Raw genomic sequence first — 273,957 nt, 5'->3', positions numbered from 1 at the left:
GACAATAATGCTAGAAAAAGTTGAAGACAAAAAAAAAGAGGAAAACTGAATATGAGATGGATTGACTCAATAAAGGGAGCCACGTCCTTGAGTTTATAAGATCTGAGTAGGGCTATTAATGATAGGAGCTTTTGGTGGTCATTAATTCACAGGTGGAATCAACTTGATGGCATATAACAACAATAACAACTCAGAAGCAATTTAATGGCACATCACAACAAATATGATAGGCAGATAGTGCTGACTCAAGAAATTTACCTGCTACAGTGGTGCCTTCAGTTGCAAACTTAATTCATTCCGGGATGATGGTCGTAACTCAAGTTGGTCATAACTCAAAGCACCATTCCCCATAGGAATACAATAAAACGTGATTAATCTGTCCAATAGGTCGTGTCCCAAGGCACTGGTTGTATCTCAAAGCATTAGTTCCCATAGGAACTAATGCAAAAGCAGTTAATCCGTCCACTAAGGGGAGAGGTGTTTTTTTAGCATAGGATGACCTCTAAGGTTAAAAAAGGGCAGGAAAGGAGGGAGGAATTGAACAATTGGAAAAGAGGAAAGAAAGAATGTCATCACTGGAGTACACAGACCCCTCAGACAAAGGTTTGTGCTTTTAGGCACAAAAAGAGAGAGGCGAGAGAGAGACATTGCAGTCGTATCTCAAGTCACCGGTCACAAGTCAAAGCAAAATTTTGCGACCGGAGCTGGTTGTAACTCAAATTGGTCACAAGTCAAGATGTTCATAAGTCAAGGCACCACTGTATACGGGGCTAGGATGAGGAGGCATGCATCTCCTACAGTAGCAGAAGTGCCCTTTTTCAGGCTGATTGGTAGGAATCATATGACAAAGTGATTTGTTGGCAGAACAGCTAAAAAAGCAGAGAAGGGGGCAGAGAAGACATTGCAGTAGTAGAGGAACTGTGGTATGCCAGATTCAAACCTCTTCCAGCCCAAGGACATAGCTGCAATGCCAGCATAATGTAAGGCCAGGATAGTATTCTAAGTCCTTTTTAGTGTTTGTTCACTGAGAGGGATTTGTATTCTACATAGTTTCAGCTAGCATTGGGGCGTCTTGGGCATTCAGAATTGTGCTGGTAATTAGATTAGATTCATTAGGTGCCAAACAGATTTCATAATGTATGTGTTACTTCTAGGAATGGCCGTTCTCCATGCTTGGTAGTGGAGAGGACATGAATTCTTGTAGAAATTCTGCCTCTAGCCCTACTTTGAGCAAAACAGATCACTTATGTGGCAGGAACAAAGATACTGTAGTTACAGTGTATTTTAAAGAAAGCTTTAGAATAATTTTAGGAATTATACATGTTATAAATTCCATTGAAGCCGAACTGTTTAACATGAGCAGATAGAAGAAAAGCTAAATCCCTTCTTAGCTTTGACCAAATCAGTTTTTTTAAAACACTGGAAATCGATTCCAAGTTTCCTGTGCCCCCACCATCAATCACCTTAGCAGATAAGGAAAAGCCAATAGAAAAGATCAAGCACCTTATTGGAAACATATCTCAAAAACCTTTAGTCTCCTTTCTGTGACTGATTAGTGACAGTAATAGTTTCATATATTTTGTGTGCGTGAGAGAAGTTAATTTTTAGTTCAAAGGAGTAGTGATTAACTCCCCCAGAATTTGAAACAGTTAATTTTTCAAGACACCACAGGTTTAAGTCTGAGTGTAGCTGTTAATTAACTTATATTTCAGTAACTTTTTGGCAGTTCTGGCACTTCCCACTTTAAAGACATTAAAAAGGCCACAGAAGATATTTTGCAAAATTGTCCTTAAATGTTCCAAGAAGTTTTTTTTTTAATTTCTTGCAGACGCTATAAGTTAATCAAAGCTAAAAACAGTTAATCAGAGGTGAATGTATAATAGAATGTACATCTCAGCTTTATTTTTGTAAATCCTAATCTGAGTTAAAGTACTGAATACAGTGTACAGTGATATTCATACAGGAAACACTGTGTGTTGCATTTATGTCTCTATTATTCTTTCAAAGAACACATAAGAGCTTCATAAGTATACACTACCCCATTCTTTAAACTTAAGTATCTCGTCCACATGCAAAACTATAGAAATATCTTTGTCTTGATGCACTACAGTGTGATACTGATCACCCCATGTCATAATTTATCCACTTGGCCAAACATGAATAAGAATAACATTGTGACATCAGATGAATCAAGGCAGGCGCAGAGCAAGTGCAATGAGAAAACTTACTAACCTAAGCAAGGGTACATAGAACAAAAAGTCCTATTTAAGAAGAAAAGTCTCCTGAGCAATTCTTAATAATCCAATTCTTTGACTGGCTTATGCAGCAGGAAGTATTATAAGCAGACTGTTCTTATTTTAATAACATTTAAAAACTGCTAAAATAGAATGGCTGGAATTCGGTGTTTAGTACATCAAGTTGCAACAAGAGTAGGCCCATTGAATTGCCAGGTGAGCTGCTAGATAGCTTAGTAGTTTAGGCATCTGGCTGCAGAGCCAGAGGTTGGGACTTCACTTCTGTACTGTGCCTCCTTGACAATGGCTGGACTCAATGATCCATAGGTCCCTTCCAGCTCTGTAGTTCTATGATGATGATGATGATGATGAATGGAACTTATGGAAGAGCTGACTCACCAAATTCCACTGGGCCTGCTCTGTGTGTTTAGTCGTTTAGTCGTGTCCGACTCTTTGTGACCCCATGGACCAGAGCACGCCAGGCCCTCCTGTCTTCTACTGCCTCCCGGAGTTGTGTCAGGTTCATGTTGGTTGCTTCGCAGACACTGTCCAGCCATCTCATCCTCGGTCGTCCCCTTCTCCTCTTGCCATCACACCTTCCTAACATCAAGGTTTTTTCCAAGGACTCTTTTCTTCTCATGAGATGGCCAAAGTACTGGAGCCTCAGCTTCAGGATCTGTCCTTCAAGTGAGCATTCAGGGTTGATTTCCTTTAGAACTGATAGGTTTGTTCTCCTTGCAGTCCAGGGGATTCTCAAGAGCCTCCTCCAGCACCACAATTCAAAGGCATCAATTCTTCGGTGGTCTGCTTTCTTTATGGTCCAGCTCTCACTTCCATACATCACGACAGGAAAAACCATAGCTTTGACTATTCGGACTTTTGTTGGCAAGGTGATGTCTCTGCTTTTCAAGATGCTGTCAAGATTTGTCATCGCTTTCCTCCCAAGAAGAAGGCGCATTTTAATTTCAGGGCTGCTGTCTCCATCTGCAGTGATCATGGAGCCCAAGAAAGTAAAATCTGTCACTGCCTCCATATCTTCCCCTTCTATTTCCCAGGAGGTGATGGGACCAGTGGCCATGATCTTAGTTTTTTTGATGTTGAGTTTCAGACTGTTTTTTGCACTCTCCTCTTTCACTCTCATTACAAGGTTCTTTAATTCCTCCTCACTTTCTGCCATCAGAGTGGTATCATCTGCATATCGGAGGTTGTTGATATTTCTTCCGGCAATCTTAATTCCAGTTTGGGATTCCTCCAGTCCAGCCTTCCACATGATGTATTCTGCATACAAGTTAAATAAGCTGGGGGACAATATACAGCCTTGCCGTACTCCTTTCCCAATTTTGAACCACTCAGTTGTTCCATGACCAGTTCTAACTGTTGCTTCCTGTCCCACATATAGGTTTCTCAGGAGACAGATAAAGTGGTCAGGCACTCCCATTTCTTTAAGAACTTGCCATAGTTTGCTGTGGTCCACACAGTCAAAGGCTTTCGCATAGTCAATGAAGCAGAAGTAGATATTTTTCTGGAACTCTCTGGCTTTCTCCATAATCCAGCGCAAGTTAGCAATTTGGTCTCGAGTTCCTCTGCCTCTTCGGAATCCAGCTTGTACTTCTGGGAGTTCTCGGTCCACATACTGCTGAAGCCTACCTTGTAGGATTTTGAGCATAACCTTGCTAGCGTGCGAAATGAGTGCAATTGTACGGTAGTTGGAGCATTCTTTGGCACTGCCTTTCTTTGGGATTGGGATGTAGACTGATCTTTTCCAATCCTCTGGCCACTGTTGAGTTTTCCAAACTTGCTGGCATATTGAATGTAGCACCTTAACAGCATCATCTTTCAAGATTTTAAATAGTTCAACTGGAATGCCATCACCTCCACTGGCCTTGTTGTTAGCCAGGCTTTCTAAGGCCCACTTGACTTCACTCTCCAGGATGTCTGGCTCAAGGTCAGCAACTACATTGTCTGGGTTGTCCGGGATATCCAAATCTTTCTGATATAATTCCTCTGTGTATTCTTGCCACCTCTTCTTGACGTCTTCTGCTTCTGTTAGGTCCCTTCCATTTTTGTCTTTTATCATGTTCATCTTTGCGCAAAATGTTCCTCTAATATGTCCAATTTTCCTGCTCTAGCTGTGACTTATTACACTAAGCAATGGGATTTCAGCCATTGAATCTCACAATGGATCTAGTTATCATAGTTATAGGCTAGATGCAATTTAGCTGCTTTCAACAGCATTTGGTATGTGGATAAGAAGCTGAAGAAACGGGTGAAAAGGAGGTTACACAAGTTGTCATGGAAGGTGGTGTGATAAAAAGCAACTCAAATGTTTTAGAGCAGGATTCCGGAATAAAGCTTTCCTCAGTTATAAGCCACAAAGCCCGGAAACACAAAGTTCAGCTAATCCTGAGATTAGCCACTAGTCATAACATGTTTACTTTGCGTGGTGGGTAGATGGTGTGAAAAAAGTCAATTACTGTGGATGTATGAGAACTGTCAACATAGTTTGTGCTTCCCATGCTTATTAGGTGAGTATACATCCATTTTATTCTTGCAAAGCTTACTAAGTCAGGTTTTCCCCCAGTTATATCACTGTGGACAGAGCACAGGTAACACAATAGTAACACTTACAATTCATCTGCAGAGACTCTTTGCAAAGTCACCATGCAGTTTTGTTTGATAGAGGGGCTATAAATCCAATAGGTGAAAAAAAATGGATATATTATGCACATTGTGTATCACTTCATGTTGGAGTGACTGAATGGTGAGCACAATTGTGAATCCTCTTCCTCATGCCACAAATCATTAAAAACTACCACTGCATTATACCACCAAGTGGAATGTAATTTTTTCTTCCCCAAGGCCCCTGTATGTTGGGGGACATGACTTTGGCTTTATGAATTAATATTACCCCTTCTCAGACATTATTACGCATGTCGTCACTGCATATGAGGAGGGAGGGCAAGAAAGAGTGGAACAGCCCAATACTTGCTCCTTCTTCTACGGAGTTCTGTGTTGCATGAATGGCCTCTTGGACACAGTAGAGGGTCACCTGCCCTGGAGACAACAGGAATAGTAACAGAGAAGGATGGGTGGTGCATTGGGATGCTTTCCTTCTCTTTGTCCACAGCAGAGAACCTCCATGTTTTATTGTGCCTGAAGATGGCTTTTTAAAAAATAATTATCTAGATTAATGTTTTGTTTGTGAACGTGTTTTTTGTTTTTTAGTAAAAGACCTTGTTTATCAGGTTTTAGCATAAATTTCAAGGGTTTTTCCCTAATGCTGCAACCACTGATGGGTTGTTTTTTTTTTTGATAGAATGTTCTGAGGTGAATATTAGTCACACCCTAATATGCTTGCTGGAGGAAACTTAATCTGCCAATTATGGAACAAAGCTCCATGCTGACAGGCAAAACTGCGCTGCCTGCACCGATGGAACTCTGGCACGCTATGTCATGAACAGTATGCTCCTTGCCCTTTGTTAAGTTATATCCTGCCCAATTCGTGTTCCCTTGAGGGCAGTGCAGCACACATTCACTGCAACAGTGCTTTTGAATAAAATGGCAGCAGCCTTATGACTGAAATGACAAACGGTTTGACTTGTGCACATTATATGAAGCATTCTGAGAAAGACTAATAAACACCTCATACTTGTTTTGCTGAGGCACCCAGAAGATACCTAGCAGAAGATAGTTTCCCACAACTATTTGCTAAAATAAAGTGGGTTAATTATTAAACTTTCTATTCAGTGCCTTTCTGGTCCTGTTGCTGATGCTTTAATCCTGGGTCATGGAAAGTTTAAGACTGCCTTACAGTGGCGACGGCTTTTTCCCCCTTTTTTGCCTGAAGTTTCCCAAGCTGGAAGGATGTTAAGGGGGTTGCTGCTTGCCTCTGCCTGGATTACTGTTGCAAACCCTGAGCTTTGCAAACCAGGTAAGAGTCCAATCAATACTTCATCCTTCATCCATCAGCTGGCTTTGGGGGGGGGAACCCTAGTAAAGCACAAACTGGGGCTGAATTTTTATTTGTATTCACTTGGAAGTAAGACTAAACATGTTTTGAAACTGGCTTCTCCGTGAATGTGTCCAGGCTACAAAATCATTTTGAGTAGTTTTGCATTTTTGAGAATGAATTTATTAGTTGTGAAATAATGCTGAGAATCCAACTGGACCAGTGCACAGATCATTTCAGGGCTGTATCCTCTTTGTCAGCAATTGTTCAACACTGGCTAAAATGGGTCCCAACAGTTTTGGAAAATAAATGTGCCTGAGTAGTCTGTCATTTCTGCAGTTATTTCTTCCCCGCAAGCATCCATGCTGACTGGTCCCTTCTTCTTTTACTTCCATCCTAAGCAGACTCATCTTCTAATTCTAATCTATGTCATCGCAGAAAGTCTCATCATATTGTGAATCCATGAAAGTATACTCTGATATTTTTTGGGGGGGAGGGAAACCCAAGTAACTTAGAAAGTACCATCAACTGATTTATATATGTGGGAACTATGCATTTCTTTTTATTACTTTTCTTTATAACAGATGCCAAGGATGCTTTCAAAGTACGTCTTAGCATCAAAACAACTCGGGAAGACTATGCAGTAAGTGAAAGAGCTACATCTATTTCTAGGGTGAAATTTCTACAAAAACCAAATTGCATGAAGTGGTAGCTTAATTTATAAGATACAAAATTGTCTAGGCATTCTTTCAAATCTATCAAATATATTTTATGAAAGCCCAGCTTGTATGATGTGTTTGCATAAATTACAAGAGACAAATTTGTCTAGACACGTTATCAAATTTTTATCAAATTTCATCAAATTGCCAATCAATCAAATTTATTTTCTGATATAAAATTATTCATTCTTTTGGCATATGAACAAAGAACTGACATGGCTGCAACATTTACATCTGTTTGAAAAATAACAACACTCTCCAGCAATCTTTTCACCTCTCTTCCATGAATAATTTCAAGGACCTGTACTGCTTCTAGTATGAATGAATCACACACTATTAGGTAGCTGTCACTTTTGTAATCCTTATCCTACTGAAATCCCTGTTTTGCTTGTCCGTTAAAAATGGAAAGAGTACTAGAGAATTAAATGAATGGTTATCAACTGTCATCATGTCCATGTCCATTGGCAAAAATGTATCTTGTGTCAGCTTCTAGCCCTTAACATCCTGACTGCTTTTCTGAGATGGATGCTGCCTCTCAAGTGCCAAATATTTAATCCTTTCCTTCTGATTCTAAACATGCTTCCTCTAAAGAAGAGCTAGAACCAGGTGTTTGCTATGCTATGATGCCACCATTTTTTTTTTAAAAAAAATGTATTCTCTGTTCCTTTCCTCTCTGCTCCCTATGTTGGCACACTCCTCCTTATCCCTAGGAGTGGCACACACTGAACTGGCCAAAGGCTTTAAATGTATTCTTGAATGTACATTAAAAACATCTCAAGATCTGTACTTTACCACCTAGTGTCAGATAAACTTCCCTTAAAGAAGGCTTTGTTCCAGAGGCAGTTTCCTTGTCCGGAAAGATGGCACAAGGCAGCAAATATCCTGTCAAAAACAGGCAATCTGGAAAAAGCAGGAAGTCAACTCATATTAAAGCATGAATAGCAAAGACAAAACCAAACAATATCATTCTTTTAAAACTGACACCTTTATTTCAATGAGAACATTGGTGGCTTCTAATTCACTTCCTCGGAAGCATGTTGTACACTATCTAGACCCCAGGTTTGTATATGCAGTATACGCGCTGGCAGGGGTTGGCACCAAGTAAAAGGGAAAAGCAGAAGATGAGAGCTGTATTACAGACACTGGTAATGAATTTTCAAAGTGCCAGTAGACTTGTTAATACGAGGAACGAACATTCAGAGGGTTGGTTACATGAACGTGCTGGATTGCAGTCTCCAAAAGCTCATACTGAGATTAATAAAATTGTCACAATATACTTCTGTTCTTTTATTTTGTCCATGTAATACATGTGAAATGGACTAACACAGCTATCTCGATGAACTATTCATGTTGGTACACATACACAGCTTGGCATCCTTGACGAGGGCTCCCTCAGGGCATTAGTGAAGGCATTGGTGATCTTCCATGTTGGCTACTGCAATGCACTCTACATGGGGCTGTCCTTAAGGCTGACCCAGAGGCTACAGCAGGTCCAGAACGTGGCTGCCAGACTGATAGTCAGTGTGAACAAATGTGATTGCATCACTCCAGTTCTGGCCAGTTTGCACTGGTTACCCATTGTGTCCTCAATCAGTTTCAGTGTTTGACACTCATATACAAAGTCCTTCATGGTTTGGGAACACATTACCTGTTGGAGCCTCTTTTCCCAATTTTATCTGCCCAAACCACCAGATCATCTCAGGCCAGGCTCCTCCGGGTAGACATCCTGAGAGAAGCCTAAAAGTCATCTGCCAGAGGTAGGGCCTTCTCTGTGGTGGCACCAAGACTATGGAACCAGCTCGCACAGGAGCTTCACCTGCCCCCCTGTATTCTTTTAGGAGACAGTTGAAAACACTTATTTTCAGGGAGGGCGTTCCATTCTTACCCTGGCTGACTGTTTTGCCTCCAGCTTTGCTTTTCTGCAATAATTTGTTGGTGCCACAGGTTTTTCTTTAAATGCTCTTGCCACATTATTGCTATTTTGTGTTATATTTTAGTGTTCTGTTGTGAAGATTTGTTTTTAATCCTTTGTAAACTGTCCAGCATAGTGCTTTGGCACTAGCAGGGTGGTATATAAATTGGAGTAATAAATAAATAAATCCCTAGAGGAACATTTTGTGATTCTGTTATTAGTAGATAGAAAGGTAGGGAGATGCAAGGATCAAACTCATTTTTGCTGTTTAAGGCTCTCTGTTTCAACCATAGCTAGACTGATCCTTATGTTAGCCAGCCAATTACTGATGATTATTTAATCCTTTTTTGTTGTTGTTGTTATCTTAAAATCATTTCACACTACACAGTATAGATAAATTTTCTCTCAAGCACTCCTGACTGAATTAGTTTTACTTAACCAGCAGAACAAGAGGATTGGCAAGACAGATTTTGGAGCATTATTGTTGGCTTTAACTGCCTGGATCTGTGCAATGAGATTGCAGACAGATAAAGATGGTTAGGTTAATGATCAGAATTTTTAAAAATGAATTACTTTCATTTATAAATGTAGATGCTGATAATTTTGAAATGGCATATCAGGACTGTTGGTTGTTATCTATCAGAGGCACAGTATACATTTTAAAACAACTCTGAATGGATGCTGTAGCCTCTTAGTCTGATACATGCCACTTCTCATAAAAATGCAGCAGATGTGGTTCTTAGGATACATTAGAAGGAAATTAAAGCCCATTAAAGCTGCTGAAGCTACATGAGCAAGTTAGAATGGGCAGATGGCACAGTTAAATTGCTGCCTATCCTATTGAGCTGAACTGTCTCCTTGTTTACTTATGTCTCCATAACTGATGGAACCATGCAATATCCCCTAAATGGTAAACTGCTTGGGGTAGAAATCATCAACCATAAATCTCTTATGTTTGGCTAAGAGTTTCATATAATAAAAGTCAGGTTTCAATGTTTGAGTGTTAGAAGTGGTTCCAGAGAAGAAAGCAACTGCTGCTGTTCAGGCTGCTTTCATAAGAAAGGCACCTTGAAATGCTGACCATCTTGATTAGCCATTCTCTGCAGCCTGCTTCCCACTGTGGAATAAGAGAACTATTTTCCCATTACAGTTGTATCACACTTTTCCTTCACTGAGGACAAGGCAGTTTACAAGGCTGTCCTCCTCCCTACTCACAATACTCCTGTGAGGCTAAGATAGGTTGAGAGGTTTATGAACAGAACAAGAGTGGATAGTAGGATCAGCTTTCCTGGAGACCTCTTGGTTGGTCTGTAGAATCCAGCAAGCCTAGACAGGCTGACTTGATTCCATATCCCAAAGAGTTTTCAGGATGCATGCAGTCTGATTGTGTTCCACGTGCCCAGCCACCTCGACCCCATCATGGGTTCAAATGCCATGGAATGTGCTTCTCAGTTTAAAAAAAAATCAGTTTGAAAATTCAGCCAAACCTTTTCATTACATTACAGGGGCCAACCAAGAAACAGTGTCATGGTATTAATTAAATACCAGGGCATTAAAAAGCTTTTTCTCACCACCCCCATACCTAAATATCAGATAATTAGATGTCAGGTGAATAAATGGGTGGAAAGAGTTTCCATGAACTTGTACACAATCATAGTAAAGGCCCCATCACTGAAAGCTGTCCCCTTTACCTTGGTGATGGGGGCACCTGGATCAGAATTTGTGCCAAAGATCATAATAATCAAACAAGTTCATATGGAAATGGAACAGGCAATCTCGTGAGCATTTGGGACAGAGGCAGGTAGCTATGGCCTTTCAGATGTTTTGGACTGCAGGTTGCATAATAGCTTGTGCCTGACAGGGCCAAAGGAAGGCTGTGCTTGATAGGGCTACTGTTGCCTGTCCCCGGTTTAGGCCTTAGGCAATAGGGGTTTGTAGATTCGAAAAACCTGCAGATAAGAGTTGTGCCTGGAAATAAGCCAACTCTCATTTATTTATTTGTTTCTTTGTTTGTTGTGCTTCTGGACATATTCAGTCAGAACGTACAACTAAAAGAATGAATGCCTAATACCACCAACTAAATAAAAATTACTTTCAGTAGTTCCTCAAATCCCAGTTAACTGCTCACTAGGATATTCTTGTCAGGTAAGGCTCCCAGCACTTCTTTAACCACTTCCTCAGCACTCCCATGTGTTGGGGGCCTAACCTGACATTCAGAACCTGTTGAAGTAGGGTGTAGTGGTTACAGTGCCAGACATGGACTTGGGAGACAGAGACGTAGCTCTGTTTTGGACCACGTACAGCACGGTTCCATGCAAGCTGTTTTCCAGAAACCACTCGACGAACAAGAGATTGTCAACTAGCCCCACCCTGCTCTGTGTCTAAGTGGCAGGGATATGCTTTTTGAGGGGGGGGGCAGGTTGGAGCAATTCCTGTATGGACAGAAGGGGCACTTTAGGGGAGATCACTCCCAGAGAAGCAACCCAGTGTGATCAGACCTGACCCATTCTCACTGTCTGATTGCACCCTTAAGTTCTAGTCCTCCTGACTTAGAAAATGTGCTAGGTGACCTTTGTCAAGTTACTTGTTCTAAGGGTTATTCTGAAGGAAACATGGGGAGGAATTGGGTGGTGTATGCCATCTTCCAAGAAAGATGACATATGTTAACTTATAAATACATAAATATTGCCACAGGCACCTCCATGCAGAAAGACTTTGCAGTTTTCTACTCCGTACAAATGTATGTTTCTCGATGTTAAAAAAAGAGTATTTCTTCAGGTAGAAAATAGTTTCCCTTTTGACTCCTTACTTTTGTTAACTATCTGTTCTCTTACAGTATAACTGGGATGCTTCTGAAGAATATCTGTTCAAAGCAATGGTGGCCTTTGCCATGAGAAAAGATTCCAATCAACAAACAACCCAGTGAGTATACTAAAGTTTCCTGGAAGTACTCTTTAGATGAGGTGGATTAAACCCATTCTGGAGGGGTGGAAATATTTTACAGATCACATATTCAGGCAGCCTCTTTCTTCCTCTTATACGTGCACACACATCTTTCAGTGGCATATGCCTCAGACATGCTTTGTTTGACTAATTGAGCTACTATAAAACAAACCAATTGGAAAACAAAACACGCTAATTTTCCAAATGTGGACTGACATTTATATTACAGGAGGCTATTTTTCTCTCTCTTAAGGCTATACTGCTTCCAGAAACAGAATCAGCATCTTACCTAATGAGCCCCTTAGTATTTTGTCTCTCTGCCAGTTTTTAAGATTTCATTAAAGTAGTAACATTTTTGTTAATAGAAGGTATATAGCCATTTTGCACTTTCATTTTGTTAGTAAAAGTTCAATATAGCCATTAGTTGATGACTTGAAAGCTATCCTGTACCATATTAACCTGTTGGCTCATCTAGCTTAGAACTGACAGTGACTGTCCATCTTGTCGAGTATAACCTATTCCAACCAGCAGGATCTTGAAAGCTATCACACAGAGTTCTTTTTCAGCTCTGCTGCCAGTGTTTGAACAAGGACTGTCTTGCATGTAAAATCCTGCCACCACTGAGCCATGAAACTGCACCTGTTCTGGACGATTTTAATGCATTGTCAATTAATTGCCTCATTTCAGTCAATGTATGTAGAATAGCTCCAAAATTTAAACACACACACACACACACACACACACACACACACACACACACACACACACACACACACACACACACACACACACACACACTTTAATTTTCCACCCTTTGGAAAATCTGTAGTCAAATATGGCTTATTCATTTACAGTATAAGCTAGCTAGCTAGCTAGCTAAATAAATAAATAAATAAATAAGTTTGCTTGCTTGCTTGCTTTTTTATTTGCTGCCTTTTCCCTCATAGGGGACCCATTCTATAATCGTAAGACCATAGCACATTAGGAGGTTTCGGTTTTCCCATCCTAGTCATGATTTTCTTGGAAAGAATCTCTCCAAACAACGGTTTCCCCCCAAGTGCCAACAGCAGTTCATCTGTATGTCAAGGGGCTAACGTTGGTCAGGAGTGTGACTGGAGAGGGATTGGCGAGACCTGAGACCTTCTTGTTGTGTGCAGTTTTCTCACTAACTGGGATAAATTGTGCAGTTGGAAACTAACAGATGTAACAGAAAGTAAATTAGACAAGTTATGCCTATCTGTTTATTAAGAACTTAAATGAAGGCAGTGCTTTATAACACAATTTTGATAAGAGTCAGGAAGTGCTTTGTAACCATAATTAAACCAAACTGCCCCCCCACCCTATATTAAAACAACTTCTTTTGGGCTGGAACTACCTCTTCTTCACCTTCAGGTCCTATTTACTGCATACCAGGGATGGTGACTCGAGTCACGGGACTTGCTGTCAAATCGGACTTAAGTCGCACCAATGACTCAGCTTGGACTTGACTTGAGATTTGTTTTAATGACTTAAATTCAACTCACTACTCACATCCCACCCCCCACCCCTCTTTTTCTTGGGAAAAAACCTTGTTTTTAATAGGGACTCAGGGGTTGGCACCAAAGACTTGCTAACATCCTAGCTGCATACTAAAAAAGTAACCACTCAGTCTGACATTTGATGTTTGGCTTTTGGGAGTTGGAGGTCTGAAAGGGCGGTTGTGCAGGTGGGAAATCTGGGAGTTGGAGGTCTGAAAGGCCGGTTGTGCAGGTGGGAAATCTGCTTTAAAAAAAAAAAAAAGTGACCAAACCTCCTTTTAGTCCATTTAGTACTAAAGAAAATTGGATATTGTGTGCTTAGGATAAAATGTTTAGAAGAAGAAAATTGATCAAAAATGCCAAGTAATTAATTAATGCAATGCTTAGTTTGACCCTGAAGAGTGTCATTTAGAAAAGGCTTGAGACTCATTTGCCATTGAGCAAAATTAGCCTAAGCCAGTTTTGAATCTAAGAAAACACTTGACACTCTTGGAAAGAGATTGGCAAACATTTACAACAGTGGCATTTTGTTTGTTTGTTTGTTCTGGGTTTGGTACATTATGGGATGGCTTGGAATAGAGGGGAAATTCAATCATTTAATTTAGCTGTTTCATAGTTATGTATAAACCGAAACTTAGAAGCTGTCTGTGGTGGCATATAGATCAATATATGGATTGTTGTGGATACAATTTGGATACAATGTGCTTCTCTTTACCCTGTTTCCATTAAAATAAGACCTAACCTAAAAATAAGCCCTAGTATGAATTTTCAGGATACTTGTAATATAAGTCCTACCCCCCCAAAAAAAGCCCTAGTTAAGTGAAAGCCCGCCCTCCACCACTGTGCAGCATCCTGAAGATGACATGATTGTTCTACATGAAAAAAAAAAAAAACATCCCCCGAAAATAAGCCCTACTGCTTTTTTTGGAGCAAAAATTAATATAAGACCCTGTCTTATTTTTCGGGAAAACACAGTAGTTTCCCCTTCAATAACTGTCCCAAACCTTTTTGAAGGGGTTCAGGGGGTTCTAACTATTTTGGTACAGGTTGAAAGGCTTGAATAAAGTCCATTCCCAGCAAGTATGATCACTTGGAATGGACTAATTAGAGCCTGCCTTGCAGCTCCTTCTGGTGCCACTTTCTGCTACCCTGGAGTGTTTTGAGAATTTGCTTGTTTGATAGCTTACAGGACATTGTAGAGAAATAAAAAAAATGCACATAAATATAGCACACAGACAAGCTTTAGTCAATGGAAGTAGTACATAATTTAGCCAATATGTGTGAACAAGACCAAAGAGTGCGGAAATAGCAAAAATGTCAATATGTTTCAGTACAGAAAGAAAAAAACAAAGTCTAACATCTTGACAGAAAGTAAGGATGGGAAGAAATGTGGAGCTATATAGTTGTCTAATAATCACATATTGTGAATGTCTACCTAAAACTTCAGTCAGACTTTATTCTCAAATAATTGTGCATAGGATTGTCACCCAAAGAATGTAACAAATTTCTTCACTAGAAATTCACACATATTTTATATATGATGGATAATTAATCCTGACTTTGGGGTGAGATGGTATTGTGAAGCACATTTCATCTCTGTACGACATTTATGGAAGGATTTTCAGCAAAATTGTACATTTTTAGAAAAAAAAAATTCTAAAGGGTTCAACATGTGTACCCAGCACTTGTTTTGCCAGTATCTGCAACATATACTAACAATGGTTTAATTGCTCTTTGAACTTTGGAAGAGTGTGCCCCACTCTAAATCTGTCGATGAAATGAGCAGCATCACCAAGTTTTGGCTGGATATAACTAGACGAAAGGCTGTGTACATAGCAAAGATCCATTTTAATCCATTCATTAATTGGTTAAAAGGGATAATGAATTAACTAAAATATAGCTTTTCATTGTATTTTTGTGAGGGGTATTGATCAATAATAGCCCTCAGGAGAATACAATAAAATGCTGTATTATCTGTAATAGAATCCATGGTTTAAAAACACACACACACACAAAACCAAATAATAATTGAAGCATGTTTCTGATTACTGTTAACCAGCCAGAAGATGTCACCATGGAACAGATGAGATTAAGCTGCTACTCTAGTACCCTGTGAGGCAATTGCCTTCTATCAGGGTTCATGTGAAAGAAGCAAGTTCTGAAGAGCCACTAATTCTATATTTGCTGGTCATTTTGACTGCAGATTCCAGAACTCTTTATGTTCGCATGCCTAGTGAGCAAACCTCTGCTGTCCATTCCTTTCTTTCCCGTGTCTTGACCTGGTTGCTTGAAGGAGATAAAACAGCAAAAATATTTTTGCATGGTAACTCATGAGGGAGTAAATTTGAAGGGAGATAATATTTTCTACAAAAGGTTACTATGATGAATGTTCACAGATTTGCATGTGACAGGTATTTATACGCATGTAAGAATGTGTGTATGTAAGAAAAAAAATATAGTAAGCTACAAAATCTTGTAAACATATGAAAGCTGTCATAAAATAGAGGAATCTAATAAATTTGCAAAAATTGCAGCAAGACACAACATCTGTATTAAATTCAAATTCATTGAAATCAAAATGAGACGAATCCTCCTCTACAGAATATTGTAATATGCCCTAATTTCTCTCTCTCCTTTTTTTCTCCTCTCCTAAAGGGGTTTCCATTTAAGATCTTACTGTCCATAATCCAGGAGGCATGGAGCCTCCTTTGATTACCTCATTCTCAGGTGTCCTGCTCTGGTCTTTACTAACAATGTTTTTTTGGTTTTAACCCATCACAGAGTCTCCAATGTACTGCTATGCAATGTAACACAGCGGGTATCGTTTTGGTTCGTTGTCAGTAATTCATCCACAAACACAGCAACTGTTCCCAAGAGTGATGTGGAAGCAGCCATAAGGTACTAGAGTGGGCAGCCAGTCCACCCCTATGTTAGCAGTTAAATATCTCCTTTTGCCAAAACTGCTCTGAGTGGCATTGAGGGTCTCTGGGTAAGCCTGCATGGTAGGTTACCTTGCAAGAACGTAACCTTCTCAAGACAAACAAGGATTTCAACATGACTTGCCTGATTCTACATCTGGGTATGCTAATGTTTTATCATGGACATGCTGAGCACAAGAAGCAGAAACATCATTCACCTTTTTAATGCCTTTCATAATAGTAATTACATGCCATCAAGCCAGTTCTGAAATGGTTTCCACAAGTCAAGATTGACTTGATGACACATAATTAATATTATGAGAGAAACAATTAAAATTGCTGCCTGCTTATACAAAACAGATATTTTCCTCCCCATTTCCTCATTATTATCATTTTTAAAAATCACATTTCTAAACTGGGGGAAAAAAAAACACATTTGGAAATAAAGAATCCATTTTGCAGCTTCCATGGTCAACTGTGTACAAGGAATCTGTAACGGTAGGATCTGTGAATACATTAATCATGAAGGTTTTCTTCCTGAAGAAGAAAATAGCTGTATTTGGCTGTATGTTGTTGACTTGCTCTTAAATTTAGTCCTTTTTGGAAAAGCATGTTTTAGAAGTATAATGCCTCGTATTGAATAAAAGTGAATGTGGCAAGGAATATGAATGCATTCTTTGGGAAGATTAACTTTTAAGCTTATGAGCAGATTAAATTGTTTTCTGTGGAGAAATGCAAAATCCACCTTGGTACCTTAGCATGGGGCAAAGAGATTACGGATTTGTTGAACCAGGTTCAGAATAGTGGAAAGTGCTTTGGAAGTTCTTTGAAACATTCTGTCTGTATAAGCAGATCTAAGAAGAAGTCTCTTTCTACAAGGGTAGCATGTTGTTCTTAGATTTAATGTATCATTTGTCACCTGCAGACATGATATGCTTTGAAACAGCTGTTGCTCTGCTCTAAGCCCCGATTGCTAAGACCAGATAAAAACTAATAGAAATAGTGGCCATTGCTTGAATGATGTGGAAATACGTATGAGGAATGTAATGAAATCTGGAAGCCTCCCATCCATTTTCTCCAAGCCCAACTCCTGCAGGATAGCCTCTCTGGGCATGAGACTGACCTTGTATTTCCTGATCTTACAACATTTTCTCCCCAACAATGTGATATCCTTTGTTATGTATGTCTCTGCAATTAGACACATAAGTGAAGCTATTTACATTCCAGTGATCATTCTGATGGCAGTTACGTTTCTGCTTTTAATACATCTTTTTGTATCCTCAATTACATATTTTTGACACATGAGGGCATACGACTTCTATATACAGAATCTGCAGGCCCTAAGAGAATAATAGCCATCCTGCACCTTAGAGCCTTCCTACCACACACAGATCAGCAGCACCCATAATCAAGATCATAAAAACAAATGCAGTTTCTGGGTACAATCATCTTAGGCCAGAATCCAATACTGTACTTCCATTGGGTCCTACTGCTTCTGAAGGACACATATCAAGTTCTGTCTCCTTCCTTCCCTCCTGCAGCTCACCAGCCTAAAAAACTGCTCCAAAGAGCTGAGAAAACCTCTGGAGTTGGGTTTTGTTTGTTTGGTTTTATGCCATGTATGGCTATAGTGGGAGTGGAAGGGGAAAAGGGGATACATCTTTGGATTTTGACCTTAACGTTGGCTGGAAGGTCATGCTAGATATATCAAAGTAAGTGAAACTGTCATCCCTTACATATTTCCATATCATTTTGACATGCAAAACACTTTCAGCCTTGTTTTTTTAATTTTACCCTTCAATATATGACAAAATAGATACCCATGGAACTAACCTTTAAGCTACAGATTGGACCTGTGGAATAATATTGAAGGAATGGCTGTGGAAATGCAGGCGGCTAATACAGTACTCCATTGGTAGGTTAATTTTCCATGAAAGTGTGTTGTGTTGGAGAAAGGAGGGTTGGATGTTGAATATCTTATCTAGGGTCTGTAAATAGGATGCTGCAGTCCTGAATTCCATATGCATTCTTCCTAACAGCCATCTCAGGAGAATTTGTCATGCAATTGCCCTACCTCGTTCAGTTATTTTTTGCAGAGAATTCAGACAATGTCAAATTTGATTCAAAATTATCCCTTGTTTTTCCACCAGTTTATTCATTATTGTTTGAAAATTGGCTAAGGAGGAAAAGATGGGAGAGAAAATCCTTATTATTTTTCCTTTTGAAAAGAGAGTACAGTGCTGTGTATGCAACCATATTCTGGACCATCATCTGAAGTGAAAATGAAACATTCCATGCACAAGTGACACCAGATCGTGTCTTCATTCATCCTATGTGATTGGCACAATAGACCCTTTCATATTATGAATAAGATGGCATACTTGTCAATTCTTTCTTTGTTTTGTCTTGTTTTTAGGAAGAACAGACACCGTATCAATGGTGCCTTTTTTTTAAGTGATGACACACTTCAGTTCTTGCAGATCTCAACAACTTTAGCTCCACCAGTTGAGCAGTCTGTCCAAACCTGGCTGATAGTCTTTGGTGTCGTTCTTTCCATCATTGTGGCTGGAATTGTATTCCTTGTAACTTCTGGCATCCATCAGCGTAGGAGGTGAGTGCTTTGTGCTTTCCTGTTTTGTGCCAGTCCAGAATTATAAGCCAGGGAACTTAGTGGCCTGGAAGATCTGGTTGGCACTTGTTCTGGCAGCTGATTGGTGACCATATACAGATTCCAAGTAGAAGTGGTTTCGATGTGGCATGCCTACAGGGTACCCAATTTTTGATTTCTAAAATTATTCCCTGACATTTGCTACATTTGCATTACATTATTTACTACTAACATTCTCTTTGTTTTTAAATTATTGTGGTAGCAAAGGAGAAGGATCCTCTTAACAAGTTAGTAAAGCAAGGAAGTAAGGTCATGTATGGATCTGTATTTGTAGATCTGGCAGAATGTTCACAGCGTGAGTCGTCCTAGTTTGGGTATGTCAATTGTAATCAGTTTCTCTCTCTCTGCTCTTAGGAATGGTGTAAATCGGCTTATAATATTGTTTAATTTATACTGATGGTTTCAATTGTATGAATGTTTAACTGATTTTAATTAATTTTATAGTTGTATTTGGTTTTGTTTTATTTTAATGATCCTGTGGTTAAATTTGGGTTTTTAAAAATGTTTTATGGTTATTGTAGCACTAACACTAACAATGACAATAATAATAGTCATTGTAATTGCAATAGTAATATAGTACTAGCAGGAAGGGATGGTGCATCACAGAGAAAGCCTTACATTTTCCTGCTAGGAAATTGGCATATATTTTAATTTCCTTTCATGCTGGGAGAATAGGGGCTTCTTGGACTCAACTATAAATTAAAGATAGTCTAGCATCAGAAACTGGAAATCTAGAGAATTATTTTGGCACACCTTTGTTATTGAGAAGTCAAATTTTAAAATGATGCTTGTGCTTATCTCCTGATGGCCAATAGAGCAATCAAAGCAGGGTCAGTGTAAACTACAAGAGGTATGAATGGCTCCTGCTGTGGCAATCAGATGTTTCAGGCATTTAAGGAGTCTAATCACATGCTACACTTTGGCCTTTTACTGACACATTGGAATCTCCAGCACTCACAAAAGAACTTGGCTACAGAGAGAGATGCTAAACAGTGATTTAACTTGTAACTGATAGCTTTCTCGAAGTCTTTTCCTTCTGCAAAATTAGTGTATTTTCCCTATATGAAGATGAGTATCCATACACATAACATGCCGAAACTGACAGCCCAAAGATACAACCCACCGAGTGCTACTACATTTACAGGCTTAAGCAACATGGCAGTTGGGACTGCATGTTGCGCCACTGTGCATTTAACACAAATGTGCACAATCCACTCTTGAAAATATGCACATCTTCTCAGAGACCAGCAAAAATTTATTTCCACTCTCTTGCATTAAGGAGATTTTTTTTTTGTATTCTTATTCACTTCACAAGGATGAACCAAGTCGAAATTTACATCCTTATCTGGAGTCAAGAAGAAGCTCCCTCTCACACTTATTTTTTTAGCAAATCTCTACATCCAAAGATTTATAGCAGAATGATGCGTTTTTATGGCTGTTAACATTGCTGATATATGTACCTGACAGAGGTTGTGACACGATATATTATGGGTCTGAGAAGATGCTGTACCTGATCTTTGAGCTGGTTATTTCCCCTATATTGCTGATGATGCATCATATATGAAGCTAGAGGCTCCTTGCCTATGACTCATTGGCTTTCAAGGGCAAAAATCATCCTGGGAATAAACAGAGCAGAGACTCCTTAATTGCTAGTGCTGTTCTTTGCTATATTGGGCTGCAGTGCAGAGATACAGTCAGAGCTAATCTGGAGGTGGTAGGGAGTTCTGTTGATCACACTAGCGGGAAACATAACAAGGTTTGTGCTTTATTAGTTATAAAGCTGGGCTGAAATTTTGCTCCATTCAATCACTTCTTACTCTTTTTAAAATGCATTACACAAAGCTTCCATCTGCTCCTTCTAGATATTTGAGCTAATCCACACATGCAGAACTATTGGATTGGTACCTCTTTTCCTGAACTAGATGATTTTAGGCTAGAAACAAAAGTTGAAGACAGCCTGTAATTAATGTTGCGAATCCTTTACTTTTGCCACTTTTAGACATGTGTGAAGTGCGCACAAACACACACACAAGCTTGCAGCATGTGTTCTCTCAGTCTAGAAAAGGCTGCAATGTACAATATTTCTGCATATGCATTTTGTCTCCAAACTTAGATGACTCAGATCAAAATGATTTGTTTCCTTTTTCTCGGCTCATCCGTTTTTACGACGTTATCCTCTCCTTTTTTCAGATGTAAGAAGGAATCTGAAGAAACAGAAGGATTAGAGGAGAAATGTGAAACTGTTATAACTGTGGAAAATGGAATCCCTTGTGACGCCTTAGATTTAAAAGCTGGCCAGATTAATGGGGTCTATGCAGCAGCCGATGATGAACGGTTCACACCCTTATGAAGTGTTCTTGTTTCTCTCAGCTCTTCCATGAGACTCTGCCCTTGACTTACTTAGCTGTTAATGCTGATTCTTATCAAACAAGAGAAGAAATGTACTTTGCCTCTTTTCTATTTGGGCAGTTTCTGCAATAAGCATGCTGATATATATACACACCCTAGCTGCAATTTTCCTCAAAACGTCCTTCATGGAATGATCAAAGAGAGAACTCTAGGTGCTTTCTGGATGTACCAGAGGCTCAAGACCAAAGGTTATGTTGCAGCCTGTGCCTTGTTATCAATTATGATCCAGTTACCCTGCATCTTCTCTATTCATTTCCTGGGGGAGGGGGAAGTGTGAATTGGTCTATTCCAGAATGCTCCCCAGCCAGCCAGTTCAGTGAAGTGCAGCTGCCAGAGGATTCCATTTGCTCCCCTGAGGCTTGTGAGAACAGAAGATTTTGGAAATTGATTGGGGACAGGACAGGATGCCTCTGACCTCTATTTAGAGACAATAGCCAGGATCCTATTGGACGGAAGACTGAAAAGTTAATTTGGGCAGTGGCACTGGGCCCCTGTGTCTCTGAAAAGCTATTGGAGAACATCCTGTTGATCTTCCAAGGAGTGCCAAGTGCTGCAAGCATTGGAATGAATGGTTGTGACTCTTACGTTTTGTTGGGAATCTCCATAAACAACCCTGGCCTTTGCTTGTTCGATAGCATTAATTTTACTGCACTGGCAGGACTCTCCAACAGAAAGTCAATAGGACACAGACCAGCAGCTTTTCAGGGCCTCCATTGGTATTATTTTACTTTGCACACAAGATAATTTTTCAGTTTCCCAATATACTCTCTGTCCAAACTGGTTTTATTGAGATTTGAAGCTCTTCAAGAAAAAGGGAGGGAATCCTGCCTCCTGATTTAGCACTGTTGCAATAGATATGGGTTTATTTGGTGTAGCACTTACTGTCACTGGTGGGATAGCATCTAAAGGGCCAACAGGTACAAGAAGGATGAGGTCTTCAAAATTGCAAGTAAAGTCACTCAGAAGACTCAGTGGCAGGTTGTGAACATATCAATGGCCAGACTCTTATTTGTAAGCTATCCTGGTGTAAGTGCAATTGCATAAATCACAGTGGTGAATTGCCACTCATTCATGAGTTGCCCCTTTTGTCTTTTGTCATGCAACAACTCAGGTGACAGGTGTGAGACATGGGATACAACTGATAAGTTGTGAAATAGTGACAATCCACTGCTTCAGTTTGTGCCATTGCACTTATACTTACTTACTTTACCTTTATTGGCATAAAAAGCGCATACAGACATACAAAGGGTACAAAGTACAACTTGTGGGGACAACCCCTAAAACACTAAAACTTAGGATTGGATTCTCGTTCTGTATTAGTTTGGATTATATCTAGCAAAAATTTGCCGAGGATAATCAAAAAGTGCTCGTCGGACCGCTGTAAAATAAAGCTAAAATATGCTTCGTCAGTAAGCCAGGGCTTTCGTTGTGGAAAGGAGGCAAGGAATTTGTCCCTCGCGGTCAAATGAAGTGGGCAATGAAATAAGATGTGGGGTAACGTCTCTACAACATTCATCATGCAGGGGCATAATCTGTTATTGAAGGGGATATTATTAAATCGGCCTGTTAGCACCGCCGAGGGAATTGAATTACAGCGGGCTAACGAAATTGCCCTTCTGATTTCGGGATTGCACTTATACCAGGTATAACTAACCACTAGGATTCTGGCCAGCATTCTTGGAAAATAAAGTGGTGAAAACATGGGCAGAAGCAGACTTGTACAGATGTGCTTCTCTAATGTTTATACCCATAATATATCCTGTGCCTCAGGGTTTGGAAAAGTTATTTCTGGACCACAATTCCCAACCTGTATCACCATGGCTATACTAGCAGGAGGATTCTGGGAGCTGCAGTCCAAAGAGTAAATTTTCCCCCAACTTCCTTGTCATTTCCAACTATAACTTTGTCAAACAGTGGTTGTCTCTTCCTATGATCTACTTTGGGTTGGTTTTTTTTGGGGGGGGACAATAAATGATAAAATGCAAGATTTTTTTTTAAAAGTCACGGGTCTCTTAAAGTCAAGAATGGTGAAACAACCATGGTTCTTATTATATAGGGGTTTCATTGTTGGGGACCATGTCATTAGCCAAGAGTGGTTCTTTTTGTACTAAGAACTGTTCTGGAATGGCTTCCCAACAACCACAAGGGAGACCAAGTCAATCAGACCTTACTTTGGGGAAGAGCTACTTTTTAAGGACAATGAATGAACAGACATGCTCAAATCATCTCTAACTGAATAGGATATTATTCTGGATCACTACTTGCTTTTCTTAGAAACAATTGTTGAATCATTGACCTGGTGCCTTGTTTAGTTGTTGCTACCATTGTACTCTCACTTAAAAATTTATAATACAGAAACAGGAAAATGATGTTCACTCTCCACAAACACCGGCGAGTCACTTCATAAAATCATCTGCATATTTTATACATAGACGAAGGAGCAGCAATCACACCAGAAAGATAATGTGTAAATAAGGCCTCAATGTTTTCAGGAGATAAGGCAGTAGAGAAACTACACTACACTTGTTCTCATCCTTCTCCTTAATAGTACTGCAACCAAGAAGAATGTATATGGTTCAGCCTACAGCATGTTGTAAAAATTAACAAGAGAAAGGTCCAGAATGAGCATTTTTCTTCAACTGAGTTACTGAGCTGGGAAAGGCTCTGGAAATGTTGATGGATCTCAGCACCCATCAATGCTTGCCAGCTGTGAGGAATGCTCCTTGGGGAGGTATGGGACTTCTATTATTCCCCCCCTTTTTTAAAAAAAGGAGGTATTAGACAAGCAAAATAGGGACATGGTGGCGCTGTGGGCTAAACCGCAGAAGCCTGTGCTGCAGGTTCAGAAGACCAGCAGTCGTAAGATCGAATCCACGTGACGGAGTGAGCTCCCGTCACTTTGTCCCAGCTCCTTGCCAGCCTAGCAGTTTGAAAGCATGTAAATGTGAGTAGATAAATAGGTACCACCTTGGTGGGAAGGTAAAAACAGCATTCCCTAGTCACACTGGCCACATGACAACTGAAACTGTCTTCAGACAAGCGCTGGCTCTATGGCTTGAAAAACGGGATGAGCACCGCCCCCTAGAGCCGGACATGACTGGACTAAAAATGTCAAGGGGAACCTTTACCTTTACCTTTAGACAAGCAAAGACTGGAAACAGTTAACATTACTGCAGGGATCCAAACAACTTTTCTTCCTGTCTTAGCAAAAATAGGCAAAAGCAGATTGAAAGCAATCCTTCCCCAAATAGTAAACAAATAAAGTTTCATAAATTTCCAGGGAAGATTATATTGCTCAGAAAATTAGTAAATAAATATTTTGTTGATATTTTTGTCAATATTTTCTTCAGTGAACACCTCAGCATCAGTTCCAGTCCAGAAACTGACATATATTTTTCTTTATTACATTGTTACATTAGATATTATTAGCAAGAGAAATTCACAGGATTGTCTCTAGAAAATTACTTATTTATTTCAGATCTTTATATTCTGCCTTTCTTCACAAAGATTCCATGGTGGTTTCCCAAATAAAGTTCAATCAAAGCTCAAATAATGAGGTAATATTACGATATTATAACGATAGGAAACTGATCCTTTGAAAGGGTTTTCTTTGTTGCTAGAAAGATAATGGCTAGGCTGGCTTCCTTAGGGAAGGCTGTGAGGTACCACAGTTAATGGCATCATCTTCCTGCTTAATACTGACTTCATGCTGATGGTATATTTACACTGTTACTGTTACTGTTGTTGTATGACATCAAATCACTTCTGACTTACAGCAACTGAATTTGAGCTGTATCTCTGATGTTAGAATGACTTACCATTGGCATTACTGGTGAGTTTCCACGACCAAGTGTGGAGGATGTGAACCCAGATCTCCAACACTAGATTTGCAATACCACTCTAGCTCTCATACACTGTCATTATATAATTTGGCACCAACGCTATCAGGCATGTACCTGGTGGGAAAGAATTCTTCAGCCATTTCTAGAGAAGTGTTACTAATCAAAGTAGACTGACTTTGAGCAACAAATAATCTAACATGGTCTAAGGCAGCTTCCTGTCTTCATCACTTTAACTGTTGTTAATTAAAGGGAGATCACGGCACTTGTGTAGCTACGCTATCACTATTCTACCATCAATTTACACAATGTGGCTTCAAAGCAAAAACAGCATGAGCTCACCATCAATATTTCAAAAGAAAGGAGGCAAGCAAGGTAGCTGACAGGTAAAATGTATGCACAGATTTGGTTATATTTGCTTGAACTTCTGCTTGAGGAGATGGACTGAGAAGTAAAGAGAAACTGAAAGTTTACTGTGTCAGCTGTGTAGGATTGGCCAGCTTGGCTGTAAGGTAAAGGTAAAGGTTCCCCTTGACCATTTTTGTCCAGTCGTGTTCGACTCTAGGGGGCGGTGCTCATCCCCGTTTCCAAGCCACAGAGCCAGCGTTTTGTCCGAAGACAATCTTCCATGGTCACATGGCCAGTGCGACTTAGACACGGAACGCTGTTACCTTCCCACCGAGGTGGTCCCTATTTATCTACTTGCATTTTGCATGATTTCGAACCGCTAGGTTGGCGGGAGCAGGGACAAGCGATGGGAGCTCACTCCATCGCTTGGATTCGATCTTACGACTGCTGGTCTTCTGACCCTGCAGCACAGGCCTCTGCGGTTTAGCCCGCAGCGCCACCACGTTACAGCTTGGCTGTAAGATTCTTGAAACTGTAGTCCATCTCTGATTACAGCCATACTCTGTTCAGATCTTCTCAAAGTGCCAGTTCAGTTACTTGAATCTATCCCAGTTTGCCCCACCAATGTCAGAAAAACTGATTTCTACCAAAGATTTCCTAGGACTGCTGCATCAAGTGTGATAAAGCAAAGCAAAGCAAAAAACATCAAGAGTAACTTGGAGGGATAATAAAGTACTTAATGTTTACTTACATGGGACATTTGTGGTAATAAACACGTTGACTATGAACCCACATATTCTCAGAATATTTTCTATGGCATACATTGTAAGCATATGGGATGGTTAATGACTAACTCTATGGTTAGATTAGATAGTTAACTTCTAATCAGCTTTTCAGCTGCCAGATTCCTTAACAGGGTTTGGCATAATTTTTATCATAAATACTACAGACAGGGAGAGAATCTGGAAAATTAAAATCTTTACAACCGATATCTATGGATTCAATAATTGATTGTAAATAATTTAAGCTTCCCTCCTGAGTAATTTGGGTGTGCAAAAACAAAGGTGAAATATATGGGCATGTCACTGTTCTAAGCCCATCTTGGTAACTTTCCTTGACCACAGATCTCAGAAACCCCCAACTATCATAGCCTGAAATTATCATCTAAAAAGTAACTTTTCCACGCTCTTTCCCTTCTGTTACACTGCCAATGCACACTTTATTTTGTTTCCGACTACTTCCCTTATTAGATGTCTTCCCACCAGGTATTTTCATATTTTAACTCTCCCATCCACTTGGTAATTGGCTGGATATTTCAGTGAGGTATCTGGTTGTGGAGCCAGGGGGCTGGGAGTTCATTTCCTTACTGTGCATTCATGAAGAGCCTGCCTGCCTGGCTTTGGGCAAGTTTTACAGTCCCAGGACACCTCTAGAAAAAAAAGAATATTGGAATCCTTTGTCACATTAGTCCTAGCTGTATGTGAGTTCTGAGTATTCTGGTAAGGATTGCCATAGGTCAGAATTGATCTATTCATTCATTTAATTTATATACCACCCCATTAGTGCAAAACCCTATTCTGGGCTGTTAACAGCATACATAATCAATCAAACAGACCATAAAGAGGAACTACAATAAAATCATAAAATAAAACAAATCAATTAGAATAACTTGATGGCACATCATCATCATCCACTTGGTGCTCTTTTCTAGACAATAGTGTAATCTCTGAATTCCACTCCTACCCATCTGGAAATAGTAGCTCTGTTCAGTTGTCCAGAGCTCTTAAGGAGAGTAAGCTTTCCTTTGTGTCATTGCTTTCCTCACAATGTGAACCATCAAGGCTCTTCATTCAAGCCAGATCCTTGATTTCCATGAGTTTAGTTCATGCAGAATGCCTTCATGGATTGATGAGTCGCCAACTCCTCAGCAATATGGTACTAAAATATTGGTAAAGTGAAACAATGGAAATATATCTCTTCCTTCAGACATAGTCAATAAAATCCTATGTAAAGAGAGAAGCTGTAGACATTTTTGGAGGGACTTCATATCAAAGCCCTCTCCAATTTATTAGGGCATGCCCAGTGATACCTTAATGTGCCAATATCATCATCATGTTGCCATCAAATCAGTTCTGATTTTTGGCCATCCTTTTCAAGGTTTTCAGGTAGAGAATAATAAGAAGTGATTTACCACTCCCTTCTTTCGGGGGTCTGCTGGGACTGCACAGCTTACCCAAGGTTACATAGGCTGGATGTAGCTGCAGGAAGCAGAGTGGGGAATTGAACTCTCCAACTCTGGCTGCAAAGCCAGATACCTAACTCACTGAGCTATACAGCTAGCACTAATGTGCCAAAGGATTCCAATATTTTCATTGCAACAGACCACACAGCTGCCTCTTTGGAAATAATGTACTGTATTATTTATTTATTTATTTATTTAATTTATATGCCGCCCACACTACCCAAAGGTCTCTGGGCGGCTTACAGCATTTAAAATACAATAAAAAACATGTACAATTAAAATACAATTAAAATATATATAAAATTGCCATCAGACCCACAGTTAATATTATTTCAGTTAAAAGCCTTCTGGAACAGGAAGGTTTTGACCTGGCGCCGAAATGTCGTCAGTGTCGGCGCCAGACGAATCTCAGTCGGGAGGGCATTCCATAGTCTGGGGGCAGCTGCCGAGAAGGCCGTTTGTCTACAAGCCATCCCTCTTACCTCCTTGAGGGATGGCTCTTTCAAAAGGGCCCCCTGGCTAGATCTTAACTGCCGGGTAGGCTCATATGGAAGGAGGCGGTCCTTCAGGTATCCAGGGCCCAAGCCGTTTAGGGCTTTATATGTCAAAACAAGCACTTTGAATTGGGCCCGGGCAGCAACTGGTAGCCAATGTAACTTGTACAGTATCGGCTTGATATGGTCCCTGGCGGCCACACCACTCACCAGCCGCGCCGCTCGATTCTGAACCAGTTGCAGTCGCCGGACCGTCTTCAAAGGCAGCCCCACGTAAAGCGCATTGCAGTAATCTATACGGGATGTTACCAGTGCATGTGTAACTGTCATGAGACTCCGCTCGTCCAGGTAGGGCCGTAGCTGGTATAGTTTCCGCAGCTGGAGGAAGGCGCCCCTGGCCACCGAGTCCACCTGGGCTTCCAGTGTTAGACTGGGGTCCAGGAGCACCCCCAAGCTGCGGACCCTGTCCCTTAGGGGGAGTGTAACCCCATTCAGGGCAGGGAGATGGCCCTCCAGCCTGTCTGGCGAAGCACCCACTAACAGCACTTCCGTCTTGTCTGGATTGAGTTTCAATTTATTGACCCTCATCCAGTCCATTATCAGGTCCAGACACGAGTTCAGCACAGAAACCGCCTCACCTGGATTGGTGGAAAACGAGAGGTAGAGCTGAGTGTCGTCAGCATATTGCTGACTCCTCAGCCCAAACCTCCTGATGACCTCTCCCAGCGGTTTCATGTAGATGTTAAACAGCATGGGGGACAGTATCGAGCCCTGAGGAACCCCATGACATGAATGCCATGGGGCAGAGCAACTGTCCCCCAGCACCACCCTCTGGACACGGTCAGCCAGGAAGGAGCGGAACCACCGTAAAACAGTGCCCCCAAATCCCAACCCAGCCAGCCTATCCAGAAGGACACCATGGTCGATGGTGTCGAAAGCCGCTGAGAGGTCCAGGAGTATCAACAGGGTCACACTCCCCCTGTCTCTCTCCCGGCAAAGGTCATCATACAGGGCGACCAAGGCAGTCTCTGTACCAAAACCCGGCCTGAAACCCGATTGAAATGGATCCAGAAAATCCGTTTCATCCAGCAGCGCCTGGAGTTGCCCAGCCACAACCCGCTCCAACACTTTGCCCAAATAAGGGAGGTTCGCTACTGGTCGGTAGTTAGCCACCAGCCTTGGGTCCAGGTTTGGCTTTTTAAGGAGTGGTCGAATTACTGCCTCTTTCAAGGTGGTAGGGACCACTCCCTCTCTCAAAGAGGCGTTCACGGCCTCCTGGACCCAGGTGCGAACCCCCCTGGCTGATCTTCTAATTAGCCAGGATGGGCAAGGGTCGAGCGGAGTTGTGGTAGAACGGACAGATCCAAGCACCCTGTCCACATCCTCAGGTCTCAACAATTGAAACTCATCCATTAATACCTGACCAAAGCACGGTGCGCTGGACACATCCTCTGATTCTGCAGTAACTGTGGAGTCCAACCCACTGCGAATCTGAGCGATTTTTTCCTCAAAATGGATGGCAAACTCATCACAGCGAGCTGATGAGCAGTCCAGGACCTCCACCGGATTTCCCGGTTGAAGAAGATCCTGGACCACCCGAAACAGCTCGGCTGGGCGACATTCTGAGGAAGCAATACGGCTGGAGAAATATTGCCGTTTCGCCAGCCGTATTGCCACGAAATAGGCCCGATAATGGGCTCTAAGTCGTGTTCGGTCGGACTCCCAGCGGGATTTCCTCCACCTGCGCTCCAGCCGTCTCCCCTCTCGCTTCATCGCCCGCAGTTCAGAAGTATACCAAGGGGCTGTCTGGGCTCGGCGAGCAGGGAGAGGGCGCTTAGGCGCAATCGTGTCAACGGCCCGGGTCATCTCCTTATTCCATAGGGTGACCTGAGCTTCGACAGGAGCGCCGACCATATCAGACGGATAATCCCCCAGAGCATTCAGGAATCCATCTGGATCCATTAGTCTCCGAGGGCGGATCATCTTAATAGATCCCCCACCCTTGCAGAGGGAAGAAGAAGCTAATAGACTAAACTTGACCAGGAAGTGGTCTGACCATGACAATGGGGTCACAACCAACCCCTCCACATCCAAACCACCATCTTCCAGTCCCGTTGAGAAAACCAGGTCCAAGGTATGGCCCTTCTCATGCGTTGGGCTGATGACACATTGAGACAGCCCCATGGTTGTCATGGTGGCCATGAAGTCCTGAGCTGCCCCAGTCAAGGGAGCCTCGGCGTGAATGTTGAGGTCCCCCAGCACCAACAGCCTGGGAGTCCTCAACACCAGGTCCGAGACTACCTCCGTCAGCTCAGGCAGGGAGACTGTTGGTACGCAGCAGGGTGGGCGGTACACCAACAGAATCCCTAACCTGTCTCGCGAGCCCAACACACAATACAGGCCCTCAAGACCTCCTCTCAAAGGGATAGGAAGCCTGGTCAAGGAGATAGAACTCCTATAGACTATAGCAACTCCCCCTCCCCGACCCTCCGAGCGACCTTGGTGCTGGACCGAGTACCCAGGTGGACACAGCTGGGAGAGGGAAACACCACCCTCCTCTCCCACCCAGGTCTCAGTAATGCACACCAGGTCAGCCCCCTCATCCAGAATTACATCATGGATGAGGGCAGTTTTATTTTGTACTGACCTGGCGTTCATCAACAGCACCGTGTGGCTCGAGGGTTTGCTGATATGGTCACCTGATACCATCTGGTTGGGAGTAGGACTAGAAGAGAGGATAGATGTAAGATATCTAACTTCTCTTCTCCTACGCGGGCATGTTCTACCCCCACCGCCATTCCTTCCCCTACCCAGCACCACCTCAATGGCTGCCCCCTCCAACGCCCTCCCCCCTTCCTGTTCCATTAGATCCGCTGTGGGTCTCTTCTTAATTGATGGCAATTAAAAACAATTTAAAAAACATTTAAAACATATATAAACATATATAAAATAAACATATATAAAATTTAAAACATATATAAAATAAAGCATTTCTAAAGCCCCTTCTCTCCCCCCCCCCACCAAGTCATGTGGCTCATGTTGAGAGGAATGAGGCAGCCTGGAGCAGCAGGACCTGGTCCTGCAGACACAGAGGGGGCCGAGCAGCTCTTCTGGAAAAGAGGGCTGGCGTCCAGCAGGTGCCCAACCACAGTCCACTGCCTCTCACCCAGTGGCTGTGGCCGGCCAATGGTCCCTGGCTTCCTCCTCACGCAGGCACGCTGGTCTGGTCAGGTCCCAAAAGCAGCTCTGGCTAAGAGCTCTCTCTCTCCCTCGGCCAGGTGGCTGGTGTTCAAAGGGGATGAGGCAGCCGGAGCAGCAGGACTTGGTCCTGCAGACACAGAGGGGGCCGAGCAGCTCTTCTGGAAAAGAGGGCTGGCGTCCAGCAGGTGCCCAACCACAGTCCACTGCCTCTCACCCAGTGGCTGTGGCTGGCCGAGTCAATGGAGAGTCAATGGACTGGAATAAGGGATTATTATGTCGAAATCAATAAGAGCCTTAAAATGTATACAAAGTAACCTAAGTAGTAAACTCAGAAGTAAATGTTTCAAATAAATTAGTAGAAGCAAACATTTCTATAGGCTTCACAAATGGCAAATTCTTATGACAAATGCGTGGTCTACACCTAGAAGTAATATATTACACCAGAGAAGAAACATTACTTTTGAAGACATAGTAGTACAATGAAAAAACTGTATCCCCCCTCCCCTTCCCCAAGACACAAAGACTTCAGCCAAATTTCCTAAAACAAATTTATTATTCATTATTCATCATTTATTATTTCATTATTCATCAAATTGAATGAGAATTATGTTGTTGGGTTCCAGCTCCCGTTATCTCCATACACTAGTCAATAAGAATGGGGATAACTGTGGCTGGAGTACAAACCCATTGGAAGATTCATCAAGCTTGCTTGTGAAAGCCTTCGCGAATACATTGCTTAATTTTATTAATTTGTTACACTTAAATCCTGCCTTTTATCCAATGAGCTGTTTTTGCAATGTTCCAATCAACCACAAAGTGCCCATGCACATAACAGTGTGCACAACTATGGTGCTTGATCTGCGTATGTTCAAGAGCATGAAATGCAGCAAGAATGATGACACATAGCAGTTGTGTGATTTAGGGTTTAAGCTGTGCAAGCCCAAAAGGACTCTAGACAGTGTTTTCTATTTCTGTGCCCTGATTTGCCAGAGGTGTCCACAAAGTAAGTCACAGGACATAGTGTATTTGCGTACATATGCATATTGGAAACTGTGAGGCACATAGGCACAAACATATGCCAGGTCAGAAAGTCTGGCACTTGAACACTTTCCTAAGAGCCATATAGACCTTTATAGACCTAACTTATATTCAGAATACATCATGTGAAAGGCTGGACTGGAGGAATCCCAAGCCAGAATTAAGATTGCTGGAAGAAATATCAAGAACCTCTGATATGCAGATGATACCACTCTGATGGCAGAAAGTGAGGAGGAATTAAAGAACCTCTTAATGAGGGTGGAGGAGAGTGCAACAAATGGTCTGAAGCTCAACATCAAAAAACTAAGATCATGGCCACTGGTCCCATCACCTCCTGGCAAACAGAATGGGAAGATACGGAGGCAGTGACAGATTTTACTTTCTTGGGCTCCATGATCACTGCCATGATCATGGCAACAGCAACCACAAAATTAAAAGACTCCTGCTTCTTGGGAGGAAAGCAATGACAAACCTAGACAGCATCTTAAAAAGCAGAGACATCACCTTGCTGACAAAGTCTGCATAGTCAAAGCTACGGTTTTTGGTAATTGGAAAGATGGGGTTGTTTTATCATGTTTTAATGGAATTTTATTACTCTGCCCGACTTTACTAAACCATAATTATTGTATCTATTTTATATTGATTTGGTTTTACTGGTCTTTGATCGTAATAAAGTATACTCTGCTCTACTCTACTCCACTCCACTCTGCTATGGTTTTTCCAGTAGTGTTGTATGGAAGTGAGAGCTGGACCATAAAGAAAGCAGACCACCGAAGAATTGACCCTTTTGATTTGTGGTGCTGGAGGAGACTCATGAGAGTCCCCTAGACTGCAAAGAGAACAAACCTGTCCATTTTGAAGGAAGTCAACCCTGAGTGCTCACTGGAAGGACAGATCCTGAAGCTGGCTCCTATACTTTGGCCATCTCATGAGAAGAGGAGACTCCCTGTAAAAGACCCTGATGTTGGGAAAGTGTGAGGGCAAGAGAGAAGGGGACGACAGAGGACGAGATGATTGGACAGTGTCATAAAAGCTACCAACATGAATTTGACCAAACTCCGGGAGGCAGTGGAAGACAGGAGGGCCTGGCGTGCTCTGGTCCATGGGGTCATGAAGAGTCGGACACAACTTAATGACTAAACAAAAACAAAGGAAAAAAAATCAGAGGCCTGTGTTTGTCACACTAGGTATTTGTCCCTGAAAAGGCTGATTCTAGTATGAAACCAGATAACCACTTCCAATAATATCAAAATTCATCTGGATATTAAAGTAAAATAAGTAGTTTCATTGTTGGTATGAGTCCAGGCAACAGTAGTATGTCTACTTCTACAAGCCTTACTCATCTAAATATTATTTAATTGTTTAAAACAGTGGTTCTTAACCTTGGGTTACTCAGGTGTTTTTGGACTGCAACTCCCAGAAGCCTTCACCACCACCTGTGCTGGCTGGGATTTCTGGGAGTTGCAGTTCAAAAACACCTGAATAACCTAAGGTTAAGAACCACTGGTTTAAAATATTTTTACCCCACCTTTCTCCTTAAAAAGGACCCAAGGCAGTTAACATAACTAAAAACAATATTCGGAGCTAAAAACAGTAAATATACAAATACTTAAAAGGATCAAACAAATGCCACCTAAAAACAGTAAGCAAAAGCAACACCAAAACACATACAAAGTAGTAAAGTACAGCCATCCATTTTAACTCCTCTCTGGCTGAGAGAAAGCTTGCCTGAAGAGAAAAAAGCCTTTGCCTACTTCTGGAGAAACAGAAGATAGGGCTAGCCTGGCCTCCTGTGGGAGGGAGTTACGAAGTCTAGGAGCAGCAACAGAGAAGGCCCTCTCCTGTGTCCCCATCAGACACACCTTTGCAAGGAGAGAGAGAGTTGTGTGTCATCCACCTTAACATCAGGACAGGCTTGTGGAGTTTGCCCTTGTGGCCTCTGCTTGTCTTTTCCTTACAAAGGCTCACGTTGCATTTTCTTCTCACTGCCACCGGTGGATTACCTCAATCCACAATATAAATGACGTTTGTTTGAACACTTGATTTGTGAACAGAAACAGAACTTATTTATTGAAATGAAGCAGATTGAATAATAACAGAAGTTTCTCAGATAAACATTATACACAATCAAATCATCAACAGTTCTCTCAGTACATACTTCTTGTCTTTTGCTATATCATTACCACCTTCTCTACCTAATTTCCTAACCAGCTCTATCTCTCAGTATCTGTTCCCTCTCTCTCTGACTAACCAGCCCTATCTCTCTTCTTCTTCTCCCGCCAAGCCTCATGTAGCTGCTGACTCCACCTCTCCAGTCCTCTCATAGGTTCATGCAAATCAGCTCATGAATATGAATGGCATGAGTGATGTGGGCGATCGTCACAAGGCTCACAATGGGAGATGTGGTCCTTGGCATAGCTTGGAACCCATTTATTTAGGGCTTTATAGGTTAGAACCAGCATTTTCAATTGTGCCTTGAACGGATCAGCATCCAGTGGAGCTACTGTATTGTGATCCCTGTGACCAGTCCCAGTTTGACTGCCATGTTTTGGACCTGCTGAAGTTTCTGGACAGTATCCAGAGGCAGCCCCATGTACAGCATGTTACAGTAATCCAGCCAGGATGTAGTTAAGGCATGTGCCACTCTGGCCAGATCAGACCTCTCCAAAAAACAGACACAGCTGGTGCACTAGTTTTAATTGTGCAAAGGCACTCCTGGCCACTGCTGAGACCTGGGCATCCAGGCTCAGAGATGAATCCAGGAGCACTCCCACATTGTGTGCCTGTGTTTTCAGAGAAACTGTAAACCCAGCCAGCACAATCTGTATTCACTGATTTGCCTTTTGACTGCCAGGAGCACCTCTATCTTGCCTGGATTTAGTTTCAATTTATTCACCCTCATCCAGTCCATTAATGATACCAGACACAGATCTAGAGCTGAAACAGCATCCTCAGATTTAGATGGCAAGGAGAGATAGAGTTGGGTGTTATCCACATACTGGTGACACCAAACCCCAAAACTCCAGACAATCTCTCCCAGCAGTTTCATGTTGATGTTAAATAATACAGTGGTGCCTCGCTTAACGAGCGCATTGTTTAACAACAAATCCGCATATTGACGTTTTTGCGATCGCTAATGCGATCGCATTGCGATGTTTTTAATGATAAAACATCGCATTGCGATGATTGGTAAGCATTTTGCTTACCGATTTTTGCATTGTGATGTTTTTTTAACAGCTGATCGGTGGTTCCAAAATGGCCACCGGGTAAAGAAAATGGCCATCCGCTGTGTTTCTGCCCAGATTCCTCGCTTACCGGGCAGCGAAAATGGCGGCCGCATGGAGGATTTCCGCATAGCGGTGAGTTTTGTGCCCATAAGAACGCATTAAACGCATAGCGACGAATCCACATAGCGATGATTTTTTCAGAACGGATTATCGTCGCTATGTGGGGCACCAGAGACAAAATACAACCTGCAGGCCTGTAGCCAGAAATCCCCAAGCACAACCTTCTGGGTTATCTTCTTAAGGAAGGACTAAAGCCATCATAAAATATAGAGGCAATGGTATGGGACTTAGAGAAGTCCCATACCAGATTGATAGTCCAGAAGGATACCATGGTTGATGATACTGAAAGCTGCTGAGAGATCCAGCAGAACCAACAGGGACACCCTTCCCCTATCCGGTGTTTGATGTAGGTCATTCACCAATGTGACCAAAGCAGACTCTATCCATAACAAGGCCTGAAAACTCTATTAATAAAAATTTATGAATCAATATTTCAAAAAGTATTGAAAACATTCTTACAAGTTAAAAAAGGATCCCTTTAGATACAAATGCTTAAAAAGCAATCCATTCTTGCAACTTGTAAAAAGCTGCAGATACGATTGCCATAAAAAATTCTTACAATTATGAGAAGTTGCACTTTAAAATAATCTGAAAGAAAATCATAGCAGGCAGAAATTAAGTTATAAAAATCTATTTCAATTATAAGGTTTTAGCTTTAAAAATTAAGAACAAGAACTTAACTCAAATATCAGTCTAAAAACACAGGAGTTTATGGTCTTAAAAGGCACAATCAACTTGCACAGATAATACTTTTTTTAAATTGACAAAGTTATTAAAAGTTAAAATACCTGAAAGTAAAATACATTTCTTAGTCTTTTAGCATATTCTGGCATACATGAAAACTCTTTAATGATATTATCACCCAACCAATCCAGCCATGTGCCAGTTTGCATCTATGGAGGAAAATCTTATTTCTTTGCTGCCACTGCAACATGCCTGCTATCCTTTGATGCCTGGTATCTGGTATCTGGTGTGTGTGGCATATCATCTATATCTTCCTTCCTAAATTTATATCCCGCCTATCTGGTCGGTTAAGACCACTCTCTAAGAAGCAGTGTTTAAACCACAGAATACAATTAGTTCAATATATAACAAAACAATAAAATGATACTGGAGTAATAATCAAAATGATCTTTTATTAAATGGCAAGAAGGTTGCTTGTTACATAAACCATATTCACTGTTGTACATCCTCAAGCAGCATTGTTGCCTCTTTTTCTGCTTTAGTATTAAATTAAACAAACAACCGCCCAGAAAGCTGTGCTCCAAAATCTGGAAATTGTGGGTAAGAGAGGTGAGGAATTTGTGATCCTGGAACATAAAGCATTCTCCTCAGCTTGTTCTGATCGAACAAAATTTGCTTGCATGCTTGGTTGTTTTATATATTTATCTCCCATGTTTCCTTTGAATTGGTCAAGGTAATGATCTGATACTAAGTTAGGAATTTAAAACAACCTTTACAGTGTAACAGCAAACAACAGCTAAACCCCACCCCCAAAGAATACAAGATCATAAACTAGAAACTATACTCAATAGGACAGGTACCCTAATGACATTTTTGCCACATTACAAGAAGACATTAGTGAGAGGTTCAGAAGACTTCACCCAAGCATTTTCTGTGAGGCAAGAATGGCAATTATATATCTGGACTATAAATTCATTAAACCAAAAGACTCTGTTGTGCTAGTAGTAAATAGGTGGGTCAGGACAAACTGTGATTAGTTAAGTAGCTTTTATCCTGAAAGAATAGAAGAACAGTGTGGCCTATGAAAGAAGGAGCAAAGGGTTACACAAGGCAACAAAAAGCTGAGGTGAAAGGCAGAGTGGTCCGAAAGAAGAAAGAAAAGAAAGACAGAAGGTGATGCTGAAACAGGAAGCTAAAATAAATCAGACCGTCTAGTGTGCTAAGGTGAGGAACACTGAAATCCACATCTCAATCAAAACTTTGACTACCAGCCTCTATTATTACCACAGTTTCAAGTCCTCAACTCTGAATTGTTTTAAAAGAAACAAATTCAGTACATATGGTAATTAGCCACGATGTTATCAAAATGCTGAGGAAAGTTTTTACTTTGTGTAAACCATCTTGGAAAGGATTCTCCTGGAAAGGTGGTATAAAAGTAGTCTAAATAAATAAATAAATAAAAAACATTAACTATATGTAAAATATTAACTATAAGTAAAACTTTTGCTTTTCCAAAGTTAATTATTTACTATTGCTTCCTTCACTTACAAAAACCAACACCTAGATCCTCTCCTTTTGCTGAATTAAAGCTATAAAATAGCCAGGGAGTTGGATTCTCCCTTTTTTTTTTTGCCTAGCCAATTTATGTACTGTTGAGTACTAATAGGAAAGTTCTAAATGAAGCTTATTCACCTGGTGTTTCCTGGCCTGAAAGGAAATATGTTAGTTCATCTGTATCTGATTTGGAATCTGGCTCTTCTTGCTTTTGCGCAGGATGTGACTCAACAGGCTGCCCAGTTTCTGATGGAGTTTAATGCTCAAGCAGAAAACCTATCATATGAGAATTCACTTGCTTCATGGAATTATAACACCAACATCACAGAAGAAAATGCTAAAAATATGGTGGGTACATTTGACACGTGTTTGCTTTTATAGCAGGAAGAGAGAGAAATTAGAAAGGGAAAACAAGGGGCTTGCAGGGAGTTGGAATGATGAATGAGCTAAAAAAAAGTAACCATTGAGAGAGGGTTGAATAATAATACTAGCCTTCCCTTTTGGGTATGGATGATGTGAGCTGTAATCTGATATAGACCTAGATGGTGCCAGGTTGGGGAAGGTTGAAACATAGACCGATTGAGAACCAACAAACCTAAAGGGCTTTTTCTGGCTTAAACAAAACTAAATGGAAGTCCATTTCAAGTTGAGCCAAAAATAAAAATAGAGATTCCCTGAAATAATATTTAAATCCATCAGGCAGCATTTTATAACTTTTCCAGAGAACTGCACACACAGATTTCTGCCAGATTACATGATCTGAGTGTTTTTTTTTTTTATTCTCACTTTCTAGTGAATCAGTACAAACTTCATACTACAACCGCAGAAGCAATTGTGGGATATTTCAGGAAATAATTCCCATGGCTAGATCCAGTGAAACAGGAGGGGTTGTCCAGGGGTCCCTAGGAAGGAGGAGGTTTTTGATCAAGGTAGATGAATTTCCAAATTTAGAGGGGAGACGAAACCTATTTCCCTCTACTGCCCCCTCTTAGCCCCCTCTCCAGTGGCTCACTGCCCTTTGTCAGAACCGCAGCATCTGAGAGCAGCAAAGTATCAGAGAAAAGTCTCACAGAGGGGGGAGAGATCCAAAAAATTTCTCTGCTAACTCACTCATCTTCCTGGCAATACTCCAAGAGGGTTTCGGATGTACTGGAGGCTGCTTTGTAGAATATCTTCTCCTCCAGCCACCTTCAGCTTTAGACATGTAGCCTAGGTTAGTTATGAATTACTGATTGATCCCCATGCTCTTGTTTTTAATGGGAATTACTTAGTCAATGACAAAAATGACATCGAGGGGGAAATACGCCACCCTGATATCCTGAAATATGCTTGTTCACAAGTGGCCAGGGCTGAAAATATAGGGTGGAAGAGGGATAGGGTGTGATCAAACAGCAGGAAAGGTAAGTGTCTGATTGTACCAGAAAAAGTTGTCTTGCCAAGGACAATCTCCCTTAAAGCAACTCTTCTGTCAATTGATAAATTGCTCCAACCTGCCCCCCCCCCAAATTAGTAGCCCTACTGCTAGGCCAAAAAGGTCCATCTTGGACATGATTTGAGGTTGGCTATATGTTGTGTGATTGCCAGGAAATAGCTTCTATGACTGCTTGTCATGGAACAAGCAGTCAAAAATGTGACTAGATGCCAGTGTGAGCACATCCTTACTCATTTTTGGCCAGACTGACCACTGGTATTACTAGATTTGAACACATTCCCCCAGTTCTAGCACATCTTTATGGGCTCCCTGTTAGTTTCCATGTACAATTTAAGGTGCTGGTTATTACCTATAAAGCCCCTTCATGTTTTAGGACCTCAGTACTTGTCAGAATGTCTCTCCTACAAAATAACTACAGTATCTGTCCCACCTGCTCTTCACAGTTCATGATGCTAAGCATAGTGACACTTGACAGAAGTCAAGCAAGTGAGTATATGAAATCATGCCTTCTCTGCAGTGGCCCCCTCTCTTTGGAATAAACTTCTAATAGAAATTTGACAGGTTCCTCCTCTACAAATTTTTGAGAAAATGGGTGAAAACTGAACTTTTAAAAGCAACTTGTATTAATCTTTCTTGTTTTTTATTTGTATCAGAGTGTTGCACAATTTAAAACAATGCACATACTGTATATGAAATATAGGAAAAACTAAAAAATAAATGTAAATGTTAGAAATTATTGTCATTTGTGATCCTTGGGTTATTTTACTCATCAAAAGTTTGCAGTGCAATGCTGCTGAAAGTGAAGGATTGGCTGGCTGTACACCGTTGCCCAAGGGATACCCGAGTGTACTTGGAATGCTTTCCACCCTTTGAGGAGGCTGAGATTTTAAGTTGTTGATGTGTTTATTTTTTAGTTAGTCGGAGTTGCTTGTGATATTTATTTATTTGTTTGTTTGTTTGTTTGTTTGTTTGTTTGATTGATTGATTGATTGATTGATTGATTGATTGATTGATTTATACCCCACCTATCTGGTCTACTCGACCACTCTAGGGGCTAGGGGACTAATTCTTTGTTGATATTGTGTGTGTGTGTGTGTGTGTGTGTGTGTATATGTATATATATATATATATATATATATATATATATATATATATATATATATATATATATATATATATATATATACTGTATTGAACTGAGTATTATTTGACTGAATTTACTGCTGTAAACTGCCCAGAGAGTGTAATGCAAGTATACAAGTTAAGTCAATCAATCAATCCTGAATGATTCTCCATTATATGCACATGCTTTATAAGTTGACTAAGGAAGTTCAGGACCAGTCTAATTCTACCAAAAAAAGATTTCTGCCACTGTCCAGTTGCTGCCACTGCAATTCACCGGATGTATTTTTCAAACATCATCTGATCTATTTTTTTTATATTAATGTTTTCAGTTGCATTTTAATAAAAAAAATTAAACAAAAAATAAATGAAAAAATCTGGAAGTGACCGAATTGAATTCTCAACAGTGGAAAAGCCCACCTACCCCTCACTAAATCCTCCATGATTCTCTGCTTTGGGGCACACACATTAGGAGGGATTCCTAAGGGCAACACAGTCCTACTTTATTTCCTCCCCTTGGCTTACAGCATTAGCAACACACATTTTTAATTTTGACCCTCTTTCTTGTTAATTATATGTTTCTGCTAGATGATGATAAAGATGATTTATTGGTCATGGAAATTGTTTCCAGAGCACAACTGGATCATAAGAGATGTACAATGGTTATGAGTATTTCCATTAGACATAAGCTTACTTTGACAAAAGTATATTAGGGTAGTGCATATGTGCTGCATCTCTTTAAAAAAACAGAAGAGAAATGGAAAACTTCCTCCTGATAGCAGGAGGAGACAGGATGTGTCAATGAGAGAGATCTGTGTTTGCTTTTTTCTTTTTCCCTTAGGTTTTCATTCCTTTTTCATTTTTTAAAGTGATGTAGCACATATGGGCTGCCCTACTCCACAGAACCCAGGAAGTGATTAACTTACCAATATCCTGAAGTAGCTATCTCATTAAGACACTTCACAATGTCATAAATTCCCTCCAGAAGGAGCCTTGATAGCCAGAAGGCTCACTTTTGGTTCTTTTAAGCAATTGCATACGCTGGAAACGAACCAAACCAGGCAATCCTACCTGACCAAAAAAATTAGAAGCCCCTGACAGGGCCCAGAAAGGTGTAGAATGGACCACTCAGGGGTTGGGTTGGCTGCTTCACTCCAGCAAAGACATGGTCTTATTACTATATTCAGAGTGAACCACCCTATCCCTGCAGTGGACCAACAGCAAGCTATATGGTTGTTGTGGGTTTTTCGGGCTCTTTGGCCGTGTTCTGAAGGTTGTTCTTCCTGACATTTTGCCAGTCTTCAGAGGACTGGAGTAGGAACTCTGTCCATGCTCTGTTGCTATTTGTTGGATAGTTGAGTATTTATAGCTGTGGGAACAGCTATTGTACTTTTCAGAAGATAGGGTGATAATGGTGATTAGAGTGTTTTTGTTGTGGATGTATTGTTGTGATAAGGGGGAGAGATTATCTGTCACTGTGATTGATGGATGTCTTTAGCGGGTCTTTTTTGTGCAATGATCCCTGGTGCTTGTGGCTGGGTAGAATTCGTTGACCTTTTGCAGGCTATCTAGTCACCCTCTGAGTATCATCTGCAAACATGGCTGCCCCCACTGCTGCTCTCTCTGAAAGAATGAAATAAACCAGCCTCATGTTGATGAATTGCATAGCACATCGCATATGAAATCTCTGCTGCATCACACCAATAGTGAATCCAGTGCAAGATTTTTGTGTGTGTTACACTTCCTTGCAAAGCAATAATAGATAATGTGAATTCATCTTTTTTCAGAATAAAGCAGGTGCTGCGTGGTCAGAGTTCTACGATGCTGCTGTGAAAACAGCCAGTGAATTCGACATAAACAGCATTTCTAATGAGACAATCAAACTCCAGCTTCTATTTCTACAGAACAGAGGTTCATCGGTATTGCCCATCGAAAAACGCAACCAAGTATGTCACCAAATAACTGTAGGCTATTTGTTGATGTAAATCTGTTTTGTAGGAGGGAACAAAATAATTCCTGTTCTTCATTGGTCTTAGTATTATATCCTAAATACTGACATTTTTACTTTGCTGTAAATTTAAAAGCAGTCAATGCATTGTATGACCTCCTAACGTGGCATGCACCATGTTGAAAACCATAAACCACCACCCATTCTGCAAAAGGATAAACTTTTCATTTGGCAAAATGACTACTTAACTCCACTGTTTCCTGTTTCAAACCTATGACTTCTGTATTTCAGGCAACTGTTTCCTTTAATTTTAAGCAGTTAAAGGTTGTGTTTTAAAGTATGTCCCATTCAATTCAATGGAACTTCATGCTGGCCAGAAAATTCTAGGACTTAGGTGATGTTTCCAGGTTGTGACATCTGTACATACGGCCATAGACTTAGGTCACTGTGGCTGAAATTCTGTTTAGAGCTGTCAGTCAATACAGACTAGACCCACTGAATTAGTGTGGAATTTCTGTAAATCCCATTGATTCAAATGGGTCTATTTTGGTTGCAGCTTACTATGCTAGGCAGCAGAATTTCAGCCTGTCTATTTGCTCCAGAGCTTCAGCAGGATGATTCTGATAGTCTTGTGGGTTGCACGATCTTTACATGGCAATGCATCTCTGCTTCATTTCTGGACTGCACTGCTCATTCTGCTGAATTTCTGCTACAAGTCCTCCCATGATGGCATCACTGACTTGTTCAGGTGGAAGGCTTGTTTAGCTTATGAGTTTAGTTGCTAAGGAAAAAAATGCAGAGGATGAGGACCAGAACAGACATCCGGGCAGTATGCTGTTGTGAAAAACCAGAGGGGCAATGGCAGTCACATACTGTAAGTAGCTTTTCCTGTTTCCCAACTTGGCTATTGCAGAATCTAGGGGTGTGCAGACATGCATCGGGCAGCCTAGACAACTCAGATTGCACAATGCTGATTGCCCATTTACCTTCCTGCTGCAACAGGATCGTGGCTTTACATGTTTAATGCACAGGCAGAAATGATTCAACATCTAATATTTGGAATAAAATGGCCCATGTCCTCTTCAGTATTGACACACATAGAATCATGAAGTCATAGACTTGTAGAGCTGAAGGGGATCCCAAAGGTCATCTAGTCCCACGCTCTGTAGAAGCGAGACATCCACAGCTAAAGCATCCCTGACCCATGTGGAGCTGTAACCACCAAAGGTGCCAGTGATCTGACCACCTGCTGGCTGCATGTGACTAGGCCCATGAACGGCACCTGGACAGATCCCCACAGTGGCTTCTGCAGTTAGAGTTCCGCGAGTGCAATGATTGAACAGGATAGTGCTTCTTATCCTTTTGCCACACTGGCCATTTTTCTAGCATTCCATAAGACTTTTAATGTGACGTGAAAAATGCATTTTGAGCTTCTGGCACATGCATTTTGTGTGTCTCATTTAAATGCAGTTCATGAGGGAGACTGAAAAAGAAAACTAGTGAGCACCTAGCAAATGTAGAATTCACAGACATGTTAGGAGACAATGTAAAACAAAGCCAATGTAAAGTTCACTGTGGAGATATTCCAAGTCCATGCCCCCCCATGTCTTTATTTCATTTCCAGCTCAACTAAATGTATGCCTACTTGGAAGTATTCTCCATCATGAATTTAATGCACTGGGCTGCGATAGGCTGCACTCTCTCGTGGAGAATGACTATAGTAAAGCCTGGGGTTGGTTTCACTGGAGAACATTAAGTTAAATTATATATTTGCCTCCTCCCTTTGCTCCACAGAGTAGCTAATACTCAGTGGTGAATAGGGCTGTGAGCAGATTAAATATATATTTAACCAATTAAAGGTAAAGGTTCCCCTTGACATTTTTAGTCCAGTCGTGTCCAACTCTAGGGGGTGATGCTCATCCCATTTTTCAAGCCGTACAGCCAGCGCTTGTCCGAAGACAGTTTCTGTGGTCACGTGGCCAGCGTGACTAGGGAATGCCGTTTTACCTTCCCACTGAGATGGTACCTATTTATCTACTCACATTTACATGCTTTCGAACTGCTAGGTTGGCGAGGAGCTGGGACAAAGTGACGGGAGCTCACTCCATCACATGGATTCGATATTACGACTGCTGGTCTTCTGACCCCGCAGCACACAAAGGCTTCTGCGGTTTAGCCTGCAGCAACAACACGTCCTTGTATTTAAACAATTAGGGCAGCACTTATATGCTGCATCATTGACAGAAAATTTTTAAAAACTAAAATCTTCCTCCCAGAAGTGGGAGGAGACAGGAGGAGCAAAGAGGGAGATTCCCCCTCCCCCTTTTTCTTTGCTTTGTTAAAAGAGCTGGAACAAATAGAGTTGCCTGAGGTGCATATGCCATTTGGCTGCAAGGTTCACACCAAATGACATACTGAACCTCTGCCCAATCTTAAGCAACCCTATTTAACCTACACCCGCCCACTCCAAATGATCCAGCATACACAAGTCCTTAATTCAGATGCTTTTCTAAGACATTAAGTTCAGTAAGCCATCTGCCCTTGTAGTGCTTAATGTTCAGTTGTATTTCTTTCACACACATGGCAAGCGTACAGATTTTAATGTGATAAAAGGCAGAGACAGAACTTTGTGGGAGGAGTTCTCAGAAGGGAGAGAGATGAGTTCTCAGCCAGCGTGTTCACAGCCTGAGAATTGCATTGCCCTCAGATTATTTCTGGGCCTAAAGAGCATTTATGTGGCTTAAATTATCAAGGAAAATCAGTAAAATTGCATGTTTGCCTGCCTCTAGATAAGAAACTGAATGATGATGATGATGATGATGATGATGATGATGATGATGATTGTTATTGTTATTGTTGTTGTTGTTGTTGTTGTTGTTGTTATTATTATTATTATTATTATTATTATTATTATTATTATTATTATTATTATTATTATTATTATTATTATTATTATTATTATTATTATTATTATTATTATTATTATTATTAGTTCAAAAAACATCCTCCAGTATTTGTATCAAGTTGCACAAAGCTGATTATTAAAGTCAGTTGGAGTCACTTTAAGTATTTTATAAAAAGCATTATATGTAATACCAGATGTAACCACAACTTACAGTCAAAACAAAAGCCTATGGCTGTAGGGAGAAAACAATACTAATGATACATGGAAGCTGATTTTCCCCAAATGGCCAAAAGCTGATAACTCATTATGTGGACCCTTTCTGTTGATAATGTGCTGGAATAAAATGAGTTAGTTCTGAGGGAAACCATAATGGAGTCCCCCCACCCCCCCCCCCCAAATAAACAAAGAGCTGAAGTTATAGCATACTGTAAGCCTGACAATTTTTTTAAAAAAAAATTTATTTATTTCATTTTTATGTCATCCTGTCCAAAGATACTTAGAATGGCATACAGCACAATGCCGTTACATATATAATAAACACGATAATGAAATAAAAAGTGAAATAATGAAATAATAAAATGTTTCACATAAATGAAATAAATAAAATGCAGCAACCACCTAAAGCTCACCAGACAGTAACATGTTATTTGTATCACCACATAATAAATTACTGCATAAGTGGTGGAATAGGAGTCTATTAGCAAGCGAAGGTCCATTGAAGCAATTCTGCCTTACATCCTCTCCTGAATCACTCCAGGGATATCATACTTTTTAGGGACACAGGAAGAGAATTCTAAAGCATAGGGGGCAGCAACCCCCGCACAAATCTTTCTCTAATATATTTAAGCCAAACAACTTTAATAGTTGGCAGTTCCAGACAACCTCAATGGATATAGATATGTGGGTCCTCTGTCATACAGGACTTGAATAGTAACAATCAACACTTCAAATTGAACTCAGAAAACTCCTGGAAGTCAATGTAGTTGGCAAAAAAAAGGGCATCAGACCGTCATGATAGTATGCACCCATTTGTAGCCTAGCTGCCACATGCACCCCGTTCTAGCTTCTGAGTTGTCTTCAGAGGTAGCCCCACAAAGAGTAAATAACAGTAATTCTGTCCATTGAAATTCAGGCTGTCCTACATCACAAGAAGAGAGGATTCTCTGGAAAAGACTACAATGCTAGGAAAGCAGCAGAAAAAGAGCAAGACCAAATATGAGACAGATTGACTCCCTGAATGAAGGTTTGAGTTTGCAAGAGCTAACTAGGGCTGTTGAGGACAGGATATTTTGGGGATCACTCATTCGTAGAATCACCATAAGTCAGAAGCAACTTGATGGCACATAACAACAACAAAGTGCCTCCTCAGATGTTCTACGTGTGACTCATCTTCTTAAAATGTGGCTACTAAGTGTAGAGCAGAGGAAGTTGGTATGAATGTGCCAGTTCTCTTCCCACTTCATTGACGGCTTGGTTCAAGGGGGATTTTATGAAGGGGAGACCCTCTTCTATCACTGAAGGCACCTCCAAGATTTGAAACGCTGAACAATCAGTGGAAGAGGAGATGCTGTTTCCCTTCCAAAAATTACCTTAAACATGTAGAGGGTGATGGTTGCAAGTGACTAGAAGAGGCACAAGACTTTCACTCTCCATACAGTTCCTATAGCCATACTCTGAATGCCTAGATAGGCTTGATGTGGTGACAATTTTTAATGGATAGGATGACTAAAAAAAAAAAAGAATAGAAATAGCAGGGCAATGCATGGATCTGCTGGGGCATAGAAGAACATATGAGTGGCTTGTGACATATGTTGAGGGACATCTTTAAGAATTTTAGGGTGAGGTCCGCCCCACCCCCCGCCCCTGCTTGGGCCATCATATCAGAATGATCCTGCTTGAAAGTTCAGAAGTGAAATGATTCCCCTGCCCCTTTCATAGCTTTATGGCTCTCTCTCTCTCTCTCTCTCTCTCTCTCTCTCTCTGTGTGTGTGTGTGCATAGTAACATTTTCCATTTGTAATCCTTCTAGGTTTTCCCCCTACTTCCCCCTCTATTTTCTTACCAACTACAGAAGTATCTGTTAAACAGGAGAAGACAGCATAGTTAGTTACACAGTGGCTTTCACCTGTTACCTTTAGGAGGCCTCCCTCTAGAGCCACAGCAAAAGTGCTTAATATTGCTATGGCCTCATTTTTCAGTTTTGACCCTAAGCAGTGCTCTCATGTGGCACTTCTATAATGCTGTGGCTGAAATCCTGTTCCATAAGTTATGCCACGTAAGACTGATGATGCCATCAGCTATGGCCATTTTTCAGAAATTCAAAAAAATTGTGACACTCCCAGCCTGTAAGCCCTGAGGTTCCCATGGAATTCCTTTCATCATGGGGCATCCATGGGGGTAGGTGGGTGGGGGTTGATTTCCAAAAATTAATTGTTGCCAGTTTATCCTGCATGGACAGGAGGAGGTCAGCCTATATTCCTCGTAATGTTCCTACAAAGATTGTTCCCACAGGCAAAAGTCTAGTGCTAAATATTCTTATCTAAGTAAGCCCTTATCTAAGGAGACTTGCTTCCAAGTAGACAAGTATTGGATTGTATTATGTTTGTTCAGAGGTTCTGTATCATTTAGATAAATCAAGTTACTCCCTCTTGGACAATGCCCTCAGGACTACAGCCTTGGCCTTGGGGAAAGGAGGAAGAGGAAAATTAAATGTTCTACTGATCGTACAGGGGCAAAATTCAGCCAGGAACGAAAGGCGGAATTGCATGCTGGAATTCCCCCTTTCTGCCCTGGAATCAGAGCCTAAATCCTGGCAGTCGGGGTGGAGTGGAGGGGGGGAACTCCCGAGAATATGGGTTTCATGACAGTTGAGACCAGGAGATGAATCTCCTCAAAGCAGAGGTGGAAAACTTATGGCTGTAAAGATATTGTTGGACTCTAAATCCCATCAGCCGCAGCCAGCATGGCAAATGATAAGGGCAAGTTCTTGGAAATATTTCTGTTGCCTGTAATGATAATGATGATGTACGGTCAAGTTGATCCTGACTTACAGTGATTTGTGTCCAAATTTCTCAGATGTAAAGTACTCAGATGTTGTTTGACATTCCCTTCTTCTGGAGCTGCTCTGGGACTGTGCAGTTTGCCCAAGGCTATCCAGGCTGGCTGTACTCCTGGGAAGCACAGTGGGGAATCAAACCTCTGGTCCCTGCCTTTGCAGCCAGGTATTCCAGCTTACTGGGGGATCAAGCCAGTAACTGCAGCTAGTTAGTTTGGGGAGTAAGATGGCATCAACAGCGTTCCTTTTCAGAAGTAACAGAAGAACCAAAATATACAGGTAGTTATTTTTGCACTGCAATGAATAATGGTTACATAATTGGTTATTTTAGGGAACCTTGTGGGTGGGGGGATACTGCTGCATAGCTTAATTAGACTGTGTGGATAGAAGATAATGTGACATTTCTGCTTTAAATCAAGGGCCCCACACAGCCTAGGTCCTTGGGTGCGCCTAAGCTGTAGAGTAGAGTAACGGAGATTAGTAAAACAATGCAATAGAATTTGGAAAAAAAATCCGCTCAAAATTCCTCTAACATATCCTCTAACTCTAGCATATTTTTAAAAGTAACTAGAAACTGTTATTCATTACATCCTCCCAAAAGATGATCTTATTCCCACTCATTACTTGTGAAATGTAATTACTGTATATTATACTCTTGTTACTCAAAAAGTAACTTGTTATAGGTAGCTTGCGATGAATTACATTGAAGTTTTACGGAGTGCTGCTGTCCCCTCTCAGTTGTATTCTTCTCATTTAATTTGCAGCTGAACACCATTTTAAATCAAATGAGCACCATGTATAGTACAGGGACTGTCTGCACGCTGGCTGACCCTTTTACTTGTTTGCCCCTGGAACCAGGTACAGTATAGACAAAAAAGTGTCTACTGCAGTGTTTGACATACCCATTAGAGATACCCCAGCAGCAATGAAAAAAGATTTCAAAAAGCATTCTGTTTTCAATGATTAGACATCACCTCAGTAAATGCATCTGCATTACAACAGGAAAGCCACAAAGATGCTCCTGGACTCTAACTCCTCAGTCCCAACCTCTCGCCCTGCCAGGTCACGCTGATAGGCGCTGGAGCTGGATAACATCAAAGGATCCTAGCTCTAGAGTCTCCTAGGCATTCAGTTTCTTTAGATGTATACCTAGGATTTGTTGCCTATACCATGAAACCTTTAATTGTGCAGGCATGTTCACAAGGAGCCTTGATTATCACTTCATGAACGTTCACAGAATAACATAATTAACCTGTATAACAAATTAACAGGGCTTTTCAGGTATTCTAATATATTCACTTTATTGTGATGTATATGCAGAAGAGCTAAGTAGCTTTCCTATAATGTAGGCAGCACAGTTGCTTTTCTATGGTAGCTTTGATTTTGGTCAGCCAAGGATAATTATGGAAAAGGATATTGTCAGAGGGCTTACATGACATGCTACTGCATATATTTTGGGGGGTTGGGGAGAGGAAGAATAATCAGAAATGGCATACTAAATGAGGGATTGTGTGGCTGAGATTCTGTAGGCAAATGCCAACATTTAATGTGTATGATCCTTGGTTTTATGGTGACAGGCTTGGATGAGATAATGGCAAACAGCACTGATTATTTCGAGAGATTATGGGCTTGGCAAGGGTGGAGAGCAGATGTTGGCAAGAGAATGAGGCCATTATATGAAGGTTATGTTGAACTGAACAATGAGGCTGCAAGAGCAAATGGTAAGTAACAAGAGAAATGTTCTTTACATTACATCTGTGGAAGGACCTTTCTTTATTTTTACTGTCACATGCATTGCATAAATGACTGGCCATACAAAGCAGAGTGTGGAGAATATAATTTTTGGGACTACAACTCCCAGGATACCCTAAAGCCAGCATGACCAATGGCTATGACCATTAGGGGATGTTGGCAACTGTAGCCCCCCCCAAGTAATTTCTAAATGCTGTGATATAAAGTACTGCTAAACTAGAAAGTTCCATCCATTTAAAGTACCTACTCTAAAGTCATCGGTGTCTAGACAAAATGTCAAATTTATGCTAGGTAACGATCTATTATTAATAATAACAGTATGCCATCAAGTCAATTGTAACTGATAGCAACCCTTGGCAGGGATTTCTAGGTAGAGAACTGAGAGGTGGCTTGCCATCAACAATCTATTAGACACCAAGAGACAGCAAAGTGTTGGAATTTTAAGCATGTCCAGGTCAACCAGTAAGAGATTCCATGGTCTTTCTTATATGTCACTATGGTGAAAATAGAACTAGAGAAGAAGAAATGGTAATGAAAGACATTTATTTGTCCAGGGTTGCCAAATACCTTTTGGTTCTTTGTTTTCATAGACTACTGAGTCTTTATATATGATAACACATTCCCTAAACTATTAACTACTTGCTTTTCTGTATTTGTTATTATGCTAGCACAAGGCCCATTGGGCTAGCGGCTGTTCATTTATAGAATCTGTGCAAGGGCAGCGTCCAGTAACATTTCTGTAGCACAAGAGCTGGTGCAACATACTGCAGATGGCATGGTTACAATACTGTTGGTGCTAATATATTCATAATGATATAGTCCACTATGTACGCTGGCAAGGAATTTTTTTCCCATTGGCATGAGGTTAGGTTTAGACCAGAGTTTTGAAAATGTTGCCTCTTTTAAGCTTATATAACAGCCTATGCCTTTTTACAGGGCAAACAATTTTATGGTGCAACAATTTTCACCATAGCTATGATTCCGATACACAAACATCAATTTGAGAACTCATCTGCACCCTGGAAAGTCAGGGTCTCATCCCCATTTCAGACCATAACATTTAAAAGAGGGGTTGGCAAGTCTTCTGCAATGACCATCTATGTCAGACTTTGTGCCCAGCAAATGTACTAGACTACAGTTATCCCAGTCATGGTTATAGTCTAGCGCATCTGAAATATATGGTCTATGAGTATGTTGCATATACTGTATATTTTCTGCTGTACATCAGTTTGGATTTTTTGAAACTAAGCAGTTTATAAATCAACACCAATAAATACACAAATAAATTCAGTTTACATAGGTTTAAAGCTACATTGCCTGTAAACCCATGATATGGGCCTTGCTGTACAATAGCTGAAACCCAGTAGTAAGTCACAACTAGAACAGCCTCGTTCAATCAATGGAATTTACAAAGGACTTGACTCATTAAATCGCTGGTGATTCAATGGGTCTGCTCTGGTTGTGACTTACTACTGGATTTTAGTCATTTACTTAGGGCTGATCTACATGTGGCAATTGGAGCAGGCTAGATCAAGCTAAATAGTCACTGGGGTCATGCAGCCCTGTTTAATCTATACCTACTTATTATCAATTTGCCAATATTGTCATATGTCTTAAGAACAGAGCCACTTCACAGTAATCGCAAATTAAACACTTCCTCTGCTCTGTGGAGGGGCTGAGGAAGTGAAAAATATTTTTTTTTAAAAAAAATGTGCATTAGAGCAGCGAATATGCTCTGTGTCACTTTGAAAATAGCATTACGTATAACTCAGTGGTTTAGGTATCTGTCTGCAGATCTAGAGGTTGGGAGTTTGATTCCCCACGGTGCCTCCTACGAGTCGATCCAGCCTGTGTGGCCTGGGGCAAGACACACAATCTCAGGATGTCCCCAGAAGAAGGGAATGTTAAACTACTTCTGAATATTCTCTACCTGGAAAATCCTGGAAAGGGTTGCCAGAAGTCAGAATTGACTTCACGGCTAATAATTATATTCATTAAGTATGCATATTATAAATTACCCAGTGTGGTACAGTGGATCGACTGAGAGATTAAGACTCAGGAGGCCTGGGTTTGAATCCCTACTCAGCCATGGTGACTCGCTGAGAGTGAAGAACACATAAAACCACTCCTTTAAATATTTCAATTACCTTAAAAGCACTGTTAGGGTCACTGCAAGTCAGTTTTGACTTGCTGGTACATAACAACAAATTACAGGTTAGATGTGCATATTAAGTATATCTAATTTGCATACCTAACTTGTAATACACATACCTAATGCTCCTTTTAAAATGATGGCAGTGCCTATGTGGTTTTTTCCCCACTTCCTTGGCCTCTTCTTGGAACTGGAGAAGTGTTTAACTTGCCAATATTATGATGTGTCTCTCTTCACAATACTGGCAAATTAATAGAGGAAGACTCGCTTTGGTTCATATCGAGCAACGACACACTCTGGAAATGGACCAAAACAGAGTGATCGTACCTGTACCAAAAATTGTTTTAAAAAAATTGAAGCCCTTGACAAGGGCCAGCCAGGTGCAAGTGGGACTGCTCTGAGGCCAGGCTAGTTCACTGCAACAAAGACATTGTCTGATCACTTTCGTTAGGAACGAACCAGCCCATCCCTGCAGCAGATCAAACAGTGGACTATGTATTCAGCCTCTTACTCCCTCCCTTTCTTTTTCAGACTATTCTGACTATGGAGATTACTGGAGAGGAAATTATGAAGTAGATTTTCCAGAAGAATATCAGTACTGGCGGCCACAGCTGATTATTGATGTGGAAAACACATTTCAGCAAGTAACATTCAGATTCAGAAAGTGTGGTGTTTTGTTTTGGCTTTGCCATATGGTGGCCTGGTTCAAGATATCACTTAAAAAAAAAACTTGAAAAAGTTACTTTTTTGGAACTACCCCCCCCCCCCCCGAACAATGCTGTGTGAAAGATTTTGGCCATTATGGTCCAAAAATAACTTTTCATCCAGAAGAGACTATCTGTCTAGATGGGCATGTATAAATCTAATAAAACAAACAAATAAATAAATAATAAAATAGTCTGTACCATATGGAGAAGCCATGTAAATTTTTGACTCAGATATAAATGTACCTCTTGCTCTGAACTGCGCCCACCATGAGGAGAGGAGTTTTAAAGCTTTTTCCCCATCTTGTTCCCTGCATACTTGCCACCCACCTTGGTGTGTGGCTGAAAAAAGGGGAGAAAACCCTAATTAACATCACAATATATTTAAGGAGTGGTCTTACCAATTCCACATCCCCCAGTGGGCTTCCATGGCAGAGGTGGGCAATTGAACCCAGGGCTCCTGAGTCCCAGTCTATTTCTCTATCCACTACACTACATTGGGTACCCTACCAGCTTTTGTGGGTCAGAGCACTCAATCCATAGTTCCAGTCCATTTATTTACGTGCATTAAAAAAAATTTCATTGCATGTAATGCATTTAATACGATGTATTCGCGAAGGCTTTCACGGCCGGGATCTAATGGTTGTTGTGGGTTTTTCGGGCTTCCTGGCCGTGTTCTGAAAGTGGTTCTTCCTAACGTTTCGCCAGTCTCTGTGGCCGGCATCTTCAGAGGACAGTTTGCTGTCCTCTGAAGATGCCGGCCACAGAGACTGGCAAAACGTTAGGAAGAACCACTTTCAGAACACGGCCAAGAAGCCCGAAAAACCCACAACAACTATTTAATACAATGTCTGATTTAACTTTTAGTGGCATTGCTTTGCAGCTTGGGGCTGAAGCCATGCCAATGTTTTGTTTTGTTTTCAACTGGTAACTTTTGCCCTTGATATGGGCACAATAACAACTTTTAAGAGGTGACACCAGCGTCCTATCCTTGTCATTTCATGGTGAGTTGGTCAACCATATTTCAGAATGACCTATTTTTCCTGGGTTGTAAGACAAGAAAAGATGGAACACAAATGTGATACACTTTCAAGATTGTGGTGGAAAGATGAATAAAGTCCAGTCCAATATGACAAACTGAGCATAATTTTTCTGGTTCTTGTTTTTTCCAGATAAAACCTTTATATCAGCAATTGCACGCCTATGTAAGGCATAACCTACAGAAAGTCTATGGCTCAGAGCTCATTAACTCTGAAGGAGGTCTTCCAGCTCATTTACTTGGTATGAAAATACAGTGTTATTAGCCATACCTATTATATGTCCTAGTGACAGGAAGACACTGGGCCGGGAGATTGTTTGTAACAAGCTGTATTATGATTTTCTCTTCAGTTCCTCAAGTATTGAGAGAATTACATGAGCATCACCAGGTGGAATTAGCTTCAGGTGGAAGAGAGGTCATGAGAGAGTTAAATGTTTTTGTGTGGTCATTATTTGCAAATATAGAAGTCGGTGAATGGACAACCTATGGCCTGCCAGAAGTTTTGGGCTACCCTTCATGATCCCCGATTGATCCTTGGCTTTACTGTCAGAAGCTGATGGGAGCTGTAGAACCTTTGGAAGGCTGCACAAGTTCCCTTCTCCCTGAAGGGGCATATAAGACCATAGAAGTACCATTCATATGCTGTAAACTGCCCAGAGTGGCCTTGGCCAAATGGGTGGTATAAAAATTAAAGACGCGCACGCGCACACGCACACGCACACGCACACGCGCACACACACGCGCACACACACACACACACACACGCACACACACACACACACACACGCTCATGCCAGGCTTGGAAATTCCAACCTCATATCTGGTCTCCAAAAAAGAGGCCACTGCACTATAGTGTGCTTACAGATCTATCCCTGCACTTCTATTTTGTTTCTGTACATCTTTTTCTTGATACACTTGGCTCTTCCCCTCAGCAGAGAATGAGGTAACTTTGGAGAGTGGGTTTTTTTTTTTTTTAGTCACCTTCCAATTTAGGATAGCTTTTTCCACTTAAAATATCCCAAAGGGATTAACATCTGTTTCCTAACCATTAACCTCTCTTGAGGATACATTCAAACAGTATACATTCTCTTCTAGGCCATTTGTCAGTATTCTTCCTGACAAAATAAATGATAAATGAGTTGTCCGCCGTTGCAGTTCCAATCTGTATCAGACTCCCCTCACGTATAGCTTCCATAGGGAAAAATCCACACCCCCAATTTAATGTAGGTGCTATCACGCAGGGAAATATCTGGCATTTTGGACTGCTTGTAGCACAGCTGGGTGTGAGTTATTTCCCAGCAATCACATGATGTACAGGCAAAACCAATCCAGCTTGACCTCTACTCATACCTAAGCTGGACCTTTTTGGTCCAGCAGCAGAGCTACTCTATGTGGAGGCCAGACCAGAGAGACCATTTCCTGCACATCTGGAAAGGTGGCTTTAAGGGAGATTGATTCCAGCAAAGCCATCCTTCCTGGTGTGATCAGATGCGATCATATCCTCAGCGTGTAAATACAGCAAAAGAAAAGGAATCTGCAATAGGCTTATTGAGATGAAAGGGAAAAAAATCTAATCATCTTCTAAACAGTACTGTTGTTCATTTTGAACATTGTCATTAATTCTGCATTTTCTATTGAAGGTGACATGTGGGGTCGATTTTGGACAAATTTATATCCTTTAATGATTCCCTACCCAGATAAACCAAACATTGATGTCTCTTCTGCAATGGAGGAAAAGGTAGGATATGCACTTGAATACCAAGTATTAACATTATGCACTAAAGCTATCTGTTGTGATATTAATTTCCCTCTTGCTGTTCAACCCTTGAAGGGTAATTCTTGATCTTATTATTGTTTCATTAGCGTTTAATTGTCTTTTGTACGTAAGGCATAGTAAGAGGCTATAACAATCTGAGAATACTGTTGCTTATGTAGCCAAAACGTTACCATCTGTGCAAAAGAATGAGTCAGTTATCTTGGGGAAACCACAAGATTTGAGAAAGTACAAGAAAGAGAAAACATAAGGGAATAGACCCCCCCCCCCCTTCCAAGCTAGAAAAAGACATATGGAGACTGAGGGTGTTCAGTGGCCCCAGAACGCAAGCTGAGGGCTGAGGAAAGGAGTAGAACATTTGGTAATGAAGAAGGAATGGCCTGAAGTATCTTGAAGATGGCCACACCTCACTGCAACATTTTGTTGCAAGTCCTATTTATTTATTTGCTTCTCTCATTTCAAGATGGCTAAACAACCACATTGCTCTGGATAGTGTATAAGTAATTTGCATTATTTTTCTCTCAGGGTATGTGAGGCAATGAATGGCTAAGCAAAATATTATATAGTTGGACTGGAGCCTGCATTCTCGAAGGCTTTCACAGCCGGGATCCGATGGTTGTTGTAAGTTTTTTGGGCTGTTTGGCCATGTTTAGAAGTTTTTTCTTCCTAACGTTTCGCCGGCCACAGGGACTGGCGAAACGTTAGGAAGAAAAACCTCCAGAATACGGCCAAACAGCCCGAAAAACCTACAACAACCATGGTCTGGAGTCTCCTTACTGAAGTATTTTTGCCATTCCAACTTTCTCCTTTCTCTCCTCTTATTACTTACTAATCCATGAGTTCTGCCCAAGAGTTCTGTGGAAAGTTGTACATATTTGGCCTCTTTATGTTTTGCAAACAAAGGCAGAATTTATTGCCTGTTTTCCAGGCCAGTCATAGACATTAACTAAAGCTATTGACCAGAGTCCTATCGGTTTTTGGAAGCCCAATGGTATGGGTGTTACCTCCTTGATTTCTTTCACATGACCAGTCACACAAAACTGGGTGTTCAACTGGTCGTGGGGACAGTTCCATGAAGGAGTACCTGGAGGAGGAGAAAAAAACTTGTCATAATTGATGTTGCTAACCAAATTCCACTCAACATTTGAAATCAACTGAGATACTCCTCCATGTAAACGTTGCTATGTCACCAGATTAGCTGATCCAGATAACTGCCTCAAGCTTCAAGAAACTCAAGCCAATTTGATTTTCAAAATGTAATTTGAAAACTAGCAAAAGATAGCTCTGTGTTCACAGTTCAGTTCTTTTTGATAAACTGCCAGTTAATGTTGCACACCTATCTTTTTCAGAACTGGAATGTAACAGCCATATTCAAAGCTGCTGAGAATTTTTTTGTCTCAGTTGGACTCTATGAGATGACTGAGGGCTTCTGGAACAATTCTATGCTGGTGGAACCAAATGATGGCAGAAAAGTTGTTTGTCACCCGACAGCTTGGGATATGGGCAAAAATGACTATAGGTACTGAAAACATTAAAAATTCCCACACACACACACACATATCTCCCACGCATACTGCAGTCTGCAGGTAAATGAAACAGTTATAGATTAAAATCTTCTCTCCACTTCAGAGTGCCTATTGATTATGTGAAAATGTTAATTCAGTGTATATATATTCAACAATTAACAGACGGATTGAGGAGAAAAGTTTGAGAGGCCTAGTTTCAAATCTGTGTATGTTTGGCTTAAAAGTTATTAGGCGATAACGGTACTGTGCACCCTATTTGAGAACACTGTTAGGACTATCTGTGGGATAAATATATCTTATAATTGACTGAGTTCACTGAGATGAACTGAAAAATACAGTATCTCTCAAGCGAGATTTCACTAGAAAAGGCTGTGCCTAAAATCAAGTAGAGACTACTAGGGCTGGACCAAGGCATTTTGTTGCTCAAGACATAACATCAAATAGTCAAGATGCACATTACCCTCTCTGTCCAGGATGGCTGGGCAGCCTCAGAGGTCTTGAAGGCCAAATCTTTGCCCCTAACTTCCACTGCTCTTTTAAGCCTTTAAAAGAAATGAAATAAAAGATGGGCCTGGGTATAAAACTTTGGGGTGGGAATGGGGGGCCTAGATGGACCACCCCAAGGTTTCCAGTGTCAAAGCTCCACTCTTGGAACCCCCCCAAGAAATGAAAAAAAAGATTTTAAAAATTAATAATTGTTTCAATGGGGGGGAAGCATCAGGGGACCCCAGGGTCACAAAAATGCTCCTGGGGCAGCAAGTACCCCCCCCCAACCACTACCAAACAAGTTACATTATTTTGAAACCAGAGGCAGAAATCTCTGGCAGTAGAGGCTGAATTAGTATATGCCCATAAAAGAATAGATTGGGTAAGAGAGCACTAGGCTTTTCTGGACACCATAATCAAATGACTGCAAAGGAAATTATTTCTGGAAAAGTAGAATCGAACTATACACTATGGGATTTTCCAAATGGGGCATTTATAACACCTTGTTCTGTGTTACTTTTTCTCTGTTTTGATATGGAAGAACATAGGATTTTCTTGTATTCATTGCGATTCAAGCTGCATTGCTCCACCTACTAGAACGATGAAACCAAGACAGAAAATAAAATAAAGTCATCCTACCCCACTATTCTGTTTTGCAGAATTGAGCTTGTCCAAGTAAACAGCACCAAGCTGCTTATCACAAAGTCTGAAAGAAAACAGCATTTGTGATCTGGGCAAGATCAATCCTGCTCCAGCTGTTCCTTAGTCATAGCTAAACCAGTCCTCCTAACTTAGTACGTAGCTTCCTCTTTGTTTTTAATCTCCCCATCCCAAGCTCTTTCTTTTTCTATCTTGCTACACTGTTGGGTGAGGGTGTCATTAGCTGCTGTTGAAAGAAAGAAAGAAAGAAAGAAAGAAAGAAAGAAAGAAAGAAAGAAAGAAAGAAAGAAAGAAAGAAAGAAAGATTCAGTCTGGAAAGAGAGGAACTAGAGATAAATTGCACCCTTGGAACAAAGAAGTACAAAATATGAACAAAGATGTTTAGGAAACAAAAATGGTATGGGAAGTCACAGAACAGAACCTGTGTATACTGAGATAAGGAACACATAATCTGAATGTTGTGGTTGGTTCAGATAAAGAACAGTGCATAACAGGGAACTACAAGAGGCATGAATGTCTTGTCTGGAAAAGACCTTTATTATTATTATTATTATTATTATTATTATTATTATTATTATTATTATTATTATTATTATTATTATTATTATTATTATTATTATTATTATTATTATTATATACATAACATGCTATTTCTTAATTACTCTCAAGTAATCTACTAACTTTCCTTATTTATTCTCAATTAATAATAAGCGATGCATTCCTGGATCTGAACCACTGGGTATGCAAGCAGGGGAAGATAAACTCTTCCCTTCTTTAAACCTTTTCTTATGTCTTTCAAACTGTATTAGTGTAAATAGAGGGTTTCCGAGCTTGCTTGCTGGCTTGTTTGTTTAGGAAGATGTCATGAGGTTGTAATGGGGATGGAATATGCCTCATACACAATGGTCCTGATCTAGACCAGGAATGCCATCCTATATTCTTATTTTTTTGGGGGGGGGGGAGGTATTTTAAACTGCATGTAACACATTTAATATACTGAAAGTTTAGCCCTTAATGTGCTTCAGAGCTTGAAAAAGTTACTTTTTGCAGACAACTTGAAGAATACCCTAGCAGTCATTCTGGGTATTCCCCAAAATGTAACTTTTTCCAAACTGCAGTCAATTGCAGCAAAAAACAACAACAGCCCACTAAGGGTCTTGTGGCACCATTAAGGACAAATGGATTTATTGTGGCATCATCTTTTTCTGGATGAATGCCCACTTCATTTGATGCATGGAATGCTGTCCTGAGTCAAAGAGCAAAATTACATTTCTCTGTAGGATCAAGATGTGCACAAAAGTGACAATGGACGACTTCCTAACAGCACACCACGAGATGGGCCACATTGAGTATGATATGGCTTATTCTCACCTTCCCCTTTTGCTAAGAGGTGGTGCCAACGAAGGGTTCCATGAAGCTGTGGGAGAGATCATGTCACTCTCTGCAGCCACTCCAAAGCACCTGAAATCCCTTGGCCTTCTAGAGCCGACCTTTCAAGAAGACAATGGTAAGTTTTTTTTTTGTTAGGGTCATGTACATTGTTGCCAATCCTAAAGGTACAGGATACACAAGGTGAAGTACTGTTACAGTGTTTAAAAAAAAAAAAAGAACTTGGAGAGGGGGGATTTTCAGGGTTTGGGCCCAATAGATTTTCTTAAGAAAATATAGCACTGGAAATTTTTTTCAATTTTATAATGATATCGGTTAGGCCAGAGTATGAAAGTAAGTTGTTAAAAGAAACAAACACTACTTGTCATTAAATGTTATTTTGAGGAATATATTGTTGCCTCTACTTCCCACTTTTGGCTGTTCTGGCCACAATCCTGTCGATTACTGATGCACGCACAAGAGCAATCATGGGACCTGCATTAGCAAAATGTTGACTGCTTATCAGTCATACGCTTAATTGTACACCTGATTGTGCACTGGACCCATGTCTGGCACATCAGTTGTGATTAGGCATAGTAACTTCTGCTAATTTTCTTGTATGCATGTAAATATCAAAAGGATTTTAGCTATTAGTGGAGTTTCGGGTGTTGTTGAAAAAGAATGAAAGGAATGCACATTGTATTACTTGCTACCTATAAGTGATAAGTAACGTGTTAGTTGTAAAAATTAATGGCCAACTGATACATTGCTTTCCTGGGTAATGATTCTAAGCTCTGGATTAGATGCGCTGGCCAATATCCTGTTGCACAGCATAATTGTGAAAGGTCGATCAGGTAAGCATTTCTCCCTGCACTGGCAGAGTTCTCTTTCCATGCCCATTTTTTTGCCCCTTGCGAGATTGGCTATGAAATGTGTTCTTTTATCAGACATACAAGAGTCTGCTGCAACAATGAAATGTTTTATGATTTAATAGGATATCTGGACACTGTGTTTCACAAAGTATAATTTGGGACAGAGCAAATTAAAGATTCCCCTTTTGTGTCTTATTTTCTATCTGTTCCAGCTTGCTATTTTATCTGAAGAAACTATTCCCATACAATCTCCCCCTTCCTTGTTAATAAAAATAGCAAAACTAAGGGTTATAAAGGAAGTTAAAGGGACTATTTATAATTCTGCACTTTCTGCCACTCTTTATAGGGAAGCTTTCTTCAGGAGTCAGATGTACCTGACCCCAGCTTTTGGACTACCCTGCCCCGACTCCCCCGACCCTCATTCCAATTTTCTTTTTTTACATTATTTAAACTGAAAAGCCTCCTTATGCCTCTAGGTGTCAATTAGAAAAATAAAATAAAATTTGGGGCTGTGTGGGGATGCCATGAGTGCTTGATGGCAAACTGCCCTAAACAGTTGGAGGGCACAATGGGAGGTTTTGTGCCAAAAAGATAGCAGCAAACACCAGCAACAACAACAACAATGAAAAATTGGAGGCTGTGGATCACTGCAAATACAGCAGGTAGCAGAGGAGGAAAAAAAGAAGCCTAAATGATTACTATCTCAGTACAAGCAGAGAAAAATTACTTAAGGCAGTGAATATGGAGAATATTTTTAAAACAACAGAAACAAAGACTTAATATAAGAAACAACAATTTGAAAAATAAATTAAACTGTTGGAAAAATAAATCACTACACAGAAAAAAAACTGAGAAATATTGATAGAAGGCATGGCAATAATTCAGCAAGGGCATGGCAAAATTGGGGACTATTAAGAAAGAAACTGAAGGCTTGATTTTTGCTGAATAAGAACAATCACTCCAAAGCAATGTGATAAAGGCATGCATAACAACATTAACATACAGAAACCTTTATTGGCATTACAGGGTACAGGGAGTACACAGGATAGTTACATTCCAATACCGGGTAGGGGGAAGGGGTGAGCTTGGGATTGTAGTAGGCTAGGTTCAAAGAGATTTATAGAGGGTTTAGGGTAGGGGGAGGGGGGAGGGGAGGTCTTCATAACAGTTAGGAGAAAGTCAGCAACTTGACTGGTGATAAAAGGCGAGAAATCGCTCAGGAGTATGGGGGTAAGGTCGAGGAAGAAAGGGGAGAGGGAAGAGAGGGGTGGGCCTAGTAGCCGCTTACGGGGGATGTTGTGGGATGGGCACCGGAGTAAGATGTGGTCCAGAGAGTCGGGTTCGGATGCACAAGAATGACACAATCTGTTGGGGCGGGGGATTCGAGTGAATCTCCCAAAGTGGGCTGCTGATGGAAAGATATTCAGCCTAGCGAGCATAAAAGCTCGTCTTTTTTGAGGGTTGGACAATTGGTTAAAATAATTGGAGGGGCGGCTAAGGGAGGGGGATAGGCCAAAAGCAAGAGGGGAGCAGGTGGGGTTCAATTGGGAGAATAGGGTTGCATATTCGAGGTCATAGAGACTGGATCTAATGACTTCATATGCTGAGTTGAGGTTCATGTCGGCTAGAGTTTCGACAGAGAGAGATAATGACAATAGTTTGGCTTCTATGAAGTGAAACCACGTAGAAGTGTAGGGGTCCTTTAATAAATCTTGTAGGATCGAGTCAGAGGGAGTTAGGAGGTGAATTCTGAGCCAGAACTTGAAGGTAGTGGTCCAGGCTAGGGTAGAGGGTAAGTGGATACCCAGTTCTAGAGTGATGGTGGAAAGTCTGATAAGATTAGGGATCCCGAGGATTTTCCTAAGAAAGGAGGCAGCCACCTTATCGATTTCAGAGTTTGCTGCCTCGATCCAAATTGGGACTCCATAAAGTAACTGGGAAATTGTCTTGGAGTATAAAATTTTGGTGGCAGCAGGTACATACTGATTACCAGCATGGAAGTGAAAACGGGAGATTGCACTGAGGGAAAGAGAGGAAGAAGCGATTGCGGAGGTGCGGTATGGGCTCCATGAATGCCTAAAGTGGAAAAGAATCCCCAAGTATCTGAAGGTCTGGACCTGTTGGTATGTGGAGTTACCAATTCTCCAGGAAGACGGAGCCCAGGATTTGCCAAAAACCAGTATTTTGGTTTTCTCTGAATTTATGGTTAGATCGTTGCTAGAACAGTATTGTTGAAAGGAGAGGAAGAGCTTGCGGAGGCCCAATTTAGTGATAGAGAGGAGAAGGGCATCATCTGCATACATAAGGAGAGGGGTAGACGAGTTGTTTAGAGCAGGGGGGGAAAGTCAGTGCCAGTTAGGGAAGAAGGGAGGTCAGCGAGGAAGAGGTTGAATGATAAAGGCTAAGATTCAAGGAATTAGTGCTAACAGCAAATGTTGACTCTTCCAAGAAAAAGATAAAACTGTGTAATACCTCATCTGTGAAAGTCCAAACACTGCACAAACAGATTACAAAATTAGACATGATAGAGTGGCAAAATTAGTGCACTGGATGTTATGCCAAAAACATAACTTGCCAGCCTCCAAAAACCAGTGGAAACATCAGGCAGAGAAGGTGTCAGAAAATGACACAGTCAAGATTTTGTGGGATTTCCAGATTCAAACTGATAGACACCTTGAACATAACACACTAGCCATAGTGGTAATAGAATGAAGAAATGCCTGATATTACAATTCCAGAAGACGCCAGAGCTGAAGATAAAGAATTAGAAAAACTAACAAAATACAGAGATTTGGCAATTGAAACATCTCACTTCTGGATAAAACACAATTCAGTGGTCTTTGGAAACAATATCAAGAAATTTCACACAATATTACAAGCAGTCACAGATCTCAGAAATAACACCATCAGAACTACAAAGAAATGGCAATATTAGGAACAGCATACACATTTCGCTAATATTTAACAGATACTTAGGTTTTTTGGTTAAAACATGTATCTGTTATATAACACTGGCCAATGTTTTTATAGTTTTGATTGACTCTGCCTGGTATTTTAATAATTTATTATTATTATTATTATTATTATTATTATTATTATTATTATTATTATTATTATTATTATTATTATTATTATTATTATTATTATTATTATTATTATTATTATTATTATTATTATTATTATTATTATTATGTATACGCATAGAATACTGTGCAAATGCATCTGGGGCACAGAGCCCACATGTCTTCCATCCCTGTTTTGGAGTTGCAACTACAAGAAAACGTAGAATTGTGCTGCCCCAATACTTTAAACCTAGCCCTATCAGTCAACAACTTTGGTTTCGCCCTCAGAAACGGATATCAATTTCCTGCTCAAGCAAGCCCTCACCATTGTTGGAACTCTGCCTTTCACATACATGCTAGAGAAATGGCGGTGGATGGTGTTCTCTGGGGAGATCCCCAAGGATCAATGGATGAAGAAATGGTGGGAGATGAAGTAAGTACTGAAAAAAAAGTACGGTTAGGAGAGGGAATGGAAAGATATCTGTCAGATAAACACACACAAACAAACAAACAATGATTCTTATTTACATGTGAAATATGTTTTAAGAAATAGTTATACGAGCGATTGTTCCTCAAGAATGCTTAAACGAGCTGAATGTCTGGTTTTACAAATAATTTTATTTCTGTTGTAAATGAATGTGTTCCAAATAGGTATGCAACAAGTACAAAGCCCTTTCTTCTGTGGGGGGTGGGGTGACTGACTTGTACGGATAACCACTATAAAGGCTTTTGTAATGCCTTACTTTCTCTCCTGTTTGGTGTGCATTAAATTACAGCTGAAGCACACTTCTGTGGCCCAAGAAGCGAAATCCAAATTGGGAAGGGTCCTTTTTAATAAGGGGCCAAGGCTAAGGGCAAATAGTAAGGCCAAAGCTAAGTGAGCATGGCCAGATATCATTCTTGCCAGCGTGGACATCTTCCCACTAAGCATGCAAAGTAGAGCCATCTTTTATGCAAATTCCTGAGCTGCAGATGGGACCGCCTTTTCAGGCTGAGCAGCTCCTAGGCTGCAGACCAGAACTCTCATCTGAAATGGCTTCTTAACTCTGATGAGTGATGAGAGATAACAGAAAATATATCTTGTGAAACAGATGCTGACCAGTCCTCCTCCTTTAAAACTGGTTTCCTTCTCAGATCTTGAAAGAAATCCTTGCCACTTGTCTTTCCCGCAGGCGAGAAATAGTCGGTGTTGTGGAACCGTTGCCTCATGATGAGACATACTGTGACCCTGCAGCTCTCTTCCATGTAGCCAATGACTACTCTTTCATAAGGTATGTCAAATAGCCTTGCATTTGTTGAAAAACAGCCCTAACAATTACTTTGTGTTTGGGTGAGAAGTGATTGACTGATGAAAAAAGGAGTCTGAGATTTTCCCCTCCTTGGGGTCTCTTGGTGAATGGCAGTGAGCAGAAGAGGGTATCCTACCATCTATTCTCAATGGAGGACATATGGCCCTCTGGGGAGCCTTGGTACATCTGAAGGGGGGCCAGGCAAAGACTGGAAACAATTCTTCACTCACCACTTTATGAGGTTAGGCAACATATTGGGATGTGGTGGCGCTGTGGGCTAAACTGCAGAAGCCTCTGTGGTGCAGGGTCAGAAGACCACCAGTCCTAAGAGTGAATCCACGTGACGGTGTGAGCTCCCGTCGCTTTGTCTCAGCTCCTCACCAACCTAGCAGTTCGAAAGCATGTAAATGCGAGTAGATAAATAGGTACCATCTCAGTGGGAAGGTAAAACGGCACTCCCTGGTCACGCTGGCCACATGACAACGGAAACTGTCTTCGGACAAGCGCTGGCTCTATGGCTTGAAAAACAGGATGATCACTGCCCCCTAGAGTCAGACACGACTGGACTTAAAATGTCAAGGGGAACCTTTATCTTTATGCAACTTATACAATCCTGATTTAACCAATATTTCTTTCATAATGTGCTTACTGCCATGGCCAAAAAAAGGTTGAGAAGGGCTGCATGTAGACCATTTTGACCCCTGACATGGATATCAGCAACATTGAGGCTGCCCTTTGTTATCTACATCTTGGCATATATTTTTTTCCTGCTGGCAATGCAGGCACAATCTTGTGCAGCAATATCAGGCTATTTCCTGACATTTTGAATTGTGAATACAGCACAATATCCCACATTCCTACACTGGAGTCTTTAAAAAAAGATTTAAATTCTTATCCTCATTTATCTTACTCTGAGTGTTATAAAAATACCCTCAGTATAGATTTATTGGAATACAATATATGGGACTTGTAAATGGATTCCAAGCATTCTCCCAAACAAACGTTTTCTTCTTTTTCTTTTCCAGCTGACATTCCACTTTCTACAGCTACTAAGCATGCACAGTTTTTCACTTGTCTGTGCTTTTTCTTCTTCTGCAAATTTGGGATTCCCTTAGGCAAGCTAATTCCACCTGCTTGTTTCCAGAAGCCCATCTGGACTGCAGTCCTGTCAGCACAACTGTCAGAATTTCTCTTCAGAAGGCATGATTTATTTTTCCATGTCAATGCCAGGGTATTTCTTATTAAGTTTAGAGAGACTCTATACTGATGACCAGGAAAAGCAGACACTTCCAGGCAGCATTCTCTTTTTAGTTCTACCTCCAAGCAGTGCATTTCCCCTGAGAAGCCATCTGACACTGGAATTTTGATCACTCTGTCTGTGTTTTTATTACCTCAGCCCTTCAATTGTTTCATTCAGTTTTGTGCCCCAAATGTTTCTATGGGGATATGATCCCCCCCCCTTCCTCTCTTCCTTATAACTCTCAAGGAAGTCTTGACCATTCTGATGTAAGTGATATCTGAGGACTCCTCCCTCAGCCTGTTTGGCAACCATTTAATTACACACTGGATTTAGATCCTTTCTTTTCTTTTCTTCTCTCTCTCTCTCTCTCTCTCTCTCTCTTTCTTTCTTTCTTTTTTTTTTTTGCAGAACTGGAACGCAAGGCAACTCAAAACAATTTTTAAAAGAAACAGAAACAGACACAGATGAAATAATGTGGCTAAAATCCTATTGGGTTGTTAATGCCTGCATACTTGGCATAAATCTCATTGGCAAATTGTTGCAAGTTTAAAAATTAGTATAGATATTTGCTCTTGTACACCATGTTCCTGTACTGAGCAGGCGATGGATTTGATGGTCTTCCAATGTAATGATTCTATGATTCTAAGTTGCACAACCTAGCACAGCAAATGCCTACGCCAATGCCTTACTTCTGGCAATTCACCAAAGAGATTTACACCAGTTTCATTGTGCCCATAGATGTAACTAATAGGATTTGGGCCAGTAATGTATTCTATCAAAATGCATTAAACAATTGGTAGAATTAAAACATAGATGCATTGAAATACTATTATGTTATAACAATCCATTTTTCAAAGACAGTGCAAGACACCTAACCATTTATTTATATTTTTAACTGACACCTCCTCTTCCCTGAATCGACCATTCTACTTAGTCACTGTGCAACTTTCATATGTAATGGTTTGAAAAAGGAAAGCTGGGAAGAATTAGTTATTTTGAACTATAGACCCCAGCCAGCAAGAAACAAGACATTTTTACCTGTTCTGCCAAACAGAACCTGAAAACAATGAAACTGTACTAACAGAGCTGAATCACAATGGTTTGAGATGTCAGCAACAAAACTGTTGGTTACAACAATTCAAGTCTGCTAGAACCAGCCATCTCATTAGCTTTTAGAGAGAGAAATATTCTGTGCCATCAATGAAACAGCAGTGAAGCAAGTGGGTATGATCAGCATAGGGCTTTTTCATTACTGTAGCTGGCTATTCATGTTGATGGTTTCCCGCCCTTCTCTCTCCTTCTTTTTAGATATTACACGAGGACCATATATCAATTCCAGTTTCAAGAGGCACTTTGCAAAGCTGCTGGCTATACAGATGAGCTTTACAAATGTGATATCACTAATTCCACAGCAGCCGGTCACACGTTGCGGTAACACTTTCTACTGTATAATTCTCTGAACAAGTATAGTGAAAGCCATCTTTAGTGTGCCCTCACATCTGGGTAGAAGAGCAGTTGGCCTCCACTACAAATCCTGGCTGTTACTTCTAGACCTCGGAGGTCTACATTGTGTTACCATTATAACATAATGAGGGATAACTTTGCTCCTTTCATGCTGTAAAAGTGCAACTGTAGTTACTTTTCTAATTACAGGGGCATAGCCCCTAACTCCTTCTTTACATGGAACAGCTTGGGCCCACTGCATACGTTACAGATAACCTTTCATCAGAGCTCCAGAAACATGGTTGAAGCAGGTTTCCACGTCTGAGAAATAAGGTTTGCAGCCCTATAACATCCTTACATTCCAAAGACCAGTCACTAAACACATCAAGCTGGTCTGCAAACTCTGGAAGATTAAAAAAAGCTATGAAAAAAATCAGTACTCAAGGAATTCCCTCTTCTATATCATGGGTTATCAGTAACGTAATTTGGCATGAAATGTTTCTCTTATGGTTTAAATTGAGCTTCTTGTGGACACACAACAGCATGAAGATGGATGGTTCTTCATGGGGAAGAGATTTTCAGATTTTCGGAATTATAAATACCGTAATTCCCATTCTAGGTATTCTATCTACTTTGCAAGCATCTTAGAAACACTTCGTGTGATGCCTCAGGGAAGAATGCCTAAATTAGATGGCTTTGAGGCTTAGCTAGGCCAAGCTCCACCCAAACTTCTTTCCCAGAAAGAATGTTCCCAGTTAGTGTTCTAAGTTCCTAGTTCTTACCTGTCAATTTAGTTTCTTCTTCTTCTAATCATAGGGACATGCTTATGCTAGGAAGATCGCAACCTTGGACAAAGGCTCTGGAAAGTGTGACAGGAGAGAAATCAATGAATGCATCAGCATTGCTTCACTACTTTCAGCCCTTGTATTTGTGGCTAAAAAAGAACAACACCAACAGACTTATTGGTTGGGATACAACATGGAGTCCATGTAGGTACCTGTTATATTTTTAAAACCAGATAGCCCTCTTTTTCCCAAAAGCTGGCAAATTGTGATACACAGAGTTTTGCAGCTTCATCTTCTCTGAAATTACTAACATTTCACCCACCCCAGACCAAGGCAGAGAAAGCTGAGTTTACATGGAGCTCCAACAGCCAAAAATTGCCTTTGATCTAGCTAGATGCTAATTGGCAATTTCCACCTCTTCTTAAAATTCATTTTTCCAAAGAAACCTAGCAACCATCTGTTGCAGTGTTGATTGGAGGGTGTTGGAAGGAAGGAAGGAAGGAAGGAAGGAAGGAAGGAAGGAAGGAAGGAAGGAAGGAAGGAAGGAAGGAAGGAAGGGGTAAAAAACACTGTTTGAGATAAGGGACACTCAGCTGAGGAGAACAACTCTTTCCAAGGGCCCCTTTGTCTTTGGGCAAAAAGTGGACAAAAGTGACACAAGCCCAGTCAGAGCACATTTAGACTACTCCTAGCTGAACGACGACAACAAAAAAGGCAATTCCTCACTGAAAAGAGGCCCTTTCCCAGCAGGCTTTATGTCATATAGGCATTGATTTTTAATTCAATTTCATTTGTGCCTAACGTGATGCACACTGCAGGGTAAATGGGCCGGTAGTTGTCCCTTCTGTGTGAAATACAAAGCCAAATGCTTGATCAATAAACAACGTAATTTCAGGTCACATAAACATCCTGTAATGGATGATGGAGAGTAAGAGACACTATATAAACCATGTCTATTGACTTGGGTCTATTGAGAGAGAGAGAGAAGCGGTAGTAGTTGTGGTAAATAAATGTGTTATGCTAAGCAAACCATTTATTTGCTTTGCTGCTCTTGCCTTCTGGAGAAACCAAGGAGGCTTGACTGAGCAACAATGCAATGATTAGGAACAACAAGCCATAATTCTTTCAGATTCTGGCTTATCAGGATACACACTTGTAAATGCAGCTACAGTCTGTTCAACTAATCTGACTGACCATCCTATGGATTACCTCTCTGCTAGCTTTGTACCCTACCAGGTGCTCCTTGTTGATGAATGAAACATATCATAGCAGCAAGGTGTATGGTACTGATCCGTCACCAGAAGCAAACACAGGGAGACAGAAAGGAGAAAAAAGGTTCAGCCTGACTATCAGTATACAGGCAGTGCTTTTGCAGCATTAGTTGTGTAGTAGGTATTCAAGATAAGTTTAAATATTTGTTTTACAAGATTGTGTGTGTATGTATGTTTTTTCTTTTTAAAAAAAATCTAGACCTTGGCAACGCAATCAAAGTTAGGATTAGTTTGAAGGCAGCAATGGGGGACAATGCGGTGAGTAGACTGATATAAAGATGATATTATTGTGTTTTCTAAAATAACATGAAAATATGTAACAAGTGATATACTCCGATGCTCGCTCACTCTGAAGTAAGCCTCTCTGTTCAAACTGACTACTCCTGGGACAGATTATTCAGCATCTGAATCATAAGCAAGTGTATCTTAATCAGTTTGCTATGGTTAATATATGGATTCTATGTAATAATACTCTGCTTTTTATAAACAATGGCTATTTGCTTTTTTTTGCACTTGGGGATAGGAACACATAAGTAGGGGTGTGGAAGCACTTACAAATCCTATTAATCTCAATGAGAGACTGAAGTAAATGCAGATTTTCCTCCCACTATAATCAATGTGGCTTAAAATGTTTGTTTACATTCCTAAACTGCCCCATTAGTGCTGCCACACTCTGATCAGTTCACAATATACAATAAAATGATACACTAAAACATACAATGAATTTAAAAAATTGCAGTGAAATGCAGTGGATCCTGTCACAAATTAAAACGACCTTTAAATCAAAATAGATAAATTAAAACTCATTTGAACATCTCAGGACAATATTCACAGTAATAGAAGGCAGTTTTATATAATTCAGTCTTAATTATCTTCCTGAAACCAAAGAAGGGCAGTGCCTGGCATACCTCTCTTCGAAGCTTATTCCAGAGGGAAGGGGTCATAACAGAGAAAGTTCAGTTCCTAGTCTTGGCTTTTTTTGGGCCTCCTTGCATGTTACAATTCATAACATCAAGGACTGCAAGGAGCATGTAGAATACATAGCTATTTTGTAGGAGAGATATTCTGCCAAATATCAACGTTCCAAACTGTTAAGGGCTATATAGGTTATGGCCAATACCTTAAACTGAATACAAAAATTAACAGAGAATCAATGAAGGCCTGCCAAGACTGGAGATATGTGTTCATCTATGCTGGTACAAATCAGTCTGGTTGCTGCATCTTGTATCTGCTGACGTTCTGTTACTGACTTCAACAGTAGTCCTATGTAGAGAGCATTACAGTGGGATATTTTGGAGATCCCCCAATGCATGGACCACAATTGTTAGGTGTTTCTTATCCAGGCAGGGGTGCAGCTGGGCAATCAATTGAAGATGATAAAAGACACTCTTGACCACAGCAGATATTTGCACCTCCATAGAGAGAACAGGGTCAAAGAGTAACCCCTGAGAACCTGATCCTTAAGGGGGAGTGTAACACCATCAAGGGGAGGGCTTAGTTTAGTAGAAGGGTGTTTCTTTTTTGTGCTGATGTCTTAGTTGTATGTTTCATCGTCGTTTAGTCATTCAGTCGTGTCCGACTCTTCGTGACCCCATGGACCAGAGCATGCCAGGCCCTCCTATCTTCCACTGCCTCCCGGAGTTGTGTCAAATTCATGCTGGTAGCTTCGATGACACTGTCCAACCATCTCGTCCTCTGTCATCACATCTTCTCCTCTTGCCTTCACACTTTCCTAACATCAAGGTCTTTTCCAAGGATTCTTCTCTTCTCATGAGGTGGCCAAAGTACTGGAGCCTCAGCTTCAGGATCTGTCCTTCCAGTGAGCACTCAGGGTTGATTTCCTTTAGAATGGATAGGTTTGTTCTCCTTGCAGTCCAGGGGACTCTCAAGATCCTCCCCCAGCACCACAGTTCAAAAGCATCAATTCTTCGGCAGTCAGCTTTCTTTCTTTATGTTTGTATGTTTAGTAATATATTAAATAAAAAAAGACTTGGTAAATCTCTCTCAAACTGATCAGTTGATCCTCCCAACAGTAGAATCACCATCTGATCTGGATTAAGTTTCAGAGGAACAGAAGGAGAGATAGAGCTGTTTGTCATCTGCATGTTGATGACAATGAGCTCCAAATTTCCATAAGACTTATTGCAGTGGTTCCATCTAAGTGTTTAAAAGCATTGAGGAGATGGCCAGTCTCTGTGGGAACCAGTAATATAAGTTCCAAGGGGCAGACAATGCTTCCTGAACCTGTGCCATCTGGGATTGGCCCTTAAAGAGGGGAACCACCAAAGAATGGAGCCCCCAAGTCTCGAACGCAATAGTCATTCCAGAACAATACTGTGGTCGGTGGTATCAAAAGCCACAGAAAGATCCAGGAGGACCAGAAGAGTTGCACTCCCCCCGTCTGTTTCCCTCAGGAAAGCATCTTGCCATTTCTGCCCCAAGGCACAGTCTGAACTTTGAGTGAAATGGATCTCCTCCAGGAATGCCTGCATACTCAACTTTAGTAAGACTATAATATCTATGAAATCTATCTACAAGTCATTCTCTCTGTTGGGTTTTAATGTACAGCTGCAATATATAGTGGATGTGGTAATAAAATAGGCCATTAAGCAAGGAAAGGAAGAAAGTCAACCTTGATGGAATCCCAGCTCAAAACCACCAAGCTGTGCCAGTAGTCTGTACAACGAAGAGACAGGTTAATGAAGATTCAAATCAAGGAAGGCCAATTTAAATTGGCCCCAAAACCGATCCCCTAAAAGCATTATCAATTATTTAAAAGCCATGTGAATGGCAAATATGATTTCATGTTCAATAATCATAATGGTTTCCTTTGGAAATAGACTTCAAAATGGGTAGGGTTGGAAAAAACAGTAACAAGGGCAACAATGTGCTGTGATGAATAAATAGCGCCAGCTTGTGGAGACCGCCATTCTTACTCTTTTTCCTCTCTTCAAATGGCCCTAATATTAATTCTGTTTCAAATGTAAGGATGTTTGTATTTTAAGGGGAAAAAGCTGCTGCACTTCCAACATCTCACCTTTAGAGTCAATCTGCATTTCCAGTCTTAAAATAAATCAAGACTACTGGTATTCTAACCGCAAGCTAAAGTTTGAATTCCAAAGATCACATTAGGAGATGTCTTTTGAAGCAATTAGCACGAGAATTCATATCTCTTCCGAGCTTGACACAGGCTAGGTTAATTGTAGAGAAACCCACTGAATCAGCTAGTTGTCCTTCAGTTTCCTGTTTCCATAATTCTCAATATAACAAGTGAAATCCACTCTGTGCCCAGTGTTTGAGGTAAAATTCTTCTATGCAAAGATATTGTGGATAAGGGTAAACATTCTTTCATATGGTGGTTCTACGTGAACCAGTCTGAAAACCTGTTAGTCTAACTATTCTTTTAAATTTGCAGTATAAATGGACTATGAATGAAATTTACTTATTCAAGGCTACAATTGCATATGCCATGAGACAGTACTTCCTGGTGAACAAGACTGAAACAGTAGAATTTCGGTAAGTGCTTCCTCTCATCTTTGCTGGAGGTTATCACTCTTGCTGCAGAAGGGGTAGGTGTTCTTGGAACCCAGCTCTTCCTCAAAGGCCCAGCCCTCATTGCTAGCATCAGGGATGATGGCAGTCATTTCTTTAGTAACCAATGAAGAACAACATGTTCCCTATTCCAATCTATAGCATCTCAGAGAGACCCACATTTTTTCTTAACTTGATGTGATCACATCCAGGTTCTAGACTCAGAAATTCCCTATTTTCAGTTCTCTAGAAATGGTTAAAAAAATAACAAAAATTAAATTTAAATCATTCTGTCTTATTGCTTTATAGCTCAGCAGTGTAGGTGCCCAAGTAAGCACTGCTTTTTGTTTGAAAGCAGTGAGCGAACAAACCTGAGAGATGTCTCTTTGCTGTGTTCCTGTGCTAACACATAGGAGAAAGGTTATCACTCAGGTTATGCAGTTGCTTTCAAAGTTGTTTTTTTTTTGAGACGAACATCACTAGTTGTTACTCGTCATTATCCCCTCTGCCTAAAAGGGCACAAGCTAGGCAGTTTCCCTTTCGTTGTTAAAGGTTTATATGATAGGTTAATTTTTCTGATATCTAATTCCAAGTTCCAAGTTTAAGTTCATTGTATTGGCTAAAAGCCGGCACAATTGATTGAAATACTGTACAAATATGATCAAATAAAATCATGATAAAATCACAGACATGCAAATTAATAAGAGGCTATCAACAGGAGGAAAGATAAAGGGGGGGAGACAATCCGGGAGACACGTGTGGGTGCCCCTTCATATCTGGGAGTCCCCCTCACAATTGATCGCTATGGCTCTCAGGAAATTAGTGTGGATGTTTCTGGCTGCTTTTGCAAACAGCACTGCTCTGTATGTAACATATAGGTCACAGTCTGAAAGTAACCTGCTCACCTTTATCTGAGGGATTTCCTCCTGTACGGCAGCCAAAATGTTTTCCAGGAACTTTTCTCAGGGGTTTTGATAGAGCTGACAGTTGAGTAAAGAGTGAGCATCCTCTATCTCACCTGCTCCGCAAATACACAGCCTTAGATGCTTAGGGACATTCATGTACCTGCCATCTAAGACCACAGTTGGCATGGTTTGAAAATGAAGTTCTGTGAATGCGGTTCTCAGGGAGGCAAAAGTAAGTGTATGTAAGTATTGTGCCCTTGAGTGGTTTGTTTTCAGCAGATGATACCGGTGAGAGACGTTTGAAGAGTCTATTAAGGCTAAGTCCTGATCATTATCCTATTTGTAGATCTAGTCCCTCAACATTCTTTTAACCCCAGAAAAAATAAAAATGTCTGTGGAGAGGGATTCAGATTTTAGTAAGGTTTGAACTGAAGTTGCCCAGCTGCCACTCTTCCATTGCTCTACCATACAGTGTTTAGGTAGACGGTGGTCAGACATATCCATCACCCTCTTATAGTAGGAGTCGCCCTGGCTTTAATGGACACCATGCCTGTCTCTGTTCTAAGAAAGGTTGTCGGGGTCCCCTGAGGTGCCATGAGGATGTGTCTCAGAAACTTGTTCTATCCTCTCTGCCTAAAAGGCTGCAAGCTAGGCAGTTTCTCTTTCATTGTTAAAGGTTTATATGATATTTGAATTTCGTTGTATGGTATACTGTGTATATACTTACAATGACAATAAATTATATTATTATTATATTCTAATTTTTCTGATATCTAATTGAAAGATTAGAGGGGTTTTGATTTATGCCATTCCAACATTGCAAAAGCCACTGAACAGTTGGGATTGGAAAACTGGTGAGTAAGTAAAAGTCAGGAGTTATGTCTAAATTCTGTGCAGTTGTGGTTTCATTTAGAATGTGCAGAGACCTCTAGTACAAGACTTGTGCGTGTGTTTTATATTTGAGATACTACTCCTGCTGATGACTCTTCTTGTTTTCTTGCAAGTCCACTGCTAAATTTAGAATTTAAAGAAATTAATTTAAATTTAAATTTAAAGAAAATAAAAACATAAAGAAGTCAAAAACATTGTGACATCTTGAAGAGTAACTGCTTAATGTGAGCCTTAATGGAAAAGTCCACTTCTTCAGACATAAGAGTGGGACTACATAGCAAATATTTATACATTTATATATGGCCCCAACACAGACACTATATTTGGACACAAATTGTTGGCTGGCAATGACCTTTAAAACCCCTGTTGATTGGTGGCTAAATTAATCCCAGGCTACATATCCCAGGCACAATATAGTAAGGAGTATCTCTAATCACCAATGGAACTTGTGAGATGGCATTGGTAGACAGCAAGGAAATATAGGTAGGAAGCTCAGAATTCTTCCGGTTCCGGCTCGCCGAGGCAGCACGCTTTTGGCCAAGCGGCGATGATTTTATCTTTATTTTATTTAACTCTATAGGGTTTTACTGTTTTTATTTACTTGAAGCTGCTACCCTACTTTCCAGCTGGGTGCAGTGAGCAAGCGTTATTTTATCTTTATTTTTATAAACAAACCTTACAGTTTTCACAATTAGTGATAGTCTCCCTGCAGCCAGAACCGTACTTCTTCGTGAAGGAAGAAGTGCAGATAAGGCCGGGTAGCCTTGTGGATATCTGGTGGATACCATCAGCTCGGTCCTTATCAAGAAGAGCCTTAATACCAGCGAACAACAGCAAACAACAGAGGATTACAAAACTCCAGTCTGGGGAAGTAATTAGACAGTGTGGACAAGGAACTGCTCAGGAGAGTCCGAGCCGACTGCAGCTGGAATTGGAGCTCCGGTAATCCTTTTGCTTTTTCCTCTCTCCTTGAGTTGCTACTTTCTCTCCCTGCAAATTCTATTTATCAGCTGGGGAGTCATTTGTTGTTCTGGTTATTTTGTTTGGTGGCCTGCCAATGCATCTGCTCCTACGGCGTTGCTGATACAGCTCCCAGCTGAAAGGACTTCTCCTGACGCCATTGCTCCTCTGAGAAGAGAGTGTGTGTTATTCTCACCCTGCTCCCTTATCCAACTGCCTACTGCCATGGGGAAATCCAAGAGACTTCTTTCGCCACCTAGCCCTAATTCTGCAAGATTGCTGCCTTTGTTCAAACAGTCGAGGCTGGAGTCCTATTTTTCATCTCAGCCCCCAGTGTCTAATAAACCACCCTTGCCTGTGAATGAGTGTTCCTCGGATGGGGCGTTTCCAGAACATTCCTCTTCTCCAATTAAGCCCCCAACGCAGAAGCCTAATGAGAATTCCTGTGCGGATGAATCCTTGGACTGTGATACCCTTGAACTTTTGAAACATCATTCACTGTTGACTTACCAGACGGTTTCTCGCATTTTTACGCAGCTTACTTGCCTCACGGCTGCTGTGAGGGAGCTCTGCCACACACCCCCCCAGATATCGGTTAATCCTCCTAAAAGCCTGAAAGATATTCCTTTTGACTCTCATCAATTTGCTTTTCATCATCCTTCGCCAGATAATGCTACTCAACGGACTTCCATGCAGCCAGCCACTCAACTAGTCTACGATCCACACGTGGCTGTCATCACAGTGCGTCCTTCTGGCAATTCTGCAAGCTACCCATGCTGGAGCAGAATTATATTGGCCAAGAGACACCTCGCTGCTCTTCTCAGAATGCCTATTCGGAAGATTGATCTGGTCAACATTGAATTATTATCTAAGTCTCATGTTGAGAGTAGAGTACTTTTGAAGTTTGACTCTCATCTTGTCCCGGGACTTTTGTTTGCATCTGCACAGTTTTTACGCACTTGGGGAGTTACTCCCCATCGTTTTTTTAAAGATGTTATTCCAATCAGACCTCTTATATCTACATTGCCTTTGCATGCCTCTTTGCAAGTTTCTTCAGTTGCCCGGACCTCATGTCGCAAGAGTTCTACCAATCCTCTTGATTTGCCCCTGGACCCCCTGCAGAACTCCATCCTGATCCCAACTCCCTTCCAGAAGACTACAGGAGTACTTCCTAATTCGCCTAAAATACAATCATTGCCTCTCCAAAATTTTCCCTCTGATAACATCATGAATCTACCCACGACATTCTCAGGAACCTCCCAGGATCCACAACCTGATGTTGACCTTCCCAAACAACTGGACATTTCCGATTGTAATTTTATAGCTACCAACTCTTCCAAGCCCTCTTCCGTTATCCCGCTATCCCCAATTTGTTTAATCAAACGTAGTGTAACACCCGACGCTTTTCTCCTGGTGGATGCTCTTACTCAAGACCCTCCCCCTTTAAAGTTTGATTTAGTCAATCCCAAACTTACATTTAATAGCACAAAATCCTGTAGGGATTCAAATTGTTCTTCCTCTTTAGGTATTTGTCATACTATGCCCTTAATTTCCTTACCACAATCTAGCCCCAGCCCACCCCAGATAACTTCCCCTCGCCTCCAATCTGCTTGTTCCCCCCCCTTTCCCATTCCATCCACCCCTAATCCTAGATTTCCAGCCTCTTCATGACTGGATGATACTTCTCAGTTGCCCCCTAATTCCCCTTTTCATATTAAATTCCTCTCCTGGAATATTTCTGGGTGGCAGAGAAAAGCCTTAGATAAGGATTTAACCAGTTTTCTATCCGGCTATGATATTATTCTTCTTCAAGAAACCTGGTCATTAACACCTCCGTTTATTCCGGGTTTCTCTACGTTTCATATACCCGCTATTAAACTTAACCCTAAGGGTCGCCCTGCAGCTGGACTATGTTGTCTTTTTCAATCCTCTTCCTTGTTTACACTATCTTCTATCCCTTCCCATTCCAATTATATTCAGATTCTGTTATTGCAGTGTAACAAATTTACTATTTTACTTTTCAATTTATACATACCGCCTTCTGCTCCTTCCCCGAATAATTACTGGACCGAGATTGAGAATCTTGCAAATCTCCATTTAAGGACTCACTCCACAGCTTCTGTTCTTCTTATGGGTGATCTAAATACCAGAATAGGACCTAATAACATCAAACTGGCTAGCCATTTGAAGTGGGATCTTGAAACATCAACCCCTCCTTGGTTCAACCTTGCAAGATCCTCTAAAGACCATTCTATCAATGCTTATGCTGCTTTGTTAGCCAACCTTAGTCTCAGTCTCCAAGTTGTTATATTAAATGGAACTGTGGGGAGAGACATTCCTGGGGGTTATACTCATTTTTCTGTCAAGGGCCCCAGTGTAATCGATTATGCCCTTGCCTCCCCTATTCTCCTTCCATTTATATCTGATTTCTTTGTTGAAACACGAACTGACAGTGACCACCTGCCTCTTCGACTATCCTTAAATCTCCCAGTCCGTCCCCCTCCTATTACTCCCCCCCCTCTCAGCCCCACACCACGCCTTAAATGGTCCCCTCAAACTGACACTGACTTTTTATCATGGTCACAATTGCCAGAGACTATTGACCTTATTAATACTATAGGTTCAACCAACTCTACCCCCCAGGCTATAGACACTTACGACTGTCTCTTGGCCTCCTTGGTTCAAGCTCTTAGTAGGCCTTATCGGTCTTCTTCCCACAATCGAGCTAATTCTTGGTTCGACTCCGATTGTTGGCTGGCAAAGAAACAGGTCAGATCCCTTTTTCATTCTATTCGAGCCTACCCTTCCCCTAATGCTCTTAAAATTTACTTCGAAGCCAGAAGGTCTTGTACCACCCTTCTGGATATGAAACAACATCTACACGCCCAACGCAAATGGACTAATCTGCTGCAAGCCATTCTTTCTCGGAATTTTAAGGTTTTTTGGTCCCTTGTTTCCCGTACAAACTTATCCTATGCTCTCTCTCCGTACTCTCCAATACCCTCTGATTCTTGGGTTACCCATTTTTCAAAAATCTTCTCCTCCTCGTGCTCTCCCCATTATTCTATCAATCCCTCTCAAAACTTCCCAGACTGGCCCCCGGTTACCTCCGATGAGGTACTAGAGTTAATTTCCACCCTTAAACCTGGCAAATCCCCAGGGCCTGATCATGTTATCTCAGAGATTCTGTCTAACAATCCTCTTTGGTGGTCCCATCTGCTTGCCAAATTATTTACCATAGTAAATCACTCCGGTGTATTTCCGGACTCTTGGCTATCTTCTATTCTGATACCAATCTTCAAAAAGGGCGACCCTTCTCTTCCTAGTAACTATCGCCCAATCAGCCTATTGTCTCATATAGGCAAACTTTATTCTAAATTTCTCTTATCAAAACTATCAGCTTGGGCCTCTTCTAAAAACCTCCCTGGGAAGGAACAGATAGGCTTCCGCTCTGAAGCCTCGACTCTGGATCATGTTCTGCTTTTGTATCACCTTGCCGAAAAATACTCAATTTATCACAAAGCTAGACTTTTTGCCGCCTTCGTCGATCTACGAGGAGCCTTTGATTCAGTTAATAGGAATTTACTGTGGGATAAACTTAACAACTGGGGTATTGAACCCCGACTGCTTTTTTTGCTTAGGCGTCTCCACTCCTCCAATATATGTCAGATTCGGCTGCCAAATTCCCATGAGCTCTCTGACAAATTACTAGTTGACAAAGGTGTTCGGCAGGGATGTGTCTTAGCCCCACTACTTTTTAATTTATTTTTAGCGGACCTGCCTTCCTCTCTTTCTGCTTCTACTAATGCTGCACCCTCTCTTAATGGTTCCCCAATTTCTGTACTTTTGTACGCGGACGACGCAGTCCTATTATCTCTAACAAAAGCTGGTCTCCGTCGTACCCTATCCAAATTTCAAACTTTTTGTTCAGCTAACGACCTGGTTATAAATGCTGACAAGACTAAAATAATTAACTTTTCCAACTCTGTATCACTATCTCCCTGGACAATCGGAGCACAAACCTTTCAGCAGGTTTTATCCTTTAAATATCTAGGTATCACTCTGCATCATAAACTCAGTTGGCGTCCCCACAAAAAATTGGTTCTATCTTCCTCTAGCCTCCAACTTAATGCCATCTCAAAATTTCACTACTCATCTGGCAATCAATTTGTGCCTGCAGCGCTGCTTATTTTTCGGACTAAATTGCTTTCCCACTTACTATATGGAGCTCCTATTTGGATTGAGGCCATAGATCACGATGTTGACACTTTGGCAGCCGCCTTCTTCAGGAAAATCTTAGGAGTCCCCAACATGATTCGTCTTTCAACTTTAGTTTTGGAATTGGGTACCCATCTCCCTTCTACCCTTGCTTGGTCCACCACATTTAAATATTGGCTTCGTTTACATTTAAACTCTAAGCCCAATTCCTTACTATACGATCTACTCAGAGACAATTTCCTTTCCAAGTGGCTGAAGTTGATTGAGATTAAACTTCAATCCCTTGATTTGAATCTAGAATCCCTAAATGATTTAGGAATTCAACAGGCCCATGCTCTTATTAAATCTAAACTCTGGCAGCATGAGTTTGAGGTTCTTGCAGCCAAACTGAATCCTACCTGTTCCCCGCTTCCTTTTGGTCTTTTCCCTTCACTTGGTTATCATCCAAATTATTTTTCCTCACTTATCAACCCCAGGTTAAGAAGAGCATTTATGTTAGCCCGATTTAACATTTTTCCCTCAGCGAACCATACCGGTCGATTTGCAAATATTCCTAAAGAGGATCGATTATGCCTGTTCTGCCATTTGGTTCTGGATACACTTGACCATATATTGTTTTTCTGCTCAGTTCATTTTTCCATTCGTAAGGCACTACTACAACCCTGGTTATCTTCCCTGCCAAACACCCCTGAGATTTTTCTGAATGATTCTTCCTCCCGTATCACTGAAGCTGTCGCTATTTTTCTGCTTGAGATTCTTAAATTAACTTCCAAATTATAACCCGTTGTGTTTATTGTTAGTAATCCCAGCTGTATTTATGCCAATAAAGGTTTGGAGAAAGAAAGAAAGGATTAATTCACATTTGAAATGTAGGAAGCTCAGCAGACACAACACAATATTTTATGTTTTATAATGACCTAAGAAACGTTGTCTTATATTGAATCCAGTGAGATGAGTTTTAAACATGTGTATATGTTATCTCAACTCTCCCCCTATGGATTCTTGTCCTATAAATCTTACTAATGTTGTATTTTAAACATATCGCTGGGTAGCAGATCACTACTAGAGTAGGTCTATTGAATCAATGGAACTTACATATGTTTTGGCTCACCAATTTATCACTTATTCAGCGGGCCTACTATAGCTTCAACCTATTGCTAGATTCCAGCCATTAAAAAAACCTCCCATGTGCCTACTAGTACTACAGAATGAAATTATTCCCCCTTGATTCATTCTTTTACTGTAAGTACAGTGGTCAGAACCTGATTGTTGATTTACACATGTGTAGATAAATTGAGTTGGGCTTGATAGCAAATGCCTGTTCATTAGTAACATATCTATAGTGAAAGTTTATGGACCATGAGAAGACACCTAAATGTTGAGGTTGGAAAAAAGAGAGATGTGAGTAAGTAACAAAACATAAACAAAACTGTTTGAAAAATGAAATCTTCTGCTTTAGGACTGTCTGCCCCAAACTGATGGTTTCCAGGCATGTGAGACAGCCTGGTCCAACTTATGTGCCAGAATTGGAAAGGCAACTTCAAAATAAGAAAAATAAAACTTCTGAAGTGGCTAATAATAACATGTCACCAAGCACTAGTGATGACAACATACATCCCGTTGTCTGTAAACATGCTGTTTATTTCAAAACTAAAAATTCCATTTACAGATTAACAAACTGTTGAATTTCATTTCCCAGAAGATCAGCAACACATTACGCTGCCTATTTCTCACATTATTTTCCCTGTTTCCTTTTCCCTGGAACATCTAGTGGTGGGGGTGATGGTGGTTTCCGAGTTCCTTTTGTAGGCCAAAATATCTAGCTTAGCATAAAGCAGCTTCTGCTGCTTTGCCGTTTCCTGTGGATCACCATGGCAGCTGGAGAGGGAGAATAACAGGAGGAAGTATGCACTAAATAAACAATCACACTGCACTGATTTAATATATACAGCATGTAATCACATGCAATACAAATATGAAATCTTTCAAAGAACTGATGCCCATTTCTTTGGCTCAGATTGGCTACTTCTCAAAAAAATGGAAAAAAAATGTCATCCAAAGATTTGGTCTGGCACCTAATTTGACTCCTTTGTTTAGAGGTTTTCTGCACATAAGAAAACAGAAGTTAAGCACTATACATATATTCCACTGGCAAATACAAATATCTGATGGTTTATTTGGAAATGATGTGCATCTGGATGGTTTTAAGCTTAATGTATGACTTTTCATAAACATGTTTTTTTCTTACCAGATCAATAGACGTCCATGTTGGTGGTATGACACCAAGAATCTCGTTCTATTTTGTGGTCACCATGCCTGGCAACACCACAGATATAGTTCCTAGAACTGAGGTGGAAGAAGCAATCAGGTGAATATATGAATTCTTAGCAAAACACATATGAGAAAGAGGCACACATAGAAATGTTGCTGTGATTATTTACTGGGTTCAGGGAGTTCTGCTCAGCTACGTCACTCTGCCTGCCCTGGGGTTGGTGAACCTAGGATAGTCAGTTTTAGTGAGTACAGTACATCCTTCATGTTTGCCATAACAGGAGCTCAATTGAGTATAACATCTCCGGAGAAGTAAGCTAAGCCAATTTAAGTAACTTCTGAACTTCTTTTTATAAATCATCCTCTTCTAGACCCTTCCAGATAGTTCACCAAAGCAGATTTGGAGTTCCCTTGTATGTTCAATAAGACCAGAGCATTTTCTATCTCTCTCCCTTTGCGCAACTGAAGTCATCTCCCAATTAGTGTAGTACCAGGGAGATCCAGATGGCTTGGCCTTGAAGGCCTCTTTTATAAAAGATAAGCTGGCACCAGACAGCTGCTGATGAAGATCAAACTATCAGCCAAGCTTTTCCCAGGCACTCACAGAGAAGCCTGATTTTCCAAGACGGATTCGACGTTCCATGTTCCCCAGTTCTTTCTTTCTTCAGAATAGCTTTTGAAAATAATCTGGCATGGAAAATAACTAGTCTATGAGCCCTTTTGTCCCATAGACTGAACTGGGATATTTATCAGTTACATATTATCCACCCTTATATCCCACCTTTCCTCCAGAGACTTCAAGATGGCACACATGTCTCTCTTACCACTTTATACCCACAACAGTTCTGAGAGGGAGGTTATGCTGAGAACGTATGAATGTCTCAAGATTAAACAGTGTGTTTCCTAGTTCAGTAGGGACTATAGCCTGGTTCTCCCAATTATCAGACGTAGCCACTAAAACACAATATCTGAAATCTCGTTACCTATGTTATACAGTATTTAGGAATCTAATATATAGAATATGAAAAAAAAGGTCAAAGTTCCCCTTGACAATTAAGTCCAGTCATGTCAGACTCTAGGACATTATAAGCTGAAGAGCTGGTGTTAATATGAAAAATGGGACATTACTCTTTACAGCAACTAACTCATGTTGGAATGGTATGTGTTTTCCGCTTAGTCTTCCTAAAAAGAATACTTACAGAGTATCCATCCATTTATTCAGGAACACCACTGACTTTAATGAGACTTACTCCCAGTTATGTGTGCATGGGCTGCAATACCATGTCTATGTGCTTTGAACTAAGAATAGAAACTCAATGTAAGTGAGTAGACATGCCTATGGTTATAGGGAATAGCTCTAGAAAGAAAATGAAATGATAAAACCCATTTAATTCAGAAAATGTAATCCCTGGAGCTATAAAGTTCAAAGTCTAGAAACCGTGTTAAGTGTAATACAGATATAAAGGAGGAATAGTCTTTTATATTTGTGTTACAGAAACAAGTGGAATTCTGAATGTTTGTGCTGAATTTAAAATTTTATTTTAGTTATTGCATGGATAAGACAAAGCCAAATAAAAGAACCAAAAGAATAGGGAACAGTATACAGAAGCTAACTGGCTGAGCGAAAAAGGAGATAAAAATTAGACAGGAAGCATAGAAAAAATTATTGTGGTCCTTCTGATGTTTTGAGCTTCAACTTTCCAGCATAGCCTGTGTTAAGTGATTAAGCCCCAAACACATGGAAAGTTAGGAGTTCTCTACCTGATATAAATACAGTGGAGTCTCGACTTACGTGTGGCTCCACTTACGAACTTTTCGACCTATGGACTTCTCTGGCTGCAAAGTTTCACTTCGACTTGTGGCCGGAGAATCAGTCTACGGACCAGAAGGGGGAGGCAGGGAAAGCGCCAAATTCAAATTTGGTGCTTTCCCCACCTCCCCGTTCCAGTCCGTAGGCTGAAGGTCGTACCTGCTGTCAGCTTTGAGCTTTCTAAGCCCCGAAAGCCCAAAGCTGACAGTGGGTGCAGAGCGGCTTTCGGCTTCCAAAGCTGCAAGCCAAAAGCCACTCTGTGCCTGCTGTCAGCTTTCGGGACTTAGAAAGCTGGACCCACTGGCCTCTTGCCTCCTGGGCACCGAGGACAGGAGGCAAAGGACAGCAGGTGCAGCTTTGGAAGCCCCAGATTTTTTTTTCTTTGGCTGGAACGAATTAAATGGTTTTCAATGCATTCCTATGGGAAATGGATCCTTGACCTATGGAATTTTCAACCTGCGGCCACAGTTCCAATACAGATTAATTCCGTAAGTCGAAGGTCCTCTGTGCAAAAATGTTTTCATATACCTTTGGCACTCTAGCTGTTTTAGACTACAAATCCCAGAATTCCCAGCTTATTTTACCAATTATAAACGACTGTGGGAATTGCAACTTGAAAGACGTGGAGCAAAGTGTGCTGCTTTGAAGGGCCAAATCTCTGGAGGGCCAAAAATTCGCCATCCCTGCATTGTGAGCTTTCTCCTATTGGAGTAAGGTCCCTAGGCAGTATTCTATAAAGTGTTTTAGTTGAAAATCAAGGAATATTTGTTAGGAGAACCCCTTGTAATTGTATTGCCCTCTTTGTTCACAGAATGTCTCGAGGTCGTATCAATGAAGCCTTTAAACTGGATGACCAAACTTTGGAATTTGTTGGTATTCCTCCAACTCTGGCACCACCTTACGAACCCCCAGTTACTGTATGGATTATAGTATTCGGAGTTGTTATCGGTCTTGTAGTAATTGGTGCTGTTGCTTTGATCATCATGGGGGTGAAAGATCGGAGAAGGTAAATAACATTTTTAGGCATCATAAGCCTTTTTAAATCGATGCACACTCATTTTGTATAGTTTTAAGGTGATAAATATTTTAAGGCAATATTAGTTTTGAGTTGATTCTATTGCATGGCAGACTAAGAACTTAGTTGTTTTCAGTGCCCTTGTTTCAATCCTGTTTTCATTCAGTATCATTCAGTATACTGAACAGTACTGTTCTTGACAACTCTTCAAATGTCAGTTTGTTAATGTATACACTGTTCATGTTAAGCACACCCTCAACTTCAAATAGCAATCTGTAACATGTTTTTATGGCCTAGGATGAGGCTTCATCCAAAATATGCAATTTGTACTTGTAGGTGCTTAGTTCACTCCTAAATAGACTTGTGACCAGCATTCTTTTTGGGAACAACCCAGTAGATTCTGACAGTAAAAATGATTACAGAAGAACCCTCTCCCCTATTATTTTATTTATTTCTTTAGTTTATATGCTACCCCATTAGTGAGACACACTACAGTGGTGCCCTGCATAATGGGCGCCCCATTTAACGAAGAATCCGCATAGCGATTAAGTTTTTGCAATCGCAAAAACAATCGCATCGCAATGTTTTAAATGTTAAAACATTGGTTTGTGATGATCGGTAAGCTGTTTCGCTTACCGATGTTTGCATGGCAATGTTTTTGGAACAGCTGATCGGCGGTTCCAAAATGGCCGCCGGGTTAAAAAAATGGCCACCCGCTGTGTTTTCGCGCCCATTCCTCGCTTACCGGGCAGCGAAAATGGCAGCCGTATGGAGGATTTCCGCATAACTGTGAATTTTTTACCCATAGGAACGCATTAAACGTGTTTTAATGCATTCCTGTGGGCTTTTTTGTTCCATATAGCGACAAATCCACATAGTGACGATTTTCCCGGAACGGATTATCGTCGCTATGCGGGGCACCACTGTATTCTGGACAGTTTATAGCGTGTTAAAATAAAAACCAAATGTTATAAGAAATAAAAGCAATCAGACAATAAGCTTCTCATACTTTTTAAAAAATATTCTCCTAAGTGCCACAGTGCTATTTCCTATATAAGGGAGTGTCCATGCTAGATCAGTGTATTGCTGTAACACTATGCCATTTGATAAATTAAACAAACAAAAAAACCGAAGTTGCTATGGCCTATGGAATGGCAGCCATGACAGAAGGAAGGGAAAAGGGCAGGAAAGCAGGTGTCAATAATTGCTCAGTAATTGGAGCAATCTGGACTACTGTCTGGTTCCTTCACATGGGAGAAGAAATGTCTTCGATAGTAATGGAAGGATTACTAAAGTGCAAGACAAAATAGATCACAAAGAAAAAAAGAGCCTTTTAGACATTACCTGGATTGCTCCAAATTATCTTGTCTAGTCACATCCTAACTGAGCATATTTAGAGTCCCTTCTTTCTAACTGCCACCCTGACAAGACTACACACATGCCCTTGCCATAGTAATATTTAATAGCAATATAAAGTCCTGTACGTCCATTTAGAGAGCACTCCGAGACCAGGCTTAAATTTATTTTCCCCCTATAAACTATATTGTAAAATAAAGAAGACATCAAAGTGTTAGAAGCCAGAGATACAGACATAGCATAGTAAGAACACAGTTTCATGCAACTTCAACGCTTCCCTCTTATCAGTTCCATAATATTTATTTATTTATTTATTTAAATTTTGTTAATAATATCAGGCTTTTGGTTGGAACACTGGGCTTTCCTTGCCTTTATTCACCCAGGGTTATATAACCTTCTAATACCCCAGAAAGCAGCTTATATCTAGTGCCCTTAACTGGGTGATAGTCCTAAAGTTTGCCAACTATCTAATTTATTCCTTAACAAAAATCATTACATACCAGTGACATACAAGTTAAGGCCAAAGTTTTACAAAGCAGGTATTCCCAGATTCCACTTCAAAGGGTAGAACTGTTGCCTCTTCTTTGATTCCAAGCATTTAAATGTTAAGTGGCTTTCCAATATGAGATGTTTTGATTCAACATCCATTTTTAAAAAAACAAGGGTTACTGTAAATAACTGACATTTTCAGTTGATTCTTTTATACAAACAACCTACATTGCTTTGAAAAGACAAGCTATACCATTCCTTAGCTTTTCCCATTAACAGCAAATAAGGAATATCTGTGGCGAATGTTTTCCCTTTGTTTTGTGTCCATCTGTTCAAGGCTTGATGAAACCAATTTATTGTGATTCTATGTAGGAGGAGAAACGCAGCACAAAATGACTTAGTCCAAATGGATGAAGCCAACACATCTGGGAATGATGGAGAAACAAAACCAACATTTTTAAGAGAAGATACCTCAACCACTTTCTAAAGCATCCCATGCATGTTTTTTTATTGATCGTCATGTGTCAGCATCAACGACATGATAACAGGAAGGGCCACATAAATATATATCCTGATAAATATCAAGTGGATCTGAGTGCCAGAGAGCTGTAGTATTCACATACCTGCATGTCTAGTACAGAATAATATGTTTTTGCTAATCACAGTAGGCTTGAAACCCAAAGAAGCATACTGTCCTAGGGAAAAGTAGGACTGGAATCAGCCCTCTCTAGGCAGTTAATAGACACTACAAAACAGACAGGAAGCCAGCATCTCTGCAGCGTTGCACATGTGACAACTCCTGTGTCAAGAGCTGTGCATGCTTCCTTGCCGTGAATGCAGCCCAGACAATTACGCATGTAGACTTTCATCTTCAGTTTAGCATGCACAAACAGGAGGCTTTGACTATATGTGATAATAGAGATTAATGGCGAGACTGCCCATCTCTTCTATTTTTTAAAAAAAGCAGTTGCAATTCTTGGTCTTTCAACCAAAACTGCAGCAACAGGTGAGTTCTTCCACCATGGCTTTTTCTGTGAGAACACTAAACTCTCAGAAGCTATTATTTGACTCATTAGGGCAAACATATGGATACCACTTGGAAAAATGCAAACCGGGGAAAATATGTTGAAACATTTTTCTAACAGCCTGCCATTTGTTCTGGAACATTTAGTTTGTGCGCTAACAATAAGCGCTTATTTTTTTTCAGTCTTCATTTAATTTTATCTACAAGAAAAACCCTGATGTTTAGAATAATTTTATCCTTTTTTAACACCAAAATTCAGTATAAAATATCCAGCTTGTTAGCAAGCTTGAGATATTAATGCCCTTTTTAATCAGTGGAACCAGCCACTGGTTTGAAGCACTTTTAGTACTGTGTTTCCCCGAAAATAAGACAAGGTCTTATATTAATTTTTGCTCCAAAAAAAGCAGTAGGGCTTATTTTCAGGGGATGATTTGTTTTTTTCATGTACAACAATCTATGTTTATTCAGATACAGTCATGTCATCTTCTTCTGGTTGCTGCACGATGGTGGAGGGCGGGGTTTCACTGAACTGGGGCTTATTTTGGGGGTAGGGCTTATATTACGAGCATCCTGAAAAATCATACTAGGGCTTATTTTCAGGTTAGGTCTTATTTTCAGGGAAACAGGGTAGTTCATTTCATTTTGTTTTATTTAAATGTAATTAAATGCAATAAATAAAAACTTTACCTTCAAATTGTAAAAACGTGTTTTACTCTTCACAAATGTAAAGTTAGAACTGCAAGGAAAGGTAAAATATTTGACCAAAGAAAGGGGTTTCTTCCCCCATTTTTAAAAGTTTTAAAAAGAGCACATTCCAAGGCGTGTCTCAGTTGTTGAGGAACACCTTCTGAACTGTGTATCTGCACTGTGCAATTATAACTGTCATTGATAAGATTTACAATTTGACGAGGTAATTAGACGTCTGTACTAGAGATCTCTAGTGAACATCCCCCGAATTACACCAGAGAATTCTAAAAGTGTCACTAAACTACAGATCCCAGGATTCTATAAGGTGGCATATACAATTGTGCAGTGTAGATAACACTCTTGTATTTAGCAATAACCACTCAAAGGAGTGGTTATGAACTGCGTGTTGCCACCATTTTCAGAGTACAGTACCTTCTAGATTCTCACGCATGTCCTCTGGATCTTTTGGTACAGATCCTCACACAGTAATCTGAACCAGACATCACCACACACTTAAAAATAAATAAAATGCATGTGTTATCTCACTGCTTAATATTTGAACCATTTCGCTGCTTTAATCACATTTAAGCAAGCAATGCTAAGCAAAATTTTAGAGGCAACATTTCTGTGAGAGCTTGAGAGAGATACATGTGGGAGGATTCCACTTAAGATGGCTGGTTCTTCAAGGCTTGTCGTTTTCTCTGTGTGGTTCCATCAGCGAGAGCAGATGGTGAAACGAGGGGCGTTCTTCAGGCAACTGTATCGAAAAGAAATGGCAAAGGTGACAAATATGTTAGAGTCTGAGAAGACAGTGGCCAGATGCTTACTGTTTCTGTATGTTAAGTCATAGTAGCAAATTGCCACCAGTTAAAGAGTGCTACTTGTATTCCTCAGTGTGCACTAGTTGTGTGACTTAGCACATGACAAGGAATACAAGCAAGATCTCTTTAACTAGTGGCAATTTATTACTAGGATTTATCCTGCTGCATTTACAATGCTGTAACCTGAGCAATAAGATTCTGGCCAGAGCATTGTAAAATTGATTTGTAGAAAAACTGAATTACAATTATTCATTTTATACTGGAGTGGCAGAGTCCAGAAAGCATACAAAAGTGTTATTTTTCACTTATGAAGCATTGCGATGTTGTTCTTAGAAAATTATATTTATAATTGATCATATAATTATATATGGAATATTTAAATAATGAAATAAATCTATGTATATGTCATGCATAAAAGAGGATAAAGGGGAACAAGTAGATCATCCTTTGCCATTGATAAGATTCACATGGGCTGTCATTGTTTTATGTTATAACACTGATTTAAAATTTTTTATTAGTTTAAATTTCTTTACATACAAAACAAAAACAAAGCAGTAGTGCACCCCTCGCCCCAGGGACCATCCATTAATACAATACATCACTCTCTATATTACAACAACGTTTCCTTCATCTTTTAAAAGACCCCTTATACCTTCCAGATTTTTGACCTGGCTTTTGTCCTTTTCCTTTATTCAATGTGGCATTTATAAAATCTCCCCATATCTAATTAAATGTATTAATCTTTATCACTCGTTTTAAAACTTAATTTCAGATGTCAGTTTATTGTTAATTGCAATATTCCAGATTTCATTATACTATTCATGTGGTTGAAAAATCCATTTCTTCTTCCAGCTTTTTGCTATAATTATGTAATTGAGCAGCTCTTATCATATTTACAATCATCTCTTTCTTTGAGTTATTTACGTTATGATTATTTATTAACAATAATTATGCTGTTCTTGATGATGCTTCAATGTTGACGTCAAACATTTCTCTAATTTTTAAAAAACCTTCCCTCCAAATCCTTTGCATTACTAAGTGCAGATATATAGCTAATTCTTTATTGCATCTCCAGCACATCTTGGAATATTTAGAATCTATTTTGTTTAATATTTTCAGTGTTAAATACCATCTCCACATTGTTTTATAACCATTCTTTTATTCTGACATGTTTTAAAAAACCCTTTTATTCCATACATTTTCCATTCCTCCTTATTTTTCCTAAATCTGCCTCCCATATTATTTTTAACCCACCTAATGGATCTGCCTCTTCTGTCAATATTCTATAAACATTAGCAATTCTCCCTCCCCCCCCCTTTTTGTTCACCTCATTCTCCACATTCTTTATTTGTTCAAACATTGTCAGTTGCCTATCCTTTAATTTTTTCTCCTTCATGCAACCATTGTTCCAGTGGTATCAAATTTAACCAATTTAATTTTTCTTCTGCAAAAATGCTTCTTAATTGATCCTTATTTTGGATTTTATCTTTCCAATCCTCCCATTTATATATCTGTTTTCTTTTTAATTTGTTAATCAATTCCTCTATCCTATATCTTGGGAATTTCTCTAACCCAACCAGTGGCATTAAAGGGGATATTCCAGGACATAAAACCTGTCTTCATTTATTCCAGATTTCAAGTTTAAAAAAAGAGTCACTGCTAGAGTTGTTGGTCAAGTGTATGCACCTGTTGGCTGGGTGCATGCGCGAGAATCCCAGTGGGGGGTTTGTTAGTTGTCAAATATAAGGCAATGAAACATATGTCATTTGCTTCTCTATGCATAACTAAGTAACAAGACTTTGTTCTTTATGCTGTTAGTGATGTAACAGTTAGGCAGAACTGATGGCATGTAATATTAATAGAATTACTTAAAATCTTTTAATCTCTGACCTGGGTATAAATATATGCTGAAGAAGAATATATAATTCAAGATGTTGTTTGTTTTCAAAACTCTCAATGAAGGAAGAAGTTTGGTCATTACTATTCAGAACAGTATTTATCGTTTCACAGACTTGTTGATGCAGTCACAGTGTATCAACATGAACTTCACAAAGCATGTTAACATAAGAACTGCTGCTCTCTAAAACACCAGTCCCTTATGGAAAAGCTATTTAGGTTTTATTAACACTTTCATAAATTTCTTTAGCTTCCTTTCAAAATAATTCTTAGAGGGCCTTTCTTAGCCTAGGGAAAATAACAAGGTTAGACTTGTGTGACCAAACCTCTCAAAGCCCAAAACAAAGCTGGTCACTTTTCCAGCTGAGCAGTTCAACCATCAGACCGTCCCTTTTAAATATACATCTCATCCCTGATTGTTATGTGTGGCGTCCATCCTCGTGCCCCTCTGCTTGACCTTCAAGCCTCAGAGCACATGAAGGCAAACACTCTCTTCTTTTACACTTGCTGCCACCAGGTGATCTCTAAATCACCATTTACTTCAGAAAGATTCAGGTCCACACTTCAAGTTATTTTAAATAAAACTTTGGTTTATTGATTACATAGATTGATTCATGAATATCTTCAGTAGTTAATCATTCCTCAGAATTTCCCCAAACTACACACTCTATTACACTATCTGGCTTTTCTCTCCTGCCTGACTCTCTTACATTTCTCTTACTGACTCTATCTGACTTAATCTCCTCTCTGACTCTCTGACCCTGCCTCTTATAGCATCTCTCTTGACTCCGCCTCTCAGCAACATGAATATTCATAAACCATTACGTAATACAACAAGAACCATAGATCTAATAAATGGAGAATGCTACAGTATGGCCTTCCCATGATAAAATTTGAGGAAAATTTGAAAATGATGGAAAATTTATTTGGCTCACCAAAGGTTTCAGGCAGTGAGGTCATTCAAAACTCTACTCAAGAGTCTCAAAATAAGATTTCAGAGACTGAACCTGGGGCTTTTTAAAAATACAAATGGAACATTATTCCACCAGTTTCTCCAGTATATCCAATGGCAGAGTTGGAGAAGTTCTCCCAAAATTTGAAAGAATAGATTGAGAATTTATTAAGAGACAAATTATTAGAATAAAAGATTAGTGAGAAAAAATCTGGAATAAAGAGCAAATAAAAAGTGATAGGAATTGATAAAATATCTTGGTGTAATATTTTTCAATTAGAGCAGTGGGCAAAGGATTGGGTAAAAAGAAATGGTAACTGCAGAGAAGTTATGAAATTTGAAGAGATTCTATCGTGTTTCCCCAAAAAGAAGACAAGGTCTTATATTAATTTTTGCTCCAAAAATGCATCAGGGCTTATTTTCAGGAGATGTTTTATTTTTTTTTTCATGTACAACAATCTACATTTATTCAAATGCAGTCATGTCATCTTCTTCTGGTTGCTGCACAATGGTGAAGGGTGGGGTTTCACTTAATTGGGTCTTATTTTTTGGGGTAGGGTTTATATTACAAGCATCCTGAAAAATCATACTAGGGCTTATTTTCAGGTTAGGTCTTATTTTCAGGGGAACAGGGTATTACAAAAATAAAGCACAGGGACAGTAGGTAAAATTTATAATATTTTAGTGGAAGCAGAAGATCAGGAGGATTTACTTAAAACATTATAGCAATATTATGTGGGAGAAGAAATAGGTGCCAGTGTTTGAAGTAATATATGGGATATTAGAATACATATAGAAATCTATGTCAGTAAGGATAAAAGAAAATGTCAATTAGTTAGTTGGGAGATGGTACTTAACTCCAGTGAAACTAAATCAAATGAATTCTATTTATTCTAAGATGTTCTGGAGAGAGTACCAAAAAGCAACTACCGGTACTTATTTTCATATGTGGTGGGAATGCAAAACTATATCAACATTTTGGCAATTGGTTTTTAAGGAAAGAAGTAAATTAATGAAAGAGGTAAATTAAACTTAGGATAAATTAAATTGTATGTCCTAAAGTAGTGCTTTTATCAATATTTGAAAAGGAGGAATGTAATTGGACAAATAAAGACGTGACTTCCTACTGGGTAAGCTATAGCTAGAAAGTGGAAAGTGAGGTACAGTTTCCATTTAAATGATTGGTTTAGGGAAGTTTTGGATATAGCTATTAATGATAAGCTAATATCATTAATATTAAATATTAAACTTAAGCAGGTGGTGCTAAATAAAGATATTTATTTAGATATATGGGTAGAATTTATCAATTTTGTTCTAATAAAGGGGAAGCAATATGGCCCCTCGAAAGAGTCAGTTTTGGAAGGTGAACAGGGCTCCATGGGAGCAAATGGCTGTGACACCAAACTGGTCCCTGAGGGAGCAGGAGCACCATGTTTAGTAGATGTTTGTTACTTGTTTATTTTATGTTTATATGATTTTCATTGTTTATGTTTCAAAAAATTAAAACTGTAAAAAAAAGAACAAGACATTCTGAATGTCTGGAGGATTCTTAACATTTTAACCTAAAGAAGTAACCTTTCCAGCTCTGTTTCTTGCTTGTCGTTAGTACCTCACCATGAGTGTGACTATTTTATTCTGTACCTAGCTACTAGTATGTTTTCAGTAGTATGAAAACAAAGTATAATGGGCTGAAATCTTGTTCTTGTAACTCCGGCAGAAGGGTGATAATATCCTCAGAAATTTAACATTTCCTATTTCTGTGCTTTGACTCCTGGAGCTCCTATGTAATCCCTTTCATTATAAAGAAGCACCGAGAGCTGTAGGATGGGAGGATGAAATATTCAATTACCAGAAGTCAGTGCCACCATTATTATCATCTCAGTGCTAGCCATCTTCTATAATGAAAGGCTTCCTTTTCTAGTCCTGCAGTCCCCACAGCTTCCACACAATGAAAAGGATTATACAGGAGCTGTGGGAACTATCCAGAGAACTAGGGACTATTTCATTTCCAAAAACAGGCCCTGCTGTCACCAGCCTTTTTGTGGCCATAGCTGCAGCAACGGGATTTGTTGTGAGAGGTTATATCTGTGAGAGATGAAGTATGTACTAGTAATGACAGACGGACTAAACAGTGTCATACATTCGTAAACATTTGAAATTGTGTTTTTCAAACAAAGACAAGAGTTTCATGTGAAAATATGGGAGTATATCTGCAGAGGTCATTGTATCAGAGCACTAGAGAAGGTTAGATGACAGTTTTATCCTTAAAAGAAATATTGCAAATACCTCATGCCAGCAGCTGTACATGATTTGATAGATTGCCTCAGAAGCCAGTTGTGGACGATAAAGCCGATAACCATTGCAAACCTTCTCAATCACTTGCATATTATCATACCGGTCATAGGGTTGTTTTCCCAACGTGAACACCTCCCACATTAAAATTCCTGCAGACATGCCCAAAGTGATAAAAACCAAATATGTTTATACTGCTCTGCAAGTATCGATTATGACATACTGAGTATGCCAGTTGTGTTATCTCCCTTTTAAAAACTGCTTGAAAAGAGATACTTTAAAACTATTTTTAATTCCAGGTATCTCTAGATACAAGTACAAACACTTTTTTGGTATAAGATGAATGCACAAACTCTTCAGCCTCAAGATGTATTGAAGTTCCATGTCAATTGTGAGACATGAACATATATGTACAGTATATGTACATACACAGAGACACTTCCTTCACTCTCCAAATCTTATCATGTATGCACACTTCTCTCAACACATACACATTCTCCCCCATATACATATTGGAGTGTTATCACCCCTCAAGCAACCCACATAGAGATCTTTTGAGTTGGCGAACAACAATTTCACCCTCATTTAAATGGGGTCTTATTGGCTCTACAAGTTGTGCACTCTTGATAAAGGAACACTCAGTTTTTCAGAAGACACCTGAGCTGTACCACAAAGAATTGTCTCTGTTGTGCGTGCATTAAAAAACCCAACGCTCTCACTCACAATATTCCTAAGCACAAATTGAATATCTTCCAGCCTACTGTATGTCATGCACTGGGACACCACTACCTACCAAGTTATTCCTCTTTCAGCTTTTCTGCCTCCAGAGAGAATTTTGCAAGTACCAAGTGTGCTGAACAAATGCACAGTACACCTGGGAAATTCATAAACTACCAAGCACACATGGCTGTCTTTGTGTCAATTTTCAATAGCCCAAATGCTCAGGATCTGTCTGGGTGTGACAGAACAGACTTCAGCAAAGTGATAAAGTTCTTGTACCAGATGCTACAACCAAGGATTAAGGTAGATGCTACACAGAGTTTGGAAAAGTTGCTTTTTTGGACTCCAGTCCTCAGAATCCCTTACTCGGCATGGCAACAGGCAACGTTGGCAAAGGGACTCTGGAAGCTGTTTCAGAAAAGTGTTTCCAGTGTTGCTGCATACAGTATAAAGTGTGCAGGAAAGCTTTCTTTCCTTCCTTCTCGGGAAAGTAAGTGTGGAGGTCCCTCATCCATATTGAGGGACTCCATCCTGTGAGCACGGAAGGTTAGAAAAGGGTGGTGAAAGAAAAATTATGGAGGCCTTTCCTCCGTTTGTATTGGACTGTGGGAGGCAGCATACGTACAGTTGTACCTTAACCATCCAACTGCATTCCTCAGGATTTCCATCTTCTGAAATTCAACACAGAAGAGACTAAAAGCCAAACATTGCTTCTAATTTAAAACATGTTCATAAAAAAAGGAAAACTGGAAGTGTATTTTGCGCATGGCCAAAGAGAGGCTGTACTTTAGGCCTTGATTCACACATCTTTCCTCTCAAAACAGTGGAGACACAATCTTCACTTGAACAGCACAAGGGGATAATGGGTCTCATGGTTTTAGGGCTGCTGAATAGATGGCAGTTGTACTACCATCTGTTAGGCACATATGAACAGCCTTGTAAGAACAGCCTCCTTAGGAGAATTTCCTAGTAGACAATTCACTCTGTTCCTGATCATTCTTTTCCAGCAATGTTCTGTATGTTACATATGCAGACATTTGATATATGAGATATCTGACACAGCAATAATTCTTCTTGCTTGATGTAGCCTTGTCACACATTTTGTCACATACTCACCAAAGGCCCAGACATCAGACTTGCTGCTGAATTTAGAGTAATGAAAAACCTCTGGTGCTGACCACTTCACTGGAAATTTAGTTCCCAGGGAACTGACATATTGGTCATCCAGCACATACCTGCAAAGGAGGATTCACTATTTAGGCAACAGCCTGTTGCAGAGCTATAAGGGAAGTACCTTATTCTCAAGCTAAATACCTATGCTTGAGAATAAGCACCAATTTGTTGCAGAAAAGGATATGATCTTTTAAATACAAAAATATGAAAAAGATGAAAACATGCACCAGGCTGGCTCACCTCTGATGCTAAATGCTTTCTAAAAGTAAACAAACAAACAAAAAAAGATACTGCGACCGACAGCCTCAGTCTTAGTGGCCCTTATGTGTCCATGATAGGCCAGTCAGCAGTGGAGTGAGGCAGGGAAGCCTTCACCGGGCTACTTCTGTGACTGGCGCAGCACGAATGATGACAGCCATGCACGTCACAAGCAGTAAGTGGACAGCCTGGTTCTGGGGGGGGGGCGCTGGTCCATTCAGCCCAGACACCTATAGTGGCAATATTAGTATTCATCTCCCCCAGGGAGACGAATATAAATATCCCAACTTTGTTACAATGGGCAGGGGAAAAAAAAGATTTCATTTTTTGATGTCTCATTAATTTTTGGCTGCTATTTGTTTGTTTGTTTGACATAACTCACTTGAAAAGATTTTACATTGCTGGAAATATGGTGGGGGAGCAACATCACCTGGATACACTTCCCGCTCCTGCTCAGATAAACGAAGCCATAAACAAGACAAAAAATTACTCCATAAGCACTAAAGGGAGAAAGAGTTTGAAGAAAATATGACACACTATCAGTCCTGGTGAGGAGGAGGAGAAAAAGGAGAGAAAGAAGAAACAGCTTAGAATTGAAAGCTTCTTTCCTTCCAAGGGGACTAGAGGCACTGTGAGTACAAACAACAGTATTAAAAGTAGGCCTGCTACATTTGCAACAGTGCCTAATAATAGCTCAGGGTGTCAAGAAGTTGGAACCTGTCTGCTAAATGCCAAGATAAATAAATCAACTTATCTTAAACCACCTTCTGCATTTATCCCGACATTTAAGAAGTTATGATATAATAGTTCAAAGAGTATTTAAAAAGAACGGTGTTAGAGTCCTTGCCAGAGCCAAAAGAATTAACTATGCTTCCACTCCATCATAAGCCACAGGGATAGCTGTGAAGGAGACTAGCCTTGATAAGAAGGATAAACTGCGGGTGAACAGCTTCTGTAAATTGGACAGGATCCAACCAGATAAACAGGATGAACTTTCAGAACTTTCAAAACTTAGGAACTATTAATGCCGAAAATAAAAAGAGTGCATGAGGAAATTCTGGCCTCTTTCCAAGATAAGGGTACACTAGATTTTGATTCTTCTGACCAGGAAGGCTTAACCCTTTTGGGTTGTTCGGACCCAATTGTGGATATCACTGGTACCACAGACGAAGATCAAAGGTGGGAAATGAAACTGAAAGAGAAAGAGAAAGAAGGGCTGGATGACAGGTTATTTCATTCACCACTGTCTAAGGAGAAGCTGATAGCAAAAACAAATACTTGCCCTGAACTGATATTAATTTCAAATCCACAATCAGAACTAAAGTTGCTAACTCCAACAAGGCTACCTTCTGAATCAGAACAGCTCGACAATTCCACTGAGATGAGAGAAATTTCCCCTACAGAGCCGGAATGGATGTTGGTTGAGACCTTTATTGAGGGACTAACTGAAGGACTACATGATTCAACAAGAATACAGGCTACTGTAGATTGTGATGATGGACCAGAACTAGTATATCAGAACTCCTCAATCCTTCATGTTAGACCCAAGGACATAAGAATATTATTCAAATTCTGCAGTGATATCTTACCAAGCTGATGCGCTAGAGAGAAAACACCTGACAGATTCCCCTGCTCCCCCATTCGGATTGACTTCAGATCTGACCATGAAGGAGGATGAAGGTGAAGGGAGTGCTCAGGAGACAGCAAGTGTCATTTCAGAGGCACAATGCTGGGTACCAGACCAGCATACAAATAAAATTGCCCTCATATCATGGAATATAAATGGATGGATCAGACTCTCCCAGGACCCTGAATCAAGAGAGTATCTTTCCTCTAAGGACATTGTATTGATGCAAGAAACTTGGATCCAGGAAAAGGTGTCAATCAATGGTTTTCACTCACACTCCATCCATGCAACCTCTGGGGTAGGTCGTGGAAGATGCAAGGGAGGTTTAGGAGTGATGATTGCCACATCCATGTGTGTAAACACAAGGCTGCTACCATCCTTCAAACAACACACAATGGCCATACTTGCCTATTGTGGACATTGGGATTTGATAATAATAACTGTGTATTTACCCCCATCAAAAGAAGAAATCACAGACTCTGGCAATATGGACAGAATTTGAAGCTTATGTATCCGAGCTGCTTCATTCTTATCCCAACGCATATGTGATTCTGGAAGGGGACTTCAATGCTCGTATAGGCCCTAATGATCGAGCCCTATACTCTCAACATAAAGCATACCCTCCTACACCTGGCCTAAATGGACTTCCATTTAATCGGCAACCTAAAGATAGGAAAGCAAATTATGCCGGGCTCCTCCTACGTCAAATGACCGCCAGGCTTAACCTACACATTCTAAATGGTGCATATGGGAATGGTTACCGTGCTGAATTCACCTACCTGACAGGAACTATTTATTTATTTATTTGTTTTATTTTATTTATATCCCGCCTATCTGGTCCAGTCAGGACCACTCTAGGCGGCTAGAATGAGCCAAATGGACTATTTAATCATTTCATCAAATTTAATTCCATTACTGGAGAATCTGGAAGTAGCCCCAAAATTCCAAAGCGACCATCTCCCTGTCTTACTAATTATGAAAGCCCCTTTTCCTTATCTAAGGAGTGACAATCAATACCCATCCATGATACTCCCTGATGGGGGAATATACTGTCAGGCCAAATGGACCCCAAAGATGGACTTGGATCTACAGACTTTACTTGCATCTGACACCATGCAAAGCATTAGGACATCTATAATGCGCACGAGCAACCTGGTGGAAACTTATGAGGAGCTGATCTGCGGGCTGAAACAGTCTGTTACTGGTAAGGCAAAAGCAACCCAACAATGGCACTATCCAACTTTGAAGCCACAGTTTGACAAGGAATGTGTACTAGCTAAAGAAGTCTTACAGAGCACCTACCAAGCCTATATTAATTAAGTTCGGATCTGAAGGTGGCCCAAACCCTTCTGAAAGAGAGAAAAAAATCTATAAAAAGCTACGAGTACAAAAGAAAAAAGAGGCCCAGAAAGAAAATTGGAAAAAATTGATTCAAGCAGCAAAATCTAAGGACTTGACTGTGTTCTGGCGGCTGATAAAGATCATTCCAACTTCTGGGCCAACACTCCCAGATTGTTATATCCACCCAGAGACATGGGAGGAGCACTTTCGAGACTTATATAGAGATGCAGATGTGGCCCAGTTGAGATGGAATAGCACACCTGAAGATGTTCCACTATGGTCACCAGTGTCAACTTCTGAAATACACAATTTAATAGCCCAGATGAAAATGGGAAAAGCCCCTGGAGAAGATCTGATTCCTCCAGAGGCGGTCAAAAATAATTTAGAAATTTGGGCTGTGGTTCTAGCCAGTTCTACGCTATTCACGTGTATTGATACTACTGGCTGAATTCCAGAAAACTGAGGATCATAGTCCCCATATTTAAGAAGGGAAAGAGAGATGATCCTGCCAAATACAGGCCTATTAGTCTCCTTAGCACAATCTGTAGATTATATACCAGGCACCTATATGGGAAATTTAAAGACTGGCTGGAGCAGGATAAGATATTTGCAGAAGAGCAGGCAGGATTCAGGGAAGGTCAATCTACCATTGACCAATGCTTTATATTACAATATCTTATTGAAAAATATACCTCTGATAAAGCAGCCTCACTCCATGTAGTCTTTACAGATCTCAAGGCAGCTTCTGACTCAATATCAAGGGTCAATTATGGAGGAAACTAGAGGCTTCTAACATTGACAGGTATCTGCTTCAACTTATTTAGGATCTCTATAGAAATACCTCACTTAAGGTAAGATGTAGTGCTCACGGCCATCTTACTAATGGCATTCAAACTAAAAAAGGAGTCAAGCAAGGCTGCCTTCTGGCTCCGCTTTTGTTTAACTTTTACATTGATTCTATGGTGGACCATTTAAAAATATTGACTTTCATCCCCCTAAAATCGCAGGGGGGGCATATAACAACATCGCTGTATGCTGATGATGAAGCTGTTATCTCTAGGACCCCAACTGGGCTTAGAAGAGCACTGCAAAGCAATGCAGGAAAACCTAATAATTATTTTTTTAAAAAACAAAAATCATGCCTTTTGCCAAAAGGCCAGTAATGCAAACATGGATGATAAATCAGTATAGAATTGATCAGATCCACCAATTTACATATTTCGATGTCGTTTTCCAATCGTAACAGCTCTAGGAAAGCACATGGTGATTATGCGGCATTAAATGCCCAGCCAAGTTCTGCTGCAATATTACAATTTATGAGAACAAAGGGGGGCATTACATTCCCTCAGCCATTAAATTGTTCCACACAAAAGCAGTAGCCCAACTACTGTATGGCTCCCAATTGGGCCCCTTCCCAAATATTGCAGCCCTAGAATATGTACAATCAAAATTCCTGAGGGCAATATTAGGGGTCCCCAGAGATTCCGCCAACGTAAAACTAAGATTGGAAACTGGTCAAATTAATATCAAAGCCAGGATGTGAATTGCAATTCTCATGTACTGGCTCAGACTGTCTTATCTCCCTATTGGTCTTGCACCATTGAATCCTGCAAGACACATTTAAGTCAAAATGAGTTCAGTTAATTGAGCAAAAAATAGCCTCTTCGGGTCTCTCTAGGTTGACTCTGTTAACCATGGGAATGGGACAGGCAAAGAAAATCATTAAGCAGCGTATTGAGGACATCGAGAGACAAAATGATTTAAGCAGTGCCCCAGAATTCTACCTTAGGAAGGACAATTTATACAAGGTCACAGCAGCACCTTATTTTGCTCAGTTGGAGCAGCCCAGGTATAGAAGGGCATTTACTCTGGCCTGGCTTAACACACTACCTTCAGCAGTGCAGGAGGGACAGTATAAACAGATCCCCTGGGCAGATCGCCTTTGCCCGTGTGGAATTGAGCAGATAGAAACAACTGAATACATCCTGTTGTGGTGTACATATTACAAGGAAGTATGTGAAGAACTTGTTTCCCCTTTGATCGGCTGATTTCCTGGTTGTACAGAGCAACAATGTATGCATGTGCTGCTGTCTAACTCCAATCCCATGCTTACACTTAGTATTGCCAAATTTCTTACTGCTACAGTGGGCCTTAGAAAAAGGACCCTAAAAGTAGATGAGCCTCTGTAGTTAGAGAATGGTTTGCTAGACATTTTGGAATTGCTTTAGGGGAGATGTTTTGATGCTGTTGTTGTTCACCTCAGATCCAATTATTGCTTTGCATTTGATCCCAATATTTTTGTATGCTTCTGTATATTTATATATTTTGATGTTTTATTTGTGGCTGGTCTTTTGACTGTAATAAAATTCTATCTATCTACATTGTTATTAAAGATTTGGATTGTGCCTTACCTTGTCATTCCAAAATCAGACACCTTCACGGTCAGGTCAGTATCAACTAGGCAATTTCTAGCAGCCTTCATAGAGAAGAAAAGAAATAACATGAGGGCCAATGGGATTTTGATCAGTATCAGAACTGTTCCAGTTCCCTTTTAAAAGTCCTACATTCTGTCTCTGCCACCTTGGATTCATAGTGGACCAACAGCACTGGGAGAAGAGATTTTTAATCCTTTCCTCTGCTTTATTTCATGATCAAAATCCTCCTTCCCCTGTACCTGTTTGTTCTGGAAGTGAGAATTATGGTAGTAACTTACGACTATTTACATCAGGGAAGGAAACCCCACACAGAAATAGATTAAGTCCCACTGCTCTTCCCACACACCTTAATACTGTTTTCTATAATAGCCTCAGGGGTATTAATACAAATTAATACCCCTGAGGCTTCTGGTATATAGCTAAGAAGCCATGAATCTACCAGTATGGTGCACACTTTCATCCTTAGACCCACAACCAACTCTGTGTATGTGGGTATAATGTGGCTACTGTATTGTATTAAGGTGCACCATTTTAAACTACAGTAGGGCTTCCTCTGTGGTCAGCTGAGGCAAGAGAACCCTTGTATCTCTCTGAGGTGGATTAGGATGATAGAGAATGACTGGCTCAAACTCACCCAGTGAATTCCATTGGTTCCGTGGGGACTAGAATCTGGATCTCCCAACTCTAGACCAATGTTGTCACCACTGCATTACAGTACACTGGCTGCTTATTCATTCACACTGTGACTGAACCATGCCAGAGTCCTTGATATATCTACACAAAGAACCTCTGTACTAGTGGATTTAAAACAACCAAAATAGTTGATTGTTCTGTATTTTGCTTACAGTAAGCTCCTGGCTCTTCCCTTTGAATGCAAATCCAAATGAACCTTTGCTCTGAGAAAATGCCTCTGTCTTTCAACACGCTTGGCACAATTGGATTCCCAAGTGTCCCTCATGCTAACCACCTTTTGTCACCAGAGCTACCCTTGCTAGGTAAAAACGTGACCTCAGGTGGTTCAGCATTACAAAGAAATCCTTCCCCTCCTCCTCCTTACCAGATCTCGGTGTATGAACTTGTGGCTCTCAAGGAAAGCCATCGCTTCACAAACATGGTAACACATCTCCAGCAGCTGAAGGGGGTGAAGTTCTTTTCGTTGGCTTTTCAAATAACTAAGCAAGCAGCCATTAGGCATGTATTCAGCCACAATATAGATGGGGTATATCTTGGTGCAGACACCGTACAATTTAACAAGTTTGGGGTGATTCAGTTTCCTAAAATGAAAGAATTTTTTTTTTCAGCATTTATGTTTGGTGTCTTTTGGAAGCTTGTGAAGCTCAATAAATGCAGAAGAATTAAACAGCAATAATACTTAGCTGCATGGAGCAAAAGAATTAGAAGCAAGGCTTAAAGATGTTCATGTGTCAAGGCAGCTTGTAATGTGAATGTAAAACTCATATTAGAGTGTCCCACTGGCAATAAGAATTGGAGCTGAATCAATTTTAGTTTTTTTTTAATTGATTTATAAATTCCCAGGCACAAAATGTGAGTGTGAAATCGATTTATTAGGATTGCAAAACAGGTCTTTTTTCAACTGGCCAGCAGAGGCTTTTTAAAATATCTCATTTCTCCATTGGTTCAATTCAGTGCAGTTTTCTGAATGTGAATGTTGCTGTCATTTTAATTTGCGCCTATGTGGATTTTGGGTGGCAGAGACACTGCTGTTTTTCCTTCATTTTTTTTAAAAAATTCTTTCTTAAAATGTTCATTGCAGTATTACTTCAGCAATACAACCACCTACCTTGTTCTCTCCATTCAGCCAATGAAGGAACTGGTAGAACAGCAAAAGATCAGCAAGTGCAGAGCAGGCATGCCTGGACATGGAGTATTGCCCGCATGCTAGGAGCATCGCCCTGCAAAGCAACTGACCAGCCTGCTGATCTCAGGAGCCATTTCAGCCTGTCCAGCATCTGAGCAGCACACTGCAGGCACAGAGTGAACTCAGAGGATGGACAGCGTGCTAGGAGTGTGGGAGGTCTGAGAGTCAGCTGACCAGGCGTAGGGGATTCCCCCTGCTGGAAGCAACAGTGCCAGGTGGCTAGAGGGGTGCAAATGTCACCTGAAGACTGTCCCCCGCCTCTGGAGAAGCAACTTCTAGCAGAGGCTGAGGCTCCATCGTCGGCTCCCTTCCTGCTGAACCCGCTGGAAGTCTCCCCCACACCAGTTCCCACTTTTCCACCATTAATCAGCTGAGGCCACCTCTCCAGTGTTCCCCACATGGTTTCTAGCAACTACAGTATTATGACATCAGGTGGTGCCTCGTAGACACTTGATTTAGCAATATATCACTTAATATTTTTTTGGAAAAAAAAATAAAACAGAAAGGAAATGAGTCCGTTTCATCAGCGTAGCTGCCAAAACTGGTTTTAATTACCAGAAATAAATTGATTTAATTTCAGTCAAAGTGAATACAGCTACCAATTTATATACCACATGACTGGAGTCCAATATATATTTTTAAAAAAAGTCAAAATTGGAAGCGATTCAAATTGCCAGTGAAACAACACCCTTAGTCAGTCTTCATTAACTGTCTGTCTTCTAGTTTTCATCTGGTAAAACATCTATCAGAAACTGATGTAAACAACAAGAGAAATCTAGCACCCTTTCTGTGGAATTCCCTCCCTTTGAAGTCTTGATTGCCATCAACAATGGCCTAATTTCTGCTTCAGTTTAAAACCTGGCTGTTTACCAAAGCATTTGATGCTTAGAGGTTACAGAGTGTTCTGGATTTTGTTGGATTGTGGATTTTATTTGGGCTTATGTTGCATTCTTTCACGTTGTGTTTAAAACTTTGCAGCGTACTTTAAGTTGTGTTGTTGACCAAATCTTTCCCTGAGGTCTTCAGAACTGGGGTGGAGGTAATAAGTTATTTTAAAGAAGGAGAAGGCGCGAATGAAGAAACACAACCTCTGTTGTGCCAGTCGAATTCTAATGGTACTGATAAAGCAGCTTACTCCATTGCTTATTGCCCGAACTCTGCAGACAGTAGCTTCCAAGGAAGTAAGGAGGTATGTACATATATGTTGGCAGGCACATATCGAACATAGTATCAGTGAAGGAAACCAGTTGCTTACATCATGGTTTCGCCTTCTTCTATGAATTCATCTTCAGACATTGATCCTTCCTTGATCATTTTAACAGCAACATCGTATTTCCCTTTCCATTTCCCCACCTGGACGACTCCAAACTGGCCAGTTCCTATTTCTCTCTTCAAGACAATATCCTCTCGCTTCAGCTCCCAAGGTCCTAGTTTGACAGATACAGAGAGAGAAGGTAGGTGTGTGTGCATTTATTAACTTTCTGACATGAAAGGATTTCCTTGCTTTAATTTTTTTTATTTTAAATACTTCTTGTGAAGCACAACTAGACATTGGAGGCGGGAGTGGGGAGGATAGTCCTTTCATACCATTTCCCGAAGGTGATGTGGATGGAACCTTGTTTGCCTTTGCAGAGACCGCATGTCGAAGCCGTGTAACCATCCCTAAAAGGCAAGGTTCGAAAGCATGTAAATGCGAGTCAATAAATAGGGACCACCTCGGTAGGAAGGTAACAGCATTCCGTGTCTAAGTCGCACTGGCCATGTGACCACGGAAGATTGTCTTCGGACAAAACGCTGGCTCTATGGCTTGGAAACGGGGATGAGCACCGCCCCCTAGAGTCGAACATGACTGACAAAAATTGTCAAGGGGAACCTTTACCTTTACCTTACAGTCTGAAAGCTGGTTATGTGTTATATAATTAAGGGAAGTTCACAACAATGAGACTTCAGTGTGCTTTACTGGAATCATCCAGTTTTGGTCTCATGCGAGCGGAAAAAACTACTCATGCAAATATGACTATATGAATTCTATTGCAGTGTCTTTAAAACTGTCTCTTCCATGCACTCCAAAAATAGCCTCCATTCTAGGTTTGGAAATGCTCTGTTCATTTACTGTAAGTGCCCTGTATCCACAGAACACTTCCTTGCACAGGAAACAACAGAGGGTCAGAATAGGCACAGCAATCTGGATGTCATTGCAGAATACAAAATTAAAGCCAAGCCTTCTAATGCATGAGTGAAGGAGCATGATTCGGTCTCCATAATGAGCATTCAGGGATGAGAGACATTTGCTGAATTTAAAATAGGTCAACAACTGTAGAATTATCATTTATAATTAATATGGCAACTGTTTTCATTGAAGAAACAGCCAACAGATGAGGAGAAAGTTAAACCAGGGATTTTATAGCCCCTAGGCCAGAACACATGAACAAGGGCATAAAGCCCACTGAACATAGTGAATACAGTTCCAGTCATTTTTTGCAGACTGACAAGAACCCGCCAAATTTTTAACATTAAAACAAAATGAAAATCAGTGGTGCAGCTTCCATGCCAGTTGTCCAGCATATTGCTGATCGCTTCTTTTTGGTTTCACTTTGTTTTAGCAAAATTAAAAGCTTAAAGTTGCCTTATAATTTCTCTCCAAACATACATATAAACACATCTTAATTATCTTAATTGTCTTAGAAATGTCTCTGTCTCTGTGTTATGCTTTCACAATTGAGATGTCCTTCCAGCCTAATTAGACAGCATCTGCTCATTTCCTAGCTCCCTATCTGGCTAGTTAGGGTACTGTTTGTACGTCAAAGAATAAACAAGCTCTGGTTCTCCAATGCTGGTGTTGCTGTGGACGTTTCTTCACAGTAACGTGGGCAAAGTAAATGCAAGCATTAGGAATTTCAATTGCACATAATGAAATCACTTTCATTTCCGTAATGAAAGTGATTTCATTATGGAAAAATAAACATTTTTTAAAAAATGACAAATGAATCCCCTAAATTAATGTGTCAGTTATTTAATTATAATTTTATTAAGGCGAAATTTTTGAAATGTTCAAGAAACAAGTGATGGGTTTTTAAAATATATATATTCAAATTATCCTCTTTGGCCATGTGGAAATTCAGCCCTCTGTTTTCCTGGTCAGTCTGAAGACTGTCCTTCTGACCACTAAGATCACCCACCCATAATACACGGCATGGTGATGACAACCCAAACACTGCAAAAGCCATGCCAATACAACAGGGAAACAGACATGAGCGCAGCCTGTATCTATGAAACATGAAGCAAGATTACCTGCTGAATTGTGTTGGTGGTAGTGAATAAGCTTGGGAAGTGAACTGAAACAGTAATTCTCAGCCAAGTAAAACTGGTTTGCGCTGTTTACATGAACATGATAGTGTTTAACTACTCCCTTTTTATCTCTGAAAAAAAAATCCACAAACACTTGTTATACTTGGAAAGTGCCAACTCATTATTTATGCTGAATAAATGATACTAGCGCAAGGAGTTCTCAACGCACTGATACTACTTTGTTTCAGTTGATTTATTACTTTCATCCAACAAAAACTAGACTTCAGATATTTTTTGTTCTCTCATAAGATACAGTATATAAAAAGAGCAACCTGGAATTTACTTCTAGTATAAGCATATTTGAATTTGAATTCTGTGAATTCAAATTAATCAGATTAATTAAATGCACAAATTCAGATGGGAAATGAGGATAAATATATGTACAACATGATTCTCACGTGTGAAGACAAGATCAAGATGGTATCAGTATCGTGCACATACAGAAACGATAAAGCATTTGTCGGATGGACTATAAAGACATGGCACACTTACTTGCAGATCATGCTGAGTACTGATACAGTGTATTTCCCCACGTAACTGGAATTGCGCACCATAAATGCACCTTCTTTCCCCTTTTAACAATAATAAAAAGGAAAACATGAGAAAGGAACCTCCCTAATAAATCCAAGTGTTGGTGCTGTGGTGGTTTAATGAAATCAGGGCCAGCCCTCCTGTCAAAGGCAAAAAGAAATGGTGGGAGGCATGGAGGGGGCATGGAAGGCACCTTTGTGGAGTTTCCCTTCTATGGAAGGACAAAGCTGCACAGCCTGTTGTCCCATGGATCTGAATGAGAAAAAATGGCCTTTTAAAAATAATTCACTCCTGTTATTCATTATAATGTTTGAGAAGTAATTCATTTCCTTTGCTCATTACAGTGGTTTTTAAAAGTACTGTAGGCTATTGCATGGTTCATTGTTTTGCTACTTTTAGTACTTTTTAATAATAATAATAAAACACTAAGCATGTCACAAAATCTTGAAAAAACCCTGTCAAGAAACCTCTAAAAATGCCCTTTAAATTAATGTTTTTATAATAATGGGAAAGTATCACTCATTGCAATAACCAAGTAACTGCCAATGTCACTTCTGAAATGCAACTTTGTGATTTCATTTCAGTTATCCCTTTCTTATATAGAAAGAGGCTGTGTGGTTCAGAATTACACACATGCATTGAACAACTTAAAAAATCCCACAAATTGCAAGCTTTTGTGTGTAAATATCCCACTTCCTCAGGCTGTACACCATAGTGCAGACAGATATTGTAGGTCAGAGTCCCAAAAATTCATGGCAAATGTCCATGCTGAGTCTGTCTGTATGAGGTGAGGTAAAGTGAGCTGGGAGGTGTGGTTTCAAGTTTTCTCCTTTTTAATCATGCTTGGAATTTTCCATCCCAAAGTCCAGATAAAGAGTTTGCTAATTATTCTGTGACTGCCCCCACACACCATTCCATTGCTTGCCCCTGAAACAAAATTTTATTTGGGTTCTGGGTGTGTGAGGGAGGATAGTACAGAGATACAGCAACCTCTGTTAGAAGGTTGGGGCTACAATTTAATTTATCCACCAGTTAGAAGGAACCAATTAGTCAAATTAGCCCTCCCTTATCTGAAATAACATTCTGTTTTCATCAGTTTTTCCAGTTCCAAAAAATCAAATAAACAGACCAGCCTCATTGTTCCAAAGTAAGCAAGTGGAAGCTTGCAGCTAAATAGCCACATAGACATTTATCAAAAGCACAGGGATATTTAACACCACCTTTTGCCGAAGGAGTTGTTCTGCCTGGGCCCTTGAGAGATTACCAGCGTACCAACTGCAACAAAAGAAAAAGCTAACACATTACATTTGTAGTGTGCAATGATTTTGTGATAACATTATCTAAAAGTGGATTAAAGAACCCCACCTATTAAAACAATCCATGAACAGAAGTAGGTTTCCCATGAAAGAGGTTGAAGTTATGGGATCTGCTTTTATTTAGTTCATGAGCTGTTACTACATAGAATTGACATATGATTTCCAAATGAATGAGAACTTTGCAAAAGATTGCAACTGAAAGCTCATGGAAGAGAGGCCTCAATGATTACCAGAGCAACAGATCACTATTCCACACATTACTGTTGATAATACACTGCTGGCTTCTCTCCCTTTCTCATAATAATACTAGAAGTGGTTTGGTTTCATCAGTTCCATTCCACTGCCCCATGAGTTTCCTCAGCCAAGTGGGAATTCAAACCCAGGTCTTCTGAGTCCTAGTCTGCCACTCTTTTCACTATACCACACTTGGGATAGTATAATAATAGTATAGTTTTAGTTTGTCATTTGTTTTTGTTATTTTTGTTTTTGTTTTTAGTTTGTCATTTGTTAGTAACACAAGACGCCAGTTTGGGGCAGCAGTCAGAGCAAGAGTAGCAGAAATTCGTTAAAACTAGATGCCAAGTTAGTTTTTTGGGAAGGTTCTTAGGTAATGTGTGTCAGCAATGAGCAGGCCTAAGGACATGGAAAACAGCCAAATTGAAAGAACCGAGGCAGGTATTCTTATCAATTCTTACTAATTCTTACCCATGTGGACTCCTTCACACCAACCAGAGCTTCGAAAGTCACTTTGAAGAACAAATAAACTAGTGGCAGGATGATGTTCTCAGATCCAGAGCATTCTCCTACTACTGCTCAGTTCTAAACAGCTTCAACATTTTATGACATCCATTCTTCTTAGAAGTGACTTTTCTACCTCTACTACTAAGCATACAAAACACAGTTCAATTCTATGTAACATCTGTTTTATGCAACCCTTCCCTGGGCTGTAAAGCACCTCATCTCTGGTTGGCGATAAAAGCAAAGGAGCCTGCTAGGTATACGGGGGGGGGGCAACAGGCTGAAGTCACCTATCCCAGTTAGAATAGAACAGACTGAAGTCACCTATCCCAGTCGCCCAGTTTACTGGGCGACCTTAGGCTAGTCACTTTCTCCCTTCCTAGCTTATTCAGAAGATCGCTTTGCAATGAAAAGGGGTGGTGAGGGAACTGTGTGAACCCTTTGAACAGGCGAGGAAGACCAAGATATAAATTGAATAAACATCAACAACAAGGCATAGCAATATCTGAACAGAGATTAAATGGACAGCACGCAGTAGTAGCTGTGAGATGTAGTACACAGGTAAAACTGAATTTAAATGGCTTTTCAGAGGGCATTTGGATCAGTGCTTGGAAATCCTGTGGGCAAAACCTTCGTGGCCTGGATACTGTTATACAGCCATGATGCTTTGGGAAGCACAGGCCCAAACAAGCAGATGCAAACAATGGCTTCCTCACTCATAGCTGGCCATGCTTTCCTCCTCTTCCAATGATATCACTCCAGTTTTCTCAGTGCTTCTCCTGCAAAACATCCATTTAAAATGTTCCTTAAAATCTCCTGCAAAACAGTTTCAAAACATCCATTTAAAATGTTCCTTATCAGCTATGTCTCTCTCATCAGCCAATTTTATCAATTCCCCAAGTTTAAGAGAGACAGAGAGAAGCTTTTAATTCCAAGCCAATTATGGGCTTGGACCTGACATATTCTCTCCTCTTTTATAAGAGCCCATCCCAGTTGTTCATATCCCATTCTGGTAGAAATCATTGTCCAACCCCCACCCCCACAAAATAACCCCAAACATATTTCAGCAGTCAATGCTATCCAAATAAATTTAAAATAAATTAAAACAAGGCATGCAACGTACAAAGCCCCCAAAGTTCAATACTCTTGGGTCAGATCAACTACCTTTGGTGCCCAGGCTGAGGGCCAAAGGTTTGAGTTGCAGCTCTAGTAGGCAAAAGTCTGAATCATCTGCTAAGCGAGGCAAAAACTTCAAAAGAGTTGCAGATGCTTCCTCCTTTTATAATTTTCTCTCTAGCTTCTCTTAATCGAATGCTGCTGTCGACAATGGCAATTTTCACCATGTTAACTCAGCCAATTTTCTACCTTCTTGGCAGTGCAGCAAATACATTTAGTTCTTTTCTTGTTATTGTGACTATTTTGTTCAGTTGTAATAGCTATTCCTTGTCACTACTGTCGTTCTTATCTGCTTTATCCTATGGTTGTAACAATAATGAGTGGGTGACATGGATTGGTTTTCTCTCTGACCTTTCTATCATAACCAATACTTAATATACCAAATGTCTAAAACTCAGCTTACCATGATTCATCAGTAGTTGGGGACACCACCTTGAAATAACCACTGGGAGCTAAGCCTTCATTTCTGCAAATGAAGAACATTAAATCATTCAACCATCATTTACTTTTTAAGGCTATGAAAAGTGTTGGGAAGGAAGAAGATGCAAGATGCAAGTAAAAATTTTAGGAACAGTGTTACATAATAGTATCATGTTGTTGCTGCTGTCACTATATGAGAATGGATGCCTCTTTCCACACATGCTAATGAAAAAGCACTGTGAGGATCAACAATATGACTGGTGAGTGATGGTGTTGTTAGCTTCCCTAATAGGGCAGCCGTCATCTTTACCAAGTAAAGTCACTCTTCCTCTGCATCTCTTAATAGATCAGTCGTTAAGTGAGTCAAAGAAGCAACAAGCTCAGCTGGATTATAAGATTGGCCAGCTCAGGGGTGCCTGGACAACTCAGCTCTCACAAATGAATGTGCCCATTCTCCAGTACAGTACTTTTAAATCTAAAAAAGGAGCAAACACATTCATGCCTTTTCCTCTAATATTACATTAATTGTACTGATAGACATTAGCAATTATCATTCTTATTCCCTCCATCTCATTGCTTCTACTTCACTTTTCTCTACAAAGTCTATGTCAGCATACATGGAGCTTGTTCCTTTTGTTTTCATAATAACTATGTGAGGTAGAATAGCTGATTCTGATTGAATCAAAGTCCTGATGAGTTTTATGGATGAGAATAAGGACCTCTGACTGAAATCCAGGGGTAAGTAAGTCACAACTGTTTGTTTGTTTAGTCGTTAAGTCATGTCCAACTCTTCGTGACCCCATGGACCAGAGCACAACAGGCCCTCTGGTCACAACTAGAGTAGGGCTATTAAATCAGTAGGGATTTGGTGAGTCAATTCTCCTTCTTGGTTGCACTGATTCATTGGGTCTACTCTAGCAGTGCCTTACTCCTGGATTTCAGCCTGTGTCTCCCTGGTCCAGGCTCACCAACTCCCCACAAAAACTAATGCTCTCCCAAGAAGTTCAGTCAGCTCAAAATTGCCTGAATGGGCTCCTAGATGCATGTAAACAAAACAATATCATGTGGTGCTATTCTTTTAAATAGGTAGTGCAACCCAAACTCAAAGATATGACAGCTGTAGTGGGTTTGGAATGGGCAGATGCCTCTTGTGCTGGCACAGTTGCCCTTGTGCCACTTTTCACCCACCCAGTCCCCTTGGGCTGGCTGACCTACCAGCACAACTGCTGTGCTGACTAAATGAAGCTGTCAGAAGAACCAAAAGAGGGCCAGAGAAGGGGAGGAGTTGAGCTATAGCAGTTCAGGGCCCTTCACAACCCAAACTCATAGCCACTGTGCCAGCAAAATGGTCAGGGTAGTGCTAAGTAATTCCCGACATCCACAGGCTGGGAGGGGGTTATATTTAGCATGGCCTTAGCTGCCTCAGTGCCAGCTCAGCCAGCTCTTAGCCATTTTGGCTAGTTAGGACAGGGCTATTAGCATGCTGATCTTTTATTTTATTTCCTAAATTCTAAGTCCATTTTACATGGAAATGTTGGTTGATTGGGTATGCAAGTTACCTCTGAGTAATAAGAAATAATAATAAAAAAAGAAATTCCAGACTAAAAGGCAAAAGAAGCTTACCCTTCCAAATCTCTCACTTGCCACCAGTCAGGATCCTCATCTTTCAGAATATGGTATTTTTTGTTCCTGACAAGATGAACATCAGAGTTTCCCTTTGGTTCATAATCATAGATAGCCAATGCTTCTTTTCGAAATGTCTGGTCAGATTTTACACATGGAAGCTGCCTTCTGTCTTCTCTGTTCTGAAAACACAGCCAGCGATAGAAGGAAGTATATCACGCAGGAAATGTAGAAAAGAAACTACTGTATAGCTATCTCTTTGCAATTAGCAATATACAGCACATTTCAAATGTTATACATTAGGTTAGATCCAGACTGAATCACACTTCGAGTAGACACATGGAAATAAGCAGTAAGTCAGCTTGACCAAACACACCACTGCTTTAGTGGTTTGGTTAAAGGGCTTCTATTTTTAAATTCAGAGTTCTTCTTAATATTGTTGCATAGCTACTTTACATTTTTATTGTTCCTTCCCTGCACACTGCTGTTGAGAATAAAGTTCATGAAAATGACTCTCTCATTTCAAAACCTATGTAGCTGGCATGGCCATCTGGCCAATTTGCATTATGGTTTATCTCAAAAGATATAGCAATGTTTGTACAAGAATCAGGGAAGATAAGAGTCTGTGGATCGTCATGTGTTATTCATGGAGATAAGTCATCCAATCCTCTAATGAGTTGTGTGAGCACACTCCTAGCCTTTGAAACATGATGGGAACAGGGACTGTTGGGGCAGAAGAATTATTTCTGCAAGTAATCAAAATTCGAAATAAACTTATCCTGGTTGTGTCACATAGAATATATGCCAAACATGAAGAAGGATTTCAAATCACCACTGGCCTGGTCCCTCTTGTCTGCATACACAGTAAAGAAAATAATTCTACCCCCCCCTTCAGGGTTAAGGATGCCTGAGGAATTTATATAGCATGATTCCCCCCCCCCCGACCTTTACGAATATGCACTCCATGGAACAGGAAATGAATCAGAGTCAACTTGACTCCTAAGTTGCACTTTACCCACATCTGCTGTCAAAATACATTCATATATTACATCTTTCAACAACAATTATTTTCACCTATGAATATGCATGTTTGCAAACACGTAAAGAACATAAATCTATAGTTCTTGGGTTTGGCCAATAACAACTAGGCTAGAGCAGAGATGTGAGCAATATGTGACCTTCTAGATATTATTGGACTGCAAATCCTTCAAACACGGCAGCAGTCTCATAACATATGGAAGGCTGCCCTGTTATTTAGCCATGGGTTAAAAACTATAGCAGAAAATGATGTCTCAGGTAGTCAGGATAGAAGGAAGTGGAAGTTGCAGAAATTCAAGGGAGAGAATGCTAAAGAGAGCAAAGAAGCAGGAAAGGAGAAGTAAGTTAGATATGAGAGGAAAGCCATGCTGAGTTGAGAAAATAGACCAAGATACAAAAAAAGGAACATCTCTATCAACAAAATGTGTTGATTATAGATAGTTCAGCTTGTCTAAATACTAAAAGTACAGTCATTCCTTTCTAGTAGCATGCCTACCCCTCGTAAATTAACTGGCCAGAATCCTCTTGGTGTTTGTGTAGAGTCTGCATAATTTGCTGATCATATCTAATTGAGAAAGCACTGGGGTGTATCTCAGTCATTTGCCTGGTCACACACATGATTGTGCAACCAAGATGTGCCCCAGCATATCCTCAATTAGCTCAAATTAACTGTGTCAAGTTACACAAACTTTATGGGAATTGTCATAAGATCCTGCTCCTTGCTGTAAGGTTTCTTACTTACATGTTGTCCTGGTATAGGTGGGAGTGGCTTCACTGTATTGCCGGCACTGTGGAGGCTGGAATCTACATCAAAAACAATATTAAAATGCTCCATGAAATTCAAAGTCCTGAATTTGATCCTATGAGTATGCTGTGGGTAATCTTACAGGGCATCTTTGACTATTATGGTAGGAGAACAAGAAAACAAGGGTGAAATTCATGGTGCTTTGTTGTAGAATGCAGAATCCACTTTTTTAGGATGGTGTACTAAATCTCTTGCCACTGCACTAACTGGGATTATGTGAACCCTGGAAATGGTTACAGCATATACAGTGGTGCCTCACACAACGATGTTAATTGGTTCCAAAAAAATCAACGTTGTGTGAAACATCGTTCTGTGAAACACCATTTCCCATAGGAATGAATTGAAAACCGGTTAATCCGTTCCAATTGGAACAGATTGCCATCGCTGAGTGAAAATCCCCATAGGAAACATCGCTGTGTGAAACAATGTTTCCTATATTGGAATGTATTGAAGCCGACTCAATACATTTCTATGCCTTTGCGAAGTCCTTTTTCGCTCCTGTAAAAGTGTCTTACAATGTTTGGAAGCTGTTTTAAATGATTGCAATGGTTAGTCCACCTCCTGAAACCTATGCAAACTGATTTTGGTGTTGTTCTGACACTTCGTTAATTTATGATGATTTTTTGTTTTTTCCATTGGAAACCATTAGACAGACCATCCAATGGTTTCCAATGGAGAAAATTCAAAAAATCATCATAAATTAACGAAGTGTCAGAACAACACCAAAATCAGTTTGCATAGGTTTCAGGAGGTGGACTAACCATTGCAATCATTTAAAACAGCTTCCAAACATTGTAAGACACTTTTACAGGAGCGAAAAGGGAGATCGTTGTGTGAAAATCCCCCATAGGAAACATCGCTGTGTGAGGCAGCAAATTTAACAGAAAAAGGCATCGTTGTGTGAATTCATCGTTGTGTGAGGCACTCGTTGTGTATCCCTCTTCAATTCCACCACCCCTTCACAGCTCATACTGGAAGAAGGAATGGGATTTACTATAACACTATGTATTTAATTTCCCATTCAATCTTCCACTGTAACACACCTGCTCAGCTTAAATACACAGCAAACTATTGTTTGGCATTACATGACTAAACCTTGGAACTAAGCACTTGCTTCTGCCTTCTTGCTCCTTCTCTCAAGACCTCCAAATACAGTCATGCAAAACAGAGACCACCTTTGAATTCTATGATTTTATGTATGAGGACATAATAACAATAATCTGGTCCTCAGTGGGTCTGAAAATTAGATAAATACAACCTCAGATGAGCAAAATCACATGACATATTACACAGTGTCGTGATTTATTTTACAAAAATACAGCCAAAATGGAGATGCCATGGGTGAAAAACTTAGTACACCCTCACGGCTGCTAACCAAATGCCCTTGAGTAACTGATCATCAGCAAGTGTGAACACCTCTATAAAAGCCAAGTTTTATAGAGCTTGCATTCAGGTGTGTGTTAACACAATGCCAAGGAGGAAACACATCAGCATTGATCATAGAAAAGCAATTATTGCTGCCCCACAATCTGGGAAGGGTTGTAAGGCCATTTCCAAACAATTCAAAGTCCATCATTCTACAGTGAGGAAGATTATACACAAGTGTGCACGATGTTATTTGCTTCTAGTATTCCAAGGTATTTATAATTTTCATCACTTGAGAGTGATTTTATAATATTGCCATTTTTTAAACTCTTTTCCATCTAGTTTTTTCCACATTGTACGGAGAGAGCTGCACATTCATCAGTTTCATTTGGATATCTTCATTAAATATTCACACTGTGTTTAGCAGTGATTCTCTGTGGAACGTTTTAAGGTTTTCCATGTATAACAGAAGATTCCTTCTTCCTGCTTGTTCAGAAATATAGTAGCCCAATCCAGTTTTATTTAAAATTATTGACATGGGGATTAGTGAGATATTAAACAACAGTGGTGACAAAGAATCCGCCTGAAATAATCCTCTTTTGATGCTAACTCTCCCAATTTCTTCACCATGAGCCACGAAGACAGTTTTGCATATTTCCCTGTTCTTCTTGAGGAACTTCTGAATATTTGTACTAATCCCAAAAGTTTTTAGGCAGATGTTGATCCAGCTGTGTAGCAATGAGTCAAATACCTTTTATATTTTATCCAGGTCATGTTAAGGTTGTTTTTCATCTTTTTGCATTCTTCAGGATCATTTTATCAATAAGCTGCTGATCTTTTGGGCCTCTTGATCTTTTAAACGTCCCTTTCTGTTCAGTTGAGTATCGGGTGTTTCAAATTAAATAATTGTATTCTGATCTTGCAAGTGAGGAGCTTGAATATTGTTGGAAGGCATGTAATTCATCGATAATTACTGGGGTCATTGTCCTTTTGATGATCTTTTATTATTTGAAATATGTGGCCTATTGTCATCCAATTTTCAGTTGCAGAATTTTGAAGTAAGTGATTAAATTGCACTGCTATACATTGATGGAGACTTGTTAAATGCTTTAACCAAATCCCGTGCAGCTCATCTGGACCAGGCACTCCAATTTTTCACAGGCTTTACTTGCCTCTTAATCATTTCAGTTATTATTACAATATCATCCATTTTTATTATTATTATTATTATTATTATTATTATTATTATTATTATTATTATTATTATTATTATTATTATTATTATTATTATTATTATTATTATTATTATTATTATTATTATTATTATTATTATTATTATTAATCGCTCCCATAGAAAGGAGAGCCACAAAGGACTAAATATGCTGTGCGCATTAGGGATATAAATAAGGTTGCAAGAAAGAAGAAACGCAAAATTGTTTTGGGGTCCAATGCTTGTGCTGGATGTGGCTGATCGGAGCTGCAGTCAAACAACATTGGGAGAGCCACAAGTTGTCTAACTTCCTCTAGTGTTAGAGTCCCTCATTGTTTGCATACTTTACAGTACAGAGACCTAGTTAGTTAGCTGCTAACAATATACTCTATAGCAGTGGTGTCAAACTGTGGCCCTCCAGATGTTCTTGGCCTTCAACTCCCAGAAATCCTGGCCAGCAGAGGTGGTGGTGAAGGCTTCTGGGAGTTGAAGTCCAAGAACATCTGGAGGGCCACAGTTCGACACCACTGCTCTATAGTCTGATTCTGTTAAGTTCTTACATTCTAAGCAAGCATTGCCCAAACAAGCCTCCCCCAGTCTGGTGACCTCCAGATATATTGGTTGCTAGGTATAATGTGTGGTGGAGTAAAAAACATCTGGAAGGCACCAGATGGGGAATGCTAGTGGTGTAGTGGTTAAAGTGCAGTAATGCAGTCAAAACTCTGTACATTGTCTGGTAAGATTTCCAACAATATAATCTCTGGGTCCATCAGAAATTTGATTTTCAGATTTAAAAATTTTTTTTTGCATGTATCATTATCCAATATGTCTTCATCTTTATACAAGTTCACCACATATGGTAAAAAGTATCATCTGTCATTTTACACTTCCAGCAAGCTCCTTTATAACTTTCAGCGAACTTTTCAATATTTTGGGAGGTAATATACCACTGGTAGAACATCTTATACCAATATTCCCTTAGAGCTTGATATTGGGCTTTAACAAGCTCAGAAAAAAGGGTTTCATCCTCATCTAGCTGTACACATTAACTGGCAAACAAAACAGGGATGTTCTGTGCCCAGATCTAGGATGGACACCAATATTTGCATGTAGATGTTTTGTTTTGGAAATGCATCTGCTTACTCACATTTGTGTATAAAAACAGCAGTGTTCGAAGAACAATAGCACATTCTTTGTTCCTACTGCACTACACACAGCACCTTTCCCAACCAGTTGCCTGGTCTTTCAGACCATCACTGAACTGCTCTCCCACAAGCACATATTCCTACACTTAAGAAACAAGCATGGCCAAGCAACTTGCTAGCCAGAAATTCTTATCTCCAGAATTCCATTTTTGTTCCACATTGAAACATGTGAGCCCTACTTGAAGTCCGAAATTGGTCCAAACTAGGCACAAGTCTACCTCCCTAGTGAAAACAAAGCCTTAACATGAGCTTGCACAGCTTGCACTAAATGAAAATGACTTCTGTGTCTGGCCCAAGAGGCCTACACCATTTCCTGTTCTCAGTGGCATGTTTATTTTATTAATCCAATAGGGATACTGTGGGAAAATGAATATTAAGTATCTGCTCAAACTACGTAAACTGAACAGCAGCACATTTTACAGATAGCACTCTATTTTGTCCCTGGATAATTCTATGTTTTGAAATAATAAGTGGAACTTGGGAGCCTACAACCCTCTCAATGTTGCTGAATTTTAACTCTCATCAGCTCCAGGCAGGCAGAATGGCCAATGGTTGTTGTGGGTTTTTCGGGCTCCTTGGCCTGTTCTGAAGGTTGTTCAGATGGTCAATATTCAGCTCTTCCTCTCACCTGTGTTAAACTTATGTTTTAACCTCCTGCCCAGAGTAGGATCATGACCCCATTCAAACAAATAATTTCTAAGTTGGGACCAGGGAAGGACGGACACCCCAGTCTTGCTTTCTTTAAATCTGATGTTATTTTAATCTCAAATTCATTCCACAGAATTTATTTTTAAAATTGCAAATTTTGTGAAGTTTTCACCCCCCACCCCTAAAAAGACCCCCAATAAAATTAGTGTGAGAGGTAGCAAAAAAAAGGAGGAATAAATGGGCACAATCTAGACAATTTTTTCTCTCCCGCAACCACTAATTCTCATGAAAAACAGTCTCTTTCTGGTATCTTCCTTCAAAGTGGACTCCTTTTATCATAAATAGTCTACATGCCAGAATAAAATAACCTGAATAAAATAAAATAAGGTCAAGTATCATCCTTCTTACCTACTGTTTTTTCCCCTGCAACAACTTTTTTCTACCTGTTCACATGTCTATGTGAATAACATGAACGCTTGTCCTTAATATTCCAAAAACATGCTTAGGAGTAGTCTGTCAGATAGGTCAGTGGTCCCCAACCTTGGGCCTCCAGATGTTCTTGAACTACAACTCCCAGAAGCCTTCACCACCACCTCTGCTGGCTAGGATTTCTGGGAGCTGCAGTCCAAGAACATCTGGAGGCCCAAGGTTGGGGATCACTGAGATAGGTAACACTGATACTTCATAATACTGAGAAATGCCTCTCTAAACTTAAAGCCACTAAATGCCTCTCTAAACTTAAAGCCACTGTGAAGCCACTAAATGAAATGAAGAACATAATACCAAGAACAGTTTGCATACATTAACAAAAATAATTAACATAAGTGCATTATCCAACATGAATTTGACCAAAATCCAGGAGGCAGTGGAAGACAGGAGGGCCTGGTGTGCTCTGGTCCATGGGGTCACGAAGAGTCGGACACGACTAAATGACAACAACGTAGTAGTAGTAGTAGTAGTAGTAGTAGTAGTAGTAGTAGTAGTAGTAGTAGTAGTAGTAGTAGTAGTAGTAGAATTATTATTATTATTATTATTATTAGTAGTAGTAGTAGTAGTGCTGCTAACTGTTGAAAAGAACAAGAAAGGGCCCATGTTTTCTATATGTACTTAAAAAAATCCATAAAATAGTATATTTACATTTTCCCCATATTGTGCATCCTGGAGCTGCTTTGCAAGTCTGATTACAGCACAGGAACTTCCCATTGGAAAAGAAGCCTTTGTGATACTTGTGTAGTAAATCTGTATTGTTCTTCAGTTCTAGAGGGGGAAAAAACAGGAAGTGGGGTGCAAGGGAGGAAACAAAGACTGTAAATATTTGCTGCCGTTTAACAATTATCTCACAAATCAGGAGGGGCCATAAGATGGTTACCTAGAAATTTTGGAATGTTAAGTGATCTGTCAGTATATTTAACCTAAAAATAAAGAGTTTCTATACTCAAATGGCTGAATTTCTTCTGCTACCACCATCACCAGAGGCTGGAGAAGTGGTTCTTCCGTATGCAGCCTTCTTCCATAGATTTTAATGCAAAAGTTGTACTGGTTAGCTAAAATTTGACAAGGTCCTTCTCCCTGATTCTTTTAGTTCAGTCAAGTTCTAATACAGCACCTGTAAGAGAAATTCTCTATATTTTGTTTTCAAAATGTTTTAGAGTCTGGTCGTCAGTACCTCTATGCAAAGTCTCTAACCATCGTCTTCGACTCTCTTCGCTGGCAGAGAAAACATACAGGAGGCCACCTTTGTACACAATCTAAGCATAAAACAAAGTGGTTCTGTAAATGCCATGAGCTCAAAATAATCATCACAGTCACAACTGCAACAGCAACAACAGGCATAGTATCATGTTATCATGCCAGATGTTCTAATCTGAAGTTGTGTACAGCTCATCTGAAGTACAAATGAGACAAGCACACCTCTGGTAGCTGTCATTTACAGAGAGTTATAAATAAGTTGCACTATGTAGTAAGAAAGACTGAAACCAGGTTTAGAAAGGGAGATCATTAATTCATTGTTTCTATATTATTTAGTCTTGTATGTTTGCCAAATCAGGCTGGACTAAGCTTAGATCTCAACCCAGAATCTGTTTTCTAGAATTAAACAAAGTTTCAGTTCCCTCCTGACAGACACAATTCATCTATCCTAGTGTCGGTGTTTGCTAGTTACTACTAGAGCTTGTTATTACATTTAATCTTTTCCCCATCAAACAGAAGAAAGGCACCAAGTTATCTAATGCTTCAAATGCTTGAAAAGTAACACTACCACATTTTTGTGCTACTTTGCTGGGCACACATGCCTACTCCGAAAAAAGAGGACACCCATATACATTGACTTGCCACCTCAGATGTTTCTGGACTATGACTCCTCAAAGCTGGAAACAACATGGCCAGTTCTCAGATTTTCTAGAAATTGTATCCCAACAATGTCAGGAATCCCACAGTTAAGAACCAGTAATTTACAAATAATGAACTTCTTTCAAATGTACTTCTTTAAAAGAAATATAGAGTTTGCCTGAAAACATTGTCTGAACAAAAAGGAGCTCATCTCGTGCCAGTCTTCCTCTTCTATGGGCTAGGTGGGTTACATCAAATCATCATCATCATCACCACCACTACCACCACCACCACCACCATCATCATCAAATATCAGCTGCTTATTGATAAAATGATACTGAAGAATGCAAAATGACAAAAAAAATATATATCTTAACATGGCCTGGATAGACTATAAAAAGGCATTGACTCATTGCCACACAGCTCAATTAACACCTGCCTAAACATTTTTGGGATTAGTAAAAACATTCAGTTCCTCAAAAGAACCCCGAAAAATGGGAAACTGTCTTAATGGCCCACGATGAAGAAATTGGGAAAGTTAGCTTCAAAAGAGGAATATTTCAGGGGGATTCTTTGTCACCATTGCTGTATAACTTCTCACTAATCCCCATGTCAATAATTTTAAATAAAACTGGATTTGGTTACTATATTTCAGAACAAGCAGGAAAAATCAGTCATCTGTTATACACAGACGACCCAAAAAGTTCCACAGAGATAGAATCACTGTTACACACAGTGCGAATATTTAGTGAGATATCCAGATGAAATTTGGAATTGGCAAAGGTGCAGCTCTATAAACTGTGGCAAGAGCCAAAAACTAGATGGAATAGAGATAAAAATGGCAATATTATAATATCTCTATCAAGTGATGAAAATTATAAATACTTTGGAATACTAGAAGCAGACAACATCATGCACACAAAAATTAAAGAACTGACAGAAAGGGAATATATCAAAAGACTGCGGAAAATTTTGAAAATAAATTAAATGGTAGAAATACAATCAAAGCCATAAACATCTGGGCAGTTCCAGCAATTAGATACCCAGCTGGAATAATAGATCAGACTCCAAACAAATTAGAAGAATTGGATAAAAAAAAACAGAAACTAATGAATATGCATCACACACTACAGTACATCCAAAAAGTGATGTGAACAGACTATACTCTAAACCAACGTGATGAAAGCCAAGACCCAAGGAATTAGTGCTAAGAGCAAATGTCGACTGCCAAGAAAAAAATGAAACTGTCACACCTCAGCTGTGATTGTCTGAAGATTGCACAAACATATTACAAAGTTAGACATTATAGAGTGGCAAAATTAGTGCACTGGTTGTTATGCAAAAAATGTAACTTGCCAGCCTCCAAAAACCTGCGGGAACATCAGGTAGAGAAGGTGTCAGAAAATGAGGAAGTCAAGATCTTGTGGGATTTCCGGATCCAAACTGAGAGACACTTTGAACACAACACACCAGACATAGTAGAAATAGAACAAAGAAGTGCATGGATCATTGACATTGCAATTCCAGGGGATACGAGAGTTGAAAAGAAGGAATAGGAAAAACTAACAAAACACAGGAACCTGGCAATCAAAACATCTCGCTTGTGGATGAAACACACTTCAGTGATCCCTGTAGTCATTGGGGCTTTGGGAACAATATCAAGAAACTTCACACAGTACTATAAGCAGTTGCAGATCTCAGAAATCACACCATCAGAGATTTTTAAAAAGGGCAGTATTAGGAACAGCATACATACTGCACTGATATTTAACAGCTACTTAGGTTTTTGGTTAAAACTTGTATCTGTTATATAATACCAGTCAATGTTTTTATTATAATGTTGACTGTACTTGGTGTTTCTCACTACTACTACTACTACCACCACCACCACCACCACCACTACTACTACTACTACTACTAATAATACTAATACTAATACTAATAATACTAATAATACTAACAACAACAACAACAACAACAACAATAACAACAACAACAACAACAATAATAATAATAATAATATTAATAATACTAATACTAATACTAATACTAATACTAATACTAATACTAATACTAATACTAATACTAATACTAATACTAATACTAATAATAATAATAATAATAATAATAATAATAATAATAATAATAATAATAATAATAATAATAATAATAATAATAATAATAATGTTCCATCAAGTTGATTCTTGTTTATGGTGATCCTTTTCAGGATTTCCTAAGTTCAGAATATTTGGAACTGGTTTACCATTCCCTTCTTCTGGGGCTACCCTGAGCAATTTACCCAGGGCTACGCATGCTGGCTTTTCTCATGCAAGGTATAGTGCAGAACCAATATCTAATTTACTGAACAATCCAGCCAGCTACAGCAACTAGGGGTGCAACTAGACAGTCAAAGTTATCCTCTGCTAGATTGGGCTAAATAGGGTCCTCAGTATGCCATTTAGAACAGACATTCTCAACTTATTTTTCTGGCCATTACCATAAACACAATATGAAAGAAATATAGGTTGAATCATGATTATATAAGTTGCATAACAAACCTTATAAGGTGGTGTGTGAAGAGTATGTGGCCCCTTTCAAATTTGCCATGGCCTCCCAGGGGACCATATGGTCCCTCTTGAGAATGGCTGATTTGGAGTGATCCTTGAGTTCACATACAAACACCAATTGGCCTTATTTGGCTTTTCCCTCCTTGTGCCTTTCCATGCCCTCACATCCTCTCCTGTCTCCTTCCCCATAGGGGAACAAGGTACCCTAACATCTGTAAAAATGAGTAGGAATAGACTCTGGCAACATCTGAACATGCATTAGTTCCCTACCCCTGCTAGTTGATGCTGAACTACAAGGCATTGTTGTAATAAGACTGTTGTCACCACAGAATAGAAGTGAATTTTCCACTCAGTCATCATCAGCAGCAGCTTCATTTTCAAGGGCTACACAGTTACCTGAAAGGGAAATGGTCTCTCTGGAAGGGTTTGTTCCTCAAGATCCACTGCCTCCACACATCGGATTTTCTGGATGTCAATTGATCCCTTTCGAGTTCCTTTTTTCTAGGAAATATGGAACAAGGAGTACAAACAACACAAAGTGGCCAGGACACATTGGAGTTTAAGAAAAAGATATTTTTGGACTACAACTCCCAGTATCCCTTAGCCAGAATGGGGATTGTGAGATTTGTAACACACCCAAATAACTATCCCAGTCTTTGGATGGAGTACGTGCATGACAAAAGAGCTATGTCTTCTCCTGCACTTGTCTACCCTATCATGACATGAGAAGGGTTAACAAGTAGATCACAGATTCAAGTGACCTCTTCCCTTTCTATACAGCACTGTTAGAAATCTATTTCTCACCTCTTTCTCATATTCATAGTAGGAGAGACTTGCTTTTGTAAGAACAAACCATCGCTCTTTGTAATTATTTGGAGATATTTTTTTCTTCTGCTGAGACTTTTTTACCAGCAGCTCTTCTAAAATAGGTTGGTCCTCCATGCTTTCCATTGTATAGTTCCTAAAAGATTTAAGTCCTTAGGCAAAAAGAACATGTTAAGGTGACAATCCTGTTCACATTAAAGAAAGTTCAATTAATTCTGCCAAACCTCCTATTGCAAGTGAAGTAGAGGTATACAGGATTATCCTACAAAAGAACACACCCCCCAAGACTTATTTTTTAAGTTTTACCACCATTTCTCCCCAATGGACCAATATTTTTAGCAGTAATTTGCAAGTCTCACTTGAAATTTCTCAAGATTATCTTCTTGTCTTAAACAAGACATGTCTTCACATGTTTAGAAACATTGGAAGTGACCATCATTTATGATCTCATCGTTTATAAAATAATTGCAAAATAAATCATGAAGAATACTGTATTGCTAAGAACCCATTTTAATATATATATATATTGCAAATTACTGTATATATGTGTATATATTTTAAAATGCAACTTACTCCAATGCGGTGCTTTCACAGGAACAATGTTTCTCTCTTCCTTCTAATAGCCTCAAGAGGAAATAGCCTTCTCAGTGTTTCATTCTTTTATACATTTAGCAAATAGAGGGATGTCTATCAAGTCCTATTTGCATACTGTTCATGCGGTGTACAGTAAGCACTTTTCCAATAGTAATATTCAGTAGAATGTAGATCACCTTCATTTGCCTGATTTTAGAGGCATGTAAGGAATGTGTAACTTTCTATGGCTAACCAAGGAGGTTCGGAGTAGGTCTCATCTTAGCCTTTGTCATGTGCTTGACTGTGCAACTGAGATGTGCCTTAGCATCTTGTTAATCAGCGACAATGAACCATAACTACGCAGACTTTATGTAAACACTTGGAGGAGTTTACCCATACTTTCCAACAAGGTGGTTGCCAAGTATTTCTTTTGGAGTGCGCTGAGCAAAGCAGGGGTACCACCAGCCTCCACAGAGGTCCTCACAGAGAAGAAAAACTCGACAACAGCTTCTTCCTTAAAGCTTATAATACATATGTACGTTCTTCACAAAATACTCCAACAGCAAATCTCCAAACTCTCCATACCATATGTACACTAAATAGTACATATGACCAATCAGGTAACATTACCTTATTTTAGGTGATCTCATTATAATTACATCAGCCTTCTGCCTAGTCAGCATCACTCAGCTTTATACACAGCTGTACAATACAGCTGATTAACAACTTCCTTTATACATTCTGTTTAAGATGTCAATTTCTTCTATTACGTACAATCCTTGTAATTTCCTGACACTGGTTTTCAATTCCACTCCATGATATCCATTGAATTTTACATGTGGAAGAGTATGACAATTGCAATTTTATACCCCCCCCCTTTTTTTGCAGTGTTGCCCATTGAACACTAGACTTTATTTCCGAGCACAATACACACACACAGGACTGCACTGCATAATGTGAGTGATGCCAGACAATGGTGGTAATGAGATTTCTGGAATGACATGAGTACCTTACACAGTCTATTATTTTGTACTACTCATTCGCTAGAAATATGTACAGCGAAGTCATGTTATAACATGATTCTATGTCTGTTTACTCTAAAGTAAACTTTCATATTTGAATATCGCAGCAGAAGAGTCACCCACTAAGCTCTTTTGTAGACATCAGATCATCTATCGCTGCTTGTTTTGCAGCTTTAGCTGGGGAATGTGGGACTTGACCTTTTTTCTTGCTCTCTTGTTTTCTTCCTATATTTGCGGATTGCAGTTGTTCTCTGAGTATAAACAACTCTAAGCTTCTGCTGTTTGTTGTTTATATAAAACCCGGGGATAAACTAAAGAAGCTATGGCAGATCTCAAATAAAGATTGATAAATAGTTTGTTGCAATAAAGTAAAGTTTAGATAAATACAATAAAATACTAGCTAGATTAAACTAGAAGTGACCCTAGGCAATTTCAGCAGCAATTAAGATAAAAATATAGACAGCGGAGAGTCTAAATGAGATTGATCCACGGTCACCATCATGTCACCTCCCACCATAATTTACAGATTAGCTCGCTTTCTTGTTTGATTGGTATTCAGGATTCAAATATGGGTTTCCTTTGAATTCTCAAACAGAAAAGACTATCTGAATTATGTCTGATACCTACATGCTTTTAGCTCTAATCACAAGCTAATAGTTTTACCCTATATTTGACAGATTTCTAAGAGAATTATGAATATGCTCTTCCCTGGGGAATCCAGGACTCCTAGAAGTGTAAACCAACTTCATGCATCACTGTAGATACACTCCCCTCCTCCCCGCTCAAATATGTAGCAGTTGTTGTTTCAGGGTGCTATCTTTAAAGAATAAAAAAAAAAAATGTTCTTCTAACTGCCCTATCTATCTTATGTTGCAGTGCTGAGTTCAAACTATTTTTTTAAAAATAAATTGTTTAGAGATAACTGACACTACCACGAGAGCCCCTTTGCATTCAATCTGGCAATCACACTGGACAGAAAGTGGTCAAAAGCAAGGCCAACCTAACTGGAACAAATTTAAAACAACTGGTTAAACAAAAATAAGATGATCCCCAATTCAAAAGAGATGATTCTACAATGGGCTGCCTTGCATTGAGCTTTATATCCTGTAATCACCAGGCTTTAATTTAAATTCATCTATGTGAAATCTGAGGTATATTCTGGGGTAAATATGTGTGTTTTGAATCGTACTGTGAGGATTTAGGGGGTGGATATGTTTATGTTTATTGTTAACCACCCCAAGTACAGTATTGCTTTCCACTAAGTTGGGTGGTACACAAATGTGATAAATAAATGGCCAATTTAGTCACACTCTTAGTCTTTTTCAGCATGTATGACAGAAACAAAACAAAAACAAATGTATTGTGACGCTTGAAAGTCTAACATTTTAATTTTGGTGAGAGCATTCGTGGATTAAAATCCACTTCCTCAGATACATGTTAGGAGCTCACTGCAGTCAACACTGCTAGAATCTTATTGGGATTTTACGATGGAGTAAGCAAAAACACATTAAGTTAGGGCAACAAATTGCAACTAATTACTGTAATGAAACAGTCCTTCACCTGTTCTTGTGCCAGTCACACAACTCAGCACACTACCAGGCACACTACTAACAGTTCATTAATTAGAGTTCACAATTTCACCGAGTTTGAACTAAAATCCTAATAGACTTGTGGCCCCTGTGACTGTGAAAATGGACTGAAGTCCACAAAACCTAGCAGAGATCTGTTGGTCCTTAAGATGGCACCATACTTTTTTTTCATTTTAATTTTATCTACCTGGATGAATAATTATTCATTATCACTGAATAAAAGGGGACTTACTTCAGAATAAAAATAGCAGACTCTGGTAGTACCTTAAAGATTTAACAAGTTTTATTTGGCCCACAGTTACATGGATGGCAGCTCAGGGAAGCTTATGCCAAATAAAGCTTCCTAATCTTTGAAGATGCCAGGAGGCACTCTTGTTTTTACTGCTCATTACACAACTAACTACCCCTCTGGCAATCAAGGTAGACACGTAGGGATTGCAGGCGAAGGGACCAAAGCTTGCTTTGAATTGACTCCAGGATTCAGAGGCTCTGTTCACTTCCAGAATCGAGGAGTGATCGAAAGCCATTTTTTTTCTCCTGAAGCGCGTGATCCTTACAGGTGCTTGCTGCGGTAACCAAAAAAATAAAAAAATAAACAAAACAAAACAAAACAAAACGAGTAAACCCCAATACTATTTCTTGTGCATACTGTGCGGCGCATTCCTTGTGCTGCCAGTCACAACCCGGCTAAAGAAGCAGTAAATGCCTCACTAATGTAAGCGGAGCGGAGCAGGCAATGGTATCAGGGCACAAGCAACGATCCACTCCCTAGTCGTCCCTTGTTCACACAGAGACTCTCACGCCGGTTCTCTAACCTCGCGACTCCTAACCAATGGGAAAATAGCTCCGCCTCCTGCGCCTCACTCCATAGGAGGAACGACGTGTTCGTTCGCCGGGCCGTGTTTTCCGTGGGAATGGATGCGAAGCGGAGTCAACCCGGAATAGCTGGGTGACCGAGATTTGCCCCCTTCTCCTTAATCGACCCGCGGTATTTATCGCAATAGTGTTTTTTTTGGGGGGGGGGGGTCGCCTTCTACACGTCGTTTTCGGCAAACTAAATGGAATTCGAGGGGGCTGGACTCCCAGGGGCTGCGTTTACCTGAGAGTAAGCCCCATTGGGACAACCATGGGACTCGACTCAGGGGTCAACTGCGCGCAGGGCTGCCGCTGTGAGGGAAGCGCAGCCCGCCAGACGTGCCCTCCCCTAACCCGAAATAAATTGGCGGGGATTGTAAACAAGCCACCAGACGCCCAGGGTTGTTTGAGCTTGGGCCCCCCTAACCCACCCCCGCCGCCCCGCTTCCTCTCCGGGGTGTGACGGGCAGGGCGCTCGCGTCCTTCGCTTTTGACAGCTATGCCCCAGCCCCAGGGGTGGCTCCTGGCTCCCTGTGAAAAGGGAGCTCCGAGGCTCCCTTTTGCTGAGTCATCCTGAGCAGCCTTTTTTTTCCCCTTTCCTCCGCGCCCTATAAAGCGACACGACCTGCAAGTCATGCCACTTTCAGGTTTTTCTTCTTGGCAGGCAGAGGCTGCGTGTTGAGCCGCGGCCGGAGAGCTGGATGGCCAGAGGAGAGCCCCTAGGTATGCATGCCATGGCTGGAGGGAATCGGTGGGGAGCGAAGGAGGAAGCTCAGGCCACCACTCAAGGAAAGCTGCTGACTGGCAGGCATCATTTGCCAGCAAAAACTTAATTTTTTTTTGGAGCTGACTTATACAGAGTGCTGTCCTCTGAAGATGCCGGCCACAGAGACTGGTGAAACGTTAGGAAGAACAACCTTCAGAACACGGCCAAAGAGCCCGAAAAACCCACAACAACCACAAAAACTAAATTATTTGTTGCTGCTCCTAATCTTCCTTTAATTACTGGTTTGGGGCTTGGTTACTCAATGTTCTTCTATTACTTCCTCTTGAGATCAGTTGAGGAAAAAAATATTATTGAAGCCTACATGAAACGTATTTGTTCTTTTTGTAGATATCTGAACCCATTAGGACTCCCGTCTTCTTTTCCAAGGGGCTATGGCTGCAGTAAGGAAAGTTGTCAAAACTGTGCTCAGTCGGGAACAGGCAGAAGGAATGGGGGCTCGGGTCCGCAGGAGTATTGGCAGGCCTGAGGTAAGCCCCAGTTTTGTTCTTTCATCTCTGTGCAGATTTGTGTAACTTATTTGGTTATTCATTCATTGCATTTGTAGGCTGTCTTTCTCAGTGAAGGGACCCGAGGCAGCTCACAGTTAAAACAAATCACACTAAAATAGAATAAATAAGGTTAAAAAACAATTAAACACAAATAATAATTTAAAAAAACAATCAATTAATTATACAATGATAGATAATGTATTTTTCCGTGTATAAAATGACACTTTTTCCTAAAATCATTAGAGGAAAAATTGAGGGCAATTTTATACAAGGAAGGAAGCAGTCGTGCACACGCTTGGGCGCCTCTTGCTGCTGCCTCCCCTGCCTGCCCGATCACCGTCTCCAGTGGGACTGACGGGCTCAGCTCACATCAGCGCCTCGTCCCCTCTGGTGGCAGAGGCAGCAGGAGTAGAGGCAGAGGCAAACAAGCGCTCACACCTGCTTGGGCGCCTTTTCCTGGTGCTGCTGCGGGATCACCTCCTCCAGCGATCGGCTCCTTAGGGCAGGGGACAAGGCAGCGATGTGAGATGGAAGTGAGCCCCGGCAGTCACACTGGAGGAGGTAACAGGGTGGGCAGTGAAGACAGCAGCAGCAGAAGGAGACGGAAGTGGAGGAGCAGTTGCCCATTAACTGCTCCTCCGCCTCCATCAAGGGTCAAAATTAGGGGGTTGTTTTATACATTGGGGGCCGTGTACACAGAAGAATACGGTATGTTTGATGACAAACTGAAGCCCTGAACATTTTTCTTATTACAAGGCCTGGGGGTGGATGTAAAACAAATTGTGCCCTGTTTGCCGCAAGAACAAGGAGGAGTTTTGGGGTACTTTAAAGTCTAATAAGTTTAATTGGTATAATTTTTTTTTGTGTACACTAGCTCTTGACTTCAACATTTGAGGACATGGATTACAGTATGGGAAATGCCATACCAAGTAAGACTTAGTCCCAAGGGTGTCCCAGAACTTCCTGTTGTTTTTGCTGCTGCTGACTGATAAGGTACTGCCCCAGTGTCTAGTTACTGCAGTGCGTACTAATGTCTTCTAAGGAAATAAAGGATATTTTCTGTATACGTATCTCTTATTCTGAGGTATTACCTATATCAGTCCATCACATACATTCATTTAAATATGTCAAGAGCGAATGTCTTCTGTGAATAAAATAAACAAAACTAAGGTCCAGTTTTAAACATGTGGAAGTGCTTTATATACGTCAGCTCCAAACAGTAGTTTAGAGAAAACCCATTATCAGAGGTAAAATGTTGTATTCTAGAGATGTAATTTAGGCAGGCTTTCATGTCTGGGAAATCAGATGTGTGAGGCCTGGCCCATTTTTAGCTCCAGAGGAATAAACATAAATGAAATCAGATTTCAAATTATGTGGGGTGAGAAAAGCCCCCCACTATGGTAGTCAGATGCTTTCAGCAGTTAAGAAATTTTGTTAGTTCAGAAGATAAATTACCTGAGTTGTGTACTTTGGCACTGAGGCAACAGGTCCACATAGGTATGCTGCAGTACTGTTTGTGTTGACAATAACTGTTCTTGTCCTGGAACCCAAAATGTTTATTACATCAAATACATTGTTTCCTTTTGTGTGTCATTTTCCCTTTGAAATAGCAACCCTAGGAGACGTGAACAGGACCAGGGCCCCGGTGCATGGGAAGGTGGGAGGCTAATTTATTCCTCCGGGTGCTCCAAACCACTTCCCTTCCCCTGAAACTTCTATTTATTTGGTATAGAAGAGGAACCACCATTATACTAGTGGCAGTTATTCTCTTGTGGCAAGCAGTATGTTACTGAAGTTTGGACGGCAGAAATTTTTGATGGGATTGTGCTTAGCAAGGAAGAACTATACCTTTCCTTCCCCTAAATCCAGATTCTGACCCCCATTTCTGCCTGAATTTGATATAAAATATAATTTAGCTCTCACAGAATGTCCACATCCTGCTATCTTTTATCAAAGTCTCCATTTGTGCTCTCTAAGCTCTCTAGATCTGTACCTTGATGTTGCACATCTAGATGGGTGAGATAAAATAGACTTCCCCAGATGAGTGCCCTCCAGATGTGTTGGACTACAACTCCCATAATCTACAACTAGTGGGGGAAATAACCACCAGCCCCCATCCTGCAGCACCAGCAGGGCCAGGGTCCCCCAACAATAACTCTATGGACTCCAACTCAGCTTCTTGACTCAGAACAGCTCTTATTAGTGATACTGCATCACTGCCTGCCTCCCCCATCTCACAGGGCTGAATTATAGTCTTTGAACCCTTGGGCACCACTTTATTTATTTATTTATTTTATTTATTTATTTATTTAATTTATATGCCGCCCACTCTACCCAAAGGTCCCTGGGCGGCTCACAACAATTAAAATTCAATGCAATAAAATAAAATGATTAAAATACAGTTAAAATACAATTAAAATACAATTAAAAATACAATTAAAATTGCCATCATTAAGACCCACAGTTAATGTTATTTCAATTAAAAGCCTTCCGGAACAGGAAGGTTTTGACCTGGCGTCGAAATATCATCAGTGTCGGCGCCAGGCGAATTTCAGTTGGGAGGGCGTTCCATAGTCTGGGGGCAGCTGCCGAGAAGGCCCTTTGTCTACAAGCCATCCCTCTTACCTCCTTGAGGGATGGCTCTTTCAAAAGGGCCCCCTGGCTAGATCTTAACAGCCTGGTAGGCTCATATGGAAGGAGGCGGTCCTTCAAGTATCCAGGGCCCAAGCCGTTTAGGGCTTTATATGTCAAAACAAGCACTTTGAATTGGGCCCGGACAGCAACTGGTAACCAGTGTAAATTATACAGAATCGGCTTGATGTGCTCTCTGGTGGCCCCACCACTCACCAGCCGCGCAGCTCGATTCTGGACCAGTTGCAGTCGCCGGACCGTCTTCAAAGGCAGCCCCACGTAGAGCGCATTGCAATAATCAATACGAGATGTTACCAGTGCATGTGTAACTGTCATGAGACTCCGCTCGTCCAGGTAGGGCCGTAGCTGGTATAGTTTCCGCAGCTGGAGGAAGGCGCCCCTGGCCACCGAGTTCACCTGGGCTTCCAGTGTTAGACTGGGGTCCAGGAGCACCCCCAAGCTGCGGACCCTGTCCCTTAGGGGGAGTGTAACCCCATTCAGGACAGGGAAGTGGCCCTCCAACCTGTCCGGCGAAGCACCCACTAACAGCACTTCCGTCTTGTCTGGATTGAGTTTCAATTTATTAACCCTCATCCAGTCCATTATCAGGTCCAGACACGAGTTCAGCACAGAAACCGCCTCACCTGGATTGGTGGAAAACGAGAGGTAGAGCTGAGTGTCGTCAGCATATTGCTGACTCCTCAGCCCAAACCTCCTGATGACCTCTCCCAGCGGTTTCATGTAGATGTTAAACAGCATGGGGGACAGTATTGAGCCCTGAGGAACCCCATGACATAACTGCCATGGGGCAGAGCAACTGTCCCCCAGCACCACCCTCTGGATACGGTCAGCTAGGAAGGAGCGGAACCACCGTAAAACAGTGCCCCCAACTCCTAACCCAGCCAGCCTATCCAGAAGGACACCATGGTCGATGGTGTCGAAAGCCGCTGAGAGGTCCAGGAGTATCAACAGGGTCACACTCCCCCTGTCTCTCTCCCGGCAAAGGTCATCATACAGGGCGACCAAGGCTGTCTCTGTACTAAAACCCGGCCTGAAACCCGATTGAAATGGATCCAGAAAATCCGTTTCATCCAGCAGCGCCTGGAGTTGCCCGGCCACAACCCGCTCCAACACCTTGCCCAAATAAGGGAGGTTCGCCACTGGTCGGTAGTTAATCACCAGCCTTGGATCCAGGTTAGGCTTTTTAAGGAGTGGTCGAATTACCGCCTCTTTCAAGGCGGTAGGGACCACTCCCTCTCTCAGAGAGGCGTTCACGGCCTCCTGGACCCAAGTGCGAACCCCCCTGGCAGATCTTCCAATTAGCCAAGATGGGCAAGGGTCGAGCGGCGTGGTGGTAGAACGGACAGATCCAAGCACCCTGTCCACATCCTCGGGTCTCAACAATTGAAACTCATCCATTAAAGTTTGACCTAAGCACGGCCCACTGGACACATCTTCCGATTTTGCAGTAACAGTGGAGTCCAGCCCACTGCGAATCTGAGCGATTTTTTCCTCAAAATGAATAGCAAACTCATCACAGCGAGCTGATGAGCAGTCCGGGACCTCCACCGGGTTTCCCGGTTGAAGAAGATCCCGGACCACCCGAAACAGCTCTGCTGGACGACATTCTGAGGAAGCAATACGGCTGGAGAAATATTGCCGTTTCACCAGCCGTATTGCCACGAAATAGGCCCGATAATGGGCTCTAAGTCGTGTTCGATCAGATTCCCAGCGGGACTTCCTCCACCTGCGCTCTAGCCGTCTCCCCTCTTGCTTCATCGCCCGCAGTTCAGAAGTATACCAGGGAGCTGTCTGGGCTTGGCGAGCAGGGAGAGGGCGCTTAGGCGCAATCGTGTCAACCGCCCGGGTCATCTCCCTATTCCATAGGGTGACCTGAGCTTCGACAGGAGCGCCAACCATATCAGACGGATACTCCCCCAGAGCATTCAGGAAACCATCCGGATCCATTAGTCTCCGGGGGCGGATCATCTTAATCGATCCCCCACCCTTGCAGAGGGAAGAAGAAGCTAATAGACTAAATTTGACCAGGAAGTGGTCTGACCATGACAATGGGGTCACGACCAGCCCCTCCACATCCAAACCACCACCTTCCAGTCCCGTTGTGAAAACCAGGTCCAAGGTGTGGCCCTTCTCATGTGTCGGGCCGATGACACATTGAGACAGCCCCATGGTTGTCATGGCGGCCATGAAGTCCTGAGCTGCCCCAGTCAAGGCAGCCTCAGCATGGATGTTGAGGTCCCCCAGCACCAGCAGCCTGGGAGTCCTCAACACCAGGTCCGAGACTGCCTCCGTCAGCTCAGGTAGGGAGACTGTTGGTACGCAGCAGGGTGGGCGGTACACCAACAGAATCCCTAATCTGTCTCGTGAGCCCAACACACAATACAGGCCCTCAAGACCTCCTCTCAAAGGGATAGGAAGCCTGGTCAAGGAGATAGAACTCCTATAGACTATAGCAACTCCCCCTCCCCGACCCTCTGAGCGACACTGGTGCTGGACTGAGTACCCAGGAGGACACAGCTGGGAGAGGGGGACACCACCTTCCTCTCCCACCCAGGTCTCAGTAATGCACGCCAGGTCAGCCCCCTCATCCAGAATTACATCATGGATGAGGGCAGTTTTGTTTTGTACTGACCTGGCGTTCATCAGCAGCACTGTGTGGCTCGAGGGTTTGCTGATATGGTCGCCTGATACCATTTGGTTGGAGGTAGGACTAGAAGAGGGGATAGATGTAAGATATCTAACCTCTCTTCTCCTACGCGGGCATGTTCTACCCCCACCACCATTCCTTCCCCTACCCAGCACCACCTCAATGGCTGCCCCCTCCAACGCCCTCCCCCCTTCCTGTTCCATCAGGTCCACTGTGGGTCTCTATGCAACCTGATGGCAATTAGTAATACTGACAATTAAAACAAACAAACAAGAACAAACCCACACACCCTTCTAATGCCCCTTCTCCCCTCCCAGCCAGGTGGCTGGTGTTGAGGAAGGGGTGGGTTTGCCCAAAGCAGCAGCAGCAGCAGCAGCAGGGTCCCGGTCCTGAAGGGCAGGGGAGTGCAGGCCAAAAATACTGCCAGGCACTGTCTCTCACCCAGTGCCTGGGGACGGCAGATGTTACCAGTGACTCCCCCGATGACAGGAACGTTGCTCTCAGAGGGCCCTGGCACCGGCTTCTTGCTTTTAAAGCTTCCCTCCCCTCCCAGCCAGGTGGCTGGTGTTGAGGAAGGGGTGGGTTTGCCCAAAGCAGCAGCAGCAGGGTCCCGGTCCTGAAGGGCAGGGGAGTGCAGGCCAAAAATACTCCCAGGCACTGTCTCTCACCCAGTGCCTGGGGACGGCAGATGTTACCAGCGACTCCCCGGAAGACAGGAACGTTGCTCTCAGAGGGCCCTGGCACTGGCTTCTTGCTTTTTAAAGCTTCCCTCCCCTCCCAGCCAGGTGGCTGGTGTTGAGGAAGGGGTGGGTTTGCCCAAAGCAGCAGCAGCAGCAGCAGCAGGGTCCCGGTCCTGAAGGGCAGGGGAGTGCAGGCCAAAAATACTCCCAGGCACTGTCTCTCACCCAGTGCCTGGGGATGGCAGATGTTACCAGCGACTCCCCCGAAGACAGGAACGTTGCTCTCAGAGGGCCCTGGCACCGGCTTCTTGCTTTTAAAGCTTCCCTCCCCTCCCAGCCAGGTGGCTGGTGTTGAGGAAGGGGTGGGTTTGCCCAAAGCAGCAGCAGCAGCAGCAGCAGGGTCCCGGTCCTGAAGGGCAGGGGAGTGCAGGCCAAAAATACTCCCAGGCACTGTCTCTCACCCAGTGCCTGGGGACGGCAGATGTTACCAGCGACTCCCCCGAAGACAGGAACGTTGCTCTCTCAGGAACTTGCCAGCTTGGGGGACCCAGTTAACTTCACTGAAGTTCCCAGGAGTCCAGGTTCGGGAAAGCAGGAAGGAGAGGAAGCACCCCTTTTGGGGAAGGCTTGTATAGAGGAGCAAAAGAATTCTGGCTCAGCAGCTCATCTCTACCAGTCTCTTCCCTCACTTGCCTTTCCAGGTTTGTGGTGGTGTCCAGGTTGATGTAACCTTGTCCAAGCACATAGCCAGAGTCTCTGGTGCTGCCACAAACCAAACAACCAGGTAGGGATAGACAGCTTCCAGCATTCCCTTCTCTTACATCCTCCCACACAACCTCTTCTTTGGAGATGTGCGACAGCTCCCTGCCATCCCAGTCCTGTCCTTTTATTCTCCGCGACCCCACCTCCTCCAGCTGTTCCTCATCAGGGAACTGTCTCTCCTTCAACTACATGGACTCCCTCCCTCTGGCTTAATCCTGAGAAAACTCACCCTCCTCCTGGCTGCCTGACACTTGTGTGCTGAGGCTAGATAGCTTGCTAGGGAATTGTGCCTGCACACCAAGCTAGCTGGGGCTGATGAAGTTGTGCAGAGAACACAGAGGAAGACAGAGAGAGGATATGTCCTGGCTGGTGTACATATATGTTTGTGTCTATTTTTCCATCTCACTATGTACTAAATACCAGCTTATCTTTTTGTTCCACTGATTCAAAGAGGTTTAGTTGTGATCTTCTTTTAGTTAGCGGGCAGTTCCACTCTGATGGCAGAAAGTGAGGAGGAATTAAAGAACCTCTTACTGAGGGTGAAAGAGGAGAGCGCAAGAAATGATCTGAAGCTCAACATAAAAAAAGCTAAGATCATGGCCACTGGTCCCATCACCTCTTGGCAAATAGAAGGGGAAGATATGGAGGCAATGACAGATTTTACTTTCTTGGGCTCCATGATCACTGCAGATGGTGACAGCAGCCACAAAATTAAAAGACACCTGCTTCTTGGGAGGAAAACAATGACAAATCTAGACAGCATCTTAAAAAGCAGAGACATCACCTTTCCGACAAAGGTCTGCATAATCAAAGCTATGGTTTTTCCAGTAGCGATTTATGGAAGTGAGAGCTGGACCATAAAGAAGGCTGACCGCCGAAGAATTGATGCTTTTGAATTGTGGTGTTGGAGGAGACTCTTGAGAGTCCCCTGGACTGCAAGGAGATCAAACCTATCCATTCTGAAGGAAATCAAGCCTGAGTGCTCACTGGAAGGACAGATCCTGAAGCTGAGACTCCAATACTTTGGCCATCTCATAAGAGAAGACTCCCTGGAAAAGACCCTGATGTTGGGAAAGTGTGAAGGCAGGAGGTGAAGGGGACGAGATAGTTGGACAGTGTCATCGAAGCGACCAACATGAATTTGACCCAACTCCGGGAGGCAGTGGAAGACAGGAGGGCCTGGCGTGCTCTGGTCCATGGGGTTACAGAGACTAAACAACAACAATAAAAGTTTCATTTTTTAAAAAAATCTACTTCTGAAAAAGGTTTAGAAGTTGTTCTCAACCTGGCTTACAGAAGATAAAATAATTCATCCGTACAATAACACTAAATGCATTAAAATATTAGACTGAAAAATGTCAGGTTTTACGTTGTAACTATACAATGAGGGAAATGTGAATTAACTTGCATTAAGCTGTTAAAAAAGCTGTGCTTGAGAAGTAGCTGTTAAAAAATGAAAAAGAAGTGTCATGTTAGAGAGACTTGCAGAGAATACTGGTATTGCTTGTGTGTGTGCTCGATTCATCTTTTTGCATCAGTTTTAAGACAATCACATACAAGGGGAGGTAGAAGTGTAGATTGGGAGTGTGGGGCTCCTGGCTGATTGTCATTGCCATTTGCATCATCTGGTCCATTGGAAAAATGCAGATCAGCCTGCCCCAAACCTGTAATTCTTACATTTTTTTCCCTATGTAGTCAGACTTGACGGCTTATGATTATATTAGTCAGGCAGAGAAGTTGGCAATTATACACAATCTTTTTGGTTGTAACAGTCTTGAACCCAAAGTCTTTACATCCTATTTTAAAAGCTTATTTATTTTATCCATATAAGGTAACATAACTCATATTTGGGTTATGCGCCTTGATGATCAGAACGTAAACAATTCCATGTTGCCTTTCCCAAACGAATAGTACTTTTCATACATTCTATTGTTATTTATTTCCAGCTGAAAAACCTTGATCCATTCCTGATGCTTGATGAGTTCAAAGTAGGCAAACCAGCTGGTTTTCCTGATCATCCTCATCGAGGTTTTGAAACAGTAAGTTATCGCTACTAAAATATGTATGTTATTTACTTGTAGGGTATCTGTTGAAAAGTGATGCTCAGTCAAATTATTCTGTTTAGTTTACCCTTTCCTCAATTCTTTGGGTGTCATGGGGGTCATTGCCTAATAATTTGTACTCCAAAGAACATATTTGGAAAAGCCCATGTTGATTGACAGGATAGCATAATTGTCAATGGAGAGGTTATCAACCATGTCCACAGTGCAGATGGACTGACATTACTAGCTTATAGTTTAGATGCTCTCCCAAGGTTGCTCAGAAGAGTCAATGTAGTAACTTATGAACAAGGTCTAAAAATGAATACAGTGGTGCCCCGCATAGCGAGGTTAATCCGTTCCGGATTAACCTTCGTTATGGGGAAACATCGCTATACGGAACGGGAAAACCCATTGGAACACATTAAACTTCGTTTAATGCGTTCCTAATGGGCACAAAACTCACCGTTCTGCGATGTTTCCCCATAGCGGCAGCCATTTTCACGCCTTCGGTAAGCGAGGGCAGGGCGCGAAAATGCTGCGTGGGGCCATTTCAGGTGTCCGGCGGCCATTTTGGAACCGCCAAACAGCTGATTCCCCACTCCAGGAGTCCGAGCATGGCTGGGAAACCGGGCAGCTCCAAGCAGCAGCGGGGGCAGGGAGGGTGGGGGGGGGGTCCGGATGGATTCCAGTGCTTTGCCTGGAAGCCATCCAGATCCCCCTGCCCCTGCCGCCACCGGGAGCCACACCGCCCGCCTATCCCAGCCATGCTGGGACTCCCTGGAACAGCTGAGGGGCGGGTGTCTGGGCTTCAAACCACCGCCCCCTCAGCTGTTCCAAAAGGCAGGGGTTTGGGCTGCACTGGCAGAATCCCTTCTCCCGGAACAGCCCAAACCGCCGTCTTTTGGAACAGCTGAGGGGCGGGCGTTTGAGCTTCAAACCATTGCCCCTCAGCTGTTCCAAAAGGCAGGGGATTGGGCTGCACCGGCAGAAGCCCTTCTCCCGGAGCAGCCCAAACCGCCGTCTTTTGGAACAGCTGAGGGGCGGGTGTCTGGGCTTCAAACCACCGCCCCCTCAGCTGTTCCAAAAGGCAGGGGTTTGGGCTGCACTGGCAGAATCCCTTCTCCCGGAACAGCCCAAACCGCCGTCTTTTGGAACAGCTGAGGGGCGGGCGTTTGAGCTTCAAACCATTGCCCCTCAGCTGTTCCAAAAGGCAGGGGATTGGGCTGCACCGGCAGAAGCCCTTCTCCCGGAGCAGCCCAAACCGCCGTCTTTTGGAACAGCTGAGGGGCGGGTGTCTGGGCTTCAAACCACCGCCCCTCAGCTGTTCCAAAAGGCAGGGGATTGGGCTGCACCGGCAGAAGCCCTTCTCCCGGAGCAGCCCAAACCGCCGTCTTTTGGAACAGCTGAGGGGCGAGCGTTTGAGCTTCAAACCACCGCCCCTCAGCTGTTCCAAAAGGCAGGGGATTGGGCTGCACCGGCAGAAGCCCTTCTCCCGGAGCAGCCCAAACCGCCATCTTTTGGAACAGCTGAGGGGCGGGCGTTTGAGCTTCAAACCACCGCCCCTCAGCTGTTCCAAAAGGCAGGGGATTGGGCTGCACCGGCAGAAGCCCTTCTCCCGGAGCAGCCCAAACCGCCGTCTTTTGGAACAGCTGAGGGGCGGGTGTCTGGGCTTCAAACCACCGCCCCTCAGCTGTTCCAAAAGGCAGGGGATTGGGCTGCACCGGCAGAAGCCCTTCTCCCGGAGCAGCCCAAACCGCCGTCTTTTGGAACAGCTGAGGGGCGGGTGTCTGGGCTTCAAACCACCGCCCCTCAGCTGTTCCAAAAGGCAGGGGTTTGGGCTGCACTGGCAGAATCCCTTCTCCCGGAACAGCCCAAACCGCCATCTTTTGGAACAGCTGAGGGGCGGGCGTTTGAGCGTCAAACCACCGCCCCTCAGCTGTTCCAAAAGGCAGGGGATTGGGCTGCACCGGCAGAAGCCCTTCTCCCGGAGCAGCCCAAACCCACACCTTTTGGAACAGCTGAGGGGTGGGCGTTTGAGCTTCAAACCACCGCCCCTCAGCTGTTCCAAAAGGCAGGGGATTGGGCTGCACCAGCAGAAGCCCTTCTCCTGGAGCAGCCCAAATCGCCGTCTTTTGGAACAGCTGAGGGGCGGTAGTTTGGGCTGCTCCCGGAGAAGCGCTTCTCTGCTAGCAGCCCAAACGCCCAACGGTCAGCTGTTCTAAAAAGCTAGCCTTTGCGCTGCTCCCGGGGAAGTGCTTCCCCGCGAGCAGCGCAAAGCCCATTTTTTTGGAACAGCTGGCCAGCGGGGCCTTTGCCAGGATCGTGGGGGAGCGCTCCCCTGCGATCATCGCAAAGGGAGTTGTCCCCATAGGGGCCATCGCAAAGCGATCGCTCTTGCGATGGACTTTAGTCCATCGTAATGCGATTTCATCGTTAAATGGAGCGATCGCTATGCGAGGCACCACTGTATTGAGAAAACCAAGATCCTGGTAATCGGAAAAAAAGTAGGCAGCTCAAGAAATACACTGAAAAATCCAGAATGAAGGTGTGGAATATGGAGACAAATGTTAAATATGTTGGAATTTGGTTGAAAGAACAAGTGGACTATAGCCATGTAACAGATGTCCAGATAGACTCAGAGTAGCTTCTTTAAGATGAAGAATGTAGGGCACTATGCATAATGTAAAATGGGTGTCGAGAAATTCTTTGTAGGTGTGATGCATTCTTGGTTTTGTTGTATAGTGTGCAGTTTTAGACTTTAACAGAGTCACAGTAATAAGGATAAAAGATTTTAAGATAAGGGTTTGTCACAATATGCTAAAATATCTTTGATGGGAGGATGACTAACAAAGAAGTACTAAGACAAATACACCAGATCAAGGAACCAGAAAACTCTTAAATTGTACAAAGCTAGAATATTTTAGGCACATCATGATAAACAAAAGGTACATATTAGTACCATTCAGCATTCAGGTTAGAAATAAATTGAGGTGGGGGTATGAGAATATCTTGGCTAAAAAACCTGGGAGACTAGCTTGGAGGCAGCCCAGCATCATTGTTTAGAGCTGCTACATCCAAAGTCAGTATAGCTATGCTTGGGTGAGAGGGGAACAAGGAGTTGTTTAGTTATTAAGTTGTGACCGACTCTTTGTGACTCCATGGACCAGACCACGTCAGGCCCTCCTGTCTTCCACTGCCTCCCGGAATTTGGTCAGATTCATGTTGGTAGCTTCGATGACACTGTCCAACCATCCCATCCTCTGTTGTCCCCTTCTCCTCTTGCCTTCACACTTTCCCAACATCAAGGTCTTTTCCAGGGAGTCTTCTCTTCTCATGAGATGGCCAAATTACTGGAGCCTCAGCTTCAGGATCTGTCCTTCCAGTGAACACTCAGGGTTGATTTCCTTCAGAACTGATAGGTTTGTTCTCCTTGCAGTCCAGGGGACTCTCAAGAGCTTCCTCCAGCACCACAATTCAAAAGCATCAATTCTTTGGTGGTCAGCCTTCTTTATTGTCCAGCTCTCACTTCCATACATCACTACTGGAAAAGCCATAGCTTTGATTATGCGGACCTTTGTTGGCAAGGTGATGTCTCTGCTTTTTAAGATATTGTCTAGGTTTATCGCTTTCCTCCCAAGAAGCAGGCACCTTTTAATTTTGTTGCTGTTGTCACCATCTGCAGTGATCATGGAACCCAAGAAAGTGAAAGCTGTCACTGCCTCCATATCTTTCCCTTCTATTTGCAAGGATGATGGGACCAGTGGCCATGATCTTAGTTTTTTTTATCTTGAGCCTCAGACCATTTTTTGCACTCTTTCACCCTCATTAAGAGGTTCTTTAATTCCTCCTCACTTTCTGCCATCAGAGTGGTATCGTCTGTATATCTGAGGTTGTTGATATTTCTTCCAGCAATCTTAATTCCGGTTTGGGAGTCACCCAGTCCTGCCTTTCCCATGATGTATTCTGCATATAAGTTAAATAAGCAGGGAGACAATATACAGCCTTGTCGTACTCCTTTCCCAATTTTGAACCAATCAGTTGTCCCATAGCCAGTTCTGACTGTTGCTTCCTGTCCCACATATAGATTTCTCAGGAGACAGATAAGGTGGTCAGGCACTCTCATTTCTTTAAGGACTTGCCATAGTTTGCAGTGGTCAACACAGTCAAAGGCTTTTGCGTAGTCAGTGAAGCAGAAATAGATGTTTTTCTGGAACTCTCTGGCTTTCTCCATAATCCAGCGCATGTTAGCAATTTGGTCTCTAGTTCCTCTGCCCCTTCGAAGTCCAGCTTGTATTCTGGGAGTTGTCGGTCCACTTACTGCTGAAGCCTGCCTTGGAGGATTTTAAGCATAACCTTGCTAGTGTGTGAAATGAGTTCAATTGTATGGTAGTTGGAGCATTCTTTGGCACTGCCCTTCTTTGGAATTGGGATATAGACTGGAATCCTGGAAAACCAATTTCTTGCACCAGCAGGTGGCACTGGTCAGCAACAGTTGGGTAAAAATGAGTCCACACACTCCTAGAAGATGCAAATTGTCATTTAAGGAAATGATGTGGAATCTACTGTTGTTCTTGATTGACTTTATTGGGCTGTTTTCCTTGCACATGGCAGCTGTGGTTCCTTGTTTGGCAATATGTCCCACTGAGCAGTAAAGCTTATTTGTAGGGAAGGGTGTTTTAGCACTGCAAACTTACTTTAATAAGCTGTTGATGTAAAAAAGAACTATAAATCTCTTCTGTCCTATTGCAAGTCAATATTTGCAGGTAGATTGGTTCCAACCTTTCCCCCAGTTCATTCTCTCCATAGTAAGTCTAATGTATCTCTTGAATTACCTTCATGTTGGTTCTTTTTCTTACATGTTGCATATATGTGATTTATTTTTTTCATTTCCGTTCCGTTTCTGTGGGAGTAATATAGCATAAAATAACATTCCATCCTAGTTGGTTCATATACAGTTTTCCTATTTAAATCAACAATGTTCAGAAGTATTATTCTTGGTGAATTGTACCCAATAGTACATTATGCTATAATTTGCCTTATTGCTGTATTTTTGCTGTGTTTTATATCAGGTTTATTTACTTAAGCTATACAGTATTTACATTAATAATAATTGCTGTCAAGTCAGTTTTGATTTATGGCAACTCTTTTCAGGGTTTTCTAGGTACAGAGTACGGAGAAATTATTTACCATTCCCTTCTTCTGAGGCTGCCCCTTCCCATGAAGTTGATATTATTAAGCCCAATACATTTGTCAAATGCAAAAAGTATATAAATGTAATTGACACATTTCTTTCTTTAGATAGAGTTCTTGCAAGTCTTTATAATAAATATTATTAGATCTGTTTTTATTTTATTTTACTTTTTTGGTTACTTAAGTTTAGTTTTATTATAAGGTCATGGATCCGAAAAAAACTTTTTGGTAAATTTAATATAAAGACTTGCAATACAGCTCAGTAAATGTAGATGAAACATTTCTCTGAAAGAAATGTCATCTACATTAATATATTATTTACATTGGTTAAATGCAATGGGCTTCATGTTGTTGTTGTTTAGTCATTTAGTTGTGTCCGACTCTTCGTGACCCCATGGACCAGAGCATGCCAGGCTCTCCTGTCTTCCACTGCTTCCCGGAGTTGGGTTAAATTCATGTTGGTCGCTTCGATGACACTGTCCAGCCATCTCATCCTCTGTCATCCCCTTCTCCTCTTGCCTTCACACTTTCCCAACATCAGCATCTTTTCCAGGGAGTCTTCTCTTCTCATGAGATGGCCAAAGTATTGCAGCCTCAGCTTCAGGATCTGTCCTTCCAGTGAGCACTCAGGGTTGATTTCCTTTAGAATTGATAGGTTTGTTCTCCTTGCAGTCCAGGGGACTCTCAAGAGCCTCCTCCAACACCACAATTCAAAAGCATCAGTTCTTCGGCAGTTAGCTTTCTTTATGGTCCAGCTCTCACTTCTGTACATCACTACAGGGAAAACCATAGCTTTGACTATTCGGACTTTTGTTGGCAAGGTGATTTCTCTGCTTTCTGAGATGCTATTGAGGTTTGTCATCGCTTTCCTCCCAAGAAGCAGGCGTCTTTTAATTTCGGGGCTGCTGTCACCATCTGCAGTGATCATGGAACCCAAGAAAGTGAAAGCTGTCACTGCCTCCATATCTTTCCCTTTTATTTGCCAGGAGGTGATGGGACCAGTGTGTTACATAACAGCACTGATGTTACCTGTCTGTCATGGGTTTGGAGGGAAAGTTCCATCCTATGGGGAGTGGAAGGCGGGACATCAGGAGGAGGGGCTGTACTGTATAAATATGTGATGCCTGTGTGGTGAAGAGGAGATGCTGAGACAGACTGTGAGACACTGGGTTGGGACGAAGCAGCAGCTGGGGAAGAAGAAGCTGTTGTGGGAGTCTGTGTGTCTGACAGGGTACTACTGTGTGTCAGAGTACCAGCCTGAAAGGTTCAGGTGTCTGTGGGTTAGCCAGAACTGATGGGTTCAGGGTCTGTGCTTTAAGTTAAAGGTTCTAGGTGAACCAAACTGTATGCTTGTGTGTGTGAGAATAAGCCACGTTACTTTATTTTATTCACCTGATTGTTTTATTTACCCTGTTTGTATTTAAAATAAACCTTATTCTTTTGTTGTTTAAAAATCCATCCCTGGTCTGTGTGACTTATTATAGGGAATGGTTGGTGGCAGCTTAGTAACTGTGTGATAGATCCCAGTAGGTCTGGGTTTGTCACATTGATTGGTGTCCAGCGTGTGGGATACGACTGGTCCAGTTGTCCAGTGGTCCAGCAAAGCCTTGGCAAGTGTGCCCAGAGCAAGGGGGGTCTAGTCAGGGACAGTCTGAGGCGCGTAGGTAATCTTCTAGGTGTACCTCACGGGGAGGTGCGCTAGTAGAAGAACGTGCCAACTGGGGAGACTTAGATTAAGGTGCTCTGAGGCAGCCTAGTTTTGGCGGGAAAAAGCTGAGGCAAATCTGCGTAGCAACAGTGAGCTAGCTTGCCAGCTGAGAGGCCCAGCAGAGGGGGGTAGGCTCTGACTCGATACTGTTGCAAGTTAGTGCTGAAGAACAGCAGCAATCTCTGGGGAGAGCTGGTTCTGAGGCAAAAAGGAAAAAAAGTGGTCGTTTTATTCTGAGGCTTGACTTTTTAAAGCAGCCTGTTCTGAGGGGGGATTATGCCCTTGACTCGAAGCCAAGTAGCAGACATGAGTGAAGTGAAAGACCCCCAGATTGACCAAGGTTCTGAGGATGAATTTGGCTCAGTGCAAGGTGACAGCACAGGAGAGCAGGACCCAGAACTCAGAAAATTGCTCATAGCCCAACAGCATGAACTGAGGATGAGGCAATTGGAAAAAGAAGAAAGATTAGAGAGAGAGAAAATTGCTCTGGAAAAAGAAAGAATGGCGTTTGAATTAAGAAAACTGGAAATGATGAACCAGAACCATAATAACAATAGGGATTCTGAGGGAGGCCAGTTGTCTAAGGCTGACCTGAAGAAATTCCCTGTGTACCACAAGGGAGATTGTCCTGAGGTGTTCTTTTCCTTAGTGGAAAGAGCGTTTGTGGACTTCTCAGTGAGGGAAACTGAGAAGATGACCATCATGCGATCTTTAATCAGTGGTAGCCTTGCTGAAGTTTATGCCGAGATGCCTGAGGAATTGATGAAAGATTTTGCAGAGTTCAAAAAACTGGTGTTTGCAAGACATGGGATAAATGCAGAGCAGCTGAGACAAAGATTCAGGTCCCTTACCAAGAAGCCAGAACAGACTTTTACCCAAGTGGGGGCCCAATTGGTGAGGCTGCTTGAGAAATGGCTATCGCAGGAGGGAACAGAGACCTATGAACAGCTTAAAGACTTGATAGCCCTGGAACAGTTCTATTCAGTTCTGCATGGGGAATTGAAATTCCAGGTGAGGGAAAGGAAACCGAAATCTGTGGCAGCAGCCGCAGAAATCGCAGATTTTATCTCCCAAATAAGAAAGCCCTTGGGTGAGGGGAAATCTGTAGGTAAACCCAAAGAAACCTACAGCAAGTACTCTCAGGGACCAGGGAAAAGCCAGCAAGGGGGAGGGGCCCATGGTGAAGGGAAGCCCTCAGACATGAAACTAAGACCTCAGATTTTGGAGGGAAAACCAAAACAAGATGAGAGAGAATCAAAATACACCAGAAAATGCTATTTCTGTCAGGGAAAGGGTCATCTGATCTCAGAGTGTGAGAAATTGAAGCAGCTAAAAGGAATGGTGCCTCAGAATTCTAGTGGGACCAAGCCAAAAGCTGTGTTCTGTGTCCAGCAAGAGCAAGGCTCAGTGTCACAGAGGGAGCCTGTTGCCATGGCTACTCAGTCTGGAACAGCTACCTATGCTGAGCAGGCTGAGGAAAATGGTCCTCTTGTGGAGGTAAAGCGCTGCTTGCTGATAAAAACAGATTCTCAGTTGTTTGAGACAGCAGGGGTGGACGTAGGAATACTTGACCGTCAGTATAGGGGGCTGCGGGACACTTGTTCCCAAGTAACCCTATGCCATCCAGATATCATCCCTAGGGAGTTTATAATCCCAAATGAGAGCATGAAGGTGGCAGGGATTGAGGGGCAGATAATCTCTCTGCCAGTAGCAGAGGTACCTGTCAACTTTCAAGGCTGGAGGGGAGATTGGCGGATAGCGATTTCATCGACTCTGCCAGCAGCCGTGCTCGTGGGAAATGACCTGGCTGAACATGTGAAAAGGGTGCTAGTGATTACACGCTCACAAGCCACCACGGGGACAGTTCAGGGGGGTAATGATGAGCCAGAGGCGGAAGCAGAGGGGAGTTCAGAAGCTGTGGTGGAAACCTTAACCACAGACAGCAGATTTGGACAGGAGCAAAAGGCAGACGCCACTCTCCAAAAGTGTTTTGAACAGGTGACTGACGCCCAGCTAACACCTGAAACCCCAGTGAGATTTCTGGAGAAAAAGGGGATTTTATATAGAGAAACCCTGAGGAACATCTCAAAAGGGGGAGATGGGATCAGAAGTCAACTGGTGGTACCTGAAAAGTATCGCCCCATGATCTTACAAAGGGGGCACTCTGACATGTTTGCTGCACACTTAGGGGTCAACAAAACACAGCAGAGAATCACACAGAATTTCTACTGGCCTGACATAGGGAAGCAGATCAGGGAGTTCTGTAAACAATGCGATGTGTGTCAAAGGCAGGGGAATAACCGCGACAGGACCAAAGCAAAGCTGTGCCCTTTGCCTGTGATTGACACTCCGTTCAAATGCATAGGAGTGGATATTGTGGGACCTTTGCCCAAGGCCACAAAGAGGGGGAACAGGTTCATCCTAACAATTGTGGACCATGCCACAAGGTATCCTGAAGCCATACCCTTGACAAACATCGAAACTAACACAGTGGCCGATGCTTTGGTGGGGTACATGTCCAGGATGGGATTTGCCTCAGAGATAATCACAGATTTGGGCACATCGTTCACGTCAAAGCTCATGAAACGCTTATGGCAAATCTGTGGAATTAAGCTCAGGGAAGCCACTGCCTATCATCCTGAAAGTGATGGGGTAACTGAGAAGTTCAATGGGACTCTAATGCGCATGATTAGGGCTTTCTTGGCAGAGAATCCAAACAATTGGGACCAGAAGCTGCAATCCCTTTTGGTTGCTTATCGATCAGTGCCACAAGCCAGTAGCGGGTTCAGTCCATTTGAACTTTTATTTGGGAAAGGGGTGAAGGGGCCCCTTGATTTGATCGAGCAGGGTTGGGGGCAGATCGCCCAGGGTGACCCACAAGACGTTGTGACTTACATAGACACCTTGATGAATGACCTAAGGAGAAACCTAGAGCTAGCAGCAGAGACCCTGCCAGCTCAAAAGGTCAGAAAGAAAGCTTGGGATGACCAGGAAGGCAGGGAGAGGCGCTTTAACCCAGGGGAGGAAGTGCTTTGGCCTAGGCTCTGCAGAGAGAGCAAACTGCAGCTGGGTATCCCAGAAAGAAAATACTTGGGTCACAAGGTAGGGGGAGGAGTGATAAAACCCCTGGAGGCCAAAATAGAAGCTGTTCGTGATTGGCCCAGACCCAACACCAAGAAAAAAGTCAAATCATTTCTTGGGTTGGTGGGCTACTACAGAAAGTTCATCCCGAGGTTTAGCGAGATTGCGGCTCCGCTGACCGATCTGACGAGGAAGAAGGCTGATGACCGCATCCCGTGGACCAGCGACTGTGAGGCGGCGTTCCAGAGGTTGAAGGAGGCGTTGATCAACTATCCTGTCCTGCGTGCTCCAGACTTCGACCGGGAGTTCATCATCTACACCGATGCGTCTAACAGCGGGGTAGGAGCAGTTCTGTGCCAGGAGGATGAGAATGGTGACCAGCATCCAGTGTCCTACCTGAGTAGGAAACTCCAAAAAGGTGAGAGACATTTGGCAACCGTGGAGAAGGAGTGTTTGGCCATAGTCTACGCGATCCAGAAGGCCAAGCCTTACATCTGGGGAAGACATTTTGTTCTGTGTACTGACCATTCACCATTGCAATGGTTAAAGACAATGAAAACCCACAATAGCAAACTTATGAGGTGGGCTTTAAACTTACAGGACTATGACTTTGAAGTGAAGGTGGTCAGAGGGTCAGTGAACTGTGTTGCTGACGCCTTATCAAGAAGACCTGAAGACTGAAGACGGCGAAAGAACATGGACTATATGTATATAATGAAAACAAAAAGTTAAAATGTACCTGGTTTTGAATTTGGTTGGTATTAATAAAGGTAAATTGATGTACTGTATATGGTAAAATGTTTAAATGCATATTTGCTATGGTTAACTTGGAGTGTAAGTATATGTAAGTATTATATGGTATGTATAAATGTTGTTGTGTATTTTATGCAGGTTGTTTTTTTTGGTGAAAAGCACTTTTAGCTTTCCCCCTACAAAACAACTTTTAAAGAGGGGAGGTGTTACATAACAGCACTGATGTTACCTGTCTGTCATGGGTTTGGAGGGAAAGTTCCATCCTATGGGGAGTGGAAGGCGGGACATCAGGAGGAGGGGCTGTACTGTATAAATATGTGATGCCTGTGTGGTGAAGAGGAGATGCTGAGACAGACTGTGAGACACTGGGTTGGGACGAAGCAGCAGCTGGGGAAGAAGAAGCTGTTGTGGGAGTCTGTGTGTCTGACAGGGTACTACTGTGTGTCAGAGTACCAGCCTGAAAGGTTCAGGTGTCTGTGGGTTAGCCAGAACTGATGGGTTCAGGGTCTGTGCTTTAAGTTAAAGGTTCTAGGTGAACCAAACTGTATGCTTGTGTGTGTGAGAATAAGCCACGTTACTTTATTTTATTCACCTGATTGTTTTATTTACCCTGTTTGTATTTAAAATAAACCTTATTCTTTTGTTGTTTAAAAATCCATCCCTGGTCTGTGTGACTTATTATAGGGAATGGTTGGTGGCAGCTTAGTAACTGTGTGATAGATCCCAGTAGGTCTGGGTTTGTCACACAGTGGCCATGATCTTAGTTTTTTTGATGTTGAGCTTCAGACCGTTTTTTGAACTCTCCTCTTTCACCCTCATTACAAGGTTCCTTAATTCCTCCTCACTTTCTGCCATCAGAGTGGTATCATCTGCATATCGGAGGTTGTTGATATTTCTTCCGGCAATTTAATTCCGGCTTGGGATTCTTACTAGTGACTTAATGGTAATAAAACATGTAACAAGCTATTGCAGCATTAAGTCAGTCTTCAAATGTTGCAGCTTAATAGAATTACATTTTAGTAACTGGTATGTGTATATGTTATTGTTATTTTAAAAGAAGTGACTGTTTATAATAGAATGATGTTCAGTAAAAATACAAAGTAAGCTGAGCTATTACAGCCTTTTAATACTTATATTACCTTCCTTGAGGACTGTGGTTCCCTGGAGTTAGTGCATGTATGCAGATTTATGTTTTTGGTCTGCAACCCCCAGTATTATATACATCATTTCTATGCATCTCTAATATACAGGGCTTTTCTGCTGTAGAGTATTCAGTGAGGTTTCATTTCTTTGTTTTTCTGTGGTGACGTTTCCTTTGTTTCTGTCTTCACTGGGCTAAATACTGTGATATAAACTGTGCCTATTTTAATTGAGACTAGTAGTTGGATTTCAGCTTCTTTACTTAAATCCAGTCAGTTTATTTCTGCTTCTTGTGCAGAAATAAACTAACTAGAATTGGGTAAAGAGGCTGAAATCCAACCATTAGTCTCAATTTAAGGAGGCCTGCTAGATCAATTCCTGAATGGTAAGTCAATGCTTAGGTAACTCCAAGCAATTCATTGGCTTTTGGGTGGAACACAGAAGGGGACTCCCTAAAAATGTGAGGACTGTGAATATATTCAGGAATTGCCTAGGCCAGTGGTCCCCAACTGTTTTTGAACTTTGGACCGGTTGGGGGTGGGGTCTGTGTATGGGGAGACAGAGCACCCCTGTGCTCACGGGTGGGCGGGGCGTGCTTGCGTGCATGCTCAGAGGGGCAGGTGGGCTCACACGCATGCGCAGAGGGGAGGAGCGTGCTCATGGAGGGGAGGGGCACTCGTGCATGCAGGTGGTGGGACGTGCGTGTGGGTGGGGTGCATGGGGCGAGTGCGTGCGGGGGAGCAGGAGATCTGTTTCCGTGGCTCGGTCCTGCCATGGCCACAGACCGGCACCGTGCTGCGGACTGGGGGTTGGGGACCCCTGCCCTAGGCAACAATGTAACCCAGTTGGCTAATCTCTCCACTCCAGAAGCCCTATTGGATTGTTTCTGGTGTGAATGAAGATGAAATGACTCTTGGAACCAAACCCAGTTTAGGATTTAGGCCTTTTCCCCAAGTTTCACAGAGTGGGATTGGCATGTGCTATTCTACCTTCATGCACCAAAATATCTTAATCTAGCCCTAATACCATAAATGATGCATTTGGACATGTTCTAAATCCTTTATGTTCTTTAGGTAACATATCTACTGTCAGGTGGATCTGTGGCTCATGAAGACTTTTGTGGCCACACAGGTCGATTGGATCCAGGAGATTTGCAGGTATGTGAAAGTAAAGAGAACCAAAGCATATTGATTTATAATAATAACTTTTGAACTTTTTTTTTAATCTTAGAATTTTTAAAATTATTGGTACTTCATTAAAACTCTGTGTTCTTCATCATTGGATTAATGAATTGTGTAGACTAGCAGTGCAATCTATTTTATCTTGCATTTGAGCGATCCTTCAATTCATATGAGAGAAATTTCTTCTCCTGTGAGAAGAATCCACTTCAATTTTGTCCAGTTTCAATTACTGATGCTCCTTCCCCCTCCCTTTCCCTGCCTTTTTTTCCAGCTCTCATTCCCCGGGCTGCAGCATCTTCCCTTTTTTTGTTGTTTAATTTAGTAAGTGACATAATGCTACAGCAATAGATCCACCTAGGATGGCTGTTCACTTATATCTATAATAGCACTGCATAACTTAGAAGATTTCTTTTTTAATTGTGAGAAGAGGAAAATAGAGGAGAGGGGTTCTCCACTGTCCTTTCCACCACCACTGTCCACTGCATATGTGACAGGGTTGTCACAGAAGAAAACACTGCCCACAGCTCTATTTGGGAGTAAATTAAGCAATCACACAGATTGCAGAATGGGATAATCAAGAGAACACCCAATCATGCCAAATAAACTGCAGCATTGCTGCTGTGTCAGAAAGGAGAAGAACAAACAGCTCACAAAAGTGGCTGGATGGACTGTTCTTATTTTAAACACCTGTGGTTCCCAGAAAATACAGTGGGGTCTCTACTTAAGAACTTAATCCGTATTGGAAGGTGGTTCTCAAGTTGAAAAGTTCTTATGTTGAATCTGCATTTCCCATAGGAATGCATTTAAAACCATTTAATCCGTATCTGCTCTTTTCCGTCCATAGAAACTACAGTGGAACCTCTACTTAAGAACTTAATCCGTTTTGGAATGGTGTTCTTAAGTTGAAACGTTCTTAAGTTGAAGCAAAATTTCCCATAGGAATGGACTGAAAACCAATTAATCCGTTCTGGCTGTTTTTTTGTTATGTAGAGGTGCGTTTGTACATTGAAGCATTAGTTCCCATAGGAACTAATGCAAAGCTGGTTAATATGTACTCTACCACTAGGGGGAGAATTTTTTTTTTTAACCTAAGATGACCTAAGGTTAAAAAAAGAGCAGGGAAGGTTTTTTTTCCTGTTCTTATCTTGGATTTCTGTTCTCAAGTAGAAGCAAAATTTAGCAAATGGAGCTGTTCTTAAGTTGGATTGTTCTTAAGTAGAGACGTTCTTAAGTAGAGACCCCACTGTAAGGTGATCCTAACTGTCCCAGAAGCAAACCAGATAGCAAGCCATATGCTCACCTGATTGTCTGAAAAAAGGAGGAAAGCTGTCATAGGAAATGATGGCAATATTTCCATATCCAGCACATTCTAGCACAATATTCTCAGAGGTTTCGGTTGTTTTACATTCTGGACACATTTCCACCACACCATATATCATAAGGATCAAGCTGATCCCTAGCTAGTTAAAACTATGGCACGTTTTCAAGTTGCAACACAAGAAACAATTAGGTATATGTATTCTTTAGCATTGAGCAATAACCAGAGGTATGGGAGGCATATTGTTACATCCCTGACCTCAAAAGGCAGCACCCCTTACTCCCATTGTGAATTTATTTTTACAAACATGGGTTACTTATGGTTGTTGTGGGTTTTCCGGGTTCTTTGGCCGTGTTCTGAAGGTTGTTCTTTCTAACGTTTTGCCAGTCTCTGTGGCCGGCATCTTCAGAGGACAGCACTCTGTGCTATCCTCTGAAGATGCCGGCCACAGAGACTGGCGAAACATTAGGAAGAACAACCTTCCGAACACGGCGAAAGAGCCCGGAAAACCCACAACAACCATTAGATCCCTGCCGTGAAAGCCTTCGCAAATACATGGGTTACTTAATTGAAGAACATTCCTTTTTGAGGCATGGGGATGCTGGAGGAGGTCTAGGAGTTCTGGGGAATGTGTTCGGGACCTTGGGAGGGCAGCATGCAGTCCACAGCCATATGTTGCCCACCCTTCCTGGGCTAGAATCAATCAGCTTATTAACATAGGACTAAATTACATTTAAATCTAAAAATAAATTATTACATGTTAGGCCTGGAATTGGGTGTGTGTAGCCCTCTGAATGTTTTTTAACTGCAACTCCCATTCTCCCATTGGCTGTAGGACCAATGAGAATCTAGAAACATCTGAAGTCCAGCAACTATGTATTTCCCACTCCTGGCCTAAAATTTAATGATTTAAATTAAATAATATTTAATTATTTAAATTTGAATTCCAAGCAAGAATATGCACCATGTGTCCCAGGAGTAATCAGGCAATTCTGCTTGAATGTGAAATCTTTGACTGTCCTGTTACATCTAGGAGACCCAGAATTGTTTATTAGTTGCATGTGATTTTTTGTGTGCGTGCATACACATTTATGACAAGGGGGAGTTCTTGATAATATGCTTCTCTGGCTTCCAGGAAGTCAAATGCTGCAAGTTTCTACTATCTGTTTTTTTCTCCTCTTGGGTTACAGTGGATGACAGCTGGCCGTGGTATTCTCCATGCAGAGATGCCCTGCTCTCAAGAGCCAGCCCATGGGCTACAGCTTTGGGTCAATCTGAGAAGCTCTGAGAAAATGATTGAACCCCAGTACCAGGAACTGAAAAATGAAGAAATACCAAAACCTTCACAGAATGGGGTGACGGTGTCTGTCATTTCAGGAGAGGCGCTGTCTGTAAAGGTAAAAAAGAAAAATCCTGGATCTTATATGACTACTCATGCATCTTGTGCCTTAACAGGATCGATTCTCTTGATATTTAGCAACAGTTTTAAGTCAGCCCCTGATCTTAAAAAGAATTGTAACTCCCCCCCCCCAATAATGTCTCATGTGATCGCTGGTGAATGACTGTTCTTTCCATAGCAAAGAACAGCAAGATTTTTCAATAGATTTTCTGTGCCAGTCTTTGTGTGGACAGAAGGAATTCACTCTCCTCTCCTTCTTTGCAAGTCAGTCTGGTGGCAGGAAGAAAGTTGAAAGTGGAAATTCCTTTCAAAGCAGAGAAAGAGGTTATCAAGGCAAATCTGTGGCTTCTTCTGCCCTCTCTCTAAGCCTTGTTGTGTTATCCAGCATTCAATTTGCTGGGAAGGAAGGCTGTAGCCTCCTTCATGATGCAATGAGATGTGACCCTTGTCTTCTCCCTGCATACATTCATTGGTAGAAAAGGATGCAATACACCCTGTAATGATGAAGGAAGTGTCTGAAGGTCAAATTATATATTACAGAGAGCACATAATTAAAAGAGAGAATTGCTTTGTTGAAAGCATATAGTTTTCACACCATGAATTTACTTAAGATCTCCCTTTAATTTGCAAAGGAGCTTGCTGTGGCCTTTTCACTGATCTCAATGTAAGCATAGACTTTGCAAGTCTGAATTTTTTCCAAACACAAAGGTCTGCTGGAATTATGTCTCTGAAATACTAGTGTGATTTTGATTTAGAATGATAAATTGTTCATAACGTACAGATGAGTCTTGAGAAAAAAGTTGGGGACGTGAAGAGAGCCTGAGCAATGCCCCATAAATGGAGCCCTAGCCAAGAACACTGTCATCATGATATATGGACTGCATTAGCTATTCCCAAAATATATGTCAGGAAAGATGACCCCCAGTGTCTCCAGAGGGTGACTTGCTGGGAAATATGTTTGGGCAGAAAGTTTTTGTCCCCAGTGCTTCAATCTATTAAGTCCTTGCAATATACATAAATTGCATGTCTCAGCAAGCCAGTTATGTAGTCCTTCTGGTCAGCCAAGGGCAAAACACGCCCTTCTGCCTATAGCTGTAATTCAGAAGGCATGAACTATAGAACCATTAGTTTAAGGAAGAGACTATAATCACATGGAATATTATCCTTTTTGTTCTCTGGCAGGAAGTTGCCTTAGCTGTCAAAGGGTTGCCATGAGATGATGAAATTATTGTGATTAAATGATATTGTTCTTTAAGATGCGGTAGTTTAATGCAGCTTAAGTCACTGCTTGCACTTATAGCAAATGGAAAAAGGAGGGACGACCTGGTCAGAAGAGGCTGAGTTTCAAGGATCTTAACCTTGGTATTTGAAAACAACCTTTTTATTGGTTATTTTATAAGCTAGCTTGCTGCACCCTGTTCTCGAGGCATGTAAAGTAACTGAGCAGTTCTTGCCCTATGTAATGTCGAGGCATGCCTTGGTGGTATATTGGAATGTGGCTTTGAAGAGAGGAAGGCGGCTAGCCGCCTTTGTTCTTGCTGTTGAGCCAACATCCACTTTTAATCAGGAAAGGTTACCAAGGAAAAACGGGCAGCACAGCTTGTTAAGTCAGGTACCAGCTGGCCCCACGCAGAACACTTCAGCCCACCCCCTCGGTTTCAGAGCTGAACCCTGACCTCTCTGCATTCCACGTCTTGGTTTTATTAACCGAGTGTTTGCCTATGTAGAAGCAGATGGGTTGTCTTGTCTGGACATTCCTACGAACCCACTGTCAGTGTCAGCTTAGAGGCTGTTCATCTGTAATAATGATTCCCAATATGGAACAAAGTAGAAGAGACCAAGGAAATAATCTGCCTCCCTGACATGCTGCACAATATGTTGTTTATCTCATACATTTTTCCTCTTGTGCCAATGTAGCCATTTCAGATTATGATGATGTTTGCCTTTCTCCCAATAAAGGTACTCAAGGTGTCTCACGGTATTAAAAAGAATAAAATTAAAAGCACATTAATGTATACATTAAAAACAGACAATAAAACTGATTAAAATACATTGAATCATTCAAAACATGTAAAATGTTAAAAACTATCTTAATTAAGAATGGCATTCAGGGACTCAGTCATGATTGTAAAAAGCTTGCCTGAAAAGGTGGGTCTTCAGCTGTTGGCAGAAGGATAAAAGGGAGTGAGCCAGCCTGACCTCCCGAGGGACAGCATTCCATAACCTGGGAGCCGCTGCAGAGGAATCCCTCTCTTGTGACCCCATCAACAGTACCTGAGCTGGCAATGGGATGGAGAGGAGGGCCTCCTGTGATGATCTTAAGTACTGAGAAGTTGAGTGCCAAGAACTTCACAGATTGATCCTGCAATTTTTTTCTTGCAGGATCAATTACTTACTTGCATTACTTAATGCAATAAGTATGCCCCTCAGGTCAAATTCCTTCACAGCTGCAATGTCCAAGGATCCAACTCATCTCTGAAATGTTTTTGGGAAAAGTACTAGTTCTATAATAATTCTAATCTTGCCTTTGGACAGAAGATAAGCACCCATTTTGTGGTGCTTACAAAAATACTTACATGTAGAGGACATGATATATGATTCTAGTAGCTGGGGAGAGGAAAGTTACCGTAACTGAGAGACATGACCTGCAGTGCATCTTTCAGTGCTTAAATGCATGCTGAATATCTTGCAAGTGGAAGAACTCTTGAATGAAATAGAGATGAAATTAAAAAAACTAAAGTAGTCTTTCAGGAATTTTTGGATAATGTAGTTCTGGATGAAGGCCTTTGGCCTGAGTACACAGTGCCAAGTGCAGGCATGGTTGAGGGATGCCAAATGCTTAATGGCAGGAAACATTTTGAAGAATCAGACTCTCTGCCACTATGATATTAGAACTAGGGATATGATGGATATAAACGTTCTCCTTCTCTGTGATTTTCTAAGTCTTGCCATGCTAAGACTGCTTGCTGAAATGTCCCGCTATTTCCACCAAAGAAAAGCCCCTGGTCTTGTTTTTCTTTTATTTTGTTTTTTACCTTCTTCTGTTTCTTTGTGCAAGAAAGTGCCAAATTCTGCATTGATCAAAGTCTTTTCCAGAGAATCTTCTGCAGCAAATATGATAATTTGTGGATGAATTGTAATAATTCTTCACAAACTTGTAATCCTTCTGGGGGAAAAAAGTTTCTCAGTGGGAGAGAGAATCACAAGCTTTACCTACCTAAACAGAGATTGGCTTGAGATGTTAAGAATCATGTCCAGGAATACTGAAATCTGGGAATGGCTGCAGAACGTATGTGTACTATCAGAGAAGCCAGCTACAGGAGAATGTAGAGTAAATATTTGGTTGACTCCAGCAAATAGCTTTAATGTTCTAGATAGGGTATAAATCACAAGGTCACATTGTGAGAGTCACTTGTTTTTCTACTGAGATTTGTGTAGAATATGCACTAAATAGGCTTTTAATATTGTACAGCCTTTAGTACGCAACACGTTCTAACAGTATGCAGGTATTCAGCATTTAAAACGAGCTATGTATGCAGTTACAATAAGTGTTTTTCATGCGGTCCATGGATGATCTGACACACAGTTTCCTGAATCTTTTCTGATTGTTAAGTCCTTAATTTTATCACTTCTAACATTCCTCTCTTGAGTTTTATTGGCAAAGATGTTATCCATTAGAAATAGAAATCAATGCCACATGCAAGCTGCATGGCGTAATAAAATCACATCCATACCAACAGGAAGCCTTTGTATTACAAATCTAGTATATTAAAATTTGTTCAAGCCCAACACCAAGTCTCTTACTCATTTCGAAGCTAACTTGTTAAGCCATTCTGATACCATCAGCTTAGCTCTGATGCATAACTTTTTTAAAAAAAAAGTATGAAAGTTGAACTGAACCGGGGTTTGCATACCACAGCAATCATAAATTCTTTCAGCATGTGGCTTCAGATGTTTCCGGGAGTACTTCAGTGTTGTTTTAAAAGGCATTTTTTTTAATTTAATGCCCCTACCCATCTTTGAAAGAAACAATTCATTCAGTGTGATGTATTTGTAGCTCTGATTCATTTCTTGGCCAGGACCACAGTTTGTACACTGACTGAAATACAAGACAACATGGCTTGATATTTCATGCTGCAGTAGAAGTGATATTCCTGTTTTTTGTTTTTCTTTGAGAATAGCTATTCCCACTTCTTATGTGAAGGATGAATGAACTTGAGTTGGTTGACATGCTGTTTGGTGTCAGCTGATTGTATGTTAGTGGATATTGTAGAACTGCTGAGAAGTAATTGTCACTGAAGAAAATGTAATTTGCAGTTCATTCATATTCTTTTTATTTCATTGCCTTTAGGATATGTCTGTGCAGGGAGTTTTATGAGATTTGCCTATACTTTCAGTCCTAATTGTTGGAATTTTTTTGGCATGCATGACACAACTGTGTAAGAAAGTTATTACATGCAAAATGGGCCTTAATAAAAAAAAAAAGCACATCTTTATTAATATGAATTACGTGGAAGTTATTTGTTGTGAAGATTTAAGGTAGAACGAAGAGTCTTCTGGGTATCTAATGTGGCTGCTGAGATCTGCCATTGGTGCTGCTCTGCTCTCTTGTCCAAATACTGACACAACCAGTTGAAAAAAGATACCCTTCCTCTATTCGGTGAATGAATCACAGCTTGAAAGGACCACCTCCAAAGTACAGGAGGTCTTTCTTCTTGCTAAATGAAATCTGTGGTGTCCCTGCTGAGTCTCTTGAAGTCTGTGTGGGTTTGGGGCAATCAAATTACTGAAGCACTGGCAATGACAAAAGATCACAGCCAGAAAAAGAAATTGCTTCTCTTGGCCGAGGTTTTGTCTTTGCTAATAAATTCATAGAGACCTCATTCATTTTTCCAGTCTTACCTACATAAGACAGATGGGCATATACAATAGGACACTGTTTCCAATCATATAATTAATGCTAAAAGTTGCATGTTTCATTGCTCTGCTGTTAAAATACAAAATCATCTATGACTAGTAGCCTTTGTTAGGCTACTTACTCTCCATTAGTCTCCTTGATCTCCTCCAGAGGCCAGGTAAGCTGTTAGTAGGCATGGGAAATAATTTTGTTCAAGCTTTTAAAGTGACCCAATCAATTTTATTATCAGCTGCCTTGAGTCAGCTATTTAATAATTTAATCATCTCATTGCAAGGAAGAAAACCAGGATATACTGTGTACTAAGAAAGTTGGCAAGTTTTTGGGTCAGAGTCCCAAGTCTGAATCCAGGTCTTTGGTATCAAGTCCCAAGCCCCAAGTCCCTGTTAAAAACAAATTTTCCCCCAGAAAAAAAGGGAAGGTGTGAGTGAGTGAGTGAGTATTGAATTGTGAATCAAGTCCAAGTCATTGAAAAACCCCAAGTTGACTCTGATCAAGTCATGTGGGCAACTTAAGTCTGAATTGACACTGAGTCCCACAACTGGAGTCCCCATCCTTCCTTCCTTCCTTCCTTCCTTCCTTCCTTCCTTCCTTCCTTCCTTCCTTCCTTCCTTCCTTCCTTCCTTCCTTCCTTCCTTCCTTCCTTCCTTCCTACCTACCTACCTACCTACCTACCTACCTACCTACCTACCTACCTACCTACCTACCTACCTACCTACCTACCTACCTACCTAGATAGATAGATAGATAGATAGATAGATAGATAGATAGATAGATAGATAGATAGATAGATAGATAGATATGTATTTTCTAGATTAATATGCCAATAAGAACTTGGTTATTATTTTGCACTCCTTCAAATTTTGGAGGGAGGCGTTTTGTTCCTGAGTTGCGTGAAAAAGCATGTACAAGAAAGCTGTATTGAAACGCATATACATTAGAGAGACATGCAAATACACTAAATTATGGTAAATTGCAAACAAAATGCACACGTTATGGGAAATTATATGCAACTGTGTAAGTAAAGCCTTCAAGACCTGTGCAGAAATTGGACACACAGACCTAAGACTGAGTACAGGGAGAGCAGCTATATTTCTGTGGCTGAAGTCCAGTTACTTAACATACAGTAGTATGTTGTAACTAGAGTAAGCTCATTCAGTCCATGGAGCTTATGAAGTTGACTCGCCAAATTCCCACTGATTAAATGAGCCTTACCTAGCTGTAACCTACAACGCTAAACAACAGAACTTCAGCCTGTATATATCACTACCATGGTAATGCAGAAAATTCAGTAAGCTACTTCAGCACAATGAAGAACCTGTTCCTTTTGTCTGTCCTAAATCTCCTGCCAATCAGTTTTTCTGAATTACTCCATGCTCAGGTATTTTAAGAGATTATGGAAAGGATTCCAAGCCCTTGGTAATTCAGGCTGCATACCTGCTTGATACTCTCCCTGAGATGAGATGACTAGAATTGTGTGTCATATTTGAAATAGAGCTGCACTATACAGGTGGCATGGCCATGACAATTTGCTTTTTGCTCTTTTCTAATAATTCATGGAGTGCAATACGTGCTTTCTACAGATTCCATCTAGTAGGTATTTCTTTTTTCATCATAACACACACACACACTATTTTTGATGGAAGAAATCTGTTTCATAGGCTTGCATGCTGACAGTAGAGCAAATATATTAAATTATTTGAAGTAGAACGATAATCCTGGCCAAATCCTGCCAATCTTTATCAGAAAGAAGACAGGAGAAAATAGTTTGTCATACAGAGCCAGTTTAGGGATGTGAATCTTGTCTCTTGCTGATGGTGTGAAACCAAGAAATAATTCTGCTTTTCTTCTCATCAAGAATTTTTTCTCAAGAATCCTTATGGGAAATAATTTTTATGACATTTCTTCAGTTGTTTTTTCCCCGAAAGAGACAGTCTGCACAGAATTATTAACAATCTTGCACTGTTGCAAATGAAATGGCATTGAATTGTGCAGAATTTGACAGTATCCTGACGAAAGAATTGGGGGTGGGGGACAGAATTACAGTCTATTTTTGTGGGAAGCTGGGAAATCTTGTTGGCATAGGGTGAGGGCAAGAGCTCAGTTATGAGTATAGGCATGATATGACTCAGAACGAGGCCAAGGGAACATTTGAGTCTAGATCACATCCCTAGCCCAGACAAATAGTCATTCATGAATGGCTTAATTCATTTACATAAGAGAAAGTCCCATAGAATTCAGTGAGTGTCATGGGACTAGATTTAATAGGTGTTGTTAACTTAGGGCTCAGCTTCGCTACTCATTTTGAACTGATGCAGACTAAATAGGGTCACTTGGGATTAGGTGAAGGTGTGATATACCATTTCATGCAATCCTTGCATCCCAATGGCATATTGCAGTCAAATGACCCTATTAGGTCTGATGCCTTCTGTTTTAAGTCTCCAATATTATGAAGTATCTTAATAAGCAAGCCAATTTAGGATATTGGGTGTTGGGGAATTTATTCCCTCCCCCAGCCTCTGGTATACCATTGATGATGCACTGTATCACTTGTATAAATGAAATTCTTGTCTGATGGGCCCATTGTGAAACTGCCCACAGCTGAATTCACTGATACGTGAAACTCAGCCATTTCATGATATCAGAAATTCAAGACGGAAGAAGCCTTGACAGCCGGAAGGCTTGCTTTTGGTCTGTTCCCAGTGATCACACACATTGGAAACAGACCAAACCAGAGTGATCCTGCCCAGATCAAAAAAAGTTGAAGCCCCTGACAGGGACTCAGAAAGATGGGAGAAGATATGTTCTGGGCATGACTTGATTTGCTTTGTCATGTGATTGCCAGAAAAAAGAGTGAACCAACTCATCCCTGCAGCAGACAAGATAGCAGGACAAATGCCCATCTGATTGCCCTCTTACTACTACTGAAACATACCAACATCCTTTCTTACTCTCTACATTTATTCAACAACTTTTCCTGAGAGACTGTGTGATTTTCGGTTGTTTAATCTGCATGCATGGGCTGTCTTCTTTGTTACACAGGCTATGCATTTTTGCTCCCAGCTTTCCTAGTTGCTGTCATTGTGTAAAATAGTGTAAAATAATGGATGATCCATTGCATGCCAACTTTCAGCTGGGGTCCTGCTTATGCAATCCTCCTCCTCCTTTGAACACAGCAAATCATGAAGATACAATGGGGAGAACTTAATTTTGTGCATTACACTCTGTGCCTCCACGCTAGGGTTGTGGCAGCTGAACTGTTCCACATGCATAGCAGTCATGGATCTGAGGCTGTATACTGCAGTTAGTCAGAAAGTCATTGTTCACAGTTGAATTCCCCTTTCTTCCCTATATGCTCTTCTTTGACCCAAACCTTGAATGTAAACATTGTTTATTTGCTTGTTTCTATTGTTCCACCATTTGTTCCGAGTCCAAGCAACTTTGTATTTGCGAAGGCTTTGCTAGAATGTTTTGGATTGTGGTTTGCATTAAAAATCCTGCTGAATTTTGTTTTGGAATCCACTGTTATGCTCAAGCAGATCATAACAGATTGAGGACTGTATGTATTTTAGACTGTAGTCTTCTACATACTATAGGAAAGTAAGTCCTACTGAAGTCCTACTGAAGAACAGGTCACTCTTTTGAGTCTAATGAAATCTATGTGGACTTAGGGGACCAGGATGTTGATGCCCTGGGAATGACAGAAGATCAGAACCAGAAAAGAAATGTATTTCTCCCAGCCCCATTCTCTCTTTGGTGTGATTTTTATATTGAACCTATTTATTTCTGCTCAAATCACCTGCGTAGGACTACCATGCACATACAATAGTATTGTATTTCTACATAGATAATTAATTTTAAAAATGTTCTAGCTTATCGTCTTGCAGTTGAAATTTATTGCACCATTACTCTTACAATAAATGTTTCTGCAAACCAGAGCTGATAAAAATCAATGATTTTTAACAAAAGATTGATTTAAATTATTTTTAAAAAACTGATTTTTAAATTTTAAGTCATGATTTAAATTGTGATTTAAACTGATTTGATTTAACTCAAATCCACCCTGCCGCAAATAGCTTGATACTATTGCTTTGCTTTTAAAATCTGATGTATACTTGAGAGTTAGCATTATTACTAGTAAGTGGAACTCCATGTGTTTACCTTGACAGCTTCTGTGTAACCACCAGAGTGTTTTTCTCATGTGGGAAATATCATTGTTTCTTCTTGTTCTTGTTTCTCTAGTCCAAGGTGTATACTCGCACACCAACATTGTACCTTGATTTCAAGTTAGAGAATGGAGCAAAACACTCACAACCGGTCCCCAAAGGTAGGAGGCATTTCCTTCATCTACTCCAAAAAGAAGCTGGAGCAGTTCAAATGATCATACCTGGATTGGAATCTCACAGATTATATATTGTCATAGGGTGAATTGTTAACATAGGATGAGTTTCTTTTGCAGACAGAGCAGGATTCAAGAGTGTACAGAATGAAGTGCTGTGCCTGCATGGTGGTCTTCAGTTGACAGAATCCTTGTTTCTCCTAAAGCCAGGCTATATATTACATTTATTGTGCACCCTGTAGTTACATCTTGGTTTTTTAAAAAATTAATCGGAAAGATGCTGGGCAGGAGAGGTCATTGTTGCTCTGTATGCACTATGAAGTGATTAAAGGCTTCTTTCTTCTCTTCCCAGTTATGTTGTGCCTGAAGAATGGTCCCTCTACATGACGTGATGAGTTAGGAAAAACAATGCTTGATGGTGCTAGTGGTAACCTTTGCCATAAATCCCCAAACTGTGCAAAGAAGGGGGTAACAGAACAATTTTAAATCAAACTGCCAGAAGGGATTAAAAAGAGGAGTCTCTTCGCATCACTTGTTGCATATAAAGTATACACCATACCCAGCATGCCTTGATTTATTACAAAACAAAAACAAAAAGTCCCACATAGTTACATGATAACCAATAAGCAGAGCATATAGTTTAGTCCCTGGTCAGGCAGCGGGGCGGGCAACTTTCTAAACTACACTGTAGCTGTTTTCACTTTAGTATCTATATACAGTATTACATTCTCATCTTTGATTGCATCCTCAAGTGCTTTCTTAGGCTAAAAGGTGTACGTTCTGTTTCACCCGTTACCAGTCTTTCTTGCGTGGATTCTCTGTAAAAGAAAAGACATAGTTGACACATATAGAGTCACATGTGAAAAATGCATTTCTGTGGCTTCCCACCCAGGAATATACAGTACTTAAGCTGCATTCACACATAACATCAAGCTAAAAATCTTCTCTTAAATAAGCCGGAGTATATAGTGTATTGGTACATGTGGCTTCTTTAAGGCAAGTGGGGAAACAAAGCATGGAGCTAAATTCCCGTAATTGTAAACCCTAACCCTAGCTTCATGTGATGTGTGAACAAGAGTTGTGATTAGTGACTCCCAAGCAAGACATATTTTGTAAGTCAATTTACATTTATTTATTTATTTATTTATTTATTTATTTATTTATTTATTTATTTATTTATTTATTTATTTATTTATTTATTTATTTATTTATTTGATTGATTTCTATCCCGCCCTTTTAGACAAAGTCTACTCCGGGTGGGTTCCATTAAACATTGTATACTAAAACAATTCAAAACAATAGTGATTTATAGTTTAAAACATGTTTAAAGGGGATATGTGATTCTGATTCGGAATGATTAACCATCATTTCCAGCTTCATGTAACAAGAAGTTATTGTTTCTTGGTAAAAGGAGGCATTAAATGGGAGCAAGTGGACTGGGATGATCCAGATTTTCTTTTTTATATCCTGGTGTATTATTTAGATGGGGTTTCGGCTTATGTACTTGTTACATGCAAGGTGGACCACAGTGAAGTGCACATGTGCACTCAAACCATGACTATCATACTGTTGGTTGCTTGTGAAGTGAATCTTTACAGAATAATCACTTTTTTCTCATAGCAGATAAAATTATTCTATACATTTAGGACTAAGGTATATAATATGTAGGGAAAGCATGACCTGATCTCCCTTACTTTTGCTTTGTAATGAAAAGTAGCCACTGGGGACTGTTTGTTGGATTGGAAGTGGTGTGTGTGTGTGTGTGTGTGTGTGTAAAAAATAGGATGGAGAAAGAGGGGATGTTTAACTATTTTCTTCCCATTCCAACATCTTCCTAATCTAAATTATTCTTTAAAGCTGCTCTTTGCCTTATGGGTCAAAAAATAACACTACCCTCAGGGTAGTATCTTTATTGCAAAAATGGCATGAGAAGATCAAGAGTGAAACACACACCAACACCACTTCTCCCATCAGACTGACAGTCCCCTAGAGCAGCATTTCATTTTAAAAGGGGATCCAATCATATCAGACATACTTATCTCTAATTCTTATCTTTAGAAAGCCCCAGATATTTCCTACGGGTAAACACCAAGGTTGGCTAGTAAGATTTTTATGTATTGTCGATCCTTTGTGTCACTGGCTAAGAACCTGTGATTGGAGTCAGAAACTTTATTCAGTCCCTGATCTTGCTATTTTTCCCATCCTTGCTTCAATAAGACTCATCTGAATAAAGGCTGACAAGGCTTTGTTTATGAGCTTTAGATCTAGAATTGCAAAATTCCTTGGCGTTTGCTAAATATTTGTTTCTTAGGTTGTGGAATTTTATGGAAGTTTATTTTGTACTTTCTGTGCATATTTCCTCATGTTAGCATTGTGTTATGTAAACAAACCTACAGGAAACCTGGCCTTATACCTCTATGTAACTACCCTGTTTCCCTGAAAATAAGACCTAACCTGAAAATAAGACCTAGTATGATTTTTCAAGATGCTTGTAATATAAGCTCTACCCCAAAAAATAAGCCCTAGTTAAGTGAAACCCTGCCCTCCACCATTGTGCAGCAACCATATGGCATAAATGTATTTTTATAAATGTAGATCGTTGTCCATAGAAAAAATAAATCATCCCCTGAAAATAAGCCCTACTGCACTTTTGGAGCAAAAATTAATATAAGATCCTGTCTTATGATCCTTTTCGTTCCCGGGAAATACGGTATTAGGTAGTTAAAGGAATAATGAGCAAAAATACATATCCAGCTTCAACTGCTTTTGAGGCAAATAGTGATTTGCTACCATTGGACCACATATGGAGTTTTGGTAAATGGGTTTAACCTGCAAATAAATTCCTAACAATAGGAACACAGGATATTTTATACCTCAGTTTTTGCCAAGTCGCAACTGAATAATTGCACACTTAATAGAATTTTCAAGATATGTAAGGTATTTAAGGAGTGGATTTACTAGTACCATCCCCAAATTAGTTTCCATGTCTGAGTGGGGATTTGTACCAGGTCTCCTGAATCCTAGTTTATCATTATGCATGTGCCATTTTTTGTTTGTTTGTATTGTTTTGTTTCTTTGGACTCCCGGCTCTCAGAATTCTCTGATAATTCTTGCTTTCTGTTGTCAGTATACAAAAATGAAAACAGCTGCTATGCTTTCTTTGAGTTGTATTTCTTTGGGAAGTGCCCCCTGCAGAGCCTAAGGTACAGCAAAACTATGACTCCCAGGCAGCACTATGGCAGAATCAATGAGTACATCTAATAAACACTCGTAATACATACCATATCTTAAAATGGAAGTGCTTTTCTGTTGTAACTGAATTGATTGTTTGTAGGATTGTAATCTTTTGCATGTGTACGGGGAGAAGAGGATTTTCCTGCTTTCAATTAATCCAAGCTCAGATGGTTCATCAGCCGTTTGCATACATTCTCTAAATTAAGCTGTATCTGTTTTTGGGTGTTTTTAAGCTGAAAAATGGGTGTCAATATGTTCATTTTTAGGATGAAGTATGCTTAACGTAGCAGAAAGTATAAGTTGTGTAACACAGTACAGTATCTTAAATACTGAACAGTAAAATCTGTACTTATTTAGATGGTCACAGAGAGATTTGGAAAGTGCACAATATTGATGTTTATAGCTGTTCAGTATCTAGGCAGCATTTGTACTGGTTAAGAACTCATATGACTATGAAACGGATGCAAGTGGACTTGTCTTGTATAGAATTATCAGTAGTTGATAAATGTATTTCTCTTTGTCATTTTAATCAGCTTGTTGCATACCACTACAATTTATGGGTGCCATCATTTCCAAATGAGGATGATGAATATGATGATTATCCAGCTCAGAATGCTGTGAGATAAGGGTAGAGGTCTATTCAGGTATTCAAAACAGGGCAATTTGAACGCATGAGCAGGAAGAGAAATCTAGCCCCAGCCTCTATGGACTATCTTGTAGAGGGCTGCTACTCAGCCTCTCAGGAGTCCCTGGTGTGGTAAAAAAAAGTTTCTTTTCAGATAGTCCTTCTCCCCATAGAGGCAGCAAAAAGCGGGGGTGGGGTGGGGTGGGGAGCTGGAAGTCATGCTTTGAAATATTTTTTTTTTGATTGCCTGAACTAAATGCTGTTGTGGAGGCAAAGGTGCGTGGATTTACTGCCTGAGAGCAATTTTGCCTTTTAACAAGGAACAGGTAAGCAAGCGATGCAGTTGCTCATCATCATTAACAGTTGCAGGAGATAGCTCAGCATAATTTTCTCAGTATCAACTCTTAACATCTCTTAGGCCTTTTGCTTTTTATATCAGTTGCTGATTGCTAAGCATTATGGTTAACCTCATCAAGAAAGGTGAGGTGATTGCATGTTGCTCACATGTCCTAGCTTCTATCTTAATAGGGGTGAAGAAATTATCTGGGAAAGAGACCTAGTTCAAGCAAATGCTTCCTATGCAGAAGGTTCTAGGAGTCCATTCTTGGCATTTCTCTGTGAGGCTGGAAAGCCTCAGTTTGGAACCTGGGAGAGCTGTTGTCAGTCAAAAGTAGCCACACACAGCTAGATGGTCCAGGAATTTAACTTGTTATACAGCACCTAGCTTCTTGCAGGCTTTCTCTAGTTTCATGCTTTTCCTGTTAGTCCGCAAAGCTCATAAAAAGAGACAGAGAAGGAATGCAGCCTTCTATTATAGATCAGGACTTTACATGTAAGCCTCCTAAATCTTCATGTCATGGATGTGGATTTCGACATTAGAACAAAACCATATGAAGAATGTTTGAAAACTTAAAATAACCATAAAATCAAAAATAGACCTCTAATTCAGACTTTGCATGTAAGAGCCTTACAGTCATGACTGCAATCCAATAGAGTTACCTGTGTCGGATTATGGCTATAATATATTGTGGTATCATAAAAACATAATTGAGGCCATGCATGTTTTAGCATCTAAAAGGCCTTGCTCAAAGACACTCTCTATCAAGGCAAGCAACAAATGGCTCCTCAAGCCCAAGTCAAGGAATATGAATATCTACAGCTAGTCAACTTATTTTGACACCCAAAATCTGCTGGGGTGGCCGCTTCACCTTCCCTAATGGTAGGACCAGCCCTGGCCCTTGTCACAGGTTTAAAATCTAAATTAATCCATAACTATACACCAGAACCTGATGTACATACGAAGTTCCTACTGTTCCTTAGCCAGAGTTAACATTCCAGGGGGTCGTGGAATTGCATGTTCCATCTCATTTCCACTCTGGCACAAACTCCTCCTAACCTGAACCTCAAGCAAATGTTACATTGACACAAGTATGAGTCCCTCACGATCATCAAGGTCAATAATTTCACCCATATCCCTCACTTCACTCTTACCGTGGGAGGACAGGCATTTCCTCATACTGCCTCCAGTGTATGGGGAATGCAACATATGGATGTGCAGGTGAACTGGAGAAATCACCTGATGGCTGGAGGGGAGAGGAAAATATTTAAATACTTCCCCCCACACACAAAGACACCATCAGTTCCAAGAAGCACTGCATGAATGCCCAGATGTGTTTTAGCCTTGAATGTTGTGTCTCTCCTGCATCAGATTTTAGATGTGCAAACCTTGGGGTTCTTCTGAATTCATAGATGCCTCCTTTTTGTGGGTATGGAATCATTTTGTCTATTTAAATAGTGGCACTTGCTCCATGAATTTGAGAACAGAGGGAGTGATGTAATTTCTGTAGCATATATATAAAATATATGTGTTTTGCGGACTCAGTTCTGGACCAGTTTTATGAGCTGCGGAGGACCTTTAAGCTTAACAAGCACAACACCTTTTTTTTTTTTTTTTTTTTTGGTCTTTAGGATGTTCTCCCGAATATGTCTATTTATGGATAAAAAGTTCCACATCTAAATTATGGAACTCTGCTTGTTCTGGGATGCCTGCCCAGAGAATGGGGAGGATTTAGCCTCAAGAATTGCTATGGCTGAAATCCATGTGGTTATTTTAGAGGTAGACTTACTTTAAAAGAATACATATTTAAATTGCTGTAGTTTTAGCAGCAGTGTTGGGACAAATGTTAAGTGCAACAGAGTATTACTTAATTAGAACATAGACATTTTCACCCTTGGATCTGTAAATACTAGACAGTACGTGTGCAGAAAGAAAGAGTTATTGTTTCTTTCTAGTCAAATTAATCTTCTCCAGCTTGCATTCTGAAAGTTGTGTCCTGAAATATATGTATTAGAATATAATCCTCATCAAATTTGTAAAGTATGTTTTATGGCTGGGCTAGAAGAAAGAAACCACCAAATATGAAGAAGAATGTAGGCACTTTGAATTTCAAATGGAATTTTGAATTACAATGGAACCATCAGCTTCATATGCAACCTAAGCTCTGTGTTGCCTTGACGTAGTCTCAAAATTTTAAAACTACTGAATTAAAAATAGCCTAACCATAATGTTACAATGTTACTCCCAGAACTCTCCAGTTTATATGCCCACCTAAACCTGTCAGTGAACTAGCTTTTGCCAGATCAAACCGGTGATAGATTATTTGGCCTGAACATGAATGCAGTGGGGCAGTTTGTTGATGCTGAAAACCTGTAAAAAATTATACACTGGCTGCAATTTGTCATTCCTTTCTGCCTTCACTGGTAAAGTAATTCCTCTTGAGATGCAAAGGCTTATTTAACTTAAAAATAATCATTTGCTACTCATTAGATACAATATTGTTTTAAAAGACCTGTAACTTATTCCCTCCCTTCAGAACAGGAGTTGGCCACCAGATATTTTTCACTAGAGCTGCTGTCTGTGGTAGCAGGTATAACCAGTTATAAGTGATTATGAGAACTAAAGGCTAAAATCATGTGGAGTGCTACAGTTGTTTATTTCTGCACTGGAGTATGCATAGTGCACTTTAAGAAAGCAGCAGTTTCAAACCAAAATCTTGGGTGCACCCTGTTGTGTCTCTGCTGAATAATTGTTCTCATCAGTTATGTTTAAATCAGCCAGTTGAAGGGAGCAGGAAACATGGATAACCTGAGGTATTTTGTTGAATTGTCCTTAATTATTGCTTTGATAGTAGTAGGCATCCTTCAGTCTCGAGAGTCTATGGTAACATGCTCTGTGTGGAGGTCTTGGAACAGTGTCTAGTGTGGCTAAGAAGGCCAATTCGAGAGTGACAGTCCCCTCCACACTGAAGATAAATACAATCTGTCCCCTGTCCAGCTCCCTGGTTTTGCTGATTGCAGGACTGCCTCTTTGCCTCAGCGTGCTTAACAAGTGTCTCTTCAAATTGGGAGAGGCCATGATGCACCGCCTGCCTCCAGGCTGAACGCTCAGACGTCCAGGTTTCCCATCTGTTGAGGTCCATTCTTAGGCCTTTAGATCCCACTTGCAAATATCCTTGTATCGCAGCTGTGGTCTCCCTCTGGGGCGATTTCCCTGCACTAATTCTCCATACAGGAGATCTTTTGGAATCCAACCATCAGCCATTCTCACGGCATGCCAAAGCCAACGTAGATGTCGCTGTTTCAGTAATGTATACATGCTAAAAATCCAGCTCGTTCTAGGACTACTCTGTTTGGAACTTTGTCCTGCCAGGTGATACCAAAAATGCGACGGAGACAATGTATATGGAAGGTGTTCAGCTTCCTCTCCTGCCATGCACAAAGGGTCCAGGACTCACTGCAGTACAGCAGTCTGCTCAGGACACAGGCTCTATAGACCTGGATCTTGGTATATGCTGTCATCTTCTTGTTTAGCCATACTCTCTTTGTGAGTCTAGAGAACATGGTAGCTGCTTTGCCAATGTGTTTATCCAGCTTGACATCTAGGGAGAGAGTGTCAGAGATTGTTGAGCCAAGGTACATAAAGTCATGAACAACTTCCAATTCTTCCATGGAGATAGTAATAGAGGGAGGTGAGTCCACACCCTGGCCCATGACTTGTGTTTTCTTCAGACTGATTGTTAGTCCAAAGTCTTGGCAGGCCTTGCTAAAATGATTCATGTCTTGTTGGAGGTCTTCAGCAGAGTGGCCAACAATGGCTGCATCATCAGCGAAGAGGAAGTCCTGCTATGATAGGTTTCATTTTTATGATGTTGAAAAAGCTCAAAACATTTATTTTAGAATAATAATAATTATTAATAACAACAGTTTAACATTGTACTGTAGCTTGTTTTGTATTTTCAGCTGCATTTTTCTTAAAATACCCTTGTGATATAGCATACGTTCAGCACCACAACTCTCATTTTACCAGTGCTAAACTGTGGCTGAAGGCTCAGTTTACTGACAGTACGAATCACTGTTGAATCAGGTCCTGTTTTAAAAAATTCAATATAAATTTTGGTGAAACACGAGGCGGCTGCATGCACAGAGTACTGTGACAGGGGATCATTTTATTTTGACCAGCAGTGAGCCAGACGTCAGTTTATTTTAAAGTGGATGTGGAATCGATTCATTGGAATAAATTCTACATATGGAAATTAGTTTTTAAAATTCCTGTTATCTGATACAGTGCTATACCAGATTGCCAAAAAAGGTTTTACCTCACCAAGCAGCTAATTCTCAGCTACCAGTCAGCCCAGCCCAGTCTTCCTTATCTCCCCTTTCAACCCCCCACCTTCCTCCCCTTCCACCCCATCCCTCAACCAACCTCTTCTCCTCTCCCCCAAATCCTTCCCAACTTCTGTTCCTAGATATCCAGTTCCCCGCACATACTCATTTTCCTGCCTATTCTCGAGCTTCCCATCCATCCCCTCTTGAAGTACCATCCTCCACTTGGTCATCTGTCATTTCCATGGGGCTGAGACAGGTAGCGAGCACTGAATGGAGAAGTACTTTCTTCACCGCTGCCCCCCCATCCTGACTGAGTTGAGCCACCCGCTCACCCAGTGCAGCCAATAGGTGAGCTGCTTGATCCAGAACCAGGAGGGAGGACACACACAGCCCAGCTGATGGGAAATGGAAATGCTAATATCAATTCATAATCATGTGACAGTCACATGATTATAATTGCATTTTTAAAAATGACTATAATGATTTGTATTGTCAATGGGATTGAGCCCTGAAAAATGTTTTTCCTAAGGCCACACAGTGAACTGTTACAGAAATAACATGGTAATTTCTTAAGCATGGCTAAGATAACAGGATCAGACAATGTTTTCCCCCTCTTCTGTACATAGGCCCATGGCAAAACTTCTCATCTTTTATCAATAATTGAGTTGAAACTTTATGCTGAGGTACAGCCTTTGTTTGCCTTTGTTTTGTTTGATTTTGATGTTGCTTTTAGCTTATTGTAAACATGTTTCTATATTTATTGCCTTGATGCTTTTTATATTTTTAAGCTGTTTTGAGCAACTATTTCGAAAGGGAGGAAAATCAGAGCATTGGTCTCCTTACGTAACAAATAAACAGGAATGACAAATCAACTTTGACCCCAGTTGCTTTTCAAGTGGTAGCTGAAAGTGAGATCTTAGCCATGATTGAGAGATAAGCCATGTTTTGTCTGCATTAGTAGTGGGGTCTGGACCTGAATGTAAGTCAAACTCTGCACGCTGAATCCACCAGCATTCTAAGTCACAAAATACCTGTGGTTCAAAGCCATTATAAAACCTTTAAACACTGATGGAATTATACTGTACAGGGCAGTGTTACAACTTAGAGCATGGCCATGTGAAAGGTTGTCCCAGGTTGACATGTCATTCTCCATACTGTACCCTGAATTGATGAATTGTTTTCATCATTAACACAGGGATGTTCATTTATCCCAGGAAGGTGAGTTTTAGAAATGCACACATCATTTATCCTGCCCCTTCCCCATTATTCCCCCTTTCTGTCGCATCCTGGATCACGTTGCTGGGTCCTGGTGCTTACTTACAAAGCTTTCCACGGTTTGGGACCCCATTACTTGGCAGAGTGCCTTTCCACAAGAACATCTACCTGGACCATCAGCTCCACCCAGGCAATGCTCCTCCAAAGGAGGCCAGAGGAAAAAAAAACCAATCAGCAAGAAGTCAGGCCTTCTCAGCTGTGAATTTCACACTTTGGAATCAGTTCCTGGTTGAATTGCATCTTCCTCCCTGCCTACATTTAAGAGGCTACTGAATATGGTGCTCTTTAAAGATGCATTTGATAGTAGCCTCATGTTTGTTTTCAATTGCCTGCCATTTTGAAACACTACACTTTCTGGCTTTGGTTTTAAAAAATATATTTTATCTTGTTTTTTTATATTGTTTGGGGTTATTGTGTATTTGTTACTGTTTTCTTCTTTAGCGTGTTAACCACCTAGAATAGTGCATTGCATTAATGAGATGGTATATAAATGAATGAAATAAAATGAAATAAAATTCATTATTATTTCGCTGTTGCCACGCTTTTCCCCAGCATTCAAATTCCTTCTTTTTTAAATGTTCAGTAAGTGAAATAGTGCTGAATTACCAAGACATAGTAAGTCATTCAATCAGTGCTTTATCCATTTTAGCAATGTAGTGCTGAACTAGAAGAAAAATATAGTGAAGTTACAATTTAGGAATTGCACTGAAGTTGTTGTCTTTACTAAAACTGGGCACGAATCAGAAAAATGGTGATTCATTTTGATTCATGATTTCTCAAGGTTGACGAATAATGAATTTATGATTCATTCATAAATTTGTTTTTGCCTTTATACCCTGTAAAATGACTCTCCCAAGCACCTACAGACACCATGATCACAGAGAGGTTTCCCTGACTCTCTTCTACCAGCCCTGCAAGTTTGTTGAAGTTTGGGTTTCAGACATCCAAGTTATACACCCACTAAGTGGGTCACTCCAGGAAAGTGCCCTTTAGCAGCTGGCTTGGGGAACTGACAAATTAAAAATTCCTAAAAACTTGTTGATTCGTATTTGTCAGGGGGCATTGATTTGTACAAATACAAATCAACAAATTAGTGATTTTCATTAATTTAGCAATTCATTTTTCAATTCATGCCCATCTCTAGTCTTTACCAGCGGGAGCAGAAGGCTGTCAAAATGAGTAGGGCTTACTCCTACTCTGTGCATCACTCTGTACATGCCAGCTGGACATGTCCCAAAGGACTAATACAGGCAATCACAGAAGTCAAAGGAAGACAAAATAATGTAAGTGGAAATGTTATTAAAAAACACAAGCCTTGCTAGCTGAACAGAACACACTGCATTCTCATGTCGAAAGATTAGCTCTACTTGTGAATAGCACTAGAGTTGTGTAGTTGATGGAATAAATATAGAAAGAAACAAAGACGGAACAATGAGAAGCACAACAAAAAACAGCAGATCAAATATCTTCCTGTAATATTGGCTTCTATGTGCCAGATTCTTCTTTATATTCTAAGATTCACATATCTATGTATATATTTATTTTGTATTTCAGGTTGGACAGCATTTATCTACACACTCTCTGGCAGTACATATATTGGTAAGTTTTAACTTGAAATGGTTGTTGTGGGTTTTTTGAGCTCTTTGGCCGTGTTCTGAAGGTTGTTCTTCCTAACGTTTCGCCAGTCTCTGTGGCCAGCATCTTCAGAGGACAGCAGAGGACACCACAACAACCATTAGATCCCGGCCGTGAAAGCCTTCGCGAATACATTTAACTTGAAACCTCATTGTAATTTCAATTACTGGAGAGCTGCTTTCATTTTTGAACATAGTTTTTTTTCAAAAACTGATACATGTTTTTTTAAATAATTCATTGCAGTATAGAACATTTTAATAGAAATTGGCTCAGCTGTACAAGGCATTTATTCTCTGAAATAGACCCCTTTAGTTACTGTAGAGTTACCAGTATTTCTCCCATCATGCAGACAAGGCAAGGTGTGTGTTACTGTAACCAGGACTAACCAGGTACAAAATCCATGCCTTTCTCCATTTCTCTTCCTATTGTCACTTCTTGTCAGGGTAGAGATTGTTGTTTCACTTAGTGCTTCCCTCCTAATTAGTTGAAATTTGGACTTTCTGAGTACTGGGTGAGTGTAGGGGAGATGTGAAGGAGGTTTTTCAGTTCCTTTAAAAATATTTGTTAATTAAGTCCATGTTTTCAGTTCCAAAAAAACCCCGCTGGAGCTACCTTTACATTACATAACTACTGCACTGTGTGTGTTGTGTTTTTTCAAATAGTAAAAGAACTGAAGATACAAATTAGCCTCTTTGATCAAACTCCTCCTTTTGGTCCCTCTTTCTTAATATGGAGCCTTCAGGCTGCTGGCAAACCTGAGAAATGATTCTTGGCCTTGGAGAGATTCCCCAGCTGGTGTCTTCAGCCATCTGACTGAACGTTTTCCTGAAATGTTTAAATGCATGCATATGTTTCAGAACAACTGTGCAAGACACTATAGCGAATAGCTTTTTGCTTCGGGTGTTAGAAAGTTCACTTCGTAAAAGATATTTCTTGTTTTAAAGGTCCTCCTGATGCACAACAAAAAGTAGAACCCCATCACACTGCAGTGTTGAGTGATGGGGACTGTGTTCAGCTTGAGAACAAGGTAATTTGCGACTAAACTGTGTGCTTCAACAACATTGTTCCTTGCAACAGATTGGAACAGGTTTACCCTTAAACAAACAATCATAGAGGAGAGGAAACAGCCAATAAAATGAGAAACATTTTAAACAAATCATGTCTTCTTTGCTCAAAATTCTCCTTACATCAAGTTCCTTAAATGTTGTGAGTTTGCATGTTATATGTTGCTACCTGATTGCATTTTCCCCAAAAAGTTATCTCTGTGCCCACAGATTCCTGTGGAACTACTAATGAGTAAGTTAGAGATGGGCATGAACCACAGGTTTGGCAGTTCGTGCCAGTCAGTTCAGCAGCTGAACAGGTGTTTGGTGCTTCAAAGCGGGCAGCAACCTGGCTTCCGTGCCCAACCTTCTCTCGGAACTGTCTTTGAGTGGACACCCACTGGAGGAGTGGGGCTTTGAAACACCAAACGCCTGTTTGGCCACCAAGTGAACCAGCATGAACCACCCAATCAGCAGTTCATGCCCATCCCTGGAGTAAGTGGCTTGGATTTCATGTTTTGTTTATTCTAACTTGTCTTAATACTTTTTTCCCCTTTGTCATTCTTAAATGACAGCCTGGGAATGCTTGCAGGTGGCTTCCATGATGGAAAAGGGATAAATGCTAAAAGCATTTCCTAGAGGAAAAGTGACACCCATTCAAACTGGCCCTGCAGGCAATTCACATGAAAAACAGGGTGTTGCAGATCAGAGTCTGAGGATTTCTGTCTTGGGGCATGAACAGCTGCCTATGCTCTCTGCTAATGTATCATATCTTAATCACACTGAGCATGACGAGAATTCAGGGCTATATCTCAGTGGAAGATCACATATTTTAAAAGCAGAAAGGTCAGTGTTCATTTGCTGGCCTCTAAAAGAAGGAAAATGCTCTCTATTAAACCCTAGAGAAATGCTGTAAGCCACTGTAGATCAGAGGCAGGATTTGTGCAGGTTGAAGACCATTTGTGGCTCATCAAATCCTTTGTATAGTTCCTGCAGAGCACTACCACCCCCTTTGCTGAAAAATTGAGAAGCTTGTCTCTCAGTTTCCAGACAGTGTTGTTGTATTACATGCTGCTTGGTATCCTCACACATACCTGTCTGATGCCTCAAATAAAATTTTAGGGAAACTTATCAGAAGGGATGGGTGTGGGAATGAAAAATGGAGCAGAGGGAGCCTCAGATTGTTTACAGTGTCCACCCTGGTGTAGAGGAAAGGTTTGTTCCTAAATGATGTTGGGCTACAAGTTCCATCACAGCTGGGTATTTACCATGCTGGCTGGAGATGATGGGAGTTGTGATCAAAAAACATTTGAAGGACACATGATTGGGAGCCACTGTAATACACTGAGCTAGATGGATCAGTTCACTTCAAGGCAGCTTCCTTTGTTGTGTTAAATCAAATTAATGTGCCTTTTAGACTCTTCACATTATTAAAAAAGAAGTGCTGTTCCCATGCCTTGAGTAGATAGGTTACATAGTGTGAGTCATTTTGTGGAATAAAAAACGATGGACTTATTTCAGATTATTTTATATTTATAGTGAATACATTTCATCCAAATATTTGTGGGCTAGAAAATAGGTTGGAAAGAGTGATATTATCCCGAGGGAATCATAAAGATATTTAACTGAAAATTCTAAAAATCATGGCACTTTTCCTCTTGTACTTACCATAGAAAAACTGAACACAATATGATCAAAAATAGTTTTTTGTTTGTGTTTTCTGTGGTGTCAGCTGTACCCTTCCTTCCCAAGCTGGTTTTGCAATACTAAGCAACACATGTTCATAAGACAACAGTAGGTTGTGTTGCAATTCTTTCCTTGCAAAACAAGGAATCCAGCAGTGACTCTTAAGCAGAACAGTCAGAACATGTCTTTATGACTCCTGGCTGAAGGGACATCATGACTGAAAACCCACTATGTGCCATAACCCAGACGTTCTTCTGTAGATGTTATGGCACCCCTCATATTCTTAGGAATGCTGTCACTAAACATTGAAGAGTCCTTGTTGGTTTCTGGTTAGGGGCTCACATGCCAGAAACCTAGGCATGGTAATTCTGATTAGCAAAGTGAGCTCTAGTTTGCTAAACCTATGTCATAATGGCTGTAATTCTGTTTCTTGAGGTAGTAAATTGCACTAGAATAGGCCCATTGAATCGTCAGTCTCCGCCATAAATCGCATGAGTTTAAATTGGCATACTCTAGTTTTGACTTGAACATAGTAAATAAAGATGGGCACGAATCAGAAAAATCGTTTTCATTTGTGAATTGTCAAGGTCAACGAATGATGAATTATGAATTAACACATTTTTTTCCTGTGGAATCAATTTGTCAATTTGGTTTTTTTTTTACTATGAAACTGTATAAAATGGCTCTCCCAAGCACCTAGAGACACCAAATTCGCAGGGAAGCTTCCCCTGACTCTCTTCTACAAGCCCTGTGTGTTGGACGTCTGAGCTATAAACCATAAATAGGGTATTCCCAGGAAAGTTCACTCCAGGCACTGAGACACAATAAAATCTCAGAGAAGCTTCTACTGGCTCTTCTCTACAATACTTCCTAGTTTGGTGAAAATTGTATTTCAGACATCCAAGTTAAACACTCATAAAGAGGGTCCCCCCAGGAAAATGCCCTTTAGCAGCTGGCGTGGGAAAACCCAGTCTTCACCAAACTTGGAGAAATTGTAGAGTCATGAGGGAAGCTTCTCTGTGATTTTGGTGTCTCCAGGTGCCTTTGGGGCTGCTTTATACCAAAACAAGTTGGCAAATCAAAGAGTGCTAAAAATGCATTGATTTGTGATTCGTTGGGGCATTGATTCGCATAGATATGAATTGATGAATTAGCAATTTTTTAACAAATTTGGTAATTCCTTTTTTAATTTGTAACTATCTCTAATAATAAATCAATGGAATTTACACAGGCGTTGGCTCACCAAATCCCCAGTGTTTCAGTGGGCCTATTTTAGTGTGACTTACTACCCTAAGCAACAGGAATTCAGCCAATAAATATTTTTATCTTTAAAAATAAAAGATGGCTAATATGACTGTAGGATCTGCTAGAGGGAACATTTCAACCCCCCCCCCTTTAAATACCAGTTTTCACTATCTTTCACAATGTCATGAGTTCTGCCGAAGAAGATCTGCAATCTGAGGGGTTAATTACAGCTGAGGAGAATGCTGGGCAATCAGAATTGCAGGCAGCTGAATCACCACCAGATTCTCCTCCCCCAGTAGCCAGGGTAAGGATGAAGCTTTGGCAAGGACTCATGACACGAAGATCCAAAGCCCGCATGAATGCTTCCCATAGGAACATCAGGTTGACCACCCCTGAGTATTAGCAGGATGAGGTGTTTAGATGACTGCTGTTGCTATCAAATCTGCACCCAGAGGCTTGCAAGTTTGTGGAAGCAACAAGTCAAACACTTTGGCTTGCATCCACGCTCCTGCTTATCCTGGACCTTGTTCTCTGGACCCCTGGCTTTGGACTCTGACTGCTGACTACGGTTTGTGTTTTGGCTTTGATGTTTTGGATGCTTTGCATCTTCTGGACTTCTGATATTGGACTGGTTTATTGGACTGTTGCCTGTTGAAACCCCCTGGGAACATGACACACAGAAATTTTCCAAACATGCAGATGACAGTCCTCTTTTATACTATTTCTTTTCCATAAGTTCCTGCACCTTTATGTCCCTACTGAGACACATAGTTTATTAAAAAAAATTGTACATGAGGAATAGAGCACTTTTGTGTTCTTAAGCAAAAGTGCTAATGCATCAGTCTACAGTATAGAGCACATGAAAATGCCCCACGTCCTTCTCAGTATTATACCTTGTGGGGTGATGATGGTTGAAATTCAACAGACTACAGACTTGCAGTTTAGAGAATGACCTTTCTCTGTGTACTTCTAGCTCCTTGAAATGGTGGCAGCATGAGGGCCACTGCTAATGAAATGCCTAAGAAATTTCTCACTAGCTTTGCAGGTATGGAGAAGAATTTGCCATCCTTGTCAGTGTGATCTATGATCATCACACAGAATTTAGATCGTGAGAGGGGTCTAAAGGTGTAGAGCACACTTTCAATAATTTGGGTTTCTGAACAGAGTTTGAATGCATCTTTAATTTCAGAATGTGCGTTATTGATTGGTGCTTTCTCTTTATTCATTTAGGGTCCTGACATAAGCCATTTTGTCTTAGTGGCTGGTGAACCACTTAAGGAAGCTGTGGTACAACATGGTAAATGTTTTTAATCAAGCTGTATTTTTAAAGCAAGTGAGGCCTATGAAGGACAGCTAGTGAATTAGCTTAAACTAGATGCTACAACTTTTTTCTCTTCATTTTCAGACTCTACATATATAAAACCAACAAAACACTGGCCAGAACCAAAAGGCCTTGTTTCAGATCTGTCTCTTGTTCTGCTCTTTAACATAGATCTGGCTTCTGAACTGCTATATGCACATGATTAATATGCACACCCAATTTATTCTATTTTATTCTGTGAAGAGATTTTAAAATATTTTCACTTTGATACTCTCTCCAAAATTTTAATTCTGAAAAGCAGCATATAAGCATAAGAAAGGGAAATCAGTCAATAAATAGTATTGTCTATACAATCGAAAAGAACTGGGCTTGATCAGGCTAAATAGGGTTGGTAGAAGGTCTGGTATGCCATTTGGTGCAATCCTCGCATCAAAATGGCATTCACACCTCCAATGATCCTGTTTGGTCCACAGCAGTCTGCTGTCAATTTGCTAATACAGTGGTGCCTCGCACAGCGAGGGTTAATCCGTTCCGGATTAACCCTCGCTGTGTGAAAACATCACTGTACGGATCAAAAAAAGCCATTGGAACGCATTAAACTTAGTTTAATGCGTTCCAATAGCAGCTTGACTCACCGTACAGCGATGTTTCTCCGATGGCCGGCAGCCATTTTCACGCCCTCCCCTCGCGTAACGAGGGCGTGAAAACGCTGCGCGTGGCCATTTTGGAGCTTCCAGCGGCCATTTTGAAGCCGCCGAACAGCTGATGGGCAGGTCGCAAAGCGAAGGTCGGTAAGCGAACCGCTTACCGACCTTCGCTCTGCGATTTTGAGCCATAGAGGCCGTCGGTGTGCGATCACATTTGCGATTGCTAGAACGGCCCCATTGTGCGGATTCGTCGTTCTACGGTGCACTTGTTGTGCGAGGCACCACTGTACAGTGGTGCCTTGATTTATGAACTTAATCCATATTGGAATGGTGTTCATAAGTCAAAACGCTTGTAAGTCAAAGCACCATTTCCCAGAGGAATGCATTGAAAACCAATTAATCCGTTCCTGCCGAAGAAAAAAATACCCCCCCCAAAAAAAAACAACAACATTGCAGGCCCCTGGGGCTTCAAAAAACAAAAAAATCCCAAAATAAACAGAAACATAACCCCACCAGTCTACCCCCCAGGAAAGCCTGAAGGCGGCAATCGGCGGCGGCATGGGACCCCCAGGAGGTCTCCCATGGCAGCGGGGGACCCCCAGGAGGTCTCCCATGGCAGCAGGGAAGCCCTGGGTGACCTCCGAATGCGGTGATGGCGGTGGTGGCGGGGAACCCCTGAGAGGCCTCCGGCAGTGGCGGGGAAGCCCCGGGAGGCCTCTGAAGGCGGCAATGGCAGTCTCCCTTTCCCTAACTGTTGGGGCGAAAGAGCTACAAAGAAGCAGCCTCTTCACCACCAACGGTTAGGTTTTTCGAATTTCCCTCCCCTTTTCCCTGCCTGTTTCTGTTCGCAAGTCAAAGCTCCGGCTGCAAGTCAAAGCAAAATTTTGCAACCGGAGCTGTTTGTAAGTCAAGATGTTCGTAGGTCAAGGCGTTCATAAGTCAAGGCACCACTGTATCATGAAGTGGCTTAATATGACAGCCGCTTCAGGATATTGGTAAATTAATCACTTCCTCAGCTCTGAATTGGAGTTTGAACTTGAAACACACAATGGTGGGCTGAACATGCATGACATTTTCCATCATTTTTTATATCAGCCTGCAGCTTGGCAGTAGCATTTGCTGAGGCCCTGTTTTGTTTATTTTTGAACTGGAAGTAGGCAGGATCAGTTGCCTTGGAAGACTCCCAATATTTTGTACTACAGTCCTCAATAAACAATAGCCAGCAGGTAGGGTGGCCAAGGATTTTGGGGGTGGGGGGGAGGAAAAACCATCTGGGTACTGGGTTGTCTCCCGCTGTACTTGTATCATTTCTCCTGCCTTTACAAATGGTTATGGTTAGTCAGTCTAGAATTTGAAAATTAGGTGGATAGCTGTGCCTTAGTGATACAACATTCTGCTGTGAATTTACCATCAAAGTTACATATGAACACTACTACACTGTTGTATTAAATTGGAAGCTGATTCAGAAGTTAATATAACATCATCTGGTTTTTGTGTTGTTATATGTTATATGCCTCATGGAAGTTGGATTAGGAAGACAATCCCCCATGTTTTGCCTCTACAGTGGTGCCCCGCATAGCGAGGTTAATCCGTTCCGGATTAACCGTCGCTATGGGGAAACATTGCTATACGGAACGGAAAAACCCATTGGGGCCCAAAACTCACTGTTCTGCGATGTTTCCCCATCTGGCCGCCATTTTCGTGCCCTCGGTAAGCCATTTTGGGCATCCGGTGGCCATTTTGGAACCTCCGATCAGCTGATTAAAAAATATCGCTGTGAGAAATTCGGTAAGTGAAATGCTTACCGATCATCGCAAAGTGATTTTCGGCCATAGAAAGCATCGGTATGCGATCGCATTAACGATCCCAAAAAACGGATTGCTATGCGAATTCGTCGTTAAACGGTGCGCTCGTTATGTGAGGCACCACTGTATTTTGTAAGTAGACAGAGAGGAGGAGTGTCTTTCAGCCTTCTGAAGGCTTCTCTTAGGCCAGGGAGAGGGTGGGTAGGTGGTGGTGGCTCCTTCTCACTCTGAAGACCAGCCATCTCACTTCCTTCAACCACTGGGTGCTCAGCAGAGCCAAGAGGAAGGGCATAGTCCCCTTTTTCTAACAAGGGGGAGTTTCCAGGAAGGGACCATAGTCTCCTGTCTCCTAACATTTTTTAATATTTAATTTTTAATATAAATTTTCAACTGGTAAAGTGCTAGATTGAAGCAACTTTTATAATATACAGAGCTGAGGACTTTGAATGGATTTCATGGCTTCAAGTGGAACGGGAAGTAAAGAGAAGATGAGGCACAAGGTGCACTTTCAATCCAGCTTCAGAGAGGTTAGAAATTAAAATAATGCAGTATCGATAATTTTTCTTTAAATGGATATGATTTACATTATAGGTCCATTTGTGATGAATACCCAGGAAGAAATTATGCAAGCCATTGGTGACTTCAGTAGTGCAAGAAATGGATTTGAGAGAGCTGCCACTTGGAAATCAAAGATTGGAAACCAACCACATGGGATTTTATAGACACTAGACTGGCTGGCCTTCTCTCTTTGTAGCTATATAACCCCACGTCTTTCCATATTTTTATTGGGGCTAATTATGTGGGTTTACTAGATTGACTCCAACAAATGTGTTTATAATCATTCTAGAAACAAAGCTAACTATTAGTACTATGAATGACTGCATGTGCTTTTTAAAAAAACTTTTTTGTGATATGTAACACTCATCTCTACCTTCTGTAATAAAAATACATTTATTTTACAATTAACATCTCACTGCCTGTTTTAATTTACTTATTAAAACCTGTTTGTTTGAATAAATAAATCAATTCTATCAGAGTCTTGCAACATAGAGAGCATAAGGGTGATGGGCTGGAGGGGAAGTGCCAGGAAAGGACATGTTGTGCATATACTGTGTAAGATAACTGCTGAAGTTTCATGTTTCAGGTAGGTCCCCATAAAATAGTCTCATTCCACATTGCATCAGTTAGTTTAGTAAATCTTACACCACCGTTGGAGGGAACAAAATGGGATAAGAGCCAGAAGGTGACTGTATTTGCTGCCAGTGTCTGTATCAGATTTAAGACACATGCTTCTGCAGACTGTGAAAAAAAGTTTCAATACAGAGTTGGATTACAGCTTTCCCTGGCTCAAAACACTGGCTCTCATATGGCCGTCTTAAAAGGAAGCTGCCGCATGGAGCACCAAGAAATCCCAGCGGATTTTAACATTTCTGGGACAACAGATGAACATCGAGGGGTGGTGGGTTTTTTTTGTAATTAGGTGTGAGATGGATTAAATACGAACTGGAATCCCTACTAGTTTTCTCTTGTTTGGCATTTTTTTAAAAACCTGAAAGTTAACAGCAGGAAAGTAATGACATTGTTTATGTGAATTTTGCTGTTCTTTTAAAAGTACTGTTGTTTACTTTCCATGTATATGCTTCAGGTTTATAGTGGATGGGGGAAATAATCTGATTATGCATTTTTTTAAAATAAACACTCTATAGAGAAATGTATTTTGAAACACTTCCTTCAGCTGTATGATATCAACTGTGTAGCAAAGTGTGGATTATTAAACTCAAAAGGATGTACAAGCCGTGGACAACTGTAAATATAATCATGGTTTCATTTCTACATCTGATGCAAAGTTCTGAACATGGATCTGTAAAGGTATGTGGGGTTTATTTTAATGTTATAATAGTCTGCATTTTGAAATGTTTAAGTGTTTTAGGGCTGCGTAGATTTTCCTATGTAAAATGACAATGGTATTAGACTGATAACCTGCAACTTCTCTGCAGGGTGTGTGTGTGTGTGGAATTGTAGGAGAGGCACCAGTACAATAGGGGTGGCTGGGATGGATTTTGGAGCCCCTGAGAATTTCGGCATACTGTATTGAGAGTTTGCGGTATGATTTAGATCATAGTTAGCGTTTTGACTTGACCTACTGTATGTGTCTTATATTTAGTTAACCCATCTATGGAGAATTCCAGGGCCCCTTCCAAAATGGGGCCAACCTACTGCAAGGATATGTCACATATGCTTCCAGCAATGTTATAACAATTTTGCTCCCAACTATTAACTGTAAAAGTGTCAGAGGAGGGGGATTATATGGCAAATGCCTGAAAGTCTGGGACACTGTTTATAATTCAGGTCACAATGTCAAAGAACTCCCACGTTGTAGGTCTGTGTATATTCTGCAACCAAGTGTGGCTTTTGGTAACTAAAATGCTCTGTCCTGGTGCATAGAGTGCAATATTTTAATGAAGCCAATTTAACTGCTGTTGCAAACTTGCTGGTTTGAGTACAGTATTCTAAAACATAGGCTGGCATGCTGAGCATCCTCCTGCTGGTGGGAGCATCCTTTGAGTAGAATTCCTCCACTCCTGTCAATAGAAGAAGGGAGGCAACATTCAATTATTTTCCCCTGTGGATGCTTGTATTCCCCTTGTATTCTCCCTTTCCACTGCAGAGATTGGGGTCCTATGGGACAAGTGCAGAAAAATTGGCAAAGTATGCTTCTCCTCCTCTACCAGTGTGATTATTAACTGAACCCCTGCTCCATTCACAGATAGCAAGTTAGGATTCAAAGGCATTGTTTTCCATAGGAAATCCTTTTGAGAATTCTAGTGCATTAGAAGTCTATGTATTCCTATGGGCTTCTATTAATTTGCTGCAGCAGCGAACATTTTTGTAACACTTGATGATTTGCACAGTAGCTGTACACTCTCTAGAGAAGAGATTCTAATGTTCCGTATAAGTTCTTTGGGCTTGCCTGACTCCCATCCGTTTTGCACTGGTCCATTTCAATAAGAATGAGGTTTGTGAAATACTGTTCACAAATCACTTATTATTGCTCTTCTTTCAATTATTCAACTTCTATTTCTCTTTAACCTGGGCATGCTACAATTCTTTTTTTTTTCCTAAAGAGGTTTTCAATATTGCTGTAAAATGGCATTGGCAACATACCGATCTAGTCTATGATGACAACAACAAAAACAACTTACCACCTACAAGAAATGTTCAAAAGCTGTTAAAATACAATTTTTTTAAAAAAAATCTTGCTTTCCTACACATATATTGTATCAAAAGTTCCTGTATGATACATTACTATTTAGAAAGCATGTTCCTAAATTCTCACTCATTATTGCATGGTATTAGTGGTATTAAGTATCATTCAGAAAAATGAATGTAAGATGTTGCCATAGAATAGCTAAATTTTAGGACTGCTTGTATGTTCCAGATGGAAGTTCTTAAAGAGAATTAAGTAAGAAAACAAAGCTTCCCCTGGTGTAATGATGAAAAATTGCTATAGCATAAACAGCTTAGACATACAAAATATGTGGGTTTCCCCCCACCCCTCTTGTGATAACCTGTCCTGTTCACAATAAGAGAAGCATACACTATTAAGTTAGCATTGGGCTAGCTGCAGGGTGCTATTGTAGTACCATGACATAGTGCCAGTTACAGTCTAGATTCCAGAAACAACATGGAGATGTAGTGCAGGTCAATCTAAAAAAAGATGCAGTGTAATCATTACTTCATGCTACAGTTTGTCACCTTGGGTATATTTTTCCATTAAATCATTTCCTCTTAACTTCTCTCAACACTGTTCTGCAGATTAAACTTGCACTCTGTGCACCCTAACTTGGGAATATACTCCACTAGACAGAGTAAGACTGATTTTAAGTAGCTACACACAGGATATTCTTGTAAGGAGTTTCTTCAAAGTCATGGGGAAGGGTTATTTGGTGCTTCCGGTGGCCAGATAGGCGGGGTATAAATCAAATAAATAAATAAATAAATAAGTAAATAAATAAATAAATAAATAAATATTAATTGTTGAATTTATGCAGTTTTAAATGTATGTTCACCTTTGGCCTTATTAGATTAGACATCATTCTTTCTCTCCAGCAAATATTTTGGGTGGTCTCCAGCTGATCCTTGAAGTCAGAGCTTAGACATAACAATAATACAGTACCTATTATGTATTACTTTCATTTTAACAAATGTGGGGCTGATGTCTCACTTAGCATCAGCGATGAAATGTTTCCAAATTTAGTGTAACAAACAATCCTTACTCATTGTACTGAATATTTTTATTCAGTATAATATACATTATACTTACTTTTTTTCATGAAAGGGTGGTAAATTAGGCAACCCCTTTGGTTCTGAAGGAGCTAAGTTTGCACACATAATATTATAAACAATGTTACTGAAACTGTCAATGTTTTCTGCAGCTTGTAAGGGCAGCCACACAAGCAGAGTGTGCTAACAATCACACACACTGCCATGTCCTAATTTCGCAATTGAACATGTGCCTGGTTGTTTGAATGACCACCTGAAGAAAGTGAAAACTGTTTGCATTATTGCTCTTATGCACACTGTAAAATGCAGCAGGATATTGGCCTTTACATTTCTATCATTAAGCATGGATCTCAGTGCCTGCCTCTTCATCTCATAGCTAACAGTCAAGATTGTGATGATGATGTGCAGTGCAGCAGTGGTAAAGTAGCTCATATGTACATGTCTAAGGGTCAAGCTAGAGGAAATGCTCTCATTGTATTCAAAGGTGGGTAAAAGATGTTTGTATGCCCAGCATATTTTTCTTACGTCCACTTTTTACAAATTAGTTTTATTTTCTTAGCCATGGGTCTCTGAGGGAATCCTGTGCCTATAAGACAACTATCTGCTTTTAAGTGCAAGCAAAGCGTCTTGTCTTGTTTTGTCCTCAAGTGATAACTCTGTAAAAGCAAGAAAACATGCCAGCTGCACATGGTGAATCACACTATGGGTAATCCGCTCATGCAGGGAGCCTCGTCGGAATATTCTAGAGCTTCTGCAGTTGCAAAGGAGAATACATTAGCATAGACCCCTCCCCCTGGTACATGTACCTTGGCGCCAAGGCTCTCCTTTCAGTTTCTTTCAACCGCCGCATTGAGAGCCTCGATCATTGCTTCTGTGAGAAATTTGAAAACGAAAGTAGGAAAGTTATTGAACTTTATTTATTATTATTATCCTTTTTTTCCAAAACAAGATACGCCTTAGGGCCAAAGAGTCGTTTCCCCCCCCCCCAACCTTTCTGTTGTTTTCTTTTCAAAATTGGTTCTCTTGGTTCTCGGTTCATGGCCTTTTCAGGCCCATTTAAAAGCTGTGTAGCCTGTGATAACAAGATCCCGCTCTCTGACAGCCTCCCTAAATGTCTTTTTTTGCCTTGGTGAGGCCATCAAACTTCCTCATCCCCTCACTGTAAAAACTTTAAATGCAGTGAGTCGCCTCTCTAGACTCAAGCTTCGGCCCTGGGAACAAACCCTAAAGCCATGGATGAAGCTGTTTCTGAAGCAACAAAACAGCGCCCGTCAGCTATTCCATCTCCTTCCAATCTATAACCTATTCTGCCCTCAATATCGACAGTCATGTGAGTGCACAAAGCCAAACATTTGACGTTGAAACCCTCAACATCGAAAACAGCCAAAAACATCAAAAAGAAAACCATACATAGACACTTCCTCAGCACCAGAACCGTCACCTCAAAGAAGGCTAAGTCTTCAAAATCGAAGCCTTCCAAAACTGTTTCCCCAACTCCACAACCACTGGAGTCTAGAAACGGTTCTCTTTCAGATGATGAGGCACTTCCACCTCACCAGCCTCACCATTGCAGTCTCCCAAATGGGAACAGCATGTTGATCGACTCACGGCTTCCCCTGATAGACTGCAGCAATCCTCGGGCTCTCTGAGTGAGTCTTCACAAATAATTGCCTCATCAGACATCCATGGCACTAAACGCAACCAGAAACTGTGCCTTACTCTGCCCGTGTAGGCCTACCACCTCGGCCTCTGACACATCAACAAAGGCATCAAGCCGATCTGAGCGTCCGCTTGCCTTCTCACAGGGAAAGAGATCACCATCATCAGGATGCCGTTTGCCCTGATCTGCACCTAACGGAGAAGCCTGCCAAACACTATTGGCCAGTTGCTCTTCCTGGTCCAGCGGCGCTGCTCCTGCAGGATGTCTCTGCTAGGGAGCCTTCTGTGTCGAAGCGATCTTATTACCATGATCACCCAGGACTACCTGGCATCTTTTATCTGCCAGCATCTAAGAGCCCCAACCAATCCGATCAATATTCCTTGGCTCCGGGCACGTTGCAGCATTGGCAAGTTACTATTTTCCTCTCCATTAGGAGGACCATGAGCACTCATCTCGCTCAGCATCACCAGTGTCTGTCTATTCCACCATAATATAGTGTGGTCCATCGACATCTTTACCACCTCAACAGCTCTCTCGGACACTGACAGCAACCTCCTTTTCCCTCAACCAACTCCTCTTTTACCACTGTCTTATTTTTTTTTTAATTGCAGTTAAAAAGAGTCTTTCTCTCTCGTCCCTCAAGGTCTACCTTTCTGCAGTTGTGGCTTATCAACCACCAACCTCTCAGGCAACTAAGTTTTTCAGACACCCTACTCTGAAACGTTTCCTCAAGAGGCTATCACACCTCTACCACAGATGTCCACCTTCCACCACCTCAGTGGTTACTGACATTGGTCCTTCAACAACTTACAAGGGCCCCATTTGAACCTCTGGCATCAACTGGCCTCAGGTTACTTACCTTCAAAACAATATTTCTTGTGGTCATCATGTCAGCTCGATGTCCCAGTGAACTTGTGGCCTTAAAGTCTGACTACCCTTATCTCTAGTTTTACACAGATAAGGTTAAACTTTTCGTAGATATTCCTTTTCAACCCAAGGTTGTCTCCTAGTTCCACCTATTCCAACCTTTAGTTCTTCCTTCTTTTTTTCCGTCTCATCCTACTCGTCAAAAAAGGATCTTCCATACTCTGGATGTAAGACAGGCTCTGGCTTTTTACATAGCCCACTCTCAATCCTTCAGACGCTCAGCTAGACTTTGTGTCAGGTACCAACTTCCTGCCAAGGGTCTTCAAGTTACCTCACAGAGAATATCTAACTGGATTGCGTCTACCATCCAGCTTGCTTATCAACTTGGTTGAGTTCCAGCGCCACAGAGAATCCACCCTCATTCTAGGGCATTGGCGACATCTACGGCATTTCTTGGGGGCGTCCCCATACCAGATATATGCACCTCTGCCACACGGTCACAGTCGTCCACATTTATCAGTCACTACAGATTGGACATTAGGCAGTAATCTGATGCTGCTTTTGGGCGTGCTGTGTTATCATCTACCTTGGCGTGACACCCTCCTCTGGGTACGATAGCTTTTTAGTCACCCATAGTGTGATTCACAGAGGCCACAAAGAAGAAGAACAGGTTACCTACCTGTAACTGTAGTTTTTCGAGTGGACCTCTGTGATTCACACATCCTGACCCGGCCTCCCCACTGTCACGCCCTTTTCTTTATGTGGTGGTTGACCTAACTGAGGGGAGAGCCTTGGTGCCAAGGTACATATACCAAGGGGGAGGGGTCTATGTGTGAATCACAAGAGGTCCACTCAAAGAACTACAATTACAGGTAGGTAACCTGTCATTCATTTCTGCCACTTAACAGGATTCTTGAAGAATAATGGAAGCTGCAATCCAGCAACATCTTAAGGGCCCATATATTTTCTGTCCCTTGTTAAGACCCTCTCAGACTTATATCTCACTACAAAAATGTTTCTTTGTTTTACATGTGTCTGATATTTCGGATTACAAGACCCATAATCCCCCAGCAGTTCTGGTTGCAGTGATGTCAGACTGGGCTTTTATGTCAGATATCTTGATCTCAGTTTCTACAGCTACGTATACTATACAGACACATATGTATTGTAAGCAGCTGTAGGCAAGTTTACTGACAATTTTGTGCCTTGCAGACAGCTGTTTGCAGGAGAATTACTAGGAAGAAGTTGAGAAGATTTTTCCTCCAATTGTTTGCCTAAGTGGGGAAACCAGTTCTGAGTCCCAGGCTTGGATAATAAAGTGGCCACCAATCCAGGTTTTTCCAACCAAATGAATAGCCCAGCCCAGGCAGATTGGTGAACGAAGAGAAAATTGTCATATTCTTGGCTAGTCTGCTTGCAGAATGTATGAGAGATGGAGATAGTTTTTTTTCCTTCAGCAACAGAGAAAGGGCAACAATTGGAACACCAAAGCCAATGCACTGTTCTAAAGCTGCTGTGACTCATTTTCTCATAAAGATATGACATGCGTGCCTTTCTTTAAGTGTTAGGCAATTTTGTAAAGGATACACACAATGTTAATAGAAACACGTATTGCAACTTGCTAGTCCCTTTCCTTCTGTCCACTCCTTATGATCAAAATCATGATAAGCAATAACTGATACAAAACAATGAGGTTGTGGTATTCCACTCAATTAGTCTAGGACATCGCCCTTGAGTGCGCCTTGTTCTCCAGTAAGGCCTGAAAGAATGCCAATTGTTGACCGGCCTTAATTTTACACCATATTTCGAAAATGGGAAAGGGGAGATAAGAGGTATGTTCTTCTCATCACGCATTACCATGCTTGCCAGCTAAATGCCTCATCGCTTTAGAAAAGGGGACTAGGAAGGCGATTATCTAATCAGTACAGTTGCAGTCAGTTGGACTAAAGTGATAAAAGCCCTCCATCTCTGCTACTTGCGAGTTCGCAGGAAATATTATTGCCTATGCAATTTGGATGTTTTAATGATGCAGTAAGCTGCTATGATTCACCAAGCAGAGAAAAGCCTAAGAAAATATGAGTAGCTGTCAGCTACTGTACTAAGGTGAAAAGAGAACGATGTTTATAATTAGTATAGGAGACACCAGCAATATTCTTTTAAATTTCCTGTATTACTATTTTGATACTGATTACAAGAATCTTACAGGATGGCTACTCTGTATTCCCCCAGATGCTGCATTAGGATGCTTGTAAGAGTTTGTTGTATTGTTTGAAACTTGCAGTTTATAGCAATGCAGAAATAAAAAAAAATAGAATGGGGGTGGGGTAGTAAATACTTTCAAACAATCCCTGAATTAATGGTCCTGAATGTGAAATCCATGGGCACAATGCCAGAGGCAGGGGTGTAAATAAGGCAGGAAAATGAGGGCTTTGCCTCAGAGCAATGTATTTAAAGGATGCAGCCCTTGCCTGCCTGCCCATAATGAAAACAGCTTCAAACAGAATGTCAGGATTTGCCCAGTGGCCTGGTCTACTGCAATAGGAATATATGAGGCAGATTGGGTTTCTTTGAGATTGCTGATTTCTTGTGGAAGAGGTGGTGCGCTGGCAGGGTGTTCAGTGCTGCAACTACTTCTCATATTGTTTACATAAGATAAATTATTTGCGGGCCCATTTTTTACTGCTTGCCCCAAGTGCCAAAATTACTAGTTACAGTACTGGCCAGGGGTAGTATCTTTTGAAATGACAGATTCCAATTTCTGATGTTAGTCCTTAATTCATGTCCAGTTCCTAGAAGAGTTCTTTCTCATTTCATTTTTTATGTGGGGGAAACGGGAGGTGTGTGTGTGTGTGTGTGTGCCTGTGCATGCATGTGCGCGCACACGTGTGCGTTTGAGGGAATTGGGGTGTCGGTCAGAAGTTTCTTATTCTTTGAGATTTCAGGGCCAAAACCTGAGGCCAAGACTGTGCCTCTGTGATATTATAGGTAGTGGGCCTTGTTTAACAATCACATAATATTACGTGTGCATGAGTGTGTTTGTGAGTCCCCTGGGGAAAAAAGATGCTCCCTGTGTGTGTGTGTGAGAGAGAGAGAGAGAGACAGACAGACAGAGAGACAGACAATATGGTTTTCCTTCACTTCCTCCTTTATAAACACCATGTGCACTACACAGTACAAACCTTAAAGCAAACAAGACAAGCATGAAGACCACCTGAGACACAGACACACAGATGAATCAATCTTTTTTCTCCTTCAGCACTGCTGTCTCCGAGATTTGTTCTCCCATCTGAAGACCTGCAAAGGCACAGCAGTTTCCTGTGACTTCAGTCAGTGCCCTGAGGTTTGTCAACCTTAGGCAGGGTACTGTTGGTGTTCAATAACAGATTGTTCTGTGAGGAGATTGCTCATGATATTTGGAGAAACAACGTACAAATCAAGCTGTTCTCGTACTGTTAAAGCCACATGGGAACCAAGAAATACTGGCAATCCACAGTATTGGTTCCAAGGGCAGCTTGTAACTTGTTGAAAAAAGAGAGGATGGGGATGAGACATTTCAAATTACAGTTAAAGGTGCCAACTGTGTCCCGCAATAGGACTTCATTATTCTGATGGAAAGCATTCATTCCAAAGGGACAATAGGTAGACTTTCACAGTTTAGTACTTTCCAGATGTGCTGGGATACAACCCCAATCATCCTATGGCTTTCTTCTCTGAGGATAATGAATACTGCATTTCAACACATCAAGAAGACAGTAGGCCTTATCGCGGGACACAATTATTCTGTACAGTGCAAGGATGAATTGAGGCCTAGTGACTCTACAGCTATTGTTGGACTGCAACTTCCACTATTTCTCATAAGTGGCTCTTCTAACTGGGAGGAATTCTAGCAAGGGCGATGTCATATTATATGGATCTTTGCAAGCAGTGAAATGTCTTGGGCCAGCTTTGATGGATTGTTCATATTTTGCAGCACTACAGAACTGTTGAACATCATGATATAGCAGGGAATGCAGCATGAAAAGGTGTGTTAATAAACTCAGTACAAGATATTAAAAAATATCTTAACTACTGGCCTCATAGTACAGAGATGAAACACTTGAAGATGTTGCATTGACATGCTTCAGTGAAATTGTATTCCTTACCATGTGATATACCCAGTTTTGGATAAGGATGTCAGTGTGAAAGGATGTGTTCAGAACCTTTTAGCTGGCAATGATTTTCTGACTGAATCAGAAACTACATGCAGATCATCTCAGCATGAATTCTTTTGCATCCATCATGACAAGGAAGGAAGGAAGGAAGGAAGGAAGGAAGGAAGGAAGGAAGGAAGGAAGGAAGGAAGGAAGGAAGGAAGGAAGGAAGGAAGGAAGGAAGGAAGGAAAGAAGGAAGGGAGCGAGCGAGCGAGCAAGCAAGCAAGCAAGCAAGCAAGTAAGCAAATGAGCGAAGGAATTGAGGGTTTCAGACAGGGAAGGAAAGCATTCAAGCCCCATTTCTGTTATAAATTACAACCAAATAAATCAAGGGGATTGTCTCAGAACTCACAGAATTAAACCAGTACATACCAAAACAAGATGAACATCATCTGGATGTTGATGAGGGCTCCTATTAGGACCAATGCATAACAGAGAATATAAAGAGGTCCAAAAGCCCAAGAGGGAGAACCCATAGAGAATTATTAAGAAGTATTTGGATGCCTGTGTAAACTTGATTTTCAGGTCAATGATAATGTCCTGAAATGCAATTGTAAAAGAAGCAAAAAGCTGGTCACTGTTGTGAAAAGATGTTCATACAGAAGTGGTTTGTAAGAGAGTTGCAAAACTCTTCTTTTTAAACTTCATTTATGCCAAGGGAGCCTTTTAAAAAGACTTGCAGTGGTGGTGGGGAGATGATTTTTGATGGGGTCCCAGCAATGGGGACAGGGGCATTAAGCATTCCCTCCCCACAGCAATCCTCCCTACCTCACCCCCCACCCACCCCCGCAATGCAAAGAGGCTTTGAAAGAGTCTTCATTTGTACCAAGGGCAGCATTCTTCAAGCCTCATTGCAATGGAAGAAGGATAATTAAGTGTCTGAGGGTACCAGGAGGGATAAACTTTACCAATGTTCACAGCATGTGGATTTTATTTGCTGTGTTTGGTTTGTCTTTTGGCTGGTTGTACATAAATACATTTCCTGGAAATGCTCTCTTTGACTTGCCTCTTGGTTTAAATGAGGCAAGCTTTATTTGCTGAAGCATGTGACAAGGAACACCGTCGCCCTTAGTAGTACCTTCCCAATGAGGTGGAGCAATTCATCTGACGGTGTTATTGTTGCTGCTAATAAGTGTTGCTTGCCTCCTTTTGTTTTCAAAAACAAACAACACTTCCATGGCTACCTTTTGCTAATCCCCACCCAAAGCCTGTCCATGCGTCCCTGTGTCAAGGGGGTTGGCCTGTCTAAGCCCCACCCAAAAAAACCTCCGAGGTCTATCTTTATCATATCTGGGTGGCCTCAGCAGCCAAGCTGAAAGCAATCCCCAGCTTTCTAGTTCTAAACGATCATCTTTGTTTCTTTGTAGGTTGTCTGCAAGTCCAGTTAGACATTGGTGGACTGGTGAGTCTCCTAGGTCAGGCTCTGCCCCACCCAAAGTCTGTCCGGGCATCCCCCGGGCCAAAGAGGGTCTGTCTCAGCCCACCCAAAGCCTGTCCAGGCATCATCCCATTGCCCTGGCTTCAGACTGCAGAGCTTGTCTGGTTTTCAAACTGTACCAAGGGGGCCAGCCTGTCTAAGCATCTTTGTCGCCCCATCGCCTGGCTTCAGATAGCAGAGCTGATCTCTTTCTGTCCAGTGGTCTTAGGTTTCACCCTGAAATCTCGGGGTGTGGGAAGTTGTTGACCTGACAGCTCTACTGTATGTTTATTTTTGCTTCTATTCCACCTCCTTATTAGTACCCACATTTCAATTAGGCTTCTTGAAATTAGAAGGATATGATTTGAAATGGGGCTGGCATGCATTCTTATGGTATAACAGGACTGAGGATTTTAAACAACGTAGCAACCATATATTAAGGAAGGCACTTCTATCAATGTGGAATAAAGTGAAAAACCAAATGTATATCAAAATACCACACTGGGTGATGCCAACTGAAGCATTTGCTCTACCATATCTGACAGAAAACAAGAAAATAGTAAGATACAGTGAGGTTTTAAGTCTTGATGGTTCTATCAAAACACAAGAGTTAGTATATCAAGGCATCGAAATGGATTGGTGGGCACGATCACAATTATTATCAAGGTTTGCTAAAGATAATCAACAGAGCTTTTACCTAGAAAATACCCCTTTTGACAGAATTCTTCTAGAACCAGAGGGGAAATGTATTAAGTTATTATATAATCTTCTGTTAGATTTTGAAACACACGATGAAGTGGTAAAGGCATGTATGATTAAATGGGCACAGAATGTAGGACATAATATTGAACTGGATCAATGGGAACAAATTTGGAAAACAAATATAAAATTAACTAAATCTGTTGTATTTAAAGAGAATATATACAAAATGTTCTACAGATGGTACATGACCTCCACAACACTGGCTAAAATAAGCACCCAGATTTTAAATCTGCCTAGAGTGGTCATATTGACCAGATAGGCGGGGTATAAATAAAATAAAATAAAATAAAATAAAATAAATAATGTTGGAAATGTAAACATAAAGAAGGAACATGTTATCACATGTGGTGGATGTACCCATTTCTCAAATCGGCTGGCAGTTTCAATCTCCTTCCCAGTCCTTGCCTGTTGCACCTCTGTGACATCACAAAGATGTGTCCACAGATCTTAGGTTTCACCTGAAATCTCAGGGTGTGGGATGTTGTTGAACTGACAGCTTTATGTTTATTTTTGCATCTACACCTTTATTTATTTTATTTATTTGATTTAGATACCACCCATCTGGTATATTCTACCACCTTATTAGTACCCACATTTCAATGACGTGGCAATGGAATAGTGTTTTTGGGGAGGGTGTTCTAGTCTTTGGTTCAAATCCCAAGGCAGATAGAAAGTCAATTAGAGTGCATGGCAAGCATTCTGAATTCTCATCAGATCCTTCCCATGAGTAAAAGCCTATTCTCTGCTTTACTAGCCAGTAATATGGGTTGATTGGCACTATTCAGGAGATTACAGCTTCACTAACTTTATTACAGTCACTTTATTAATACTAAACTTGATAATCTCTTTCACTTTTGTGTTACTTCTAGGAAGAATTAATGCTTTGTCTGAAATCTAGTAGTAAATTGCAAAGAGAGTAGGCTCACTGAATCAATGGGAATTTGGTGAGTCAACTCCTCCATAAACTCCACTGATTCAGTAGGCGTACTCTAGTTGTGATTTACTGCTGGATTTCAGCCAATGACATACTGAAGCCATACTAAGCAAATGTATGATGCTGGTCCGGAACACTGTTCAGTTGTAGATGGCTCCGGTTCATTGTTGCCTTTATTCTCCTTCAAAGTAGCATTCTAAGCATTGTAACTAATTGGATGTTAATTTCCCCCAAACAGTTTAATTTCTCTTCCTTCCACATCCACACTCAACAGAAATGGTGCATTCTCCAGTCCTGGAGATGGGCAAACATTTAAGTTCTGTGCTTTGTCTCCATCCTTGCAGGGAACATCACTGTCTGCCTTGGAGTGGTCAGAACAACAGATCAGAAAAGCTGCTAGTCTAGAAGACCTCCTGAAAATTACCCATTCTGAGGACTGGAAGCTGTGGAAGTGCAGACTAAAGCTCAAGAGTGTGGCCACCTTAGATTCCAGATCTCCTTCACATCGTTCCACAAGATTTGCAGCTGCTTTCTATGATATTGAGATGCTCAAAAGTAGGTGTGAAGTGTTTGACCTTGATTTCCCTCCCCCTGGGATTAATTTTGAGTACCACAACTTTGGAGAGCCCTGAGCCTCCTACATAAGAATCCATTGCTTTGTTCTCTTAAGTTTTCTTCATTCCAAAAATACTGAAAGATGTGTTTGTCATTTCTGTTGTTGCTAATGGAGGGGGAGAGAGAGAGACTCTTGCCAGTTTATTGCAACTTTCCTAAAGATCTGCCAGTAGAGCTGGATCTCCTCTCAGTCCACTCCTACTGTGCAGTATATATCAGGCAGAGTTTCTTTGAAACATATGTACAGAATAATGTAAGTGTATCAATTCTGTGTTTTATGTGTTTGAAATAATGTACACTTGCTAGGTATGGGACTTTCTTATTGGTTTGTTTACAGCACTATGTTGATGTTCTGCTCTTGACATTACTTGAAGATGGAGGTCAAAACTAGTGTGGAAAGGATGGGAGCCACTATTTCTCTTGCAATTATGATGGCATAGTCACTGTGCAATAGGTGCTACACAGTACACAGGCACTGTCCATAAGGCACCCTACAATCACAAATGTTCTGCTTGTTTTCTGTGGAGAAATGACATTTTATCAGTGACAAAATAGTAGAGCTCATTACGTGAGAGAGATTATGTTCTTGGAATCCCTTGGGGGGGAAATATGCAAGCAGTGTGCATTCATTACATAGTTAAAATATGCACCTGGAAGGGTCTCTTAGAATAAGCAAATGGATATCCAGAGAAATAATGCCATACATTCAATGTTTTTGAGGAAATGCTGGACTGGAGGTCTAGTTTAAACTGCAGAGAAGATCCTATTTCCACTTCAGTTTGTAATATGGAACAATTTGTTTTAATTGAAAGCAACCAGCACCAAAGGGAAAAACAGAGTTCAGAGAAGATATTCAATTTGTGCCACAGAATTCTTTGAATTGTTTTCTTCTTCATTTTTTCAAATGTAACCAAAATGATAGCTGTTTTAAATAGACTCTTTTCCACTCGACAAAGGAGGGAGGGAGGACGCACACAAAAAAAACAGCAAATATCTAAGAGTCACTGTTGAAGGAATGTGTCAACAGCTATGTTTGTAGACACACAAGGAAGGGGGGGTAGAAAGGGGTGGAATTTGCCAACAGCCCAAAAAACAACAACAAAGCAAAGCAAAGCAATAAGCATTTAAATTCCTGTTTTATTAGGTGTGTCCTGATATAAAACACTTCATTAGCTTGGATGTTGCTGGGCAGGATCCACCTAAAGGGCTATTCACACAAAAAAGGGGGGGGGGGGAACTAGAGCCAAGCGCAATGAAAATTATGTGTACTAGTGTGATACATCAGCTTCCTCCCTGTTAATCATTTTGTATTTGCCCCTGCGGCTGTTTATTTAACAGCCATTTGATCTGGAAGAATTAGCAGATGATAACTCTGTGTTCTGAAAAGTCATTTGCTGATTTTGCTTGTCACAGTGTTGAGAAAGGGACAGAAAAGGGGCCAGCATTATCTCCACCCCTCCCCCATAAGACACGCTCACCTCGAAGGAGGCAGCAGTATAATTGTATCATCTACGAGGACTGATAAGGCTCTTCATGGATGGAATTCAGTACCACTAGTCATTCGCTCAATTGCTGAGGTGAATATACATCCTTGTGTGTCTTATGTGCCATCAAGTTGCCTCTGCCATGTATATACCCCCAAGTCCTTCATGGGTAGGAGGACCCCAAAAGGATTGGAACTAAGGTCTCTCTTTGCCACTCAACTTTAATGAACAGGTTAACGAAATAACTACAAACTGCTCCTACAGTACAGGTACTACAGTAGACGGCCACAGTTAAGTCCACTGTGAGGTAGTCCTCAGGTCCAAAAGTGCGGAGTGGCAGCAGCATCCTCCCCATGCAAGTCTTCAGGGGTCTTGAACTGCCCCCATCTCTATATTCTGCCACAGAAGTAGGATGTCATATGTTGAATAGTTTCTATCTTGGTCTCCAACTGCTGGAGGTGATTAAATGGCCTCTGTCTCCTCCAATGCTGCAACTCGGTAGGAGTGTGGGGCTGGTTGCACGCATGGCTGTTGGCATCTCCTTTGTGTGTTACCATCCCTTGGCCAACTGAAATTTATCGGCAGCACTTCCTTGGATGGTTCCACTTGGACCACTCTGGGGTGTCCAGCCAGATCTGTCTCTTCTTCTTTTCCTCTTCCCTTTCCTCCTCTTCCTTGACCAACCACTACCAGTCCCTCCCCCCCCCCGTACTGCCTTCTCACTCTATTCTAAAATACAAGATGGCAGCAAACCAGATGGTATAGATCCCTACCAAGCCCACCAGGCACAATTCACATAGAGCATGAAGATACCGGGGCAAGGTGTTAGGGGAACCACAATATTTACAGGAGCACTAAAAATATGTAGGAGAAATCCACACACAGACTCCAACAATAGTTTGTGTGCGCATACACAGAGAAATGGTCAATGTGAACTAAACGTGCCTAGTTGTTATGGTATGCTAACCTGCTACTGGGTGGTTGGAAATGAGGACTAGTATGCAGGAATGCTTGATTGGCTGATTTATGAATGGGACTATTGTTGCAGATCCTATTTGTTTGTAATAATAACAAATGGTAAGGGCTGTCTGGTCCTCTGTCAAGCACCCTTTCATCTTTTACAGATATGGAGAACTCATGTGGGCATCTTCAGATGACCTGCTGAATCCTGCAATCCTGCTGTGACTCTTGCTGCATTTAAAATGGCTTTGTGTTTTCTAGTTATCGACGAGGAGTGGCAAAGGACTCAGTGTATGCCAAGAGAGACCTGTGTTGAAGTTGCCAAAGAGCTGGGAGCAACCACCAATACATTCTTCAAGCCTCCTTGTGTGAATGTGTACAGATGTGGAGGATGCTGTAATGAAGAGAGCTTGAGCTGTATGAACACCACCACATCTTATGTTTCCAAAATGGTATTTAGACCATTTCCTACACTTTTGTAAGCACAGCATGTTGATAATGAATCTAATAGCTTCATTCTAGGCATGCTTACTTAAATGTAAGACTGATTTAAATGAATGGACTCACAACTTACTCCTAGGCAAGGATACACATGGCATTGCCTCATATGGAGCCAGCTCCGTATGAGGCAGCTGTCCAGCTCAATGCCTTCCAGATGTTTTGGAAGATAACTCCCATGCGCATCAGCCAGCATGACCAGCGCACAGGCATGCTAGAAGCTGCAAGCCAACACACTTAGAGGGGACTAGGTTGAAACTGATTGACAGAACATCATTATACTGATTGACAGAACATCTATGGGCTTCAGACAGGAGTCTTTTGTAGTTCACCAGGAAATGAACCCAGGATTTCTGCATGCAGGGCATGAGCTCTACAACTGAGCCTGCAGCACTCACCAAGAGGGTGTACAACCTGAAAATGTCAGAGAAATCAGGTCTACTGGCAACATAGTCTAATGTTCCAGAGATGACATGTTTATCATTCTGTTTCAAAGTACCATTTATCAGGGTTGGGGCCTCGAGACTTGCTATTGAGTCAAGTTACACCAGCATCTCAATGTGGACAATTTAGTTTTTTAAAAAATAGACTTGGAACTTAGCCAATGCATCCTCCCTCTCCCTCCTTCCTTCCCAGTGATCAATAAACAATACCTGTGGGGGAGGCAGTGGGAAGGACATGGAGGGACACACACTGACGCATGGCCACGGTCACCTCCACTGCTCCGGAGCCCCTCCTCCTTTTCTTGAACAAGGTCACCACGCCCAAATGCACGTCCACTGCCACAGCTCGGGAGGCTTCTGTGGAAGCTGCAGAGTGACACAAGAGACCAAGATGGCAGTGGCTGTTATCAGCACTGACAACAGCAGCAGGTCCTGCCTAGCCGGGGTGGGGAGCATCAATGGGTCTGGCAAGGAGGTGGAATTAGCCCCTTTCAGTTTCCCAATATTATTAAGTGGCTTAAGAAGAAAGGTTAGCAAGTTCACAATACTAGGAAATTAAACACTTCCTCTGCTGCTCACTTTTTAAAAGTTTTTTTAAAACTTCATTAGGACAGTGCTGGCGTACTATACAGTACCTCTTAGAATTTTTTTTAAATTAAAGCCTCCTCCCAGAAGTAGCAGGAGACAGAAGAGTTTAATTTAATTTAATTTAATTTTCCTAAAGGAGGTGATCCAACAGAATTGCCTGAGATGTCTATGCTGTTTGGATGCAAAGATTACACCTAATGGTATACTGAACATTGACTTTAAGCGACCCTATTTAGCCCAATGCAGCTTCTCCAATTGAGCTTTGTAGACAAACCCTTAGTTTGAGAGTTTAGATCCAAATTAGTCACCACCGGAGTAGACCCATTAAATCAATGAGATTTCTGCAGGTGATTGTTGTTTAGTTGTTAAGTTGTGTCCAACTCTTCGTGACCCCATGGACCACAGCACACCATGCCCTCCTCTCTCCCATTGCCTCTGGTAGTTGGGTCAAATTCATGCTGGTAGCTTCAATGACACTGTCCAACCATCTCATCCTCTATCATCCCCTTCTCCTCTTGCCGTCACATTTTTCCAACATCAGGGTCTTTTCCAAGGAGTCTTCTCTTCTCATGAGATGGCCAAAGTATTGGAGCCTCAGCTTCAGGATCTGTCCTTCCAGTAAGCACTCAGGGTTGATTTCCTTCAGAATTGATATGTTTGTTCTCCTTGCAGTCCAGGGGACTCTCAAGAGTCTCCTCCAGCACCACAGTTCAAAAGCATCAACTCTTCAGTGGTCAGCCTTCTTTATGGTCCAGCTCTCACTTCCATACATCACGACAGGAAAAAACATAGCTTTGACTATTTGGACTTTTGTTGGCAAGGTGATGTCTCTGCTTTTTAACATGCTGTCAAGGTTTGTCATCACTTTCCTCCCAAGAAGCAGACGTTTTTAAATTACGTGGCTGCTGTCCCCATCTGCAATGATCATGGAGCTCAAGAAAGTAAAATATGTCACTGCCTCCATATCTTCCCCTTCAATTTGCCAAGCAGTGATGGGACCAAGCTTAAACTGAAGAGAGTAGGAAAAACCACTGGGCTACTCAGGTATAATCTAAATCCATTATGAATACACAGTGGAAGTAAAGAACAGATTTAAGGAACTAGATTTGGTGGACAGAGTGCCTGAAGAACTTGGATAGAGGCTTGTAACATTGTACAGGAGGCAGCAACAAAAACCATCCCAAAGAAAAGGAAATGCAAGAAAGCAAAATGGCTGTCCAACGAGACCTTAGAAATAGCAGAGAGGAGACGAGAAACAAAATGCAAGGGAGATAGGGAAAGTTACAGAAACTTGAATGCAGACTTCGAAAGAATAGCAAGGAGAGACAAGAGGGCCTTCTTAAATGAACAATGCAAAGAAATAGAGGAAAATAACAGAAAAGGAAAAACCAGTTACTAGATGTGCAAAGATGGACATGATAAAGGACAAAAATGGTAGGGACCTCACAGAAGCAGAAGATATCAAGAAGAAGTGGCAAGAATACACAGAGGAATTATATCAGAAAGATTTGGATATCCCGGACAACCCAGACAATGTAGTTGCTGACCTTGAGCCAGACATCCTGGAGAGCGAAGTCAAGTGGGCCTTAGAAAGCATGGCTAACATCAAGACCAGTGGAGGTGATGACATTCCAGTTGAACTATTTAAAATCTTAAAAGATGATGCTGTTAAGGTGCTACATTCAATATGCCAGCAAGTTTGGAAAACTCAACAGTGGCCAGAGGATTGGAAAAGATCAGTCTACATCCCAATCCCAAAGAAAGGCAGTGCCAAAGAATGCTCCAACTACCATACAATTGCACTCATTTCAAACACTAGCAAGGTTATGCTCAAAATCCTATAAGGTAGGCTTCAGCAGTATGTGGACCGAGAACTCCCAGAAGTACAAGCTGGATTCCGAAGAGGCAGAGACCAAATTGCTAACATGCGCTGGATTATGGAGAAAGCCAGAGAGTTCCAGAAAAATATCTACTTCTGCTTCATTGACTATGCAAAAGCCTTTGACTGTGTGGACCACAGCAAACTATGGCAAGTCCTTAAAGAAATGGGAGTGCCTGACCACCTTATCTATCTCCTGAGAAACTTATATGTGGGACAGGAAGCAACAGTTAGAACTGGATATGGAACAACTGGTTGGTTCAAAATTGGGAAAGGAGTACGACAAAGCTGTATATTGTCTCCCAGCTTATTTAACTTATATGCAGAATATATCATGCGGAAGGCCGGACTGTAGGAATCCCAAAACGGAATTAAGATTGCCAGAAGAAATATTAACAACCTCCGACATGCAGATGATACCACTCTGATGGCAAAACGTGAGGAGGAATTAAAGAACCTCTTAATGAGGGTGAAAGAGGAGAGTGCAAAAAAACGGCCTGAAACTCAACATAAAAAAAAAAGATCATGGTCACTGGCCCCATCACCTCCTGGGAAATTGAAGGGGAAGATATGGAGGCAGTGACAGATTTTATTTTCTTGGGCTCCATGATCACTGCAGATGGAGACAGCAGCCACAAAATTAAAAGACACCTGCTTCTTGGGAGGAAAGTGATGACAAACCTAGACAGCATGTTAAAAATCAGAGACATCACCTTGCCAACAAAAGTCCAAATAGTCAAAGCTATGGTTTTTCCTGTCGTGATGTATGGAAGTGAGAGCTGGACCATAAAGAAGGCTGACCGCCGAAGAATTGGTGCTTTTGAATTGTGGTGCTGGAGATAGCTCTTGGGAGTTCCCTGGACTGCAAGGAGAACAAATACATCAATTCTGAAGGAAATCAACCCTGAGTGTTCACTGGAATGACAGATCCTGAAGCTGAGGCTCCAATACTTTGGCCATCTCTTGGAAAAGACCTTGATGTTAGGAAAGTGTGAGGGCAAGAGGAGAAGGGGACGACAGAGAATGAGATGGCTGGACAGTGTCTGCGAAGCAACCAACATGAATTTGACACAACTACGGGAGGCAGCGGAAGATAGGAGGGCCTGGTGTGCTCTGGTCCATGGGGTCACGAAGAGTCGGAGATGACTAAACGACGATGGGACCAGTGGCCATGAAGTATATGTAGGTGTAGGGACATATTATCAAATAATTGAGATAGTGATATTCGAACCTGTGGTGGGCCCATACCAGGTAGCTGTGACCTATTTGCAATGAATGTCTATCATAGGCCCTTAAGGGTGATTTGAATGTCCTCAAAATTCGTAACAACCTGAAATTTGTAACATTAAAAGCAATTAGCAATTCTCCCTCACAAAAGCTTGTGAGGAACTCAGTAATAATGAATTTCCTTATAGTTCTAATGATGAAAAATTCATATTATATTTCAACTTTGCAGCTGTTTGAGATTTCAGTACCTTTAACAAATGTGCCAGACCCCATTCAAGTCAAAATTGCAAACCACACAAGTTGTAAGTGTTTGACCAACATTCAGCGCCAACCCTATACTGTCATTCGAAGATCTGTCCAGTATCCAGAGGAGGATCGGTAAGATCGACTATCTCTTATTCTCTCTCTTCATATCCCTATATTTTTTTTTCTAAAAAAAATATAAAGAATTTATCATAACGATTTTCTGGGACTGTTAGTCAATTGTACACTTCATTTAAAGGTTAATTGCTTCTTAATGCATGGGGGGAAATGGCATTTTTCAATATCGTAAAGAAAGGTCAACGACTCCTTGGAAAAACACTTTGAAATGTTACATAATTTAAGGACAGTTCCTCTTCTAGCAGCAGTTTTTCATTAGCATGGCATCTTTAATATTTATGATTTGTTTTTTAAAAAATCTGAAATTGACAAGAGGCAGCTGTGGCAAATTAAAAAACAGCAGGCAATCGGAATGTGGTTGGAGGCCTCCTTTTGATGACTTAGCAAATGTAGTTCCCTGAATCGTTCCTTTGATGAGGATTCTTGTTAAAGGAGGGGTAGGGATGCTTCTGTCTTAGCACATTACAGAACTTTTCCAGCAAACTCTCTGAACCATTATCCAGAACTGTGGGCAGTCTAAGCAATGAATGACATATCACTTCCCATCTTTGTTTTTCTAAAAAAAAAAACAGCCTTTAGCCATAAAGACATGAGGCAGCATGGGCAGAATACTTATTTGCCCATTACTTTTGTGGGAAACTAGCCCACTCTCATCTTTCACTGTTTGGGGCCAACGTCATAAATCACAATTCTGTAATGGTTAATGAAGCTGCTATCTAGAGAAGTGATATTCTACTTCATTTGTCTTTCATGGTGGAGATCAGTGAAAAGCCATTGAGAAACCCGGTATTTTGGTGCAGCTATGATCAGGCAGAGCCAGTTTAGTACCGTGGATAGTATGTTGGACTAGAACTCAAGTTCAAATCCCTGCTTATATATGAAAATTCACTGGCAGGTGGGCATTAGAAAAACTACTCCAGAAACATCTCACACGCCGTGAATCGGAATCAACTCGGGAGCACAAAACAAATGATCAGGTCATAATATGTCTAGTGAGAAATGAAAGGTTGCATAAAAGGCAAGGGTTTCTGATTTGTGGTTTTTAAATCTTATTTTCTGAACATTTTCCAAAAGATTAATCTGACAATGCAGATAATGGGTTAAACGCCCATTAAAAATGCTCTTTGAATTCAGAGGCAGGAGGGAACTATTGGCTAGTGCTGGAGAGACTGAGAGTCACTCCACCCAGAAAGGTCTCTTCCAGTCAGTCACACAGAGTTCTCCAGGCAGCATGGGAGGCTGTAAAAACTCCAACAGAGTCTGGATTATAAACAGGCCTGCAAATTAACCCAGTGTTATGCCCATTTTGTTGAGGGAGGTCACAGCAACATGTGACAATTTGCAGTTGTTTCTCTTTTTTTAGCTAAATGCAAGCAGAGGACCCTGGCCTTGACTTGAAGGAGCACTGCATTTTATTAAAAGCTATAGCAGTTTGTACGACATATATGTACATATAGCTTTAAGGGGGTGAAATGTGATATTACCTTTCTGCAGGAAGTCTGGATGGGGATCCTACTGAAGCTAGAGACAGTGTAGGACTGTCATATGCACCTGGGCTTTTCATGTCTTTATATCACCCATTCCAAATTACATTTGTTGGAGCTTATCATGCCCTGTGTGTGACACTCGACTCCACTCCATTACTGCTTTCAAAATCCTAGGTTTTTCTGCCCCTCTGCATAGGCTTCTATAAGACATGGAGCGTGATCTTATGCAGCAAACCATATGTACAAGGAATTCACACCAGTGTGTTGGATTGGCATATGTTATGTGCATGAATTACAATATAGTCCCAAGCCAATATGCCCTCTTGGCAACAGGTCTGTTGATAACCAATGTGCAAAACTGCCACTGGTTTGTCTTTTGAGCAGCAGAAGAAAATAAGCTGACTCTTAGGAGCCATGTTTACCTTTACATTGAACTTACTTTCTCACTGTGTGCTTTTCAAGTTATTACCTTTGCCTTTTGTCTTCTTCTAGCTGCCCTCAGATAAACAAGCCGTGTCATGAAGGCTGGATATGGGATGGCCATAAATGTGAATGTGTGATAGATGAAAATCATCCTGTCAGAAGGGAAGGTATGTGCTACATTGATAATCGCTGAGCAGCCTGCCAGTTATAAAATGCCAAGAAGAGGATTGACCGCTGCCTTGCAATTCTTGCTTTAGAAAACAATAATAAACCCACACAGGTTTTCCCAAGGGTTTCTGATTTCTATGTACATATGCTGAAGGCTAAGAAAGAGGTACCTTTCTGACTGGCCCTCCATTACAGACAAAAAAGAACAAAGAATCTAAACCATTTCCTTAAAGACGGGGGAGGGGGGAAGCAGTCTAAAAGGAAGTGGGCAACTAGCTAAAGGTGATCACTTAGGGAAAAGCAAACAAACACCCAGTTCCATTTGGTTGGCCGTCACCCCTCCCCCTCTCAGCTGATGACTTCCAGTGAAAAGGTCCAAAAACTCTTGCATTGTTAATCCAGCAGAAAGTGGACAGTGTAGCTAACAGCAGCCATTTAACACGGACTAGTGAGCCTCTGATTCAGTTCCCGGATATATGCCAAGCCACACAGCCAGTGCATACTGAGGAATCCAAGTTATGCATGGTTGATTGGATGATTATATCTTGAAACATCCTGGCATGGGAAGCTGATTTGAGTATCACTCTACGTGGGGCTGCCTTCAAGGCTGACATGGAAACTTCAGATGGTCTAGAATGCGGCAGCCAGGGTCCTTAGTGGGGTGAGAAAACACCAACACATCTCCCCCACCCTGGCTGCTTTGCACTGGTTGCCCATCAGTTTCCACGTCGACTTCAAAGTGCTAATGATCACTTATAAAGCCCTAAACGGTTTGGGACCTCAATATTTGGCAGATCGTCTTCTTCCACCCAGATCTACCCGAATCACCCGTCATCGCCAGCAGGGGCGGCTGAGGGGACTGACGCCGAGGGAGGCCCGGAAGGAAAAAACTAGAAACCGGGCCTTCTCGGCGGTGGCTCCTCGGCTGTGGAATGCCCTTCCGACAGAAATTCGGCTGGCACCCTCGTTGGGTGTTTTTAAAAGCCAGTTAAAAACTTGGCTATTTAAGCAGGCCTTCCCTCCGGTCAGCTAAGCCTTTTTTCTCTCTCTCTCTCTTCTTTTCTTATTCTATCCCATCTTGGCACTCCTTTCTTCAATTAATTGTCTTAATATTACAATTGTATTTATATGATTATATATTTTTATATTGATTTATTTTATGTTGTAAGCTGCCCCGAGTAGACATGGTCTAGAGGGGCGGGGTATACATTTAATTAATTAATTAATTAATTAATAAAGATCCCAACAGGAGAATGGGACACAATCTGGAATCCCACACCCCTTTTAAAGCAAATTAAGGATTTATGTGGGAACCATATACAAAGTGTGGCACCTAACTTTAACCCTATGCACTGTTTATATCCATCAGTTCTTCCAAGGTGTTGGAGGGGGTGTGAAGACAGAAAATCTCTCTATCGTATGTGGCCTGAATGCCCAAAAATCTTCAGATTTTGCACCAATTTTCTAGAGATAATTAATGGCATTACAGGGCAGAATTTTTAAAAGTGAGGGAGATCTTTTGCATCTGTGGCTATTTTCCCAGAGCAGTCCTCAAGTCTTCATTATGATCTGATCTTCTCCTAAATGGCCGTGGTCACATTAGAATTTACTCAGTGCTGACAAAATCTGGATAATCTGGCTACTGTCTTTTGAATCGGTTTGATATGACACAGTCAGTGGATCTCTTAGAGAAATTTATTCACAAACTAAGAATATTCAAAGATTTAGAATCATCATGCAGGTTTATCAAGAAGGATGTTTTAAATGATTTTTACAGTTGCTGTTCAATTCCTCAAAAAACCTCCATTTTATTAATGTGACATATCCATGATTCAAAACACCAGAAAATGGCCTGTTATTGCAGCACAATAACATGCCCACATTGGCAGCAGGAAAAGGGATACCATGTTTTATTTATTTATTTGAAATATTTTTACCCTGCCTTTCTCCTTAAAAGGATCCAAAGCAGCTTACCTTATTAAAAGACAACATAAAAAGCTAACCACAGTGAGTATACAAATACTACAAAGGATCAAACAAATACCATAGAAACACATAAGCAACATCAAAACACATTCAAAGCATTGAAGTACAACAATTCATTTACCTCCCCCTCCACACAACTCAGGCAGCCAATCAAGAAGTGTTATGTTACAACTAACAGTGCTCCAAATGCTCATCAGTATTTTGCACAATAAAATTCAACATTCAGATTCCCTCAGAAGCTGGAGCTGGTGGTAGCAGCTGGGACCTCTCTGTGAACAACAGCATCCCAAGGTCAAATTACACATGATGGGAACTCAATAGCTAATGCAAGGTCTCTGCCTGGAGCAATTTACCCATCCCCTCTGCCCCTCACAACAGATGTTATTCAAAGTGTCAAGCCAAGGGAGTAGAGAATCTACAACTAGAAACCAGGCATTTTATGCTCTAACCCCCTTCTTGTGGAAGAAGCTACCGCTGGCAATCAGCCAAGCAGCATCCCTTCTTACTTTCAGAAAGATGCAAAAAACTGAACTCTTCAGGACAGCTTTTAAGGGTCTTATGCATGAAAACCCTGAAGCACTTGCTTCAGTGTTTGCTGTATTATTTAGATTTAGGTGGTTAGAACATCAATTTGGGGTCAATTTTAATGCAATTGTCTCCATTCAGCAGAGGATATTATGCTCCTTGTTTTTTATTTATTATGTTTGGTTATTTGTCAATTATTAGTATGCTTAACTGTTTGTTTGTTTATTTTTAAAAATTACCCCACCTTTCTCTTAAAAGGACCCAGGGCAGCTTACATCATTAAAAGAAAATAAAAAGCTGACAACAGTGAGTGTACCATACTAAAAAACATAAGCAACAGCAAAGCACATTCAAAGCAGGAAGGTACAACAGTTCATTTAAAAAGTGTATTAAGTCAGCCAGTCACTCAGGGAAAGTTGGCCTGAAGCGGAAGGTCTTTGCCTTCTTGTGGAAGGACAGCAAAGATGGGGCCAGTCTAGCCTCCTGTGAGAGGGAGTTCCAGAGTCTGGGAGAAGCAAGACGGAAAGCCCTCTCCCATGTCCCCACCAAATGTACTTTTGACGGTGGCAGACCAAGAGAAAAGCCTCTCCTGATGATCTTAACACTAAAGCAGGCTCCTCAAAGGAGATGTGGTCTTTGAGACACTTTGAGCCCAAGCCGTTTAGGGCTTTGTAGGTTGTATCTAACACATAGCAAAACACACAGCAAAGGGCAGCCTGGATGTTGACAACACCAATGGCAGCAGTCAAGATGGTCTACAGGGTTCTTTCTTGTTCTTAAAACCCTTTACACTTGTAAAACCGCCCTGACAACTAGGTGAGAAGTGGTTAACTGATGGAAAAAGGAGCTAACATCTGGGATTTTCCCTTCCTTGGTGTTACTCTGTGAATGGTACTGAGTTGCCAAAAATTAAGAAATCTCTTTTATCTGTTTTATATTAAGATGTGCTACTTGGCATGCAACAGATGATGCCTAAGGAGATTTCTCAGCTTTAAGCAATTCACATCTAAACATTAGACTATTTGCATAACTGCACAACATGATTTTAGTCAATGTGTTTTTGATTGGTTTTTAATATAATATGGGGGAGGGAGATTTGAAATGCAAGCAGGGATTTCTTAATGAGCAGAAATTTGCTTCTGTGAGTTAACCATTTTCATCCCACTGCCATAACTATAGAAGATGATTTTGGCCAATATTACTGTTCTTATTTTAGCAATCGACCCATGGATAGAACATACATTTTATCAGTTAAATACAAGACTTGTTAAAAATCTGCAGACTACTGCCTTGGAAATATACCCCCATTACTATTTATTTTTTAATTGTTTTATTTATTTGTTTGTTTACTTGTTTATTTGTTATATATATACCGTGTTTCCCCGAAAATAAGACAGGGTCTTATATTAATTTTTATTTTCAGGGGATGTTTTATTTTTTTCATCTACAACAATCTAAATTTATTCAAATATAATCACATCATCTTCTGGTTGCTGCACAATGAGTCCCTGGTGGAGGGCGGGGTTTCCCTTAACTAGGGCTTATTTTTGGGGGTAGGGCTTATATTACAAGCATCCTGAAAAATCATACTAGGGCTTATCTTCAGGTTAGGTCTTATTTTCAGAGGAAAAGGGTATATATGGGACTCATTCCCATGAGCTTTAGCAAAGTTATGTGCTGCCAACATTTAAAGAAGGACTTTATGGGGGTGGCTAATAAATCTCTGTCTCTCTTCCTGCCTCCTACAAAACATATGTCTTTTGTCTCAGGATTCTCTCCGCTTGCTGAACTTGCTCTGTGTCCACCAAATATGGACTTTGATGAAGAAAACTGTGAGTGCGTCTGTAAGTGGACGTGTGCCGGCAGTTTGTTTCAGAATAAAGAGAACTGCAGCTGTTACTTGTGCACAGAAAGCCAAGAAAGCTGTTTTCAGAAACATAAGACATTTAATGCAGAAACGTGCAGGTAAGCATTTATTTGCATCGGAGTTTGACCTTGTCTGCTTTCTTTGTAGAAGACCAGCCTTTCATAACATGGTGACGGTCATCTTCTGGTTGGAGGCTACAGCAGTTATGCTAACTCAGGATGATGGGGATTATAATTATAATTTTGCAGTCCCATTGTAGAGGACACCAGGTTGAAGGGGGCTGTTGTAGAATTTACAACGATGACTTATAACAGCATTTTAAACATAAATGAATACTTAAACAAGAGCCTTGGGGTTGAAACAGCCTGAGATAATCAGGAGTGGGGTTTTATGCAGAACAGTGGATGCTGTTCAGTTCTGATATTTTAAATAAATTTTTGAGTTAAAAATTCTTTAATCCTGTGATTTTTATTCATGCACTATGCCTGAAAGCATGTAGATGGCTAAAGGAATAGTATAAAGAAGTGGTTCCCAACTTTAGGTAATCCATGTGTTCTTAGATTACAAATCTCAGAAGCCTTCACCAGGGTTTCTGGGAGTTGCAGTCCAAAAATACCTGGGTTACCCAAGGTTGGGAACCACTAGTGCAGAGAAATATATTTTATTCAGGTGTAAGTGAATGTCTTTGCCCTGGATTCTGGCCAATGGATCTCAAAGTTCCAGTTAAAAAACAAAAACACAGAGCTTGCAAGAAGAAAGTCTGCCAACTCCACTTCAGTCTATGCCTCTGTATCTTCTGTACATGCCTTCCATGTACACATAATGGCTGGGGGAAGTTTGACATTGGTAGTGCAGGAATTATTTTTTTCCTTCAAAGCACTGTGTGATGCGCCCCTACATGTCCCCAGATTATTTCACTAGCCTGAGGCCCACAACACGTTCCTTCCTTTTCGTTGCCACCAGTTGACCTCTGTCAACACCCTTTAATTAGAAAGATTGAGGTCCAAGCTGAGTGTGAAGTTGAACAAAACAGGTTTATTAGATAGAGTTTGCTTAAGCAGGTTCTTCACAGAGTTTAAAGTATTCATTAGATTAATAATAACTTGTTTCACTCTTAACTCTCTATAAGCTCCACACTCTTAACTCCTAACTCTGCCACACTCTCTAACTACCACAGCCTAACTTTTACTTCAGACTCTCATCTCTGACTCTAGCTGAATTCTCATGTCAGACAATCCTCTCTGACTTCCACTGACTGAACTTTCACATCAGACACTCCTCCCTGGCTAAAACTGACTGAATTAACTTCTCTCTGACTCACCCCTCCTTTCTGGTTTCTCTGGCTCCGCCTCCCAACAGCTCTCATTGGTTATATGCAAATAACATACAGTACTACATGAGCCAAAGCAGGGTGATCGCCACACACTGTATACATGTTTATAAATTGTCTCAAAACAAGCTGATTGGATCGGTACAAACAAAAATGAAATGTCCTTGAACATGTACAAAAAGGAATTGGAGACTACACAGAAAACCATAGTTTGAAAAGGGAAAAAAGAACAGCAGGACAAGTGCCAGATGAAAAGATATTCCAGTGAGTTAACTTAAAAAAATTCTGGCATATCAGAAGTTTTCTTGAATCTCTTCTTGGCCTTTTGGCTAAAATCAGGTCTAATATGATATATGTATGTATGTATGTATGTATGTATGTATGTATGTATGTATGTATGTATGTATGTATGCATGCATTTATTTATTTATTTATTTATTTATTTATTTATTTATTTATTTATTTATTTATTTAATATCCCGCCTATCTGGTCGGTTAAGACCACTCTAGGCGGCTAACATATGATATGATATATTGTTTTGTTTTATTATGAAGTTTCTGGCAGATTCATTTAAATAAAGGTGAAGGAGTTGATCCAGACTAATTTAGTTGTACTTACATTCCATTGATTTCATCAGGAAGCCCTGTTCAGTGTCTCACCAGCTTGAAAGACTGTGTGACTGAGTTTACAAGACAGGGCTTTCTCTGTAGTGGTATTTCTGAAGAGCCTTTAGACTGTCTCCATCCTTGGTGAACTTCTGATGAACAGTCAAAGCTGCATTATTCTGTTAAATCTTTGGCTTTCAAAATTGTTTTAATTTTTTTTTAAAAAAATTAATCTATTTTATCATTGTTTCGGAAGCCATGGTATGTCGAAAAGTAATCCATAAACATATTTCATAAACAAATAATAATTGCGTCCAGTGACCAAATGCAGGTAACTTAAGAGTTTGGATCAAGCCAATAAAATGTAAGCTACATATTCCCCTTGAGGTGTCATTTAAATCTTATCCGTTGGATAAAAAAAAACAGAAGAGATTTTAAAAGCCTTCAAATCAGGAGTGAAGAATATTTGGCCTTCCGGGTGTTTATGGCTTGCAACTTTCATGAGTGTTACCCAGCACAGTCAATTGTAAGAGACTGGGGGAGCTATGTCCCCCTCCCAAATTTGGAGAACCAAAGGTTTCCTGTCTCTTCTTTAATAAGATGCAGAATGGGTGGTGTAGTGAGGTAGCTGGATGGCCCAAACTGAGTCATGGAACACAGTAGTTGGCCTCGAGCCAGCCGTACTGACCACCTGATAGATCTCAAAGGGTTGTTTTGAAAATTAAGGGATGAGGAAGACTGCTTCATATAACACCTTGATTTCATTGGGAAAATAGCTGGGTAGAAATGTAATTAATAAACAGAATCTTTGATCTGGCAGGCTAAATAATTGTCATAAGGGAAACATCTTAGCCAAATCAAAGAAAGTTAGTAGTTAGGGGCCAAATTCATTTTCCCACATGAGGTAATCCATACATTAGACATGTCCACAGAGAAGGTTCCCTCCTATACCTGACCTGGATGTGTTAACATCAGTAAATCCATATGGAGAAGAACCTCTCCCAGATCTTAATGAACAAGCAGCTTCCTATAGGAGGAAATAGTTTCCTATACTTTGTATTATAGACCTAAACTATATTTGCAATCTGACCAGCAGAGACAGGCCTTATTTTGTGAGATTTGGCTAGTCTGTGAGGGAAAAGTGGCTCCAGTGTAAACATAAACACTGAGCTATTTATAAAAGCAAAATGTGCACCTGTCACCCAAGTGCAATAAAACAATAATTAGCATTTACAGAATAACAAGTAATCATTATGATCTTCCCAAGCAATTACAATACTCATGTTCTATTCTATTCTATTTCACACCTTTCAAGTCACACTGCATATTTACCATACTGTCTTCTCTGTTTTCCTGTCTTTAAACAGCTGTGAAGATAAATGTCCATTCCAGTCCCGAATGTGCCCAACGGCTCGGCCAGGGTGTTCAAGGCACTGCCGTTGTCTGAGAGGAGGAAAGAGTCCTTACGGGTCCCAAAGCAAAGAACATCCTTAACTGAGATTTTATCTCCTGTATCAGACTCCACACTGCTTTGCAAAGTAGATCTCCGTCACCGAATGTTAGACTACAGTAATCATGGATATGACTAATTTGACTGGCAGAACCATAAAATTCAGACTGTGTTCATTCAGAAGATGATGTGTGGATCTCATGGCCATTGTTATCCAGTCTTATACCTGGGCTACAGCAAATCATCCTTGCTCTATATAGGGCTACTGAATAGAACCGAAATCCAGTGCTATTGTATGGACAAGAAACTGTTGTGACTATTATCTTGCACCTTGGAAATGCAATAAAACTAAGTTAAACAAAACCAACCCAAAAACAAACAAACAAACAAAAGCCTTCTGAATTCTCAATCCATAGGTATTACTGGGTATAGTTCTTTAAGGCAGGGGTGGCAAAGTACAGTGCTCTTCATGTCTTTGGACTGCAATGCCCACCTGCCCCAGCAAGCATAGTTAATTGTATGCAGTGCTTGGAGTTGCAGACTAACAGCATCTTGAAAATCACCCTTTGTCCACCTCTGCTTTAGGGAGATATTTTCAGACCTTTAAAAGTTTGGCTCCCTACTATGTTCAGCACTGAAAAAAATGGATCTACTGTCTATCTTTGTTTTATTATTTGGATTTATCATGATGTGACATATTTAAGATGTATATAGGAAAATAAACACATCAATTATTAAGCAATATGTATTCTATTAAATCTCCTTCATGGATTGCTGCCTTGTCGTGGCGAAGGGGCTTGAGTAACTCATAGAAGCTATGGGCTATGCCATGCAGGGACATCCAAGACAGACAGGTCATAGTGGAGAGTTCTGACTAAACACGATCCACCTGGAGCAGGAACTGGCAAGCCACTCTTTGCCAAGAAAACTCCATGGACTCCAAAAGGCTAAAAGATATGACACTGGAAGGTGAGCCCCTCAGGTTGGAAGGCGTCCAACATGCTACTGAGGAAGAGCGGAGGACAAAGACAAGTAGCTCCAGAGCTAATGAAGTGCTTGGGCCAAAGCCGAAAGGATGCTCAGCTGTGGACATGTGAAAGGAAAGTCCGACACTGCAAAGAAAAAGACAGCATAGGAACCTGGAATGTAAGATCTATGAACCTTGGTAAGCTGGATGTAGTCAAACAGGAAATGGCAAGAACAAACATTGACATCCTGGGTGTCAGTGAACTAAAATGGATGGGAATGGGTGAATTCAATCCAGACGATTATCATATCTACTATTGTGGGCAAGAATCCTGTAGAAGAAATGGAGTAGCTCTCATAGTCAACAAAAGAGTGGAAAAAGCCGTACTGGGATACAATCTCAAAAATGATAGAATGATTTCAATATGAATCCAGGGCAGACCTTTCAACATCACAGTCATCCACGTTTATGCACCAACCACCAATGCTGAAATTGATCAATTCTATGAAGACTTACAACACCTTCTAGAACTAACACCAAAGAAAAATGTTCTTCTCATTATAGGGGATTTGAATGCTAAAGTAGGGAGTCAAGAGGTAAAAGGAACAACAGGTAAGTTTGGCCTTGGAGTTCAAAACGAAGCAGGGCAAAGGCTAATAGAGTTTTGTCAAGAGAACAAGCTGGTCGTCACAAACACTCTTTTCCAATAGCACAAGAGGCGACTCTATGCATGGACATCACCAGATGGGCAATACTGAAATCAGATTGATTATATTATCTGCAGCCAAAGATGGACGCTCTATACAGTCAGAAAAACAAGACTTGGTACTGATTGTGGCTCTGATCATCAGCTTCTTATAACAAAATTCAAGTTTAAACTGAAGAAAGTAGGAAAAACCACTGGGTTAGTCAGTTATAATCTAAACCAAATCCCTTATGAATACATAGTGGAAGTGAAGAACAGATTTAAGGACCTAGATTTGGTGGACAGAATGCCTGAAGAAGTATGGATGGAGGCTCCTAACATTGTACAGGAGGCAGCAACAAAAACCATCCCAAAGAAAAGGAAATGCAAGAAAGCAAAGTGGCTGTCCAAAGAGGCCTTACAAATAGCAGAGAAGAGAAGGGAAACAAAATGCAAGGGAGATAGGGAAAGTTACAGAAAATTGAATGTGGACTTCCAAAGAATTGCAAGGAGAGACAAGAGGGCCTTCTTAAATAAACAGTGCAAGGAAATAGAGGAAAATAAAAGGAAGGGGAAAAACCAGAGATCTGTTTAAGAAAATTGGAGATATTAAAGGAACCTTTTGTGCAAAGATGGACATGATAAAGGACAAAAATGGGAGGGACCTCACAGAAGCAGAAGACATCAAGAAGAGGTGGCAAGAATACACAGAGGAATTATACCAGAAAGATCTGGATGTCCAGGACAACCCAGACAATGTAGTTGCTGACCTTGAGCCAGACATCCTGGAGAGCGAAGTCAAGTGGGCCTTAGAAAGCCTGGCTAACAACAAGGCCAGTGGAGGTGATGACATTCCAGCTGAACTATTTAAAATCTTAAAAGATGATGCTGTTAAGGTTCAATATGCCAGCAAGTTTGGAAAACTCAACAGTGGCCAGAGGATTGGAAAAGATCAGTCTACATCCCAATCCCAAAGAAAGACAGTGCCAAAGAATGCTCCAACTATTATTTATTTATTTATTTATTTATTTATTTATTTATTTATTTATTTATTTATTTATTTATTTATTTATTGCATTTATATGCTGCACATCTAGACATAGTCTACTCTGGGCGGCTCACAACTTAGAAGATAAAAACAATTTAAAATATACAGTTTTACATTAAAAAACAAAATGATATAAAATGTAATATAAATTTACGATTTTAACAGTTAATTTAAAGCAGAGTCCCAAGATGGCAAGAATAAAAGAAGAAAAATAAGAATGACTTAATTGACTGAAGGGAAGGCCTGCTTGAATAGCCATGTTTTCAGCTGGCTTTTGAAAATGTCCAGCGAGGGTGCCAGCCGAATTTCAGTGGGGAGGGTGTTCCACAGCCGAGGGGCCACCACCGAGAAGGCCCGATTTCTTATTTTTTCCTTCTGGGCCTCCCTCGGCGTCAGACCCCTCAGCCGTCCCTGCTGGCTGTGTCGGGTAATTCGGGTAGATCTGGGTGGGAGAAGACGATCTGCCAGGTATTGAGTTCCCAAACCGTTTAGGGCTTTATATGTAATCATTAACATTTTGAAGTCAACGCGGAAATGGACGGGCAACCAGTGCAAAGCAGCCAGGGTGGGGGAGATATGTTGGTGTTTTCTCACCTGACTAAGAAGCCTACCGTACAATTGCACTCATTTCACACGCTAGCAAGGTTATGCTCAAAATCCTACAAGGTAAGTGTGAGCGGCCCCAGCCGCTGTATCCATGATGAGGCAGCAGTTACCAGTGATCAGTTAAGCTTTATGGAACTCAGCATACAAAGAAAAGAAAAGAAAAGAAAAACAGTGTCTCTCTAGTCCTTTGCAGGATGAGGCCTCTAACCCCAAGCAGCAGGGATGGAATTGGTACCCTTCTACCCTTCCAGTCCTTCCAGGGCTGAGAGAATATTCTGTCCCAGCCCACTTCACTCCCATGGCAGCTCATCCTGGCTGAAAGGTCCAAGCTGCTAAACAGTCTTTGCCAGCCAAGTCCCTCAGCATGGCATCCAGCAAGCAGGCTGTGCAGCACTGGCTGACCCTGGGAGCTTCTGTCTTTCAGCTCTCAACTTGCCTTCAGATAAGCCAGATGTCCTCTGGAGATGCAGGCCTCTTAGAAGCTCCTTTCAGCATCTCCCCCGGCAGAATATTTTCTCTCTTCTCCGAAGGTGACAGAAAGTCCCAGGCTTCCTTCCAAATCTCCAATTTCTCCTTCCATCCTTCCGAGGTCGGTAAAATGAGTACCCAGCTTGCTGGGGGGGCAATGTGTAGCCTGTATAATTAAAAATTGTAAACCGCCCGGAGAGTGCTTGTAGCGCTATGGGGCGGTATATAAGTCCAATAAATAAATAAAATAAATAAATATATCTACAACTGTTTCTCCGGGGGTGGGTTTAGGGCCTCCACCCTCATCTGCCTCAGGTGTTTCCTTCAAGGCCAACAACACTTCTGAGGAGGCCTGCCCACACTGGCACTTAGCTCCTTCACCCCAGCTCGCTGTAGCTGGCTCACAGTAGGCTTCAGCAGTATATGGACCGAGAACTCCCAGAAGTACAAGCTGGATTCCGAAGGGGCAGAGGAACTAGAGACCAAATTGCTAACATGCGCTGGATTATGGAGAAAACCAGAGAGTTCCAGAAAAACATCTACTTCTGCTTCATTGACTATGCAAAAGCCTTTGACTGTGTGGACCACAGCAAACTATGGCAAGTCCTTAAAGAAATGGGCGTGCCTGACCACCTTATCTATCTCCTGAGAAGGCTTTATATGTAATCATTAATACTTTGAAGTCAATGCGGAAACGAATAGGTAACCAGTGCAGCGCAGCCAGAGTGGGGGAGATGTGCTGATATTTTCTCACCCCACTAATAAGCCTGGCTGCTGCATTCTGGACCATCTGGAGTTTCCGCAAGAGCCTCAAAGGCAGCCCCACGTAGAGTGTGTTACAATGGTCTAGTCTCGAGATTACGAGCGCGTGGACTAGAGTAGTGAGGGCTCCCCGATCAAGATATGGCTGCAGCTGGGCAATCCGCCATAGATGAAAATAGGCAGAACGGACCACGGACGCCACTTGGGTTTCCATGGTAAGCGCTGGGTCCAGATGTATCCCCAAGCTGCGGACCTCACTTTTTGTGGCAAGGGTTGTCCCTCCAAAAGAAAGGAAGTCACCTATGCCGCTGACGGGAGGGCCACCCACCCTCAAGACCTCCGTCTTGTCCGGGTTCAGCCTCAATCCATTTGACTGCATCCATTCCAGTACGGTGTCCAGGCAGCGCTGAAGGGACTGGACGGCATCCACTGAAGTTGGAGTAAAAGAGATGTAGAGCTGTGTGTCATCAGCGTACTGGTGACACGATGCCCCACACCCTCTGATGACCCCGCCCAGTGGCCTCATGAAGATGTTAAACAGCATTGGGGAGATGATCGACCCCTGTGGAACCCCACAATTGAGACTCCACGGGGCCGAGACATTCTCCCCAATCTGCACTCTCTGGGGGCAGTCCTCCAGGAAGGAGCGGAGCCAGGCAAGTGCCAGGCCGCCGACTCCCAGCTCGGAGAGCCTCCCCAGGAGGATACCGTGGTCGATGGTATCAAAGGCAGCTGAGATGTCGAGGAGGACCAACAAGGACACATTGCCCCTGTCGGCCTCCCTCAACAGGTCATCCAGCAGTGCGACCAGTGCCATCTCTGTACCATAGCCTCTTCTTCTATATAGAAAGGAAAGGATTAGATTCAAGCCCCCCCCATCAGTGATGCTCCACTAAAAAAAGGGGGGGCAAGAGGATAGCCCCAGGTGCAGGACTGGCTAACCCATTCTTAAGTAAGTTCAAGCACTACATCTTACCATCCAAATAGCAAACCCCTCCAGCTGACAGGATTAAAACCAGGTGCCAAAACTACCTGACGGCAACACTGTTTCTCATTTTCAGTATATACCTGGGTGTTCTGCAACAGCCAAATGGGAGATATACTTGGCAATATTTGCACAAACAGCCCTCTTTTTTTAAAGTACAGTAGTAGTTTGTGCAAATATTGCCAAGTATATCTCCCATTTGGCTGTTGCTTACAGCAGTGGTGGACAACTTCGGCGGGACTGGGACCAATATTCTGTCCCTGGAATTCTCCATGGTTGCACAGATGGCAGCACGCGCGCGCACACACACACACACACACACACACACACACACAGAGAGAGAGAGAGAGAGAGAGAGAGAGAGAGAGAGAGAGAGAGAGAATCTAAATGGCTAGAGGTTCTCTTTCAGTTTTGAAAAATGGCTATTTCAGAGTACTAAATGTCACAGTGTGACTAATTAAAAAGATAAATTGTATCCAGTGCCTGCAATTCGACTTTTATTATCTGGAAACACAGATGAGGGGTGTGTGCACAAAAACAGCATATGGCCCTAGGACTGCACTTTGGCTACTCCCACTTACAGGGAAGAATGCTACTTAGTGCACAGTCCTGGAAGGTTTTGGTGTTGGGGCAGGGCCACATTTTTTCCAGAAGTGTGCTTCTTTAAACAAACAAACAAACAAACAAACAAACAAACAAACAAACAAACATGTCAAGGAGGTTTTAAGCAAACCTTCTGAAACTTAAGAACATTTGAACAATGGTATGGCCTATCTCTGAAGGTGATGGCACTCTCCGTTGGAGGTTCTCAAAAGAACATTAGTTGGTGAGCCCTCAGTGTCTAAAACTCAAGGGAAATCAGCCTCAGATATCTGCTATGCAGGAAAGTGCATTCTCTACTTTGAACTCTGCTGGCATTTTAGAGATGAGAATGTTGCTCCCATTTTGCTATCCATATATATATGGTTGTAAAGACATTTTAAATCACAGAAATAGCCAACTGCCTCCACTGATCCACACCCCTCCCAGGTGGAAATTGAATCCTGACAAGTGCTAGACCAAGGTATATCTACTTGGGAATGGGTTTTACACATATAATGTTTTTTGCCATATAACGTAAGGCTCAAACAAATAAAGCTGTGGAAGACCTACAGTATAATCTCTGAGTACTTTCCAGAATTATGTATGATACAGTAAGATCCACCTGGCTCTCTCGCTGAGGGCCTTCAAGACTAACCTGAAGACATGGCTATATAGGCAGGCCTTCCCTACAACCATTACCTAGCCCATCTCCCCTTTTTCTCTCTCTCCTTCTTCTTTTTTCCTTTCCCATCTTGGACTAATCTGGATTTTATCTTAGTTTGTTTTTATATTATACATAAACCACACAGAGTAGACACATTCTAGATGGGTGGTATATAAATCTAATAAATAAATAAATAAAATAAATAATTTCCTCCAGAAAGTCCTCACTCATGCCTATAGGAAAGGACCTTTGCCTACCCCATCCCATGGTAAACAACAGGTTTAGAGAGCCTTTTTTCATGTAGACTGTAATTATGGGAGGGGGTGGAAAGAAAGAAATTAAGGGTCGCACATGTCCTGTTCATTATAAAGAAAGACAACTCCCAGTGACACATTTAGCACCATGCATTGTTTGGTCCTAAATCAACAGGAGCTGAGTTTTAAAGTGTGGTGTTGATTTTCTTCAAAAGAAATGAGAAGAGAATCTTGAAAATTGACACAAATAGGTCGTTAAAAGTCCATTTAGATTGTGAAATATTAGTATTTATGCACTTTGAAAAAAGTATTGTTAGTGTACAGTCATCTGCAGTCCTCACAAAACGCCAGCCCCTTGGAGCTTTCATCAGTATAGATGGGATGTACAGACAATGCCCAGTCATCTATTCTGCTTCTCATTTTCTCGCATTAGCATTCAGCGGAAACCTACATGAAAAGTTTGAAATGAAAAATAAAATCTGTTTTAAATTAAAGGGAAGAGGATGCTTGTAGCCAACGAGGCATGGCTGGGGAACTGAAAATTATGCAATGCAGAATTTGTAATTAATTACCCTCTTTATTTCGCCAACTATTTGGCTGAACATTCTCTTCAAATTCTATCTAACGGCGTCAGTTTTTGTGCTCAGCACAGAAAGTCTGCTAAGTTCATATTATAGCTCTGTCAGAGAAGGCTTGTACATGCTAACTACACACATGTTTTCTGAGGGAGCTTTGCTCTCATATTTCATTAATGTGACCTGCATTGCGGGATCATTGTCCAAAAGGCGGGATAAAAATATAGCAATATTAATGCTACTATTCATAAATATAAGAACATATTCTTATAAATTCTTATAAAACACAATAACTCTGTGTTAGAAGCACCAGATTCTCCTCATACCTTCTGGGAGTATGTCCTTTTGTCTATAACTTTACACAAGCACAGAGTGTTGAAGGAATGTGTGTGCCGAGAGACAGTGTGTAGTAATAGCAGGAAACATGGCTTTTCCCGTCATTTATTTATCTGTTATATTCCTATATCATCCCATGGTGAACAAGCATGGTGTCTGGGCAATGTATAAACAGCCAGGATATCATATCATAACAACAAAACAGCTGGATTACTGTAACACACTACATGGGGCTACCTATGGGAAGTGTCGGGAAACTTCAGCAGGTCAAAAACACAGGAGCCATATTGCTAACTGGGGCTAGTTACAGGGCTTACAGAATCCCCTTGTTAGAGCAGCTTCACTGGCTGCTGATCCATTTCTGGACAAAATTCAAACTACTGGGGCTAACCTACAAAGCCCTGAATGGCTTTGGCTCAAAGTCTCTCAAAGACCACATCTCCCTTAAGGAGCCTGCTTGAGTGTTAAGATCATCAGGAGAGGCTTTTCTCTTGGTCCGCCACCTTCAAAAGTACGTTTGGTGGGGACATGGGCGAGGGCTTTCTGTCTTGCTTCTCCCAGACTCTGGAACTCCCTCTCACAGGAGGCTAGACTGGCTCCATCTTTGCTGTCGTTCCACAAGCAGGCGAAGACCTTCCGCTTCAGGCCAACTTTCCCTGAGTGACTGGCTGACTTAATACACTTTTTAAATGAACTGTTGTACCTTCCTGCTTTGAATGTGCTTTGTTGTTGGGACGTGGTGGCGCTGCGGGCTAAACCGCAGGAGCCTGTGCTGCAGGGTCAGAAGACCAAGCAGTCGTAAGATCAAATCCACACAACGGAGTGAGCTCCCTCGCTTGTCCCAGCTCCCGCCAACCTAGCGGTTCGAAAGCATGTAAATGCAAGTAGATAAATAGGGACCACTTCGGCGGGAAGGTAACAGCGTTCCGTGTCTAAGTTGCACTGGCCATGTGACCACGGAAGATTGTCTTTGGACAAACGCTGGCTCTATGGCTTGGAAACAGGGATGAGCACGGCCCCCTAGAGTCGAACACGACTGGACAAAAATTGTCAAGGGGAACCTTTACCTTTACCTTTACCTTTGTTGTTGCTTATGTGTTTTTAGTATGGTACACTCACTGTTGTCAGATTTTTATTTTCTTTTAATGATGTAAGCTGCCCTGGGTCCTTTTAAGAGAAAGGTGGGGTAATTTTTTAAAATAAATAAATAAACAAACAAACAGTTAAACATACTAATAACTGACAAATAACCAAACATAATAAATAAAAAACAAGAAGCATAATATCCTCTGCTGAATGGAGACAACGGCATTAAAATTGACCCCAAACTAATGTTTTAACCACCTAAATCTAAAATAACATGGCAAACACTAAAGCAAGTGCTTAGGGATTTTCATGTGTATGACCATTAAAAGCTGTCCTGAAGAGTTCAGTTTTTCGCATCTTTCTGAAAGTAAGAAGGGATGCTGCTTGGCTGATCGCCAGCGGTAGCTTCTTCCACAAGAAGGGCGCTAGAGCATAAAATGCCTGGTTTCTAGTTGTAGATTCTCTACTCCCTTGGCTTGACGCTTTTAATAACATGTGTTGTGAGGGGCAGAGGGGATGGGTAAATTGCTCCAGACAGAGACCTTGCATTAGCTATTGAGCGCCCATCATGTGTAATTTGACCTTGGGATGCTGTTGTTCACAGAGAGGTCCCAGCTGCTACCACCAGCTCCAGCTTCTGTGCTTCTGAGGGAAGCTAAATGTTGAATTTGATTGTGCAAAATACTGCTGAGCATTTGGAGCACTGTTAATTGTAACATTATAAACCTTTTTGTCAGTGGTTAATAGTTGATTCCCCTCCCCATCTCTTCTGCTCCATCTGTCAGTGTGATTCTCTGGACTTCATGCCCCTCACTGTCAAGCTATGTCTCTGGACCCCCAGGCTTAATTTTCCAGAGGGATCACACAACTCTCACTGAATCCCTCATTTAAAAGAGGTTAACTGCTATGTTTGGTTTTTTTTTAAACTTCTGATCACCCTGTGCTCCTACTAAAGCGCAAAATGACTGCTCTGCAAGCAACAGCCAAGCCTTCTTCCCTCATGAAGTGGTTTGGCGTTTAGCCAAAGGGTCTACGTTTCACCACAAAAATCTCTTACGCTGAATTAGATTGTGGGAGAAATACACTTCTGAAATTGGCTTCCATGCAAGATTGGTAATTGGGTGTATTTTACTGTGGCTTCTACCTATTAACATAATCTTTTTTTTAGTCTTGGGGCCATTAAGTGACCATTTTCGCTCATGCCCATTTGAAGTAAATTAGCCTCAACTATTGTAAGTCACCAATAAACCAAGAGCATGGGAGTCTGCAGAAGGATGTCATGTTCGTATGGCGCCATCTAGTGTTGTTATGGTTTATTCCTTTTATTAAGTCCCAGCAAATCTTAATCAAATTCAGCCTGGGTGAAAACCTGTGAATTCCCCTGTCGGATAGATCCCAGTGCGCATCTCTTGCACATTGCTATTGACACTGGTCTTCCTTCTCCTCTATTCCAATACTAATTTTAGCCTTTGCCAGCCTCACATGGGATAGAAACTCTTTAGCCACATGCTCCCCATATTTCTTCTCTACTTTTTCCTTTTTTCTTCCACCTTTTCCCCATTTTCTCCCAATAACCCTTCAGTAGCTCTCATCTAATGCTATCATCCACCCACCCTGATCTGTCACTGCATGCTGAATAGTTCAGTGAGTTAGATTTCTGAATGCAGAGCCAGAAGTTGGGAGTTTGATTCCCTACTATGCCTTCCAGGAGTACTGCCACCCTGTGTAGCTTTGGGAAAGCTACACAGCCCCAGAATGTCCCAAAAGTACTTCTGAATAGATATGGGCTATTCGTATTCGTATCCCTGGGGATATGAATACGAATTGTGGCACCATAAGTGCCATGGAGGCTCATTTCCTCCTCCACAACCAGCCGGCCCACTCAGTGTTTACCATGCGGTGGTCAGCTCTGCCCCTGTTGCGCCAACCATGGAAGGAACCTGGATGATTCTTCCCCATCTTCCTGCGCAGCTGACCACTCATTGGCTGACCAAGACACTCCTTGTCCCACCTCCATTCCGAAGTGGCCAGCTGCACCATGACGATGGAGATCTCTGAAGTATCTTTCATCCACAAGCAAGATGTTTCAATTGCAGATCTCTGTATACTGTTAATTTTTCAAATTCTTTATCTTCAACTCCAGCATTCCCTGGCATTGCAATGTCAATGTTCCAGAGATTTCTTCATTCTATTACTACTATGTCTGTTGTGTTATGTTCAAGGTGTCTGTCCGTTTGGATCTGGAAATCCCATAAGATCTTGACTTCCTCATTTTCTGATACCTTCTCTCCCTTATGTTCCCATGGGTTTATGGAGACTGGAAAGTTATATTTTTTGCATAATGACCAGTGCACTAATTTTGCCACTCTATCATGTCCAACTTTTGTAATCTGTTTGTGCAATCCTTGGACATTCACAGATGAGGTGTGACACAGTTTCATCTTTTTCTGGGCAGAGTCGACATTTGCTGTTAGCACTAATTCCTTGGATCATAGCTTTCATCATGGAGTATAATCTGTTCACATCACTTTTTGTATTTAGTGTGTGATGCATATTCATTAGTTTCCATGTTTTTCGATCCAATTCTTCCAATTCATTTTGAGTCCTATTTATCTATTATTCCAGCTGGGTATCTAATTACTGGAACTGCCCATATGTTTATGGCTTTGATTGTATTTCCACCATTTAATTTTAATTTTAATTTTTTCCACAATATTTTGATATATTCCCTTTCTGTCAGTTCTTTAACTTTTGTGTGCAGTTATCTGCTTCTAGTATTCCAAGGTATTTATAATTTTCATCACTTGATAGAGATGTTATAATATTGCCATTTTTAACTCTATTCCATCTAGTTTTTTGATCTTGCCAAGGTGTATAGACAGAGCTGCACCTTTGTCAATTCCAAATTTCATTCAGATATCTTCACTAAACATTTGCACTGTATTTAGCAGTGATTCTATCTCCGTGGAATTTCTTGCATATAGATTTAGGTCATCCATGTATAACAGAAGATTGATTTTTCCTGCTTGTTCTGAAATATGGTAACCCAATCCAGTTTTACTTAAATTATTGACATGGTGATTAGTGAGATGTTAAACAGCAGTGGTGACAAAGAATCTCCCTAAAATATTCCTCTTTTGATGTTAACTTCCCCAATTTCTTCACCATGGGCCATTAAGATGGTTTTCCATTTTTCCATGTTTTTCTTGAGGAACTCCTGAATGTTTTTACTAACATTTTTAGGTAGGTATTAATCTAGCTGTGTGGCAATGAGTCAAATGGCTTTTTATAGTTTCTCCAGGCCATGTTAAGGTTTGTTTTTCAACTTTTTGCATTCTGCAGGATCATTTTATCAAAAAGCAGCTGATATTTTATACTTCTTGACTTTTTAAAGTTCCCTTTCTGTTCAGTTGGATATAGGGAGTTTTCAGTTAAATACAGTATTTATATATAGATCTTGCAATTACTCCTGTGAGGAACTTGAACATTGTTGGAAAGCATGTAATTGGTCAATAATTAGTGGGTTCATTGCCCCTTTGATTATCTTTTTTTAAAATCAGAAATGTGTGTACTGTTGTCATCCAATCTTCAGTTGTAGAATTTTGAAGTAAGTGGTTAAATTGCACTGCTATATGTTGATGGAGACTTGTTAGATGCTTTAACCAAAATCCGTGCAGCTCATCTAGACAGGTGCACTCCAACTTTTCATATATTTTACTTGTCTCTTAATCATTTCAGTTGTTATTAAAATATCATCCCATTTGTTTTCCTTGAGTTTCTTTACAAATGTCTTTGATCATGAGGTGTTTTTGTTATGTCCAGTTGGGCACTTCCCACATTTTCCAAAATTTTAGAGCATCATATTTACATGGGCCTAATTTCTTTTGCTCTGCATTTTCTCATAGTGATATATAAAATAATCGCTGATTATTTCAAAATTGTGTGTTTTCTCTATATTGTTTCAAGCATCCATCATATCTTTCAATTTTCTTTGCTGTAGCTGCTACCCGCTGTTTTAATTCCTCCATAGTTTCAACAATCGTTTTCCTTTCTAGGTCATATATTTTGCATAGTCTGGCTTTTACTATGGTAGATGTGTTATACATGAGCTGGTTTGTTTTCTTTAGCATGTTGGTCGGGATTGTCCTGATGACATTTGCATCATTCAGTAGATCTTTTACTGGTTTATTTTGTAATTGGCACCAATTGGGGAGCCTTTGTCTTTCTGTGTTCTGGCTAATATGGGTTACTATTTTTCTCCTCAGTGATATTTGTCATTCTGTCAACTCAAAATTTCTGGGTTGTTCCATAAGTTGTTCCTCTATTGATATGTTTTCTTCCTCTATTATGTCTACCTCTACCCTCCATTTGTCTTCCATATTATGGTCATTGTCCTGTGTTGGTTTTGCCACCTTTTCTAGTTCTTGCAATTCCAGTTCTGAAAACACTTTACTCCGGATGATAAACCTTCTCTGGTCCATTAATCGTTGTTCAGTTATGTCACTACTTTGGTTTTCCTTTTCCAAATTTCCATCATTCTTTTTTGAAAACTGGGGGCTGTTGGGTTTGCCTCACAATAACATTTCATAATTTTTTTTTATTTTTGGCAAGAGTACAAATTTTATGTTTATGTTATTCCAGCAGCTTTGCAGCAGCCTGTCCCAGTCCCTCAACAGGGTCTGCTGAGCCCTGTAGCCCATTTGTCACCAGATGCCCAGGGGCTATAGCATCTTGTGCAGTCCTTGTTGACCCAGGCGACGGCCAATCCAATATTAATTTCTATTTATTTCCTCTCATCATAGTTGATGGTTGGTGGACACAGTTGGTCTGGCTTCTGAGACCTGTCTGGTTTGGGAGACCCTTTAGCATAGCTCTCAACCTCACTGGAGCACTCAAGCCCCTCTGCCTCAACAAGGCCTGTGTCCATGAAGGGGATGATGATGATATTGATGATGTTTGTTGTTGTTGATGATGATGTACTTTAGCTGAATTAGAATCAGTTGACATATGCTATAGAATTATCTAGCTCCTCCCCAAGGATTGTGAGGGCTATGAGCACGTGGGGGCACTGCCTGGGAAGCAACAGGACCCTGTCAGCTGATCCTCCAGCTCCAGAAGCACAAATGGATTGCTTCCAACACAAAGAAAGATTAAAAGAGAATCATCTTCCTTTTCAGGAAAGCATAAATGAAACACAGAACACGGATGGTGCTTAGTGGGTTGCTTATCTGGTTAAGAACTGAAAACCTTCTCAACACTACATATTCAGAAAATGTACTGCAGGGCCCTCTTGTAGGTTTTAGAAAGAGGAAAACATGGGTCTTTTTAAATAAATATTTTATTATTGAGTTTATAAAAGATAAAAGTTTCAGGATAAACTGCAGTGCACCATCCTCATTAATGCTTATAGTCAGGATTGCCCATGTCAATGGGCTTTTAAATGGATATGGAAGCTTTAGCCAAGTGGAGACAAATTTTTCACCTCAATGACAATTGTTTTAAACATTATCAGACTTTTCATTGTCAATTGTAATTGACAGTCTCTTCCATAGAACAAAACCAATCACAACTTTGAAGGATTCTACCCTTGTCACTGATGAAACAGCCCTCCTAGTATTTGGTTAATTTTGCTAATGTGGAGCAGAAGGAGAGTCACGTCTCTGCCACCCATTCTGGCCGGGCTTCCTTTCACATAGCCAGTCATGTGGTTGATCTTGCAACCAGTGCAAGAATGGAGGCTGTTGGAATGGGAAGGTTTTCCCACTTGCACTTCTGCCTTTTATTCAAGCAACAGGGTCTTGACCAGTCTATTAGGGAAAAAAATGCTATGTAGAACATTCCTTTTTGTGTGTTTAATATGGGTGTGTGTCCTTTTTTCTTTCTAGATTTTTTTAAATGTTGAAATCCATATTTTCTTTTTTTGCATGTGTTCCAGAGAGCAGTGTTGTTTAATGAGGCAAGGCAAAAAACCCAACCCATGCTTAACATTTTAATCCTTAGCATTGTTATTTGATCTCAATAGCTTTGCTTACGATTTAAAAAAAACAGAGTGTATTTTTGGTAACTGAGGAACATCAACTGCTCCAGAGTTCAAAATAGATGTCATATGATACCCATAATGGTGAAGTGTAACTTACCAGACCTGTAAACGTACACAAAGGGCAAACTAAAATGGACGGCAGTACGATACTCTATGCTTTCAATAATATTTATTTTGCCATTTTTGCTTTGTTTTGTTTTAAGCTCTTAATTAAAATATCTTTAGCTTTATTGACCCATTTCTATATTGTGAAAGGGAACAGAAAGGAGGCTGCCAGGATAGCGGAAGAGATCTATGGAGTAGCCCCAGGTAAAAATTTTTCCACACATGCTTACACACACACACAGATACACTATGCTTTTTTCACTGCAATGGTCAGAAATGTGTTTTAATGACTTGATTATCAAAAATGAGGTTGGAAGGGTCATTAAGCATGTGCATGTTTTTACAGGTAGAAATGTGAGTTAAAAGTAAATATATGTGTGTAAATATATATATTTACAATGGAGAGGAAAATGTATAGACTTGAAAAAAGAGAAATATTTTTATTTGTACATTTGTGTTGCTTTCCTCTGCAGCAACAAAGGTTTCATTGCATGTTTAACATAACTTTGTATTCTACTGCACAAACAGATTGCCAGCGATGCAAAAGAGTTAGGATATGTATCTTCTGAAAGGAGACACTTTGAGAAAATTACATGCTGGCACATGTAGTTGGGCTCACTTTGTTTGGACTGATGCATTCTGATTGTTCTTGCTCTCTGTGTCAATCAGTCAGTTTACAACTCCACTGTAAGTGGATGGTGAGTCACAAAAATCTACATTTGGGCCTTGTGTGAGAAGGTGGACTGGACAACCTGATTTCCTACCAGCTCCACCTTTTTATAATTGATTCCCATAATTATAGCATAGTAGTTTATGGCAGTAAACATATTGAACATACAGGAATGTAGTGTTTTCTTCTATTTAAAGTACATTTCTCAAAAACCCTTTAGTACTTCTTTTCTAAGACTTTGTTTTCAGCTCACAAATATTAACAACTGAGTGTGGTAGTAATTTTAACACATGTATAATCAAATGAAAACACAGAACTCAAAACAGCTTCTGTTTATTTGGTTATTAAAAAGGACCCCTCCAACAATGTAGCTTATTCTGCTTAGTTTGTAACATTTAGTAAGATGGGTTTTTTTCCTGTTGAGTAAGGATAAGTCAATGGAGCCAATTAATCTGGGTCACAAGCAATAGCCAATGATACTGGACACCTGCCCATTCATGCTGTCTTTTGTCTCTGCATTCTTTAAATCCAGGTGTGTTTGTTTTCAAACACATCTGTTTCTTTCACTGAAGCCTTTTCTTCATATGCATATGGAAGATTCCTTAAATCTGTACACACCAAACATTTGCAGTAGCTACCACATCTCCTCTGCCACATTGCCCCTTGCATATCTCTGCTCAGCCAGTATCATCTTTCAAAACACAGTTCTGACTGCTTCATTGCTGCCCTTGATTGGATTACAGGTTCAAAGTAACACCCAACCGTCCAGAGAAGGAGCAAGAGCTGCTCAATTTACCTTTAGAAAGTTTTTTTTAAAAAAAATCCTTTCTCAGATGTCTTCAGTGTCTGGAAACATAAGAGATTCACTCTATGGGAATTATATTTGCCATACGTTTCAGGGAGGTACGTTTTTCTCATGGAAATATACTACTGCATTTCTGCCAATAAATTAGGCAAACATATGTAATATGAGGGGTGTACTTATGGGTCTATATGAGAGCGTACAGTTATTTATAGGTTGGAAATGTTCTTTTTGTGGACCATCACATGTTGCCCTAATATGTAGGTTAATGCATCGCTTGCTGGCAACGTCACAGCTAAAGCAATATTTGCTCATTTGAGCTTAATGGCTTAAGACAGAGCATAACAAGATTTGAGCAGACAGATTCCGACCTAGTTTCATTAAGCAGAAGTGATATCAACGAAGCACTAACTGGAGTGGCCTTTTGGTTAATACAACTCAGTTTTGGATCTGACTGTTATGCAATATCAAAAAGTTAACATGAGTTTATAGTGCAATCTTTACTGAGAAGGAACAGTGTACTCGAAATACATACAATAACTGTTCTGGGCCTGGAATAATCAGGAGCCCCTTTTGTCATCAGAACTGCCCTTCTGTATGCTGGGTTGATCTCAGATCTGCCGGTAGAACTGGATCTGCCAGTAGAATTGCTGTATTGGCTGAGATCAGCTGGTAGAACAGCTATAAAGAGAGAAGAGAAAGGGAGGAGCAGAGTTAGTTTGGCACAAAATTAGGCCAGGGCCAGGATAGTCCAAAGTAATTTCCAGCATTCCTTGTCTGGGTGGGGTTTGTATTGGCTAGTTAGGGGTGTTCCTTAAGTCACACTATGTTTAGTGGGATTTATTCCTAGGTAACTGCATGGGACTATGGAATCCTTCAGCCAGTATGCTCAAAATTTATTTATTTGTTACTAATACGCATTTTTATATTGTACTTTCATCGTTTTCATAGGAAAGTTTACAAGAAAGAAAGAAAGAAAGAAAGAAAGAAAGAAAGAAAGAAAGAAAGAAAGAAAGAAAGAAAGAAAGAAAGAAAGAAAGAAAGAAAGAAAGAATCAGAATCACCCTGATATTGCTTTCTAACTTTTTTTTAAAAAGGTTTGGATAGGAGAATGAGAACACATGAACGCGTGAATGAGAACTGAGGATAGAATTACTGTGGAAATAATACCTGGTTTGTTTTCTCATGCTCTAATGAATCGCTTAATGCCATTTCAGAGCTGCACTGTTTGTGCCTTATATTGCTCACCGACCTTCATCAGTGACTGCCAAGATGTAATAAAATGTTGCATATTATGGAGAGAAGGGGGAATCTTCAGGATGCTGCTTTCCTGTATAAAACGGCGAAATGATGTTCCCTTGGGGACAGAAGTCTGTGAATGTATTGGCGTCTGTGTGTTTCTGCTTGCTAGACTCATCTTTTAGCAATATTATTCTAGGTTCATGGGCAGACAGATCTCCCCTTCATGAAGCCGCATTTCAAGGGCGTCTCCTGTCACTGAAAACCCTGATAGCGCAGGTAAGAAACCCCAAGTCCCATCAAGCATTTTCTGTGAATGACAGTAGTAGGTTAATGACACCATTAGTTGCACAAATAAATTATATACGTACACATGGGAAACAGTGTTTGTGAACACTGCAGGAAATGTAAATTTGCAGTATATTTGGGATTCACATTCACATAAGTAGTGCATGTTGCATCTTCTTTACTCCCCACTCCCAAGACATAATGGACCTGTTTGTGCAATGAATTGGTTTCCTGAACAAAAGAGAAATCTCAGAGAGAAAATCAAGATTCTAAAGGTCTCTTTTATTAGCCAAGAGGAGGTACTCAAAGAGATGAAGACCACCATCCGGATAATTTCTTGTTCATACAATGCATTTTAGAGCCAGAGTACTGTTTAACCAACAAATTCTTAAATCAGATGACAGGCAGTGAAATGCTAACTCACAGATGTGACAGCTATAATGGGTTTGACACAGTCAGAAGTCTCTTGTGTGGATGCAACTGCCTTTGTTCTGGCAGAACCCCATTATACAGTACTGGCTAATCTCAGAGATCTGATAGCAGCAAGATCTGACAGCATAACTGCTGTACTGGTTAAGGTCAGCCAACAGAAGAGCGGGAGAAGCAGCACGGTGAGAGAGGAAGTGAGCTATGCTAGTTCAGACTTAGAGTTACTGTGCCAACACAAAGTACGGCCAAGACGTGTGCAATTCTAAGTCATTTTCAACATCCCTAGGCTGTGAGAGTCTTGGATTCAGGACAGTTTCAGCTGGCCAGGCACCAGATCATCTCTGAGTCAGAACTGCACTGTAAAGGTTGAAAAACAATGTTTGTAACACACTTATGAAATCTCATTTCACTGCAATTTTGCTTCTGAAAAGAAACATTAATCATGCGACTAAATATAAATAGTATCATGGGTTGTTATTCTGATGCTTAATAGCTGACTGGATAGCTCAGTGGATTAGGTATCTGACTGCAGAGCCGGAGGATGGGAGTTCAATTCCCCAATGTTCCTCCTACAAGAAGAGTTAGCCTATGTGGCCTTGGGCAACCTACACAGTCAGAGCACACCCACAAGTAAGGAAGGGTAAACCATTTCCATCTACTCTCTACCTGGAAAACCCTGGAAAAGGTCACCATAAAAACAAGTCAGAAGTGATTTCACAGCACATGATTATTATTAAGTTTAATACATAATGGCCAGAATCCTATTATTTACATATGCTGGCAGGAGTAAAATGGAGTACATTACAGTGAAATTTCTAAGCAAACAGCTGTTCCTCTTCTGCAGCGTGTTATGAATACAGCCTGCATAAAATGTTGACTAGCGAAACGGTCAAAGAGGAAATCTATTGCCTAAAATGTGCTATAAAAGAAACCTGAAACAATCAGTCATTCAAAATACAGGAAGTTTGTTATGTTGTAATTTGCAGATGTATTTCGCACCTCATGCATCCAGTTTTTGAATGCTCCAGAGCCTTTGCTCACATTCTGCCCAGTTCTGCACCCATCAGGACTTCTTTTCTCAATTCGCTTGCCTCTTTTCACAAACATTTCCCACAAAACATTTTTCCCATTGAAAACCCGAGTCCACTCAAAAAAATAAAAAATGAAATTTCCTTCATGCGTTCTCTGGGTGTGTCTACATCATGAGAAAAAAACAGAATTGACCCACTGTGAAGTCAGTGTAATCACACCCTCCATTACAAGCACTATTGTTCCTGTTGGGTCCATACTGCAGAAATGAATGCACTGTAGAGAAACTTCCAATGTACTAACAGTTTGTTTAGTTATTATTTAAAGTACTTATCTCACAGTTCCTCACTTAAGCGTAGGTTGCTGCACATCTCCTTATTGTGAAATGTTGTTTTTGCAACAGCCCTATAAGGCAGGTAAAGCGAGGCATGACATATATCCTTAATAGGTTGTATTTGCTAGGAGCAAATAAGACATGGGGGTGGGGAGCACCACCAATTGTTTGAGGTGACAGAGGACACAGCAAGAGAGCAATCCATTAAACCCGGGATTTGAATAGATTTGGGTTGTTTGAAAGCAGAACTTGTATGATTCTGTAAGGGGCCTGCGCGCAGTCTTGAAACATGTAGACAGAGAGATACTGACTGGCCTGTTTTTAAATCTTCTTTTCCCCCATCAAACCTCTCCCAAGAGAGCAGTGTCTGAGCATGGCCACTAGGGATACTGCTGACCTACTTATCCGGCTAATATTGAGGGGGTTATTCATTGATGCCGAAATTAAATCTACTGATTATTTTTTTTGCAATTATTTGGACATTCTCCTTGACTTCCTTCTGAATTCTAGGGATTCAGTGTGAACATTGTTACCATAGATCGTGTTTCTGCTCTTCATGAGGCATGCCTGGGTGGCCACGTTGCTTGTGCAAAAGTGTTGCTGGAGCACGGTGCTCGTGTGAGTACTGAGATATCTGTTACCCTTTTCTGTATGAGAGATGTTACTTCCGAGGGTGTTTAGCCAAGCAATTCTGTGCCTTGCATTCCATGAGGGATGGCCATTAGCAAAATGGAAGGGTTGATATCCCCAAAAATATTTTAACTTCAAACACATTAAAGGCATACACAATGCCTTTAAATCTCTGGTGCAGCCTGTTCAGAATAGACTTTATGGTTCTGGTGCCTCCATCTCAGAAAAAAAAAGGTAGAAAAAAATGTGGAAAAGGACAGCCACAACAATCAAGGGTTGGACATTCAGGCAAATGCATATTTCCTATTTTTACTATTTCTTTGCTCCCTTAAAGCAATCACCTTGGTTATATATATATATCCAGTATCCAAATTAATTAATATATATATATCCTTTCTTTCTCCAAACCTTTATTGGCATAAATACAGCTGGGATTACTAACAATAAACACAACGGGTTATAACTTGGAAGTTAATTTAAGAATCTCAAGCAAAAAAATAGCGACAGCTTCAGTGATACGGGAGGAAGAATCATTCAGAAACATCTCAGGGGTGTTCGGCAGGGAAGATAACCAGGGTTCTAGTAGTGCCTTACGAATGGAAAAATGAACTGGGCAGGAAAACAGTATATGATCAAGTGTATCCGGAACCAAGTGGCAGAACAGGCATAATCGATCCTCTTTAGGAATATTTGCAAATCGACCGGCATGGTTCGCTGAGGGAAAAATGTTAAATCGGGCTAACATAAATGCTCTTCTTGACCTGGGGTTGATAAGTGAGGAAAAATAATTTGGGTGATAACCAAGTGAAGGGAAAAGGCCAAAAGAGAGCGTATATATATATCCAGTATCCAAATTAAGCTGCATTGGCATTCAAAGGACTAGTCAGCCCTCTTAACAGCCTTTTGCCATCAAACTTCTGCAAGATCTTTTGACGAAGCTTTTGCGAGATCACTGCTTCTAAACATAGGATCACTATTTTGTCTAGTTTTGCCCCCGAGCAAGAGCCAAACAGAGATTTATCAAAAGGGTAGCAAAAATTAATGGAAAAGAAACACTTTTTCTCTCTTTCCTTGTCATACTGTTGGAGTTCAGGATTACACATCAAATCTCGACAGGCAGTCCTTTTTATCCAAATCTTGCATTTATTTGTAATAGCCGAAGATCCAGCAGAGAAAAAAAGAAGACATGGAATTCATTGTCATTACTTTCTGATCCAGCTGCTTGCATGTAATTTAGAAGTTACTTTAACACACAAAGAATTACAAGGAGTCCCTGTTTTAATCCAGCAGGATTTTTGCTTCAGAAGTAAAACCAAGTTTTTGCTGTTTTGTGAGAGCCCAAAGAAAAATATATATACATTGGTCTTTAGAAATTTGCAGACTATAATTACTCCAACCTCCTCTGCCCAGTACTGCTCACCAGAATGTTTGTCTTTAATTTGAAAAATACACATTTTAATTTCTAGTCTAAATAAGTTTGGACCAAGACTTGGGGGCACAGATGGTGAGGTCATGATGGGAAAAATATTCAGTTGGAAATTAGAATCTCAGTCCCAAACAGAACACGGAGCAGTCTCTTTTTAAAAAGTACAACTTCCGTCATCTGCCAGACTGCCTGGCTAATGGATAAACCAGCTAGTGGTCGTTCTGGGAGTTGTAAATGAAAAAGGCAACTTTTCTAACCCTTAGTCCCAGATTGTGGTCTAAAGTCACATTATACTGCCAACTGGCTGGATCTAACTGGATCTGATTGTGCTGAGTACCAGCTATCCATGTGGATTATGGGTACCCATACCTGTAGCATTCCATGGGATAAAAATATTTTAAGAAACATATTTTACAAACATATTTTACAATCAGTGAAACATGCCTTCTAGTCCGTTTGGAAGTAATTTGTGTCTGCGAGCTAAACTTCCATTTTATCTGAAGAAAATGTCAGTATAGCTCAAAAACGTGCAAATGTTCTAATAAACATTGTCTCTGTAAGACTACTTATACTATCAATGTTGTTTGCATCAGGAAACAGTTTATATTGATGGTCAATCTTATATAGTATGATAGAGGGAAATTTGAATTCCCTCCTTCTAAAAGATGCCTTGGATGCATAGTATATCTTTCACACCGAGCCTCATGAGGCCACAATACCATAAGTTATTTGTAACATAATTCTCCAGTTACTTTCCTTAAGTGGAGATAATGATTCACATACCATGTGTAATTCTGTAACATATTAATAATCTGGGCTTGAAGATAAAGCAAGTTCACTGAAAGTTCATTGGCACAAACGACTTGAATCTCTAATGATATCCATCTTTTGTCCAATCCTGACCTTGTTCTGCCTCGTAGGTCAATGCAGCTACCGTAGATGGGATCACACCTCTGTTCAATGCGTGCTGCAGTGGCAGTGCGGCGTGTGTCAACATGCTGCTTGAACATGGTGCCAGGCCACAAATAGAGAACTATTCTGCTTCGCCAATTCATGAAGCTGTAAAAAGAGGTAATGATAGGACTGAATTGGTTTCACTGGAAACAAGACTCTTGAATTCTCTACACAGCAGGGCCAGGCCAAAGTATTTTGCTACCTGAGCAAAGATAGTGCTTTCTTCTGCTCCATGTACAGAAGCTAAACCAGTTGGACTGGCAGCTGAAACTTCAACTCTGGCAATTATATAACATCCTCCCAACACACTAGAGGACAGCAGAGTAGTTAAGAGGGTGGAGGACAGCATTATTACAGAGAGAGTTTTGTCTTTGTGGGGAAGAGAATGGAAGAGATGAATGCTCCCAGTAATGTGCCTCCTGGGGCATTTGTCCCACCTTGTTTAATGATAAATCTGGGTCTGCTCACAAAATTTATGAAGTTCAACATAGACTGACTAGAGTTGCCACTCGTTATTAACAATAAATGAATCAATTCCTGGTCAAGTCATCCCACAATAATACCACCTTCTAGTGTTTCTAGGCCAGATTGTTGAAAAGATAGTAAAAGAAAGCAGAGGCACTAAGCTTCATTGATAATACAGTACAGTACTTAAAAAGATTAGGGGTCCAAGTATGACCTTATTCATAAGCACAGCACTCACTGGATAGCTCAGTGGTTTAGGTTTCTGGCTACAGAACTAGCAGTTGGGATTCAATTCCCTGCTGTGCCTCCTGTGAGTAGAGCCAGCCTGTGTGGTCTTGGGCAAACTGCACAGTCCCAGGAGGCCCCCCAAAAGAAAGGAATGCTAAACCACTTCTGAGTACCTGAAAAACTCTGGAGAAGGTCACTACAAGTCAGAATTGGCTTGATGGCACAGGATTATTACAGTGGTGCCTCGCTTGACGATTCGTCCCAGCGAAATCGCTGTAGAAAATGTCGTCAAATGAAATAAAACAACCCATTGAAAGGCATTGAAAACCGTTCAATGCATTCCAATGGCCTGAATACCTGCTCGTCCAGCAAAGATCCTCCATAGGGGCGGCCATTTTCGGTGCCTGTAGTGTGAAAAATCAGTCCTAAAAACAGCGGGGGGGGGCATTTTCTTCAGCCGGTGGCCATTTTGAAACCCGGTGATCAGCTGTTTGCTGATCGTCGTAAAGCGAAAATCGGATCCTGAAGCAGGGAACCAATCATCGCACAGCGAAAAAAAAAACCCATTTAAACCATCGTTTTGCGATAGCAAAAGCGATCACAAAAACATCAACATTAAGCGTTAAATGAGGTAATCGTCCAGCGGGGCATGACTGTATTTATATCATCAAAGACTTTCTGCCTTCTCCTAAAGATTATGGTGTATTCTTCCTGTCTGCATTTTCAGCTTTATTTTATTTTGCATAGCTTTTGTCCTGTAGGCACCCTCAACCGGTGGCCTCCTCTTCCTTGTTTTTAACATTTAATAAATATATATAAATACATTGAAGAAGACGAAAGGACAGGTGTGTCTCCTGCACTCCTATAGTAGCACAGCAAGCTTATATTTTTATTTGTTTTTGCCTAGGCCACAGAGAGTGTATGGAAATCCTTTTAGCCAATGGTGTGGATATGGACCTAGAACACCCAGAACATGGAACACCTCTTTACGTGGCCTGCACATACCAAAGGAAGGACTGTGTCAAGAAACTTTTGGAACTAGGTACTTAATGTGTGTGTTGGGGAAGAACATTCATAGGTGCTTACTTGGAAGGTTCGATGGGCTGTTGCCTTTCCAAAAATCGCAGCAATCCAGAAGACCACTAGGGACATCTGCAAGACCAGAAAAAGCTATGTAGACCTATTGCTACCTTGACACGTGCATAATTATCATTTATTAAGTTGAAATATCAAGAGAAAAGTGAGGCACAGATAGATTCTGTGTTACCCAGGGCACTGGTCCTTAACCTTGGGTTACTCAGGAGTTTTGGACTGCAACTCCCAGAAACCTTCACCACCAACTGTGCTGGCTGGGGTTTCTGGGAGCTGCAGTTCAAAAACATCTGAGTAACAAAGGTTAAGAACCACTGACCCAGGGCATCATACATTCAGTGGAGCCAGGTGTAAGCAGTCAGTTGTCAGAGATCTCATGGTGCTCATGCCTGTATGAGCAGGCTTTCTGCATATCAAACAAGATAGGAGGAAGCAGAGAAGGTTATTGGATCCCATCTTCTAGTAAAGTTAGCACATCATTAAAAGAACAACAACTTTGAAAGGCATCTCTTTGTTGTAGCACAAGGTTTTTCTCTCTCTCTTCCATAGCTTACAAATCAGCTTGCTAGTTTTTTTATGATTGATCATTGAGAGATACATTGTGATTGTCACCAACCCCTGCCATGATGTGGGGAGGGCTGGGGAATCCCTTCTCCATCATGGTCTCTATAAATTCCAAACTCCAGGAGCTGCTTGGATTTGACTTTATTGAAGTAGGGGAATGGGGTTACAGAAAAGGAAGCATGCCAGCTGCACCCCATCCCACCAGTCCACCGTGAGGCTGAACTGGTTCCACTAGCCCCCCACCAAGTCCAGCCCCTGCCCAACCCCAAGTTTCTGTCACTGGGGTTGGGCTACTTACAGTCTGCTGGTGGCGTTGGGTTTTAAGCACAGCCCCGAGCCATTCCAACCCTCCAAAGACAGTTTGTAATGTTCAGTGATGACCAATGGATTTGGAATGGTGCAGACCTCGTGTGGAAAGGACAATTACACTCTTTTCACTCTTTCTGTGTCACCCCGTCTGACCTCCGTTCCTCCGTTGCCTTAGATGATCTTCAAGAGTAGGGTGATTCTGTGTAAACAGATGCATAACAAACACTATTTAATGAAGACATTGATCAAACTAAGGATTTGGTTTCCATTTCGTCTCACTCCCTTGCTTCTTAGTAATGCTAACCAGCTGGCTTTTATGTCCCTGCCTTCTTTTCAAGGAGCTAGTGTTGACCTGGGTAGGCGACTTGACACCCCACTTCATGCAGCTGCTACAAAATCCAGTGTGGAAATCATCAACTTGCTAACAGACTATGGGGCCAACCTAAAGTGCAGAAATTCAGACCGCAAATGTGCTCTTGATCTTGCTGCTCCAAATAGCTCCGTTGAACGAGCACTTTTGCTTCAGGAAGGTAATGAATGGTTCAGAAACTTCCCCTTCCCATTCCTTGCCTGTTGCCCAAGCAGATCCTTATGTCTTGTTTGGGCATATGGATGTCTAGGATTGACTTCGACTCTTTCACATTTTAATCCTGTATAACAATGATAGTATGCTTCTGATGGCTTCTCTGTCCCTCTCTTTGTGTGTGCGTGTGTGTGCGCGTGCATACACGCACACATGTGTGTGTGTCTGTGCACGCGCATGTGTGTGTTCAGTTGGTGAAACTTGTAGCTCCCAGCTGTTGCCTATTTTTTCATATGAAAAATAGCTTGCATTTTAATGTTTGAGTTAGTTTAACTGAACACTAGAATTTGTATTAGCATGATTGGGGCTCAAGAGGTTCTTTATTGCTTTAAATCATGGTGGGCAACTGTGCCTCTCCAGATATTTTTCAGAGTTCAGTTTTCATAGTGCTTCACCATTGAAAACACTGCATTGGGCTGATGGGACATGCAGGACAAAACATTGGAAGGACCATAACTATCTGCCACTGAGTTAAATGTTAAATCAAATCTCTACAGACAATTTATTTCCAACAATGAGTTTTAGTTGATGGTATTTTACAGTTTTTTACATTTAGCTGTAATTCACATATAAGGTTTCTGATCCCACTGTGAACTAACTTTTCCCCATTAATATATACTTCAATTATGAATAAATGTGTATGCTTCAGTTCCCACTATTCTGTTTCTCTTTTCCTCCAGGCCCTCCTAGACTTGCCCAGCTTTGCCGACTGTGTATTCGAAAGTGCTTGGGCCGATCCTGTCTTTATGTCATCCACCAACTACACCTTCCTGAGCGACTTGAAGATTTTCTTTTGTTTCGATAGCTTCATAGCCGTCAGCAGGCTGACAACAAGGAAAAAAGAAAAAAAATATGTTCTTATATTAAATGAAGGTGGAAAATCAGCAAAGATGTTATTCCTTATTATAGGCCACATAGCTATGTAGCGGGCATCAATTGAGTGAAGGTGACTTATTCTGGGCATCCTTTCCTGCAGAGAATCCTTTCTATAATCTCTTGGTCTACTTTTCATTTAACATTGGAGCCCTAAGTGAAGCAGCTTCCTCCTGTAATTACAGCAAAATATATCTAACATTTTCCTGATACACGCGGGAAGAGGTCATTTATTCTGATTGCAGACAATAACCTAGCAGCAAATGAATTCATATTTCAGACAAAAGTTCATTTCAAAATGAACACTACAAACTGGAAGAGGCCATTATAGTCAGTGTTCGTATTTGAAGTCATCCATTTTACTGTAGCACCACCCTATAGGATTCAACAATGATGGACATCAATTATCCATTGTGTTAGCACCATACATGGATTGGTGATTGAAGAAGGAGCTAGGGCATGTATGTTTTGGGCAGACACAAAATGTAAGCGGGGGGGGGGGAAGGGGTACCCATTCTGATTCAGTTTATTCTGTCTTTTTTTAAAAAAACAGCAACACTATAGCCTATTAGTGAAAATTACATCCCATGGCTATTTTATCAATTTTACATGGCTGCAGGCCACACAGAATACATTTTAAAACCTTTTGCTGAAATTAAATTAACTAGATATAGTATTAGGAATGCAGACTGCATCACCGTACCCAGAAGAATACTCTAAGAATTCTTTAATGGGGCTAATAGTAGCGCAGCTTTAAATACTCTTCCTTACATTAGTCGAGTAAATTAAAACAAAATTTCCCCTGCTCATTGTTAAAGAAATAACTTGAAATACCCTTTTAATTGGTCTTTTATTAATGTATAATTAAAATAATTCACGATTGCCCATGAACATAGGAAGAGCTGCTATATCAGATCAAAAGCTTATCTAAAAGAACCCCCCCCCAAAGAAAACACCAAAGTATACTGCTAAAACAGTCTCTGGGCGTTATATAGTTTAATTCTGGAGGCTACACATTTCCCTACAGTGAGCTGAGTACTCAGTTTACCAACTTTGGAATAATGGAAGGTTGAGTGAACCTCAAGTTGGCTACCTGGGATTGAACCCAAGTCATGAGGAGAGTTTTGGCTGCAGCACGACAGTTTAACCACTGTGCCACAATGCTCCTGTCTACCCCAGCACCCTGTTCCCCACAGTAGCCATGGCCTGTTAGACACCCTTGAGAAGCCTATAAGCAGGAAATGAAGGCAATAGTCATCTCCATCTGATATTGCCCAGCAACTGCTATTCAGAGACATGCTTCTTCTGGCCCTGGAGGCAAAATAACACCATCATGACTAGCAGCCAAATGGCTCTCGCCTCTATGAATCTGGCTCATTATCTTTTAGAGCCATCACGTTTGGTGGCTATTTCCAACACATTATATATTCAGAGCAAAGGAAAACACCCATAGCTTGTACTAGAGGCTGACTACACAAGTATATTAAGAGACATGGTGGCGCTGTGGGTTAAACCACAGAAGTCTTTGTGCTGCAAGGTTGGAAGACCAGCAGTCGTAAGATCGAATCCACGCGACGGAGTGAGCTCCCATTGCTTGTCCCAGCTCCTACCAACCTAGCAGTTCAAAAGCATGTAAAAATGCAAGTAGATAAATAGATACCACCACAGTGGGAAGGTAACAGCGTTCTGTGTCTAGTTACGCTGGTCATGTGACCACAGAAACTGTCTTTGGGCAAACGCTGGCTCTACGGCTTGGAAACGGAGATGAGCACCGCCCCTTAGAATCGGACATGACTGGACTAAATGTCAAGGGGAGCCTTTACCTTTACCTTTTACACAAGTATATGGTCTGATTTTAGGTCCACTGCAGGGATGGGCTGGTTTGCTGCTAAAGATGGTGATGAGATGAAGTCTTTCATGGAGTAAACTATTGAGGAGTTTATAATTTATGGTCAAATTCCCTTGTGAAGGAAAGCAGGAGGAAAGTGAGCCGTCCTGAGCAATAGAAGCAGCAAAGAAGGAAAAGGGAAGCAGTGGGAGTAGTGAGGCGACAGGTGAAAGAAATCTTAATAGAGGAAAAAAAGGAAGATAGAGGAGATGAAGGGACAGATAGAGGTTTGTCTGGTAGAGGAAGGAGAAATAGGAAAAAGGGAGGAGCTAAAATGTCGGTATGGGAAGAGAGTATAAAAGATCAAGGGGAGAGGAGATTCGGGGTAGATTTGGAAGATGAGGGAATGAGGAGGAAAGAGGAGAGAGATAAGAGAGATGCAGATACAAATTATGAAAAAGTGTGCTGGCTTTTGAAGGACTTTCCTAACTGGAAGATTGGAGAGTTGTTGCTGGATCCGGAGCCAAAGAAAGAAGGAAAGACAGTATATGAAATGCAGGAATGGACTGTAATCACTTTCCTGCCAGGCCAAGGACGAGGCAAGAGGGTGATCAGACCAGACCAGACTACAAACCACCAAAGGAAGGAGACTGGGCTCGACACCCATGTTGTGGCACCATTTGTGCGGGGAGGAGTGCCCCACTACGGAATCCCACTAATCGCAAGTGTTTTGACCCGGCACCCCAATGAGCTACCTAGATTTTTAAAAAGAACTGACCTCTTCCAGTTATGGACCCTGGCCTGATTTATCACCTTTCGATCCCATTGAATTAGTTGTAGAAGGGCCAAAACTTGAGAAAATCGAAGTTGTGAATGTTACAGATAAGTCTCAGTCGTTATTTCTCACCAAAAGTGAGGAACTGCCACAATATTCAAATGAACCCGATCCCATCCCATTTGCTTACACAGTAGAAGTACGGAGATCCAAAGAGGAGAATAGCTACATGATCCCCACAGTTTATCCCTTTTTCATGAACATTACTTTAATTTATACATTGAAGTACCAATAACCTACTCTGAGACATTTGTAAGAAAAAGAATAAAAACATTTCTTACAATTACTTGAAATTACAGGCTTGTGTATGCTGCTTTCTTTGCTGCACGCATACTTAGCAACCAACTGAACAGATCAACAGCAAAGAAACAAATGGCACCAACTGAAGAAAGCGAAGGAAAAGAACACTCGGAAAAGAAGCAGGGCTGTCTTTGAATTCAAAGGCAGAAAGGAATGATTGGTTAGTACTGGATACATAGACAATCACCACAGACCAGAAAAGTTCCCTCCCAATCAAACAAACTGCAGGCAGTCTGTGTGGTTGCAAACAAAAGTCTAACAAAAACCACCCTGATTTCAGAGTGGTCCTACTCGATATTTCTGGCCCCTGTCACAGGCTTCTACTTTTTTGGTGTAGGATCAGAGTAGGATCATTCTGTTTGGGTCCTTTTCCAGCACATGTGATTACGGATAATGAAAAAAAAAGCCTTAGTTGTTTTAATTTGCCAATAACAAATTAATCACTTCCTTGGCTAGGTGGGGGAGCTGAGAAAGTGAAAAAAATGTAAGTGAGTATTAGAGTAGCGAACAAGTGCTATATCACTTTAAAAACAGCATTAGGCATGTGTATTACAAGTTGGGCCCTCCTGTCTTCCACTGCCACCTGGAGTTGTGTCAAATTCATGCTCGTAGCTTTGGTGACACTGTCCAACCATCTCATCCTCTGTCATCCCCTTCTCCTCTTGCCTTCACACTTTCCCAACATCAGGGTCTTTTCCAGGGAGTCTTCTCTTCTATTGAGATGGCCAAAGTATTGGAGCCTCAGGTTCAGGATCTGTCCTTCCAGTGAGCACTCGGGCTTGATTTCCTTTAGAATGGATAGGTTTGTTCTCCTTGCAGTCCAGGGGACTCTCAAGAGCCTCCTCCAGCACCACAATTCAAAAGCATAAATTCTTCAGCGGTAAATTCTCTTTATGGTCCAGCTCTCACTTCCATATATCGCTACTGGAAAAACCATAGCTGTGACTATGCGGACCTTTGTCGGCAAGGTGATGTCTCTGCTTTTTAAGATGCTGTCTAGGTTTGTCATCGCTTCCCTCCCAAGAAGCAGGCATCTTTTAATTTTGTGGCTGCTGTCACCATCTGCAGTGATCATGGAGCCCAAAAAAGTAAAATCTGTCACTGCCGCCATACCTTGCCCTTCTATTTGCCAGGAGGTGATAGGGCCAGTGGCCATGATCTTAGTTTTTTTGATGTTAAGCTTCAGACAATTTTTTGTGCTCTCCTCTTTCACCCTCATTAAGAGGTTCTTTAATTCCTCCTCACTTTCTGCCATCAGAGTGGTATCATCTGCATATCTGAGGTAGTTGATATTTCTTCCGGCAATCTTAATTCCCATTTGGGATCCATCCAGCCTTTCACATAATGTATTCTGCATATAAGTTAAATAAGCAGAGAGACAATATACAGCTTTGTCCTACTCCTTTCCCAATTTTGAACCAATCAGTTGTTTCATATCCAGTTCTAACTGTTGCTTCCTGTCCCACTAAAGATCTCTCAGGAGGTGGTCAGGCACTCCCATTTCTTTAAGGAATTGCCATAGTTTGCTGTGGTCCGCACAGTCAAAGACTGCGTAGTCAATGAAGCAGATATTTTTCTGGAACTCTTGAAAAAGAGTTTCTCCATAATCCAGTGCATGTTAGCAAGTTGGCCTCGAGTTCCTCCAAAATCCAGCTTATACTTCTGGGAGTTCTTGGTCCACATACTGCTGAAGCAATAGGATTTTGAGCATAACCTTGCTAGCGTGTGAAATGAGTGCAATTGTACAGTAGTTGGAGCATTCTTTGGCACTGCCCTTCTTTGAAATTGGGATGTAGACTGATCTTTTCCAGTCCTCTGGCCACTGCTGAGTTTTCCAAACTTGCTGGCATATTGAGTGTAGCACCTTAACAGCATCATCTTTTCAGATTTTAAATAGTTCGACTCGAATGCCATCACCTCCACTGGCCTTGTTCTTAGCCATGCTTTCTAAAGCCTACTTGCCTTCATTCTCCAGGTTGTCTGGCTCAAGGTCAGCAACCACACTATCTGGGTTGTCCGGGACAGCCAGATCTTTCTGATATAATTCTTCTGTATATCCTTGCCACCTCTTCTTGATGTCTTCTGCTTCTGTGAGGTCCCTACAATTTTTGTCCTTTATCATGTCCATCTTTGCACAAAAGGTTCCTTTCATGTAAGCTGCCCCGAGTAGATGTTGTCTAGAGGGGCGGGGTAATAAGTCTAATAATAAATAAATAAAATAAATAATAGTTACAGTTTTCTTGAACAGATCTCTGGTTTTTCCCTTTCTATTAGTGTCCTCTATTTCTTTGCACTGTTTGTTTAAGAAGGCCCTCTTGTCTCCCCTTGCTATTCTTTGGAAATCTGCATTCAATCTTCTGTAACTTTCCCTATCTCCCTTGCATTTTGTTTCCCTTCTCTTCTCTGCTATTTGTAAGGCCTCGTTGGACAGCCACAAATTATACCTGTTATTAATTCACACACACAAACGCACACATGTGCGCACACACAGAGAGACACACACGTGTCCAAAGAACTACTTTTAGCGCCACATTTTGTTTGGTGCTTGTTAAACAAGTGTGCTTGTATTCTTGGTTGGCTATGCTATGTTCATATTTGATAACGGATGCCTGCTCCTTTAGTATATGTTAATATTTTTCTGTCCTGATGTTGCATTGGATTTTTAATATTTTATTTTTGTTTACTGTCTGATGCCTGCTTTGCAGAGAAATGTGGCAGTCGAATTAAATGTGCAATCCGGTAAAAAGAAAACAAGGGCCCCTAGAACTGTTCCAGAGTTCAGGAAGGATTTGTGGGATGCTAGACCTCTCCCTTCTCCACCCCATAATCCTAATAGCCTCAAGGCTAAGGTCATGAGTCGGTGCTGTTTTGTCTTTTTATTGCAACAGGGGAGTTGCCAGCCATCTTCCAAGAGCCAGTAAGGTGACAAGCCTGCTACGCATTATTAATTTCTATTTAATCAAAATGTGCAAAGTTCTCAGTGTAGCACTCCTTTCAACTGATATGGATGGAAGAATGGTTACCACAAACTTTTAAAATTATGGGCCGGTTTTAAGGGCATCCCATCCCACACAGTCCCATATTATGTACCACCCTGAGTACCATTAAGGTTAGTAACTTTACAAAAGTAAAAATCGGAACCAGGAAAAGTTCATTTCTTGGGTGGCAAAATCCAGATTCCTTTAATGGGCGTAGCCACTAATTCCACACTGGCTTGGTAGAGAGAAGCTGGGGCTGTAGGCTGAAAGAGTAACTTTCCCAAGCTTGGCAATGCAGTACATTAATCATGAAAACTGCTCAGCTTTATGCTTTACATGCTATAGGATTGCCCTCACAAGTCTGGGACCTTGCAGGTGTGCAGAACTACAGCACCCATCATTCCTGGGCAGGATGATTGGATTTGTAAGCCCACCCATCTGGAAGGCACTGGATTACTGAAGGCCACCATAGGGTACACATCGGACCAGTCAAAAGCACCAGTCTCTTAACATGTGGTTCCAATAATGTTGTACTACTGCTTTATTGCCAAGAGCATGCCCGTAGCCAGCCATGCTGTTTTCAAATGTGTTTGTCTCAAAAGCACTCTAAATGGTGCCTTGTGATACAGGCAAAAAAAGACACCATCAAACCCACACACCCCTCCTTTCCTTTTTTTCTGTTATAAATCCCCTCAAGGCAAAGTTTGCTGAGCTAGTTAAACTGGCTCTCCCTTTTTCCTCTCTTGCTTTTTTGGCAACTGAGAAGTTCCTTTCTTACAAAAACAGAAGGGAGTCTTGCTGATTGGCCAGTGGTGCTGGGAAGGAAATGACATCAGCCATATCCCCCCCTCCCCAACTCTGCTCTATGTCCCTGGAAACCTTCTTGTACTTTTTAATTCAGTCAATAGTAAGATCAACTTTGTGCTTTTTAAGGTTTTCAGTGAAGCAGGAATACCACCTTATCTGACTGACTGTGGACCTGGGGCTGGCACTCCAGCCCCAGCCCTCTGCCAGGTTATTGCTCCACCTCACTCCCCGCTCCAACTAACTGCTGTACACACAGGCTTTCAAACAGACCACTAACAGAACTTGAGCGCGTGTTTGTTTTTTTTAAGTCCAGATGGAATTTGAACTCCCATGATCTGAACCGTGAAGTGAAATAACAGTAGTGAGGCTGTCCAGTGTGGGCAATGGATGAGGAGGCAGCAAATGCAGACGCTAGCAGATCCCCGGGATCAGAAAACCAGCCTCTTGCAACCGACCTACCAAATCCATTGATGGGTGGTAAGTAATATCGTTGTGATTTACTAGGCAAAGGGGGTGGGTGAGTGGGTGAGAGGGATCCTGTTTCAAACTGCAGATGAAGAAGACTTTAGGAGATGTGAAGTGTTATTCTAACAGTATTTATTTATTTAAAACCAGAAACTCAAAAATGTTCATTTGTTTTACTTCTCTTCCTAGACTCCCACACCAGCAGGGTTGGCTGGGGAATTCTGGGAGTTGGAGTCCAAAAAAGTAACGTTTCTATTTAGAATATTTTGCATGCCGTCTTTTGGAATATCTAGCATCAAGCAAGTTGCAATGAAAGTTGATGGCAACAAAATGCCCCAAAAGGAAAGTGGCATTCAAACACCAAAAGCACTGAAGCTGAAATCTTACAGAATTTTACAGAAAATATTGTGGTACCTGAGGGGACTTACTTCTGAGGGGAGATGCATAGGACTGTATTATAAAATACTCAGAATATGGTGGGTAGCTTGGAAGAATGCAGCAACCAATTTTCGGTTCCCTATGCCCACCAAAAACCATAGCAGCTTTGAAAAGGAGGAAAAAATTATAAGGAAAAAAAATAGAAAAGTAAACCAAATGCTGGACATCCAGTTCAAGTTTTATTTTGGAGTATAGGGGCGTTCCTTGTTGTTTTGTGTTTGTCGCTGGAGCTGGTTTGGACAGAGGAGCATCGAGATAATTTTTCATGGCTGCATGAAGTCCCTGGATGACACTAAGCCCTAACAAAACAGGGTGGGGTGCACCATAAAACTACTTGTGTAGAAGTAGTTTAAAAGCTTCAAAGAATAGAAAGATTAAGGTGCTGCTTATCTAACTCATGAATTATTTTGTTGAGTTCCGTTAAGTAAGTATACTTTTGCGCAACTTTTTTGTTTGCATGTTTAGATAAAACAGCTGGTATTTGTGTAAAGAATATTCTTTCTGCTAACAGGTGATCAGGAATTTCATTTGGTGGGTGTGGAATGGTTGATTTCAAAAATGGGATGACTGCGTATGGCGTTTGTGGGGTTTGTGAGCGGAACATGCTCTGTCAAGGGACAGCTAAACACTTTGCTTAGATTACAACTCCCACAGTCCTCCAGTCAACAGGGCGTCATATTGGCTGGAAAAATATGGCATTTTGAGTGCAGAAAAGTAACTTTTCCAGCCTATTCTGTGGAATTACAATGATTTGTGTTTGTTATGGAATGTCTGTATAGTGGAACATTTTGAAGCTTTAGTGGATTTTCTGGAATACGTTAAAAGACTCAGTTTAATGTTTTTTGTTCCTATTGTCATTAGTAAAGCTTCACAGTGCTGCTTATTCATGTTTCTCTTTCATGGGGCGGTGTGGGGAGTATACCTTTCTTAACATGCATGAAATTGGAATTCATAAATATTAGCTGTGTTAGCCTATAACAGCAAAACCATCTAACATGCAGCTCCAGTATGTTGTATTTTGTTCTTTCAGTGTATGTAAAGTGTATTTCATAGTCTCAGTGTCATAGGAATCTCAGTGGAGGAAGCCCATCAATGTGGGTGCATATTTCTTGGCTCCTTTTGCCACAAAGAACGGGACTTTCCATGAACGCAAGAGTTCCACGTGTGATCTGAAGCGTGAGTGAGGCTCCGGATTCTAGCTCAACGACTAGACCAACGTTGAAATCCATTCTGTTTTTGCAGATTGGCTCATATAAGACTGTGTTCCTAGAAAATTAATTTATATTGCACAGTACTCTGCTGATTAGCCAATTAAGTGTTCAGCTTTATGCACCCCATAAAATACTCTCTGCAGCCCTATCTGTGCTTTTACATTGTCCCTGAGGAGGGACCACCATGTGTTAGAAGATTCTCTTGGGGCCACAAGTAGTTCTGCCAACACCAGAACTTAGAACTAGATTTTGGCCCAAAGCCTCGGAAATTTGCACTTTTGTCATGGAAAGAGAAGTCCTTAGGGGCAATTGATTGAGTGCTTTGTAAAGAGATGGCAGTTTTTTTTTAATAAGGGTTTTCCTCTGGAAGTCTTTCAAATAGAGGACTCTCATCTCTAAAAGAAGGCATATGGCTACCTTAAGCTTGGAGCCTGTTGATGTCCCTGAGGTGGTCAGATACAGTGTGAGGGCTGTGCTAGCTGATGATCCCTGTAGTTGTTAATTAGATTCTTATGTTATTCCTAGCCATATGTTTAAAATGTGCATATTAATTTGATGCTGGCAAAGTTAAATGGCTGGCTAGTAAAGAAGATTGAGATAAGAGGTCAGAAAGATGAAAGAACATTGAGCTAGCTGAAAATTAGAGAGCATTATGTCTGACTCTCCTGATTTAGGTGGCACACATCATGACCCCTTTATGCTTAAAAGAGGAGGCTGTATCATCCAGATAGTCCTTTCGGCCACAAATAGTGGAATATTTTAAGAAGTGGGTGTGGTGCGCTACTCTCAGTTTTGCTGCTCAGTGTTCCAACGAGGCCTTCTTGCTGATCTGTGTTTGTTCAGCAGTTTGGTTAATGATCCCTGACAAAACTGGGGGGGGGGGGGTAAGAAGTCAGCTGGCACAGAAAGGTACAGCATTTTTCAGTATTTATTGTCAAATTGAGCAGAAAGCCTTTTATGTCCACAGGTCTTGGGGGCAATTTGGATGGCATTTCAGTATGACATGCATTATTGACATTATTTATGTAATACCCTCAGTGGGGCAATGTGCTTTATGGAATATGTGTCTCATCCTGAGGGGCCTGCAGTCTAAAATTCTGTACAAAGGAACCCGGAAACAATAATACACAGTTGTTTCAGTTACTTGTAGTTAGCCTTAGAACTCAACCAAATGCTGTGTTACATAAATACTGTAGTATGTAGTGTATTGGGGCCTGATCCACATTGGGACCACTGTTAAAGGCTGGCTGTGCCCTAGCTGTTTTTTTCTTTCTGTTGTAAAGGCAAAAACCACGTAGAAAAAATTGTTGGAGGGGAGAGGTTTAAAATTCCCCTACCTGCGTACTGTAGTCTCAATCTAGATTTGGGTTTCACATGCTTACAAGCAAGCAAGCAAGGTCAAAGTATATGTTATGTATAACCCATCATAGAACTGAAATCATGTTAGCACTCAAAATATGTGATTGAAGTGGACTTGCACGTCTGTGAAAACAAACTTGAAGGCACGGCCCGTGATCCATGGCTTAGTGTGAGTGGCCAGTACCCATGGCAAGGCAAGTATTGCAGGGTGTGGGTCACATTCTGGCTCAGTGATGCAACGTGTCAGTGAGATGGGGATGGGGTGGGAGAAACACACACACCCCGGGGTAGTGCTATGAAGCTGCAGGAGGGGTGTCCCATGTACCCCTAAGTGTTATATGCCCAAGGTGATTGCCTCTGTGCAAACCCAACTACACCACTGTCCATGATTAACTCACAAAGACCAGTCAGAGAACGGAACAAGCTAATTCGTGAAGTATGAGAGCTGAGAAAATCCACCATGACAAATCATATAGTTTTGATAACTAAGGAATTCTGTCATCTAATGACAGGGTTATCTATAATGAATAGCTGGCCTTAAGGTGGGGCTTTGCTGCATGTTAAGCATTTATCATAAGAGGGCATGGAAGCCAGGAGACATACAGTACCGAAAATACTTCATGGAAAAAGATGATCTTACGTCAGGTATTTAATTGGGATAAGAAAGGTGGCATCATGTGCTGGGAGTTCTGAACATGCGGCACAACAATGGAGAAAAGGAGGATCTCCAGGTGGCAGACGTGGGTGCAGCTGGAGGAGCGAAAATATACTGACATTTAATGTATTGGGGCATGAATGGAGATATAGCACACAAAGCAGTGGAGGGCTCTGAAAGCAAGGATAAGGGTTGTGTGCTGGACCCAGAAATGGGCATGAATCAGAAGCTAAGGGGGAGAGAGAGAGATTAATAATTTTAGCGAGAATGCTAGATGGAGGGATAAAGTAGTAAGGTAACAGAAGAACATAGAAGAGAAGATTTTAGGAGTGCTAGTTATATGCAGAATACATCATGTGAAAGGCCGGACTGGATGAATCCCAAGCCGGAATTAAGATTACCGAAAGAAATATCAACAACCTCAGATATGCAGATGATACCACTCTGATGGCAGAATGTGAGGAGAAATTAAAAAACCTCTTAATGAGGGTGAAAGAGGAGAATGCAAAAAATGGTCTGAAGCTCAACATTAAAAAACAACAACCAAGATCATGGCCACTGGTCCCATCACCTCCTGGGAAATAGGTGGAGGCACTGACAGATTTTACTTTCTCGGACCCCATGATCACTGCAGATGGTGACAGCAGCCACGAAATTAAGAGACACCTGCTTCTTGGGAGGAAAGCGATGACAAACCTCAACAGCATCTTAAAAAGCAGAGACATCACCTTGCCAACAAAAGTCCACATAGTCAAAGCTATGGTTTTTCCTGTAGCGATGTATGGAAGTGAGAGCTGACCACCGAAGAATTGATGCTTTTGAATTGTGGTGCTGGAGGAGATTCTTGAGAGTCCCCTGGACTGGAAGGAAAATAAACCTATCCATTCTAAAGGAAATCAAGCCTGAGTGCTCACTGGAAGGACAGATCCTGAAGCTGAGGCTCCAATACTTTAACCATCTCATGAGAAGAGAAGACTCCCTGGAAAAGACGCTGATGTTGGGAAAGTGTGAAAGCAAGAGGAGAAGGGGACGACAGAGGACGAGATGGTTGGACAGTGTCATTGAAGCTACCAAGATGAATTTGACCCAACTCTGGGAGGCAGTGGAAGACAGGAGGGCCTGGTGTGCTCTGGTCTGTGGGGTCACGAGGACTCGGACACAGCTTCACATCTAAACAACAAAAGTGAGAGATGGGTTATGGGGGTTGACTAAAGTTTTTTCAAGTACACAGAATGAAAGGGCTTACTTCATTCAGTCAGTGATCAGTTTTACAAGGGGAGAAACCTCTCCATCCCTTTTGAAATCATTTTATGAGTGTGGCCTATAGTACTAGTGTCCATTTCATGTTTAAGGTTCTGTCCGTATGAGGCTAGAGAATGTGAGGACCTGAGACACCACTCTATAGCCTGTCATGTGCACAGTGTCAGGCCATTGGTGGAAACCACTGATAGTTCCCTTGATGAAACAGTTGATGGTTGAACTGAGTCTTCATGAATTGTTAGGAGGGTTAGAGAAAACTGACTGGAGTGATGTACACAAATGGAGGTAAATAATAATTCATTTAGCATTTTAGCTTTTACCTGTTTCCCTGCTTGTGATACTTCAGTTTTTTTCTTGAGAATAGATTGGCTTGAGATAGACTTGACAAGGCCAGGTAAGAAAATACTGCTGCTTGTGCTTTTTTTTGGGGGGGGGGGGGGAATAAAGTAATTGGATTTAGACACACAAATATTTATAAGATTTAGGAATCTCATTAAAAGGTGGGAAATTTACTGAGCATTTTCCCAAATCCAAGTGTAGATAACCTGATTTAATTATTTCTTCTTTCCAAACCTTGCTTTTCCCTCCTTGTGCAGATTTTGTTTCTGACTGGTCTCCTATACATGATGCTTCCCTTCACGGGGGACTGCTTGCCCTGAAGAAACTCATCCATCAGGTATTACACTACTGGGAAGATAAACATGCTGTTTGCCTTCCTCATTAAGCCATCTGTTGAAGGTACACTCTATTTTATGTGGTAAAGGAGCAGGGGTTGACATATGCTTTCCCCTCAGAGAGAAATATAACACCGCATCTCTAGACAAATAAAGATGGTCTTTCTAAAGTAATAACATATATATTTTTACATATATTTACAAGGGGTGTCATGAAACTTGTGACTTGGAACAAGAAATAGGATTTCTGCTCTCTGCGGGTAAAATATATGCCTCCCTTCTGCTGTTTCTGGCCTGAACCATTAGACACAGTAAGGTGATCGCATGTGCTAGTCAATGTGGTAAGAGCAGTGACAACAACCTCTGGCTGTTTTCTGCCCATTTCAAAACCACTACAGCTGGTATATCTTTGTTTGGATTGCACTGCATGTTGGAATAAGATGTTGGGTGCTGTTTCCTTTTCTCATTTATCCATCTCACACAAAAAAAGATGATTAGCAAAAAGTGCAAGTGTACCTGGGGACAGAGGCCTATTTTATAGCCTCTAACTACTCTAGAGTGAATCAGGCAAAAGCAAAAGAAAAAATAAATTTAAAAATATTGTGGCACCTTCAAGACTAACTACTGTATTTTAATGTGAGTTTTCATGGACAAACATCCACTTCCTCAGAGTGGAATGCTAAAGTGAAGCCACTTTCCTACAATTCCTGTGGCACAGCATTATTGGGAAACACATCTGCATCCTGCAGACATAAGAGTGTTGATTAAAATGTACGTATCAGCCATTTCATTTCTAGAATAACGTTTTGAGTGAACCAAAAATAATTGTGTTTCAGAGCTCCCCTTCACATTGGTGAGTCTTATGCTCCCAGAACATTGATAATTGGGAGTCAAGCTAAATGAGACACTCAAGTCCTAATTTAAAATCAGAACTCTTTTAAGTGAAGAGAAGATGTCTGTTTGTCCTATTACAAGTTTTTTCTCTCCTCCATGTCTTGCAATGACTTTGTTTTGTGATTGGTCTTCAGGACATAATCATGGGCTTAATTTGCAAGTCTGATTACGCAGGCACATAGCTTGGAGGGGGCCCATCTGCTATAGGACAAACATACTAACAGAAATAAACGTATAATACTGATTTGCCTAATACTTTGGTCAATTGCTTTGGCAATTTAAATATCAGATTTGTGAAATATTAAAATTTTCACTAATGAAAATTTCTGTTATCAGGGAGCCAGTGTGAACCTCATGACAGCAGACTATGTATCTCCTCTTCATGAAGCTTGCTTAGGGGGACATTCTGCATGTGTCAGCATTTTATTGAAGCACGGGGCCCATGTAAGTATCAAAAGGTGGCTTAAGTTTTTGTATATGCAGGAGAAAAGAACAGCTTGCCAAGAGCGTGCCTAGTAGCTCAGGAACCTGAGCCTGAAAAATGATTACCTCTAATTTTGAATTTTTGGCCAGACTGACATGGTGGGAGGAGGAATAGGGGAATCTTTCTAATTCCCTACCAGAACAATCCATGGCAGCCAATGTTGCAATCAATATCCTGACATTTCACATGCTATCTGTAAAGCTGATTTGGTAGCAACAGCTCATTTTTTTTGAAAAGAGAGCTTCTGCAGCTCCAGTCTTTCGGGAAACCATGCGCTTTTATATTAGATATGTGGGAACAGAGTGTGATCGCTTTGTAGTGGGGAAGAATGCACTCCAATAATATTCAGAAACTTTCAGCTATATTTTGAAGGCTGAGCCTCAGAACTATTCCAGACATAGTATTTGTTCTCCCTTAAAGCCCTTGAGAATTGAGCACCGACGTCACCAGAATTTTTGTGACATCCAAACAATGTTCTTTTTACTTTGCTTTGGACAAAGTTTTCCACCTAGTTCCTGCACTTTTTCCCCCTCTGCCCTAAAACCATGGGTTCTTTTCTTGTGCTGCTTTGTACCGGGACATGAAGTTTAGCATAATGGCACTTCCTGGGCATTTTAGTGCTAATGCACAATGAAAACCAGGAAGCAGCGATCAAGAAAACCTATGGAAGTACACATTAATTGTAATCAATAACAGTGAGCATTTGTTGGACCCTGGCAAATGCAAGTACGGCACTGAAACACTGTACTGCAAGACAGTTAACAATTAGGATGCAAGTCCTGGTAAATCCTGTGATTCTCCATCACCAAATGACAGCAAAGGAAGCAAAATAAGCTGGAACAAATGCTGCATGGGGAAGAGCCTTTACTTCTGTCTTGTCTTAAATATAAAGCTAATTTAGCGGTGTATACAGTGGGGTCTTGACTTGAGAACTTAATCCGTATTGGAAGGCGGTTCTCAAGTCAAAAAGTCTGTAGGTCAAGTCTCCATTGACCTACAGTGCATTGAAAACCGATTAATCCCGTAACAGGCCGTTTTTGTTCCATTTTGGTTTTTTTCTGGTCTGTAAGTCAATTCTCAGTCTGCAAGTCAAACCTAAATTTTGCGGCCAGAGAAGTCTGTAACTCAAAAAGTCTGTAAGTCAAGCCGTCTGTAAGTCAAGGGTCCACTGTACTGACTTCTTCATTTTCCCAAATATCTTATTATTAATAACAGTAAAAACAATTTAAGGCTGTTTGCCGAACCTATGTTTTAAAGGTCCACGGTTTAAAAATATCAACCAAACAACTAACTGCATCACTCCTTTTAGGTAAATGCTGCAACTATTGACTGGAATACTCCATTGTTTAATGCTTGTCTTAGTGGCAGTGCAGACTGTGTGAACCTCTTACTGCAGCATGGAGCCAGCCCACATCCAGCGTGTGACCTAGCTTCGCCTCTCCATGAAGCTGCTCAGAGAGGTGAATGTGTCAGCAGATACACATTTTTTTCTGTGTTAACAGGAAGGAGGTTTGTCCCTGAAATAAAGAAGAGGCAATCAGTCATTTATGAATCTATTGTTTACTTGAAATCCCTGGAATTTATGCATGGACTACAAACAAATTCAAAAACAGTGGTTTAATTATAAGTGAAGCTTTTCTTTTTCTTTGCCAAATACAGGATGTGTTCATAAACATAGATCATTTTTATTGCTCTTCTTAGTGCAATATTTAATTATTCTTAGTTTTCACAGTGCTTTTATAATTGTCGTCTGACATATGCTTAGAAGAGCCCCAATCTTTCTTACCTGTGGAATTTATATCTAGCTGTTTTTCAGCGAGGGCTAACTCTATGGACTGGTTTTTCTCTCCAAGGGCGAAGCAGAGTATCAACTCATGGATGGGATTTTTCACCTTTTAGATTGATTTTTAGATTGGAACTACAACATAAGTTTAAGTGCCTATTTAAAATTAACATAAATATTTAATTTTCCCATTTTGACATAAATGTAATTTAGTTAGTCTTTTTAGCTTATTTGTTTCCTTCTAGCTTTCTGTTCTCTAAATTGGACAAAAAATTCCAAATGCTAAAGGAAAAGAGGGAGGATGAAAATGAAGTAATTGGAAAAGCTAGTGGGTTATTATCAACCTGCAGCTGCTTCATTTATAGACTATAATGTGGAATTCTTAAGGAGGGTCAGGCTTTAGGTTGTCTCATCTGACATATGGCAAGCCAGTCAGTCAGGAGTTTCAGAAGGATCACTGTTCCTGATAGAATTGGTCCGTTGGCTTTAATTTGATTTTTAATTGTGTATAATTCTTTAAAGGTCACACCAAATGTGTGGAATCCCTTGTAGCCCATGGAGTCAAGATTGACCACAACATAAAGCATCTTGGTACTCCACTTTATGTAGCTTGTGAGAATCAGCAGTTGGACTGTGCCAGAAAATTACTTGAGTCAGGTAATTTTTGGAAAGGTATATCCTTTATACTACTAGCAAACTCATTCCCCTGAAATGTGCGTCTCTGTATTGCTCAGGAAGCACAGGAAAGCCTTAAATTAGGCAAAAGTACAAAAAGGATCTGGAGGGTGGGGGGAACCCATAGGGTTGAGGAGAATTCTGAAACAGACCAATGTGAAGTGGGCACAGAAAGCTGACTTTGGGGGTTTGAGCAAATCAGGAAACCTGGTGGGGTAGGAGACTTCCTGGTATGAGTTACTGAAAAGAAGGCACATCTAAGTAGTTAGAACACAAAACAAGGAACACTCTACATCCCTTGTTTTCTTGTTAATTCACTTTGTTTCTTTATGCATTATGAATCCTGCCTGCCAGTGCAGACAGTATTGTGGCACTCATGTACAAATGTGAAACATTTAGCTGTTCATATAGCAAAACAAATCTTGCTACCTGTTTCCCCGAAAATAAGGCCTAACCTGAAAATAAGCCCTAGTATGATTTTTCAGGATGCTCGTAATATAAGCCCTACCCCAAAAATAAGCCGCAGTTGAGTGAAACCCCGCCCTCCATCATTGTGTAGCAACCAGAAGAAGATGACATGACTATATTTGAATAAATGTAGATGGTTGTACATAAAAAAAAATAAAACATCTCCTGAAAATAAGCCCTAATGCTTTTTTGCAAGCAAAAATTAATATAAGACCCTGTTTTATTTTTGGGGAAACACGGTAGTCAAAAAACTAGGGATGCTCAGCTGGAAGCCAGAGACTGAAAATCTCCCTAGTAACCCTACCAAATTTCCCTCATAGAAAGCACTCCTGAGTGTATCTCCCATGGATTTTTCTAGGTCATGTTTAAAGTAAGCAGCTTGATACTGCAAGCAAGGGAATTCATAATACTGTAAAGATAATTAGTGTGGTGTAAAATTCCTCATGAAGAATTTCTAATGTATTAGTAGGTCCTAAAATGTATACTCTCATTGCAACCACTGAAATTAATATGATTATTCTTAATACATTAAATTTTTCACGATTGTCTTCTCTTGAGAGGGGTACGCCTGGCCAAATACAGTACTGCTAATATGACTACAGCCTATTTAAGGATTAAATTGGACATTAAAAGGAATGGCTATTCCCTACAATCATCCCTTTGGCCAGCCTCCAACAATGAGATTTCTTTAGTGGTCTGTGCCTTAGTGATCAGACTTGCAAGTGAAGCCTGTAACTCATACTAAACTCAAGATACACAGTATTATAAACTGTTTTTTGGGGAACAGCTCTTGGATTTCTCTTTTCCTGATGCCTTCCATCTTTCCCAGCATGAAAAGGCAGAGAACCCTCCCTTTTCATGATGTGTCCAAAGTAGGACAGCCTCAGTTTCAACATTCTTTGCTCCAGAGATAGGTCAGGCTTTGTTTGATCTAGAACTCCTTGTTTGTCTTTCTGGCATTCCAGGGCATCTAAAAAAATTCTCCTCCAGCACCATATTTCAAACGAATCAATTTTTTAATGTCGGCTTTCTTAATTGTCCAACTTTCACACCCATACATCATGATTAGAAATACAAGAGTATGGATGACCTTGGTCTCCAGTGACACATTCTTACTCTTGATTATCTTTCTAAATTCCTTCATTGCTGCACTTCCTAGTCTTGGTCTTCTTCTGATTTCTTGGCTGCAGTCTCCATGTGGATTGATGATTGAACCAAGGGATACAAAATTTCTGACTCTTTTCAGTTTATTCATTGTCAGTGTTAAAGCTGTGTAATGCATCTGTAGTGATGATTTTTGCTTTCTTGACGTTCAACTGCAGTCCTGCTTTTACACTTTTTTCTTTCAATTTTCCTAATGGTCATTTCAAGTCATTGCTGCTGTCTGCCAGTAAGATGATGTCACCTGCAGATCTTAAATTATTGATTGTCAAGAGTTAAATCAGGACAATCAAGTGCTAAGGCACATCTGTGTCTCTCAGGACAACCAAGCCAAATAATCAGGGAGTTCAAATCAAAGTCAAGAGGATCTGACATAGGTTGAAAGTCAGCAGAGCAAATATGGCATTCGAGGAATGCAGGATACCAAGAATCACCAATAATAAACATGTAGCCTTCATCAGTTTTATAGGCCCCTGCCAGACACGTTTATCAACAGTTGCCAGACTCATTCAAGGCCGAGCTGCAGTAGCTGAGAGGTTTCCTGGAGAAGTTCTCCTCACAGGGAGTCTCCTACTTCTGAAACCTTCTCTTCTGCACCTGAGTATATCTTCTGTGCAGTGCCATTCTGCACTGTCCCTTTTAGGTGCCACCTCTCTTGTGGCCTTGGAGTAGGTCAACCCCAGAGTTTTCTTCATGACTTCCCTCATCTGTAGGAAATTCACGTTCAGCTTCAGAAGACCTATGCTAACTTATTTTTATTGTTTTTTCTAGTTTCTCCTCACCTTATCTGAAAACAGATTTTTTTAAAACAGTATTTTCAGAGATTCCCTTGCCCTATAGGTTTAAACCAGTTAGAAAGCTAGGCCAACATGACATCCACCAAAGAAATTTGGCAAAAGTAGTCTAGGAGGTTACTGAGCATTCTTTGTTAGTGTCTGTCAGTCCTTTCACAGAACTTAATTGTCCATGATACCTTGGCTACAAACCTACAAAGATGAACTGACTCAAAGGCATTTTCAGTTTAAACTAAAAAAATATATGTATCTGTATATTCAGAAGGAAATATTTCATCAGTGTTAATGATGACATACAAAGCCCTAAACGGTTTAGTACCTCGATACCTAGCAGAACGCCTTCTCCCACCTAGATCTATTTGAGTCACTTGCTATAGCCAGGAAAGATGGCTGAGGGGCCTGCCGCCGAGAGAGGCCCAGAAAGAAAGAACAAGAAACCAGGCCTTCTCGGCGGTGGCCCCTTGACTATGGAACAGCTTGCTGCCAGAGATTTGCCTGGCACCCTCGCTGGGTATTTTCAAGAGCCAATTAAAAACTTGGCTCTTACGCAAGCCTTCCCTCCTGTCATTACTTGACTTTTACTTTTCTTGGTTTTGCTGTTTATTCCCATCTTGATTATAGTATTATTGTAGGTTTTAATTGTTGTTTTTAACTTGTTTATGCACAATATATTGTGAGCTGCCCTGAGTAGACTTCTGTCTAGAAGGCCGGGATAAAAATCCAATAATATCAATCAATCAATCAGTCAATCAATCAATATTTCGGTCTTTAAGTGACTCTAAACTGTCTAAGTAAACAAGAACTAACAAATAACAGGTCCAGCTATCATTTCTTCTAACTATTGTAATTTTATTTGTTTCAGGAGCAAGTGTAAATAGTGGGAAGGGTCTGGATTCTCCTCTCCATGTGGCTGCTAAAACTTCCAATGCTGACATGGTTCATTTACTCCTTGACTTTGGAGCAAGCACCAGGGCCAAGAATGCCGAGGGCAAAACCCCAACAGAACTGGCTCCACCCAACAGCCATCTTGCACAGATATTTCTGCAGAGAGAAGGTGCCCGTTAACCTTTGTTTCAAATTCACAGTATATAATGAAGCTGATGGAAGCTTTGAAAGGACGGGATTTTCCCCATCGTGTTGTTAACTCTGTCACACCAATGTTTGGTTGGCATTTGGAGTTTAAATAAAGCACTTCTCAAATACCTCTAGTTCTGATGACCATTGATGTCACATTATGGCTTTGATGGGCACATGGAGACCGATGCACATCCAGGTGTGTGATTCCTTCTATGGACCACACCTTTGAGTTGAACCAGAAACTGATTTATTAAACTAGTCAAAGTGGGAACAGAAACAGGACGAAAACATAACTGAGTCTGTGTCAAATTCTTGTGCTCAAGTCAATTTTTCCCCTTATTCCACACTGAGGGGAGTGACTCTGACTTACAATAGCCCAGTCCATCCCCTATACTCCATCCACAAGGGAGCCTTTCCCTGTTCAAACCCCAGTCCCTTCCACCCCTCTTTAGCCTTCAACAGGGAGGGTCGGCATGCTTACAGTGGGAACAAACATGTGGGACTCGCTCTGGCACAGGATCCAGCTGATGCAGTTCCTCAGGCGTCTTTTCTTCCTCTTCTCTCGTTGGATCCTTCTTTGCTTTTTTGCTCCCTCTGGGGTTTTGGGGATCGTCCAGAGGCCCAATGAGTTTTCTTGACTTCTCTCCTTCTATATGAGGGCCAATATGGGAGTTTAGGATCCTCATGTTTAGTCCCCCTTTCCGTTGAGGACCCCGAAGAAGACTTTAAAAAAAACAACCTCCAAGGGTTTGCAGATGTAGTCCCACTCCCCAGGAAGTTCAGGGGAATCCTCTATCTATTAGGTTCCCAACCACTCCTCCAGGATGTTTGCCCATGTTTCCTCATGGAGGTCTTCTCCCTCTTTTTCCCACTAGACTCTTTTACCTCCTTCTTCCCTAGAGGTTTTCTAGTCTCCCTTCTTGCCCTTGTTCTCAGACTCCACTCTATTTAATGCCTTTTTCTTCTTTCCTTCTTTCTGCCTTTTTTTCCTGGGGCTCAAGCTCTAGAGGTCCTTCTTATCCCAGGGCCTTATCCCTGTTCACTAGTTTCCTCGACTCCTCCCCTTTTGGTTGCAAAGCCTCTTTTATACTGGCTAGCCACCTTGGGTAGACTGATTCCGCCTTTTCTTTCTTTGGCTGCCCTCCAGCCCCCAAGATGGACAAAACTACATATGTCTTGGTTTGGATACCTCATTCCCTGAACCTCTGGGTAATGGCAACATCTTCCTCTGTGAGTGGCCCCTGAGGTCTGGGACTGGTCTGCATGGGTCCTGGGTCAGAGGTCAATGGACCACTGACAGGAGCATCTTTGGCCCTGTCCTCACAAAGTGCCTCTGTGTGGGCCCGACTGTAAGTCTCAGTCAGAAGGAAATTGAACGATATCTTCCTTTAAGCCTGAATAATTGATTGTTAATATAGCTAAGGTTTTTGCCCATATTTATAGATTTGGTAATGAGGTGCATGAGTGAATTCAGTGGGAGGGTGTTAAGCGGAAGAAAAACTTCTATATCATCAGTGTGTATATTAGAAATCACATTTTGAAAATCACACTAAATTTTGCTGGATGAGCACTTAATCCAAATCTGAAGTTGGCAGTGAGTTTTCAACTGGTACATCCTTATTCCCAACTACCATAAAAAACCTGTACAATTTCTACACACTGGTTCAAATCCTGTTGTTTAGTGTAGTAAGTCATACTAGTGTAAGTCCATTGAACCAGTGGGGATTTGGTGAGTCATGTCCTCTGCCAGTTCTACTGAATCAGCATAGTGACTTAGCATAGTAAGTCACTCCTAGAGTAGGCTCATTTGAATCAGAATTGGCAGAGGACCTGACTCACCAAATCTGCATTGATTAATGAGCCTACTCTACTGCCACTTACAATGCTAAGCAACAGGATTTCAGCACTATGTACACAATGTATGATATAAAAGAAGTTCTTTTCCCCCCTAATAAATGTCCATGTCATACATGAAGTGAATCTAAGATTTCCTATATGAGCTTGTCACACTATGACAAATTGTTGTTATGGTATTGTTTCATCCCATAGGCATAAACAAAACATTACATGTAACGTGCCTCTTGCTATCACTATTTGGTGATTATACTCCCAGGAAATGCTTTGAAGGTCATAAACGTGAATCTCACTGACAAAGATCTTAAACCCTCCATTAACCATCTTTTCTTACCAAGCTTAGTAAGAGATGTACATTCATTTCACTGCTTGCTAAAAAACAATATAGCTGCAAATCAGAGCTAAATGGTTATGAACGACCATTTTCAGTTCACTCTAGCCATAAACAAAACATTGGGTTTCACAGGAGCTATCCTTGTTTTTCTGTTTCAAGACACAACATGTGTTTAAGTAAAGTAATTCCTTTCAAATAAACTGTTATTACTGGCGGTTGTTTCTCTAGAGACCCACTGCCACCTGGATGATAACAAATTGCGAATATTGAAATTTTGGATGCTGAGCACTTTGAACAACTTGGTATACTTAATAGAAATAAATTAGATGATGATTTAAAAATACAGGAATTCGTAATAATCCTCATCATGTGCCGCCAATTCACTTCTGATGTATGGTGACACTTTTTGAGATAAAGAGAATACACAAGCGGATTACCCTTCCCTTCTTCTGGGGGTTCCCTGGAACTATGCAGCTTGCCCAAGGCCATACAGGTTGGCTGTACTCACTAGAAGCACAATGGGGAATCAAACTTCCAAGCTCAGAACCCAGTGTCCATTCAGGTTCTAGATAAGAGGCAGGGATTGGAACACCCTTTACCCTTAGATACTACTCCCAAAAGAGAGTTTGGCTTCTCCCTTAGAGCTTTGCTCATTTGCCCAAAAGGTCTATTCTGGCCTCATGGTTCCACCGTGCCGTTGCTCTCTGCTTGAAGCTGATTGCTGTATGAACTCCGCATGTTTCTCTGTATGGGGTGGTTAGTGTTAGTCGGGCTCTGCCTTACTGACAGAATGGAACTAAATGGCCTCCTTCCAGTTCCGTTCCTCCTTTACAAGAAATCAGAGTTACAAACAATTGTGACTTTGTTGTTGTTTCAAAGCAGATTGCTGTGTAGCAGATTTCACTGCCATCGCTCTGTGAATTTCTGTGGGTTTTCCTATCCCTTGCTTTTCTCACATGTAACAATTTGATTCTGACCTTCAGTGGCATCTTTAGTTTGGCAGGCCTTCAGGTTCTGAAGCTCTCAAATGCTTTAGGAAAGCAGAGAACTCAATACTGTACCTTTTTGCTTATTAATGCAGCTTCTCGGATTTGCAGAGAAGTGTAAATGCTGACCTTGTTATGCAGCAGTTTTGAGTCTTGTGAAAAACAAATATCAAGTTAGTAATGTCCTCCTTGTTTCTTTGGCCTTTTCCCCCCTCAGGACCCTTTTCCTTGATGCAGTTATGCCGTCTTTGCATACGGAGATACTTGGGATCCAAGCAACCACAGAGAATAAGTGAACTTTTGTTACCAGATGAGCTGAAACGGTTTCTTTTGTATCTTTGAATATTTTGTATTTGCTGCCGGATTATTAAAGTGTGTCATTTCTTATTCATGTGTATTTATGCAGTTTATAGCACAAATATCAAAGCTTGGTTTTCACAGTGTCCCACTTTCCTCACCTAAATCCAGCTCTTAGTCACAACTACCGTAGACCTACTGAATCATTGATTGAATGGCTAGTCAGTGCTTCTGTCAGTCTACTCTGATCAGAATCAATGGTTGGATTTAGCCCCTAAAATTATACATCTGTGCATTATTTGCCATTATATGTACATATATGTACAAGTGTACCTATAATGACAATATTTTTGAGGCCCAAGAATAGAAATCAGGTTAAGAACCTTTGGTCTTCAGGTGTTTTGAATTTCATTTGTTATTTTGGCATAAACAACACAGCCAGCTGTACTTCTATCCATACTTTAAAACAACTTTTTATGTTGACCACTGGGTAGGGAGGCTGTCTCTCCAGTAATGAACTGTGCTACTACCACACCATCTGATGCATCTGATTTTTTTTTCTTAGTAGATGTAGAAATTCACATTTGTCCCTATTGAAATTCATTTTGTTTGTTTCTGCCCAGTTCTGCTGTTGGTCCACCTCCCACCAGGAAGGGAAACTGCTTTATATACAGTAGGAATCTATAGCATGTAAACAATATTAAAATCAGTGGAATTGCCGGGCTTATTTTCACATAATGAGTTTATTTCAGCTAAAACTAGTTATGATTTGTGATTTAGGCTTAAGTCCAGTGGTTAATCTCAACTGAGGTAGACCCATGTAGTCAATGAGACTTACGTATGTTGACTTGTTGATTCAATGGCTAAAACCCGGTAATAAATCACAACTGATGGGAATTTAGTAAGGTCCTTTAATTCAATGAGCCTACTCTAGTTGTGCCTTACTGTTACATTTCAGTTGGTGAGTCCACTGTATCTGGTACTAACCAGTGGCTTTAGTCCTAAATTTGTTTGAAACCAAAGGGATACACTGATAATGACTAGTTCAGATGCCCTCTTGATGTTTGGACTACAAAATCCAGAATCCCATACCAGAACCCCTGCTGGCTGCAGCTAACAGGAATAAAAGTAGAAAGTATATGCAAACCACAGTTTAAAACTATCATCCTGAATGCACCTGAGAAGGAGTAAACATTGGACAGACTGGGGCTTGCTTCTGAATAAGCATGCATAGGATTGCATGGTATGACTTTCCGTTTTCAATGGTGTTTATGCAGGATTAACTTGGATTGCAAGCCACAGTGTTAGAACCAGGGTGCCAGTTCACTGAAGGGCCTAATCACAGTTTTTCTAATGGAATTCTTATCTGTGGCATGTTGACAGGGTTTGTTTTCCATCCACATTTTTGGGCTGTTGCACCAGGCTTTTCAGTTGAGGCTACATACATCAAACTGGCAGGGCCATGCATTAAACAACGTGGAATGATGTAATTGATGCTGCCCAGTGTGGTGTAGTATGTCACTGAGCAATCAGTACCTAGGAAACCAAAAAAAGGTGTTTAATTCTATAAGCAATAATTGTGCACATTATCTATTGACTGGATCCTCTTCCAAGTGGCATTATGAAGTCCTTGGGGGAAGCCTCTAATGGCTAAAACACTATGATGTTGTTAGGAATGGGTCACAGAAATGAAAACACAGTTCAGTTTTCTGAACATTTCAGGGCTTACTCTTTGCCAGTGGATAGTCAGGGCTAATTGCACAAACCATTTTTTTAAACTTCTTGGCCACTGATAATGAGTATTTTTGTTACTGCAAATGGAAAAGTAGAAAAGTCAGTCACCTTCTTTGGTGGGCCCAGCTCCAAATTGAAAATGTTGCTGGAAATGCTGCATTTGCGATACTGGATTGGGAAATGGGCTGGATTAGAAGGCATCTGTGGCTGGGAGTTTGATTCCCCGCAGTGCCTCCTTGACAGGGGCTGGACCTGATGCTCCCTTCCGCCCCCACAGTTCTAAGAGTCTGTAAGACTATTCAAACAATTGCTTCATCTGTGATGGGGAGGGAAGTAATTAATCGATATAAAAGAAAAGCCTGCAATGTATGCAAATACCGACACTCCAATATACAAGAGATGCCCAGCCATGTGCAGAAATTGCCTTTGGAAGGAAATTATTGTAAAATGTTCTGGAAAATGAATTGTTGAGAATACATGGGAAGCTGCTTTACACAGCAGACAATCTAGCTGAGTGTTGTCTATGGGACAGCCCTCTGGCATTTCAGGCCAGAGGTTTCTTCAGCTTTACATGGAGATGCCAGGGATTGAAATGGGAAACTTCTGCATGGAAAATTCTGCACTGTGGCCCCTCCCACAGAAGATGCATTACTCATCTGGGAGAAAACTGCCCTTGTATATCTCAGGGGGAAGAGGCTCCTCTGTCCACCAGAAGGAGGAATAGGAGTTTGTGCATTACTGGCACATCTCTCCTGATTTTCCTAGTGGATGTGAGGTATTCTTGCCAGGACTGGCCCTACCGTTAAGGAGAGTGAGGAGAAGCCTCAGGGAAGTAGATTTCAGATGTCATGGAGGTCAAGGTCAGAAAATTGTTCTTCATTTTGTTATTAATGTATTTATTACTGTATTTTAACTGCCCGGAATGGGAAAAGACACGGGGGATGTTTCTGCCATGTGTCCATAAAGAACGTGGTTGGTTTTAGAAATGATGAACCTTGTGGTAAAATTGCTGCTGTGCTCTAGCTCAAGTAGAAAACTGTTTTCTGTTGACTTTCCTCTGGCCTTCCCTCCAGCGCCATCCAAACGTGTTGTCTCATTCAGGGATGGGACTGGACAGTGTAACCTGAGGATGTTCTTCTGTCTTGTTCTCTGGTTTGTGTAGATAGATATCTAGGTAATGCAGATCCTAAGCAACTTACTCTTATTTAGTTTGGAAAAACACACTGCTTTACTCTGCTCAGGACTGGTCTGGACACTTGGGGAACCCCACGTCTCTCTCAGAAGTATAATTACTTAAAAGAGGAGTTTGTTTGAGGTGATGTAGAAGAATGATCCCAATTATCATCTTGTTTTGGTCCACAGGAAAGAAAAGGAAAGATCTTGGTCAGGCAAAACTATCTGGCTTTACCCACACCACCCCTAGTGTAGTCAGGGGGACTTAAGAGCCTTATAGGCCCCTTCCCACTCAATTATCCTAGGATTTTATGACATCACACTCTTTAAAATACAGGTGTGAAGGAGGTCAAAGAGAGAGTGTGCCATCCCAAGAGGGAGAGAGGGAAGAGGGAGTAAGAAAGCCAGAAGGTACCGGAAACGGACTCAAAGGAGAACATGATTAAGGAGGGGGAAAGAACAGAGCGAAGTGGGAAATTTGAAGTATTTCTGGTAGACGAGCGCAGGAGTAAAAAGGGGGAGGAGCAGGAACTGTCAGTTTCGGAAGAGACTACTGTATAAGTAGCCAGGGAGAACGTCAGTTTGAGGTAGAACTAGAGTTGTGGGAGTGTAAAAGAGAGCTGGAGAGGCTGAGATGGTATGAGAGGGTGAAGACCCAAGAGCTACTGCGTGATTTCCCTAACCTCAAATTAGGAGGGCCGTTACCTGATCCCGTCTCAAAGGAAGTGGGAGAGGTGTGACAAGAGACATTAGAATGGTCAGTGCTAGTCTTCCCTAAGAACAAGGGTCGAGGACGTCAGGTGATCCGCCCAGATTCCCAGTACAACACTGCTCCACTCGAGGGGGACTGGGCTTGGCATCCATGCTGTGGCACCATTTGCGCAGTGAGGAGCGCACCTCTTTGGAAGCCCACCGATGCGGAGAAGTTTGGCCTAGCACCGCTGTGAGTTCAGCTGATTTGGGGCGAGAATTTGTATTAGACAGTTATGGCACGTTGCCAGAGCTAAGTTTATTTGATCCAATTATGAACAGAATAGAACAGCATGTAATCAATAAAGAAAAAGTTGTTAAAATAAAGAAAATGTCTCCTGTGATACTTCCCGCGCAAAATGAGGAGTTGCCAGAATTTGAAGTTGAACCCAATCACAACAAGTCAACTGATTTTCCTCTTGATTATGACTGAAGCAGCCCTGTTTTCCTCTTGTTGAGAGTTGTAGCTGGTGCTCAGAGGAACCAGGAGTGAGGTAATTTGATATATTTGTTTTTGCACTTAGAGGATGAACTCAGTGAAAATTGAAGAAAACAGCACGGTAATGATCTGCTGTAAAAATTCACACATCGTGAAAAGAAAAGGGTAATGGATTACCAAATGCCAACCCTTATTTCTGAAAAATATTTATTACAATAGAATGAATATTCCAGACAAAAATATTTCTGGAAATGGAGTCCTCCTAATTCCTACAAAGTAAACAAAATATAAGCATCTGTTACATTTTCTCTTTGGCTGATATTATCAGCAACGGATCCACACATATCATCTTCTTAGAACTGCAGAGCTGGAAGGGACCCGGTGGATCATAAAGTCCAGTCCCTGTCAGGGAGCCACAGTGGGGGAATCAAACTCCCAACCTCTGGTTCTGCAGCCAGAGGCTTAAACCACTAAGTTCCCAGCAGTTCTTGGAGTAGTTCTCAAGCAAAGCCAGCTTTCAAGTAATTACTGTTGGAAAGGTATGAACCATTTCATGCCAACCTGAGAGGTTTGGACCATATCTGTGTGTGAGGAGCATGTTTGTGAGTACTCCATCTTATACAGCAGATGCTTTTGGCCTCCATGTCCCCTCAGGCCTAGCTTGTTTACCCAATGATGGAAGGTAATGTGAGGACCACTGATTTGTTTGGCCCACTGTAGCATTTGAAACAAGGCAGGCCCTGGAGCACACCAAGGCCCACATGGGGGTTCCTGTTGCTCAGGGCAGCTGCAGGGAAGGGCTTGGGAGAAGCCTCACTGTGGGCTGGGGGTGAGCCTTCCACAGGTCTCAGCAGAAGCGTAGGGCCTGAAGAAGCTCCCCATGCGTTGTGTGTGTCACAAGTGAGTCTGCAGAGATTTGAGCTCCTAGCAGGAACGCTGGCAACCACTGCAGCTGCTGGACACATTTTGCCACCTCCCTGGCCACCAAAAATGAGTCCCACCTTCTCACTCAGGGTTGCCATACTACTTAGTTAACCAGATTGTACCCAGAATCCTCACTCATTCACTTGGATTCCCTTTGTGTTCATTTCCACAATTAGCTGGCCAAAAACGAGCTGCCTAACCCTTTTTCCCAGTTCTTGCCAATTCTGTTGCATTACAGGGTCCTTTCTTTGTGAAAATATAAGAACCTGTTCCTGGTGTCAGGCTTTGGCCCTAAAATTTTAGGATGTGGGAATGCTGCTGGTCTGGCAGTCCTAGATTCAAAGGCCATACACATACAGCTATATGTGGCCCTTTCTGGTGCAACATGATGTGATATTTTATAGTTTGATAGCACCCTAATGTCTTCTTTTAAATGACCCACAGGCCTGGAAATGCATATATATAACCTCAGCAACACTTTCTTCAATAGGTAATAGACTGTTGTGTTACTTAAGGTACATGATTATGGATGAATCCTTTTGCATCCATTAAAAATCTCAAGGGGCAAAGAAAGTACAGAAAATACATAACTTGTCCAGCTTCCCAAGGACATTCCCCAGGGTCTCTTTCCCAATATAACCATAAGAGGGCACTCTTCTACTGTCTTTGCTCTGCTGTCGTTCCTCCTTGCAGTCCAGCGACCTGGTTGCGCTCAAAGTAAACAAAATCCCTTCAGGAGTGATAACATAATGTTAGCTTTTCTGCTAAAAATGATCCTCAGATGGGCTTCTCAAAGCCTTAATGCCAAATTACCACATGAAGTAATGAGCTTATAGCTCACACTCCATGTACAGGAGGAGCAGTGTCCAAAAACTTGGCACCTTTTGTCTGTTCAAACATGTTGTGAGAATGAAAGGGAGGAAAAGGAGGGGGGAGGGGAAAGGAACAAACAAAGAAATGGCAAAATTGACTTAAGTCGCACCAGTGCCTTAACTACTTTAGGTTTCTCCCCCCCCCCCAATAATTCAGATTTGACTAGCAACTTGGAACCCCTCCCGCCTTTTTTTTCTATGAAAAACAGCTTATTTTTAATAGGGACTTGGGACTTGGCATGACTCAGACTCGAACCCAAAGACTTGCCAGCATCCCTGCAAAAGAGATGTGCTGCCATACAAAAAAAAATATTGGGCTCTTCTAAAAGCCTATTGCGTCCTTAAGCATATTTAGTATAAAGGGGAAGGGGTGCAGTCAGCAAACAGAAGTGAAATAAACAAGGATTCTCTCTGGGAAATCCCAATTTAAAAAAACACAAAAGGGGTGAAACATGAAAGCAGAGATTTTACTAGGTCTTGTGGCATCTATTTTCTTCATATTTGTCTTCCTTCCCCCACCCCCACAAGTGGGACATTATCACCAACTGTTGTCACTTTATATTGAAGGGATGGGGGGGAAAATGGCCAGTTTCTCAAGGGCAATTTGTGGCTAGGACTGGTACAGGTTTATATACTATAAAGTCGTATATAAAGGTTTATATACTATATAGTCCAGCTATATCTGGGGGGGGCACACACTGTGTCCATTTTATTGTTTCACAGACAGTGTAATTGGGGTAGTAAATAGCTTTATGGGGCCACTAAATTTATCACAAAAGATGAGCTTTCAAGTCCTACAGGATTCTTCATAAGTCTAGGCATTGTAGCTGTCAGAGGGCAAGGAGAAACGGAAAAGTCCCGGAAGTCTCTCGGCTGGATGTTGAAGCGTGATCTGTAAGTAAAGTTTGGAGAAGACAAGCTTGAGGTGTGATTCTATCAGGTTTCATCTCAATCAGATTGTCTTCCTCCTCCTGTTTAGATAAAGGGATAAGGGTCACTCGGTAAATTCTCCACTGCCTTTTATCAAGGCACGTGGCTCCCCTTTGGCTCACCTTTTTATAATGTCTTAAAGGTTCTAGTAGAACTATTAGCCATCTGATTTCCAGCTTTGCATATGGGAGCCACATATATTTTGTTCTTGTCATTTTGCTATAGAATTTATCAGCCAACGTGATCTTCCACCGCAGCACATAAGGATCTCATGGGATCATTTCAGCCACACATGAGCACATGCAGTACATAGGACCCTCTTGTTCAGAGAGGGCTTTGGTATCTGAACTTACAGATGGTGAGGGCTGTTGTTTCTTCTCACTGGCAAGTTTTTCTTTGTGTTTCTACTTGTGTTTGTGTTTCAGATATACTTGTTTTTACCTCCATGTTACCATTTTTAAGCTGCCTTGAGTATCATGGGGAGGGAAAACTGGGGTATAAGCTCAATGAAT

At 41.1% G+C, this 273,957-nt stretch overlaps 7 protein-coding genes and 1 long non-coding RNA gene across 15 annotated transcripts; 6 read left to right on the top strand and 2 right to left on the bottom strand.

The window, feature by feature from the left end:
• Positions 1 to 4,476: 4,476 nt before the first annotated feature.
• On the top strand, positions 4,477 to 22,314 carry CLTRN (collectrin, amino acid transport regulator). Its single transcript, XM_020786764.3, has 7 exons — positions 4,477 to 4,759; positions 5,551 to 6,165; positions 6,768 to 6,826; positions 11,651 to 11,736; positions 16,056 to 16,172; positions 18,609 to 18,803; positions 21,051 to 22,314. Exons 2-7 carry the CDS (start codon positions 6,099 to 6,101, stop codon positions 21,208 to 21,210), a joined length of 684 nt encoding a protein of 227 aa, XP_020642423.3. The 5' UTR covers positions 4,477 to 4,759; positions 5,551 to 6,098; the 3' UTR covers positions 21,211 to 22,314.
• Positions 22,315 to 38,026: 15,712 nt separating this feature from the next.
• ACE2 (angiotensin converting enzyme 2) lies at positions 38,027 to 97,114 on the top strand. 2 transcript variants are annotated; one of them, XM_020786763.3, is made up of 18 exons: positions 38,027 to 38,364; positions 42,358 to 42,516; positions 49,242 to 49,335; positions 50,055 to 50,198; positions 52,913 to 53,025; positions 54,258 to 54,366; positions 55,765 to 55,862; positions 57,248 to 57,417; positions 59,851 to 60,077; positions 64,161 to 64,305; positions 65,045 to 65,143; positions 67,710 to 67,832; positions 68,661 to 68,833; positions 70,100 to 70,158; positions 73,316 to 73,416; positions 82,657 to 82,773; positions 85,298 to 85,492; positions 87,719 to 97,114. In XM_020786763.3, exons 1-18 carry the CDS (start codon positions 38,140 to 38,142, stop codon positions 87,831 to 87,833), a joined length of 2,466 nt encoding a protein of 821 aa, XP_020642422.3. In that variant the 5' UTR covers positions 38,027 to 38,139; the 3' UTR covers positions 87,834 to 97,114. The 2 variants fall into 2 exon arrangements, with proteins under 2 accessions (XP_020642422.3, XP_072850448.2); XM_072994347.2 differs by lacking the exon at positions 67,710 to 67,832.
• On the bottom strand, positions 76,183 to 81,259 carry LOC144588167 (uncharacterized). Its single transcript, XR_013543543.1, has 2 exons — positions 78,223 to 81,259; positions 76,183 to 76,355 (listed from the first exon to the last, which is right to left on the bottom strand). It is a non-coding gene; the product is annotated as an uncharacterized LOC144588167 (long non-coding RNA).
• BMX (BMX non-receptor tyrosine kinase) lies at positions 86,477 to 129,594 on the bottom strand. The gene is made up of 18 exons (XM_078390402.1): positions 125,574 to 129,594; positions 125,166 to 125,270; positions 121,541 to 121,622; positions 121,012 to 121,131; positions 115,384 to 115,445; positions 113,604 to 113,785; positions 111,964 to 112,026; positions 111,101 to 111,163; positions 109,551 to 109,605; positions 108,292 to 108,371; positions 107,743 to 107,870; positions 106,039 to 106,113; positions 105,707 to 105,878; positions 103,630 to 103,846; positions 102,549 to 102,613; positions 96,855 to 96,973; positions 95,013 to 95,170; positions 86,477 to 89,814 (listed from the first exon to the last, which is right to left on the bottom strand). Exons 1-18 carry the CDS (start codon positions 125,718 to 125,720, stop codon positions 89,740 to 89,742), a joined length of 1,968 nt encoding a protein of 655 aa, XP_078246528.1. The 5' UTR covers positions 125,721 to 129,594; the 3' UTR covers positions 86,477 to 89,739.
• A 1-nt stretch (position 129,595) lies between these two features.
• On the top strand, positions 129,596 to 184,858 carry PIR (pirin). Of its 2 annotated transcripts, XM_072994349.2 has the most exons (11): positions 129,653 to 129,766; positions 130,298 to 130,356; positions 130,748 to 130,887; positions 139,596 to 139,688; positions 152,637 to 152,720; positions 155,253 to 155,459; positions 164,619 to 164,703; positions 176,069 to 176,113; positions 177,094 to 177,176; positions 181,354 to 181,420; positions 184,488 to 184,858. In XM_072994349.2, exons 3-11 carry the CDS (start codon positions 130,792 to 130,794, stop codon positions 184,616 to 184,618), a joined length of 891 nt encoding a protein of 296 aa, XP_072850450.2. In that variant the 5' UTR covers positions 129,653 to 129,766; positions 130,298 to 130,356; positions 130,748 to 130,791; the 3' UTR covers positions 184,619 to 184,858. The 2 variants fall into 2 exon arrangements, with proteins under 2 accessions (XP_072850449.2, XP_072850450.2); XM_072994348.2 differs by lacking the exon at positions 130,298 to 130,356 and having other exon boundaries at positions 129,596 to 129,766.
• A 138-nt stretch (positions 184,859 to 184,996) lies between these two features.
• VEGFD (vascular endothelial growth factor D) lies at positions 184,997 to 216,670 on the top strand. Its single transcript, XM_020786766.3, has 7 exons — positions 184,997 to 185,765; positions 198,356 to 198,566; positions 201,332 to 201,522; positions 205,935 to 206,083; positions 208,066 to 208,163; positions 212,445 to 212,640; positions 215,846 to 216,670. The coding sequence occupies exons 1-7, from the start codon at positions 185,682 to 185,684 to the stop codon at positions 215,970 to 215,972; spliced, it is 1,056 nt and encodes a 351-aa protein (XP_020642425.2). The 5' UTR covers positions 184,997 to 185,681; the 3' UTR covers positions 215,973 to 216,670.
• Positions 216,671 to 224,768: 8,098 nt separating this feature from the next.
• Positions 224,769 to 248,192, top strand: ASB11 (ankyrin repeat and SOCS box containing 11). The gene is made up of 7 exons (XM_072994352.2): positions 224,769 to 231,295; positions 234,002 to 234,081; positions 236,393 to 236,500; positions 238,859 to 239,009; positions 240,493 to 240,627; positions 241,889 to 242,080; positions 242,814 to 248,192. The coding sequence occupies exons 1-7, from the start codon at positions 231,118 to 231,120 to the stop codon at positions 242,936 to 242,938; spliced, it is 969 nt and encodes a 322-aa protein (XP_072850453.2). The 5' UTR covers positions 224,769 to 231,117; the 3' UTR covers positions 242,939 to 248,192.
• Positions 248,193 to 249,788: 1,596 nt separating this feature from the next.
• On the top strand, positions 249,789 to 266,713 carry ASB9 (ankyrin repeat and SOCS box containing 9). 6 transcript variants are annotated; one of them, XM_078390400.1, is made up of 9 exons: positions 249,789 to 249,961; positions 250,068 to 250,231; positions 255,507 to 255,536; positions 255,739 to 255,818; positions 257,047 to 257,154; positions 258,504 to 258,654; positions 259,500 to 259,634; positions 262,938 to 263,129; positions 266,544 to 266,713. In XM_078390400.1, the coding sequence occupies exons 2-9, from the start codon at positions 250,138 to 250,140 to the stop codon at positions 266,666 to 266,668; spliced, it is 915 nt and encodes a 304-aa protein (XP_078246526.1). In that variant the 5' UTR covers positions 249,789 to 249,961; positions 250,068 to 250,137; the 3' UTR covers positions 266,669 to 266,713. The 6 variants fall into 6 exon arrangements, with proteins under 6 accessions (XP_078246526.1, XP_020642447.2, XP_078246525.1 ...); XM_020786788.3 differs by lacking the exon at positions 255,507 to 255,536; XM_078390399.1 differs by having other exon boundaries at positions 249,789 to 250,231.
• Positions 266,714 to 273,957: the final 7,244 nt, after the last annotated feature.

Source organism: Pogona vitticeps, chromosome 3 (assembly GCF_051106095.1).
Source record: "Pogona vitticeps strain Pit_001003342236 chromosome 3, PviZW2.1, whole genome shotgun sequence".
In the NCBI taxonomy this organism is placed as follows: Eukaryota; Metazoa; Chordata; class Lepidosauria; order Squamata; family Agamidae; genus Pogona; species Pogona vitticeps.
The sequence above is the reverse complement of the archived record's forward strand: the minus strand, read 5'-3'. Positions and strand labels throughout refer to the sequence as shown.

Bases quoted from the DNA above. Each gene is read 5' to 3' on its own strand.
- CLTRN (XM_020786764.3), top strand. From the start codon at position 6,099: ATGTTAAGGGGGTTGCTGCTTGCCTCTGCCTGGATTACTGTTGCAAAC. The intron at 6,166-6,767 runs GTAAGAGTCCAA...TCTTTATAACAG, and splicing joins CCCTGAGCTTTGCAAACCAG to ATGCCAAGGATGCTTTCAAA. The intron at 11,737-16,055 runs GTGAGTATACTA...AACCCATCACAG, and splicing joins TCCAATCAACAAACAACCCA to AGTCTCCAATGTACTGCTAT.
- ACE2 (XM_020786763.3), top strand. From the start codon at position 38,140: ATGAAGCTTATTCACCTGGTGTTTCCTGGCCTGAAAGGAAATATGTTA. The intron at 68,834-70,099 runs GTAGGTACCTGT...AAAAAAATCTAG, and splicing joins GGATACAACATGGAGTCCAT to ACCTTGGCAACGCAATCAAA. The intron at 73,417-82,656 runs GTAAGTGCTTCC...TTTTCTTACCAG, and splicing joins ACTGAAACAGTAGAATTTCG to ATCAATAGACGTCCATGTTG.
- BMX (XM_078390402.1), bottom strand. From the start codon at position 125,720: ATGGAAAGCATGGAGGACCAACCTATTTTAGAAGAGCTGCTGGTAAAA. The intron at 112,027-113,603 runs GTAAGCTTCTTT...CTTCATTTGCAG, and splicing joins CAAGTGAGAGATTTGGAAGG to AAATGAAGGCTTAGCTCCCA. The intron at 109,606-111,100 runs GTGAGGAAGCCA...CTTTTGTTGCAG, and splicing joins GAAAGCATGGCCAGCTATGA to TTGGTACGCTGGTAATCTCT.
- PIR (XM_072994348.2), top strand. From the start codon at position 130,792: ATGGCTGCAGTAAGGAAAGTTGTCAAAACTGTGCTCAGTCGGGAACAG. The intron at 152,721-155,252 runs GTATGTGAAAGT...CTTGGGTTACAG, and splicing joins TGGATCCAGGAGATTTGCAG to TGGATGACAGCTGGCCGTGG. The intron at 177,177-181,353 runs GTAATTTGCGAC...TTATTCATTTAG, and splicing joins GTGTTCAGCTTGAGAACAAG to GGTCCTGACATAAGCCATTT.
- VEGFD (XM_020786766.3), top strand. From the start codon at position 185,682: ATGTACAAGCCGTGGACAACTGTAAATATAATCATGGTTTCATTTCTA. The intron at 198,567-201,331 runs GTAGGTGTGAAG...TGTGTTTTCTAG, and splicing joins TGATATTGAGATGCTCAAAA to TTATCGACGAGGAGTGGCAA. The intron at 206,084-208,065 runs GTAAGATCGACT...GTCTTCTTCTAG, and splicing joins CAGTATCCAGAGGAGGATCG to CTGCCCTCAGATAAACAAGC.
- ASB11 (XM_072994352.2), top strand. From the start codon at position 231,118: ATGGACGGCAGTACGATACTCTATGCTTTCAATAATATTTATTTTGCC. The intron at 231,296-234,001 runs GTAAAAATTTTT...ATATTATTCTAG, and splicing joins GATCTATGGAGTAGCCCCAG to GTTCATGGGCAGACAGATCT. The intron at 239,010-240,492 runs GTAATGATAGGA...GTTTTTGCCTAG, and splicing joins TCATGAAGCTGTAAAAAGAG to GCCACAGAGAGTGTATGGAA.
- ASB9 (XM_078390400.1), top strand. From the start codon at position 250,138: ATGGATGAGGAGGCAGCAAATGCAGACGCTAGCAGATCCCCGGGATCA. The intron at 257,155-258,503 runs GTAAGTATCAAA...CACTCCTTTTAG, and splicing joins TATTGAAGCACGGGGCCCAT to GTAAATGCTGCAACTATTGA. The intron at 259,635-262,937 runs GTAATTTTTGGA...TATTTGTTTCAG, and splicing joins CAGAAAATTACTTGAGTCAG to GAGCAAGTGTAAATAGTGGG.